The 258571-nt window shown below is 32.2% G+C and overlaps 4 protein-coding genes and 1 non-coding gene across 8 annotated transcripts; 2 read left to right on the top strand and 3 right to left on the bottom strand.

The window, feature by feature from the left end:
* The first annotated feature begins 1691 nt into the window (after nucleotides 1–1691).
* LOC125071455 lies at nucleotides 1692–3221 on the top strand. The gene has a single exon (XM_047681711.1). The coding sequence runs from the start codon at nucleotides 1692–1694 to the stop codon at nucleotides 3219–3221; it is 1530 nt and encodes a 509-aa protein (XP_047537667.1).
* A 777-nt stretch (nucleotides 3222–3998) lies between these two features.
* LOC125071497 (rho guanine nucleotide exchange factor 17) lies at nucleotides 3999–139942 on the bottom strand. Of its 2 annotated transcripts, none has more exons than XM_047681772.1 (21): nucleotides 139932–139942; nucleotides 129490–129820; nucleotides 80362–80467; nucleotides 77440–79462; nucleotides 19468–19545; nucleotides 16148–16330; nucleotides 15532–15760; nucleotides 14506–14818; nucleotides 13660–13751; nucleotides 12713–12935; nucleotides 12142–12233; nucleotides 11835–11965; nucleotides 11300–11460; nucleotides 10713–10805; nucleotides 9921–10171; nucleotides 8299–8479; nucleotides 7489–7556; nucleotides 6925–7061; nucleotides 6226–6403; nucleotides 5733–5903; nucleotides 3999–5195 (listed from the first exon to the last, which is right to left on the bottom strand). In XM_047681772.1, exons 3-21 carry the CDS (start codon nucleotides 80421–80423, stop codon nucleotides 4909–4911), a joined length of 4953 nt encoding a protein of 1650 aa, XP_047537728.1. In that variant the 5' UTR covers nucleotides 80424–80467; nucleotides 129490–129820; nucleotides 139932–139942; the 3' UTR covers nucleotides 3999–4908. The 2 variants fall into 2 exon arrangements, with proteins under 2 accessions (XP_047537728.1, XP_047537729.1); XM_047681773.1 differs by having other exon boundaries at nucleotides 80355–80467.
* LOC125071498 lies at nucleotides 135665–138897 on the top strand. 2 transcript variants are annotated; one of them, XM_047681774.1, is made up of 6 exons: nucleotides 135665–135755; nucleotides 135955–136199; nucleotides 136805–136872; nucleotides 137074–137193; nucleotides 137954–138004; nucleotides 138615–138897. In XM_047681774.1, the coding sequence occupies exons 2-6, from the start codon at nucleotides 136013–136015 to the stop codon at nucleotides 138699–138701; spliced, it is 513 nt and encodes a 170-aa protein (XP_047537730.1). In that variant the 5' UTR covers nucleotides 135665–135755; nucleotides 135955–136012; the 3' UTR covers nucleotides 138702–138897. The 2 variants fall into 2 exon arrangements, with proteins under 2 accessions (XP_047537730.1, XP_047537731.1); XM_047681775.1 differs by lacking the exon at nucleotides 135665–135755 and adding an exon at nucleotides 135760–135877.
* Nucleotides 139943–143338: 3396 nt separating the features above from the next.
* On the bottom strand, nucleotides 143339–199382 carry LOC125071387 (protein trachealess). 2 transcript variants are annotated; one of them, XM_047681609.1, is made up of 10 exons: nucleotides 198686–199382; nucleotides 181097–181335; nucleotides 167666–167742; nucleotides 162813–162902; nucleotides 157671–157836; nucleotides 153765–153889; nucleotides 151238–151431; nucleotides 150892–150998; nucleotides 145811–145958; nucleotides 143339–145612 (listed from the first exon to the last, which is right to left on the bottom strand). In XM_047681609.1, the coding sequence occupies exons 1-10, from the start codon at nucleotides 198907–198909 to the stop codon at nucleotides 144409–144411; spliced, it is 2574 nt and encodes an 857-aa protein (XP_047537565.1). In that variant the 5' UTR covers nucleotides 198910–199382; the 3' UTR covers nucleotides 143339–144408. The 2 variants fall into 2 exon arrangements, with proteins under 2 accessions (XP_047537565.1, XP_047537564.1); XM_047681608.1 differs by having other exon boundaries at nucleotides 143340–145612; nucleotides 150892–151001.
* Nucleotides 199383–229899: 30517 nt separating this feature from the next.
* Nucleotides 229900–230038, bottom strand: LOC125071615. The gene has a single exon (XR_007119927.1). It is a non-coding gene; the product is annotated as a U4 spliceosomal RNA (small nuclear RNA).
* Between the last annotated feature and the right edge of the window lie 28533 nt (nucleotides 230039–258571).

The following is a 258571-nucleotide window of genomic DNA, read 5'->3' on the forward strand; positions in this document are numbered from 1 at the left end:
TTATTCAGACGGACTGAATTCTACTACAAACCTGTGAGCTTAATATTAATTATTCCTATCTTATGTATATACAATTAACCATCCCTTTTTAAACTGTTTATAAAATAGATTATTTTCATTTACTGAGAAAAAATTAAATCACAGTAGAACCTACCCTTATTGCAAGTCAAGAACAATAACATTGCTTTAATTTAATAACGGTCACATATCCCAACAGGAATTGAGAACGAAAAATAAAAAAAATAAATGTATTACTCTCTGCCACCCCTGGGAGATCCGCCTACGAAGCGTTCCTTTATATAAGCTGCACTGGTTTCTTTAGCGTTCACAAGCACAACATCAGCCGAGACGTTACTACCACTTACAACAACAGAAACCTTTATATTATCGTTTTAATATGATAATATAGTCGTTGAAATACATGTAAGTATTTTACAAGATATATTATATTAATACAATTCTTATGTCATTTGTTTAATTAGGTAGAACATGATAATCTTATGCGAATATAACGGATTCAAACCCGGCATCCGTTATCATATCGTCAGTGGAAAACAAGAAAGGCTTAAGCGCCGAAATGCTATTTTTATCAAATTTGGTTTATTACCTCAAATTTAATCCTCATATCGCAAAAGCAAAATTTCGGCACTTATGCCTATCTTCCTGTCCACTGACCATATTAATTAAAATGTCTGCTCATAAAATCAGCTCGTGCTCGTTGGTGAGTGAAAATACTGTAAGAAATTTGCATGTGCTGGTTGAAATTATGCCACCAGTGACTCGACTTTTTTCTCAAGAGGAGAATAGATATGCCTCCAGTGGGTCCTTTACATTCTTAAAAAAATATATAGATAATGAAATGGTAATACAATATATTAACCACATAAGCCTTAATTCGAGTGGCCTTTGACGAATCTACTATTTACCTGTATCCCTGTTTATCCTTAGGTCACCTAGCATTAGCAGCCCGTAAATGTCCCACTGCTGGGATAAAGGCCTCCTCTCCCTTTGAGGAGAAGGTTTGGAGCATATTCCACCACGCTGCTCCAATGCGGGTTGGCGGAATACACATGTGGCAGAATTTCGTTGAAATTAGACACATGCAGGTTTCCTCACGATGTTTTCCTTCACCGCCGAGCACGAGATGAATTATAAACACAAATTAAGCACATGAAAATTCAGTGGTGCCTGCCTGGGTTTGAACCCAAAATCATCGGTTAAGATGTACGCGTTCTAACCACTGGGCCATCTCGGGCCTATTTAAATAAAATTATTATGAAATATTATGTATTTGTAAAGTTTTATAATGTATAAATATTCTGGAGGGGAGACCAGTATTGGATGATGATGTTGAATAATTATCATCAACGATATTACTACGAATATATATATGGAGTGCAAATGTTATAAAGTTAGAAAGAAGGTTATATGCATGTCTTAATAAGAATATATATAAGTTTATGTTCATAATAAACGTCGCCTGTAGACACGAAAAATAACCATTATAAATACGCCACCAATTTTGTGTCTGTAGTTACACTGGGTCACTTCAAATCGGAAGTTTTGGTGGTAGAATATCTGGTGAGTTGATGGTACCTGCCCAGAGGACTTGCACAAAGCCCTTCAACCAAGTAAAGCGAACTCATGTAGGCCTCTTCTTTAATATTTTTTTCTTTGTTTCAGATTCTAATATGCGAAATAAATTACATCTACTATTATTGGTTCTGTTCATATCAAATGATTTGGTATTCGGTAAAAATGGAAATAAAACTAAATTGCTAAAAGCCATTAACAATAAACATGAAACCAATAACAAGGAAAACAAAACCCGCCTCAAAAGATCGGCAAATGACGACATTGAAAATTTATTTTTATCTCGAAAAGATTTCCCAGAAAACGAACATAATTTACAAGAACGAGGAAGAATAATAAAGTTGAGACCGATTGTGGAGAAAGAACCACCATTTTGGGGTACGAGAGGTAGAAGAGATAGTTCCTCAGATGAAACAGTTCCAGATGTACAGCTACCAACGTACAGTCACCACAAGAGTTCTGGAAAAATGAAAAATTTGCAAAAATTACTTTTGGGCTTCGATGACAAGCATAGACGGGATGAAGCGGATTCACCATTTTGGGGTAATCGTGGTAGACGTAATTCTGACGAATCTGATGAAAATGACATAGATCTATTTTGGGCTAATAGAGGCAGGAGGCAAGATGAAGACCCTTTTTGGGGCACAAGAGGACGAAGAGAGGAAGATTCCCCTTTCTGGGGTAATCGAGGAAGACGTGATGATGATGAACCTTTTTGGGGTAATCGAGGTAGAAGACAAGAACCTGAACCATTTTGGGGTACCAGAGGTAGGAGAGAAACAATCGAACCGTTTTGGGGCACACGCGGTAAGAAAAAAATAAAGAACAGATACATTAATAAAGATTCAATTGAGCCTTTTTGGGGTAACCGAGCAAAATTGAAGGAAAAATTTAAAGATTCTATTATTGAAGCTTTAGAAAATGTTCAAGACAATATCAGCAATTTAGCAAAATTTAAACGAAACGATTTACAATCCCCTTTCTGGATGAACAGAGGAAGAGATAGTAAACTTAAATATTTATTTAACGGCGCTACAAGAGAACGTTTGAGTAGTATGCCAAGTATTACAAGTAAAACGACCAGCAATGAGGGACGGTCTAAGATATATGAACCGAATACAGTGCACGATGATAGAATTTACGCGGAGGAACCACGTTATATTTTAGTAGAGCGTAATAGTCGTTCTTCGCTGGAAGATGATCCATTTTTTATTTCCAGAGGCAAAAAATACAGTGCACTTGACTTTGTAAAAGATGCTCGAAGCAGACGTGGAGCGCTAGAAGAAATAGTAAAATCCGTTCGAAATGATCCTTACTATATAGCAAGAGGTAAAAAAGATTCAAATTCGATGAAGGTCGGAAATTCATCTTCGTTACTAGATCAATTACTCAAAACAAAGGATCTCGTCTGTTCTACTATTGATCTTACATCAATGAAATACGAAGGGAATAAAGTAAAAAGAGAGGCAACAGATAACGAAAGAGATAGAAGAACTATATTGAAGAAATTAGCCCTACAATTGCAAATGGATCCATATTTTGTTAGCAGAGGGAAGAAAAGTATCGAATCTGATAGCAGATCGGATTTAGAGCAATTTATAAATAATATAAAAGATTTATGTAATTAGTGTATCAAATATATTTCAAATAATAAAAGATTATGGCAATGTAACGTTTGTAGGTGACGATTTGTCGATTCAATTATAAAATGTAAAAAAATATGTACCTTAAATGATGACTAGGCTGCAATAACGTATAAGGAACTACATTAAATATTGTTTTATTTAATTATATTTACAATCATTTCATTAGAAAATCAATATAAAAAACAAGTAGAATAAAATTTTAGTATCAACCGTAACAAATTGCTTACAAATAAACGCTTTTTTTTCTATCAAAGTGAATTTCAAATAAATTATCAAAACTCATCAAACCTACCCGAAAGATTATGAACTATAGCAACTTTCTTATTTATTGTAAGTGGAATCACCGTTCATTCGACAGTTTACAAACTCGCGAGATAGATTATAATCTAACCGCATTTACAATTTTGTTATAAAAAGGGTAATATCTCAATTGAAAAAAGGTAAATGTGTATATATAACCATTATTGAAAATTTGAAGGAAAATAATAATAATAATAGTATAACGGTTCGAATATTCTTTTCTAGGGATATTCTTTTTTATTGATAGCTATAATGCTCCTCATAATCTGTAGACTGATACCTGAGACTTGCCTTATGAACTTTGTTCAATGGGCGATCAGTCAAACGTCGATATTTCTCTTTCTTTCATCATTGATTTGACATTCGAAAGAAGGAGACTGCATTGTTTTACCAATAAGACTCTTAATACGTATACGTAAAGCTTATTGAATAAGGATTTCATAAAATGAAATAAAAACAAATGTTATAAGTGCGATTTGCATTTATTAATCAGCAGTATCGTTTTTACCTACATCAGCCACATAATAAAATAGTTACAAATCTTGCTCTCATTTTGAAAATGGGTAGGTAACTTAAAAGAATTTCATTTGAGCAATAATTTTAGTTTCTGTATAAGCTTCGCATTATCCACTTTAAGATAAAAGTACATTTACTTTCATTAAGACTATTAAGATATCTACTAATAACAATTATATTGAATATTGTGATTTTACACAAGCATGTTTTATTATTATAAGTACTCCTCGGTAACACGTTACAAGTGAAATAATTTTATGAACATATATTTATTTATTTTATTAGGTACATTGATCATTTATCTATTTTACGATCGACAACTATTTAAATAGCGAAACAGTTACGGACATTCAACATTTTCTATTGATATGATTAAATAGGTACACGTAAATTTTTCTAAAATATATTCTTGTGATATCGTCGATAACGCACGTAAAAGTACACCAGTGATCGATTATCTTAATTATGACACTCTAAATAATACTGCAAGATGTTATAAATTTCATATTGACACACATAAATCTTCATCTCTGATAATATTTGACATTTCATGCCATACTTAATCATTAATAATCTCAACACAGAATTCTATATGCCATAAAGGCGCAAAACAATCAAAATATCTTAAATTTAAAATTTATTCATATCAACATTTTTTTAAAAAGCTGGAACATTTATAATTAACAAAAACTTGTGATAAAATTAGGCTCCTCAACGATTATTTACTATCGAATAGTTTATCAAGCAGTGTACAAAATTGTCACATGTATATTCTAGAACATTCGTTTGAAGTTCTTATCCGAAACTTTCTGTATCGGGATTTTCTTGAAACCCTGTAGGCCGAAAAATTCGTTCATACTCGCCAAAGAAGCAGATGATTTGTGGAATCCTCCCTTCCTGCGTCTTCTGTCATGGATGAACTTCGGAAGTCTTCGTAACCATCTCCGCCGGAGATGATTAAAGTCTCCTTATTATTCTGTGTGGTTTCCGTCTGCTTCTGCAGTTTCTCCGCGTTTGTGGAGCGTCGACTCAAGGCCTTCGATTTCAAGCTTTGGGTCGGCTTCGTTGCAGGCTTCTGTGCTACTGGATTTTCGACTATTGTCAGAAATCGTACATGACCAGTGTGGCCATACGTTATACCTGGAACCGGATTAGAATAAATAAAAAAATAATGAACACAAATATTCAAAACATTTATTAAATTCGTTGAGAGAAAAACAAAAAGTTGTAAAAAAACGAATTAAGTATATAGTATATATAAATATGTACTAAATAATTCAATGTGAGTCTAAAGAAAATACCCAGTCATAATTAAAGATGAGGATGATGAAGATGAGGATAATTAAAGATGAGTTTCAAAATAGCATGGATCAATTGTGAAAGGGGTGACTGAGATTATGACTGGAGAGGGAATGAGATGAATGGAAGAGACAAATACTGCCCGAACTCAAAGAAATTAATGAGTGAATGATGATGCAAGGTATTTGAATTTATTTATTTGAATGATCATTGTCTAATTACGATTGGCAACTATTTAAGTAGCAAAACAGTTACGGGCATTCAAAATTATTTTTAGATATGATTAAATGGGACACGTATATGTTTCTAAAATATATTCGTCGAATATTCGAGTACGTAAAAGTTCATCAGTGATAAATGACCACGATGGTCCCTCACCGGTGAGCTGCGGCACGGCGAACACGCCGGTGCGCTTGTTGGGCGCGTTGTGCAGCGGCGCCGTGAGCAGCACGCCGGCGCTCGTGCCCACCCACAGCGTGTCGCGGTGCGCCAGCAGCGCCGTCACGCGCAGGCACGCCGCCTTGTGCTGCCGGATTATGTCGTCGCAGCCTGCGCGCCGCGCCACGCGCTCTTAGTCATCGATTACTCGTTACGAGCATTTTTTATTATAATATATTGTGATCTATGGGCTACCTGAATGTAAATGTTCAGCACCGCCTTCGGAACCGACCTTGGGAGCCAAGGTGTTATGTCCCTTGTGCCTGTAGGTATACTAGCTCACTCACCCTTCAAACCGGAACACAACAATGGTATTACTATTTGGCGACAGATTATCTGAGTAAGTGGGTATCACCTATTCAACCGGGCTTGTACAGACCCCTTTTAGTTAAATGCTACTTGAGGTCACTTTCAGTCTAAGAACATTACGCACCGTGCAGCATCTTGGTGACTTGCGGTGTGATGTTAATCTCCGCGAGCTGCTCCCGACTGGTCGCGTTGTAGCAGCGCAGCTGGGCCGCGTTGTGCAGAGAGAGCCAGATGGAGCCGCCGGCCACCGCCATGTGGCTGATCGGCTTCGTTTCTGAACTTATTTGGAATGTTTCGTCCACCTGTGGATTTTATATTATGAATATTTTATACTCGTTTCGCATCTGTTCACACACAAATGTGTTCACGTCAAATTATAGGTTGTATTAACAAATATATTCTAATTTAATTTTTACTGTCTATTATTATACACATTTATATATTAGCCACGTCAGTCAGCATTTTATTTACTTAGTAAATAACATCAATATACCTATTTTAAACACTTGATTGTATTAACCCTATATATTAAAAATTATATTTTACATAATGTCAATATTAAGTTTACTTCTTATACAAGTGAATATATTTTTTAGATAATGAATTTAAACAAATGACAACGCGTTTTCCTTTTTATATAATTTTTTTATGACAGTCTATAAAAAAATACAAACCTTTTCAAATCCATTGATAAATTAAGTCTATGGTACTAAAGAAATAGACCTAGGCTAAAAAAATTGTTAATTGTTTATGTGTCGATGTTTGGGTCGGATATAAGGTACTTTCTTACTGATAATTATTAAAAGAACAATTGGCACAGTACCTGCAAGGTATGCGGGTTTATAATCTTGATGGAGGAGTGCGTGGCGCACCACAGCCTACTCTCCGAAAGCAGCATGCTGCTCACGGGGCTGCTCCCGCTGCCCACCGCGATGGTGCAGCGCTCCGACCACGACCCATCTGCAGCACATGAAGCTTAGCACATTTCCTACCTCACTTATAAAGTGTATGGTCTATATAAATTATTTTATACAAAAATGTTAGGAAAAGAGAGTTGAACTAAAAACTTACTAAGCAACATTTTTGTAAGTAAAAACGAAAATGTTTATTTTACGAAAAATCTTTTACAGTTAATTTTACCAAAATGTTTTGGATTAAAAAATAAATGAATTAATGACGTTAAAATAATTGTGTGAATGATGATATGTTTGTATATATGATATGCTGGAAAAAATCTTACATGTGAGATGACATCAGACATAGAATTATGGAAGAAGAAGACATACTGTGCCGACCCCAAATAAAATTGGGATATGGGCAGGGGCATGATAATAAATAACGTTAAATTAATTATAACTTAATAACTATGAACGTAATTATCTTATACCGATATCTCTGCAATAGACCACCAGATCACCGTTCCCCAGCGCCACAAATACTTTTCCCTCCACGAAACTGGAATAAAAAAAAAGAAAAGATTTATTACATAACATACAATCTCTCAGACAGATAACAACCAAGCAGATCTTAAGCTGCGAACTTAATACAATGCAAAAGCATGTACTCAGACATGGTTACAGATTATTTTCCTTCTGTCTTACAATTCAACGGAACTACAATTAGATTAGAAGGAATACTGATTAGAAAATGGAATTTACCAATCCTAGCACCTACCTACCAACTTATATCAGGCGATCCAAGATTTCGAAGGTAATTATTACCACTTAAATGAAGTGGTATGCTTAGCATTTAATATGTAAAGATTAAAAGTCAGATTTCCAAATGGTCGTATCGTAAAGAACAGCAGATTAATGATGGATCATTCTTAAGAAGATATTTAAGACCTGCGAAAACATAGTTTTGCAATCCACCAAATTATTGAAGCTTTATTTGAATTATTTACTTGATGGTGGGACTTTATGCAAGCCTGTCTCGGTATGAACCACCCACTCATCAGATATTCTTCCGCCGAACATCAATACTTAGTTTTGTCGTCTTATGTTCGAAAGGTTAGTGAAACAGTGTAACTAAAGTACAAAGGATATAACATCTTAGTCAGAAATTGTAAGGAATGGTTAACATTTCTTACAGCAACAAGTCTATAGGCTGTGGAAATCGCTTACCATCGGGTGGCCCATTTGCCGGTTTTTGCCTAACTATATAATAAAATAACGCTGATAATCTTTATAATACTCACACAATGGAATGCACTCCAGAATTGTGTTGCAATTTGACTTTATTCTTCTTGATTCGTATATTGTCTAAACAGTTGTAGACGTGTATACAGCCGTCCTCAGTACCGAGCCACATCGTCGGCTGGTTGGCTGTTGTGGCGCTGTCTTCGGATGACTGTCTACTGGCTGGTGACGACAGAGTACCTAGACGATAGAGAACATTTATTCTTAGTAATAATAGGGAGATAGAAGACAATGGACTATCTGATAATGTAACTATTAAATTGCTCACTCTAGATTTTAAGTCAAAAGATACAATGACAAAATGTCTTATATCCAATTGGTTCACGTACAGAACAATGCTATTTAGTAAAAGTGGGAGTCTACTATCATTAAAATGGTGTTAATTAAGGACAATATCTGGTAACAGAAAATCTTGATGCGGTAGAATTTTACAATTTTTTTTCTTGTAATCAGATATTTTACTTCAATACATATTATTCGTACTAAATACACACTATATACGACTTGGTGGTAAGGCTTTCTGCAAGGCTTTCTGCAAGTTGGTGTACTCAGTATTGTTGTGTCCGGTTTGAAGGGTGAGTGAGCCAGTGTAACTAAGGCACAAGGGACATAACATCTTGGTTCCTAAGTTTGGTGGCGCATTTGCGATGTAAGGAATGGTTGATATTTCTTACAGCGTCCTTATCTATGGGCAGTGGTGACCACTTACCATCAGGTGGCCCATAATCTCGTCCGCCATCCTATGCCATAAAAATATATATATAAGAATTTATATTAGGTTCATGTGAATGTTCATTTAAATACTATCGTAATGTTTAGTACCTGTTTACATATTTCTGATTAATATTGAATGAAGAGAATATATGTAAGCATTAAGTCCGCTTATACATTATATTAATACATTATATTGGTTTATATATCATAGTTCATGAAAAAATTAACGAAACCCAAGAACATATGAAAATAATCAAACAGTTTCTAATAGTATTTTGTTTTTATTTTTTATAATATATAAAGAAAATTCATACCAGCCATCACACGTCCAGGAACTAAGTTGCAAAGAAAGGGTATAAAGTTGATTATACGGAAAGGAAAACATGCATGCAAAACCGGTGACTAGATTAAGACTAGTGGAAAAATATTAGTTTTAATTAATTAAAATTGAAAGAAAACTTAATGTAGGGTTAACATAAGACATGAAACTAGTTAGTACAGTTAGCAGTTACATTGTGCTAATAATGAAAAATTATTAAATATAAAAAATAATTATTAAATAATATACATTCAATTGAATCTTATGACATGATAATTCTAAAGTTTATATAAGATCGTACTTGAATAAAAATTTCGATTTTGATACTTTACATGAATTTGAAACAAATGTTTGTTGTTGAAGAAATTAAATTAAATTTAATATCCTTAAGATTATCAAATTTCAAAATTATAATTTTTATACGTATCTTAGGAATGATATCATAATCGTGACTGATTTTAGGAATGTAGCCTTCTAGACTTTAAACTTCATTAATTAAAGGTGCAGTAGGATAATATGAAAATTAAGAATAATGTGTTAGTAAGTATTAAATAGAAGATAAATATTTTAAAGCAAAAAATATTTTACCAGACGTTATCCCCATCGCTTGTTTATCAACCGCCGGATTGGAGCTGGACTTCATCACAGGATGTACTGGGATGTTCTGTCCGGTGTGAGGGGTGCTGAGACTCTTGCTATGGTTCGGAGTGAGAGTTCGATGGTTCCCGAGGGTCAAGTTGTGGAGACGGAGGCTAGCTGATTCTTGGCTCCTCTCCGACTGAGCGTCTTGGTTTTCGCTGGTCGATGAACCGTCGTCTTCATCATCGCTTGATGATGAACTGATAGGGAAAGGAAATCTAATTATTTGTTGGTTTAATGTTGATATTAAGAGATTGGTGTATGTCGGTCTGCTGTTTAGCGGTGAAGGAAAACATCGTGAGGAAACCTGTATGTATTGAATGAAACCTGCCACGTTTAAATTCACATCCGCGCATTTGTCACCGTGGTGAAATAAACCGCCCAAACCTTGAGGAGAACCTCCAAAGAAGAGGAGACTTGAGCCAAACTGTGAGATATTTACAGGCTATTACTACTTTATTTATTTTTTATTTTTTTATGTTATAGGGGGCAAACGAGCAGGAGGCACACCTGATTTAAAGTGATTACCACCACCCATGGACTTTTAGGAAGGATATTTAAGGATAGGAATGCATTTATTTATAATATATTTATCTTACTCTAAATTATGTGTTGTTTGCAATTAATACGCTTGGCAGTAGCTTTACATTTAATGTAATTTCATTAATTGTTTTGAAAGATTACAATTTAAATTATCTTAAGAGCCTACTGTATTAAGTGTATTGAGATGACTTCATTTACCTGTCTAGTCGTATGTTCTTGCAACTCTCATCTGGATCCGAAATGCTAATGCCAGGCTTAGTGGAACTGGAACTATTTAAGGAACTTGTACTTCTGCAAAGAAAAAACGTGATTTAAAAAAAACAGTTTAACACACGCATATTTGATAGCAAAAAACTAATTGTCTTAAACACTACAATACACATATTTGAAGTTGTATCGAAATATGCCAATGGACTGTTTTCTTTATAATTTAAAATGGGTAGCTTCCCTATATAGGCTATTATTATAATAGGCCACGTGACGGTAAGTGGTCGCCACTACCAATAGGCCTGCCTATCCGCCAGAACTAAGGTGTTATGTCCGATGTACCTTCGTGGGATAACAGCGATACTTACTTAACATATTGTAAGTATAGACTTACAATACGCTAAGTAAGTATCGCTGTTTGGCGGTAGTTTCTGTTTTTATTTTTATATTTATTTTATATTAAGTTGTCATTTATTTGTATCAATTTCACATAGAAACTTAATTGATTTGTATTTTTAACTTAAAAATTGTTGATCTATTAGTTCGTTTCTCAAATAAATAAGTAGCAAGGTCCGCACGGGATGTCGAGCGTGTGCTGGCGCGCGAGCGCGGGCGCGGGCGGCACGCACGCCACGCACAGGATGCGCGCGTTGCACACGCCGTTGCACGACGTCACCTGCGGCTTGGGCGACAGCGTCAGCACGCACACCTGCCCCACGTAGCCGTCGCTGTTGCACACCTGCGGACGGGGCATATCATGTGACCGCTTATAACTAAATTGCACGGATGTCGGGTCTATGGAAACTATTAATGGATTCATATTGATAAATCTATACTTTTTAAAAACATGTAAATTTTACACAGATAGATTATTTACGTGTTCATATATAATGATATGATGAATAAAGAAAAGCGACGCTTATCAGATTATATCTTACACTAGACAACGGTCTCTTCGTTGCTTCAAATAAAACTGAAAAATAGCAAATTCTGTAACTTTTTGAAATTCTTAATACAGCATATTTTTGTCGAAAGCTTAAGCATTCAAAGCATAAATGTTTGCACGACACAAAAGTTACCAATTATTAGTGAGAACGAAGATTATAAACTCACCCAAACATCAGGTGACTGTCCTTTCGGTGGGAGAGTGGGAGCCGCACACGTGAACTGCAGACCAGCTCGAGTTTTACGTATTGGAACTGGGGAGAGGAATTCGGGCGCTGGCCTTTCTTGACCATATACACCTAAAACGCATAAATCTCCTTGTGAAAAAACAATGAAACACAAATTTCCTTAATAATATTAACCCATTTTTATACGTATGTATATAAAATTATATTAAAGAAATATTCAATAAAACATTTGGAGCATCGTTGCCCAAGGCAAAGATGATATACTGATAATAATCGTTTAGACTTACATAGCTTCTGTTTGGTCTCATTTATCAATTCCTCCCAATTACTCCTCTTCTCAGTTTTTGGGAAGATGATGGTAAGGTTCTCTGGTCCGCTTCTACAATATTAAATACATCATCATAGCGTTGTAAGCGTACTTGCAATGCCTAATTCTATGAGTAAAGTAAGTAACTAATTAATTAACACAACTGAATTAATTCTAAAAATTAGTATTCATAATAATTGTAATGGTAAAGTTTTATTTTCAAAATTAACTTTTAAAATGAGCCAAAAAAGTATGTTAACTTTTAGCTTTGAAAAAAGTAGTGTGAAGTTAAATAACATAATAATTTTTTATAATTAAATTAAAAACCTTCAATGACCCAACACTCTGCTAAATTACATGTTATAGTAAATTATATATAGTTCAACGGCGGACGACTGTTCTTAGTACCCTGAGCTACCTTCAAGGCAAATTAATTCTGCAGATTTAAGCTTAGAGTGGTGGTTTAAGAAAAGGGTCACACGCCAATTTTCAGGCCTAAAAATGCAGGGTAACGAAGTTGCGAATGAAAACTATAATTTGTTTATACTTACGAGGTATTAACACTGATCTCCATGTAGCAGAGTTGCGTGTCACTGTTCTGCCTCTCAGACAGCTGTCGGTTGACGGTATGCAGCATTTCCCTCACGAGCTCCTCTAGCTGGGAGTGCTGGGTATGCAGCGCTGCCACATGCTCCGATATTTGTGTTAATGTATTCACATCTTCTGTAAGTTTTTCTACTTCATGCATTATTCGTCTTATGTTTTCGTCTTTTGCTAAAATTATATGAAATATGTGATTACTAGACCATTTGGTTAGGTTTCGTGTATGTAGACCTGGGTTACCCACGCCTTATTCTAAAGACAACTATGAAACTTTGTTTTCCTTATTGAAGGTTGAATGAGCCAGCACATTAATCACTAGAGATATAATATCTTAGTTTCAAGGGTTAGGTATTAACATATAGTTCATATTTTTTAAGTATGAAATTCTATGAACACTTATGACCGATTAGCAAAAAAAAATCGTATACGTCATGTCGTCTTATTTATCTATATTATGAAAAAAATATGCAAACAAGGAACTCTGTCACATTGTCTTTGCCATCGAAATCTTATATCAAATTAAAAAAAAAAAAAAAACTTTTTTTTTATGAAATTTGTATAATAAGCTATACTAAAAACATAACATAAAAGCATGCTATAGTGTCAATTCAAATGTGATAATTAGGAGTTTTCAAATGAATATTTCATAAGTGGTTGGTTCTTATGATTGATCTTTATAGTATGTCAATGCATAATAACAAACTTTAATGACCTAATGACCCAAAGACATCCTTCTCTTAAAGGAAAGGTTTGGGGCAATTTCCACAACGCTATTCCTCCTTGGAGAAAAACGATACCATAATTTAATGAACCTTGCGATTCAAATAAAATAATGTCGTTGCCATAAAAATATCATAAAGAAAGAAAAAAATACTATGCGTAATATTTATCTTACCTTTAACGATTTCAACATCAGCCAACGATATCCTCATTAGAAGTTTATACTTGTTTCCTTCCATCTGACTCGCTATACTACTTTGATATGTTCTGTAATAAATTTAATAATACGTTGTAACTCTGATATATTTGACTCGTTACAAGAAAATGAACAAAGGAACTCATTCTTTGTTTACAAACATTTTATTTTATGAGTCAGAGTACGAACGATATTTTTTTCAAAACATTACTCGTAATCCTATTTTCTCAAACTACTAAATCTTACAGTGGGATCATAAACGGGTTATATAAAAATTCTTTAAGTTTCAACACCGATAGTCTAACGGCCACTGAGATATTAAGACAAATAATTTTAGTAAAAGAAATGTGAGTCCGAATAAGTTTGGTTATTAATTAATGTAACTCTATTATCTATTAATTTTATATTTTATTTACAAAATCAATTGCGCCAAATGTTGATTTAATATTACTGTATGCTCTGCCAATTAATACGTTCACAAAAGTAGTCAGTAAGTGTCCAAAATAAAATGAAATCTATAAATACATAAATACAAAATTATACATTGCTGTTTTTCCAAAACGGTTTCCATTCAGTACAATGATATATTACACTGTTTAATTATTATTTTAATAACGTAAGACACATGTGTCTTTAGCCGTATAAGAGCCGTTATAATAATGCCAAGGAAGATGAATTATCGTCACGAGCATAGATTTGTCCAACTCCTAAAACCAATAGGTCTGTTTTTTACCAATTGACCTATTTTCAAGGCATTACTTGGAGCTGTCTTGGCTTTCTAGAAATGATCTATTGTCCTAACTAGTCATCATATATAAAACTTACGGAATGGGTTTCTTTATAGTGCCAGTCCTTCTTTTAACGCTAGTTATGAGAAGTGTGTCGTTAAACAGGAACAGTGATCTGTCTTTAATGGTTCCTTGCGCTGAAGGCATCGTGACCATTTCGTGTCTTATAAACGTCCTGTCAGCTGTCACCAAGTTTGATAGACCTTCAATCATTTGCTCGAGTTCTCTGAGAGTTTGCTGTTGTTGTTCCATCTCTAAGCTTTCTCTTTCTGTACAGTTTATTAACTCTAAGAGTTCGTGGATCTCTTTTTGAGCTTCGAGGAGCAATTTGTGGTCGGGATGTGATTGATCTGTAAATTAAATGGTCAAACATAACTGATATAAGTTTAAGATTTGTCAAGAAAATACAGTTTATGTCAAGTTTGCTAATATTATTATTATATTAACTAATATTTTAGGTAGTTCCGTAAAATATATAGATTTGCGTTATGCAGCAGCCACATGATTGCGCCACGATTCGTCTCGAGTTATCTCAATAAAACTTCATGTGCGATCTACGAACATCTGTATTAGCTTTATCATAAAAAAATAGCAGTTTAGAAGCGCCACGATACTTAGACGCGGAAGAAATGGAAATTCGTTCGAAGTCGCGCGAAGTGTAGCCAACCACACGAACGTTATCGCAATAAAACCCTAAATTAATTTAATGTGCAGTAATTTACCGATAGCCGTGCGAAGGGCACTCGAATTGGCTCGAATGATTCGCATTTGCGATTTACTGGTCCAGATGCAAATCTTCGCCTTATAACGATAACGTGGCAGCATAATAACAAGTAATTTTAAATATTATAATCTTCTGCCAGACAACGTTCCAGAAGAATCATTTAAAAACTAAATATTTATGAAACCGTTGTTCGGAATGAAAACGTTAGTCTTTAATAAATTTAGATCTAAATTAATGATTCAAAGACCAGAGGTTATTCACACCTGTCTAAATGAATGCAACTTTTGTTTATAACGCGGCGAAAAAGAGTAAAATGTGAGTATTTAGTATATGATGTACCTGTATGTTTTATCAGCCTTTGTATTAAGAGTTTGTAACTGGGGAACTTCTGAACTGGTTTTATAAGGAGGTTGTCCAGTGACAGTTTTCCTTTGTGGTCCCTTGCCATAGCGTCCAGGAATTTTGCAAACGCTGGCCTTGAAGCTGCTGCATTCTTTATAGTTTCTTTCGCTTTCTTTAAATTGTTGATGAAGGACATGTAAGTGTCCATTACGGTGGGTTTGGTAAACTAAAAAGAGAATGAACAAACATATTCATTATAACACTTGAATAATTAAATTATTCTTTAAGATTAAAAGTAGCTGTGATTGAAATTTAACTAAAGTATCAACTTTTGTTTAGTGACAGTATGAAAGCTGATGAAAATGTATCACAATATTTATAACAAGAAGACGAGTAGACATTTTTTAATCTGCTATTTAGTAGATTCCTACTAAAGCAATATAAATGCATACAAGATTGAAATGAAACAAAAATAGTAATTTAAGCCTACATCAAACTGATTGAAATATTTAAAAAGGTTAGTATAATTTTATTAAGACAGAGGTATCTCCACAGATTTTATAATCTCCAAAAATTTATAGTCTTAAAATAAAAGTAAGGAAAAAGAAATTACCACATCTAAGAAAACGTCGCCAACTTTCTGCTGCAGGTCCCATTGTTCCAGTCTTCGTCTCAACTGCTCGAGGAATACTTGGTGCACGTTCAATATCGCCGGCACTTGGTAAAATATCTCGTCCACCACAAACGCGTCGAGGAGACCAGCATTCTCTGGACTCTTTAGTGGTTGTAGGTATTTCTGTTGAATGCAATTAAAAAACAAATTACACAGAAAGTTTTTGTAAAAGTACAGTAACAGCCGGTAAGTATCCAAGAGCAGGGCTTTTCTTCATTTGATAAGAAGGTTAGGAGTTTATTTTACCACAAAGTAACATTGCAGTTTGGTGAATACATTTGTGGCAGATTTTTATCTGATGATATCCTTCACCGCCGAGCACAAGATATAATGAATACAAATAGAGCACATGAATATTCATTGTTGCTAGCCCGAGTAAGAACCCACAATATACGTATTTATTCTCACCCTGGGAAAAATCAGCCTTTGTTTTGAGATTCAGCGTCTCAAGTTCATAAAGTGACAATCTATGTCAATTTGTTTAAAAATGGACGGTATCACGACTTCTTATATTATCTTCTTCGTATTTACGACGGTAGTGGAAAAATATATGCCACTAAGGAGATATAAATGTCAATGCCATTATACTATTATCTAAGCAATTAATTTAACAATCTAGCGCTGCTTAGTGCTACATCTAACGTAATACAATCAACAGCTGAGCTACTAAGTGCCGCTGTGGAGCGGAAAATTTGCTACTGTGGTAAGGGGTGTCATCTAACAGCCTAATATAATGTAAATAAAAATGTAAGTGTCTCTCTTATGTCTAATAATTTTAGAATATCGAGTTGACATTAATTTAAACTCCATTAAAATTGTAACATTTTGATATAAGGAAATAATTCAAATTTTATTAAATTAATACATTTCGTTAAATTTTAATATCATATCCATGATGGATGAGAAATTCAACATTTGAACAAAAGCCTCCTCTTTTGCCTGCTTTTTTCCATTTAAAAATAATGTTTAAGTATTATTCCAAGACTGAAAGAGTTTCATCGGACCTATTTTAGTATCCTCACAAAGATTGTTTATGAGTCAATCATGAGATGAATTAGAAATTTTATACAAGAAAACTAAGTGTTGATTGGCTGGACTTGATCGATGATCATCGGTTAAGATTCACTTATTCTAAGCACTGGTCAACTTGACGGTACAGTGGGTGACCAATTTATTTATCAATTTTCCTTCTGATGTTAAACAAATTTTATGAATTTATTTTATATACAAATTATAAGAAAAATAATTAAAAAAAACTTTGCCACTTCATTTCAACAAATATAGTAACCATCATAATATTTGAAATTAAAATTAGCATTAAATAATTCATCAATCTTCAAATTACCAATCGTTCAATTCGCATTTTAATCATCCCACAGTATCAAAGAAATACATCAATGGAATAAGGAAAATTCATGCAATCATGCCAAAAATTTGCCAGCCCTGATATTTCGATGAGCACGTAAATATCATGAATTTGTCACCCGCCACTTAATTTAGAACGGATGAACGGACAGAGTTATTATTATAATTTTATGATGCCCTTATAACTCAGAAAAGTGACATCTAAAATACATACGAGACTCGATCAAGCGAAAACATTTCGTACGAACTACAAATAAGGTTCATAATTGTGTGTGATTTGGAGTACTTTGTAAGGGATGCTGAAAGTTTTTGGGTATATATTTTACGATATACATCAAACTAAATTTTAATTAATTTAATGATTTCCTTTTAATCGATACTGAGATGCGCCAACTGCGAGCCAACTGCGTAGCTTATAAAATAAATGTGCAGTGCAACAAAGATGCACTTTCTGGTACCTCACTATAATCAATGAATAAAAGACGATATAACAATAACGAAAAAAGCTATCAACAGGACTAACGCTTTTGTATGAATCTTTATTTAATTTTATAATAAATACCATAAAATATTTTTATGATATTGATAGGCCAAATGAGCCGAGATGGCCCAGTGATTAGAACGCGTGCATCTTAACTGATGATTTCGGGTTCAAGTCCAGGCAGGCACCACTGAATTTTCATGTGCTTAATTTGTGTTTATAATTCATATCGTGCTCGGCGGTGAAGGAAAATATCGTGAGGAAACCTGCATGTGTCTAATTTCAACGATATTCTGCCCCATGTGTATTGTGGAATATGCTCCAAACCTTCTCCTCAAAGGGAGAGGAGGCCTTAGCCCAGCAGTGGGTAATTTACAGGCTGCTAATGTATGCATTTAATGTAGGCCAAATGAGCCACCTGATAGTGAGTAAGAAATATTAACCATTCCTTATATCGCCATCAGAAACTAAGATGTTTTATCCTTCAAGCCGGAACACGGTAATACTAAATATTGCTTTTTGGCGGTAGAATATCTGATGAGTGGATGACAAGACTAACTTAAATGGCGTGCTGGAGAGTTCACGAAAAACAAAATTCTTGATCAGACCCGCGATTGCTTCTTAGAACTCTTTTACCCTTATATTCTACCCACAGAACCTGAATCTGAGGTATGAAATGTAAAATATACAGAACTGAGTACTGTTTCTAGAAACATTTTATCGATATTCTCAATCGGCAATTTAAACCAAATAAATTTACAAATTTTAAACAAGACGATACGCTCATTCGTCTATTGCTTTATCAAATAGGGATTGAAATGAAATTGCTGTTTGAATAAAACTGCTGTTAATCTAACCACTATTCCATTACTCGAGATGTAAAAGGACTTTGTGCAAGACCATCTGGGTGGGTACCACCCACTCATCAGATATTCTACTGCCAATATTATTTAAAAACATATGCATATATTTTATTAACTATTTATTTAATTGTATTGTGTGATGCGCATAGGAAATTTATTTTATTTTATTTAATGTAAAATCTATTTTAATTTTAAGTGTTTTTTTTTTTTTAATTATAGCTAGGCGAACGAGTAACTGGGTCACTGATGCCACTGCCGACAGACATTAGAGCTGTAAGAAATATTAGCTATTCCTTACATAGACAATGTGCCAATCACCTTGGGAATTAAGATATCATATCCATTCTGCCTGTAGTTACACTGGCTCACTCATTCTTATAGCCGGAACACAATAGTATTATATATATATTTCTGTTTGACAACAGAATATTTGATATATGGATGTTACCCAGAAGAGCTTGCATAAAACCCTGCCATCGAGAAAATTACCATAGAAATAACTATATACATTTATTACTACAGGAATGTTCTACTATTTAAATTTCATTTACCTTAACTAAAATTTCCAACGCCTCCACATAAGACTTTTCAGTCTCGTAGAGTTCGACCACCACGTGCGTCCGTGTGTCCTGAAAAAATAAAAAAAAATATTAAAAAAAAATTATTATCAATTTATAATTAATTAAATATTTACATAAAAACAATAATGTACGCTATAAAAATTATTCATAATCTTACGTTAATTTCAAAATAATAAATCTCTTGTTATACTCGCAGTTTATTTTTATTCAAATAACAAAAAGGTTACGTAAGAACGTTCAACGTCCAACTTCCATTGTAACAAACAATCGCCATTCTGTAAGCTGTCTAAGTTAGTATCATTCAAACTTAACTTCGTAATAATTGATGAGATATTGATCGAACCAGTATTGAGTAGATAAAAGCCACTCGATTGGTCAATTCGTGGTAATAATTTACTATCGACTGACATAATTGGCTAAAATCTGGTGACATTATCAATATCATAATTAGTATAGCTTTGTTTTGGTAGAGAATAGCCTATAAATACAATTCTGTCTAGTCTCAAATAAGTTGACATTTGGTGTTTATTTGGTAGAATTTGTGGATTACGTCAATAGTTTCCACAGATATTTGGGTAATGATATTGTATACGATTGGAATAGAACACAGATTTAAATTCCATAGTGTTTGATATGGTTGGAAGTTTCAAAATACCAGACCTGCCAAAGATATATGTGGACTATATTAGACATGTACTTTTTGATCAGTCAACGCATCTCTGGTCACAATACTTACATGTTTAATTTCCAATATTTTCGAATTTTAAGTCAAACTTATTTGTTTCAATGAGTATGTATTGAAAAAAAATTATAATTTTTTATAAATATATTTTTTAATTTTCTTTTCGAAAACAAATAATATTTGCTAAAATTTTCATATTTTTAAAGATTACAGTGAATTACGATGAATAAGTTTTCACATCGTAATTAATCAAGTACGTTAAAATTGTTGTTAAAGTCACTTCATACGAAACCTTATTCAGTAGCAGACATATTGGATACAATATTTTATGAGGTATCGATCGCACGTCGAGGTCGAAGTAGATAAGAGCCTTTAGAATCTTAAATCATGATTTTATATACGATAGTGTTGTGGGAAGTAGGTCAGGATGATACGTGTGATTTAGGCTTTATATTGGTTGTCGTTAACATTGAAACTGAAAGGCAGGAAATAGGTTTACGTATATTTACATGTACATATGTTTTGTACAATATCTAATTTTTAAATTAATTAAATGGCAAGTAAATGATCCACCGTATTTGTATCCGACTTACTAGACGTTTAGTAAAAGATTTGCGATCATTTTAATGCTACTAATGAGAAAGAGCTAGCAATATAATATACTGTGAAATTAGCTTAGAAATTGTGAACAGCGGAAATTGCACCGGTGTCTCTGCACGCGGAACTCGGAAGACGATAATAGAAAACGATAAATATAAGGCGTTTTTAATCTGACATCTCACGATTCGCCGCGCTGGCGTATCTACATTGAAAACGAATGGTTGTAAATTTATTGCTTTAGTTGATAACTTCGTGCCATGAAATTTTTTTTTCCAAATAAAACAAAAGCCTACTTCAAACAATTGAACGTGAAAAAACTTAACAAAGTCCAGACTGAGACTGAAACAGAAATAATCAATAAAATCGGAAACATACATAAATATATAAAACGCATCGAAAACCTTCTCCTATTTCAAAGTCGGTTATAAACAAGACATCTGTTTTCTACAAGTGTTTTCTACATAGTAAATTTGATAAATTTGTCCTTGTAGATCCACGACCTGTAAGGTTAACCTTCGATCTCAAATTTCTACCCCCCTAATAACATAAATGTAAACAGATTGTTGTATATATCCATTGTTTTAAGCGAATATTATGTTACTATATACAATACACAGTATCACATATATTATTATTTAAATATTGAACAACATCACATACATTACTCTGATCCCAATGTAAGTAGCTAAAGCACTTGTGTTATGGAAAATCAAAAGTAACGATGGTACCACAAACATCCAGACTTAAGACAATATAGAAAACTAATGATTTTTTTATCCATCAACTCGGCCGGGAATCGAACCCGAGACCTCGGAGTGGCGTACCCATGAAAACCGGTACACACTACTCGACCACAGAGGTTGTCAAGTTTTTCTCAATTTAACTAGATAAGTATCCTCACAAGTATTTTATTTAATAATTTGGAAAGATTCTGTATAACAAATAAATTAAAAATAGCATTATTTAACGGGATCAGTTCTCCGTTATTTGTAAAAGAAATAAAATATTTTACAGTAAGAAAACATATAGATATATAACAATTAATTTTTAAAGCAGTTACGCGTTACTATGTTTAATGTTTAAGGCACTTTGGAAAATCACTTCTAAGACTTAATATTTATGTAAAAAGAATGTGTTACCAATGTACATGGAAAAGGAAAAAGCTAATCTGAAGTTAAGAGCCGAGATGGCCCAGTGGTTAGAACGCGTGCATCTTAACCGATGATTTCGGGTTCAAACCCAGGCAGGCACCACTGAATTTTCATGTGCTTAATTTGTTTTTATAATTCATCTCGTGCTCGGCGGTGAAGGAAAACATCGTGAGGAAACCTGCATGTGTCTAATTTCAACGAAATTCTGCCACATGTGTATTTCACCAACCCGCATTGGAGCAGCGTGGTGGAATATGCTCCAAACCTTCTCCTCAAAGGGAGAGGAGGCCTTTATCCCAGCAGTGGGAAAATTTACAGGCTGCTAATGCTAATAATGCTAATCTGAAGTTTAATAAGTATGCGATTACGACAGTTTATGTTTTCTTATACAGGAAAATGATTTCAAAATATGTTCTTGTATACATCTTGTTAGTTCTATAAGTGAAGTGTTGACTGCAGTACGATGATTGCTTTAGACTCGTGAAGCCGTATTTATTTTGGATTTTCCTCATTGCGTAAATCGTATAGCTCACTTTAATTCCGCTGCCTCGTCTGTGCTTTTTCTTGGCGTACTTTAAACCGGCTTTTATATTATAATGGCATAGTTTAAATTTATATACCGTATATCATAACATGGTTCAGAGTCTTGAAAGAATCTGTGTGTTTTTAACGAACATCGCTCGTTCGATTATTAAATTTGTTTTTTTTCTTTTACTTATCTCGTGATAAAACATTGTATTTAAACATATTGTGTCGAATGAATTTCCAACCAAGCCGTGTTGGGGCAGCGGAATACACTCTAATCCTTCTCGAGAATCTCAATCCAGCAGTAGAACATTTACGGTCTGGATGTTCATTTATAATAAGCAAAAACTTAAAAAAATGCTATTAATTCGATTTTTTTTTAAATTAATTTTACGTATGGCTGGGCAAAGTAAAACGGACTTGACAAAATGTTTTTTTTTTTCAGACATACAAATTCGAAATGTGTTTGGTGGTGTAAAGCTGCTCTGGTGCGACAAACTCGAAATTCGCCGCAGAAATAATAACAAAAATAACTAAATCTTATTATATAACAGATGTAGCAAAATAGAACACATGTATTAAATTTTAATGAACTGTACAATTATTTATGAAACATTGAAATCATACCAAAAATATAAAGATAGATTAATTAATTAAAAAAAAAAAAATGCATTTTGAAATTCGAACTTGTTTTATGAATGTCATATATTTATCTGTTTTGATTAAAGTCTTTTGCCTCAATAGATCATCCAGATTATTTAATACACATATCAAAACACGGCAATCAATAAAGGTTTTTTAAAATACTCGAACAAATCCACGGGCTCAAGTTTACGATATTGATACTAAAGTTTTTTTTTTTTTTCATATAAGAATCGTAATTCCCAACATGCGTCACAAAAGTTATTATCAGTCGTTTGGGTTCCCGACTTGTAAAGTATTTTATTATTTTCTTTAATAACGGTTAGTTTTTTTTTATCTATACGGTATATTGCAGGAAAATCTTTTTCTCCTAACTTTTTCCTCCTATTTTCAAAGCAACATTAATGATATTTCAGTTGTGAGTCCGCTATTTCGTTTAATTTTTTTTTGACCTTTTCCACGTCTTGTTTGGGATGATGATGATGTATTTTCACCGATTTCGGACACGTCGGCAAATCTCAAGGGAGACCAGACAACTAGGTTCTGTTATAGTTTACAGGTGTGTGCGTAAACACAGATTCATCCTCTATTCTCACACTCTCATAATCCGATGAAACGGCAAATCCGATACGACTGGAAAGAGTTCAGGCACAGACCAACAGCTTTACGCGTTTTCCGAGGCACGAGAGTGTACATACTTCCAACTTAGAGACTCCGGGCTGTTAATGAGAAATTCTATAGAAAACCCCAATAACTTTTTATCGGTCTAACATGAGATTTGAACCCAGGACCTAGGGATCTGCAGCCTTATGTCTAGCCACTAGACCAATGAGGCAGTCAATCGTCCCTGTTATTCAGACTATGAAGATATACATAGTGTTTATATTAGGAATAAAGTCTTGTTAATGAGCCTTTCTACCGTGTTGCACATTTTGAAGTAATGATTTACTCTCCAAGCTCATTATCATTCTACCATGACGCATAGCATACAGCAAGTATTTTTTTTAAATGTATTTAATAAATAAAGTTTTTTGTAATATACTATATCTACAAATTCAAAAACAACACTGCTTAGCTGCATACCCGACGCAGAATACATTACGTAACTATTTATTAAATTCTGATCAGTCCTAAAAGAAATATACTTATAAAAATGGAGAAGTTAATTTTAAATGTGAAATCGGACTCCAAGCGATGTTTTTTTTCGGATATACGAACGAAATAATGACAAAAATTAATATATAACAATAAGCATAATAATAATAACATTTAAAGAATTTATGAATTAAATTCACCGTACGTAACTGCATTTTGAAGGTTGAGATATAAAATGATGATCTCCGTTGTTTATGGACATTGTAATGTAAATGATTTAAGAAGATCATATGAGTATATTACTATAATACTACAAATTACAAAAGGTATTAATAACTGGTGAATGTGTGACTGTTGAATACCAACTCAAAAGGACTGCGCAAAGTCCGACACTGGTAAATGCATTGTTTCATTTACTCGCACAAGGTTCCTATTTAACATCGTTTGTCTATTTAAAATGTATTTAAATTGTACTTATATTATATTCTAGAAATATTTGATATATACTCGTTAGGTAGTTTATGAGGTTGTAGATCCAGGGTTAGACTCAAGGTCCAGGGTTCAAGCCGGGCCGGATTTAAAAGTTTTAGATCCCCGTCAAGAAGCTGTCAGTAGCAGCCCAAAGTATAAAAGTGAGAAGTGTTTACGCTCATGTCTCGGGAAATAAACAAAGCCAGTACAATTCTGTAAAATTCACTTTGTATTTCACTCTTAAAATTTAGTCAACCGACTTATTACAGCCTACAAATTTTATAATTTATAATCAATGTCGCATATCACAATCTGACATATCACGTTCGTATTCTGCAATGAGTTTCGAGTTTTCCTAACAGAATACTTCTACTGGACTCTCTTCTATCGTAAAAGGGAGGATGTAAAGTGCTCTTTTTTATGCTATGAGTTGGCGGACGAGTATATAGGCCACCTTATTGACGTAAGCGCCGTGAGAAATATTAACCATTTCTTACATTTTCAATACGACACCAACCTATGGAACTAAGATGTCACGTCCCTCGTGCCTGCAGTCACGCTATGATCGTATTAATTTATTTGTTAATGTTAAATATTTAAATGAAATAATAGACTCGACATATTATCTTATTCACGTGTTAACAAGCAAATACCGAACACTGTGTTCCCTTTGTTACGTCAATCTTACTTCGAATCTGGTGAAAGCAAAATAATAAAATCGTAACATTGACCAAATAGGTATGGTTGCAACATTGTCGTCTGTACATTGATTTGTAAAAGCGACCTTATTAATAAGACTTAAAGTTATTAATCGCGTGCATTGGTTTAGCTTAGAACTAGTAATGGCGTCACTTAGTAGCATTTCCAGGTTTATTATAGAATAGCACATGAGCTTAGGAATAATTGAACTGCCAAAGCTAGGGTTGCACATTTGTCAATTATAGTTTTGAGATAAAACTCATTTAAAATATTTTTTTTTTTTCTTTTTTGGTTTCATTTATTTATAAGTAATGTGTTAATGCGTTCTAATATAATTTCACATTTTAAATATTCTTGTATTCAATATATTATTTTAATTTATCTTAAGCAATTTATTGCAATAATATTTTAATAGTTCGTTTTGACAATTCGTAATAACAGAATAGATAGAGCATTAAATGTCTTGTTTTTTTTATGACATATTACCTTTTCGAAATAACTGAGACCACAACGAAGTAACGCTCCATTAACATGGCAAAGAGAATGATAGGTGGTCTAGACTAATCGCAAGTCCAATGAAATATATGCTTCACCTCCAATCCAATTTTATAGATTGAAAACACTAAAAAAATCTGTCATAATTCATCATGTTACGATTTGAATCCGAGACTATGTTAATATCTAAGCGTTCTGTCCCTGGACTATCTTTAAAATTATATAATTAAGATAACATCTTAACTTTATAAAAAAAAAACATAAATTAAATCCTATTATTATCAATCATTAGACCCGTACATCTTATCTCAGTTTCGTAATCTTGTTTCCTCTGTTCATTTGTAGAAGAACATATCATTAGGGCTAATGAGGAAGGTCGGGGTTCACACTGATGGCCACCTTACTCCGAAATGACATCCTTCGTTAACACCCTTTTAACGTTGATAGCAAGATCGATTATACAAAGCTAAAGATATTTAACTAAAATGTTAAAATGAGAAAGTCCAGCGCGTGGGTCGTAGCCTGCTATAATTATCAATATATATGTAGACTTGGTTATGCTTGGAGCACTCATCACATATTCCATCAAGCAGAAATACTTATTTTTATGTTCCGGTTTCAAGATTAAGACAGTTTAGCTATGGGCACAAGGAACATTACCACAAATCCTAAAGTAGATGACGCATTGGCTATGTAAGAAATGTCATATGTATGTTAAAATGTCATACGACGCCAATATTTTTGAGCAGTACTGACCACTTACTATGTCTCATGCAGGTGGCATTGTTCCCCGTTAGCCTACCTACGCCATAGGAAACCTTCCTTAATAAATGGACCACGCTAGTAGGGTTTTTGTTATCAGATACAAATTTCTACCAATTTTTTTATGGACTGTTCTCTCGTATTTATAAAATCTGTGATATGATCTTGTAGAGAATGTTCAATTTACGATTTGTGTCATTCGTAATGTAATGATAATTAATAATATGACAAATTGATTTCGACCAGAGATTGATTTATATCGTGGAAATTCAAGCGGAATGAATATTAATGGAATTTGTATACTAATGATTTTCGAATAATCTATTTATGGTTTCGTATATAATATTAAACTCAAAATTTAGGATAAATGATCTTAAAAAGTCATTACATATTCCGAATTGAACACGACGACATCGTTGGTATCCTTTACTTTAAGCGATTGTTCAATCTCTAATATAGTTTTTTATTGCATATTGTGTACTGAACTGATAGCAAACATTTATATTAAATATCAGTTTTGGCCCGCGACATCACCCGCTTGTTATTTGTTTTAGATATAAAAAAATCTGTCATTCCTTGGGACTTCAAGCTCGCTCCATATGATATTTCATCAAATCCGGTTCACTGGCTTCGCCATAAAATCGTAACAGACAGACAGAAAAAGATACTTTTGCATTAATAATATTTTTATTGTTTATTGCAACGTTTTAAAACTTCCAACTTAATCTCGATATAACAGCCCATTAAAACCTCGAGTGTCATATTTCGTGGTCGAATTTTAATTGTTTCTTTATTAACTTTGTACAGACATACTGCGTATCTATGTGACAATTATTTAAAATAAATTATACTTTATTCTCCTGATCGATGTATTAACGCCAATTTAGTTTTATTAATATTGTTTTATAGCGTATATGTAAATTACATTTAATTGTACTCTGAATTAAGCCATTTTTATGAAGAAAACTGATCAATCAATCGTTCTTTCTTAATACGTATTTCTATTGTCTGTAACACTGGCAAACGCGTCTCTCATTCATGAACAAAATTTTAAAAAAACATACTTGATTCACGGAATCAACTAGAGACAGAGTTTTCTATTTAAACGATCTCCTTGCCTTGAAACCGTATTTATTGCCTTACCTTACCTGGAATAATTCGTTAGAAATAGTATATTATTCAATAGAAATAATTTCCTACTTAAAATTTGAATTAAATATCATATTTGATACTTGTGGTTACAGCAAAAAATCATATTTAGTATGGTCGGCAAAAAAAATGCCTCAAACTTTAATCGATTACTTTCAACTGTTCTTATAAATATATAACCACTTGGTATAAACTAACCGTAACAAGTATCGTCTTCAAATCAATAAAAACGTTATAAAATTAACAGCAAGTGAAAGACTATAAAATGCTTATAATAAAAATATTCCAACAACGTACATTCTCGAACGAACAGAGATGGAAATGAAATATTTAAATAAATTTCTACTTTTGTAGAAGCAAGGTCATTTTAATCTTATTTTGAGAACCCTACAATGCCTCTGAATAAACATAGTTTCGGTTCCTGCGGTCGAGAAGTAGGACAAGTATACTTTTATTATAATTTGTGAGAAAACTCGAATATAACAACACAATACCTACGACATAATAACGGAAGTAACACGTTCCTGATTGTGTACACATAAAAATGTATATATAATTGAAAATTTATATTTTATTCGAAGATTACAGGCGTTTGCTCGACGATGCGACATTTATTTTACTTCCTGACTATTTCTAGGTAAAGTGCGTTTTGCTTACAAATAAATTTAAATAATATACGAAACTATTACAATTTTCTGACAACGAGAACCATATCTCTCAACTGAATGGTTTAACATTAGTCCGTTGTTTTGTTACTTAACGTTGTGTTTATGCATTTGATGAATATTTATTACGTTTGTATTTCATCGATTTAATTTTGCGCTTATTTGGGCAAACCTGTTTACAAAGTCATTTTTTTGTGCAAAATGAATAACTTTATATAATGTAAAGATAATTTTGAATTTTACAAGGAGAACGGATCTTACAAATTCAACCGTATTTTTTTTAACTGTGAAAATTTAACTCCACATCATTATAACGTAATAATTAAAAAAAAACTTTATTTTGATATTATTTAAAAAAAATATAATCAAACTCAATGTTCCTAATTATTTTGGTACCTTTGTTATTTACACGTGAATTTTAAGTATTATAAACATAAATCATATCAACACATAATCTGATTTAAAAATATGTATCTGAGAAAGGCATATTTAGCCACACAAAAAATTTAATAAAGTACCGGAGACTTATTTTTAATTAAATTACTGGATATAATCTAGAAAGCCATTGTTCTTTTTCTACAAATTCGCATTAGAATAAGAATGAATGGACCTAATTAAAACCCCCTTCAGACAGCAAGTACCTACACGAGTTCGTTTAACTATCTCAGACTTTTGTTACAATTTAAATTGCAATTCTGTATAAAAATAACTTTTCTTTTATTTTATATCGTTGTTAAAAAAGCGTCTATAATGACATAATTTTACAAAAACTTAATAGGATATAAGAATAAACAAGCCGTTAAGTTGTCTTTTTCTGTCTGTCGAATTCAGTATGACTAATTATAATGACAAAAAGAGAAAGAAATATATGTTTATCCCGTATCACATATAAGTGTACCGAGATTCAAGAATAAATAATGTTTTGGTCAAAACGGAGTCGAGTGGTTGTTAGGTAGCAGAAGACATGATATAAAATAGGGAAACCTTTTCATCGAATGTTGAGAGCACATTCTCAGAGAGATTTTTTAACTCTGCTATTACTATTCTTAAATAAAAATATGTAGTACAACATCCTATTCGTGTAAGGTATAAGTATCACAATGAGTCTCCTTTCCTTTCAAAGAGATTACTCTACCACGCTGCCCCAATATGTTTTGGTGAGTAAACATTATTTAGAGAAGGACTTCATCTGCTGATTTCCACACGACCTTTTCGAGCTAAATTAGAAACAAAGCATACGAAAACTCAGTGTGCAAATTATAATATATTATACAACAATTAAAAGTATTGTCTCATGGCATTACAAACTGTACAAGCTAACCTTAAAAATATATTCAAATTTCACGATCGTTAAGAAAGACACGTGAAAAAATTAAACTCGTTTGTTTTTACACAATAAAAGTTGACAAAAAAACTTTAGTGAAGAGCGTCTCTACCCCATGGTTCAACGCGACAAAGACTCCTTTTACTAATTGCAACACTAAGGGTCTACATACCTAGATTCCTCTTTTTATAACAATACCAGCCCGTATTTGTATATATGTAGTTTATTACACAAACGGCTAAAAGATCTTTATATGATCGTTACTTCAAAAAGGAGATCATATTACATTAATATTGTATCACTAAGTGAAAACCCAACTTTGCTCGGGTAAAATAAATAAAACTAAACAAATATAAATAGTTAAATATACTAACTACCGTACCCCTGCACGAAAATATTATTTGGAACACACTTTCTGAATGCACCCGTAAACGTCGAACATGAACATGGCCGCCCGTTGAACTGTCGTGTCATTGAATTTCATGGATTTAATATCGAAATATCTCGATATAATCATCATTATATTTTAATAATCTATAATTGTGGATAGTTTTCGATCGGGTCTATTGTAGACACTGATTAATCACGAAATCTCAGAAACGATAACACCTAAAAACTGGAAATTTGGCAAGGAGGTTCCTTATAGGGTGTACCCATCCGCCAAGAACGGGTTTTACGAAACTCCACCCCTAAGGGGGTAAAACGGGGTTTGGAAGTTTGTATTATATAAATTTCGCGCGAGTTAAGCCACAGGTTCAGCTAGTTATTAATATAGATTTTAATATCAGAACAGTATTAGTATTATACTAGCAAGATTTATTTATAAAATTGCTTACTTCTGCCGCATTACTTTTGATGGTAGAAGCGGGCTGTGTAATCGATTAATTTGAACTGCAAACGACTCAATACCCAATGTATATTTTATACTAATTGCTTAGATCGATTGAAGGGTATTGAGACAGTCTAGTGTCGAGCTGCAACAAATTGAACTGTATAAAAACGTTCTCCATTAAAAATATACGTGCCATTTTTCATGGCGATCGGTCGAAGTTAATTAATCTATAAAAACATAACAACGTCAATTTTTAAATATAGAATCCATAGCAATGCGACTTATCGTCACACAATCTAATTAATCTATATTTTTTGAACGCAAAAAGCAAAATAAAACTAAAACCCTCCGATGCATAAATGACATTGTTATGACATAACACAACGTCACCGAAAGCTTAGAATTTCGCGTTAATGATACAGCAATCAACACTAAATAATTTAGTATTTTAAATTAAAATTTAGTTTTATTTATATCCACTACGAAGATATAAAAAAAACATTGTGACGTGAATCATAGGATTTATCTTGTTGTATTCAAAATTGTCTCTCATCATTCTAACTGTTATTGGATATTGAACATACTATTTATACAAGAAATAATAATAAAGTTGTAATCCCTACTTTCAGTTTGCTTACGGTACAGAGAACGTTTTTGGGCAATGGTACACGCATATATAATAAGATACTGAGAAATATAATCAATTTACCATTTACTAAATATAAAAAGTTTATTAAGACTCAATTAATAAATAAATCTTATTATTCATTAAAATAATACTTTTTAGAAAAAAACGTCTGGATTTAGGCTCGGATTCCATTCCAGGACATTAATTATTGTAAAAAATAGCATTGTAAATCTGTTTATTTGAAAAAAGCAACTATGCGAGTTTCTTGCCGTTTCATCTCGCAGGAGGCTGCTTTCCGAAGCGGTGGTAGTATTTAAATATTGACGATTCAAAAACCCTTCATTGTGAAGTTTACTTGAATAATAAAATTGATTTGATTTGATTTGTACTAAAGTATATCATTATATTTTTATCGCAGGTTCGATTTTGACCTCTGGGGCTATTGTCGTCCCCACTCCTAGCACAAGCTTTAAGCTAATTGGAGGGGTTAAATGAAATATTAGTAATTTCTGATAATGGATTTTACAATGCTACTACACATTTAATAATACAATCTGATGGGATAAAAATCAGGCAGACCATCGGTAAGCACGTCTTACCTATTCTATTCGAGGCACGGTAGTGTTAATACTGCTTAATTCCAAACACCGTATGGAACAAAGAAATTATCGACAAAAATAATACAACCCAATTCCTTTCTATAACACCGACCCGAGACTTGAACCCAGGACCTGAGTATCTGCGGAGGTATAAGCTAGCCACTAGATCAGAATGCGATAAAAATAAGTATAATAACGTAAATAAAACCACAGTCACAGAATAGTGTCAAATATAATGACATTACCCGAAGCATTCTATTTGCGTTAATTATAATAGATCCCGCGGCTGCCGAGAGGAACTTTTACGTCGGATATAAAATTTTCCGAGCAGTCGAGTACATGTTTTGTTAAACCTTTTTACACGGAACCTCATTTGAAATGCCGTTTACCGGTGTTTGTTTTGTAAATAGCAAACATTTTACTCCAAAGATGTTTCAGTGTAGAATATTTTTAAAGTGAAAATATTTCATTTTTAATTTTCTGTGGTTATTTAATTGTGGTTTTTTATTTGAAATAAATTAAAAACTGAATAATCTTGGAATTATGTCGCCCAGATAAAATATAAAAACAAGGAAGATAAAATATAAATAAACCTAGGAAGTATCCCACTGCTGGGTTAAGGCCTCCTCTCCCTTTAAGGAGAAGGTTTGGATCTTATTCCACCACGATGCTCCAATGCAAGTTGATAGATACGCATAGAATTACATTGAAAAGTAAAGACACATGCAGGTTTCCTTACCGACGAGCACGAGATGAATTATAAATACAAATTAAGCACGTGGAAATTCAGTGGTGCCTAGTTTTGAACCCACAATTATAGGTTAAGATTCACACTTTCTAACCACTCGGCCACCTCGGCTTAAGAGACGAGCCGATAGAGTATGTAGATATTAATTTGTAGAATTTCACCCGAAACAAGCAAATTACCTCATACATACATTATAATATGACCATCAGAAATTCTTGGCTGGATTAGTTCTACATGTTATGTCTATTTCCGCCTTTACAACAGTACTTTAGGAGTCTGTTTCATTTGGACTCCTAACATCCGCAACTAGCTATCGTAGATATAGACCTTACACACAGATACATTAACCCCATCGACTGTAGCTACATTCTAAAAATTACCATTAGTTAGACCAGGAAAGATATTACCAATAATGACCTCGCTCAAGCAAAAATCCTACTAAGAAAATTTCTTTCCTGGAGTATACATAAAATCAATAGCTTAACTAATGCACGGTTAATACATACTTGTGCAGCTGAAATCGCTATAGGAATCATGTTGGCATTATCAGCACTGCTTCTCGAACCCCTGCCGCTTCTCTTAGATATCTCATCATCAGATTCAGAACCGTGAAGTGAGGTGCTGACGGATACGGAGTGTGGATCACTTAGTTTTAACTTCAAACAGTCACGGCGCATCGTTGACACTGTCTCATTATTCAAACTTTTTTTTTCTTAACACTTTTTTTTTTGGTTTATTCTTTGGTTTATCTTTGGGAATGTTTAATTTTTTCCTTTTTTACATTTCCAGCTAAATTAAAAAAAAAAATAATCACTTCAAATCGACTTCGATAAGTTATTACGTCCATTGTACAAATGTTTAATGATTGAATAATATAGGTAATATCATAGCTACGGTACAATTGAGATAGACGTAAAATAATTTTGACGTACTTAATATCTAAGCTTAACTAACATTGCTTAGTTAGTCCATCAATCAATAATTCAAATTGGTATCTAATTACACTGTCAAACGATTCTCTATCATATTACTGGCTACTACGGTCGATAGTGGTATATTGTTACTAGTGGTATTAACTCATGTGCATTATTCGACTCGCTTGATACGACCACCTCTAGACGTAAGGTTTCCAAATTTTCGGCAAAGTTAAATGTTGAGCTATTTATACTAAATTAAATTATTCGTATAAGGCATCCCTTTGTATTTTAGTTATTTTAAAATTAGTACAGTATTCGAATTGCATTTAATTTTAACAAAATACGTTGACCATGAATATTGGAGAAATATATATTTAATTTTACATTACAATAAATTTATCTTAAAAACTACAAGTAAGTACAATATTATTGATATTTCAGTTCTAATATAGCATTAAAATTTTAATCAATAATATTCTTAAATTCGTTATTTTATTTATTGATAATAATCATGGTACTCCTACTCCGTCGTAACCTTACACTCCGCTTGGGCGAGGCAGTTTCGGACGTCTTGTATTAGCAAGCCTTGTGATAACTTTATACGGAATTAAAATGACATGCACTTCGTGTTTAAATTAAAAATAAATTAAAACTTAAAATATTAACTAATATTATCTGCGGTAGGATTTCATACAGGTCTGGCGATATTTTAAAGTTTTGTCTAGCTGTGTGTTTAAAGTGTGTCTCCCGTAGAAATCGAACACAAGCATAACGTCTTTCAATCTATGTAAACATCAACTGTGCAATTTGTGATTTATATGACATAAAATGCCAGTATATATAAATAAAAGCGAATACATCTAAAAATATTTTTATTTTTTTTTATCGAATAATATTATATTGTATTAATATAATTTTAAGCCTGGTTTATAATAGTGTAAATATATATTAGTAAGTATATGTTCAAATCGAATAATGTACTTAAAATTTATCTAATCAAATTAATATCGCGTTAATACCATAAGCGAGTTTAAGTCCATATAAACAATAGTCTTAAGATCATGATAGTTTATTGTAGTTTATTATAAATGATTTAATTATTATAATATATTCTTGTAGCTATTTAATTTTGAAACAATTATGAGAATTTAATTATTGCAACAGTAGTGTAGTCGTCTCTGTAAGATATCACATCATTTCTCACTCGTGAAAGTTCGTAAACCATTATATGGTGATCCACTATTTTTATGTCTCTATCCAATAAATATTATCATTTAGTGAAAGATACATATCACTTTTCGACATTTCAAGATCACGTTATATTATTAAACTTAAATTAAATTAAAATATTGTTTTAATAGATAGACAAGTTATAATGGAAGTAAACTGTTTTGATCGATTTCCGGCCACTAGCCATCTACACAGAAGATATTGTATAAGTGTGAGCAACACAAGCTCGTCAAGGAGACTGCCGAAAGATGGAAGAACTCATTATAAATTAAAATACGTATATTAGCATTAGCAGCCCGTAAATGTCCCACTGCTGGGTTAAAGGCCTCCTCTCCCTTTGAGGAGAAGGTTTGGAGCATATTCCACCACGCTGCTCCAATGCGGGTTGGCGGAATACACATGTGGCAGAATTTCGTTGAAATTAGACACATGCAGGTTTCCTCACGATGTTTTCCTTCACCGCCGAGCACGAGATGAATTATAAACACAAATTAAGCACATGAAAATTCAGTGGTGCCTGCCTGGGTTTGAACCCGAGATCATCGGTTAAGATGCACGCGTTCTAACCACTGGGCCATCTCGGCTCTAAAATACGTATATAAATAAAATTAAAATTTACTATTGAAAATCTTTGAAAATAATACATTTATATCGTTTATTATATTTTATAGAATAATATATTTTCCTTTAATTGGGACAACATGGGACAACCGAAAAATTATTATTGACAAAATCAAACATCCACGACAATGTCAGGCGTACTTGCTCATAGGCAACGATATACAATTACTTTAAGGGATTCTTAGTGAAAGCTCGCACACATGCACATGCATACTGCAATATCGATACTCTCGTGTGTGCATGTGTGTACGCTACTGACTGTGCGTGCGTGCGTGTGTGTGTACGTGTCTATAAAGAAATAAATCGAATTCAGGCCTCCGTTTCCATGTAGTTTAATTCCATTTATATCATAGCACAATTTCATAAAGAGTTTTTGTGTTGTAATTTACGAGTGTGTTGCACGATCTTGAAACGTCATATATATAGAAAGTCCTTGTAAGTTTTACTGTACGGTCACACGTACGTTATAGTTACGGTTTCTTAATCATCGGTAAAGAATTCGATGTTTATGTCAGGAATGGTTCCATCTTCCTGCTTTTTGGCCTTGGAGGGAAATCATTCTCTGTTTTTATGAAAACTACTGTTTGGAACACAATTTCGATAATACTTTATCGTCGCGTTAATGCTACTTTTTTTTTTTATAGGAATTATTTTTTTGGTATTTCGTATTATTTACGATTCAGGATTAATAATTATCTCGATTACTAGGCGATATTTTACTTGTTATATCTTTGATTTAATTCTTTTAATATTTCTGATATCGCGTCCAATACACATTAAATATGTCATCGGAACTTCAAAGTTTATGACTGAGCAAACCAATTCATAAAATTTTAAAAACAATATGTCACACCTCCGCAACTAGAAGCGGCCGTCACAAATTCATACGTAAACCGACGGTCACACCGCAACCAAATACACTTTGATGTTATAAAGCAATTATAAAAATTAAAAATTATAGTTTAATCGCAAAGGTATGATCGCAGCTTTAAAGTAAATTTCGCGTAGCGGTCACACATTAGCTAAGCACACAACTCTAAGATTAACTGCTAACATAATAATTTACATTAACATCAAAAAGCACTTGACGCCAAATCTCTTAAGTTACTTCTTTTATGTACAAGACACATGTATTTTCTATACAAAATACGTTCTTCCTAGTCATAACTCAATATATACTTGAACAAATTTGCAACCCGTCGATAATAAACATAAAATCATTAATAATTGGCATTATAAGATTTATAAACCATTTTAAAGTTATTTTAAATTTCAAGGTCAACTTTAGAAAACAAAGTGTACTGAAACGCACGCACTTTTTTCAATATTTACATTTCTGATCTGTGACGTGTGCACGCGCATTTTCGACTCACTTATTATTGACTGGCAAAAAGGCCTTGTATTTAAGGATAGAATACTAAGTATTCTTTCTAATTCAAAACAGGTAGGCAGATAAATTGGGCTACATAAGTTTGTACTATAAGAAATATTAACCATTCCCTTTATCGACAATGCGTCACAAACCTTAGGAACTACGATTTTATATCCCACACTTGCTCACTCACTCTTCATAAATAATATGTATTTTAATGAAGCCTGAATTAGAATTAACTTCGATACGAAAAAAATGTCACAACAGAGCGAAAATAGAAATTCTAAATTCAAATCTGCTAAAAACTTTATCACATGACGGATGTATAATGTATATTCGTAGTAGTTTGGCGAATCAGAAAAACACAATACAAGAATTCGCAGGCGCGATATAATACAATTATTTTTACAATGTTTCCTTTTCTCAAACTAAATGTGTTTTATGTCTGCCACTGAGGAATTTCCATTCTCATCGATTTCAACCTTCAATGATCATGTATAATCGTAAACAATTTCACGATCAATCCATCAATGTTTAAATTTCAATTAATTGATTCAAATGTTTTACTAAACGATGTCCGTCGATGCCAAGAATTTGACTTGAATTACTTTTATACAATACATAGATTATATTATAACTAGCGACCCGACCCGGCTTCGCACGGATGCAATGCCGATACTAAATATACTACAGAATGTCTTACAACGTTCAGAGTTTTTCAGTTATTAGACAGTACAAACCGCTATGTCCCCGCGTTTTAAATCTGTTATATCTGCTAAAATATTTATTTAAATTACATGGTGTAAAGGGCCATATTGATCTATATTAAATTTATAATGTATTTAAGGTACTTGACTTGATAAGGATTAATGCTGTATTGCTTAAAATCGCTTCGAAAATAAGCGATTATTTCTCGTAAAAAGTAAAGGATTTATCCTTATTAAATGGTCATTGTGGGTTGGCACTTTGGAAACCGCTAAAATTATCAGTATTTTTCTACTATATTGTGCATGTATTATGCATATAAACCTTCCTCTTGAATCAATCTGTCTATTAAAATGCATCAAAATCCGTTGTGTAATTTTAAAGATCTAAGCACACATAGGAACAAACAGCGGTAAGCGACTTAGTTTTATACAATGTATTGATGTTGAGTGTTTCAATGACAGTTTAATAAATAGGAAATGATAATATGAAATCTCTGATCAAACCGCTCTTTATCGAATAATGTATTTTAATTAATAATTACAAAATTATCTACTCAGACTAAATTCTAAACGCTCATTGTTAGCGTCTGAAACGTCATCAACTACAATTTACCAATGACCGTTCAGATTAGAGTACTATTCGCTATAGAGTTAAGTTCAAATTCTTCTTATATTTTTTTTAATTTTCATATGTCAATGATAACATAATAAATGGGGGTTTTTTGATGGTTTAGATTAGACCCTGTAGGTGGCGCTGTCATAAATAAAGCAAGGAAGTAAATACATTTTTATAGCACCTGACGATACCGGGATGGGTAGCTAGTTAAATAGATACAAATTATTTGTCAGCAAAATGTACAAATTAAAATTGGTAATATTCAGCAAAGACTTTTTAAATATAGGTGGACATCGTCTGCCATAATTGGTGACGTCATATTTAAAGTCTCTGATAAAACGTAGGAATGACAACAACTCAATTGTGATAATAATTTGAGATATTAGGTTACTCACGGCAAGTCCTCTAACCGGTTTTCGACCACGCGTGTCAATCTTAAGAACTAGCTAACTGCGCAGGAGATATTGTACTACACAAGTGTGGTCATACATTCACACACTCTTATAATGGGATGTGACGATAATCCGTTGTTCCGGTAAGAGATCAAGCGAAGAACTATCAAGAGTTCTACATATTATCTGAGGCATTGGACGATAACTTGCTAACCTCTTAGTTTTAGAGCTACTGACATTTTTATAGACCAACCTTGTATTTGAACCCATGTCTTCGGGTTTGGCTATCTTATAAACTACTACAACAATGATGCACAAATAGGCAGAGTAGGTAAAAAATAATGTAATTTGACACTACTCTTACTTATTACTAATTTCAATAGCTGTTTCTAATCAATGGGCAATAAATAACGTAAGGACTTGACATCATTATATCGAACTCCGTCAAATATCAAATTAGTTTAGTTAAGATATTGATTTAAATGAATCGACACTTTGACAAAGTCCTACTCGTAATTATTAAAAAAAATTACCGTTGAATTTCTATTGGGGGTAAAAAATTCTCTCAGAATTTACACTTTGTCATATTACTTTTGACATACCTATGTTTAAGACATTCGACAAAGTCCTCATCCATTCCATTGCAGTCAAAAACGTATTCCAATTATATATTTAACGAAGCAAGAATTCTGAGCATTAATCAAAAATCGAACGGAATGGAATCCATACAAAATAATGTTTTGCCGTTTGATACTTCGGTCATCTGGATTATCTCAAGTTCAAATAAGGATTGCTGATATTTGAATACGGAAATATTATTACTGGTATTACTTACATATTTTTTAACGAACGAAATGATTATCGGATGAATATACAAGCGTCAGGCTTTTGCAGCTATTGTTATTAATTTATAAAAAAAAAAATATTCGATACACAAATTAGCTTTGTGATTTAATGTTTTTTTTTTTAATTAATTATTTTTCATAAAGGTCCATTGTCTTTCACCCGTTCAAAATAAAAATATATTAGTATTCATTTTAATCTTAAATTAATTATATCTGGTTCGGGTATTGTAAAATGCGATACATTTTTTAAAGTAAATATAAACATAATTATTTTATTGAAAACAGACTTTCCACGACATTAATTTTGCTTAACTCTAAATATGTTCATTAGTAATTTATGAATGAATGAAAATAAATCACTAAAGGGCACAGAGATATATCAAATACATAAGAGGACGTAAACAATTTAAACATATTTAACAGAATTAACAAATAGACTTTTCACCTATACGAAGTCCTATTAATCTCATTAGACAGGTGTAAAATATTTGACAATTATAGACCATAGTACTTTGGAATAAGGCATAGTAACAAATGATAACGATCGGACTCTATTGACATTGGACGTAATAATTTGAAATCGATAAACCTCAAAAACAATGTACATAGTGATGGAAGATTTTAATAATTAATAATATATATTTTTTTAATTATGATTTTCGATTTTGATTTTAATTTTCTTGAAACTAAATCACCGGGGAAGTTGGTAAACAGATTGGGCTGTAACCGAACTGTATTCCCAACGCACGCAATCGGACGCCATGCCGATATATATCGTAAAATCCTTATGAAATACCTATTTTCACGACGCAAATCAATAATCAAACATCTACACAATATAACATATCACAATAACGTAATAGGACGTAATATTTATCTTACAATATACATTTAATTATATTATTTTTCACCCGAAGTGTTATTTTTTTCAGTGAAAAGCGCGGGGTGACTTCGGGAGCGTCGCGACGGCCACGCACAGTGGCGCCACGCGCGGCACTGACGCAAAACCTGTTATACAGGAACGTTTCGCGTTCATAACTACATCCACCCGTCTTTATTACAACGGAATAAAGTCTAAAATTAACGATTTGTAACAGGTATATGTATTTATAGGGCTGTCCCTTTTGTTCGGAACACGTTTGTTCCGCTCGTTCTAGTGGATTCTGTTTCATAAGGGAGCTACAAAATCGTTATATTAACTGTCATTACATCGGGTTCAGAAGAGTTAATAAGTTTATGGTTATTCTTTGTTGTCTTAGCGGATACAGGTGGTTTAACTAATTATCATATAGTCGTCATACGTTTTCCGGTATGGGAAATTATTTTCTATTTTCAATATCGTCTCTGATCAATGATATGAATTGCGAAGTATTTTTAGATGTTTTTTTTTATAAAAAAACATTTTTTTGTCTCAGATCGAAGGCGAACGATAGTGTCATCCATCTTATGGTTAATGATCGAGAACTCTTACAAACATTTGTCTGACAGAAGTGTACGTCAATTTTATATTTTTAATATTTTGCCGAACCCGTAATACCATCAGGACACTCTTTCGAAATGAACATACAGACAGCTATCGAGACACCTAGATCTTACTGTATACTTATGCAAGCCCGTATAGAATCCGCTAATCACGTTTAATTACATTAAGTTTAATTACATACACCATACACAATATTGTATCTCCCATTCGTGCCTACATCTACTGGAAGTGACCACTGATCAGATTAACGACCACCAGGTGGTCAAATTACCCGACCGTCTATCACTTCAATCAATACATCAAATACCCGTATACAATCTTTAATCGTTCATTATTTTGCAAAAATATATAAAATGTCACGTTTGTCACGATATGATATATTGTAACTTTCTCCGAAATCCGCTGCATCTTCTGGTAAAAGTTTTACGTATATTGGATAAGTAGTTCTTCAATTAAGCATTACAAAAGCGCCTCAATATTTGTTAGTAGGTATAGATTAGCACTCGTATAAACAAATTATTAAATGGTTTTATTACTAGTACTAATTTTGGCAATTCGATTAATTGTTTAAAGGGTGATTAGTCGAACAATGATGCGTGTTCTTCTTTTGTATGTCAAATCAATGACGCTAGAAAGAGAGAAAACAATGTTTAACTAAATACCCGTTTAATAACGCTTATGTGGGGACGTTAATCTTTATCTAATAATAATACAAAAGCATTCCACTTGAAATTGTAAGTGCTACTCTAAACTTAGACTTGACGATCCTATAAAAATTCATTATTCAAAATATAACAACACCAATAAACTTTTACACAATTTATCATTTTTTCTTTCATAATGTCTAAGAATTTACACTACCTGCGATGAGTAATAAAATTGCCAAGTTTGTGCTTAGAACACCTGAAACGTAATTGAAGGTTGTGGATTTAAACTCAGACGTATTATTTGTCTTTATATTTCAGCTCATACACATATGCCACATATCTACACCAACTCAGATTGGACCATAACGGTGGAAAAGACTCAAAACTACCTTTTCAAAGAGATATAAGATCTTTGATCAACAGTGGAATATTTACTAGAAATTATTGTTTTTTATTGACATTTGTTAAGTCATCACATGGGCTACCTGATAGTCACTAGTAACCTCTACCAATGGTAATGTTGCACACGTTAAATATATGAAAACTCTTAAAAAAACCGGCCAAGTGCGAGTCGAAATTGCATACGAAGGATTCCGTACCGTTGACCAGGTAAACAACAGCAAATTCACAAATTTCATATTGAAACAAAGTATATAACGCAACACACTAAATATAAGTAATTTTTCTGTAAAATAATTAAGTGTTAAATAAAACTATGTAAATATTTTGTGAATATTTCAAGCGTTTACTTGGTGCTGATTTTAATATCGGCAAAAACGGCCAAAAAATCACTCCCTTAAGGGAGTCCTCAATATTTATTTTATTTTTAGTATTTGTATAGCATATTTTGTTCGGGCAACAGAAATACAAACTATATGAAAATTTCAACTATCTAGCTTTCGTGGTGTTTGAGACAGAGCCTGTTGACAGACAGACGGACAGACACCGAAGTCTTAGTAATAGGGTCCCGTTTTTACCCTTTGGGTACGGAATCTAAAAAACACCTAATTTCTTAAACTTATAGCTTTAAGCTAGAGACCGGTTGCATTATTATAAGCACCCTTGCAAACCAAAAAATATAGAATTACATCGAAAGGTCCGCCAGCCAGTCTGTACCACGGCATATAGTTTCTCAGAACTTTTACGATTATTTGAAACAGGCGTTTCATTCTGATATTCAAGAAATATCGAACACGAAGGCTTTGCGTGAGCTCGTTCTTCTGACGGGTCCCGTTAGCACTGACAGTGTTGAATATTTATAGATATTCAATATTTATAATAGTTTACAGTACTTTTCAGATTTGTTCTTTATTGTTTTTTTTTTGTAATATTGGTTTCCGTCAAGAGCAAGACACACCCTTAAGCAGAAAAAAAACAACATTTTGATGTTGTTAACCTTTAACCAACCCCCCTCTTTTACCAACATAGTAGAGAGCACTTGGAATATGTTATCCAAAAATGTTATGATGTCTAGCTCTGTTCATTAATTTAAAAATAATTTCTCATACTTTGATTTATTTCTAATATATCAATAAATAAATCAAGGCACAATGTTACAGACGCAACTGCGAAAGCTGGTTACTCAATTATGATGAAAAATTATAATTAGTAAAGTATTTTGCAAATAGATCGTATTTAACTATGAGAGCATTTTATGTTTTTAAAAAAAAATAAATAGATTAGCCTAACATTAGAAGAATTATCCAGTTGAAATTTTCAAAAATTTATAAAAAATAGTAGTATATAGATATCGATAGATTATGTAGCTTCCGAATCACGCGTAGACAATTCTAGGGAATAATGAGGGCTTTTGACTAAACCTCAAATCAAATCTTGACATGTGATATAAAATCTTATTATATATGATGTCCTCTATACCGATTCCACGGGACGCTAATCGTATAGCGGGACATATTATATTGCACAAGTGTGTCCGCAAACGCAAAGACAATTAATCCAAAAGATCCGATGGGTCGGCTGATACGACCTTTTCGATTTCAGCATGACCAACAGTTTTACGTACTCACAGGCACGGGATTGTACACATACTTTCCAGACTCTGGGCTACTGCTTATGAATGAACCGTGGATCACGGAATCTGCAACCTTAAGGTAGTCTAGTTTTAAATACCGGAATATCAAGACCTTTTTCAGTTTTATGTATTAAGATACCTGCCACTTTCAGTAGACAAACCCACTAAGAATTTTGACTATGACCTCCAGTGTTCTATTTCTAAAGTATCCAATAATCCAACCAAGTTTATTTCCAAAAACCCGTTATAAATTTATTATAAGTCGTTTTCGTAACTCATAATAGGATTTTGTTGGAATATATCTTCAAGATAGCTTTTGCTAAAATCTCCCAGAAAATAATAAATCAATTATAACGTTATTTATATATATATCGTTATAAAGTTTATAACGTTACAACTATAATGGAATCAGATAATTAGAACAACATCGTATTAAGCAACGTATAATTATTTTAAATTCTCATAATTATATTGATTTACGACCTATTAATATAACGATAAAATTATTTAAATATAGAAAATGAACTATTATTTATAACGTTACAAATAAAAAAAAACGTTATTATAGTTGCATTCCATAAATTTAATTACATATGTATCATTTGAAAAAAAAAACTTGATTACTTATGTATGTTAATATAAATGAAGCGATCTCAGCTCATTTACATAATTACGATATTAAAAGTATTTTTTTGCAATCTGTATTTTAATGTTTGTATTCGTGATACTGAAAAAGGAACGATCCAAATAAGCATAGCTGCGTCTTTGGTAATAAAGGACGGCAACTCTTAAGGGAAATTAACCAATTGCACAGAGACTATGATAGTGCACAAGTCTGCATTGCCTCGCTTTCTTAATCTAGAAAAGTTTAGGCTCTATACGCTTTCCGAGTAATAGGAGATTGAACGTCAGCTCGAGTCGTATACAGTAGATACAGTATACAATTTATTTATCCCATACAGCTAAGGGCTAGACCAACGAGACAGGCTCAAAAGCTTTATGTGGACCAGAAAATGCCAATTGTGATCCACGTGGATCATCATTCGCTGATTTTTAGTGCCAATGCGGTATAGGTGAAAAAAAAACCTATTTTTGTTTTTATATAGATTTATAAAAAACCATTAAGAATTTAAGCTCGATGTGTCTGTAATTAAGTTTAAATCAGTTAGGAATTTGGGCTAGTCTGGCTTACCACCGGTTTACCAGACCACTCAACCGCTAAAACTATCTCTTTGCTATTGTTTTGCTATTTGGCGGCTAAGTCTCGGTTAAAACGGTAAGTTCCTTGTACCAAAAATTATCACTTATCATCTGATCGTCTATTTTTCTCATCTGCCATTCTATATACATTATATAAAAAATTGAATTTAAAAATAGAACATAATTTGTCTGCTCTTGATAATAATATCATACTTACTAACTTGATCCTTGAAAACAAACTGTTGAACAAACTAATTTCCGAAGTGAACGCGAAGTTTTCCTTCTGAGAAAGATGTTTGAAGATTGCATCCCATACAAGAACTTTGCCACGATTTATCTTACATTATTTTAATTTATAACCTTCAATGGAAATCCGTTTTAGAATTCTTATGTAATATACTTCTGAGAAATGACGAGTTTATATTTCTTTCATTGATATAATATTCTGAATGGATAAATTTTTTCTCCTGATGAATGAATATTGTTGTAATTTAGTAAAACATTTTAATTAACTTAACTATATTCTTCCTTGAAACAAAACTTTTGATAAATATCAAAATCACAGAAATAACTTTCTAAGTTGCACATTGGTTTTTTTTTAAATGAACGTTAAAATTAGCACTAAAATGGACAAAAGAGAAGATAGATAAGATAGTCTTAACACTATCCTTAAAGATGTGTCTTACTCGAAGTAGTGACTTATTTAAATTTTCTTTAGTCCAGCCACTACTAACATCTAAAACATTCGCATTCTAACATCTGAACATTCCGTGTGAATTAAAACAATAATAAAAAATAATAGTTTAAATAATATTACATAAGAACGCTTAAATAGAAAGAGACAGAGTCAGAGAGAAAGAGAAAGAAAAAGTCACGTGGAGGGGGATACGTGAATATTTGAGCCAGTTCACTCTAAAAAGAACTTCATTCCAAATAGAATATCATTAAAATAAATCTATAAACAAACCAGCCGCGACAAAAAAAACACCCATTACGAAAAGATAATTCAATTTTCAAAACTCAAGCTGTCAACGAATTTGTTATTAATATATATTACACAACATATCTCAAAGCTGCAAAACATAACATACGTTTGTACATAATACGTGTATATGAAGTCGACGTATTAAGTCATGGCACGTAGGTCAAAAACAGCGTAGGCAGCTAAAGATCTGCGCAGACTGGCAATAAATTGACAAATAACTCAAACGTACAAGATACGTATTCCGTAAGTAATTATGCACGTATTACATTTCATTGATATTGAAGTATCCTCTTTTTAGTAATCACTGTATTATTAGTAATCTGATTGATTATTATAGTAGCATGGTTTTCTGTTTGACCTAAAAGGTTGAATGGCAGAGAATGCCTTCAGGCATTAAGTCCGCCCTTCGTTCTATTTACTTTGTGGTGGTCAATTAAGTCTTTAAATAAATAAATAAAAATAAGTAATACATGTGAAAATACCTTATACGAAATTGTTAATCGTAACATTTATTCATATTAATATATTTATAGTAATATATTTATAGTACCCCTGATAATGTGTATGCAAAATTAATTGATCGGTTGAGTAGTTACGACGTGATAGCGTAACAAAGAAACAAACTTACTTTCGCTATTATAATATCAGTTAGTAATTACTGTTTCGTTGTTATTAAACAATAAAAGGATTTTTTTACAAAAAATACTCAGTAACAGATCGGAGTTAGACTCTTGTGTATTGGGAAGCACTGTTAGTCCTGAGTCTGATCTTCCCCTCGTATCAGATTGCCGATCGGATTATGAGATTGAAATTATAGTAAGTGGACCTGTGTTTGCGTACAAGATTGTGCCGTGTCTTGTCTCTTGCGGGCTTTACTACTATCCCTTAAGAATAACCACCGAGACCAAAACAGCCTAAAGAACAAGATCCTTCGTACAAATTCCACAATAGCGTGTATCAGTAATACATTCAGATATATTTAAATGAAATCAATAAAATAATAAAACTATAATTGGCTATCAAAGAAAATTTTGCATTTGAAAGGCCACTGTGCCAGACTTTCAAATTCTGACTTATCTAATAACATTAATACGTCGAACTTATTCAGAGTGACCGAGCGTACTCGACCGCACTAACTGCGTTTAGACGGATGGATACACAGTCATAAGCGAAGCCAAATAATATTGGATAGACAGCTGATTTGTCTAGCTTCGCTCGCCCAGCTAAGCGAGTGTACGTTCATTTGGTATGCTTTGTCATAAGGCAGGATAACTCGACTTTCTACGACGTCTCCCTTCGGAGCAGTGTCGGTTTTAAGAACGATCAATGTTATCGGTTTTAACTGGACATGTCTGTATTTTTCGGTTGAAGCCAAGACCCTTGTTAAGGCTCTTGTATTTTAAATCCTTATTAGGACACGAATTAAATAATTTTATCATTTTTCCTACTGTCGCATTGGTCGAAGTTTGAAAACATGTATTTCAGCTTAAGAACTTCTTAAGATAATATACTGAATGTACCCGGTACGAAATATGCCTTTAAGTGATTTCTGTACACATATATATAATACGTTCTTTTCCTTTATCAATTTGAACAAGCCCTAACAAGTCGTCTGCACCACAGTAACTTAATTTAAACGTGCTCATAACCGTGTTAACTTAAAATATAATCCATTTTAATAATTAAATATCTGATGTTTCCTACACGTGTTCTATATAAAAGTAAAAAGTAACTCTCCTTTTGAATTAGAAGGTCTGAGCTCACACGGCAGATACACGAGGCAAAGTCTCATCCACAACATACACGTTTCCTTACGAAGTTTTTCGTCATCGCTCAACATGAGATGATTTATAAACACAAATTAAGCTTTTGTTTTAACTTAAAATTATGGCAAATATAAAAATATCGAGATTCACGTCTTCCATCCACGGCTCTGTGATGAAATAGAAGATCTGAGGATAACTTAAAAACATGCTAATAGATGTCGAGCCAGTGGTTAGAACGCATGCATCATAACCGATGATTGTGGGTTCAAAGTCAGGCAAACACTACTGAATTTTCATGTGCTTAATTTGTGTTTCTAATTCATCTCGTGCTCGGCTGTTTAGGAAAACATCGTGAGGAAGCCTACATGTGTATAATTTCAACGAAATTCTGCCACATGTGTATCCACCAACCAGCATCGGAGCAGCGTGGTGGAATATGCTCCAAAACCTTCTCCTCAAAGGGAGAGGATGCCTTAGCCCATCAGTGGGAAATTAACAGGCTGTTAATGTTGTTATGGAATAGATGTCGAAATCGGTAGCCGTAAGAAGGATCGTCGATTAAACGATTTTGTAATATATTTTTGATAGAATTACGATTTGTGTAGAAACTTTCGATTGTGAATTCGAGTAATATTCAATTTAGACCAATTGAAATATTTACGAGTATGCATTATCTGAATTATATTTCATTTAATCTAGATAATTCTCAGTTAGATTTGTTCATTTTAGATAATCGATTATAGAACTGTAATAAGGGACCAGTCTAGACTTTACGATTAAATAATAATAAATGATTATTCCCTAGGTAGTTATTTTACATAAACATATAATTAGGCTGTAGGCAATTTATGTCTATAAATATATATTTTTAAATAGATTCGTAATAGTATAATCTTAGAAGGAGCAGAAATGACAAAAACTAACCGAATCACGATTAAAGATTGTTAAGATTAAAGGAGAAAGCCAATTTTATAATGACAATAATCCTGTTAAATTAACAATACTAATCTTTACTAATATTCAATGCGAAAGTAACTCTGTATCTCTGTTGCTCTATTTCGACTATAAAACTGAACGGAATTTGATGCAATTTGGTAAGAAGCATGCTTTATACTTTTTATATATAAAACTTACAAACACCCGTTTAACACGCAGCTGAAAACTAGTACATAAATATAATGTTATGTATCTCATTTGGAAGACATTTCATAATTTTTTTTTTTTATTTCATAATTTTGATTTTCTATCACGTAAAGAAACAACACATAAAACTAACTACAGGAACACCTATTTCATAGTCACAAAACGAAATGTCGGTTTCAATGTCTTCTATCTTTTATCTTTTCAATTTTCGATCATTATATCTATAAACAATTTTATTTATGAGATATACCCAGTAAAAGCGCGTAAATCTAACCTGAAGATTGAAACTTGGACAAGCTTGGGCGGCGGTGAAGAAATCACAATGAAACCTGCTCATAATCATAATTCACCAACCTGTATTAATGTACCGTGATGGAACGAAATCCAAAACGTATCAAAAGGAGAAGAAAACCTAGCAGTGGATCATTTAGATACTGTTATTATAAAAAAAAAGAAACACAAATAATATATTTATCTCTTTCTAATTATAGCGATGAAATTTCTACGTCAAACATATCGAGTCATTTCAGAGAGGAATGTGTTAAATTGCACATTACAAACTCGTTCTATGATCTAAGATTGTTTACTGTGACGTCACAACTCTATTTCTGTTTCATAGTTTATTTTATACCTCCAGTTTACAAATTTCAATTCCTATTTATAGTAAGTTTACGTAGCTATTTGTTTTCGTACATCCGCAATAGATCTTGTATATTTTTATTGGGAATTAATTTAAATTTACATATAAATATGTGTATATGAAGACGTTAATTGGGTGTGTAATAATATTAGTTTCATTTCGTACTCTTAATTGAAGAGGAGTTATAATTGAAAAGACGTTTTTTTTATAATTACAAACTGAATAAAACTATATATAATTGATTCCAGAATGCAGCGCGATTGGGGGTTTTAACATATTATTTATTTATTTATTTATTTAAAAATGATTAATATTATATCATCATCATATCATATCATAATCAGTCTGTGTTAGTCCACTGCTGAGCATAGACCTCCCCCAAGGCGCGCCACTGAGCCCGATCTTCGGCCCTTCTCATCCACTTCCTACATATTATATACGTAAGTAGCATATAAGTAGATGCTGTAACTTTATATATACTTGGTGGTCGGGCTTCGTACAAGTCTGTCTGGATAGGTATCGACCGCATATATTCAACCGCCAAGCAAGCACTTAGTATTGTTGCGATCCGGTTCGAAGGATGAGTGAGCCAGTGTAAGTACACAAAGGACATAACATCTTAGTTCCCATGGTTGGTGGCGCGTGTACGATGAAAGGAATGATTAATATTTCTTACAGCGCCAATGTCGATGGTGACTTATCCTCAGGTGGCCCATACGCACATCCATCCACGCCATCCTATATAAATATCTTTGTGTCAGTTGTGTTTTCTAATTACAGACGAGAGCAGATATTTATGCTGATAAACACTAAGTGAAGAACACAAAGAATACCAGCCAATTCTATAAAAAAATCTAATATGTTTAAAGACATTGTCATCACAAAACATCCACAAAAAATTTTACACATTTTGTATTTAGAAAACGAACTGTTTTTGTGATATAAGAAATATTCACCAATGAAACCAAACTTGTTAACTAAGATATTATGCCTCTTGAGCCTGTAGTTGCACGGCTCACTCACTGCTCTTTGATGGTAGGTGACAAGTGGCTGGTACCTACGCAGACGGGCTTCAAGAAACCCCTGCTACCAAGAAAACTATTTATACAGACTCGTTTATTTGTTAACACAAGATTTTATAATTTTTACTTTTCTTTTCATAACACAAATGTGAAGTTTAGACAATGAATTGTAGACGTATGTACTTTGTAAGAAAGCAAAAAAATGATTATAAAACCGTACGACGCTTATTAAACCCACGCGATTGAAAATAAAAATTCATCTTAAATGTCTTTCAACGTTACACTAAAAGGCTTCTTACGACATAAGCACTAAAAACTATTTTTGTTTGTATGTATTTAGCATACCACCCTGTTATTTACAGTCTCATTGAGATTGTGAAACTTCAGAGATTTTCTTAAGCTCCATCAGCCGTTGATGTTATTACAGTAATAGATGCTTCATGTTTTTGACGCATACTACTAATGGGGATGAGTAACATTCTTAGGATTCCGTTGTCAGATAGCTGTTACGATTAAAACAGGAACTCTTGTTAAAGATATATTGGTGTTACGCCTTCACCTAGGAGACAATGTTCTTATGTTCTTTGTGTGAACTTGGGCTTATATTTCTCTTAATTCTTATGATGATATCGTTCTGACAAATTACGTTCGTGATCGTCGATTTTCAAGCTAATATCTATATAACAGTTCACAGTTGTAGGGAATGCCCTTTATTTCCTTATTCTATTGATAATGATGTCCTTATTGATTTCAATCACGGCAATCAAACTTAGTGGACACTAGTTAACTACGCAGCATATATTCCACACAATACACACAAGTGTGTGCACAAACACAGGTGCACTCTCTAGTGCCTTACTCTGATAATCAGATAAGACCGCAAATCCGACACAACCGGAAAAAGTTGAGCCGAAGAACCAACGGCTTTACTTGCTTTTCAGGCAAGGGTGTTTATTATACACATCAAAAATTCCAGAAGCCAAACTTCGGGCTGTTATTTAAAATTCTTCGATAGTAAAAACCCAATAACTTTTTATGGCCTGACCTGGGGCTTGAACCCAGGACCTCGGGACCTATGACAATATATACCAACTAGACCAATAAAGCAGTCGACCAACTAGACCAATGAAGTTGGTTTAGTTAATGATATAATGGAATGGAAATCAAAGTTCAGGCATATGATCAACGATATTCCGACTGAAATTGTAACCAAAAGCACCATTAATTACCTACAATTGTCATAAAAAAGTTTAGCCCACGAATCAAAAACTTTACTTGCATACACACATAAATTAACTAATTATGGTCTGGTAGTACATAACTTATTATGGCCTGACCTGGGACTTATCATATTTTTGCGAAATACAATTAATAAATATTGTGTGATCTAGTTGCATTCATCAAAACTACTTGATGGATTCGAAGATCCTCAGCATGAATAGTTTATGGTACAGTTACTATTAAGGTTTACCCTAGAATACATTTATTATAAAAAAATGTTTCTTACGAAACAGACGTGATATTATTTTGTCCCTATTGCTTTAATCTAAACTGATTCACATAAAGCAAATTGTCTCAAGTTAAACGACCAAGAAGCATCTATGAGTAATAAATGTACCACCTTATGGTCAGGCATGATAAATATGAAATTAAAAAACATAAAGGAACGTAAATGTCATGATTCAGGGGATCTTCTCTTCTTTTTTGAGGAGGTTAGTGGAAAATCTGTGCAGATTTTCATCTAGCAGAAGAACATCCAGAGGAAACTTGTCCTCTGCGTGTTTGTCTTCACTACCGATTAAGAGATAAATTATAAACACAAACTAAGCACATGAAAATTCAGTGGTGCTTCGGCTAAGACTCACGTCTTCTAACTGCGTCATTATGGCTGACTTTACGATTAATAAATGTATAATTATATAGATATATTTAATACATATATAGTAAGGGTATACATATGGGTACTTATCACACCTGGGCAGTAAATAGTATATTTTTAATATATGTCACAACCAACAAATATAATAGACTTAGTGATTTCCTAATTTCCTGTTGAACAGATCGAAGTTTATAAGGATTCAGCGTCTCGATTTAGTTGCTCTTAGTGATACAGGTGTGTGTGATCTTAAATCTTGCCTTAACTATAGGAAAGGTGTTCTTGACCTAAAAATCTTGGCAATCGTTCAAACGTCCTCTGTGTATAAACAATGTCTACTTTCATGAATAACGCGATCCGTTCGTTTATCGAAATGGCGCTGGATAGTAACAGTAACAAAGATCATATAATATCGAAGGTGTATTGGCAGGACTCTAACAGTTACCTATATGAAAACCTATATTAGATCAGAAGAGGCGCAAACGATGTGCCTCCACTGTGGCGCGGACCACGCTAAGCGTACGCTCAATGCATCCTCTCAATGCAACCCATCGTGTACAGTATTTTTTTTGTGAAAATATAAAACTATTTTATTTTTAATCTAGTAGTATTTTAAAGATATCAGTCTAGTTAATGTCATAGAACATCACAAGTTGTCCCAGAGGCCATAGTATTAGTAACATTGGAAGGAAATTTGCATAAAGTATTGGATGATTTTCTGATAGTTTTGTATCCACCAACCCGCATGGGATGCCCTACACTTATTTCTTAAGAGAGACGATTCATGACCATCGGGATATAACGGACTGTTACTTTTATTGATTCAAAATGTCAGTTTTAAAATACTATAAACGAGCAGTAGAATCGATATATTAAATCAACTTTATTTGAAACAACCCTGACATTGTAGCGTTTTTAAAATTGATGTTACATGCCGGTCCGGAGAGTGTGACTGTTCTACTTAGTTTCCACCGCCGGGGCTTGTTGAACTGTAGTTATTTATCTTATGTTACACGAAGCGACGGGCACGAAGTAAAGGCATCTATCAAGAGACGCCATTTAATGCTTCAGCCTCTCAAATTCAGTTGCCAACTTACAAGCAAATGTTATTGGCATACGTTTAATAAGTTATCAATTATTAAATCAGCCAGCAGTATTATTATTTGGGACTGAGTAACAATGTTATGTGTTTGCACGAAAAATTATCTAGTGACAAAAAAAATTAAGCCTTTTTGTACGGAACAATAATTTTTCGGTATTTATATTTATTTAATTAAAAACAAAAAAACACTTTATTTTGTAACCGTCCTTTTGTTATGTAATTACTTTTCTAATTCAAACGTACTAACGTTCCAAGTCAAGGGCGACCAAGTAATATAAGATGACATAAAACGAGACACTAACTTTGATATTAACGACCTAAAACAGATGTTTGTAGATTCAGGTCAAAGGTATTATGTGATCTAAGACCGTATGAACATGAAAATAATCAACAGGTAGATCACAATTATTCTATTCGAGGAATAGTTTTAACTAAAATGTATCGGAAACAACAATAATTGTACAGGAATATTGCAAACAGGGTAGATAGGATTTTATGTTCCTACAGAGTTCTGTAGGAGTATCTAATAAACTTTTTATAGAGATGAAAATTAGCTTCGAAAGATGAGTCAGCCAGTGTAAAGATTGTTTGGGACACCACCGCGTAGTTTAAATACAACAACTGATTTATATTCTTGAATATCTCTTAGGTCGGTGTAATTTATTTTCCAGTTGGTGTAATGATTCTATATTGAATATAGATATTTAAATTTTATTTACTTGTTTACGTTCCTGTAATAAATTATAAAAAAAAAGTACAAACATTTCTGTCTATCACAAAGTAAATGTTATGATAACCTTTTCATTGACGTTTTTATGAGGCATTTATCTCGCTAGTTGTAAAACTTGTGAAATAGGTCAGTCTCAAAATAATGTTAAACTTTTAGGGCCGTTACACAGAACAGTGTAAGAACTAGATTGTGTTATTTTATTCAAGAAAAAATCAACACCACCAAATCATAATTTAGATTTTTTGAACGAATAATATTTATTATTCCGAAGATACGTCATAGAAACACAAAATTTATGCATTATACAAGTTATTGTAAAGTTTATGAATTTTATGTTTTGTAATAATTGTAATTTACTTGTTGGTAGGGCTTTGTGCAAGCCCCCCCAGTAGGTACCACCCACTCATCAGATATTCTACCGCCAAATAACAGTAGTCTGTATTGTTGTGTTACGGTTAGAAGGGTGAGTAAGCCAGTGTAATCACAGGCACAAGGAACATAACATCTTGGTTCCCAGGGTTGGTGGCGCATAGGTGGTGTAAGCAATATACATGCTCGTCCGCCAACCAATGCCATAAAAAAAAAATTAAGCACCGGAGAGTTCAAGGGGCGGTTCCAACAGTTTATGGCATTTCGGCTGTAGGAGATTGACTTCCAAAAACTCGAGCTGCTGATGACATTTTTAAAATTTTTTCTTTCTTGGCTTCAACCCAGAATCTCGGGATCTACAGCCTTATAATCGAGCCACTAGACCAACGAGATATTCATCCATTTAATAAATCAAAATCTCAAAGTTTCGATCCTAAAAACGCAAAACCGTTGCTAAAATCCCTTACTTCTCCATGTAGTGTTTAAATAGTCGTTTCAAAATATCCAAGGTAAGCGTTAAACCTGTGACTTCCACAACGCTAAGGGACTACATCGTCTAGCTATTTATACTACATTAACAACTTCTAATTCGAGACATGCAGATTCACACAAAGTTTTCATTCACCGTTGAACACGAGATGAATTATAAACACAAATGAGACTAATGAGAATTAAATCACAGTCGTACACAGTAGTGTGACATAAATCACAAATATGAATATTAAAATGTACTATTAAATTCAATTATTATTCCAAGTTTTCGACGTAATAAGGTGTGAGGGAGGCAGATGATACCTGTCCTTCTCTGACCCCCTGAAAATTTGTTGACAAAGTTTCACGATGATCAGTTGAGGATTTAAAACGTGAAAGCGTTTAAAACTCACTTTCACATTCGTAATCAAGCATGCTACTAATCAAAAATACTAGTAATATATAAAACGAGGCAGTTAAAACGATTCCCATAGCATTTGTCATGAGGATGAATGAGATCACCAAAGATCAGAGTCATCAGTCATCGAACCGAGTTTATCTTTGAATTACGTCGACGGAGACACATGGATTAACCTCTAAAAGGTTTCTAAATGCTATGAGATTTAACATGCCTTATTTATGCCCGTATGTCTAATTGTCACAGCCTAATTCTTTTGTATTAAACTGTGAGAAATTAAAAAATATATATATTCAAAGCTACAAAAACATGAAAGACGTTTAAATTTAGAACGCTTCGATCAAATATATTTCGCAAGACGTCCATTCCCTTTTAGATACGCTATATCAAGTTGTCGTCTACGTGACGCGGACCTCACTAAACAAGTATAGGACCGCACTATTCTTATTTTAAATTATGCGAACTTTACAAACGAAATAAACATTTTTTACTTCACTTCGTGTACGTTGACTTAATTCGAAGATTTAGTTATTGTAAAATTAAAGTCTATTTTTTTTGTCTTTTCAAAATAGTTTGGACGCATAGTTTACTTAAGATCGCGATTTTAAGACCGGTTAAGCACCATAGAGTTTTGATGTGAGTAATATTGTACGTTCATATTCCTGGATAAGGAAATAAGGGTACGAATACGTATCAGATAACATGTTTAAACATGTACATGTTTCGATATCATTATTGTGTCGGTTTCATTCTGGTGTAGCATCATTGGCGAGCTTCAAAAGACCGACAGGTATGCCGTCACGGCAAACGGCGTGACGCCCTCTAAAATCGTTATGCTTTCACCCCAAACTATTCTCCTCTGCGTGTGTTTATCAATAACAATTATTTATTGAAGTGCAACGTTTAATAAATAATAATAAATAAATATTGGACATCACATACATTACTCTGCTCCCAATGTAAGTAGCTAAAGCACTTGTGTTATGGAAATAAGAAGTAACGACGGTACCACAAACACCCAGACCCAAGACAACATAGAAAACTAATGAACTTTTTCTACATCGACTCGGGCGTGAATCGAACCCGGGACCTCGGAGTGGCGTACCCATGAAAACCGGTGTACACTCACGTCGCATTTCACTCGTGTAATGTTGAAAACCGTCTTAAGGCACTACGTTATGATCCGTTGCGCTGTTTATATTTAATATGTTGAGTGGTCGAGTAGTGTGTACACCGGTTTTCATTGGTACGCCACTCTGAGGTCCCGGGTTCGATTCCCGGCCGAGTCGATGTAGAAAAAGTTCATTAGTTTTCTATGTTGTCTTGGGTCTGGGTGTTTGTGGTACCGTCGTTACTTCTGATTTCCATAACACAAGTGCTTTAGCTACTTACATTGGGATCAGAGTAATGTATGTGATGTTGTCCAATATTTATTTATTTATTTATAATATTAAATGTTATAATTATTAAAGTCAATGTCGCATATCACCTTCTGACATTTCACGATCATGTTCTGCGGTGGGTTTCGAATTTGTTCTTACAGAATAGTCTGAACCCATATTTACATAATCACACAATTGCGCAAATGCCAAAAATAATGCATTACACGACGTATTATCGGATACACTTTTTTAATTAGAAGTGTCACAAATATTATTGACATATTAAATTTGTCAAAACTATAACGAAATATTTTATTCTAAGTTCAATATCTTATATATTAATAGCGTAAGCCGATTTTTGTCCGAATAATTATAGGACGATAGCTGCATATAAAAAATCAAAATCGGTTATGCTGTCATTTTGAAGAGCTCCAGCCTTAGATGTGCAGAAAATTAAAGATAATTCTTAGCGGCATTTTACTAAATTGCTACGAAACAATAAAGAATTTCTTTTTAAAAAAGTTACTGGCCGGTAAGTAAGCTATGGATGTGTAAGAAAAAAAATGAAAAACGTAAACAAAATTAAAGTAAATTGTTTTCAACAAACTCCAGTACTAACTGAACTAACGTTTATATTTGATATTAAAAATTTAATTTAAAAGTGATTTCATCATTTTGGCGCCAAATAAAATACTGCCAATAAATAACCTTATTGGCGGCGTTTAATTTGGCAAGAAGAATAAAATTTGATCAAACAATTATTGCTGACAAATAATTAGCTTAATTTCCTGACTTGTTCCATTAATATACAAATGCATATGGAAGTGTTATTTTTGCCGCCCAAAAACGTCATCGAATTAATTACATGCGATGTGGACAACTAAAAATAATTATATACAGTTCGCTACAAAAATCAAACCATGTTAAATGCAGTACATAAGGCAATAGTAAAACCTTATTGCGCCAACATTTTATATATATTAAGAAATATTTTATAGAAATTTATATGCATAATCGACGCATTCTTATCGGTGTTGCAATTTGTTAGGGGTCGGGTAAATGATGGTAAGTGGTCATCACCGCTCATAGACATTGGAGCTGTAAGAAATATTAACCATTCCTTACATGGCCAATGCGCCACAAGCTTTCGGAACTGATGCATGTACTGAATAGAGGCGTATAACACCTTATGCCCCTTGTACCTGCAGTTACACTGGCTTTCTTTCTTGCTGTTTGATAGTAGAATATCTTATACCTGGGTTATTTTACCCAGGTGGATGCATAAAGCCCTACCACCAAGTAAAATCATTCAATAATAATTTAAAAATGTATATTGCAATGGGATAACTTTTTTCACGGTAAATGTTGTGGATTAGTTCGAATATTATTTATTTATAAAATGGACTTTTTTATTTAATTTAAAAAAAAAACATATTTAAAGCGAGTTCTATTTTAATTTAGTGTAAGAGCACTATATTTTATAAAAACTAATTATGGCAATTAAACGCAAATAAAAATCTATACAAATCAAAATTAGAACGATTATAGAATAAACTACTCAATAATAATATAAAATACTCTTAAATAAAAAAATATATAAAAACTAAGTTTAGATGCTAAATATTTTGTTTTTTAATTTAAATGTATTTTAATTCAAAAGATTTTATTATAAGTTGGTCTTATATTTCGATTTTTCACTCTTCTAAAAATTATACTACAAATCTTTAATAATATAATAGATGCGAAAGTAACCCTGTCTGTTAACTCTTCACGCTTAAACTGCTGAACCCATTTAGATGAAATTTGGTGTGAAGTTAGTATAAGTCCCGGAGAAGGTCATGGGCTACTTTTTCGATTCGCCCTTCCAGGGGGAAACTGGAGGTTGACAGTTGGTGTGCTATGGGTTTTATAAATTTAGCGCGGGCAAAGCCGCAGGCAGATTCACCTAGTATAGTTCTAAATGTCCTTGCGGTATTCTCTACCAACATTAGTAAAATAAGATAAAAAATATCTGCTTTCATTTTAAATTATTAAATGTAGCGTATTGTATCTCATATGTAATACATACCTATATACATTACATAACGATAATTCTTTGGCATTGGCATTAGGCTAAAAATAGCGCACATGTGCGCAGAATAGCGGTCATAAATACGAGAAATTTTCTATCACATCGAACTCGATATTCTAATTTTTTCTCGTATCGTGAAAATTCTTTGAACTAGACTCCAAGATTTATATTTCCAACACGAGACGTGATATTGAAATAAGTCCTTTATACTGAAATATCTTATAGAGTTATGTAAGCTATGTTTGAAAATGTCGAGAGTAAAATTTTAAGGTTAAATTCGAGTGCATTTATATCTTACAAAGAGTACACGAGTAAAATTCATATATTTTTATTTAAATTGAAATATTCTATAGTAGCAGCCCGTAAATGTCCCACTGCTGGGATAAAGGCCTCCTCTCCCTTTGAGGAGAAGGTTTGGACCACGCTGCTCCAATGCGGGTTGGCGGAATACACATGTGGCAGAATTTCGTTGAAATTAGACACATGCAGGTTTCCTCACGATGTTTTCCTTCACATGAAATTTCAGTGGTGCCTGCCTGGGTTTGAACCCGAAATCATCGGTTAAGATGCACGCGTTCTAACCACTGGGCCATCTCGGCATATTCTATAAAGAAGAGTAATATTTTTTGTAATATTCGAAACAAGAAAAAATCTAAACGATGAATGCAATGAAATCAGACGAATGATAATAAAAATCATTATAATTAATCTCATTTCATAATATAGAATAAAGAATATCATAGTGACAGCGAATATTCGATTACTTTCCGACATTCAGTGAGTTTGATATAACTTTTGTATTCCATTAATATATTATTTAAGCTTATACATTGTTCCATCAAATATGTTTATGTGATTGAACAAAAAAGGAAGTCACATTTCCAAATATCAGCCGGCACAAGTACACGCAAGCACAGGATCTTTTATTCAATTTTATAGCCCAGCCAGCCGTGTAACCGGGGATATCGTATCGGAAAAATTATATAGAAACCTATCGAATTATCTGAAGCACCTCTTCGGTTTTTCGGAAGATTGCTTTGCCTACCAAATTACACATATGTGAATTAAGAAATTTATTTTCATAAACTCTATTTTTTTTTTTTGTATTAGTAACAGCATAATGCCTTATTTCCATATTTACATAGAAAAAACTAACTTTTGTACTAACTTTCATCCTCAATTGAAGTCCCACAAAATTCTTTCTTAGCGCTCACCTATGTTCTTAAAGAAATTCCTGTGCAAAATGTTATCCCGTTCGACCCAACGGTTTAGGTTTGTAAGTAAGTTGGTTTAAATGTATTAAACTCAGCAGCAATCGTACACGCTGAAGGAAATTCAAGGACCAACGTTACGTACTTTCTAAAACACTGGAACGTAACATTATCAGATTTCCAACTCCGATCTTGTGTTAAGAATTAACTGGACCATATTAGAGATATTCATAGACCGCAATTTTAATAGCACCATAATATTTAGCTATCGAGTTGAACATTTCTTAATTGTGCCTGAAATTGGTTGTAATTAAGTCTTTAAATATATTCCTGCCGCCCGGTTAACTTCCTAATGTAAACTCTGATGTTCCCTCTCTCTTTCTCTCTCTCTGTACGTATTGCTTTGGCTCGGTGTCAGTTAAAGCGTCACTAAAGTTCGTTCGTTCGACGCTAGAATAAACGAAGTGCAGCTAAAATATATTAATAAAACTATACAATATGTTATAGGACAAATTATATTTAGTCATTATACAATCGCAATGACGTACTTGGACGTGTAATACTACGAATTATGAAGAGCGTTTTTGTTGTTTTTATCATTTGAGTAACATTTAACAGGTGTTTGGCATGTTCTGCGTACGATTTTTTTTTTTTTTTGGTTGAATGGCAAACGTAAATATGCGTTGTGACGTATGCATTTGGCAATGTTTACGAAAAATTAGGTTTTTCTTTCATTTAATTATTATTTTCGACTGTGTATACAATGGATTTTTATGTTAATTACACTACTGTCATTATTGTTATTAAATGTAATATGTAACAGGTCGTAAATATCACTTCTTGTATACCTATACTAAATGTATAGTATACTACGAAATATTTGAGAGCAATGACTCATAGTTTGTTGTAATTAATTAAATATATAAATATGAAAAAAAAGAGTCACTGCTGGGCTAAGGTCTGAGCTTACTCGTAAGCTACGAATGGAACATGCATCGCATCGCACGCATTTCCAAACATATTGTACAAAGAAAGAAATAACTGTATTGCCATGCATTACAGAACACAAATAATGAGTATTATTAGGAGTAGGAGTCAGCTCAGTATAGCTAAGCCGAAACACAGTTTTGATTTCCAGCAAGTCTTTTAACCTAACTATGCAAACAAACAAACAATTTAATATTCAAACAGTAACAGATATAAAATGTTTTTTTTTTTTTTAAATTACATTAGGAGCAAAAGTATCATAACTTAAATACGGATGTCAGCGTACGCAATTTCCACTGACCAAATTCAAACATTCGAGTATCTTTATCATTAATCCCGGCTCTCGTCACCTGTCACGTCAGATTATTATCTTTCATCGAAACATGTATTGCTTTGTTCCGGAGGGTTAATGAGCCATTGTAATTACGGGCACAAGAAACATATCATCATCATCTACGTATCTACGTATCTACGGTGTTAGTAGTGTTTCACACTTCTTGTAGAACTAGTGTCTGTTTAGGAATCAAACATAATTTACAAATGCAGAGAGAGCCCTTAAAAAAAAATTGAAACGTGACTATTTTTTGAGCCACTTACAAGTAGCACATCAGATAAGAGTATCCAACAACAAACAAACAACAGACGAGAGTTCACATACAGGGTTATTAGTAATTCGATGTATTCCCGTTAGGAGGTGACAGGGTTTGCGATAATTTTAACTCCCATATACATCATGCAAAAGTGAACCATTTTTGAGTTATAACGTTTTTTATATTTTTTCAAAATAAGTCATATATGCAACTTCAAAAATTTATTTAAAAAAAAGTATCAATTAAAATCAATTTTTCTTTTGATTAATATAAACGAATAAGCACTGGTTATTCGTCAATAATAAAACAACAATTATAGGTCCGAATTTAAAAATGCGAGACGGAAAAAGATATTATTTCAATTTTTAAGAAGTTAAAATTATCGCAAATAATCACCCCTATCACCTCCTAACGGGAATACGTCGAATTACCAATAACCCTGTATACATTGTTGAAACAAATGACAATCTAATTAGACTTATAATAATAATAATGGTGTGGACGTAAATCGAACTTGTATTTTACATAATCTTGTTCAGATATAAAGATGTAATAAAATATCAATAACTAAATAAAGTAAAGGTCTTAAATAAAGTAGTAACTTGAAGTTATGCGGTAGGTGGGCTCGACAATAATTCGCGTAGGTCGGGCTTCTGCTTTACATGATATTCATTTACAAATGGCGTCAGAAACTAGAGGAAATTAGATCTTTTATTCCACAGTGGATTATCTGATTTGGAAGTCCTAAAACTGATCAGATTTTTTTAAAATTTATACTCATTGTTATTACATAAATATATCTATGACGAAAAAACGAGCCTCACAAAAGTCACATATGATATCTGACATCTCTTAATAATAAGCAATAGTAACATTAAATCCTTACGAAAAATGAGTTGATACTATTTGACGGCAAGCTTACAGATCCAGAACCGGGTGCGCTCATTGGTCAAATCAAATAGTGCTGGATGCGCTCATTGGTCAAATCAAATAGCGACGGGCGCGGGCATTGGTCAAATCAAAAGGCGCGCTTCCCGTTCTACATGTTACACACTTCCGTCCCTTTTCATGACATCACTCCTTCAAATATTTATATGGAGTTGTTTTAACAGTTACGATTATTTTTATATTTTTTTACAATACATGTAATTTATAAGCATTTTATGGACAAAGGGAATCATTCCCTTTGGCCGGTATAATAGAAATTACGATTCTATGGAGTAATTCTTTTTTTTAAAAGAGAGAAGTTAAAATGTGTCAAATCTTAAAAGAGCTATAAAATCACTCGGTGGTAGGTATTTGTTCAAGCCTGACTGTGTAGGTACCACACACTAATCAAATATTTTACCGCCAAACAGCAAGACTTACAGTATTGTGTTTAAAGAATGAGCCAGTGTAACTACAGGCACCTTACCTAACACCTTAGCTCCCAAGGTTGGTGGCGTATTTACGACGTTAGAATGTGTGATTCTTATTGAGCGATGGTGACCACTTACCATCAACTAGCCCATTTGACCGTCAACCTAACTATACTAATAAATAGAATAATTAAGGCGGTGCTCTTACTACTAGTAATTTCCGACAGTACACTTATACTGTATTAAGTATAAGTAGGTACATATGTATGTATATAGGTAGGTATATTATTTTCATGTATTTCTTTAAGATGCGTTATTTTTTAAAGGTAATGAATTGATCGAGATTAAAATGGATAAAATTAACACCTTGATTTTGATCAAATTTAAGATAACGTCCTTAAGATAAATCAATACAAGGTAATACAATACAGTCCCGCACATCAATCAGTCATATTATGGAAATTTGTTCAGTTGACTTTGGACAACGATCAGATTTCAACAAGACATGATTATTTAAAACCCTTATTAAAGTTTTCTGTTAAAGAGATAGAAAATGACGTGTACAGAACCCACGGAACTATTCGTCAGAAACTGTCATTCTAAAATTTTAGCAAAATAAAAAACTCTAATTCGTTATTTGAAATTTCACTTTTATCACTCCTAAAGAAGTCTCTCATTTTGTAGATATATTTTTAAGGACAATAATGACTTAATATTTTTACTTAATATTAGAACGTCTCACATATCTCAACTAGACAATACAAATCTATTGTATGCACATATCCTTAAGTCGTTCATTTGTTACATAATTATTATCATTTTCATTTACTAACATTTGTACGAAACAATGCCGTAGAACGTTAAAAAATATGTCTTAAATTGTAAGCAGCATGACTATATATCTAAGAATACTATACTAAACCGATATCGATAAGAAAATACGTATTATTTCTTAAATCTCTATAAATATATATGAAGTTAAAAAAAAAAAAAATAAGATGTCACGCTTTTTAAATTTAAAAATAAATAGCGAGATGAAATCCAGGCAAGTATAGCTTAATTGATATGTTTTTTTTTTATAATTACTGCCGTGATCAGTGGCCAAGGAGAACATATCCAGCATTGGGACAGATTAGCAGAATAAATTTCAAAATGTCTTCTTCAAATGAGAGACCATTTAAGGGGGACATTGATTGGGGAGTTGAACTGCACCATCATTGGAATATTTTAAGGTTGATTCAAGACGTATTATGAGTACGTAAAACGTTTTATTTTATGCCATTCAGTCTAGAGATCGAATCTTAGCCTTGGCAGAAAAACTGGCGACTGCACGGCCAAATGCGTCTCATTAAAAATAACATAGTGTGAAACGAAACAATTCTTGATATATACTCATCTCCGCTGATTTTGAACGACAGCAGACATTAGACGAGACAGGCGCAAAAGATTGAATCTTAACTGATAATGACAGGTCTTCTAACACTGAAGCAGTTTCTTTTATAGGATAGGAAGCTTATGCCAATATTTGTGCGAGATAATATATTATAAACTAGTTGAACCCGCGGCTACGTCCGCTTAGAATTCAGTCTGTGCCAAAATCCTTTATTTCAAACATTAACCCCTCAAAGTGTGAAAAGTAACCTCATCCTTGGCGTTCAGGCTTGCAAAATGTTATCAAAATCGATTCAGTAACTTAGCCGTGAATGCGTAACAGACAGACAGATGTTTGTTGACAGATGATAACTTTCTTAATTTATAATGTTAGTACAGAAATTTTGTGACGGAAGTTATATATCAGAAACGTATACAGTGACGTTGCTTTCCACCAACCTATTAGTTAAACTCTCATTGTGCTTGACAAATTCAATAATTATGAAATAACTGCGTTATTATTTTTGGGCCAACATTGGCTCCAATCGGAACACAGCAAGACTAAGTAGTGTTATATAGCGGTAGATTGAATGATGAATGAATGAATCCAAACAGGCTTGCACAAAGCCCTATCTCTAAGAAAATAATTGTTGTCTTGTCTACCGTCTACACTGATCCTAATGCACGTCCCACATCATATGAATAAATCAACAGGTGTCTAATCTTGGACTAAATTAATAAACGTCAATAAACCCTGCAGCTAGCGACATCTGTCTGTCCGGCGACGCATTAAGAGGAAATATACTTCGCGCCTGCGATTACGATCGTTTAGAAGAGAAATGATACATGCACTTATAATTATTATTGATGCCAACTTTATATTAAATATTGTCTATTCGTTTTAACTTCGCACGGATATCGGTTTAATGTTTAATTTATTTTTGTTTATTGTAAGAAGTTATGCGTTCAACAAAGAACGACCTTAATGATACAAATATTATCATCTTAATATATGTATAAGGAAGTGCAAGGTGAATATTAACTAAAACTAAAACGCAATTTATTCCATAACTGTATGAAATATCATATGTGTCATGCGATATTGACTGAAAACATTATAAATAATATAGTATACACATATCAAAATGGCGTGTCACTTTAAGTCGATTGTCAACATTTCGCACTGCTGTATATTTTAATAAATAACTTAGACTTTGAGTCCTTAATAATCCCTGGTATTGAGTAAATATGGTGTTTGAAATGTCGGCATATTTCTTATTGGATTGATATTCCAAGTCAAATTTAAATTTTATATTTAAAATCACATCATATTTTTAAAAGAGGAAAATTGTAAAGTATTCTTCGGCTATCCCTTGACATAGTAACATTATATTTTATATTAAAATAAATATATATGAATAGTAATCTTTGTATTATTGTACTACCATTATAGACGCTTCCAACACACGGTAATACAGGCAAATATATATTTAAATACAAATTGATATTTAAATAAAATTAGTAATTGTCAGTAGTAAAATAAAATACAAACATAGTATTCAAAAGATTTTTTCTGTCCGTACGCAGCTTATTGTATAAGCTTCCATCTTATAATACCCAACACGCCTTTTTTGTACGTATTTTTAATATATGTATATTGGAAATTACTTTCTTAACGAAATAAACCTAAATTATTTTTTATTATATGCATGATGACAAAGGGAATTTATATAAACTGGAATACAAATTTATTCAATTTTTTTTTAACATACGAATAAAATCGTAAATGTTGTGCTATATAATAATATATATATAACGCCATTTTATCGTGGCAATTTTGGCTTCAATTTCGATAAAAGTCTTATTACGATATCGATAAAAAAATCAACCCTAAACACAATAAATAATAACGCAGTCCGTGCAAGCGTTTATTTATAATAGAACTTACAAACAAAATATTGCTCGTATCTGGCTTCCAACCCACGACCTATAAATACATAAATACATCGTATCAGTGGTGATCTATCAAACATCTATATTCGATTGCTAGTTCGAAATCAAGTCATGTCCGTAGACTAAAATGTTTTAACCGACACCAAACAAAAAGGGCTCAAGTATATTTTTAAAAGATACGGGTTATAACTTTTTATATTAAGTAAATATTTTATACGTGTCAGTCGATTGATTAGGACTATATACGATCAGCATTTAAGTATATAGAGTTGAAATTTGAAAAGAAAACAATTTTTTCATAATGTAGTACCTACACGTACAAAAGTAGCTAAACTATTTTCATTGATAGAGAAAGAGCTAGCTACTGAGACTTCTATAACTGTATCTATGTTTTTTTTTTTATTTTTATTACGAACATATTCACTGGCAATTAAATCTAAAACCAAAATTAAGCAATGCGTCACTGTCACTTATAAGCAAACTCTAAATGCATGTTAATTGTGCACATTAATAAATAAGATAGGGAGGAGGACTGTTAGATAGGAAAACGATTTGTGGTCAAATTCAGAAAAAATATATCAGAAAAGAAAACCATGGTTAAAATGGTCGCTATTATTAATTTAGTTAAGAAAAGTTAAAAATTGTTCAGATAAATAAAGGAATTACTACTTTTATATTTGTACTTGTATATATGTATGTACTTAAATATAAACAAATATGAATTAAAAATAATTACTGGCATTCAACGCAGTCATAATTTATACAGTGGAAGGAATTCTAGCAGCATTTCCCCGTTGAATCACATTTCCGATCCTCTAGGCAAAAAACCAATCAGCCCTCCTGTCAACGGTGGAGGCAATAAGGCGAGGTGTTATACTTTAAACGAAGCTTATTGCACTACTATAAGACAAAAAAATATATATTTGGAATAAGACACGAATATTAGGATCGTTTGTTCAGCTTTTTCCGCAGCGGCTCCGGCACTGATATGAGACGGGGCCAGCGTATCAACGCATGTAGAGTCCTACACTAGGGCCCGTCCTCGTTCTCAGGAAACTAATGTCAGTCCGTCTGGGCTCTTGACAAATCACCGGCTTCAATATGAGCAGGAATGTTGATGGTGGCAAAGGTCCTTTTTATTGTATCATTAAGAAAAAAGTGGCCGAAAAACTTAACTGAACTTACATATATAGTTTATGCGCTTAGATAGTTATAGGCTCAAAAGAAGCCAATTTCTACATATGCCTTGGTGTTAGAGCGTGCTTGATACCAAAGTTCATTAAATTAGGTTTAGTGGTTTGACCGTGAAATAGCTATTCATAGACAGAAAGAGTTACTTTCATATTTATAATATTAGCATAGATAAAGTCCATAAATAAACATTTATATCTTATATATATTCATTTGTAAACAAAAGCAAAGTCGTTCGCAATACCTACTGCTGAATAAACCCACGGTAGCTTTTGTGATATTTGGCGACGAGCCAGTCGCTTCCGCTACGAAAAAAAAATCATTTCTAAACTATCGAGAAGATCACCAGCATTAAAAATAGGCGACAAATTGTCATATTTATCTCAATTCTATTAGTGGAAAGGTAAATATATATGAATATCATATCCTCATGGAAAATAGAAATTGCAATGCAGGTATATTTAAAAAAATACATCAAATTGAAATAAAACGTCAAAATAATTCACACACATATAGACTCAAACGCATGTGAACTGCGACTTTTTTAAAAGACAATACTTTCTAGATTGACACTTTCTTGGTTATAGGACTTTGCACAAGCTCGATTGGGTAGGTACAACCCATTTATTTTATAACACCGAGCTTCAATACTTAGTACTGTTGAGTTCCGGATTGGAGGAATTGAGGTGGTGTAACTACAGACACCAGAGGCATAACTTCTTAGGTGTCAAGGTCGGGGGCGCATTAAGTAAGAGATGATTAAATATTGCTCTCAGTGCCAATGTCTATGTTCGGTGGTAACCTATTTCAAATTAAAAAAAAAAAACGCATATAGTTCCAAAAATTATACACCCCATTTAAATAAGTTCAGCTTTTCATTTTCATAAATCATGTTTGAAATTCGTACGTCGTAGTCGTACTTGACGATAAAGATATTTGGAAAAAATGTGTGCCACATGTAAGTTGGATTTTTGTTCTTTAGAGCAGCATTGTCGAATCTTTAATTAGGTACGTTATATCATGCAGGCGTCCAATCATCAATTCCATGGTTCCCTTCGAAGAGACAAAATGAGTACCACTGGTTTTTTAGTGGGCGCCGGAGAGTCTCTGCTTCATGCAAGAGATCAGACACGCGTGATACGCTTGTAATCCGTTTTGCCAGCGGGTTAAGAAAAGATGTCCAGTCGTAAAAATCAGACAAAATCAGTTCAATGTCGACCTCAAATAAATAGGATAAGGGCAAGCGAATGATGACGACATATTTTTTTTCTTTTTTTATGGCTTTTGATACGGTTTCAACCCACAATAAGTCAACCAATGAAAACGTTAGTAAAATTAGTAGTAACAAAACTATACATTTTTTATAGTGTGTACATTAATGGTTACGATTAAACAAGTAATTAAAAAAAAAATTAGGTCAGTAATTTTAAGAAATTTTAAGTCATCTTTTAGATTAATTCTTAACAGATTCTTGAAAAAAGTAGTAACATTCTTCACAGTGATATCTTCGTATAACCTTAAAAAGATTTTTAATTTCAGGATTATTATTGATATATACAAAGGTTTGATTATTTTTATATGACAAAAGGTGTTAACATTTGTATGCTAAAATTAGCTGCGACTTAGGTTGATACGCTATTTTGATCCGTATATCTTTCAAATGTTATAATCATTATAGACAATATCGCATATCACTTTTTGACATTTCACGATCGTGATCAGTGAGATTCGATTTAGTTCTTGTAGTTGTAATTTCATATTCGCTTTTATAACGGTGTATCGAACGAAACATCAAGAGAAATAAATTCCAAAATTTTTTTGAATACCCCGTACTAATTTCATAATTGCGCTCTTTTATATGGTAACTCTGATACCATAACTCTTATCTACGATAATAGAAACATCAAAATCTCGTTAATAGGAGGTATTTTGAGTTTTCCAAACAGGATCGAGCTTGTTGCCATCGCTGAACGTCCTGTGCGATCAAATTTATATTTTTAAATATAAATTTTTAGTTGAATGTGTTACTGGATATATCTTAGCTCACATTTTATTTGTTACTGTAGTTGTTGCAAGTGGCTTTGCTTGCGTTTGAGGAGTTGGTCGTCAGGGGTTAGATATCAAATTTCATCAAATTTGGTTCAGTTTTTTGGCCGTTAAAGAGCAAAAGATAGACAGAGAAAGTTTCTTTCCCATTTACAATTTTAGTATAGATTAATAAAACCGAATGAAGAAGAGGAAGCATTATTTCTACCTATCTATCTATTTATATATGTAACTATCTATCTATTTATGCCTCTGATTCGGATGTACGAAAGAACAAAACAACGCATATTTAAAATGATGATCTTCGATTTCTGCCATGGCTGCATATTAACAATGACTTAACCAACATTTCCAACCCAAGCGCTAAGGATCTAACGTCTTATTAGCTGGTCACCAAGGCAACGAGGGAGTTTAAAATTATTACATGATACACTATGGATAATATCAGCGCGAAATTTATACTGTAGTAAATTTATACTGTAGTATTTGGATACAATTTACAAACGTACAATATACCAGTTGTATGACTTATTTAACCAATCACAAGATGAAATGTTTAGTTCTTAATTCAAACTTTCTTATATATAGGTCGTTATGTGACCTATTTAATCTTGAAATAAACTTTTTAAGCTACACAGTTTGATCTCAATTATTTTTATTTTCACCAATATTTTTATAACGCGGTATGAATCGTAAACGTCATACGTGCGAATGTTTATCTGTGAGTTTCATTTAAATTATGTTTTTTTTTTTTCGTGCTCACACTTATCGTTTGTCTTCGACATGCGTTTATAATGACGTTTCTATTTTCATAAATAATAAATCTAATGACATCTTAAAAGCGTTCTTTACATATATTTCGAAAAATTATATAAAACTTTTTTTTTTATAATTGTCTTTATATTCTAAAACAACCGTTAAATTTTGAGCAAGGTCTCATAAAGCCATTAAATAAAAAATATTTATGATAATTTATTATTGTCTTAATATTAGTTAGATCAATGTTCTCTAAAGTAATGTAAAATGAAATTCGAATTTAAAGTTAGACTCAAATAATATTAACGTATTTTAAATTAAAATCTTTAAGGATGTATACTTTTCGACTGTTGCTTAAAAAAGAAACCGATAATAGAGTAATATATTATCTCGTATGTAAACACTCTTGAACTCTGAACAATCGCGATGCGAGAATGCAACCTCCACTAATATCCTTATAACATGGCCATCTCGTCGACATTTGCATACAAAAACGTACAAAAGTTTTAAGGTTATTTTCGGGGCCACTTAAAAACTAATTTACATTAAGGTTGTAACGACCCTTTTTCGTTTTTATGTCGGCAATTCGAAAGCGTTACATTACTGTTTTAATATCAAATTAAGATTATAGGAGAGGAATACACGATAATAAACAACAGAATCACTTCTTTTGGTATATATTTTTTAAACATTCTATACGTATCGCTATTACGTGTTTAAGGTCTATTACGTGTTTAAGGAAATATTTAAAGTTAGGAAAATTACGGGAAAAACGTGTGGAAGCATAGACAGCATCCGAGATATAATTACCAGTAAAGTTCCATTTGTAAGGAACTACGAACAAATAATTACATGTCAATCTGTTGTAAAATCTTTTGCATCTTCGGTGTACATGAAATAGTAAAAAATATTTTTTCGTTCTATAGAACATGATCTACTCATAAAATATATGTGTGTGTTTATTTATTTATATATACTACCTGTGTTTTTTTTTATTAATAGTTCCGGAGATTACCCCCTACATAAACAAACACATTTTACCTCTTTATAAAATATACACATAGATGAAATCACATATTGCCTATTCCAATGAAAGTAGGAAAAAAGATAAACAAACCTTAGATTTACGTATTTCATGCGATTTGCTAATAACTCAACTATGTTGTGCACTACTAAGAGTTTATGATTTATATATATTTATTTATAATACAACACTTACACTTAACTACTTATTTCCACTTTAATTTTACTTTCATAATTCCGATAACAGTTTCGTTGACGTTCAAAACGCCATTTTTTTCGTAAATCCATAGTGAATATCATTGATTAATCAAGCTCTCAACCAATGATATCGCGTCAATTTGCTGTCAAATGTGGTTTATTTGGCTTTTTTCCTGTTAAGGTTAGAATACAGTATAGGATATTCTTACTAGGCAGTGTTAACAATTCAATGAATACCTCTATTGATATTGAAAGTTAGGGAGACTTAACGTTCTTTAAGGTAGGAGATATCTTTATTTGAGCAATAAAATAAATTAGCTCTTTGAATAAAATATGTTTTAAAATAAAAAACGAAACTAAATGATAAATATTTATTGACGTGACTCGATAAATTTTATAATCTTTTTTTAGTATATCATTTAAAAAAAATAACCGCATGGTATTTTTGTTGCATTCCAATACAGAGTTCACACATATTCGACACCAAAATAATTCGCAATGCCAGCACTAGTTCTCATACTATTAAGGATTCGCAATTAAATGCGCCGTTTCGCTCTGGCTTTTGCAATAAACAAACGTATTCCAAATTGTTTTATAACCGGAATTGTTTCTTTTATGCTTGAATTGCGCGAAACTCAGCCATTGGTGCAAATCTACGTGTACTGTATACTGTAGTATCTTGGTTAGATTATTCTTCACGTGGACGTGAAACGGTAACGACTGATCTATATATGTACACGTAAATATAAGTACGCATATATTTTAAAAGGGTTATAAAATAAATGTGTTCAATCCTTTTCCATTATCTACATTGATTATTTTATTAAAAATAAAATTCTTGCCGTTACTTCTCGCTAGATACTGCTTTCCGAAACGGTGGTGGAGTTTAAATTTTGAAGAATCGATATGCTTTATTGTAAAGTTTACTTGAATAAAATACATTTGATTTGATTGGATTTGATTTTAAACATGCAGGTGGACGGGAAAATTACTTATCTGATGATAAGTGACAACCATCACTTACAAACGCCGTAAGAAATATTAACCATTCCCTACCTTGGAAACTAAGATGTTTATCCGTTGTGTCTATAGTAATTCTAGCTCACTAACCTTAACTACACAACAATACTGAGTAATTCTGTTTGTTGGTAGTATGTGATTTAAGTGGGCGGTACCCAGACGAGCTCGCAAAGCAAAGGCGCACCACCAAGTAAATAGTTTAATTAAGTATTACAAAAAAAAAAGAACTGAAGAATCAATACGAAATTTAGGTTAGGGTTGATATGATTTTTTTTCTAAAGTAAGAATACTTATGCATAGAAACAGAAATACACAAATACTTTATTAATATAGAAACACGTACGTGGTACGTTACGTCATCTAAATCCGTCAGATGCATCAAAATATCTACCTATTTAAATGTTTCTCGGTCACGATGACATGTTTAATTATTTTAATGGCGCCAAAACTGAAAATAAAAATGGCGACGCCGGTGTCATAGTGCTCGTCCAAGTTATCGATTTTTATCGAAACGAAAATAAATGTGATTCATAGCAACCTCTCGAACTAATAGAGATTTTATTTATAAAAAGTATAGTTGCTCTGAACTTTTTTTAATTATTCACGTCATTTATATTGCAATTAACTTATGTTATATTTGGTTAGACAAATAAAAAAACTATTTTTATATGATATTGATTTATACTGGCAACATTACACTCAAAATCAAAAATAGAATGATACGTTAAGTGCGTGTATAACGTGTTTATACGCTAGCTTCGTACAATAATACAACAATAAAAATATCTTTATACACATAAATCTTCTGCGAGTGCGTATATAAGTGAACTCTTAGATTCTTGGACTGATTTTGATTATTTTTTTGTGTGTTTTTGAGTATGTCCTTGAATAGTTTAGACCCGGCTAAACAGCAATACTAGCTATTGTGTTCCTGTTCTTGAGCCAGTGTAACTACAGGCCTTGAGCCAGTATAACTACAGGCACATGGAACAAACATCATAGCTAACAAGGTTGATGGAGCATTAGCGATGTAAGGAATGATTAATAGATAGAGCCAATGTCTATGGGCGGTGGCGACCACTTACCATTACATGGCCCATTTGCTCGTCTGCCTACGTTATAAAAAAATAAAAGTAACGACGATTAACTAGTTTTTTTTTATATATATAATTACATTTTCAACTAATAAATCATCAACTTAACAAAAAAACCGGCTAAGTGCGAGTCGTAATTGCGCACGAAGGGTTGCGTATCATTATCTATAAAAACGGCAAAAAAATCAAGACTATTTCCATTATGTTTTTAATTTGTTCTTATAGCGACAACAGAAATACATCATCTGTAAAAACTCAAGTGAGTAACTTGCACGGTTCATGATATACTGCCTGGTGACACTCGGACAGACAGACGGATGGACAGCGGAGTCTTAGTAATAGGGTTCAATTTTACCCTTTGGCTATGGAACCCTAAAAATGAAGTACATCTGTTTATAAGATTTCTTCAATCAATGTTATGTCTAATTGACAGTTACAATAAAAAAAAACAACCAATGAATCATGCATGTAATTAACGTTGTTCAGCACCACATGTGCATGTTCACAAATAAAGCTACGACATGTGATTAATAACAAACCGGTAACAAATCGTAGTTGAAACACGAAACTAAACAAAGAGAATGCATGTCAAACAAATGCAATTGCGGTCTGGGAAACATCGGCGCTTTATCGGTAGGTTACCTGCCTGAAATAAGTTTGTTCGAAACTAATAAGTAATAGATTTATGGTTTTAATAAAATAAATCATTCGTTTTAATTCTTTCTATACCTAACATAATATTTATAACAAAATCAAAATGTATATTAAAGTAAGTTTTACAAGCAATTTTTTATAGTAATTTTACAAGACAAAAGAATGCATAACTAGAAACGGTTCGAATGTAGATTCTATAATCACCACAAATACGCAAATTAATTACATTTTACCTATAACTAATAAATATATAATATATGTATTTAAGTTCTACATCGTAATACTTTCATAACTTGTAAAGCGTCTACCAGACAAGTGGGGTGATATTCGAAAAAGGTGACGGGATCCGACAGGACAAGAAAGCCAAATAATTAAGAGTTTGGCAACACATAATTATCGATTATAATAATCATAGATATTTATTACAAGTACACGCGAGTAGTGGGTTCAAAACTTGACACGTTTTTCTAGTCGATAACTTATATCGACTTTCAATACTTATAAAACAACAAAACTACAAAAATCGTACCAATATAAGTTTACACTTTAAACTGTCAATAATTAACTTCATTTAAATTTATTTTGACAATCAAATTTTATTTAACCGAAATCGAACCGCGCGAATACGCGTGTGTTGCAAATATAATATAATATTTTGCCTTATTTACAATATGTATGTACCAATCATATTTACAGTATGATGTAACCCAGAAACGAACGCAAACAGTACATCGCCACTGACCTATTTCGCGGTGACTCACTGTAAGGGTTGGATTTAATATAAACTCACGATTATGAATTTATTTCGAGTGATCTAGACGTTAAATTTTATTATTTCAGACACAGTTATAATTTTTTAGTTGGCGGTAGAGCTTTGTGCAAGCCTGTAAGTATTACCCGCAAAATTATTATACCGCTTAACAACGGTAATTAGTAATATAATTGCTGAGATATATTATCAGCAATATTTAATATTGTTGAAGTTCGGGATTGCTGTGTGAGTGAGCCAGTGTAACTGCCTGCTGTGCCTGCATACAATACATACAAGAGACAATCTTAGTTCCCGGGTTTGGTTGCGCATTGGTGTGATGTGGGGACTGGTTATTGTTTATCACAGTGCCAATTTCTGTGGGCGATGCTGACCACTTACCATCAGGTAACCCCATTGCCGTTCCACTTTTATAATAAAAATAAATAAAGAATTTCTGTGCCAAATTTAATAAACAACGCCCCGTTGTCTTGTTTATTTTAATAAATTATAGTATATAAAGATACAAAGTTTAATACTGATATCGTAACCCGACAACCCGATGTAAAAGTACGACAGGTTTAATCAGAAGTATTGTGTAGACCATTCTTTTTAGTATTGTTCCAGTGGGAAGGTAGGCAGATGTTGCAGACAAAGAAAACTAAAGGTTCGTTGTATTGATTCAAACATGAATGTATTTTTTCAATATATCGACAGCGTAAATGTATTTTAAATATGTACCTATATCGATATAGCTTAGGTTCTATTTTCAAATTTATTCTAAAAAACGTGGACATAAACATAAAAAAATATTATAAAAATAATTTATTATAATCGTTTTATTTAAGTGTTATTATGATCAAGACCGTCAAATACTTTTTAAATATTCGAAACGAAGATATACTCGTTTCAATTGCAACGCAAAATTTATACATCACTAACAGAAATAGTAATTATCGATATTAATATAATATGAGATTTTTATTTAATTTCTTCAATCGTAAAAAGTTTCACAATCTCGTTGATTTCATTCGTACCAACGATCTTACATTTTTATTATCTTTACGTAATAAAATAAATTGACCTTCAACGCTTGAATACCAATCCTTTACTTAAAAACTTTCAAGATTTAAGAGAAAGTGACATTAAAAAAAAATCATTCAATTAATCAATATTACCAGTTCATTCTGCAAGTGCGACAATTAAAAACGAGATCATAATTGCGAAAGTGCTACCATAATTAGTTGTTTATACTTTTTGGATATAGTACACGTTTTATATGAGTTACTGAGATAGCAATCTTTAAACGACATAATATAGGATGTAGGCAATTTGTAACAACATTTTTCAGCGGATGTTGATTAAGCACAGAATTCTTTTGGCAAACGAGCAGGAGGCTCACCTGATGGAAAGTGATTACCAACGGCCAATGGACATCTGCAACACCGGGGGGCTTAATGTTTTTGCCACAATAATTCTTTCTCTCTCTGCCATCGTCGATTTGACATTGGAAAGAAGAAGATACAACATCGTTTATCAAATCACTGTTAACAACTTATAAAGGCCGTAATTTTTTATAATTTAAATTATAAATGTATGCTTCTAAAAAAAACAGTGAAACTATACAATAATTCGGCGTGCATGTCATAAGTCATGACTACGTGGATCTAGTTAGCTTAAAAGTCCGTATACCCCGAGATCCAGTATGGAATCTACAAGTCAAAATCATAAAAAAGGGGTTTTTCTGATAAAGGTGAATGTGCTTTCACCCACATGCTTTTTCCTGCGTCTGAACTCTCGCCGGTCATATCGGATCGCCGGACAAGAGTGAGGGAATAGAGAGTGAACGTATATTTAAAAAACTTTATGATATATCCTCCTCTGTAGGCACCATTACTACAGTAGTTCAAGAAGTAATCAAGTTCAATAAGTGTCGAGAAGAAAGAAAGAAACGTCTGTTTCGACCTAATTAATAATAAGCGTAGATATTCATCAAATAATGAGCAATTGTCAAATTAATTAAAGACGCATATTAAATTAATATGACAAATCCGCCGAATTGTAAAATATCCGAACGCTAAGTTCACTGTCGACGTTCTATTAATATCCACAATCACCCTTAAAATTTTAATGTTTTTGGAACAGCTGTTGCGTGAATCATACGACATTGGCCTGAGAAATGCTGGGAAACACGAGTAATGTATTTAAACATCCGACCATGAATTTGATCTCGGATTAAGTGGAACCGTAAGCGAAATTGTTTATATTATTACATATGACCAGTAAAAATTTCTAGAAAATAATTTAGATGTACACATATCGGAAATAAAAATATATTCGACCTTATTCCTATACCTCGGCTTTTTTCAAAGATAAACACGATAAGCAGTAAATAAATTTGGTTTATAAAAGATTTTGCTAATATGATGAACGAAGGTGACTTACGTCTATCATTGCTACGATTGAAGTTGCCGAAAGTGCTGTATTATTTATTTAATGATCTCTTAATATTAAAAATCATAATTAATTCTACGTAATATGAATGTAGGTATATAAATCCAGATATAATTTTCTATAATCAACTTATACTTAAAATCAGTCTTAAAAATAATATATAAATTAAAAAAAAAACACTCACGTTATGCTGATGCAGGGTCAAGATCACGTTGTCGAAAGTCGAAGAGTTAGACAGCGCCTCAGAACTGCCCCGAAGAAGTTCGGCCAACAAATCGGTGCCTGGTTTAACGCCTGCAAGTTTTGAAGGCGAAGATGTAGCCCTAACATGTGTAGGCCCCTTTGTTCTCGTACCGGTAGGTACTGCACCAGCGCTAATTTTTCGACATGGTACGGTTGCATCTGAAAAACTCCTGCGACCTACTTCAACAGATCGACTTGAAGGAGCTTCTAAATTTTTTCCAAAAGGACCTCTTGTGAATTGATGTCGTTTTACTTCTACATCTGAAGTGTCTGAAGGACTAAACGGAGAAGGCGATGCAGTTCTATCTCGAGAACAAGAATCGCTTTCTGCTTCAGACGGGGAGTCTCCACGAGAAGTAACTCCGTATTTTCGTCTTACTCGAAAAGTATCCTCATCTCTTTCATCAGAGCTCTGTTGAGAAAACCGAGCACGCCTCGCCCTTAATTCTTCTGATTTTGGCCACATAGGCGTTGATCCTTCACTTGGACTCGGTGGTCCATTTGCACATGAATCGTCGGATTTTTCTCCGAGTAAAGAAGATGTTCTAGCCTCTGCTGATAAACGCATGTCTGAAAGGGAAACGTCGCTGCTTTCACGCTTACATCCGTTTACAGAAGATGGGGGATCTTCTTCACCACCATCATCACTTGCAGTTGTAATATAGATTCCTTTCCTTCTTTTCGTTTTATCCAGAGGCCTGCGTCTTTCTCGTGCACCGATAGGCGCCGCTGTGCACGGATTTTGTACAGCAGCTAATAAATTTGCAACCTGTTCACTGGTAATTGTTTCGTCTTCTTTGTCTCGATCCAAAGAACCATCCGATGCACCATCTGAACGCTGAGCTTCCTCTGATGGTAATTCCTTTGACCACTGTTTCACTATACACTCATATACAGGTACAGGTATCGGTACCGAATTATCAATTTCACTAGCTGATTCTTTACTATGAGGAATATTAACACATTCACAGTCGACGTTCGCACAAATGTTACCTGGAGGAGCAGGAAGAGGTGGGAACGCAAAAGGTTGGGTGGGTTCAAGGGGTGACGTGCCTTCACTATGCGCCTGCGCACTATCAGCTTGCGAACCGTCACTTTCTTCACGTAATTCGTGTAAAACACGTGGGGTCATTAACACCGGTAGGCTACCACCGGCATCGGCCGGTCCCTCCTCCCGCACTGGAGGTACGCGACGCGGCAGCGGATGCGTTAACGATCGAGCACCAAGCTGCTTATGAAGTGCATCTGGCGGTGCAGAACGTGGAGCTGGCGAAGCATGCACAATCAATCCTTCATCCGAACCGACTGCAGAATCTACTGACGCTACCGACCCGCCTTCTGTCACATTTTCCTCAGTCACACTCGTGGTCTCATCACGACCGGAAACAGTTTCGTTTTCTTCTTTTCGTTTGGTACGTTTTCCAAAATCGAAAATGGATGGTTGCTTCCCCCGATAATACTTATCCTGCGCAAAGTCACCTTGCGAAAAAGACGCACTACGATATGGTATAGTCTTTTGCGCATAAGATCCGACAATTGAACGTGGCTCTACGCGAACTAAGGTAATTTTGTCGGTATCAAAGTCATCATAACGATCAACAGATACGCCACGGGATGGGCTGTGGCGATGCCGTAACCGCGGAGGTGGTACTGGTGGCAACACGGGTGCTGAATGAGGCGGCGGTGGTGGCGGCGGCGGCGGTGGCGGTGGGGTGGGAGCAGTGTGTGAGCGCGGCAACAGGCGCTCGGTGAGGTCTCGCAAGCGCTGGTGGCGCGAGGGCCGCTCGTCGCGCGCGCCGCGGCCCAGGCGGCGCTGGAAGCGCTCCAGCGTGCGGCGGTCCGGCTTGGCGCGTCCGAGGCACGCCGCCACCGCCTCCTCGGAACAGCAGCGGCAAGGGCAGGCTCGCGGTGGCGGGGCGCGGCGAACGGTGTAACGCACCGCGCCCAGCGTCACGTACGGCGACCTGCGCACACGGCGATATTTTTAGCGTAACGTGTAACCCGCCGAGCGGTTGGGCGGCGAGTGCGACGGATTTAGAGCGGGCCAGCTTCCCCCGCAACTCGCCGCTGAATTCCGGGAGGATTCCCCGCGACCCACTCCGACGAAGAGTTATATCGGAGCAGATGATTCGTATCTGCGCTTTTCTTTGAAGAGCCATTATGGACGTTAGACGCAAAGAGAAATAGATATAAGTGAACTTGAAATTATGAAGTAGAATACTGCACATATTATCAGAAATGGGTGCCCAAGAATTGAAATTGCGAGGTATTTGCGAGAAGACAGCAGGTGGCAGACAGACAGACGGAAGACGCCTCGTGTATAAATAGGCGGACGTTGGCAATTCGGCGATACGCGACCTCGTAACAATGTTTACATGTCGTATCTTTTTGCAGAAGACTAATTTATGTTATTATATTTATTGAATTCCTTGAAATACAATTGAAGACGAGAGGAAAGACAAATTATACTTAATGAGTGAGCAAATAGAGGAGACGTGAATACACCTCCATGCTGCCTACACGTAAAATATCTTTATTGATATATTTATACTTAATGCACTGAGTCAGACATGCTGTTATTTAGCTGACTTTCCGACGTCTTATATGTCTACGAGCAAATAAAAATGTTTCATTTTATTTATTTTCTGTTTACTCACGCGTCTCACAAACATTTCAGTCTCATTGAATTACATAAACAATTTATAATTATTTACCGATACATCGCTTCTACTAGAAAATTCGTTTTTTCTTTTTAATAATAAATATTTACAAGATAAGGTCACACTCTTGCTAGATCAATGTTGTTAGTATGACTTTGCATTAATTTAAAAAAAAAAAGAGAAAATCGGTAAATACAGGGGACCTGGAGAAGTCGCGTCGTCTTCGGACGCCATCTTGGGGGGAACGCGGGCGCGCGGTCGCCATTGATCACGTGACACCGCGCATAATGCGCGCACCTACACGGTCATCTGAAACAACAATAATATAAATTATAGCGGAAAATTACATTATAACTTTTTATAAGCGCAATGTGACTTATATTTGTTTTCATAAATATTAATTGATATGAGCCGTTTTCGAATGAAATTGTACTAAATTATAAATAATATGAAAAAATATTCTAAATATGATTCATAGGATTGGGATTTCATGGGATAAGATAAAATAATTTTGAATAACACCCAGTAAAACATCAGAAAAACCATTTATTTTTAAAACAGCATTATAAAAAACAGAAATTAAACCGGAAATACATTTACAATAGTAATTAAAAATCATAATTATATTACAACCAAGAATCACATATCAAAAAGATTGCGAATCCTTTGATGTCCCGCAACAATGCCGCCCGCGGGACATAAAACGGGACAATAAAGCAGGCATTTTTCTTACATTCAATAATTGCTACTTACACTAAAAAGGATCGGTTCCCGAAGATTCGGTGCCCAATATATGATTCTACCTATCGTGTTTATTTTTAAATATAAAATAATGTTATTAAACTGTTTTTTATTAATTATTGGAAGTTAGATTCGTAAATGGGCCATTTAATAATAGTCAGTAATAATTTCAACCAACCAACCAAACCAACACTGCCAATGCGAAGCCTACCATTGGACTAAGATGTTTCATTGCAGTAATCCATCAAAAAAAATATATATATATACAGTTCAGTATTATGATATTGTTTGTAAATAAACTGTATATCACCCTTTCGTGTCGCAGAACAGTAATATAAACATACCCTTATACGATAGCAATACTATTAATATGGTAATACATTCCACATTAATCTCAACCTTATTATATCATATTATGAGAATATAAAATTTACTCATGAAACGACAACAATGCAAATTTTAATCGAGTGAATACTAATTCATATAAGTAATACTAGCTGGTGCCAGCGAATACGCATCAAAGCGACATAAAGCTGGCCGTATGCACTGGAAACTGGACTCGCTTAAAGTAAACGAAAAGGTTTTTGGAATGAGAAGGAACCGGAGTCATCATCCTCATCATCCTCCTGCCCTTACTTGGGGTCGGCGCAGCATGTCTTCTTCTTCCATACTTCTCTGTCAGACGTCATCTCACAAGTAACATTCTTTCTAACCATATCGTCTTTCACACAATCCATCCATCGTTTCTTGGGTCGTCCCCTACCTCTATATCCATCCACATCCATACTCAAATCTTTTCTCACAACATGGTCCTCATTCCTCCGCATAACATGCCCATACCAAGACAGCCGGTTTCCAGATAGCTTCTCGGTTCTCGGCAGAGAAGGAACCGGAGTGTAAACATAAAATCATCTGCGCCGTACCTATTCATGTTTATAGTATATTTATTTTCATTTGTAACACCACTGGAACTCTTTAAAAAGGTTTTAACTTTATCAGCCCTGGTTCGATAACACCCCGATTTTAATAAAACTTTACGCTATATGTTACCCCAAGGTTACTACAGTACATCAATGAAAATCGCATCCAAATCGGTTAAGCCGATTCCGAGTAATTAATTATCCGATTAGCAGTAACAAACGAACAGATAAACAGACAAAAATTCTAAAACTCATTTTTATGTATGTGATTGCGTTAGTAAATACCCCTTATTTATATGTTTTTTTTAGCATTTAGCATTAGCAGCCTGTAAATTTTCCCACTGCTGGGCTAAAGGCCTCCTCTCCCTTTGAGGAGAAGGCTTGGAGCATATTCCACCACGCTGCTCTAATGCGGGTTGGCGGAATACACGTGTGTCTAATTTCAACGAAATTCTGCCACACGATGTTTTCCTTCACCGCCGAGCACGAGATGAATTATAAACATAAATTAAGCACATGAAAATTCAGTGGTGCCTGCCTGGGTTTGAACCCGAAATCATCGGTGATGCACGCGTTCAAACCACTGGGCCTTCTCGGAATTGAATTGACGGAAGTGACGGAATTCAAATAAAGGTATTGAAGTAGGATTATACAAGCGATTGTAAATTTGTTTAAATTTTTATTGAGTCAATTAAACCCGAAATCTGATTTTGTTCAAATATTGAACTAAATTAAAAATAGTTTATTTTTTTATCCCCTGACTATTGTAATGACTATGCCATTACTGAAAAACGTGTTTTAGTATGTAATTCACTTTTTGGTGCATTATTTTTATTGCTATAGGATCTTTTTGGTGAAAAACACGGTGTGAATGTTTGATTTTTCTCTATGTAAAAAAAAAAACTGTGGCGACATCTGTAGGAATGTAATGAAAACTTGATGAGTTTTCCGTAAGTAAAGCTTGGGCGGGCGGGATAGCTGTTACGTTATTACACGCTAGATGTCGTTTTATAGAATTAAAAAAAAGTTCAAATAAAAATACAAATCTACTTTATTTCATAGACAAAAATATAAAAGTCGAAATTGTGTTAATGTAATTCAAAAATTGAATAAAGAACACGACTAATATTTCATAATATAATATATAATTAATAATGGATCTTTCGCTTTACAATTCATTACATTAACAGCCTGTAAATTTCCCATTGCTGGGCAAAGGCCTCTTCCTTTAAGGAAACCGTTTGGAGTATATTCCATCACGCTGCTCCAATGCGGGTTGGTGGAACACACATGTGGCAGAAGTTCGTTGAAATTAGGCACATGCAGGTTTCCTCAGGTTTTCCTTCACGTTTTCCTTCACCGCCAAGCACGAAATGAATTATAAACACAAATTAAGCACATGAAAATTCAGTGGTGCTTGCCTGGGTTTGAATCCGAAATCATCGGCTAAGAAGCACGCGTTCTAACCACTGGGCCACCTCGGCTTGATATCTTTCGCTTGCTCTTAACGAATTTATCCAGGGTGCGCACGGTGGGAAAAGTAACAGTTTGTAAATATCCCACTGTTGGGCTAAGGCCACCATTACGTTCTCTATTGAGAAAAGACTCAATGAAAACAGGTGATATTTATCTAGGTCCGAGATCAAGATCCGGAATTCGAACCCAAAACTCACAACTTAGTCGCAATGAGAAATACATATCACATCGATTCTTCACAGCGCTGAATCACTCTAGTTACTTCGAAAAATAAACCCTTTATCAGTATTGATGTTTATTAATAAACCCTTTATCAGTTTTTTTAGAGGCGGAAAAAACACTCTTACTTACACGTTATATCAGCATTTCATATTGGAGAACTAACAATAATCTTGCGTAAAACGCATTCACAGTGCAATAAAATGTATTCGAATTTCGAAATATATTGTTTTAAAACCGTATGTGCCTTATACAGATTGGGAGTGATTTATTCGCTCTTTTAAATCGACATGAACATTTTTGTTGCTTTTTAAATTTCGAATCATATATTATTTTAAGATATAAAACTTTTTATGACTATTAATTCGGTGTTAAGCGAACACGTTAAAAACTCAAATCGATCAACGTTTTAAATAAAATAACATTTAAATTATATGCATCGTATTTTTTATTTTTTGCACGAAATATATTTAATTTAATTATTAATTATTTAGTTCTTATTTCAAAATGTAATGGCTGAATTTCTAATACACTTTCAAATTTTTTAAGACCTTTTTTATTCGACACTAATCTTCTAATTATAATATTTAAAAGGAGAAATTTAAAGCTACATAATATTAAACTCTTTACGACTATTAATTTTATATTAAGCGAAAAATCATTTACTATTTTTTTATGAAATTATGAACATGTTAACTCATTAGCTTAAAAAATATTACATACAATCTTTAATTCCAATAGGGAATTAAATAAATTTCTTAAATCACCCGGACGAATTCCAAATGGTCGACTAACGAAAGAGTTTTTAGGTTTTTTTAATATTTTCAGTTTTTCCTATAACCTATAAGATATACTACTTTAAGATATACGAACCAATACATCAACTGCTATTCCAGTCTAATATAAAAATGTATAAGTGACTTTAATAACTTATTATTTAGTCTCTATTATTAAAGGGTTGCTAGTCATAAAAAAAATAGCCTACGTCCTTCCTTGGGGTAACTTTAAAAGTCAAACTTCAAACGAAATATAGTTTACAGATTTAACGCTAAAAAGCAAATATTGAAAATTTATCACTTTTTTAATAGCACCATATCATTATAATTTATCGCGTACTTAAACCTTGATGGAATCAATTATGTTTTAATTTTAAACGAGTGTTGCTTCGTAAGCGAACCAAGGGCAAGATGACAGTTCTGATAATATTTTGTCACCAAACTTCCGTACACTACAGTACTGTAAATGCCAAATCTGCATGCACTACCGGAATTGGTGTTGGGTATTCCCATTAAAGTTTTGATGAGATCGTAAATTTAAATTCAAGATAAATCGTTGAATTTAGCTTGTATAAATACTTTTGAGAAAAAATATATCAGTTTTATTACATAGTTCTATGATTATTTTCTTTTCATTTTGAACTTTTTAACTTTGCCGATTCGTAAATTCGAATCATTTGTAAAAAAATACATTACTGATAAAAGCGTGGAGTTCATACTTATTGACTTCCATGCAGGTTATATTTTATACATATATGATTTAACTAACATAACTTTGTATTATAAATGTTAGAAAAGAGTTACTAATGCTCAGTTTCTTGCTGGTTCTTCTCGTTATAATCTACCACCGGATCCAGCGGTAGCTTCACTTAATAGTGATGTAAAATATCGATTCAAAAGTGCTTGTAAAAGTCTACTTGGATAAACATAGATGTTTTTACATAAATGCTAGCGGGTCAATAACTTACGCTCAAAATATGTCAAACGTTGCCGTTCCGAACTATTCATTTTAAAAATTATTAACCTAAAGTAATGCCGGCTGAAGTCAAAGGGGACTGTGCGGGGAGCGGGTGAGCGTGTTCATCCAACATTTGCTCTGCCACGCAGCTTTGCCGTTTTTACAGATTAATTATTAAACTAATTTTGCAAATGGTTTTTAATTATTTTGTTCGAAAATTTCAGTTTTTAATTATTCGTCTATTTGTTTTTTTTTCATAATTATATCAACCTTATATAAACGAGAATTAGTCATAGTTTCATTTAGTGTGATAACGTCGGCGCCACTCTATAAGATTTTATGTAATATTTAATTCACACGATATTTAAATAATAATTTTATTTATCGTCATTGAGATTATTCTCAAAGGTTATTAATTTATTTGATTGTGTCTATCATTTAATATATAATATATAGCAAAAGCAACTTCGATCCAACAGGGAGTTTCACAACACCTCTTTTTAGGGTTCCGTAGCCAAATGGCAAAAAGCGGAACCCTTATAGATTCGTCATGTCTGTCTGGCCGTCCGTATTTCACTGCCACAATTTTATTTTACCACTGTTTACTTAAGCCGCAATGTGTTCTACATTAAATAAACTTTTATTTCTTTTATATATTGTTTTTTGGAACAAAATGTGGGCAGTGTACTTCCGCCATAAATGAGACAATCGAAATTTAAACTTTAATAAAATTAATATTCTTTTTTTTTAATTTGTAACATTATATAAGATCAAAAATAGAACGTCCTTGCGATGCGGTCGAAACTGCCGCAGACCACAGATTATGTAAACATATTTCACAAAACAGTGAAAAATGATAATATTTTGTCAAGATTTAGCAAAAAATAATGAAGTTCAATTAAAAGCTCATATTTTAATACAATAATGCCTAAGTGAATATTGGGAAGGTTTAATGACCCTCAAATCAAAACTCATGTTGTTTTACCTCCTTGATATGTGCATCACAGTACATATAGTTATTTTAACATAGTATAATCGTCATAATATATAAAAATGGCAGATTTTAGATCAATTTAATGTATTGCGTTACAATGATGTTCTAGTAAATTTATGTATACATAACAGTATTCAAAATTACAACTGGGCTAAATACTCACGAGTTACTTTGTGTTTATTTGTGCAAACCCGTTTGCGCAGTTAAGCGCAGTATAGCAGTAAACGGATCTCAAAAAAGTACTAAAACAAACAATTTCCATTTGCTTTCATTTTTTGGTATACTAAGTAATATAACACAATAAACAAGTTAACCCAATATAAATAAGTTTCGTACTTACGCAGTGTCTTAACTGCGTAAGCTGGGTTGAGCAATGAAGTCGTCACGCGTCGCAGAGCTATTAGTCTAACAATAGCAAATACGTTCAGAGGGATTAGCCTTTTTCACTGACATGGCACTTCACATGGAAGGGTAACACCCACTCGCTAGTACTATACTGCAATGATTTATATTTTACGTTGCAGTATGAAAGGACATTGTAGAAATTTAATTACATGTACAGGGATAGCAACTTATAAAAAAGTAACATATATTTCATAATAGTGTCATATTTTAAATATTTTCATTCCATAGAAGAAAACAAAGAAATTTCATCCTTGATTTAAATTTAGTAATTTTCAAAAGGGCCTTTGATAGGGTTTCGTTCAATGACAAGTTCAACTATTCTGGTATGCTATATTGTGTTTCAAAAAGGTTAAATGTTTCAGACTTGGGCAAATCCAGAAATGTATTTCCAAGCGCATGGTAACCCTAGCGAAATGGTCTGTTTATGCTAAGAGTCGAGTTGTACTTGTAACATTAGAACAGTTGTCAGCTGCGTTACGTTACGTAGTCTAGATTTCTTCGTAAAATAAACTTATCGTATCATAAATGTAAATATATGTATCTAAACTACACCATGTTAACTTGATATTACTTGGTATAAATTATTTAAGGAGATTCGGAGTTGAAATGATCTAGTGGTTAAATCGCGTGATTGTTAAGCAAAGATTGCAGGTTCCATTTCAGGTATCTCTGAGGTTTAATGTGGTTTATTTGTTTGAATAATTATTAATTTCGTGGTCGGTGGTGAAGGAAGACGTAAGACATCTTTGGGAAACGTGATACGGATTTTCATTATGACGTGTAATTGTTTTATTCGAATATAAAATATATTTCATACTGTGATAGTTATGATTTTAATTTCGTCCGTTACGTCAGTCGATAACGAGATGTAACAATAAAGGACTTTACAGCACTTTTAGCTGTTTGAGATTGAAAAATAAACATGTGTTTTTTCCTTAACGAACGCAGAATACATTATTTCTTCTTCATATATCTGGTCACCGTTTTTTATTTATAAAAAAACCGTAAAACTAACCGTAAAAATGTCAGAAAGTCATGCGAAATTTATTACAATAATTATAACATTTAATAGATACACGATTACATTGCATATCACTCCTTATGTCAGTATAATAATTTCGGGATCGGATCGAGAATAACGTGGCAACAATGTTTCAAACACATTTTTGTTATTATGTATGATTTCTTCGTTATAGTAATTATTTTACACACATAAATGTACACAGAATTCAACGTAAAGTATAGTTTTATCTACATTGAATAAGAAAGTGTTGATTTAATCATCATACGCACTACATAAAAACAGCTGCTTTAAAAAGATTCGTTCTTACTCCACGACACGATAAATGAATATAAATAATTATTATTATACAAAAACTTTGGAAGTAATTTTATTTAATGAAACGGTAAACAATATCAAGAATAGTGATCGGTTTATATAAAGAAAATTTTACCCTTACATTGTTTGAGGACATTAAAATTCCTTAAACAATTATCAGATATTCTACCGACAAACATCATGCCTATTATTGTTGTGTTCTAGTTGGAAGGGTAAGTGCGCCAGTGTAACAGGAAGAAGGTAACATCATAGCTCCCAAGGTTGGTGGCACATTGGCGGTTTTAGAATTGGTTAATATTACCTACAATGTCTATGAACGGTGGTGATCACTCACAGATGGCGTATTGACCGTCTGCCTAACTAAATTATTTACAAAAAAAAATCACTTACAAATAATATATTTCCAAGTTAATAGGAATCTAAGAACCTTTAAGACATACAATTCGAGGCAGTTTATTATATATTATAAACATTTTGCCGTATGATAAAAATAGCACTTTAAGGTTTTTTTTGTTGTTGTTTTTTTATGGTATTGGTTGGCGGACGACCATATGGGCAACCTGATGGTAAGTGGTCACCACCGCCCATAGACAAGGGCGCTGTAAGAAAGAAATATTAACCATTCCTTCATTATTAACATCACCTATGCGCCACCAACCTTGGGAACTAAGATGTTATGTCCCTTGTGCCTGTAATTACACTGGCTCACTCACCCTTCTAACCGTAACACAACAATACAGTGTACTATTATTTGGCGGTAGAATATCTGATGAGTGGGTGGTACCTACCCAGACGGGCTTGCACAAATCCCTACCACCAAGTAAAGTTAAATCAACGATTCCAAACAAACTATATATAAGTACTGTTACGAGTAATAATATTGATGTGTTAATACTAACAAACAGTTTTAGTATTTATTTATAATTGATTCCTCTCATTGATTTGTTGAACAGTTAAAGTGAATTCGTTCAGATTTATTTGAAACTGTTCGAATATTACAAGAAATTCTCTTTTTAAAATCTTCGTAAATTCGTTGGAAATAGGATTGACTCAGACACGAGTATCTTGTTAATATACGCTGTGGTGTATTTCGATACGAACCACAGATATGACGGCATTTTTGACACTATTTTCATACTCAGATTATTAAAGTAAAACTTCTTAGAACGCTATATATGTACTGAGGTCAAGATCAAGGTCAAATTTGTATGTAACGTAAATGTGTATGAAAAAGTTTCCTGAAACATATTGTGAGTTGTAAGCGCCATCAAAATATATTTAATGAATTATAAGAGATGTGTCATGGTATACCCGGTTGGAACGAAATCGCTTTCGATATATATATATGTATTAAATAATAGACACTATGACATGAATTAACAATATTTGGTAATAATTAAATGACAACGAATTTAATTGTTATATTAATCCCGTGTGAATTAAAAGAATAAAAATTCAAATAACGTTATATACAAACGTATAATATTAGAAAGAGACAAAGATAAAGAAAAGGAAAGGTCGCCTGGAGAAGGGGGAGGGTGTTAAAACGCTTTATCCTTACGTGATGATTGCAGCAATTCGTTTCAATAATTATAAAACGGATAATAAATTTGAATGGAAATTGGTAAACTTACGGTTAGTGAAGATATTGTTCCAAAAATAACGTCTTTAGAACACCCACTACAAAGTGACAAAAGCAATAAAAAAAAAAACAAAATAAAACTACTGTGGGCGGAAACATCCATCAACACTTAGTCCCGGTAATAATTTTCACCAAATGTACTTTGAAAATGAACGTAGGTATAAAGCCAATATTTGCCAACCCGCCCGAGACCGTGTGGCTGGTCGTGACGTTTTAAAATAGAATAACGTGTTAAAAAGGTGCATAACCTAATAAAAAACGAATATGTGAAAATAAAAATTGGCAGAACGCCACATATAAAAAAGACATATGTCACATTGTATACTGTGCATATATTTTTTTTCTGACGGTACAGCTTAGTGTGTTACTTGAGTATAAATTTCATGTAAAAAAAAATTGAACTTACAGAACAATTTAAATTTCGAAAACTATTAGTTAACTACTTAAAGAGTTTACTTTAAGAGTTCGACAATCTTCTTCTCTAAGCAGTGATAACTAAATCAATTGAATATTTATACGGAAATTGGGTAACGATTGAGTTTAATGCCGATTTTCATCCGTAGAGTCATTCAAACTGACAATAAAATTACATCCGATTTAGTCCTAAAACATGAAATATTGCGAACTCGGAAAATTGTCACAAGATCTACTTGTATAAGGAATAGTATCAATGGCCCAAATTATTTGAGGAATTACTAATATTCCTATTTTTACCCTTACTTTTAAGTTTATTACGAGTTTTTGGAGTGGGGACGACAATAGCCCAAGAGATCAGGATCAATCTTGCAACTTTTTACATCTCTAGGGGGTCGTAAACTATAGCGCTATTGACGCTTCATTGTTTGATCTGATCTGTTAATGCCTCTTTGTTGGGCAAAGGCCTCGTCTCACTTTTGAGGAGAAGTACAAGTATATAACATATCAGTTCTCAATATTGGTAGTGCTTTGACGATGTAAAAAATGTTAAATTTTTTAACATCGCCAATGTGTGGCTGTGATGACTGACCGTCACGTGTCCCGTTTTTCTGTCCACCTATCTAAGCCATAAAAAATAGTTTTCAGTAGAAATTGATACACAGTGACAAGATATTATTGAAAGAAAAAAAAGTTTAATTTGGTGCTAGCAACCAAACACTTCATGATTTTGTCTTGCCAATAATAATACGTATATTTATATCAGTGATTCATTGGCGAAATCTTTATTTTATAAGCATTATATGTAATACACTTTTGAGTTTATACAAGTATGTAAGTTCCAACTTAAAATCCAAATTTATTAATGTATACGCATATCTCTTGTACTTGCAGTTAAAATGGCTAATATGAATCTAAACATCGCTGCTTAGCGGTAGAGAATATGATAAGGCCAACTATCCAACGTGCTTGCACAAAGCCCTACCACCAATTCAATCACTATGGATATATTCTAAAATTTAAGCACAGATTTAATATTGAATTTTTTATCTAGATGATGAGAAGTGTGCCAATATAATCGAATGGCCAAAACAACTGTCGTATGGACAATACTAAAATACGTTACTTGGAGCATGTCATAGAGAATGCTCGAATGATTTTTCATGATTGCCGAATGCCGAATGACATCTGTAATTGCGAGTACTAATAGACCAATTTTATTATTGGCACGTACGTTGAATATCGATCTATTTTCGATATTATACTTACAAATACATACATGGTATTAATTTCAGCTCTAAATGGATACATCATTGGGCAACACGGTGAGTCACAGTCCATATTGTTATTATATCAGTTTCCGTCCTCAGTTAAAGGGGGAGGAGGGGTTTCACCTATGAAGGTAGCCTATACCCCATTATATGATGATCGATTCAGTAGTTAAGACGTGAAAGCATTACAAACAAACAAATAACCCAACCTAGTATCGTATTTGTAATTTTTGTGAGAATTAATATATGACACTAAGTATCACTGTTTGAGGGTAGAATATTGATGAAGTGGTACAAACCAAGAGAGCTTGCACAAAACCTTACTCTATAAATAATTAAAATCCAAAATTAAGAAATCTTTATATTGTAAAAACCTTTTGTGCGTTTTTAGTTTTATCCGCATTAGCAGCCCGTAAATGTCCTACTGCTGGGATAAAGGCCTCCTCTCCCTTTGAGGAGAAGGTTTGGAGCATATTCCACCACGCTGCTCCAATGCGGGTTGGCGGAATACACATGTGGCAGAATTTCGTTGAAATTAGACACATGCAGGTTTCCTCACGATATTTTCCTTCACCGCCGAGCACGAGATGAATTATAAACACAAATTAAGCACATGAAATTTCAGTGGTGCCTGCCTGGGTTTGAACCCGAAATCATCGGTTAAGATGCACGCGTTCTAGCCACTGGGCCATCTCGGCTCAGTTTTACCCGAATAACCTTTTAATTTTATCATGAGTAAATAAAATCTTTGTTTAATGAAATGTTAAAATTAAAAAAAAAACATGTAATCGCTTTAAATAAATTTCATTGATATTAATACAATATCACTATATATTCCAAACCGTATAAGTATAAAATCACGTATCGATTTTAAAAAAAGTATTTAGTATATAAAATACTCGATGAAATTCTCCAATCAAAACAAAAACAGTGAATCATTTATCTTAAAAATTATCGTCCGTTGGTTTAGGATCAAGTGTTGAGTTGTTAACACAATAACATTAAACAAGATTGCAGTTTAATAATAAACTTTTATGATCTGTAATCCTCAGATAAAGCCGAGAGCGGCTTCTTTGCTCATTGAATAATATTTGATGATTGATGTTGTAAAAAAAAAGTTCGTAGATGCGAATCCAATATTAACTTCTCATTTATGATTTTAAAGATAAAAAGTAATAATATCATAAAGGTGATATGAGAAACGATTAATATTTCTTAAAGTACCAAAATGTATGGGTATGTATGGGGAAAAGAAATCTGTATACACTTTGACATGAAATAAAAAACGGCAAGTGCGAGTCGGACTCGTGCACGAAGGGATCTGTACCATTGACTAGAAAAACAACAGTAGGTGCACACATTTATTAATATCTAGCAAAAATAGGAAAAAAGTGGCGTTTTTTGCATATCCCCCTTTAAATATTTTTTTTAGGATTTATTGTTATAAAATACATAATTTGTGATAATTTCAACTGTCTAGCTATAGCAGTTCTTTAGATACAGCCTGCTGACGGACAGACGGACGGACAGACAACGAAGTCTTAGTAATAGATTCCCGTTTTTACCCTTTGGATACGGAACCCTAAAAATCAATTATGTATACAAACAGACAGACGGATAAAACAAAATTTGTTAAAATAACACTTAAAAAACGGCAGTTATTTTGAAATTAATCACAGATATTTCAATTTAATTTTTTTCTACCTAAATATAGATAAAAAGGGTCTTTAAAACGTGAAACATGGACACGAACTCCTCACATCATAGCTATTTATGGTAATCATATTAAAATATTCTTTTCTTCACTCTTCCTCAAAAGATTATAATATTTAACGCCCATTACTTTTTCTCCTTATCTTTTTAATTAAGTGGTACTGGGATATGCTATTAGCCCAATTTGGTATAATATGGTATAATTACCCGAACAGCCTTTACTTATACGGTATAGAATAATTAAAGAAATTTTATAAATATCAATGGACTTTATTTGTAGCGATCTCTTGTTATTTATTGTCAAAAATGTATCTACAAAATGGCATTTTATTAATTAATATAATTGTAATGAATTTTAACATTTCATTAAAGAATAATTTTATTTGTTTATGTTAAAATTAAAAGTTATTCGGTTAAAACTAACCGAAAAAAAACGCAACCATAACCTTTTTATAACAAAATAAATATATCTAATTATGTGCTTTCGAATTCTGAAAGCTTTTATAGACTTGGTAGGGTTTCGTGCAAGCTCATACAAGTTGGTTCAAGCCATTTATAATATATTCTATCGCCAAACAGAAATACTTAGTATTTTAGTGTTCCAGTTTAAACGCCTAAAAGGTTATGTCTAAGTGTAACTACAATAACATCATGCTTTCATATACATAACATCTTAATTTCCAAGGTTGGTGTCGCATTGGTGATGTAAATAATGGTTAGGGTTTCTTAAAGTGCCAATGTTTTAATAGTGACCACTTATCATCAGCTGACCAAATTAACCGTCCACGAGCGATACACTTTAAAAAATCGATAAGGTAATTCAAGCGCTTATTTAAACGATTTTAAAGATTTTCGGCTCAGTTATATTAAAATTTCGTCCAAAACCGTTCAGCCGCTTAAAGCTGATTAAGTTACAAACATCTACTTTCGCATTAACGATATTACGAATAATAATTCAAAAGTTTATTTCCTCGAATTATTATGAACCCTTTATAATAAAAATTCTTACTTTTAGAATCTGGTTAATTATTTATGCGAAATTAATTAGAAACGACATTTGTCGGACGAATGGTAATTTATTAATTTTAATGAATAAATTTAACTCTCGGTCAGCCTTTTTAATGCTAATACACGAGGCCAGTAAGTGTTAGAAAAGACATTGAATTTCGCCTTAATATTAATGAGTGTCTAATTTTTATCGTTTTAAGATGGTTACATTTAAACTCTTAAACACAAAAATGTTAAATCAGATTCCAATCCGCCACGATCTTTTACGTATCTCAAATTAATTTATTCATAAATCATCGTATATATACTTTCGAAGATTTTGCGTACCGATCAAAAAAATTCTTGTATTTCGTAATGTTTAAAAATTACCTTTTATATAAACACAACATTTAAAGTTTGAGAATACAAGCACATACTACATTATACTAGAATACAGCAATTAAAGCGAAGCGAATATATCATAACAACTATTATAGCAAAGTAATGTACACTAACTGTGGTCTGGATTATTTGAAGAACTCAGATTATCCAGATTACATCCCTTGTATTTAGATAGTGGCTAACAGTTGGTCACTCACACGCACACTAGTACAGACGTATGAAGTTTGGCAAGTATTAAGCATAGCTGTTGCGCACACCAAGATAATTAAGCTTTATTTTTTTAGTTGTATTAAAATGCGCTCTATCTAAACATATTAAAAAGCCAAGGACATTAACGTTAATTATATATGTCTTTTTGGCATGTTCTTCGCACATATAGATCTTGTATGACTCGCTCTTCAAACATACGCAGAAATTCTCATTCAATTATTTGTATAAAATAGACTTTATCTAGACAGAAAGAAGTAGGCACTTTCTCAAAATATCCCGACATCTGTATAATTTTCTTGGAATATTACCTTAACCATGAAAAAAATATATTGCACGCGAACATTAAACAGCAGTCAGACACGGTTGAAACATGCATGCGTAAACGCATTATCCCCAATTTATCATTAAAATTTTGAACTTTTTAAACCCGTGGACGTATTAAAAGCAGATAATAATGTGCTGTCGCGAGAGATTTTATTATTGCAAATGAATAACATTAAATCTTCAGATCTGTCATCTGTCACTTGCATTTCGATTATAATCGATCGTCAATTGTATGGGAGGAGATTTTTAAAGTTCATGTTTTTAAATCACGTGTAACCGTTGCCGTGTTCATATTTAAGGTCGGCTTTTATTATTCATTCAAACATTTTTTATGCCTTCTAAAGGTTGGAGCTGAAATAAAATCAGTTAATTGTGCCTCGCTGTTCCTTTCCTATTTCCTGGATTCAAATAAACAGGTCACGCCAATGAAAATTAATTGTTTTTTTCTGTCAACATCCCGCAATTCAGTAGTCGACTGATTGTTATTCAATATTTTTAATCTCGAAAGACTTTCTGTCCTGTTTGTTTGTCGTATATGTCTATGATTTGATCGAGTTTCATAGTTAGATGTGCCTGCAGTTTTTTATTTCCAAAAAATAGGATAACAACTGTTGTAATTGTCTGTGTTTACGCTCATGTATACTTAAAGATGTTGGTTTAGTTCCTAATTACTTTTCCGTAGAAATGAGATTGTCATTTCATTGAATTTCTTCGGATTAAAAGAGTTCAGAAGATAGAGGGCGCATCTCTCTTTGTGCATTATAATTTATCCGGATCAAATGGCTACTCTATGTTAAGCATCAGTAAAGAAGAATAAATTATTATATGTATATAGACATTAGAAAAATAAACATTATCGCATCTAATTCGATAAATTAAAAAAAATACTTGGTCCACATTCACCGGATAAATAAACACATACATACATCGAGATCAATTGAATACGACAGGGATTGCTCGTAATTATTCAGCTTTAAATGTCAGAACAAGAGCAACTACAAATCGATGTCAGTTTTACAACTAGTTGCAATAAACAGAGATTTGGTTGCGATTCTTGTTATAATAATTAACGAAAAAAAAAACACCTTTTTACGGAATCCTAAAACACGAAAACATAAAAGAACAGCTATTTAGGATTGTACAATGATTAATGTGTTTATTCAATTTGTTTCCATCAGTCATGCGCGCACGCATCTTATTGATTAACCTACATTTTATGAATCAGGCTCACTAATCCGAAAAAATTAAAAACAGTTACTAGATAAAGTTAGAATTAAGAAACACTTGTTAAATGACTAATTGTCAACACGCATAATTTGTGTGATATCTATCACCATCTATTTCAACTTCAGCTCTTCTGCAGCCCAAGTTGACCGGAGATCTTAACCGTTGTGGGTTAAACCCAGGCAAGAATCACTCTGCTTAATTTGGGTTTATAACTCCACTCGTGCTCGGCTTTGAAGGAAAAAATCTTGAGAAAATCTGCATGTGTCTAATTTCAACGAAATTCTGCCACATGTGTATCCGCCAACCCGCATTAGAGCATCGTATTTATGTAGTCAATATATTTATGTAGTCTACATATTAATGACCTTAACGGATTATAACGTGTGATTATCATAATTATCTTAATTGATATTGGAGCGAAATCAATTAAAAAGATAACATTGATTTGTGAAACATTTTAAAAAAATAGTCTTTGTATCAATTGATTCGGCTGTTGATTTTTTATTTGTAACCCTTTCTAACGAATATAAATAGCATAGTTATAAATAACACTTTCAGTGTGTAACGTATGGAACTCGTTAAAACGGTAAAAGCCAAAGTCGAGGAGATTACTAGATCGAAAACAACTCATTGAAGAGTTACACTGTTTATCCTCTACCTCCTTAATCATATAAGCTCGTTTTAAATCAAATCTTTGTCTTACTATCCGAACATATGTATGTTGAACTCGACTTCCGACTTCTTCGAATTTTGAATCGAAGATTTATACATACATATATATCTTGATAGTGTTGTGTGTCAATGTCAAATATATATATAATGATACATTTCTATTTTATGTTTCATTTTAGATAGCCGAGCAAGTAATCTCCTAAAGTAAATGATAGTTTCCTATTGACTCTGGTACTCTTAGAACTATAAGTCAACTTCCTACACCACCAACTACGTTGTTTAAGATGTTATTTTACTTGTGCTTGTAATTACACTGGCTCACTCACCTATTACAGTGTTCCCGGTTTAATACCAAGAAAACTATAATATAAGTACAGTACAAGTACTTCCTGCTGTTTTGCAGTAAATAAATTGATGAGAGGATGTTACCCTTTGTTCCTTACCCTCGCTCAATTAAAGAGAATCAGAATCAAATTTTAATTTCTATCCAACCGCTGGCAATTACTCATTGTGTATGATGGAACTTTATCCAAATAACGTTTATCGTATAACAATATTTAATTAAATTGCAATTACAATTATAAACTATAATTGATAGTAAATAATTTACATAATGTAAAAATAATATCGAAATAACTCTTGCAATCCAATTTCAACCGTGTACACGAAGTAATAAAGTTTACTTTCTTGAATACGAAAGACATTTTTGCTTAATATTAATTAAAAGCCAGTAGCGCCGATTTGGTTGTACTTACACAATCTCTAAATTAACTAATTTGAGAACACATAAAATATTGCTATCTCTTTTACGCGTGTGTGGTTGAAAAGGATACCGAGTCTTTATGGTCTGTCTAATTGATTTAATTTTGGAATTGAGAACAATCTATAGCATTCTGGGTCAGTTTTACTGGACAATAAGATCTATATAAAATTAGCGGATACGTTAATTTTTTTTATTATTATTAATTTATTCTCAAGATTAATTAAAACAGATGATAAAAGACTTAAGTGTATAAAATATTGTTTTATTTGTGAGATAAATGTTAGTAAGTGTAACTTATTCCCATTTAATCAATCCAATAAAATCAGGAAAAAAAAAACCGCTAGAAAGAAAGGGAAAATTGTTAAAGGATATTACAACACTAATGACTTTTTAGTTGACTTTTTAGTTGGAATGAGATGATCGCCTCCAGGCTGATTCAAATAACAAAATAATGTTTTTATTGTACATCTAACAGGAAAATAAAAAAAAAAATTAAAAAAATATTTCCCGCTGAGTTTCTTTCACCGGTTCTTCTCAAGTCCGAAGTGTTAAATTCCGAACCGGTGGTAGATTTTTGACAATCAATAATCAAGTGTAAACACTTCTATATTGAATAAAGATTTTTGGCTTTTGACTTTGACTTTGGTAAAATTTCCTGGGGGCATTACGGTATTAGTTACTATAATAAGATTTCACAGTTATTTTTAACTTGGCCTATTAAACATTAAAAGCCAATGTCAAAAACACATTGATAAATAAGATATATTACTCAATACAAGGTTTTATTAAAGATAAAAAAAGTTTGGACTTAATCATTGATTTCTTGGCAGAATATATACAATATACATATATATAAAACATTATTTTACTTTACTGACATAATCTGTAATTAAAATGGTGGAAAAGAGTGACTACTCAGTATCTTGCCGGTTCTACGGTAGAATCTACTTTTTGAACCGGTGGCAACTTTACATTTAATTAAACACTAACATGACGATCAAAGGTGCTTTTATGAGCTTACTTGAATAAAAATAACATCTTTTGTCTTAGTCTTGTTTTTTTTTGGTTTAGCTCCTCTGCTCCTCAAAGCTTCTAATTGAATCTTAACTAATATTATGAATGCGAGTGAGTTTGTTTATATATAGTATCGTTACGCTGTCTTAAGTACGCAAACAAATCTTGAAGTTTTACAATGCACGTTGTCAGGATTACAGAAAAGGACGTAAGACTTTTGGGAATTGAGGTATTATTTTTCATTTCATGAATCATTTATATCATGTTTTAGAAAGATTTTTAATTGATTAATTATTACATAGAGGTATGATTAGGGAAACCGTTTTTATTTCCCGCTTGGCTTAGTGTTTAGAACAGGTGAATCTCAACCAAAAATTGCGGGTTTAAAACTGGGAACGAATCAGTTAACTTTTACAAGCTTAATTTTAGTTTGTAATTCATCTTGTGCTCGGGTGCAAAGGAAAATATGATGTGGACGAAAATCAAAGATATTTGAGTAATTTTACAATATGAGTGAACAACTAAATATTTTTGAAGCTATACTACTTTTGGAGCGTTGTGAAAAAGTATGAAAGTGAATTTTTATAATGCGTGCGTACAGAGTAACGCGAATAGGTACATACTACACGATGAAGGAGCTAACTAAGCCACCTATTTAGTGTCAAGTCGCTCGAAATATATAACCTCCTTATTTTATTTTATTAGAAATTTCAATTGTAAATATTTATGAGCCTTACAGTTGGTGGTAAAAATGACGTTTATCCTATTAATAATTATTTTGTTATTAATAAGTAGATTACTATTATTTTTATGTAATTAATAATTTTCAAGCTATTATTATTATTGTTAACAATTTTAAATAAATCCGAAAACGTAGAACTTCTCACGCGTGTACATAATTACACGCAAGTTTTTTATAAGGATGTATCATGTAAATTATGTACGGAATCCACTAACATCACCGCTTGTAACAATTTTAGATTAAGCATAAATTAATCTTAGCAAAACGTTTTCCGGTAGTCGTAATGTCAACTAAAATGTTTTTAAGAGATTTATGGACACTATCTTTCACCGCTAGGAGTAATGTAATTAATATCTTTACTCAGCTTAAATCACAAACTTTTATTAACTATCGAATAAACCTTATCTCTATATAAATATAAGCTATTATCGCTAAATGAATTGTAATAATCGTGTTACTTTTGCGACAGTATTATATTTGCGTTCATTAAAACATATTATATTTTTTATGTGTCTTATTACTTAGATATAAGGTTTAATTTTGATTGGCTGGTTTTGAAGGAAGTTATGTGTATGTTTGTATTGAAGCGTCAAAACAGCGCACTATATGGCCGAGAGTTAAACGAACTTACACTTGACCTTTGCTAACGTTTAAAGTTCATACCTACTTTAATACTTTACTGTTATTATTGATGTAATAATACAGTAGCTTATATTAGATCTTAAATTGAAAATAATCTTTAGAAGTATTGTCGAAAAATCCGTCGCACAAAAATCTCTTAATTTGACATGATTAAAAAATTAGCAATATTTTTTTTTTATTTCACGATTATGAAAGTGATGGCAGCACTTTTATCTTTGTCATAATATAAATAAAGTAGAGTAAGCATTTTTTACATAAATTAATTATTAAATAAAAGTACAAAAACCTGGACATTAATTTTATTTACTATTTTTAGGTTAATTATGATAGATACTTAAACCGAGAAAGATTCATAAAAGTAAAAACTAATAAGAACACGCATACCTAAAAAAATATTTAAATATACATACATATATCCAAATGACGATTCTTATACTAATTTTATTTTATTGTATAAATAATATATGTACACACAGACAGTGAACATAACGATTGTGTCTCTAAATGACTGTATAAATTAAGTAAGAGGAACATTATGGTAATAGAGCGATGTGGGAAGTAATAGATTTATGTAAAACATTGTCCTCTAAGCCGTACTCTTTATGGCCTTGTTTTATGTTTTGTTATGTACTTATTCTATAATAAAATTCCGCAGATATTTTTAACTCTGCTGATTCATAAATTCAAAACATTTAAAAAATCCTTTGGTAAAAACGCATATTATTCAAAATAAGATTATACAGATAAAAAAGCGTGCAGCTAATACTTGTTGACTTCCAGGATTATACAATTATATATTATACTGTACATATATAATTGTATTTAACTAAAATTAATTTATGTTTTAGATGTTGAAAAAGAGTAACTACTGAGTTTCGTGCCGGTTCTTCTCGGTAGTATCGACATTCCGAATTCATAGCTTCACTTAATATAGTTTGTTAAATGACGATTCAAAAGTGCTTGTTAAAGTATACTTGAATAAAGTATATTTTGACTTATAATTAAAGCTTAATGCAGAAGAGTCCGAATGAAAAACAAATTTGGTGCGATGTTATTTTACGCGGCTTAAAGTAAACTGGCAGAAATTGTCACCTAAAGAAAAGACGTTACTCAGGCCGATCTTTCACTCTCGTTATCTTTATCACCGTCTCTTTCTACTGCATATGATTTGTTATTGTTTTAATTGTCACGGGATTTTTAATAACAGTTTTGTCATTGTTATTTAATACGTATATATATCGAAAGCAACTTCGTTCCAACCGGGTGACACACGGCAACTATATATATTTTTTCTTAAGTTAGTTTATTTAGTGAGAAAGTTTTGTAATCGTTTTATTATCACTCTACGTCCCACGTGGGAGGAATAAAAACAAGGGGGAAACCGGATAGTCAATAATAAACTTTAATACATAAACAACAACATAATTAACAACATCATTAAACATTTCAAAAAGTGATGAAATGCTTTATCTGTTCGTATTCTTTATGTCAACTTTTATATACTATATATTTTTTTAATTTAATCTAAGAAGACAGCAGGTGGTAGGTAGGTACATGATGGTACATGATCATTACCCATAGACAAATAAAATATACCCTGTATAAAATGGCCCAGTGGTTTGAACGCGCACATCTTTAACGATGATTGCGGGTTCAAACCCAAGTAAACACATGGAAATACCCACAGTATTGTGTTTATCATGCTCGTGCTCGCCGGTGAAGGAAAACATCATGAGGAAACCTGCATGTATCTAATTTCAGAGAAATTCTGCCACATCATGCATTGGAGCAGCGTGGTGGAATACGCTCTAAGCCCTCTCTTAAAAAGGTGCTCTTAGCACAGAAATAGGACTTACAGGCTCTTACTTTGAATATATTACAACAGCCAATGCACCACCAATCATGAAAACTGATATGTTATGTCCCGCATGCAAGTAATTACACTGTTGAACTCACCTTTTAAACCAGAACACAACAGGATAAATTACTGTTTGACGGTAGAATAATCGCTAAATATAAGAATAACGTATCTTCAAATACGTTACGAAGAGCCGAGGCCACTTCTGATAAGGATTATAAGCTTAATCTGGTACACTTTTGGAACTTAAGCATGGAGTGATGTTTACGTTCACCGAACAAAGTGAATTACAAACGAGAATATATTTGAAACTTCAGTCATATTTTAACGATTTTTATGACGTAGACGGACAGGCGAATAGACCACTTGGTAGTAAGCTACCAACCACCAATAAGCGCTGTAAGAAATATTTACCATTCCTGACTTAATGCGCCAGCAACTGGGAACTAAGATGTTATGTCCCTTGTGCCTGTAGTAACAGACTCACCCTTTAAATCGGAATACAACAATACTAAGTACTGCTGGTTGTCTAGGGTGGTAGATTGTATGATAAGTAGAAAATTTAATGAATGAAAAAGTATACTTATACTTCATTTACCTTCATAATAATTATCATTAAATACGTAAACATAGCTTCTGTAGTCATTACCGTGATTCTTTGGGCGAAAAATTTATAGATCACCGATGGAGGCAATAAGATTTTATAAGTTTTTTTTTTTTTTGTTTCAATAATTTCCAATATACCAGTTTCAGTTCATTCAACTGCAAACGGAAGCTTAGATCCTACATTATCACGTTGACAAGTCGATAGTTTTTTCTAAGTATTAATAATAAAAAGTTAACCGCAAAATCGATACTTTGTAATAACAACACTCAATTGTATAAATATACATTGATCTGATCTATAGCCACAATGTTTAAATTAATATAATTTGACAAGATAAAAAATATATACATATCTCTTTCTCATATGTGGAGTTAAAAAGGATAGCAAGATTTTTGTTTAGACATTATAAGACTTGTCTAGTATAAAAATACATCATAATAAAATTCAATGATACTAAGAAATGTTCGTGCTAAATATAGTATCTCAAGCCTTATGGGATCAAAGGATCTTCAACACAAAGCCTCCACCGAACTGGTTTGGATTCAATCGTAACATTAATTTCGAATGATTAATCGAATAACATTAATGCCATCAACGATTATGTGCAGAGTAATATCGATAAACCTGTATGTTTTTTTAAATTATGGAATTATTATAAATTAAAAGTAAAATTCATGATTTTAATGCTTTTATTTGAAAATAGAAGAGTATTTTTTTTTATTAATCCAACTTCAAAGAGTTCAATCAAATTTGTTCAAGTTGGTAAAGGTTCAATAAATAATTTTGACTGAAACTTTTTTGAGACTGTTTATTGTCATATAAACATGCAGGCATTTTCTTTTATTTTAGCATAGTGCTTTGGAATATCAATATGAAAACTTATATAATCATAGTTTTATGGCCACCGATATAAAGCTACCACCTCCACATAAGTATTAAAAAAAATCATCCATATACAAGAGTCGTTACACATTGTTCCCAACAACAATGGCTTAATAATGATGGAATGAAAAAATATTTCTCAAACGCAACGTGATTGATTAGACATATTTTTTGTACATATAGATATTAATAGTCGGATATAGTATTGAAAAATATAAATAACAACTCTAAATTTCCGAAGATAGACTAAGGCCTATTCTCCTATAGACGAAGCTTTCGAGTATTTCACGCTTCAAAAATACGGTGGATACGTGTGTGGTAGATTTTCATCTGACACATGCAGGTTTCCTCGCAATAGATACTTCACTATTGAACACGAAATGTTAGTTTATTTCCAAAAAGGAAGTTTGATATTAAAACGCGGATAGCAATAAATACGACCGTTACTCATAGCAACACGTGTAACATATATCACAGAATTTTAAACACAAATTAAGTACATTCAAATCCAGAGGTGCTTGTCTGAGTGAGAGTGTGGTTAAGAGAATTGAAAACGAACAAATAATAAAAATTATTTAATCTTTCAGCTAGTAAAAAGTATCAATGGTATTTCTGTCTCTATCCGAATATTTATTAATTTAAAAAAATACAGCTATCTTAAATAATAATATCTTAAGTCATAGATGCACGGACCCCTTATAGCATTTAGAATGCAATCACAAACGTGAACTGGGCTACGTATCCTCTGCTTATTATTATATTATATAGACTACGAATATTTTTGGCTATATTTTTCATAAATGCTAAAGTGACTTTGTCTGTTACCTCTTCAAGCTAAAACCTGAACGCTGAACCGATTTGGACGAAATTTGGGGTGGAGATAGTTTGAATTCCAGAGAAGGACATAGGCATAATTAGAGGGCGTAAAATGGGTAGTGATGCGTGTGTTGAACATAAAATTTTATAAAGCCGTAGGTTCTGCTAGTTCTTACTAATAAAAACAAATATGGATCTTTGTCTATCTGAACAAAAACGAATCTCGCCTTCGCTCGTGTTTCATGGCTTGCTTGCTTCTTACCAAGTTTCATGAAACTCGATTTAATGGTTTGCCCGTCAAAGAGCAACAAACAGACAGAGTTACTTTCGGAATTATAATATTAGTATAGAAGATTAAACTAGACTACACAACTAAACAACATCTAAACTCCAATTTCCATGATACTTTAAAAAAGATGTTACAAACTTTAATATAAATTTTCATCCCCAACCTCACCCTCATGTGTGATAAATTTTCGTACATACTGTATAATCTTTCTTTTCATTATAAACAGAAGACTTAATACCTGAACTTATATGGTAAATATTTCAAACACTAAAAAAGGTCAAGTTCTATTGACAATTTCATCTCAAATTTCAAAATTGTACTAAGTGTGTTGCCGCAAAACATTCACACAAACCGCCCATTTCATTGCTTCACTTTCTCTCTATTGTTTTGTTTTCCATGTTTTCCGTTCGAAATATAAACATACTGAAATATATTTTATGTTTGTGTAATGTGTGCGTATTGCTTGCCAGTATTTGACTACATAATACCTTATTATAAATATTAACAAGCACACAAAATACAAAATTATTACCTTCGCTTATTACTGGTCATATCTAAACAGTACCACCCACCACCTGATAGTAAATGGTCATATTTTAACCATCGCCGATGCGCCATCAAACTTGGGAACTAAGATGTTATGTCCCTTGAGTCTGGAGTTACACTACCTTGATCACACTTCAAACCGGAACACAACAATATCAAGAGCCTACATATTGCTTTATGGCGGTAGAATATTTGATGAGTATCTGAGTATGAGAGATATACCTCGCTAGGATCGCACTAAAGTTAACACCAAAATAAATTTGTTCTTCTTATATATTTTTATTTTTTATTCGGTATGTATGTATTAAGTCTTTTGTTGTGAAATATTAATAAAAAAAAGTTATAAATTACACGGCTTATAAAAAACCAGACTTTTATTGGTGAATTTGTATAATTTATACACTGTTATATACGTTTGACGTATGTTATTTATGGTTTTCACTTATAAGTGTTTTGCCATTTTAATAGAGGTGACATTTTTTTTTATTCTGTTTTTAAAATGTTGTCGTTGGAAAATTGTGGATTAAATCGGTACAAGCATTCAATTTAATGTTTATTACTAGTGAAGTGTTTATTACGAAAATTCTAATAAAATTAATTTTCAATTTTCATAATGTAATAAGTTCCTGTTATAATACAAAGGTTTTTTTATATGAAGATTAAAGTAGGTTTATTTTTAAGTTACTTGTCCCAGCTTCACAGGTGTACAATATACAATTTTCTAATAAAAGAACTAACAATAGAAAAAAGTATTTTATTTTCGTCTAGGAACTCAGCTTTCTGAACTGTAATATGCTTGTGTAATACAGATAATTCTTCCTTTTAAATTAAAAGCTGTTGCGTAGTTTAAACGATCTTTGCGTATAGACGACAAGAAGCTTTGTTTAATACTATGTAGAGAAACATACATTCATTCGCGCTGAGAATACCCTAACATGTCAGAACCCGTTCAATAGCGAGATTACGAAATCAAATACCATGAGGGAAATCATCTAAAATAAACATTAATATTTAAAACCTATTAAAATTAAGTTATATATATGTATATAATACTTTCTTAAATATTCACAAATATGATACACTAACGGACTTTTATCAAAGACAAATAAACGCGCAAAATTAAAACATCTGGTACGAAACGATATCGAGAAGACCATAAAAATTTGAATAAAACCGTCATAAAATAACTATAAATAAATAAATTATTTATTTTCATCTATTTTACAACATAATATTAAAAACTTTTTTGTCTACCGGATTCGGCACAATCACTTTCAAATTACAAAAATTGGTGTTCTATTTTTGAATTTTTCGGATCGGATTCGAGATTACTCTGTACCTACCACTCATCAAATATTCTACCGCAATACAGCAATACTCAAGATTGTTGTAGTCCAGTTTGAAGGATGAGTGAGCTAGTGTAACTACAGGCACAAGGAATCTTAGTTCCCAAGGTTGATGGCACATTGGCAATGTTAGGAATAGTAATAGTTAATATTTCTTACAACACCATTGGACGTTGGCGACCAATAACCACCAGGTGGCCCATTTGCTCGTCCGCCAACCTATATCAAAGAAAAAGCCTTTTGTTGGTGAAAACAAATTCTAGTAGGCGTTGCATTAATTCATGCAGTCATATCCTCTTGTTTCTAACGACACACGTATTGTGAATGCGTACAAATGTACGTGTCATTTTGATGTTGACAAAAAACTAACAATTAACTTTAATTATGTGCCTTTATACAAGATTGATGGCTGTAAGTAAGTACTTGTTTTAGTGCTGAGAATTAATTGATATGTTGAGTCACGCGTTCGCTTTGTTGCTACGTTTCTAAGTATGCGGTGATAGAAATTGTTCGCAATAGGTCAATTTCTATATTTAATCAATCTTTATTGATTTGAAGGCATTATATTAAGAGTTAGTGATTTGATATGAAATTTTATACAGCTCGGCTATTATTTTACTAACTTTAAATAAATTCCTTTTTATAATAGTAACTTAGTACTTAGGTATGCGGACTTTTAAATGGGTTACGAAATGCTAAGTGATCATTATAGCTCGTAGACATTGACACTGTAAGAAATATTAACCATCCCTTGGATCTTCAATCCACTACGTTTAGGATGATATAACACTTCTCTTATCTCACGAGTATACACTGGCTAACCCACCCTTTAAACTGGAACACAACAATACTACTGTTTAGTAAAAGAATAGAATAATAGGTGGTACCTACACAGGCATTTTTTTTTAGCATTAGCAGCCCGTAAATGTCCCACTGCTGGGATAAAGGCCTCCTCTCCTTTGAGGAGAAGGTTTGGAGCATATTCCAACACGCTGCTCCAATGCGGGTTGGCGGAATACACATGTGGCAGAATTTCTTTGAAATTAGACACATTTCCTCACGATGTTTTCCTTTACCGCCGAGAATTATAAACACAAATTAAGCACATGAAATTTCAGTGGTGCCTGCCTGGGTTTGAACCCGAAATCAGCGGTTAAGATGCACGCGTTCTAACCACTGGGCCATCTCGACTCACAACCTACACAGGCAGGCGTGTACAAAGCCCTAACTCCTAGTGAAATACTGTCTATAGTGTCTATAATTGAGTTACTCCAGATATCATCACTGAGTACCGTTTATTTAATTGCTTTAATGAGTAAATTATTCATAATTTTTTGTACGCACACTCGCAGTAGGTATGTGATAAGTGATATCACCTTACCTATTGTAATGGTATATATATAACGCAGAGATCTGCCAAGGTTGAAAGTAAACTCGACGCTTATATATCGTTGAATTAAAAATTACTGAAAGAGATCTGAGGTAGTTCCTTATCAAAGGTTTTTACTTTAAGGATGAAAAAAAACCGTTTCAATTTCCGTACAGGATATATAAAATCCTGTTCGTACATGTAACTCTATATAGTTGACTGTGAGTTTCATTTGAGAAAAAGAGTATCTACTGAGTTTCTTGCTGGTACTTCTAGTAGCCACTTGCATTTTATTTAGGTTAGTTTAGTTCACTTTTTTATACAGTTATTATATCTCTAGAGTATTTTAGACTACTAGACGACTCTTCTCTCTTCAATTCTATCAGATGGCGTTATGACTTTACCCTATTCAAGTATACGTATTTCATGCAATTTGCTAATAGGTCAGCTATATTGAAGACTAATTAAAGTTCTTAATAAATACAGTATTTATAATACAAAAGTTCCTCTTAACTACTTAGGTTTTAGAAACTATCATAGATTTTATTCATCCTTTCGACCAATTATGTCACGTCAAGTCGATGTCAAAAGTTGTTAATTTGGCTTTTGTTCTCTTGTGTTTGAAATAGGCCTTACAAGAAATTATCAATAGTACCCGTCGGAAAGCACATACAGCTATTAATCTCTCTCCGAACACAGCGATAGCATGCAAGTTAATAGGTACATGTGACAAAAGTTACTGTTAATGATTCATTTTAAAAAATACATATGGTCTCTTCGAACTCTGAAGTTTAACTTAAGCCAAGTTTAAAATCAGATTTCCTTCTGACAATTCGAAATTAAACTTGTTAAAAATCGTTGTGATTTAAAACTCGATGAAACGACAATGCATCACGACAAAGGTACGAACAAAAAAAAAACAATTGTTAAGATTCAATTCCGCGCGCAAATTGCGTACATACACAGATACTTTTTTTATATTTTAATTGAGTTTTTTCCAGAACTCGCTCTATAAACGTAACTCCCGCAAAATCTTGGAAGATATTTCTCGGTATTAATACGTTGAGGATATTTTTATACCGCCCGTCGGTAGCTCACTAAAATTGCGAGTACGGGCACAGGCGCCTACCATTGTAATTACATAAGGCTGTTACAAGCCTCTATACCGTAATGATTGCGTCGCCATAACGTAACCATATCTTTTAAAACTGTACCGTTTATGTTTAGCTTGCTTCGGATATAGTTATGTTATGTAAAAAGTTATCTTAGCAATTTTCTATCTATCTATATTCAATCTATATTATGTTTTCATTTTGAATTTTATTCATCAAAACAAAACTAGGATTTATCTACATACATAAATAAATATACAAATTAATTAATTTAAAATTAAAACTATGGATGCAACGGAACAGCCACGAATATCTAGGAGTCTATAATCAGCTAATAAAAACTTAAGTGTTTTATAAACAACTCAATCTTCAGTGTGTATACTGATAGGAGTTGGTACATAACGTAAGAAAATATATGATTTCTACGAAGTCGGGAATACTCGCATCGTGTCCGATAGGAATGCGATCAAGAACGCTGCCAAGACCCTGTAGTGTCGTGTAGATATCCACGAATCACGTTATTAATTGTGCACTCGTGCTGTCGTTATCATTTTATTCTATAATACCATCAAGTAACTAGAAATTTTATTGCAATTAATGCGATAAATAAAAACCCGGCACGTATTTTTAAATTATTGTCTCTTTGTGAAACGTTTGGACGTGTTTCTGAATTGCACGCGCTTCAATTTTTTCTTCTTAAATGGAAGACACAATTACATACATACAATTAAGCCATATAAAACAAGCTTGGAGACAATACAGTAAAAATCATTATAAAATCAGTATTGTATACCAGTGAAACTACACAGACTTTAGTAAACGAAGATCACAAGGAGACAGTTCGTTGAGACAGCAACCTCTTCTAGACATCCTTGGCTAAAAGTATTTATGCGAATAATTTAATTAAAAATCCGTGCAACATATAAAACAAAAGAGGAAACATACATGTAAAACTATTAATCATAAACAAATAGCTTGAACAGTAAAGGAGTTATAGCTACTTATAATATGATCGTCGAATAAAGAGAGAGAGAATAAAGATAAACTGTAATAAAGACTCAAACTCCAAACATGAAACGCTCTTTTAACGGCTGAATATTAGAGGGAATAACACCGTAAAGAAGAAGATGAACAATATGGACATATTGTTCGTATTCTTCTTAGGAAAACGAATTGGTAACCACTTGACAATAAAAGACACGAGAAATACAACTAAATAAAAAATATGTTCCATACAACAGAGGATTAACGCGATACCCACTAAAATCGTTACTTCGCTTGGTATTAAAAGAAAGGACCATCACCCTATATGCTAACACACACATTGATTGAAATGATGACGTTGTTCGTATCCAATGATTGACATGTGTAGAGATTAGCGAATCTTTGTAAAGTGTTTCTTTGTGAAACTTCATATCAAGTGGCGATTAAGTCATGGATGACATAATTCCGTTATCTTTTACATAGAATGATAAGAATTTCAGGTATGCGTATCTATTACCATCAATTTTAATCCAGTTTCAAACCTTTATTATACAAAAAAAAAAAACGCTTAATAAATTCAAAATTGGAATAATTTTTTATATTGAAATAAAATTAAGGTTTTTCTAAGATATTTATAAAGGTTATTTTAGAGGACTCATTAAGACAATAAAAAACACATTTTAAATTTAAAAAATACAAATAATTCTTCCAAGAATCAAACATTCTAAAAGAAAATTCATCCAACAATATGTAGAATATAAAATATGGATTTTGCGTAGACGGATAAACCTCCAAACACTTACAATATGCAAAATGTTCTCAGATACATTATATCTGCCAATTTACAGTAAATCAGTGTTGTGAATAGTCGAGGTGCTTATTCGGGTTTTTGACTTCAGCTTTTCTCTGACTAGCCAAGACTGACCCGAGATCTTATACAATGAGCACTGACAGGCCATTACCTACTTATAACAGTAAGTGTTAACGTAATTTCGTTTAATAAAAATCAAACAGCAAATATAATCATTACAAAGATTTCGATCTTGATAATTGCTTACAAAATGAGTGTTTGCCTTTCACATTCATTTGTACCTTGATTAGTCTTTTGTGAAAAAAAAAACTCATTGTTACGAACATAAACACTCTTTAATATACTGTTATTGAATGGATACGCTGATTCAGCAATTTTCGCATAATTACACGATGAATAACTGTTTATTAATGAATTTATAATTTAATTGTAAGCTTTCGATTATTAATAGTAAGATTTTACGCGTAGATTTCGAAAGTTACTTACTTAACAGAAGATTTTATACGAATTTGTAATGAATGAACGGTTTCTCGTGTTCTTTTATTCATATGTGTTTGTTATACGATTGGATCAGAGTAATCTTTTGGAGCAGAATACTTGGGTACCAAAATTTTTACTACCAGAAAATAGATTTATTTTGTCGTGATTTGTTAGAAGAGATGTGTAAACTGGTGTGATATAAGAGCTCATCTTCACTTGATTGGTCAAAACACATATATCTTCTTTAAACAGACGTGATCACTTCATCATCATAGCATCATGAGGTATTAAAAAGGTAAGTAGTGAAAAAAAGGCAGGACATAATACTAGTTAAGTTAAACGGAGTTAGTTCAATAAAGTTTTGAAAAGATCGAAGCAAATTTAAATTCTCCATTTCATCTGACTTATTCGCTGTCTGACATTCGCTTGCAACAAATTACCAGAGTCCATGAGGAAAGCTAGGTTACGTTTTTAAACGACAACTTAAGAAATTATTTTTATTCTGCGCCTCCTAAGGTTTACTGGTAGAGAATGCATTTACGATGTAGGCCGCCATCTGTACAACGTACTTAATTAAATAAACAAAAGCAACGCTTAGTATGATCAGTATAAGCCTTGACTGAAGTGAATACGCTCAAACTCAAACTCAAATTTCTTTATTCAATATAGAAGCATTACACTGTCTTATTGATGGTCAAATTAAACACTACCACCGGTTCGGAAAAAGGAACACCCTGACCTGAGAAGAACCGGCGAAAGAAACTCAGCGGGTCTTTTTTTTCGTCAAATTAATTATATACATAATTGTATAAAACGCTAGACTAGGCTTTGATGTCGTATTTACTAACCTTTGTTTGTTTTCGTGTTACCAAAATTACAAGATAATGTGCTTTTTAATTCTTCAATCATTTGCGTAATAAAAAAGATGATAAAATATGCATTTATGCAAAATAATGCGCAAAATAAATAAACTTTATCTAGGGAATGCGGTTAAACAAATTACACGTCACTGAATGGATATCCCAAACAATGGAGTCTGCTCTTGATAAGGTGTAAATATTGATTCTGCCATCAACACGAGATCAAGGACGTCCCCTTGTACGTATAATCTCCTCAAGTGAATGTCTCACTTTGCAGCAAAACAATTAATAAATCTAACATTCTAGAAAATTTAAAATATTTAAATCCTCGTTTTAATGGTTCCGTGAAATAGTTGGTGCTTTTGCTTTAATAGGAATTTCTTTCGAGAGGAAAATAGCTGCACATTTGCCACCATTCCACGAAGCCATGATTTGTTTTATAATTTTATTTTTAAATCGTGATCTGTTTTTGTTAGAGTTGTTTTTTTTATTCTCAGATTAGGTGACCATCAAGTCATATAGTCTAAATTTTGCCTGGCGTTTTCAAACCAGTTTTATTTATATCTCTATCAGCTGAACTCCGGCTTTACTCCCAAAACTTTACTTATAGCACATAAACTGTCACCATCTTACCCTTATCGATGAGTGAATTAAAAATAGTAGCCTTTTCCGGGACTCACATTATCCTCATACCAAATTTCATCTAAATCGTTTCAGCGGTTTAAGCATGAAGAGGTTACAGACACTGACTTTTGCGTTTATAATATTAGTTCCTATTGATTTTTGTATTATTGATGACTTAGCTTGCATAACAAAGGGCATATCAATATTATTCCGCGGTTGATAGCGTACTTTCAATGGTTGATTAATCTCTTTCACAAAGATAAGTTCGATGTTAATTTATATACAATTTTCTCGTCATTTTTGTTAAGTGGCAACAAAATTAACCAAAACATTTCGTGTATTAAATTAATTTGGAGAAGTACTCCTTTGTTGAAAATTTTAAACGAGTACATATTTTTCATTTTAAAAATATAACACATCTCCATTATTACGTTTTAATAAAGAAGTCAAGTAAAATCTTAATTTTTTTTAAGAAATTTTTCATTAAAATATTTTTTTTTGCCGTACACGGAATCATGAGTATGGTAAAAATTCCGATAATGATGGTCGTTGATAATGATACAGTCCACTTGACTGCAGCACTCAAATTACAACGTTTATATAAAATTTATGATGCGACGAAATTATTTACGATCAATTATAGTAATTACATTGACTCCCCCAAGTTTTCGTGCTACTTATTTTTTAATATTGGGAACTCTATACACCTCAAAACTACTATAATGGTTATTAAATCTTATCAACAACGCGGTAGTTGGAAGAATATACTAATACTATTTTGGTAACAGTACAATTGTCCAAATTACATCGAACATTTTTAGCGAATCAGTATCCTTTTAAATCTAATGTGTAATATTCAAATGAATAGGGGTTTTAGTCACAGGTTCCCAAATTTACAGTTATAAATACAACGATTTTTTTTTACCAAATGGCAAAGTTTGATAATGAAGGAAATATTGCTAATTTGACATAATGTGATTCCGTTCGTATCCAATACGAAGCCCACTCGCAATCCCTAATACTAATTCTATTTGTCATCGTAATAATTTCGACCATCCATCATCCATTATTCATATTCAATATTATTTGTCGTTGAAATTATCAATTAGACGCGAACACGACCAAACAGATGAGCGAATCATAAAAGGCGCGACAAATAATTCCGTACAAACAAAGCATAAAAAAATATACGCTCGTGAAATTCTGCAAATTCCATACAAGTTTAACATAACGCTACAAAAATGGCGCGCAAATATTTACGCAGTGTACATTTTTTTAACCAGACGTGTAGGCGTTAGCGCCACACTGATCATATTGATCATATTTAAAATAAATACAAAATACGATGCCGTTATGACAAGATTTTCCTTAGCAGACCTCTTAAATTTATGTAAGAATACTTTCCGTTCACGACTGCGCCCACGTATGAGAGGAGGGGGGGGGGGCAGTATTTGTATTAGGGACCATATGTCCTTTTTTGTGCTTCTGACGTGTGTGCAAAACTAATTATGTGTAACAAATAAACAAACAAACAACAACTTTCGAATATATTATATTATAGGATTAAAATGAACCGACATCAGACTTAAATTATGACATTACGTGATCATACTTATCCAAGGTACTTGTTGAGCTGGTTAGCTGTATGGGGCGTAGTCTCTAGTTCTGCTGCATTACAATATGTAAATAATGCTAATTATCTTTAAAGACTCTAAAGTTTATAATACAAAACACAACCTTTTTTTACAACATTAACAGCCTATAAATTTTCCACTGCTGGGCTAAGGCCTCCTCTCCCTTTGAGGAGAAGGTTTGATGCATATTCCACCACACTGCTCCAATGGTGGATACACATGTGGCAGAATTTCGTTGAAATTAAACACATTCAGGTTTCCTCACGATGTTTTTCTTCACCGTTAAGCACGAGATGAATTATAAGCACCAATTAAGCACATTAAAATTCAGCCCTTGCCTGGGTTTGAACCGGCAATCGTCGGTTAAGATGCAGGCGTTCTGACCACTGTGCCATCTCAGCTCTTATATAATAATACATAATCTATACTAAATATAATAAATGCGAAAGTAAGGCTGTCTCTCTATCTGTCTGTTGCACTTTCACAGCCAAACTACTGAACCGAATTTTATGAAATTTGGTATAAAGCAAGCTTGAACTCCAAGAAAGGACTTATGCTCCGTTTTTATGCCTAACACCTAACAATCAACCCCTGAAACGCGAGCGTAATCGCCGGCAACAACTAGTGTATCCACTATTTATAAGCAAGGCCTGTAGTTTTTCTCCATAACGAGAAAAACACAATTGACAATATTAAAATTAATATCATATATTGCTAATTGTGTGGAAAATATTTATCGCGATATACTTACAAAAAATTAATGGTTTCTAAGAATCAAACTCGTTTTTAAAAGACAGTCGCGTCTCACAGAACTCCAAATATTTCAGAGTGTCCCCTTTTTTGTCTATTCATCAATATGCAAGATTATTATCTTAAATGATTGTAATAGCCTATAATTTATGCAGTACATTCGGAAAAAAGTCAAACTTGATCGGACGTGTTAGCATACACAAGTTTAATGAGTTTTTTTTTGTTGATCTGCATACGTTCAGTGTACACCTCGTCCTAAAAAGCGTTAAAGATAATGAGACACAGATCTATGTAAGCTATAGAGTTGACTCAAACAAATAAATATTTAAGTATCTAAGTAACAATTTATTCGTCCTTCCGATTATGAGGACTAAAACTGCGATAGTTAAAAATACAAATAAATTAATTTATATACATTATTCAAGTTGGTTCTCATCGGAATTTTTAAATCATCGTTTCGAGATTAATTAAAGGTAAACTACCGGTTCGAATGTAGATAACTGAGAAGAGGCGACAAGTAATTAAAACATATTACTTATAATTTAAATTAATTAATGTTTCTTATTAAACAGCTCGATAACATTATAATAATTATCTACTAATGAGACAGACGACACAGATTCCATGTTGATATATATGTATTGTAAGGGCTATTGTTGTATCTATCGCACAATCTTTCTGTGGAACAAGCATTCGCCTGAGGTTTTCCAAACAGATAAGACTTGAGTTCCTTTAAAGCCGGCAACGCAGCTCCAAGCCCTCGGTTGTTGCTGATGTCCATGGGCGATGGTAATCACATTCCACCACGTGAACCACCTGCTTGTTCGAACATCCGTTTGCTTAGTTCGATCGTCACCGCTATTACGGGTTGCTGAAGAGCTAAGAAGACTTGATGGATGACCATTACAATAAAGTAAAACCAATACATAATTAAAAATCAACAATTCTAATCTGTTCCAATAAAAGCTTATCCACATGTTATTGGTATTGATCTTGATCTGAATTTATTTACACCAACAGATAACAAAATGTAAACCAATGACAATAACAATAATATAACTATAAATCTTTTTTTAATTATGCAACAATCAAGAATAACAAATACTTAAAAGAAACAACCGTTAACATCGTTGAAAAAAGTTAGCGTTCAAAAAGTTTCTATTTGGTTTTTACGTAAACATAAAATTAAGGGAACAAATCTTTTAACGACGGACGGACGCAAAAACCACCAAATAACTCAGTAGCATTAGTTATCTGATTATTTACATACGTACTGACATGACTAAAATCTTAACCAAATCTCTAAACTTTGTTGTACTAAAGTAAAGCAAATTCGTCATTGTGCGACGATTATGTTGTAATAGATATCACAAGAAAATAACAATCTAATACAATACTACTAAACTTACTACATACTGTAGCTCGTGAAGAATTTTCTTTGACTCTATATCTCTCTAAGCAGATTCATCGCCTACAAAAACCCAGGTATTTCAACTTTCTTCGAAATCAATAGAACCGTTTACTAGAAACAAAGCCATAACTATCAATAAACGAAATACTTCGTAGAATTTATTATAGAACCTAACATTGGTGCACAAATGTACTATAATAAATTATGACTCTAATAATAATCACTTGATAAATCACTTTTTTGTTCTAACTCTGTGCAAATTTCTCGACCAAAATCACATTAACAGATGTAACATTTTACACGTCTTGCGCAAACGCCGTGACACACTTATACCCATTATTTTTATCCCAAAACCCGTGAATTCAATATTTTTCTCGAAGAATCTTCATCGAGTTATTGTATAATATTTTCATTGAACAGCTGTATTTATAATTTATGTAGAACGACAGATAGGAAAATGAGACAATTTATGGTCACTGTCGCCCTTATCGCCAAAGAATTTATGACGATGTATTTGAATGCGCCTTCAACCTTACATTCTAACACATATCCATTGTGACACTAGTACACACAGCCTTAAATCTGGAACCACTGGTACAAAGCCCTTGTAAATTGGGTTATCTGGTTAAAAATCTTTTGGCAATAAAGCAATCTCTTCTTTTTTATGACAAACGCTGGCGGACAAGCAAATCGGCCACCACCCATAGTTAGAAACATTAACAATTTTTACAACATCAATGCGCCACCAAACTTGGCAGCTAAGATGTTATGTGCATTGTGCCTGTAGTTGCACTGGTTCACTCACCCTTCAAACCGGAATACAACTATACTAAATACTGCTATTTGGAGGTAGAATATCTGATGAGTAAGTGGTACCTACATAGCCGGGCTAGCACGAAGCGTTACCACTAAGTGAAGTACTTGTACAGCTCTTTAAGGTTTTTATTTAAATTTAGTATTTTATTATTATTATTAGTACAGAAATCTATCTCTAGTATATATTTGAACATTTTGGAAACAAAATAAATACTAAATCTTATTTTTAGTTGTAATCGCTTGATTTATTTTTTTATATTTCTTTGGCACAAGCTTATCGTTAGAGAGGTAAGGATGAATTATTGTTTAAGGTTAATGTAAGCATTGTATAAAATCGTCATTTATCAGCTTATATCACATAAAACCAGTTAGTATAATTATAATCTTTAATGTTTTCCAAATTCGTCTTAATATCATGTCATGTTTTTTTTTTCACAAAATCACAGTATGTGTTTAACAACAAAATACTTATCGTGTGTGGTCGAATACTTAGTTTACATCAATCGATATTTTTTTAATACACACATTTTTTATAGTAATTAGTCAACTTCGCAATCTGTTTTCTGTTTTCTGCTCACCATAAGATATAATATATTATATTCCCCATACATGAAATTAAAATAGCTTAGAACCCCTGAATATAGAAATATATATGTAATCTCGCTTGGCGTTACAATAATTGATGAGTAGGTAGTCAATATTCCATAACTAGACAAGTTTTTTTTATCTCGCTATATAAACACGGGTATGTTTTTCACCCACATGAACAGGGTACTTAAAACTAGCAGTACCCACTCCGTCTCTGCGGGAGTGTTTGATCACTGTTACCGCCCGGAACTCCTCGGGTGATTCCCGGGGGACAGACAATTCTACTCTACCTATGCTTTTGTTTTTCAAGTTAGTCTATATTATATATATCCTTTTTAAGTTGATTATAAACTATAAAAGTGCAGTCAATATTGAGACAAATATTATTATGAATTTATTCGTAATCATGTCTACGTAACACCGAACTCTACATGGAAAAGCATACATCAATATATTTAAATCAGGTTGTCGATACAAGATATTGGCGGTAATTATTTTGACATGCTCGACCGCTTCTTGACATCGCGTGATGTAAGCAATTGTATCCTTAGAATACAGTACAATGGAAGTGAAGTCGTAATTAAACATATCATTTTATACACCAATCACAGAGTTGCTGCTTTCATTGTTGAGGGTAAAAGAGCCAATGAAAAAACGCAAGGAATATATAAACCAATCATTAACAGCAGGCGGAAGCCAGGTTACCCATTCATTCATAACATACCCCAATAACATCAAAGAACTTACGAAGATTTCTATACTTGACAGTTTTCATTAAACATCTTAACGTAAAATATTGCGCGTTATAAATAATAAATTTTAATAACACGTCTCATTTCTGTCAGGTTTTTGTTCTATAGGTGGTCAACGGTAGCGGTCACGTGGAATGCCTGATTAGAAGTCTAGCGTTTAAATGGTTGCAATGGTCATTTATATCTGTTCCTCGCGCCGAGACTACAATTAATCATTTTTTGTTAAAAATAGCGAACGAGAAAGTGCTATTTTTATTAATTAACGTGTACTGAGCAAACATATATTCTTCATTCAATTATTCGCTAATTTATTAACTCCGACATTCGTATGGACGTCTCAAGATAGCCACGGAACATCCACAGATATAATTATGTATTTACATAACTATAATATTTAACGAAGTTTTTTTTTGACACTTTATTATCTGACTAGATTTATTATAAACTAACGGTCCTTACACTTTTACGGTGGCATTTATAAAGACGTGCACTTAAAATGTATATGTTACTGTAAAAGCTCGAACTACGGTAAATCTTAAGATTTTCCAGTAAAATCTAAGATTTTTTAGTAGGTAAACCCGGCGTACCTGGGCGCATTCGGCGTCCAGGGCTCCTGGGAGTCCCACACCCCTACCCCCCACTTTCCATCACGTGGGGGAAGCGCGTAACGCGTTTTTCCAGCGAGAAAAAAAAAGGTAAGGTTTGAATGGTAAAAGTCAAAGTCGTCCCTTTATAATAAATACTTACATTTACCAACTCATGTCGGTAAATCTGAGGTTTTACTGAAAATCTTAAGATTTACCTTAGTTCGAGCTTTTACAGTAACATATACATGAATGACCAATTCGAAATTAGTCACGATGACAAATAAATAACGAAACGGTTACCTTAACAAGAGCTCTCTTTGTTATGAGGTGTGAAATCGCTTTCCTTGGAAAAAACGGTATTTTCACAAAACGTTCTTGCGCCTTAAAAAATGGTAAGATTTTTTTACATAATAGAATTGACTAAGTGAATATTATCAGTATCACGTCATATAATATCCTACAGAAAAAAAAATTTTTTTTTTTTTTCGTATGCACACTAGCAATTCTGCCATCTGATGCCATTTGCTCAGACGTACTGTTAGTGTTTAAAATAGTAGAAAAAATCACACCGTCAATGCTCTGACGACTCATTTAAACTCCTTTAAACAGGAACACAGCAATACGTATTTTTGCATGGCGGTAAATAGCTGAAAATGAATTAATGAAAGAATGTATGTTACATATATGTATAAACTAATCTACGTACAATTAGTATAATTAAAGTTAATATAGATACTATAAGAAATATAAGAACATCTAGGTGATAGTATTTAGTATTATATTTATTAGTAGTATTAAATACTACTGGGTCTTAAGAGCCAGCGATTAAAACCGAGTTTTCATGTACATGTGTTTATCTCCTCCACAGAAGTGACGGAAAACATCGTGAGGAAACCTGCACGTGTCGGATTAAATTCTGTCACGAGCCTGTGTTTGGAGCAGCGAGTTGGAATAAGCTCCAACCCTCAATAGGTTTTTGCGATTTACTTAAATAAAACTTGAAAATCATTAAAACGAACATGTTTCTTGACACGCGACATAATAACACGTAAGTTTAATAAAAGCAAAAATAAATCAGGCAGACGAAAATAATAACTGAATCCAATAAATTATTCTCACATACACATAAACTGATAAATAAATTTACGAGCAGACGATCAAACATAAATAAAACTACATATAACCGAAATCGGCAACACTTCGCTTCACTTAAAATCAACAGCTATTAAGCTGATCGTCCAATGCTACTAGCTCTTCTAAAGATATATTAACTTAATATGGCATGCTATGTCAATAAGAAAAAAGACTTAATAAGACGTGTGATTTACATTTTTAGTATCTTAATTAAAGTGAAGCTATTTAACTGTAATGCTTTTAGCAAATTAAGTTAAAAGATAAAAAACTGGAGTTAATACTTAACAGTAATAACAATAATAATAAAATGAGCCCTACTTATAATATTTGTTTAGCAGGAGTTTAGTTATCTCTTTCTGTCATATATATTGATTTCATATATTGATCACATATATTGATTTCACATTCGAAGGAAGAAGACACAGCATTTTTATCTAATCAACCCCTTAATAATTTTAAAATTAGAACAACTGTAAATTTTTTGCAGTTGTTACACTTGGACTTAGAAATAGTAGTGCAAAAACCTTAATTAAAAGTATAACACCTCTTCTAGCTACCATTCCACGCGGTCATCATTTGTACAGTAATTATTTTTAATTCTTATATGTGTATAGTTAAGGTTTTAATGTTAGTAATTCTTATGTAAATAAAGTTTTAAAAGTTGGATAGATGTTTCTGATACGGATTTCGATGAAACTTGGAATAGATATTTACACTTTAACTTAATACATGGCTACTAAAACCTGCCTTACTTACGCGAGCGTATACACGGGCGAAAGCTAGTATATATTGTATATATAAATACAATTCGCTTGCCCTTTAATAAATATAAGTTTTATAAACGGACAGCAAATACATAAAATCCCTAAATGATTGCGCTCAATATATTTTAGCTTTAAGTACAGATGTACGTTAATATCTTTTCGCATAATGATATCATAAAGATCGTATTTCACGTCTGAAATCCAATACGAAATTTTCGCCGGCACAAATCTGTTATATGATTGAAACGGCCTCTTTATTCGTTCAAATAAAATAAAACATATCTTTGTAAACATGTACTAATACATACTTTTATTTAATACGAAATAAGTAGGCGGACTGGCAAATTGGCGACCTAATGGTAAGTTGTCGCCAATGCTCTGACACATTGGCACTTGTATAGCCAATGCATTAAGATATTATGTGTCTTATGCCTATAGTTATACGGGCTGATCATACCTGAACATAACATTATGCTTGGCGGTAGAACATGTGATGTGTCCTTAAATTCGAAACCAATATTTCAATTCAACGTAGAAGTCTTCATTATTGTGAAAAAAGGATTATGATTACTGGATTACTAATAGATTCCCGGCCTCGTGCCTTACGCCTTACCGTGGTGGTAAGGAAGACTGACTGACTGACGTGACAACTCTTCGCCGGCTCTCTCTCTCTCGTGTGTGCGTAGCGCTTAACTATGTACGGACGTCCCATAGAACATTTTTTTTTTTAATTTTTGGTTGCGAGCGAACTAAATGAGTATTTGACAATATTCTATCAATATCAAAAAATCAGACTCATAGATGAGAAGAAACGGTTAATCTCAGGGGAATTAAATTTTCTTCGAAGTTCTTATCGTAACGCACACGAGATTATTTTTGTGTTTATAAGGCTATTCGTGCAAGACATTGTGTTCAATGGGAACCGCAGCAGTCAATAGGATCAAGAATCCAGATCCAACTACAATTATCTCATTCCCGGACTGCCCATTTACAGTTGAACTGTTGAGATTCAAGATTTTTTGTTACGGTATGCAAAAGACATTCAAATGAACTGTATGTAGTTTATTTTAATGATACCCATATGAACGGTAAGTGCAGTGATTATTTGCTTCTATGGGATGTAATGGAGATCTGTGTGAACGAATATATCTCTCACACTCAATACGAAAAATATACTTTGAAATCGATTTTTAATCTATCTATACTTAATATTATAAATGTGAAAGTAACTCTGTCTGTCTGTCTGTCTGTCGCTCTTTCACTATCAAACAAATGAACCGAATTTTATGGAATTTGGTATGGAGCAAACTTGAACTCAAAGCTTGACATACGCTACTTTTTTGCCTAAACACACGACAACCAACCCCCCAAACGGCGAGCGAAGCCGCGTGCGACAGCTAGTATTACATAATATTATATTGTAAGGATTTTTTACAAGAGTTAAATTAATGTGAGTAGTGTTCTGTTTCTTTAAAGTCATACAAACACTTACGTACATTAAAATATACAGTCGTACTAAATTATTATACGCATGCGCAAAGATACAGTAGCGCTCTCTATCCTGCTCTAAGCACGTGCACAAACAGAAAATTCAATGAACCCTGTGTCGTTTCAATAAGACTAGATCTCTTTTTTCTTAGACTTAGAGTAGGTACTATGTGTGCTGTGAGTGTGTGTGTATCAAAATAAGCACGTTGTTGGTCTCTTTCTAATTTATGGAGATGATAAAGATTTATTATACACAATATCATTATTACAAGATGACCCATTGGTTAGGATAGGAGAACCTAAGTCGAATATTAGGGGTTTAAGTCCGAGCAATTACGACTATTTTTTTAATGTGATTAATTTGTATTTATAATTAATATTTCACACTCTCCGCGCTAGATCAGTGTAGAATAAGCTTCTAAACTACTCAAGAAGAGAATAATTAATAGATATTGAAAGTTAAAAACGAAAACAACAACATTTAAGTAGGATTCCAGTATCATACTTCAAACAGGAGTACATCGTGCATCATTTTTTTTTTATGATATCGGTAGGTGGACGAGGAAATGAGCCACCCGATGGTGAGTGGTCACCACCCTCCATAGACAATGGCGCTGTAAGAAACATTAACCATTCCTTACATCACCAATGCGCCACCAACCTTGGAAATTAAGATGTTATGTCCCTCGTGCCTGTAGTTACACTGGCTCACTCACCCTTCAAACCGGAACACAACAATACTGAGTACTGCTGCTTGGCGGTAGAATATTTGATGAGTGGGTGGTAGCTACCCAAACGGGCTTGCACGAAGCCCTACCACCAAGTAATCATCATCATCAGCTCCCATGGATATTAGATATACAACGAAAGAAGCTATATTAAATCGTAATAAAATATTTTATTATTACTTCAAAAGTATCATTATTCAAAAACATTATCGGACTGTTTTCGTTTTATGAAAAAGTATAATACTAAGTATTCAATTTATATGTATATTCGAAGATAACCATCATGAACCTAAACGGTTCAACTGATTTCAATAATATGGATGCGTGATTGAATGTTTTTTATCTGATAATGACGCAGCGAGAGAGGGTAAAGAAATTTAATCTGTTCAATGTATCTTCGTATTATAGAACCTAAACATCTCAACCGATTTTGTTAAAAGAGGAATCGTGTGAGTGTTACGTCACTTTTTTTTATTTTACGCATCTGTACGCTAAAAGATTGTTATTTATTATTACATAGTATAAAACAAAGGCGCAACAACACAACAGTCGAACATATTCCACCAACCCGCATTGGAGCAGCGTGGTGGAATATGCTCCATACCTTCTCCTCAAAGGGAGAGGAGGCCTTAGCCCAGCTATGGAAAATTTACAGGCTGTTTATGTATTTATGTGTGTATAAAACAAAATAGCTTACCGCTGTCTGTCCCTGTGTATGCTTAGATCTTTAAAAGTACATAACGGATTTTGAAGCGGTTTTTATAATAGGTGAATTAATTCAAGAGGAAGGTTTATATGTATAATATATGCACAATATAGTAGAGAAGCACTGATAATTTTAGAGGTTTCTGAAGTGATGTCCTAAGTGCACATTTTTTGCGCTTAAATTGCAAACGCTGGCTGAACCTTACGAGATCAAATGAATGATATAATTGGTCAAATCTATGATTAGCGAAAACTGGCCTTTTAAATGTCGACGAAACTTTGGAAGAAAATTTAAAGTATATATATATATATATAGTCGAAGTGTATATTTACTAAAAGTGTTGTATTATAAACATATATTAATCAAGAACTGTGTAAGCTATTACCAAAACTCATGGAATGTTTCAATCCATTGCTTGTTTATACGGACTAGGTATAAACGATTTCTCCGACAGGAATAAACTATACAAAGGTTGGTTAATGTACAAATCATGATCGCGTGGATATTGATACGGAAATTTTTCCCATTGAAAAAACTAATACATGATTCAATAACTTAATTTTTTTCTCTCGATACCAATACAGATAATAATTAAACGATGATTTCAATTAAAATAATTTATCGCCCATAACGTATGACCTTACATTATATTTAATCTATAAATGTTTATTTGTTGACAAAAGAGATATAATATCGTACGTTTTGTTTATGATCAATTGAAATAAACAAATAAGAATCTTACAAAAGAAAATAATACGTTAAAGAAACATACAGACAAAAGTCTCTAGAGTTACTATGAATACTGCATTTTCGTAAAAAGGTTGTTTAATTTGGAAGTATAAAATCAAAAAAAAAGATTTTAAATAATTAAATACCATATTGACATTACCGTAACAGCTAAGTTTCTATGAACTATGTACGGCACTATGCAAGACGTCATCATATATCTTATCGCCAAGCAGCAATACTTAGTACTGTGGATTCCAGTTTCAAGGGCGAATGAGTATGACCAGAGATACTAGAGACGTAACATCTTAATTCCCAATGTTGGTAGGCAATATTGGCTTTGTGCGGAAAGGTTAAATTAAGGCACTAATGTCTATTAGCAGTGCTGACCATCAGATGGTCCAAAAGGTCGTTGGCAAATCCATGTTATAAAGAAAAATTGTTCTCTAGACTAATCCATAAAATAATCTTGATAGTTGCAAATTCGATAATACATCGTATATTTAAGTAAATATTTTATTTACAGCTCTTACATATTTTCCTTCTTATAAATCGTATCCAAATTCAATAAGGTTTGAAACACCTAGTCTACCCTCACTTTTTGACATTTGCTTGTACTTTGTAATTTACAAGTATAATAAAACTATCCGACTGTGTACATAGAGAACAGTAACATAGTATTTGACCATATTATTATACTCGACTGACTTCAAATTGTTTAAAGGTCTAATATAACTAAAATATCTATCTAATATCTTCAAAATATATTTAACATTAAAAGCGATTGATTTGCGATTGGGTGTTGACAACAAAAGTAAATCAATTATAAGAATTTATAAGACAATCAAGAGGCAATATTTTAAACGCATAGTCAGCGCTTTTTAAAATGGTAGTGCTTATGGTAAATCTATTTTATTAAAATAGTATTCGATAATAATTAGGACTGCTAGGACTGCATTTAATCATTATAAACATCTTCTCGTTTATAATGATTAAATGATGTTCATAGGGAGCATTCGACTTGACTAGAGATTATTTGACAACTGATTCCATATTGGACCCGGTAGATGGCGATACCATCGGGAAATAATTTGTTTTTTATTTCAACCGAACGAAGTCGAGTCAGACGGCTAATTACTTTATAAATTTGACTAAAAATTAACTCTATTATCAGAACGCATTCTTATTGATATGTTTTTGTCGTTGACAGGAAGAGCCAGTTTCGCAGCACAAACGGCTACAAAAATTTTGATAAGTAAATTATATTGTTATACATCGATTGATACATTTCGCTTATAATTATAATTATATATATAATTAATCGCGTAGTATATGCATATAATTCAGGGTAAAGTTGTAGCTTTACTATATTGAAAAATTTTTCGTTCTACAAAAAGAGCTGACCAGTATTTTTAATAATATTAATATTCCAGCGCATACTGGAAATAAAATATGTATTTTTTTAATTTTTATTTTTTTATAAATAATTTAGAAAGGAGGTAACTATTTAGCGGACGTTGATTCAGATATAACTTTATTAAGATAAGCGATAAATGATAACAATTAAACTGATTTTTAATACTGAAATAGCACCTTTAATATTATTTATGTGTGCGTATGTGTGTGTGAAAAGGGAATTGAACACATGTAAGTTTTTATTAAATCAAATTATGGAGCTATTTTTACTATACACAACAAGGCGTGATTTAGTACTAAATTTCACAACATCAACTTAAAGTGTCAAAAGGGAAAAGGAGAAACACTTAAACTCTTTTTAATATTAAGGATGTAATTATGGCGGGCAGTAAGACAACGTTATTGAAAGTGCAAAGTCCGAAACGCAATCATATTTGTTCTTCAAATTGGCGCGTCGACTGTGTCAAAATATATTAGCACATATAATTGTGCAAAACACTTAGTAGCATTGCAAAAACCTTCATTAAATGTATAACACCACGTCTTATTGCCTCCACTGGTGACAGAAGGGCTGGTTTCTTACGACCAGAGGAATTGCGATTCAACGGGGAAATGCTTCTTGCCACCATTCCACGTCATGTGTCATGATGTATACGTCTGATTTTCCACACACAAGTGCTTTAGCTACTTACATTGGGATCAGAGTAATGTATGTGATGTTGTCCAATGTTTATTTATTTATTATTATATCAATTTATTTCTTTTATAAGAACACCTCATTACACATACAAACAAATGTTTTTTAAATCATGAGTATTAATTAACGATATAGTGTCTGTTCATAAAATATTTTCTTTTTTTTGATTTGTTATCGGAAACCAATGGAGCATTGTTATGGTAAGTGGTCCAATCAAATCTACATGGACGAAGTATTTATGTTAAGTAACGTTATCGTTACAAAAACTATATAGTTGGATTTGTATTCGACGACCTTGCCACGATGATATTAATACAATTTTTTCTCTAATCTTATATTCTAAGCGAATAAAATTACTCTAGTTTCGGTTCATGTGTGCAGTCGCATATATAACACACACACAGGTGTATTCGTTTGTTGGTGAGACACACAGTCTCATATAAATGTTATCGAATATAAAGTATTTTAAAAATCAGCGAGGTATTATTTGAGTTAGACAGTATAAAATTTCAAAATGTAGTCTTGTTCCCTGGTACCACCTCCCCATATCTAGGTAGTTTTGCACTATTAGTTTCGTGACTTAGTAGTTAAAAAGTATCAGAGATTTGGTTACTTTCGCAATAGTATACCGATATAAACCGAAATAATTAACCGTTTTATATGTAACGGTATAAATTAGATCGTTAATTGACGCCGAGCCGAGATTCCCAAATGTATAGAACACGTGGCTCTCGACTGAAGGTTAATTACGAACATATAGGAGTCCTTAATTCACCATGCGTTGAAATGAAGTAAAAAAATATGGTCATCCGGAGACGCCCGGTATAAGTCAAATTTACATTGATAACAACGAAATATATATAGTAAACAGACACTCCCAAGGGAGTAAAAATCAGTATGCGAATCGATCTTGCCCCCAAAGCGCGCTAATAATTGGTTCACATCAAAACATCCTGAAGAATCCTGCACATATGCCACTCAGTACTTCTCCAGTAAAATACGTTCACGAATAGAATATTGGGTTAGAAACAAAAGCCGCAAATTCGAAATAGAAATAGTTTCAGCACCTATTAAAGGTGGGTTATTTGTGTTATAATTCATCTCGTGCTCTCTTGCAATTAAGCAACTTTAACATTACATACATCAATCGTATCAAGACATTTTAATGAATACAAGAAAAAAAAAAATTATAATTAAACGGTCCCGACGTTATTTTTTAGAGGCTGTACTTTATATTTAAGTCTTGAGGTTTTCTCAACATCTCTTCACGTAAGTACTCAATATCTATACTAAAAAATAATTTATGCAAAATCGAACCATAACAATTAAACGCTCCCGACGTTACTTTGTAGAGGCTGTACTTTATGTTAAAGTATTGAGGTTTTCTCAACATCTCTTCACGTAAGTACTCAATATCTATACTAAAAAATAATTTATGCAAAATCGAACCATAACAATTAAACGCTCCCGACGTTACTTTGTAGAGACTGTACTTTATGTTAAAGTATTGAGGTTTTCTTAACATTTCTTCACGTGAGTACTCAATATCTATACTAAAAAATAATTTATGCAAAATCGAACCATAACAATTAAAATGACGATAAAATTATATTTTCATAACTGGCTGCTTAAAATTTCATTTCGAAAGTTGTTTTTAATTTTTTATTATACATATTTTTTTTAATTGCGACAAATATGTCATCGAAGAATAGGTACATCGAATAAAAATTTATTTAAACATTATCGCACGAATCTATGTTAATTATTAAGCTTATTATAAAAAGTAAAATCACTAAGTTTTTTTTTTATATTTGCTTTTTTTATATTTAATACGTGAATATATATTACAATACCAACGAATGAAACTTATATAATATAAAACATAGACTGCCATAGATGTATAAAAAAGAATCGGCCTAATATTGATCACCTGTTGCTAGAACAAAATCATTGAGTTAAAAAAAAAAGTGTCTTGTACGCCTGATTCCATTGTAACGTGATGTTAATATTACAATTGTCGCCAGTCTTTCCACACGTATTAAAAGGTTTAGGTTTCGTAAACCAGTTGAAGAGACGTATAATTATTGCGTGTATGTCGTTGTGCACCAATCTCGCAAACGTGACTTATCCACGCATCTTTTAAGAGAAACTCAATGCAAGTCTAACTGTATTTTTTTGTGCTTTGTGTTTGTTACGTCATTATTTTGTTCTTGTTTTGTAAGATAGGCCAATAATTATAGGCTGGTCTTTAAGGTTGGCCTAATTATAATCAATAATTAAAGACCAACCTTTATTCACTTTTTTTAGACAACTTCAAATGCAGAGAGCAAGGGTCTCATAACATTCGAATATACAAAATTTTTATAAAGATTAATTTAAAATTATTGCAATCAACTGTATTTAATTAATGTCAATTAAAGTGATGAAATAAAATCTTATTTTAATTAAGATACGAGGAATTTTTTTCTATATTTAAATTTTAATTAGTTTTTTAATCTTATTAAACTATATGACCAAGAAATTACGAGCTAAGACATACAACTGAAGAAAAAAAAAATTTCAAAGTTTGATATTTATATAATTTTTAAATTTGTAAAACTGTTAATCCAGCTTTTATTTATATTGTACATAAAGGGAGTTGAATACAACGCTCAAAAGTGCAACAATGAAGAAAGTGCTACAATCATAAATCCACTTACCAGTTTTTGAATCAAGATAACCACGACAATGAACTTGACTGAACCAATTGGTATCTGATACCACAAGACCAATACCGGTACCAATTTCACCCGTACCAAACTTTAATAACACAGGGCTTGAATGCAAAAGTTGCGATGCAAAAAAAAACTATCACTTTAATATCTTTCACAGACAATATCACTTAGTCATATTCGAATAACACGGATGGGTTCTTTATAATCGATTGTTCACTAAAACTTGCGTGGTCGGGCTATGTATTGTAGAAAAAAAAGAATGTATCGATCTCGCCGGCTAAAGATTCAACGCCGCGGTGCGCGGACGCGGGACGTTCTAAAACTGAACGAACCGGTATGAAGTACACGCGTGTGCGAGCGTGACCATGCTCGATCAGCCAAAACGCAGCTAACTTCACGCTGCAATATGTTTAATATGAAAACGCTTAATAAATTTCTGATGGACCAATCTCGATTCTCGATAACATGTATGATTGTCATCAACATCGTGACTCCGGAGTCCGGTCCTTCGTCAACTGTAGCTTTTTCGTGAAAAATGTTTGAGATTACATCGCAGGAAAAAGTTACCGTTGCCGTGTTCCAATGCTTTAACATCGAATATTAAAAATTCATTGAAAATAAAAAACAAAGATCATTGTTCGTCAGAAAGGGCCATTTCCTGACGATAGGATAACTTACCGTTACTTGAGACAAAAATATTACGTTATTATATAGAAAGTTTGTGAAGTACGTTCCTACGTTATTAAGTGGAATCCCTTCAAACTTAAACAACCCAGATACTACGTCTAAATCGGGAGCGAGGAAGCAAAATAAACGGCGACCATCAATTTATTGCAGTTTATAAAAACACTGACGTCGTTCGTAACCTACATTTATCGATGTAATGAAATTTTCAAAAATAAAACGCAATTGCAACATAGTTCATCAGTTGGTTTTTTATCTAACGTATAGTTTAAATAATTATTAAAATAAAAAAATGTATTTATAGTTGCGTTGATATTAATAATTAATTAATAATTATGAGACAGCACATCTTATCATTGATAATTTTATACTTTTCACAACGTTGAAAATAATGCCTATGATTTTTTTTTATTAAAATGTTTTATTAAAAAGATGCTTTGTTTAACGCTAAAAAATATTTAATTAAGCATAAAGTATGTTGGTATTTGTACAAATTTATTATAGGTTGATAAAATTGCAAAATAATTCCTAAAATAAAACTATGTATTGGAACTGTATACCTGATAATGTAATGATAACCTACCTACCAAATACCTGAGGAATACGAGAATTATTCCAACTTCTTTGCGTCGTAAACAAATTGCAGTCAATAAGATTATATTCGCCTAAAATCATGTAAAAGACTGCGACATTGATTTAAGATTAATTAAATCATGAATAACAGCAAAACATTTCTTTAGAACACTTAAGAATATTTAACTTTGAAAAGTAACTATTATTTTGCATCTGATAACGTTACAAGGTGAGTGAATTCTTATCATTCGTTTATCATACATTGACATTGTAATAATTCGCTATCGCTGCACGAAACGTAACACATTGATATCGTCTATCAATCGATTATTATCAATGTCCTTATCGAAATTATCGGTCATTTACTGGGGAAATTCGAGCAAAACGATCGAAGGTGTTTTGTTTTTTTTTTTCTATGCAAAAAATAGGTCTTACGAAAAATGTATATTTGATTTGTATTAGAAACAGTAAGTACTTATGTTATAAAATGTAAATATAATTTTGATAAGAATCCCTTTACCTAAATAAATAGATAACAATTTTAAATTAACATATTATTACAATAACAACATAGATTAAAAATAATTGCGTATGTTATTGCGCGACGATAAGTAGTCAATATAAAAAAAAAAAACATAATTTTTTTTTTTTTATAAATTCCAAAGAAGATTAATTCTTAACATCCTAACGTCTAACGTATGTTAATATCAATTAAGTTCATCAATAAATTAAATTAAACCATGATATAATTCAATTCAATTCCTTGTTTAATGGCTTTAAGATAATCAGTTAATAATTTCGTTAATTGCGCCATTTGTTTTATTCGCATAGCTTTATTACTCATTAATAACGTCTTTAGTATTTATTTTTTTTAATTTTTTGTCTTTACTCTTTGTAGTTTGCTAAGTTACATAGTAACTTTTTATACTAAAGCATTTTAAGAGGAAAACTGTGTGAAGTCTATTCAATCATGAATGGAACCATACAGTTCTCCAACCCTAACATTTTTTTAATTCTTATACGACTCAGATAGCGATCAATTAGAATAAATAATTAGACACGCTATCTCTCTTATTCGGCGTCGAACGTGCATTTGAAGAAATCTAATTACAACTACAGTGAGTCATAAACTCACACATCGTTCTCAGTTTTTTAAAGGAAAGCGAAGACTGTATTGATTACGAAATCAACGACAGATACCACGGCAATTTTTTCTATGATAATATGTCATAGCATTTTTGTTATTTCGAATGTGTGAAAGATATATCCTGTTTTATGCCACCGTGATTTTTTAATTTTTTTTTCTATTTGTTCAATTTTTTATTTTGGATATGGCATCACTATTTAAAAAGATTTTGTCCAGAACCGGTAAATAAATAAATAAATTAAGATTATCATAAAATTTACCTCCACAATTTCTTCGAAATTCTAATTCTAATAAGATACAATAAGACCTATCGTCATAAATAGTCATGCTATTTTGAGATAAAAAAGGAAAGAAAGTGTGGCGTATTAATTTCAGTGCTAAAAATAAAATCAAAGGGATCATCACGTTGTTTTATGGATGGTAAAAATATACATCAGCAAATATAAAGTAGTCTAATATTCGTATCTCAATTGGAAAACTTTTTGAATGAAATACTATAAAAGGAATTCAAATTTACATTACCTCTTTTATTCAAATTTTCTACCTACCTACCTTTATATTAAAACGTGATATTTCAACATTTTGATCGACAAAAAAGCATTCTACCAGTTTTACTATAAGTTCCTATTGACATTCATTAGTTTATACAAAAAAAAGTATATTAAATTGATGTTTTACCTAACAGAATAATTAAATAAGCCCCCATACACACCCAACATTATATTAATCTTTATATTTTTCAACTCTTGTAATCATTACGTACTATTTAATCCATTATATACAGGTCGTAAGATATGCCTCTAAGTTCGATATGAAGGTACTTTTTATCAACAATGAAGTTCTCGGAATAGAATGAGCATGGTCATTGTTATTGAATAATCTTGTTTGTTTTGTTTATTGTTCGTCTTACATTGTTTGAGGTGCTGTATTTTGACCTCCGATCAATTATTTTGTATAACTTTAATAGTGTTTAACTAATACGTATCCATTTTACGATACAACTATTAAGAGTATGTTTATAGTTTCTGTTATATGAGCATAATTTCAACACATATTACTAGTAATTTAAAAAAAAAGATATAAATTAATAAACTAACCTAACAACAAATATTTATAGTTCAACCATTTTTTAGCCCTACTTTTAAGTATTAGGTAAGCACACGGTAGCTCACAAACAACGAAAATGTTGCATACATTTTATTGGGTTAAGTGTTGCTATTAATAAAAATAGGTTAAAAAAAGTAGTATCGAGAAGTAAATGCCGATAAAAAGGAAAAACTTGCTATGTTTGTTTAGGTCATATTTTGCATGCTGAATAAGAATCTCTTAATACTACCATGTCGTTGATACAGTTCCGATGATAATGCAATTTTAATAGATTTTATGGCAAGTGTGACCTCATTATGCACCCAGGATTGGCACCAGATGTAGGAACTCTTCAACGGTCAACACCATATATACGAGGTTATTTCTATCAATTGATTTCTTCTCGTTGAGCATTCGAAAAAGAAAATGACAATTTCAAATTCATATTTCAAACACATTTTGAATGTAAGTATTTTCACGAGTACGTACTTATGTAAGTAATTTTATCATTATGAAAAGTTCGTAAATAACTCGTTAAATTTAGGAACCTAAGGCCCGAAATATTGAAAAAAAGTTCAATATCTATGTCTATCATTGTGTCGAGGTTATTGACATACAACAGGAAATTTCTCGGGCTTACCATTTATCCAATAATCTTAGCATCCATTTTCTAAACTTAATCATGTACTTATAAGAGAGCTATTCAATGCAAATCAATTTACCGACCATGAATAATTAATTTGAAAGCTAACAAGGTTCCTTCGCAGAATTACGTAAATTCCTTTATGTTTTGTAACTAGATGTTTTAAGTTAACATTGTTATCGAAGTTAATTATATTTCATATAAATAGGATAGGCAACCTACTAAGAATATGTATGTGTGTTTAAATTACTTAACACTAATTAATGACATTTTCATGAAATATATAAAATTATAAACTGTCTGCCTGGCATTACAACATATTATTCGTTAATTTAATTATGACTTTGCTGATAAGTTTAAATTTTGGAACATCGTTATACTTATAAACCGTCGAGCATTTCGGGAGGTATATGGTTTACTCATGATTCAAAACAATAGGGATTAAAGTTCAGGAGCAAAATGAATCACTTTGGATTTACTGGACGTAAATTAATAGGTATCCAAAGTCGATCGTATGTCATTACGTTTTATCGCTACAATATAAAAAAAATGAGTATTAAATGCCCATAACTGTCACTGGAGTTGATTATATTCCAAATCAAAACATCAACTTTGAATTACAACAATTCGAAATTAATATTCTACTAAGTTAATTCTGCTATTGGTTTTTTATTTTGATTCATTATAATATCAAACATAAACATAAGTGTTAATTTTTTCAAAGAAATAATAAAGATATATATATTCAAATATCATTAATAATATTTTACGAATATTAGAAACTCAAATGTATTCAATATTACTCGGTGTAAGAGTTTTGAGTATGCCTGTCTGTATGTGGTGGGTGTTTCTCCCAATTATATTACCAACAAACAAAAACTATTGCAGTGTTCCAGCCTAAAAGGTGAGTGAGCCCGTGTAAGTGCAGGCGAGATACGTAATATTTTAATTCCCAGGCTTGGTGGAGCATTGATGATGTAGAAATTGTTAATATTTAGTGCAGTATCTATGGGCGATGTTATACACAATTGTTCGGATGCTGCCATCAAATGGCCCCTTTTGCGTACTAATTTTATTATATAAAAAACAACGCTCTGTGAAATGCTAAATATTTTCTGTGTCCGTGTATTATTTGTAATTATTGTACAATGTAGATCTGCTATGTGTGCGTATCATATAGGTACTGGTTTAATTATTCTATATTTTATATTTAAAAAAAGATACTATAGGCTTTATCTGAAATATATTTAAATATAAATTATTAATAAGTATTGTACCTAATTAAAGTTAATTCTAGTATGTAATTAGTAATAAAGTCACCAGATACAAAAAACAGTAAAACAAATAATAAATAAGTATAGTCCTCTAGTAGGATATAATTAGGTAGGTAAGTATCTCCTTCGACTATAAAAATACTATACTGATCCAAATACACTTCCTCATTTTTTTGCACCACGGCAAAAAAACAAACTTTAACGTTTCCACATTTTTTAAAGACAAGTAACCTTATTTGCACGATAACAAACTTTAAAATCTTACATTTCAAATTATAAATATTTATTTCAATGCCCTTAAGTGCCCTTAATTGAAAAAAGTCGTTCCGTAGTAGTAATCGATTATTTTAAGCGTTTTGAGTAACCGAAACAACAATAATTACATCAGTCGCAGTTCTGTAACCAGTTTTTATTGAATTAAATTAATTTTTCAAGTCAACTAGTAATATATGTTATAAAAAAAACTACATTTAAAATATATTTTATTAACTAATTTTGATTTTGGTGCTGATTAACAAGTCTGCTAACAATCAGGAAGTGGGGTCACTGTTGAGTATTATTTAAAATTAATCTAATGTACCCTACCAACCACTATGTCAATCATCATATTTTAATATTAAAACAATTTTGTATACGTTTTTATATTTTTTTGATTCGTTTTGTCGACTTTTGTTAGTTGCTATTTTATGTTACCAATATGAAAAATTTATTAATTATTGAACTGCATAGTTATTTTTTATCTGTGCACGATAATTGTCATCTTTGAGGCTATGTCATCTGCGTCAGAATAGAAATCAAAATTGTCAACAACGTATTTCTCAAATTCAAACGCTTCTATTTTAAGGTATCTTTCAAATGTTTAATAAAACACTTCGATTATAAAATTAATAAATTTTGGGTTAAAATCAAACAAACACTGGCGGTCGTGTTGTCTTTTTAATTTAAAAATAACATCCGAAAGTAACTGTAAAGTTGTTTATTGACTAGGTGTGGCATATTTTCTGCCAACAAATTTCTTAACATATTTATGTTATTGTTTACAGGTGTTAGGAACATCAAGAATATTTATATACTTCCAGATAGATATTAATAATTTAAAGAATGCCACTATTAGAATCATGTTGGTCACCATGTATTTGGTCATCTACTGTGAAAAGCGGAACCAGAGCGGTAGCTGTTTATACCGCGGCTATGAGTATAATTCTCATAATATTTATAGCATATCAGATGGATGGTGGTGATTCTACACAGTTATGGAATCCTCTGTTTGAGGCTGATGTGAGAGGGTGTAAGTGATCACTGATATATTATTTTAGGGTTATGTTCTAATTGTTCAATGCATATAGAAAACTATTTTATTAATTTAAGTTCATATCAGTTATGAATTCAAAAATATATATATTTTATAATTATTCATTAAAATTGTATTTTTTTTTATTTTTTAGCACATTGAATATTATTATTGTCATATTTGATAAGACAATGATTGTAAAACATTTTAAACATCCTGTTGAACATTAATATTATATGTCCTCTAAAGTATTTAAAAAGTGATAAAATATGCCACCGTACATACTATTTGTCCTTCATTTCCACTGCTTAAAATAACTAAATAACATAATTTAACTACAGTGAAATTGATTAAGTAGTACCTCCTAAAGAGCTACTGCTACATTTGTGTATATTATACAAATTATAACAGCTTGACATTCATTAAAATGAAATATTTCAACTGTTTTAAATGCACGAAATCATGCAGATCCTATGTCTTAATTCTTTTAATGAATGGTTCAGTTTCATGAACATGTACATACCTATAAACCAGTCAAATCCGTTTAGCAGATTTAAGGTGATTGAATCACATCAATATTAATTTTCGCTTTCGGTTTTCAGCTCTACAAGTATTTGGAACGATTTTCATCGTAATACTGGTTGTTCTTTTTATATCTTCAATATTAATGGTAAGATATATAATCATTCATAAATATTTAAAGACTGAAATTCTTACATTAAACTTCTTCATTTCACCTTTGCCTTGTTTCCACTTGTGCAAATAAAAAAAATATGTATATATACGAATGTTATTTTGAATTCCAGTACAAATGTTATAAGCAGATAGAAATATATATACAAAGTGTTTATTAGTTTATTATTTATTTTAGGTAATTGGCGTTAACATATGGATGCGCGGCTTAATGCTGCCATGGATGATTACAATGGGTTTAATCATAGTCTTTCAGTTATTGTTCGGCTTGTGGCTCATTGGAGGATACTATATTTATGTAAGTTAAGAGGATGTTTTTTCCAATATATAAAAATAAGGTTGAATAAAAGCTTTTAAATGTTCTGTTATTGGGTGGTTCTTTCGAGGGAATAGTTTCAAGCTTACACTACCAGACTACTCCAATGGGAGTGGTGGATACATATGTTGTACATGTTCATCCAACACATGGTGTTATCCGTAAACGGTATTCCTTAACCATTCAGTGAAAAAATAAATATAAACCTTTGTATCATAATTCTGTTGAATATGCAGGAGTTTTGGTACATCTAAGGAGAGGTTCCCATAACAGATCATTTAATTTCTAAAGCTGAAGTTGCTTCTCCTGGTTTTGTTTCATCAGCAGGTTAAATTTGATGTTACAATATAACATAAATATACATATTTAATGACAGGTCTCTGTAAACACTGTCTTTATTTTAATATTTAGGTCAAAATATGGTTTTAAACTTGTCTTATGTATATAACTCATGTTATCAAATATTGTAATTATTTATTCCAGTATAAGGTTGTAGGTTTGTTTTTATTAATTTTTGTCTTTTTTAATGTGGTCTTCTTTGCTCATAGACAGCACTGCTTAGCACTATGAGTTAAACATAACTCATCAATGTGTTGCAAACAATGTTGTTAAAGATGATACTTGTGCCTGTAAATGTACCAAACATGCAATAATTTCTATGTGCATATCGGTACATTGTATCACAGGTGATGCCCAAACAAAACTATTGGTAAAAATTAATGTATGTTTCTTATATTTTCAGCTCGATGCCACTTTTGCTGCATTCCTTGACTTTTTATGGATGGCATACAATGTAAGTACCTATTTCAAATTGTCTGTTACAACAAGACTTTTTAAAATTGCACAATGTGGCGGATGAATATTGTAAAAAACAACAACAAGAACAAACTCAATTTAATTTCAACTTCATAATATTATATGTTATTTCATAAGTTCTACGAGGCGCAGGAGATTAAACATATATTCAAGTCTCTACTAGGCTGCTTCTGGTAGCCATCTGAACAATGAGTACTGCTAAATAGCCCTCGTAGTTGAGTAGAACTAACTTGTTCTTATTTAAAACTAGCCTAGGCTTACAAGCCCGAGACTTGACGGCAGTATGACGGGAGTATGGGTAAAATTCATACAAGGCAACGTTTACTGACTGCTCTCACCCCTTGAAGTTGATGCTAAGAAATTTTTTTTGAGGCTGTATAGGTGATCAGTGACGCACTTATCTTCATCTTCTGATGTTTGCTTTTGTTATAATTACTAGCAACTGTGATTTAGCAATTACGGCTTCGTACGGCTATTGTTTCATGTATGTAGACGATAATCACCCCCTACATACAAACAACAATTTTACCGCTTTATTATATAAGTATGAATAATAGTTTTAATAAATATTCCTTTTCTTATTTCAGATCTATTGCTGGTTATGCGTGTTATCACAGTATCAAATAATATTAGATATGCAGTCTCCGAACATAGAAATTTTAGTTGAATACTAATATTGTTTTAAAATGAAGGAACTGCAAGACTTCAAAGGTTGTATTTCCAAATGTATGTACGTACAATTTTTTTAACCACGCAGGTCACAAAATAACATCTAGAAAGAAAAAAAACCACAAACTATACAACTTTAATTCTTGTGATGACTTTAGTGTTTCTTCTGTTTTTTTTTATTGAAATTAATTTAAAATTATGAAATTGACATTGCTATTTTTGGGTTTGACAGTGAGTGAACCCAGTTTATTGGACAAATATAAGATATTTTTTCACTATTTACCGTTACCAGTTAACCCATTTTGACCATTGGCTTGCCTAAAATAGAATTAAAAAAAAATTACTTGATCTTATTCAAATCAAAGAACCATTTGAAAAAATATATAAAATATTATTAAATACAGATAAAATTAAGCTAAAACATCAAAGCATTTTATTTATTTTGTACTTTTAGTAACTGGAAACATCATGAATCTCTTGTAATTTTTATCTTTTTTTGGATTTTATTAAATAAGAAATACTATTTTAACAAATCAAATGAATCTTAATAATAGGTTATCTTAGAATTAATGTGTTCTACTTCAAAGATCCTTAAATGTTATTAATCTTAGTTATAATAATATTAGTATTATGTATGTGACTGTAATAGAAATACAACAAAAAAATAATACCACATCAAATAAAGTTTGGCTGAACATAAATGATGATCCTATAACTTTCCCAGCACATATTACTTTTAATATAATAAAGTAAATCTAAAGGAATTTAAGTTCCTTTCCAATAGTAGTTTAAAAAAAAAACTATTTAGATAAATAAAAATTGCTAATTATTTATGTTCTGTACGTATTTTGAAATTTTGTTTACGAATAGGATTGAATGGGTCATGTTTTTTGGTTTAACAAATTCTATTTGATGTTTAATAACCATGTATGCTGGACATCTCACTGGAAATGTTTTAAAAAAATCTCTGAATTCAAAAATTGCTGTTAACTTTATATAGAATTATTTAATTATTGAATATTCATGTAAAGTTTTACTTAGTCTGTTATGAATCGTTATAAATAATAGATTAATTTTAATGTATTTTTATCACAAACAAAGAAAAATTACAGAAAGTGTGCGTTGAATCTGATAAATTTGTATAGAAACCAAATCAGGTTGCTCAGCGAATAATAATATCTGTCAGGTCATGACTAGTGATATATTACAATACAAAAACAAACGTTTGACATAACAGAGCACACATTACGTAGCTAGAAAAATAAACAGGAGCTTAACTCAACAGCAGTAAGGTTCGTCTGTATTGTAACAGTTCAGATTCGAGGATTAAATAACTAAATGACAAGAACTGAGCATTACAGCACCCGTAACGATATAATTCGTACGGCATTGTAAAAACAATTCGATCATTGCAGGCGAATGTTCAAAACTGAATTTACATTTTTACATTACAAGCGAATACTCCCGACGAGGTACAGGATTAAAAATAAAAATAAATAGCACAAGATTATAATATGTTATTATAATAATCGTAAATGAGTTAATTATGAGAAATTGTGTTTAACACATAATCGGCAACATTAAACTACAAAATATTTTAATACAATTAATCAATGTATTTTCCTGCTAAATTGTTTAGTGTTAGTTATATAAATATTGTCAAATTAGATGTAATAAATAATAGTTTAAGTATAAAGTGCCTGATAGCAATGTATTGCCGATTCCAATGGCCGGACTAGAGGTAAATAAACAACATGACCTTGAATTTACATAACATCATTGAGATCCAAAAAGAACCTAGTATTTATGTGAAATACTTATGTGGTTAAGTGTTGTATTATAAATATCGATATATTTACCATGAACTGTTTGTAGAAATCAGAACTGTTATCAAATTTAAGGGTAGATGTTGATCTGAAGTTTGTTTATCTTTAACGTTCCTGCCATCGGAATATAGTATAGATTGTTACGTTTTATAATAGTTGTGGCATTAAAATTAATTATAATTGCAATTATGAGAAAACATCCGTCCATTTTTATGACTTTATATTTTAATTTCAATTAAATTGAACAAGCATTTATTGTTCTATTTTTTTGTTATATAAGAGCTGGTTCACACTGATATGTTTATTGGCGGGAATATCAATTCCATTATTCTCAGTGACTTGACTGACAATTATAGCTAGGATATATACATAGTATTTTCAAAAGCATACACGAGCATTGTCTACGAAGCGTAATTCAAAAACTACTATTTAAATGTTACTTTTCGTCTTTCTCCTCTTTTCTTTTTCTCTTTCTCTCTACGTAAAATCTTCTCTCTGAAATGTGAACGTGTCACGTCCTCAATTTTTTTCTTTGTATTCTCTTTCAATCAAATCACATAAGAAATTTCAATTTAAATAAGATTAATTCGAGTTTTTGATTGTGGGATCTTATTAGATATTATTAGGAATGGAATATTATGGAATACAAAACTGTATATTTTTGGTTTCCACTAACGAATAAGCACCGATAGCGACAAAATAGTCCGGCTTAATGTAACCAGCTCTAAATTATATCATGAACTTTTTATATATATTTGATAATATTGATAAATTGTAAGTATGAATCTCAATTGTATTAAATTTTGCCTTTACATTTCCACCGATAAAATTGTGTATTATACTTTGTATCAAATAACATTGAATTATTGAATAAAAGAAGTATTTTATATAAAATTGTGTTTTGATTTTATATTTTATTTGAACGATATTTAACATTGTTTGATTTCCTAGTGCACGGTTCAAAAGATAAAACGGTAATGGCATAAATTAGTAAATTACGTGCAGATTATTGCAATTTTATGACAGCAGAAATATAGGTTAACTTTACTCTATTCCACGAGGAAACATAATCCAAATAAACAAAATGTAACGATAATGATGTCATCGGACGATTACTGAAATAAAGTAAGGATTTGCGAAAAAAATATTTATATAAAAATATTATATATTTGGAATGTCGATTAAGTTGTTGTAGAAACTGGAATTAAAATTAAAGTGATATATGTAATAATAATAATGTATTTACAAAAATATATATGAACAGTTACATAATTGATCTACGACAATACAGGTCTCAGTGTAAAAGAACACATTCATAAACTAAATATAGATCAGATATCTGCTGGCTGTTCTAGTTAGGCTAATTAATAGTCAATCCTCTCTCCGAAATTTGAAATAATCGAAATACGTCAGAAATATCGTAATAATAATTACAAAACATATTGTTATCAATACGATTCACATCCAATAGAATATTGTATTTGTTCTTAATATATAAGACAGTAATTATAACAACATATTAAAATATTTAGGTTAGAACCTATAAGAAAACAGAAATAAATTTAATACTATCGAGTACATAAAATTTATGTCGACAGAAGACTATTGTTTTCTGAGACAATATTTTTTACAGTATCGAAAAATGATAGTCGGCATTTTTGTAAAAATTGTTGTTTTTAATCATAGGTATTAATTCTTAAATTTTATTTTTTTATTTTTCCGGAATTGGCATATTATGTTTTAAGTGTGTTCGGTTAATCTATGTAGGCATATCGGTTGACATGGCATCAATATCATTGGCATGATGCACAGATGCCATGCATGTAATTTTCGTGATATTAGTTGTTTACAATTATGAAATCATGTAAACAAAGTGAGTATGTAAATAGTTCTGCGTTTTTATAACCTAATAAATAAAATATATGCGATTTTTTTAAAAATACAAATTAAATTGCTCCTTTCAACGACTCAGCTCCTCTCAGTCGCTTGCATTCGACAAATAAGTTGTGATCAATTGACCGTAACTTAGAACGCAAAATCTCAGTATCGGACAGCGAGCCAGCAACAAATGTATTATTGCCATAGATAATACACGTATAATAGCTAATTATTGCGTCGTTTGACTATACAATATAGCAGTATCCTCCTCTTATACTCTTATGCTGGTATAGAATTTAATTTAAGACGACTAATTAAGAAGACCACAATTTTAATATTACAAGTTGGTTGGGTAGAGCTGTGGCTGAAAAGTTGCTCCTTTTAAGATGGTGCATTGAGCAATTTCAAGAGGCTCAGTTAAGTTGAATAGTGTTTTATTAAAATTAATATATTTTAATCGATAAATGATTGCCGTACATAATATAAAACGGAAATCTAAAGGTTTTCCTTATTTGATTGGAAGAATCTGGAATGAAAATTCCATATTTAATTTTTCCATAAATAAACAAGTGAACTATGAAATAAGGTTGGTTTTTCGTAGCAGCTAGCAGCTTGTAGTGTTTTTTGAGGTGCAAAATAAAACCAGCTAATTGAAAATTCTTAATATTTTAATGGAGATTTCGTTCACGTTATCGTTAAAAATAAAAAAAAAATCAGTTCATAAAAGAGTTTTAACATAACAAATAATTTCGATACAAGCCTATACCCAATTATTATTTTAATTACAACTTTATTACAATTTTTAAAGATTATCTTAGATTACGATACGATAACGAAGCCTTTAAATTATAATGAACAACTTTTCCTCTCATATTGCACAATAAAATAGCATAAATATAATTTTTTATCATTATAAAATGTCATCTAAAATTTTAATTTGCATAAAAATAGATTAAAAATAATACACTGGAATGGACATGAGTATTTAATTGTCATGCATGAGTACTTAAAATAAAAAGTAATACTTTGTGGAATGTCAACATTTCAATGGAAATCCTTTAAGTTTTTTAATTGATATTATAAAATACATACAAGAATGGAATTTTAATTACATTTCATCTAAAAACATAAAACTAAATTCCGTACTTTGTTTTTACTTTGTTGGTTTAGCTACCAATGGCAACCAGTTGCTTTTCTGGCATAGTCATAGAGAGGCTTCGATATAAATTCTATACATGATATTTATACTTTTTTTTATATTATTCACGAATTCTAGAAAATAGTTCCGGTACGGATTACAATTAAAAAATCTACTTAAATCCTACAAAATAAAACGTGTAACAGAATTCTCTGAGCGTTGTCGAGAAACAAAAAAAAATCCTGTCATAACTAAAAAAGGTCATATTTACATTGAAATCTTATTTCGTATAATAAAATATCATACAATACTTAATCTATAATTTACAAGGTTATTCAATACATCGCCTAAATACAATGTCTAACTATTTTACAATAATTTACAAAGCTTATTTTAAAACATTTAAGTGATATGCAATAAGCTATAGATATAGCTCGCGGGTAAAAATAATCCGCCATTTTATTCGCACTAACGAAATACTGTTTTGGCTCAAAATTTACCGCCATTAAAATTACACACGACGCCATCTTGTGACCAAAGGGTATAGACAATTTAACAGATTTATTTAAAACATAGTTTATTGTTAATTTCAAATAATTTTATATGTTGTATTACTTTTTTGGCACAGGCATGTTTTAAAAATAAACATGTTAAAAATTTGTGAGTATTTCATAAATTCTTCTTTGTACGATTCAAATGATAATAATCTATATCAAATTGAAATTCTAATTCCACTTTCAAAATAGAAAAAATAACAAACCGCGTTTAAAAACAGTAACAATAAATAAACAATTATCGAACGTACAAATCAACGCTACAAGGAAAATTCCTTTGAATATTTCAAAACTTTCGTCACTACCGCAAACATGGCTATGAGCTGGTGGAATACCAATTAGTATTCGGTGGCGCGGACTTGTCTACTGGTTGGTGCGAGTGAGACGCATGCGCTGAATGTGCTTGAGGATGATAGAGATGGAAAGAGGATGGAGGATGGAAGAACTGTGATTGGTCCAATGACGACGCGTAGTCCAAAGCACCAGGAACCGCCGAATATGCCTGAGGCTTCAATGGCAACGGAGCCTCTCCTAAATACGGATGCCTTAATGCTTCGGAATAAGCACTATTATCGTAAGGTAAAGCGTACTGTTGTTTGTCTCTCGGAGATACTGACCCCGGCGGAGTCATTGCTGAATGATAATCTGCGTATCCTCCATAGGCTAAGGAACCTATATCTGTTCCTTTGTGGCCTAATTGTTCACCATACCCAGAACCTTCGCTCCCGGGTGGTGTTGGCAAGGGTCCTGACTGACCATCGCTAGAATAATATCCCGTTCTGCCATCTCCTAAGAAATTACTTCTAATGACGCTTTCCCGATTTGCATAAAGTTGCCTTAACAACGCTGAAGCTGGCGTTGATGTATGATTGCCTGGTATTTGACGGTTTAGATGGTTTAGGTGGTGATTTTGAGTGCCAATCCATTGTATGGTCGATTTCTGTTGCTGCTGTTTCAATAGTGCATCAGTGGAAAAATCAGTCGGCCGATGCGCTATTTCCTTCCCATCCAACGCTACCGATGGTAAATGCTTGGACATAGCATTTTCTAGATCTCTAACGGATGTAGCGTCGGTACTTTCTGGAAGAGCTAAGTTTGCCTTATTCATGTCACGGTCGGCGGGTGATATGGCGGCGCCGGGATTTGAGGAACTCTTTCGTCTCTCTTCATCCTTCTCCGCTTCGTCTTCACAATCCGTAGTGTGTTTTCGTTTCTTCAGTCTTCTGGCTGGCATCGGGGAGGTTCTCTCCTGGTTTGTGTGGAGTGGTATTGGCTGTGTGTCGTTTAGTCTGGTTAGATGTGTGACGTCAGATGTTTGAGGAGCAGTTGAAGCGGAGTCATTGTTGTTGGGTGCCTCGGTTCTCTCAGCAGTGTGTCGCTGTGGAGGCGGAAGAGCTCCAGGCGTGTCGGCATCTGGGGGCCCGTTTTCTGGGTCCCCTGTGGTCTCCTCACGCTTTACGCCTTGCACGCTTTCTTCTAACTGACAGCAGTCCATCACAGTGTTTGGATACTCACGTCCGCTGAAAAGTAAAGATTATATTTAATTACTTGTTATTCGCTAATCTTATTTGAATACGTTCATACATTTGAATATGGATTACAGATACTTTTAAATTGCAATATTTCTTTATAATTCTCTTTTAGTTTTTATCTTCATTTAAAAAAAATCTTGTCTATCTACCACTTAATTTTATAGGAAGTACAATACTATTTCTTACCTTATAACATAATTAACGCAAATAATGTTCTGTTCTTCAGCATTCTTGGAGGAGCAGACGACCGTGGCGCATGTCTGCATCCACGTGTAGCCTCCCAGCTTGTTCATCAGTCTGTAGTAATGTGTCAGCACTTGACCCTTGTTCATTACTGTAAAAAAAGTATATATTTAGAGATATCAAAATTTTATGAAATCTTGTTACGGTGTATTGGTAGTCTCTTATAGGACGTAACGCCACTGACCGTTTTAGTTTAATTAACATTGGTGGTACTAGAAAGCCATAGTCATATTCATACATAAAACAAAAAATATATTTTTTAATGAAACGCCCTGTATTTCAACAATTTCTGAGAGATTTTCACAGTAGCAACGATGGTAAGCGTTTGATAGAGAATTAAAAAAAAATCAATAACAGTAAGAAGGTCGTCAAGTTTATAAAATTAACAATGCTTTGCTTTTATCTTTGAATTTATGTTAAATCTATAGTGTCAGTAATAAGAAAATTAGTAAATAACTAAACACCATTTCAACAACACGTGTAAAGTAATTACGTAAACATTTATCATTTCAACAAATAAGAAGTTTATATGTAGGTACTCCTTAAAAGTACCACGAGATATTTACTTCAGTTCCATGGATGCTCGCTTCTTATTGGTCAGAGGAAAGCCACTCAGTATGACGAATTAATAACGATATGCATATTTAAATTATTTTATTTGCATAGAAATAATATCGATTAATCATTACAACCGCCATAATTATATTTATTGTAACTAAATCAGGACAGATATTCGTAATCGCGACCTTGAATTAGCGACTTAAATCGTTTGATGACGATCACATTGAAATCGTATAGAACAATAATGATTATGTAATGTGCGTTATAATCAGACAAGACAGTCTTGAGACATTTACTAATTATATTTTGTTTAGAAAAAAACGACAGTGTGACGAAAACGATGTTAAACGAAGATGGCCGACTTCATCCGAGTTACCGGTGAAGTGTCAGGTGACAATTTGAGCTTGTTAATCATCTCGTGATCGACGCTAACTAAAACCGTCGCGAGAAAACCACATAAGTGTCAGATGAAGAACTGTAGCAACGTATTCCGCATACGCTCTATAAATAAATAATAAATAAATATTGGACAACATCACATACATTACTCTGATCCCAATGTAAGTAGCTAATGCACTTGTGTTATGGAATATCAGAAGTAACGACGGTACCACAAACACCCAGACCCAAGACAACATAGAAAACTAATGAACTTTTTCTACATCAACTCGGCCGGGTCCTGGGAGCGGCGTACCCATGAAAACAGGTGTACACACTTCTCGACCACGGAGGTCGTCTATGAAAGAGCCCTTTGCCTTTTCGTTAACCTTCTATGTGACATTATATGAACTTATTGTATTTTTAGGGATTTTTTTTTAATTTTTGTAACTTAAGAAAATGACATGTTGTCTTAAAAATATGTCTAGAGTGGAGATTTAATGTCTGGCGTCTGCAATGTTCTTTAAAGTTGCATTATATTCCATACATACAAAGGACAAAGTGTTCGACATGTGTATTGTGTACGTGAATCATTAAGACAAACATATTTTTTGGTTTTGTTGTTTTATTGTTTATTGTTGCCGTTTAATTTACAATACGCTTGGCTTCGCGCCAAAACTTAGGCGTCATTTGTTAATAGTAACTTATTGTTGTGGTAAATTGTAATGGTATTTGAGTTTGTTTTGAGTTTATCGAATTTAGATGGCTATTGAATTTATTGCTTTTTTTTTAAAGATCCCGGGTTTCATATCTTTCTTGGAGATTTCTTGCACGAAAACTACCGTATGTTTCAACGCTTGTGTGAGTTCCGTCATCTTCAACCTTCTATTAAGTATATGGGAGGTTGTGTTTATATCTTTAAACTTATAAATTTATATAAAGACCGATATCATTTCTAATTTTATTAATGTTACCCAGTTAACTAGTTTATGATCTTTTTAATCATTATTAGGAAAGTCCTTCATGTACGCATGTAGTAAAATACTTTGTGTAGACAATGTAGGATAGCTTCCTTTATTGTTGTAACATATAACTTTGTAGGGAATTCAAAAGCTTTAACTTCATATTAAACTTATCAAAAATATCATTACTTTTGTAAAGAAACTCGATAAAAAAATAAATCGGTTATATGTGTATGCAATGTACATAAGATCAAATTAAATTATCCAGAGTGAGGTTGTGTAACGAAAAATTTAATCGTATTTGCGTGAAATCGATTATCCTTATTGATTCAAACGATTGTTTTCGATGATTCGTCCACCCATGACCCAATAAGAGTGAAATCCAACGACAATAATGTCGTAACGCCATTTCGTATTCAGTGTGTGCGAATAGAAATTCATGTCAAGACAAGCCTTCAAGGCAGCAGGAAAATTTATTACTGATCTCCTTTAAAAAGTTTCGACTTGTATATTTAAATTAATATTGCCGTTGAACTTTCTAATTTTGTCGTATAGTTGTATCAATTATACTCAACACATAATGTGGGTAACAATAATTAAAAAACAATTTCAGTTTCCAATCCAAATACGCATCAACTAAATTAGTTAATATGACTTTGAATGTGTCAAACTGGAGGTTGGGTTTTGGGCGTATTGCTAGTTTGTACGCAACATTGAATCATATGGACGCGGACATTTTTATTATAACATTTTCTCATAATAAATACACAGGCAATGAAAGACGAAAATGTAGCGCAAAGCGTGCAGCTAGACAACTAGATAATCTTTGCAGTTACTGTTCATATTTTTTATAACACATAAGTAATCATTCATAAGTTAAAAGTTTAAAACAAAAAATATAAATCATTATTTAGTTCATAATCATTGAAATATATATGAAATGTTATTATATTCATTAAGTCTTCATGTTAGCGGTTGGATTGCGTCCATATGGACGTTGTACGTTGTTGTTGTTCTTAAAAACTCCCAAAGATTTAACAAACCAACTCATTTGTCGAATAATAATCGAATTAAATGTAGATATTCCACGTTTAGTTAAAACAACCTTCAATTACGCATCTATTCTTGATTAACGCATCGTACGCGCTTCCTTATATACAAAAGCGGAAAATATATAACCAAATAAAGTCCTCCGTCTGTATTTATGTATGTATGTATGTGATATCATTATTTTTCCACGTATCCGTCAGAATACAATTTAGGCCTAGCGCCATACCCGACTGTTTGTGATTTGAATAATAATATCCTAGCATCATTTCGTTTCCTTTCTACAGACTTCGACGTGGGAAATGTCGGCTCTTAATGCTCCTTGAGCCTTTATCCGTTTCTTGGGAACGTTATAAAGTTGTGTCGCTGTAGACATTTTATATTTTTAGTAATTTTTCATTCCTTCTTGCGATTGTTGTATCAAATTAATATATATTTATTAAAGAGACTTACAAGTACTTTCGAAACAACAAGAGTCACCACTATATCGCATTTTGTATTCTACGGTATTCTACTTTCCTTAAACCTACCTTAAACCTTAAACCTACATCTTTGTTTGAGAGTTTATTATTACATGGGTCCAGTTTGGCTAAATTTATTCACTAGACCAGATAGACTTATGGCTGGAGTTCCCGAGGTTCTATGTTCAAAACCCAGGTCTGCCCAACAAAATATTATTGAGGTTTTCTGTCAAAGACTTCTGAATGATACACCGAAATCGGGAAGTTTGAAGTGTTTACCCAGGCACGTAAATCATTCAGTCCTGTGCCTGAACTGTATCCGGTCGTGTTGCCGTTCCATCAAATTATGAAAGTGAGAGAGTTTTTCAAGTTTCCTGTGCATCTGTGCACTATAATATATAGTATAATAAAGGCCTTTGACCGAAATTAGTTAGAAGGACTGTATCATCATAGACTTTGTATTTTGGGATTTGTGAAAGCTAAATATAAATACTTTGCATTGCAATTAAGGATGTAACATTTTAGTCCCATGACAAAAACATCGTCAGTATTTGTTACACTGACAATTTTATTACATGCACTGGATACCATTTATCATCAGACAACTGGCTTTCCTACTACAAATAACAATGTACCCGAACTTTGGACGTAATATCAACTTTACTCAATACATATATTTAAATTTAAAGTCAATTTCAATGACGTAAATTTAAATGAAGCAATATTATACAGTGCGTATATTGTGTTTCGAAAAATCACGAAATCAATTGCCAACTTATGTAACCATATACAAAACAAAATGGCCGCCGATTAACTCGAATCACGGAGCATCGACGTCATTTAGTAACTTTTTCACTACAGCCGTTGATAGCTTTACGAGACCATTAATTTGAATTTAAAATGCACAATATACAGATGCCGGTCAAATGTGGACAATTCTGGTGTAGAATAACAATTGTCCGAATTAACATATAACACCGGGTGTTTGCTAGAAAGCGGGTAATTTGGTTACAACCGTACACGCGAATGGGATTCCTGATTCTGATATAAGTGTATAATATTAAAGTATGTGTGGTAATAAAATTAGAAGATTATGGCTAAAACTTCCGTCACGGAGCGATGGCGGAATTTTAAATTTTGGACATGTTAAATTGATATTAGTTTTAAATACATCATTGTATATATATTTATTGCTTTTACGTTTGGAAGTTCCTAATGATTCAGGAATAATGTAGTCCTACTGACCAATTCTCGACATCCAAAGGCTAACTTAATATAATTTAATATACTTAATATTATGGTGGCCAATGATGTTACGGCTGTCTGACGCATTGTGTAGTATCGAGAGATATTTGAGATTTTAATTGCTAATGTCGGACTTTAGATATAATTACAGTTGAAATGTTTTTTTCTTAATTAAGACGTGGGATTGACTTAACGTGCTGTCCAAGGTATGGTATTTCCAAAATTACAAGGTTCAAATCTCATTGTGAAACCTAATAGAACCACCGAGCGAAAAAGCAGCATCGCTCAAATCATTTCATTCATTCAATTCATCATCAGGCTTAATAAATCGAATCACGTAATGTATTATATATTATAAAGTGTAACTTACAATCGACATGACATTTTCTAAGTTTATTCGCATCTTCGCCATGACATAGAGCGTATAGATTTTTCCCTGTAAGTTCTTCAGCGGTATATCCCAACAGCTCTGACACCCTGCTGATAGACACAAAACATATCATTAATACTCCAATCCGGACAACATTTTATTGAAATCTAAAATAGATTAATTTCGATACATAGATGTGAAACGCCTGAAGCTATAATCTTTAAGTTACTATAATTGAATGCGAATAAGAATGGATTGTTTACAGGAGATGCAAATAACGGACAAAATTGTATCGTATTTCAAGACAGTTCAACAATTTTATTTAAGAGTTATATTTTTGTAATACCTGGGCTCGCAATGCGCTATTCGAAAGTCGAAGCCGATCCTCGTTACAAACATATCAGACTCCAATCTGATTTCGTGGACCGACGGCGGTGGTAGCGCTATAGCCAACGCCACCATACCCAAGAGTGCTGGAGGAGTCTTGCGACTGTGTGAAAAGGTATACTGCGGTCGGAGGCGGCAAAGCATCAGTACTACCTAAAACAAAGAAAAAAGTTGTTGAAATAAAAATAATAAAAATATCGATGTTGGTTTGTAGAATTTGATGATTTTGCTGATACGACTAGAACGAAAACATTAAATTGATAACACAATTAATAATTGACAACAACATATTTAATTAAAAGATAAAAATATCCAGTATACTTAAGTCCAAATATTATATTATATAAAGAACAAAAACCTAAAGAAAAATAGGTTCACAATGTTAAATATCTAAATTATTTGAATCATTAATGTGGCGTTCGGATGTAATTACATCTAAATAAACTTAGCCGAAACTTTTCAAATTTAAGATTAAATACGAAACGTGGTTTACAAACGAAACAAACTTTTAGAGATTTAGAATAGAATCACAGCGAATATCACGTATACAAATTCCCAGGTAACTCCTAAATTCAAGAAGGATGAACTAATTTCAAATTTTCGCAATAAACGCTTCGCCTGTGGCACAAAAGCCATATAGAGGGTTACAAACGATTTTCTCTAATTGCTCTGTCGATATTTACGAATTGTATGAGCAATTTAGATGTAGATAAATACGAATTATGGGTTTAATTCACAAAGTACTAATCTCAAGATGAATAATTTGTTCTACTGTGAATTTGATTGCTTATGGAAACTCAAAAATGAATTTAAGTAGAGTTGATGAAGAAATTCACAATGATACTGCTAAAGATTAAGGCTCAAATGAATTTACGGCTTGACAAATGATAATAAAAAAAAATCCTCTTAAAACTGATAAATAAAAGATACATAAACACCGGAAACAATCTATTAAGGACAGTTTAACCAACCTAGTACGTTATTCGCAAGTTGCTAGAGATATAATCACATTTTATGTTCTAACACCGAGTTAAGGCAAAAATTATGGACCACAATTCGCCCTGAGGCACCCCACGCCGAGCAATAACTCTAACAATAATATTTGTGATCCTAGCCGGATAAAACCCGTGCGAAATTATTTAAGTGTAATAAAATGGTAATTCGTTTATTTATTCGAATATACGATTTGTTTTTTCAATGTTTTAAACCATTTTCATTGTTTAACACCTGTATTTGCGAGTAGTCGCCGGTTTATAAGGGCAAATTCAACATTACAAGCTAGTAATAATTCTACTATAAATTTACAAGTATAGATATTAAAATCTCAAAAGAAAGTAGATCGCTATTATTCTTAGATAAACTTTTCTGGCATCTTGAATACAATGATGATATACACAAAAAAACTAACAATATTATTGAATTAAATTTTAAATTTAAACGAATATAAAAAAATAACGAACGTTGTCAAAACTATCACAGTTACAATAAATGATTTTGGTTGAAGAATTAAAATGTCAAATGTCGTGCTTTACGACGTATAAGCCCTGGGTGATAACGGCTGGGAACAGACGGAAAAATCACGAACTCACGAGCACCATGACCAATTGAAATATTAGTTTTATTACATCTTTTAATAAATCTATTTTAAAAATATTTGCTGCGAGTTCGATTGCATTTTATAACAAACGTCATTGAAAGAAATATATTTTAATTCAGACTGAAAACCTTTTGAAACTTAAATCTCTGAAAACTAAAAAATTAAGAAAAAAAACCTTGTTGTAACATCCTTCAGTTGAATTTCGGTCATCTATTAAAAGAACAACATAACTACAAGGTAAAAGAACAGTTTTAATATGAAAATGAATATCGTTGCTTATAGAAGTTGCAAATCCTAACACAAGGAGAAGTGTTTCTTCGTTTCTGATACCCACCCGCCAGTTACCACCCTCTCCGTTTCTCGTATCACCGTCCTTGCTTCTTCCAACCTAGATCGAAAATGAAAATTCAGCTTCCATTTAATTCTCATAATAGATAAGAAAAATGTCCACATATTTTCATGCCTTAACAGGAATTTCAAAATCAACAGCATTCGATATTCATATAACTTGGATAGTCATGTTATAGGACTAAATGTAAAAGTTATAATTGGTTCGGAATGTACCGAGAAAAGCCGGCAAGAAGCTGAACCGTGTGAAAGTAGATCTTGATACTTTAGTGAATTTTGGCTCACAATTGTTAATTGCCATACTTGCTTAAATTAGTAAGGGATTTAGAACTCTAAATCGAATAATACTTTCTTTTCCAAACTTGTCTTATGCATATATTTAACCATAGATTTCATCGGTTCTATGGATAGAATGTTCTAGACATACCAATAGAATAGATTAAGAGATAACAACTAAAAACTCTTGGGAATTTAGAGATTCATTATTTGAGATATATTATTTGTATATTCATTGCATTAAAACTTGTACTTGTATTCTTACCCTGTAACCAGAGGATTTGAAGTGGCAACCTCTCTTCGTTAGGGTGCTTTTCATTCGTATGCAGAAAGCTCGGTCCATCCCTCGGTACAGCGACCCACTCGCCGCCAGACTCATCTGTGCTGACACTGTGAACAATGTTTGATATAAGTAATAATTATCTCTTAATATCTTTAATTATAATTAGGGCATCTTTTTCAAAAAACAAGGTGGTAGCACAATTGTTATAACACACAAAGTTTTACGAAAGTTTAAAATGCAGGAGAGAACCCCTAAAATTGTGTTTAATTTAACTCGAGTTGGTAATCGTAAGGAAACCTGCATGTGACAGACGAAATTCTGCCACAAATTTTACCCCGCACTAGAGCGGATAGGAATAAGCTCCAAGACGAGAAATTGAAAAGAACTTTACCCAGAAGTGATATTTTAAATATATGTTGGTAAAAAAAAATTGGTAACTGTAAATGAAATTAATTATAGCCCTTAAAAAATTCTCAATTCTACGGTAACGCAGTGTAAATGTTTCGAATCCGAGTGATAGCTTGATTGATTACGGCGCATATCTAATTAATGGCTCTCTATCGATGGGAGCTCCGAAGCGTCGTTTAATTGATTTCATTGGAGCTGAGGACTTGTAAAAACTATCAACGCTTCTCAAATTTCACTCGTAAAATTTTATGTTAAACTTTATATGAAAACGAGGTATACAAGTATGTGTGTGTATAATTTTTTTTTTATCTTCATACAATTTAAACGTGTACATATATTTATAAACGAAATTTGTCAAATTAGTATGAAATTTAAAATTCGCCGAATTCGCTGTATTTTAATGTAATATTACTCACTTTAAGAAACTCAATTTGATGTAATGTTAAACAAAAACCCCGTTATAGTCAACAATAGGTACTCTGTGAATCATTTACTAAATTACAAAAGATGATTCACGATGCAATGTTCATAAGTCGGTGGTATCTTTCATACGTCTTCCTTATAAAATAACTTTGAAATTATTAACAAAGAAAAAGTGATTAAGAAGTTATTATCATGACCCTGGTCGACACGCACACATTCACACAAACACACAATAGCAAAGAAAATATCAGTTTCGTTTTAAATATCGAATTGTCTATTAGCGTCTTAACGTTTCGTAAGTTTGAAAACCACTGATCGGAACAGCTACCACCAGATAGGTACTTGTATGGCTATCAGACGACAATACAACTTTATCCACGCACTTCACTTGTCCATCACTTCTGTGCTTCTTTCACCACGCCATTCGGAATACAATCGACGTCTGTCACATCTGGTCCTGATTGATTTTTTTTTCCAACACTTTTTTCCACGTCCAAATTGATTCCTTAGCATCACGTAAAGTGTTTTTAAAACTGGGCTAATAGACCGTCACCTTGAGGAGCTACTGGTTTTTTAAGGTGTTACATTAATTAACATTTTTTATTATGAATGAAAACCTGTTTTGTTTTACTAAGTATTTTGACATAACAAAATAATATCATAATTTACATAAAAAAATTATGTAATATTCAATAGATGAATGTTTATACTCCTTTACATATACATATTTCTTTCAGTACAGATGTTCAGACATGTCCCTAGATAGTTTATCTTGGGTCAGTTCGCTCAGTGATCGGGTTTGAGGACTTATTAACAAAAAAATAAATAATATTCTCTCTTCAACAGTACGATATCGGGACGAGCAAGTTTTATAACAACCATCGTAAATTTAAATAAAGATAAAATAAATAATCTATCAAAATAAGTACAAAAGCAAAGGCGTTTAATGCAGATCATAGTTTTTATGAGGAAAACTTTAACGTACTTCTGAATGCAGTGAAGCGAGTAACGACCGCTATCAGAGAAATTATACCCGATATTTTTTGTCCATACTCTCTTTTAATTAACTTTAGCCTATATTTTGATATAAAAAACTATCTGCTAACATCTCGAAAGTTAAACGAAACGGTTTCCTAAATTCAATAAACATCTAATTCTTTCCCATAACGATAAAATATAATATTAATCAACACAATAAAGGTGCGTACTGACTCCCCATTGACCATTTCATGAGATGCTAACACCGTGAAGATTCCATAATCTAATTTCAATTTGGTGCACAATTTGTTACATTAACAGTGGGCGATGGAATGAAATTTTAGAACCAGTACAGTCACAACGTTAAAAGGTGCCTTCGATATGGAGGAACTTTAATTGAATTGCGTCTAATTTTGAGATAGTTAATGGTTCTTTTAAAGCTGAAGATTTTCAGCTGTAAATGTGCTCAGTATTGGCTACGGAGGTCATCACTTTATTTGTATAATTACAGCTTTTTATAGACATTTTCGGACTGAACTCTAATTGTAAACCAACCATGCATTCAATAAAATCATCGCCTTTTATAGAATATCAAAATTTTGGCTTTGCCGCAATTTCACACATAATGCGGGTTAGAATTACGACGAAATTGCCGTTTAGATTTCATTCAACAATATACTCTTATGATAATGTTTGCATTGATCAATCTATAGGATTATTTATGAGTTTCCAACAGTCAACACAATACTATAATTTAACCTCATTTACATTACAACCGTCTACCACATATATCTCATATAAACTACAAATTCCACAATTTCTTTAAAATTGGATCGCATTTTGTTTTATTAAAGTTGAAACAAATGATAATGTCATATGTTTACTGGAATCTTGACTGAATGTTGCGGGTTCAAATTAAGACAAGCACGAAATAGAGATGAATTTTAAACGCTAAGTAAATACATGAATATTCATGTGCTTGCATATTGGTAACAAAAAACATCGTGAAAAACTTCTGATGAAAGTCGCCACATGTTTATCTTATCCGCAGTGGAGCAGCGAGTTATAATGAGGCTTAAGTCTTCTCAATGACAGGTGACTTTATACCAGCAGTAGATTATTTACTGGTTGTTTATTGATTATTTACTAGTGGATATTTCTACAAGTTCCTTCTTAAATTCAAGATATTGCTTTTAACTTTAAATGAAACAAAAAAAATGGTTTTTGTTAACACTAAGTTATTAAGGATTCGGCTAGTCTTTATTATATAGTTAATAGAATATCAAATCTAATTTAAGTCTTTGAACTCCGTCTGTTGTTATTTTAAGATTTGTTACGGAGCAAATTAGATTTTCAGAAAAATTCGCACAGAATGAGAATTTACATTCTGACGGTACTTTTTTAATAATGGATATCGCTAAATAAAAACATAAATGCATGTTTTTAGTCATAGTATCCATTCTTAGGAGTTGCAAAAACTTGGACAATTCTTTTGTTAAATCTTTGTACAGCTATGAAAACTATAACGGAAGCTCACTTATTAAAATTACTATACATTTTTTCTTAAGTTAATTACGTTATACCGTTTGGTTATAAAAAATCTGGCGTTGTGATATAAAAGCTGTATAAATTTGGAGGATAATGAATCGACGTTACTCTAATTTCTGCAAAACCGAACGTTTTGCAGAAATTAGAGAATCAAACAAATTACAAGAAACCTCATCAGATTCAGTTAACTTCGAGTGTATGTTTTCAGAAGAATGTGTTGAAGTAGAAAAATAAATATTTTCGCCTTAAATTTTCTAGAAAATTATTTTGTCACAAGTAAGGAAAAATATATCCGTAAATATTTCACTACTGACAAAGTCCTCCCCTACTCTTAAAGATAGGCGGTCATAACATCATTCTAGTCTGCGGGTATCAAGTATATATGTCACAGAATTTTCTCAAAAACATCCAGGTTTTTTTATTGCTCATCTTATCGGAACAAATTAAAATAATTTTGTCAATTTAATGGCAATACTCTCTTATACCTTCAAAAATAAAACATTCAGAAAATGTTACAACAAAGTCACCCACCATCAGGATTATTGGTTCCGTGTTGACTCCCTTCTTCGCTGCCTGATGCAGGACTGTTCAAACCCGCACCAGATCTGCCCGCCAATGATAGTCCAAGCTGTTCAGCAATCTCTGCGTGATCAGCTTGATGCACGTAGTCAAATATGCTGCTTCCAGTCATTTCTACCTGAGAAGAAAAAATATCGTTTAATTATATTTAATTGTATAAGAGTAGAGCGTACAGAAAATCGGTGGGACGCAATCTACAGTATTTTCTAGATTATTATGATCTATGTATTAAAAAAATTTATTAACTACAAGCATATGTACGATCTTATTTTTAAATAAACCGTAAGTAATAATATATGTCAAAGTTTATTATTTATAAGTTCGTTGCATGTTTTATTTGCTAAAGTCATTTATTCTTCTTCGTTATGCGCGTGTGAAAATAATTGTAAATATTGTCGTATATGTTTTTTAGCTCAATTCTACTAAGGAATCTATGATATCATTTTACAATGTCGATAGTCGTTTTATTTGGATTCGATAAGATATTTCATTCAGACTTCTTATTTATTTTATAAAGATTTAAATGAATCTTAAAGCACATCTTAAATCAGGTTGCAAAATATTAAGCCTAAACAGTTATTAATCAAATAACTTTTATTAGAGTCAAGCAAAACAACATTGTGTTTATGTGCTCTATTCGAGTTTGTAATTCATCTTTTGCTCGGTAGTGAAGGAAAACATTGTAAGGTAAACCTATGTGTCATATGAAATGTTACGACACGTGTAGCATAAATCCTCAATGAATCATCGTTGTGAAATAAGTTCCAAAACCTTCTCCTTAAGAGGATCAGCCTTTACCTAGCTCTAGTATATTGTAACTTCCTACATATAGGCTCAAAACCATCAGCAAATATTAGTTAAATATTTATAACTACAAATTGTTAGCTTAAAACAACGCAACTTGCACCTTATGTGTTAAGTAATTAAGTTTAAAATAATATATAAATAGCAATGAAGAAGCTAAGCTGTGGTAGTCAAATGAAGACGCGTCACGTACCATCATCGTTATGAATGAACAACCTGTTATCATACATCGCGAGGCAGGTGGCTTCGAAAACAACAATAAAGTACACAAACTGGAAGCCGTGAACATCCTCGAAGACAGGATTTAAATAAAACTTATATTAGCGTACGGAAGATGGAGATAATTCTAATGTTCGCTTAATGTGAATGACAAAAATTGTAATTTAAGAAAACCAATTTTTGAACAACCATCATAATTTCTTTACTTGAAGCTAAGTAAAATGAGAAGGAAGTAGTAACAGGTAGATAACTTATTCGGTAACTTACACCAAAAGCCATACCATGATACTAAGATAATTTCTCCGCCGTTAAGAAGTATGATCAATTAATTATTAAATGATGGAAATTCTTCATCGCACACTATTGGAAAAGCTGTTGCTATCTAACTTTCTTGCAGGTCCCTTACACGGAGTATGCAAATGTATCTTTAAATAAATTTATCAAATATAATTGTGAGACCCTATTAAGCATTCAAGTGTCGTGTATCCGCAGTGATGTCGCGCATGTGAATACCACAAACAATGGTGAAGTTACGGTGGTCGGTTCTGGGAAAGATCCTAAGGATTTTATGGCATTTACCGATTCAACGATTGACGGCCCACAAATTTGAAGCTGGTGACAGGTGATTTGAAGTTGAATAAATTAGCTGACTTCGCAGTAACTTGGTTGTTGTTGATGCAACGGACGTTGTTGATGTCCAATTAGAATATTTGATAAATAGATGTTCATAGTAATTAGATAACAACTGAATCCGTTACAAATATATGTATGTATTTGAAAGAAACATATAGTTCCAAAAAGCATAAAGAGAGATCGAATATCCGTTGAAATAGGTCAATCTGATCCAGACCTTCAATAATGAACCGACAAGAAGCATCACGTAAATAATTTTCAAGAAAGGGTCCGAACATGTCAAAACAAAAAGTGAAATAACCATTTTCTGATTTATCTATAGAAAATACGACTTCGTACTGTCGACGTTATCATCAGTCTTTACGGGCCCCGAAAAAATGGCCGCAACAGAATTTAATATAACGAGAGCGTTAGACAGGGCTTATAAGAAAGTTGTGTCTGCTTATTTACCAGGAAGTTTATGTATTTTATGTCTACACACACTAACGTCTGATGTAGTGTCCATATGTTAGGTGTTTGGATGATATTTGAGTTTGTGTGCATGTTTGGGGGTGTGTGAGTTAGGTTCGCAGCATTAGGATGAAAGGCACGCGCGCGCCTTGCCCGGAACGTGACTAGCATCTCTCATCGTCCCTTTCCCCCCATCCTCTGTCTCCCTCACACCACCCTCCAGCCATTTTGGATCAACTGTTTCTCAGTTTTCAGATCTTTTCCTTTTCCCTTTAATTTCGTAATTTTGTTTAATTTCATCAGGATGTAAATTTTTAGGTAAATTTTCGTATGGCTTTTCGCCGACTTAATTATTCTCCGTCTGTTCTTTAATGGCAATCCTGCGTGATGTTTTACCATCGCCAGTCCAAATTTTGGATTAAATATTTAATACGTCGATTTAGTTTTATCGATGTTTTAAGAAGTAAGTATGAATTACTTTTCTTAAAAATTAAATTAAAAAACAAGGATAAAATATTTTCTAACGATAGAATTCTCTTTTAAACCGTAACCACGCCAATATAAAATAATCATATAACTTATTATTATATGTTCTATTCGTTGTAAATAGGCGAAGGGATCATTTATTAGGAAAGTAAAAAATATTCAATAATGAATGATTTCACGCTTCATATTGATTGAGAAATATATATTACCATTTCTAACGTAGAAAAAATTGTCTTAGAATTGAGAAAAACCTGCCAAAACACGATTATTATATGATACACGTCTTAATACTTAAATTTATATAAGAAACGTCTACATGTATTATAAATACGAGTATATATACAAGTTAAACAAAAAAATGATAACGCAGTCATTCATAGTTTCACATGAGACGGTACAGATGTAATCATTATTCGGCGTTAAGACGTCCGAGAGATTTCGGATAAGCCGCTACGTGGGCAGATGGGTTTAAACATGCAATTGTAGCTACGCTTGTTAAAAATATTTTATAGAAAAAAACTTTTAAACGTAAGGAATCACTTTGTGTTATTTTATACTCGAAATTAGCATTTTACTTTAACAATACATGACATGATGTTTATCTTATTTAACAGTAATATTGTCGTATAGTAATTTTAGTTGTTTAATTGAATCTTTGAATGTTTCTTTAAATAATATACAATTATAGGAATTGCATTTAAAAGACGCAAATTTTCAAATTTGGCAACTGATACATTTGATTTAAATCCACATACTTTAGAATTTTTTAAATAATTCAAATGCAAACTTATTTTTTTTTTGTGAGAGTCCACACAGTTGTTTCTTTTTAAATAAGTTTATCGGAAGACATTTATAATTGAAACATTATCAAATTATATGTACACTACTAAAAAAGACTAGAAAAAACTTAGGACTAAGTAATGTGTAGTACAAAGATCGGACTTATGGCTAGTTAGTTATTCTTTCCAGACAATTTACTTTAAAAGGAGACTAATACATATCCGTAAAACAAAAATAAAATATAAAACTACGATTGATTGTTGATCATACAAAATTTAATTAGTCTCTATGAAAATGTATTCTTTGACCCGAAATGTATTGTTAAAGTTTTCCTTGAAGGTGTTTGTTATGTCCTGGATTCCTAGACTAATGTAGTATTCAGTCAGCCTAGCTATTATCAGATCATTATTATTATCCGCTCGTTAACTATACATTAGTCACACTCCGATAAATATCAAATGCAGCGAAAATTCCATGCACATTGGAATTATAATAACTCAATCGGGATTTTATAAAACACTCAATCAGACACGTAATGAAATACGATTCCAGACGACACCCATCTCAGTGCGTACGTTGAATTCATAACATTTTTAATTACCATTAAGGATATTGAGAGAATGACATAGTGCGGATGTGAATTTATTAATAAGGGATCAGCTTTATGTCTAAGTGTTGTCTAACTTCGCTTCCTTTGCAATTAATAGATACATTATTCAGTCGATAGAGAAAGAAGTAGACGAATGCAATTATTGTAAGGAAACAAGGGTCATCTGCTTCAGACGATCTTTTATAAGAATACTTATCGAAAGCTTGAAGACTACCTAATTTTTTTCTTTGTCGTATTCTTTTATAATAAATATATATAGTTATAGTAAGTGATTGATTTTTAAACTGCATCATAAACTTTACAATTTATTTTCCCACAAACGGTGATAAATGTCAGTCTGAGTGTTGCATTCAAATACAGTGTATATACATAATGAGTATTCATACCAGGTATTTATATGATTATAATTATAATCTAATAGAAATAATGAAATAAATTAACGTGTCGGACATAACACGTGTCCGTGCGCTACATTAAGCTTTTCAATTAACTCTTGTCTGCATTCTTTGTCACTGAAATATACACACTAATACGCAGCACACACACAGATGTATGCACACACATTTAACCGTATCTACTTATGTATGTAGATAAAATATGTTCAGTAAACAATCGGATACATTAATAATATAAATGCTAGTAACATTTTGCTTCAATCATGATATTTATGTAGAGTCTAGGTGTCAGTCTATATCGTAGGATAAACTATTAATATTTACTTCGAAAAGTTGATGATATCAAGTCATAGACAAAAAACTGTCCATCTCTCTATAAAAGTCTAGACAAGTGAAATCTAGACGGCTAAGAAAAAAAAAACATAAAACCAAATTTTACGCTAAATTTTCTAACCTGTTAAAATCTTACAAATACTTGTTTTTAAAAAAGAAATCGTAGTGAAACAAATTAAAGCAGGCATCATGATTATAAATCGTGAAAAGGAAGAAGGGCTAAAGCGCCAAAAGGGTGATTTTCAGTAATTAGGTTTAAAGTTACGTTTATAAACCTTTTTTCCTACTCTCTGTAATGAGTTTTATACCATTGTTAATTACCTTGATTTTAATTAATATTGGATAAAATATAATGCATAAAAAATATATTTATATAATACTTACTTGTGATAGTCCTAGGTATATAGAAACAGTTTCTGATATGTACAGAAATCTCCCATCGGCCGCCACCGACAACGCGAATCCGTCGAGAGACTGTGGACAAAGGAAAATATATTTTAATACCATTACAATATGTTTCATTATTGTTAATTTAGTCAAACTGAGAGCTTATATTCTACAATAATTATATCTAGATTTAGTTATTTATATCAATCTATCGACTCTATTGATAACTAGTTACTGATAGCGGCTACACTCGCGTGTGACGCCTGGAGATGCGCTATGTATCCTATGACCTTTTCAGTAACCCCTAAAATGCGTATGCATTTTAACAATGGTTAATTGACTAGTTCAGGTGAAAAAACGTACCAAACAAATAAACAAAATCGATTTGGCATTTAAAATATTAGTAAGACTAAAATTAGTAAGTAAATTAAGTAAAGTAAATTAGTAAGACGACTACTAATTATAAAATTTGAATTTTTTTTTTGTCAACGGTACATTAGCTAAAAAACTGTATTAGTTTCATATTCATCTACTCACTATTCGATTGAAGTTATAAAAAAGCTAAACAAACATTAAGAAACGAAAAAAGTGTTATAACATAACGTTAGTATACAAATAAATGGATACGGCATGTTTTAAAAAAAAAAACGATGACAAAATTACGACTTTTTTTCTCTCGATATTATACAAACTATATTTTGGTTAAATATGACTTACTGAAACGATATATTTTTTTTATTTTTTATCTAATGAAATCTTTGAATTTTTATACATAGTTGGCTAAGTTATAATTGACATGTTGTTTATCAGTAATTGACATCTTTTTAAAGATGTTTCAATATTCATTTATAGTTAAAAGTAATGATTATTGCCATTTCAGTATCGATTCTGATAAGACTGTAAAAAACGGCCCATCCATTTTTTTGGTAACGCCACGTAAATTACAATGATAGACAGTTGACAAAATAGTTTTTAAGACGAAAATATTTTTTTACGAAAATTCCAATTTGTTGATGATGATTGTAGAAAATAAAAGTAAAAGAAAACCGTTACTAATGTTTTTACAACGATTTCTCTCGACGTGAGTCTAGTTCGAAATGGTACATGTTATTTATTTAATAAGAATAAAACGATTACGTAGTACCGACTACGATTTAAATATCGAACGGTTTTTTAAATCTAAAATCGCATTTAGAGACCAACTTTTTTTTTAATTTTAAGTCACAAGCAAAGGCAAAAGTTCAGTCCTACTAATCGAATGTTATATTATATACTAAGTTTTCATGTGCTTAATTTGTTAAACACAAATCGTACCGTGCTTAGCGGTGAAAGTAAGCATCGTTAGGAAATCGGCATGTGTCTGATGCAATTCTGCCACATGATAAACTCAACTTTCAGAACGAAACACAATACAACGAGTTATTGCTTTGCGATCCAATGTATAAACAACACCAAACACTTGTCACAGCTATCAGTAAAATATATAAGTGTTACCTGATTGAAAAATGCACGGTTAAAAAAATATCATTACAATGTACAATTAGTATGATATACATTATTATAATCAGATGTTCATACTTTTTACGTTATTACTCATGAGTATAGTGGTTAGAACGCGTGCATCGTAACCGATGTTTTCGGGTTCAAACCCAGGCAGGTTTTGAATTTTCATGTGCTTAATTTGTGTTTATAATTCATCTCGTGCTCGGCGGTGAAGGAAAACATCGTGAGGAACCTGCATGTGTCTAATTTCAACGAAATTCTGCCACATGTGTATTTCACCAATCCGCATTGGGCCAGCGTGGTGGAATATGCTCCAAACCTTCTCCTCAAAGGGCCTTAGCCCAGCAGTGGGAAATTTACAGGCTGTTAATGTAATAGTTTTAAGTATAGTATAGTTTTAAGTCAGTATCGTAAAAAAATCGATATGACCTCCACAAGTCGCTGCATGTGCGTCCTTATTTTTTTCCTAAAAACGTACAAATAGTACCGCAACGTTGCATTAAAAAAAAAACACTATCGGCGCAAGGAATCACGTACTAACCCGTTTTCGATCCGTAATAGAAACCGCAACACCCACAATGTTATAATACAAGTTCGATTGCATAAAATTATAATTTACGTGATCGAATGACAGGTAAATCGATTTTTTAGCATACCGCATTAGTTACGGCGGAACGCGTTAATCGATTTAAAAAACGAACGTTAATTATAAACGATCGATTTAATCGATTATAACGACACTTGTGATGACAATGAGTTCAAATTTTCTCATTCATTATCGTCTAATTACGTTTCGGTAAATAATTTTGCTTGTACGATAAATAACATTATATATCCAAATTGCTTTTAATAAGGCGTAGTAAAGATACTGAGAAAGAATAAAAGGTGACAGTTAGACTCTTTCAACAAGTTTGATTTTACGTTTGATGAATTTGATTTTAATAAGAAACTAAGAGCCGAGATGGCCCAGTGTTTAGAACGTGTGCATCTTAACCGACGATTGCGGGTTCAAATCCAGGCAAGCACCACAAAATTTTCATGTGCTTAATATATTTTTACAATTCATCTCGTGCTCGACGATGAAGGAAAACATCGTGAGGAAACCTGCATGTGTCTAATTTCAACGAAATTCTGCCACATGTGTATCCACCAACCTGCATTGGAGCAGTGTGGTGGAATATGCTCCAAACCTTCTCCTCAAAGCGCTGGGCTAAGGCCCAACAGTGGGAAATTTACAGGCTGTTAATATAAGAAACTTTCAGCTCTGACTTCTGATTGAACTAAAGCATTATATTCAACTGTTTTTTTTTAAATACTTTCTGAAGTAAGGCCGAGAGTAAGTAACTAAAGACATTATAAGTTATGCAACTTCGTACAGTAATAACAACAACAGTAACAACAGACAACTCAACTACAGGATCTATGATGTTATACTCTTGTGCCTGTAAACCGGCTCACTCAGACTGAACGGCTGCGATGGTGTCTTGATAGACGAATAATAACGAATGAGGTTTTAACCACCCACATAATATTAATATTTACTGTATATTTTTTTTGTTACCGCTAATCTTAAAAACTAAACAATTTCACGAACACTCGAGTAATTTTAATGAAGGATAAAGAAATGGTAGTTGCGAACTGTGAAAATATCTTAAAGTTTTTTCAAAAAAGGTAATTTATATTTAATACAATGCAAGCAATCTGTCGCTGAGACGTTTGTCCAAATAGGCATTGTATGACTGTTTCATCAATACTTGAAGTCTCATAGCAAGGTTATTTATTTTAAAAAATGTTGTAGTCCAGTACCGGGTTTTATGAAAAGGACTCTAACTCTAACTGACTTGTAAAATCTTACGTAGTTTTACGTTATGGTATGAAATCGAAATATTTTCAGCCGTATATTAATAATTAATTAAGGTTGTATTCAACTATAATTAGGTAAATATTGCCTCTAATGTTATTAAATTGAGTTATGATGAATAACTTAAAAGGGTAAGAATACTAAATGTATAACTCAAGTGTTTCTGTTGCATCTTCGTTATATAAATGACTAAAGGAAATAAAGATGTATATAATTACACACGTACATTAAAATACTTAAATAAATTTATGTGCTGCTGTACGTAAGACGTTTTTAGTTATTTATCGCGTTTATTTAGTTACAATAAAAATGTTTTATCGATGCTTTAAAATACACAATAAATAATCTGTTGTCGGCACCGAGACGAATTTTGACTAAGTAATATTTAAGTAATCGTTCGCTTATGGCAATCTCGCGTCACAATAGACAATCGATTAAAAAAAAAAACGAAGATCGATATAGTCAACACTCAACAATAATCAGCCAAGAACTATTCAATACAGAACCTAAATCACGAAGCCTTTCGCACTTGACCGAGTTTTTTTTTTCTCTCTCAATCAATCCTTTGACAAATTGTTTCACAAAGTATATATCCAATTAATTTCGTTATGAAATTTAGGTGAAATCGTCGAATTATTAAATCGAAGTTTCGAAAGTTTTGTATGAGTAGGCAAAGTGACCAAACTCTTGTATACGAACGTTCTATTGTATAGATGCTATTGTATAGTGCATAAAAAGCATGAAGTCGGCCGATTGGGTAACAAAGTCAAGTTCGATTGTGTTTTGAGACGTTCGGAGGTGACGAAAATAAACAAACTTTTATCGAACGAATAAATCTAACGGAAACAAATCCTCAATACAGCTGTGAGGTTAATTTTAACGCTCATATTGTTGTGACTCGTGCTTGGGCGACCTTGAGTTCAATTAACAAATTTAAAAAAAAAAGACTTTGTGATTCAACTTAAGTTTGTGTTTTCAAAATTTTTATATGAATTAAGAACCTGCACATAGATTTATTCTAAAGTCGTTATACTTTCACTTTACTGTTTTTGGTCGACTTCGTTTGCCTCTAATTTAACTCTAATATTTGCAATCATTTAATATATATATATATATATATAGCATCAGTGACAATCATTGTAAATTTGACTGTCGTTACGCGTCAATACTTCCAATTTATATGAAAAAAATAAAATGACATAATAATTGTTTTTTTTTTTTTTATTTTAATAATATTAATGGCCAGCTGTTGTCTATCAATGTTAATAAATAAATATTCTTCATTTGGAAGGATGAGTGAGCCAGTGTAACAAGCACTATTTCCCCAAGTTACTCTATGGGTGGCGCTAACAATTTAGCATCAGGAGTTCCATTAGCCTGCCTAACAATTTTAATTAAAAAAAATGTACTGGTATCGATCCAATGGTATTCTAACGTCTGAACTCAGCACACAACTCGTGTATGTTTTATAAATAATGAAACTTACCTGTAGTATGTGTGTGCCTTGATGTTGCTCAAACAACTCCAAAGCCAGCCCTGCAGCTGTTCGTCTGTTTTGAGCACCTGCAACAATATGATATACTTTTAAACAAAAACTAAATACCGTCTAATAACCATTTTTATCATATTACATATAATAATTAATCATTTTTTATCTGTGGAAATTTTCTTACGAACTTACATTGTGGATATAGAAATATTTTTTAAGTGTGTAAAAGACTGCTTGCGCGTTAGGAGCCTCTCTCCTTAGAATACCCTTGATCTCAGGGATATGAGCTATCTCTATTACAAATTTCATCCAAAACCGTTCAGTAGTTTTTGCGTGAAAGAATCAGAAACATCCACCCATCCAACCTCAAAGACTTTAGCATTTAAAATATTTGTAGGACTAAGGCTATAGTTCATAGATCCAGCAAGGTTCGTCTTGAAAAAAATGATATGAAAACAACGCATACAAACAAAAATATAGCGTCGAAATATAATATTGTAAAAAATAAAATATGTCATCGAGAAGAACAAAGGGCGTCATAAAGTAGGATGTAACCCGAGACTCAGATGGTATCGCGACTGGCGGTAGCGACACGAGTCCCTCTTCTACGTACCTGTCAGGGTATCTGCGTACTGAGATGATTACTTTTTTTTTTTGTGTAAATTTAATTAAGTTTATTCATATATTATTTGTCATTGTTGTAAATCTTACGGACACATATGTAAATTTATGTGTCATTAATTTATTGATATGACGGTCAAAAATTTATTAAGTTATTTGAATTATAATACGACTTCCAGTATATTAAGGTGGTAGTACTTTGTGCAGGCGCAACTGGGTGTGTATTGACTCACCAGTTGCATGAATACATCACTTAATTTACGTGACGAGTGAACTAGTGTAATCGGCACAAGATAATTATATTAAAAATAATACTCAATAACAAAATAATTATAAAAATACAAACGTAATTTATCGCAGTTGAATCTATTGAGCGATTACTCAGTCATCACGTAGAGGAACAATTTGAAATTAAACTGTTAAACTCTCGAAGTAAAAACACCGTATTATAGACAAAGGCATCTTATAAAAACTTGAATACATACTCATAAATTAATATATTTCCATAGAAAATCATCTTTAAAAAATTAAAGGAAATAATATATTATATTCTGATATTCTAGTAAAATAAATATAAATAAGTAATACTTTACTAGAATAAACGCAATGCTGTATACTCGATTCAAATAAATCGATGTAATTCAAGAGTACCGACAGCACAAAAAGGGTACGAGTTAATTCATTTGTTATTGAAAGTGACACTAGTCACAAGGACACAAAACTTCGTGACCGCGCTTCGTGAGGCGGCGACAGACGGACATACAAGCACGACCCGCGCAATATTACGATATTAGTGCAAGGAAGCTAACCATCACGAGTTTATGTAATGTTACCGAACATGAATTCACACTGATTGTTCACGTGACGTGAAGTTTTATTGAGAAATGATTATGCGCGATGAAGACTTACGATAAAAGAGAAGCGATGATCTCTTAGACATACATTTCAAGTTACAGACGTTTGTGTTACTGGAGTTATGTGACACTTCTAGACATACTGTCCTTTTAAGAAGAATTCTTGGAACTTATATCTATGTGGTGGTGACCACTTGAGCCGAGATGGCTGATTAACCGATGATTTCGGGTTCAAACCCAGGCAAGAACCACTGAATTTTCATGAGCTTAATTTGTGTTTATAATTCATCTCGTGCTCGCCTTGAAAAAAAACAATGGTGAGGAAACCTGCATGTGTCTAATTTCAACGAAATTCTGGCACATGTGTATTCCACCAACCCGCATTGGAGCAGCGTGGTGGAATATGCTCCAAACCTTAAGGCCTTAGGGCCTCCTCTCCCTTTGAGGACTGGACTGGCCTTTGAGGACTGGGCTAACCCAGCAGTGAGAAATTTTACAGGCTATTAATGTAATAAAATGGTGACCACTTATCATGCACACCACTAACACTAAGCTACCCTTTTGCTTGTCTTCCTTCTGATATTAATTTATGATATAATACAAAAGAAAAGAAATGAACTTTTTAATTTTGATAATTTTTAAACTCAAAATAAAAGCATTATAAGTTCTTTAAGATATATTTAAACACTTTCCCTGAATGTTATAACAAAGGAATATTTAAACGTTGCATATATTAAATGTTTTCGAGTAAAATACAAGATGCATATTGTTTAAATAACGTTGTCATAAGAAGTCAACCGTAACTTTTCAAACAAAACAAAGCAAAACTGTTTGTGCTATGAGTTTAACCAACAGTAGTGACTACATACTCAAGAAAGTCCAAGGATAGTCTTGAGTTTTGAATTTTGTTTTAAATTTGTCGAAATGAAACTTATTTGGTGATGAGAATAAAATTTAAGTTAAACTATATAAAACGTTATAATATGTGTATAGTTTTGATAAATAAACAAATAAAAAAAATGTGTCGCTTATTATATGTGCCTCTAAAATATTTCTTTTTATTTTAGTGGTAATATGTCCAAAATTAATGTAACGATTCAATTTATTTGCATAACTTTCCAATAATGATTCATTGGCGTCATTACGATTTTAATCTTTAACCATTCAATATTACCATTAGTAACATATATCCGACATTTTTACAACTTTGTAAAAGCTTGAAACAATTTTATATATATAAACATATTATATTAATTTACATTTATGAAACATATTAAGTGTCATTACATATATAATATTGAGAATCGCTTTATTATAATACTATCGATATCATCGTTATAGTTTTAATCTTCGATTTATTCATCCCTTTATTAAACGTATAAGAACTAAAATAGATACAATAAAATATCTAAAGAGTACTAAGTAACAAATTTCATGCTTGTGTCTCGAAAATAATTCCAGCACACAAAAGAATGACAAAGAATTTAGATAGACAGATACTATATGTTAATGATGATAAGAAAGTAAAGAAGTACAGTTTTAACTCAATTCTAAAGGGAGATTTTGAAAGCTTCCTTGTATAGTTGTATAGTTTAGTTCATTTTGATTATGTTTCAGGACTATCCGCGATAACAGGTTAACCGTATCGTTCCTACAGACCAAGTCGGCGATTTCAAAGCGCAGTTCTCTCTGTTCTGTTGAATTAAATCGTAATAAAACACACGCTCCGGCTATCGCGACATCGCGAGATAAATATATACCCAAATGTAGCATGTGAACTTTTTTTATCAGTGTAAAATTTCAGGGTAGATTGGGTCAAACGATTACGCCATGCTCTTTGTAATTTCTGAACGATTTATTATTTGCTATTACGGATAGTTTTAATATGTTGAAATTTATATTTTAATTTGGACAATGCTTAAGTCGGTTTATTACCATATAATGTGATGGTGGCCTCGGTGGACTGTTTTGTCGGTATTGTGGCTGGCTTAAAAGGCTGAAGGATCTGGGATCAAGGGTTCTATTTTGTAGAGAGAATATTTCTATATGCGTGCTGGAAGTTTAAGAGTTGGCCGTATTGACCTGTCCTATCCCCTATCTCCTATCTCCTGTGTCTTCCTGTCTGTGAGTAGGCAAAACGGTTTGTCCTGCGCCCTGATCTCTATCCGGATAATGAAAGTAAGGGAATAATGAGTGCATCTTTGTTTTAGCACACGCTTAAGCCATTCAATATCTCCTCACAGCATTCACAGTCGCCGTGACCGAAATCGCTTAAAATATATCATCAATTTTATGGAATGGCTTACTATTAAATTGGAGCGGACAGTGTATGGAATGATATATTAAAATTCATACTAGATAAATGCAATGTATATATTTTTATTTATTTTTAATCTCACATAACGCTATATTTATGTACCCCAAGTTTTGTTAAAAAGTAACCTAATTACATTTTCTGTTGTATGTTTTTTTTCTAAATCGTAATCATGAATTAATTAAATATTATCATAGTTTCTGATAAAATATTTGTAATATTAAAAAAAAAAAAGTTTTGTTAGGTCTAATTTTTTGCACGTCAATTTGTTTAACTAATTTCAATGTTTTCAGCCTTTTAAGTCAGCTAGTTTGATGTTATATATAAATATATCGATAGTCGATGCGGAAAGCTAAAGATATGAAAATAAAACATAGTATAAGTAATAAATAAAACAATTTATATTACTCGATCGACCCCAACAGGAACAAATTTTTATTAAGGCCGCTAAGACTCGGCATAATTTTCTCATTACGTACGGAACGGTGTGGTATTACTCTTAAGTCAGATTCCGACCTCATAATGGCTGCAATTTCGACGCATTACGAGCTATAAGCTAATAATGTTATATTAATCGATAGATATATACATTCGTGACGTCACATCTAGACTAGCTGATGCGTAATTAAGATAAAATCCTTAAGGTTAGTTCTAGCTTAGAAATTATAATGTTTTTAAAGTAAAGCTTGTGGTCCTTATGATCTAGAATTAATATACTTTAGTCATACCTGCTTATGTTGTGAAAATTAAGGAGGTGTCATTATTCTTTTATAATTCCAAATATAATGTAATGTTTTGGTCTATTTATAATTGTATAGTCTTTCACAAAATACTAAAAAACTGATAAGTTTTAAAAAATTACGAGATAAAAAAATATTTTCTGGAATGGCATTTGACAAATACATAATAAAGTTTATTAATAAATAGAGTAAAGCTGCCATACATATAATACAAAATGGAAAGATATGAAGAAGGTAATAAATATTAAAAAAACATTATATTAAAACTATCTCGCAATAAAACCTCATTGTAACATTTCCTCATGTTTGGATAGAACAGTAATAATTTGGAGTTATTTGTCCTTTTCGACATGTGCGGCCAGTGCTAACATTGACCAGGGGGTGTTATCACAGAGCGAAATTAAATAAAACTCAACGCCTAATAAACTGAGGGTTCGTGGAATTCGGAGACTGTCTTATTTTAACGATAGATTTGTGGCTTATTATTTCGAGTTTTTTCGTTTTATTTGTCGACTCTAAAAAGGTCTATTTAATGGTGTGTGGGTGATTTTTCAAATTCTATACTTCCGTTAGTTATAATTCGTTGACTGTCATACTATAGTTAAGTGAATATTCTAGTATATAAAATATATGTACAAACTTATAAACGTTATATACATAAAGTATGTTTTATGTAAGACTATTAATAGAAACAATTTACTTCGATTTTTTATATGAATTCCAATAATTAAGAATTACAATTGAATTTCAGATTACTTTTGAATACTATATTTCATATTAGAAAGCTTACATTTATTTCAATAAACAGAATTATATTAATAATAATTAAGTCATAAAATAAATAAAATATACTATAATATATAATTGAATACAACTTGAATATAAATATACTCCATAAAACTAAAAACGTATCCAAGAAATACCCCAAGACAAAGTTTTCCCTCCCTTAAAAATAATACAACACCCGTTGATTACCAACCCCCGGGGCCCTTGACCGGAACTCGGGCATCTAATGAAGAATTACCACCCTTTGTGGTTCCACTACTTAAAGATCACTTGTTTTTATCAAAACTATACTTGTGGTATTCCTTGATGGTCAATTTATTGTAAGCGTGATATCATAGTTACATGTCTTTAACATAAAATGTAATAATTATAATATATTGATAAAAATCGGCAAGAAATAATAATAAAAACCATTTACCGATTAATGAATTATTTTATTTTATTATTTCTACAATTTTGTAAATTGTATTTTATAAAATTTTAAGGCCAAAATTAAAAAAAAAATGGAGTAGTTGCACCTATAAACCGATGAATATTTATTAGTTAAGGCGATTATATCATGCGTTATATCTTTAAATAAGTGAGAAATACGAAAAAATCACGATAGCATAGCATAATGAATTATAACTAGTCAATTACACGGACGAATAACCCTTCAACCGGCTGCCGGGGTTGGAGCGACCGACGATCGATACCAAATAAAAATGGCTACAAAATCCCGGAAAATGTTGCAGTATTCAGAACACGTACTGTCAATATAGAATGCCGGGCGATGATTGTGATGCACCGACAGAGGGACGAGCAAAAATGGTCTGCCAACAACAGCGGATTGAAAATAAACGCGAACTACGAATAGTATCTATAGCTAGTTTGGTATTGATATTCAAAAAAGTGTATGTCTCATGGCATGTATGCAAAATGATATGTACTTCTATTATTATATGGAGACTACATTATGTCATTCGATAAAACAATCGGTTACTACATTTACTTATAAGTTTCTTTTTGTTTTTTTAATATTGCTCAAACTGTATATACGAGTAAAATATTATTAGATAATAAAAACAGGCTCAATAATTATTTCTTTTGCACATAGATCGATTATCGGAAAAAAAAGTTTTGTATTAATAGCGCGTAGAGGGTTAGAGAGTTCATTAAAGAAGGCTTAGGAAGGGTTAAGTTATTGAATGAGATCAATGTATTGTATGAACTATAGATGAGGGGATCGAAGGATGTGATTAACACTATTTATGAGATAATGACGTAAACACTAGTCATTACAAGAAGTAATCATCAAGTACCCTATGGTCTACTAAACTAAAACTAAAAGTTTCACAAAGATTCATAAGATTAGACTAAAGATTCGACTATGAAGGTCTGAATAATTAATAACTAAAATATAAGGATACCATGAGAAGTACTAAATAAAGCGGGTACAAGGAAAAATTGTGAAAATCCAATATTTCGTCTGAACCCGTGTCGCGACACTGTTTCCCTTATTTATTGTTATTTTTCTATTTCGCTGGCAGATGTGCCGTACCATGATTTACGGTATATTGTATTCGGAGCCAAAATTATAACGGGCTCGTAATATTTTTCTTTTATAATTTTTAGATGTACCAACAATTTAAACAACTATTTATTATTAACTGACATTAAATAAAAGTGTCATTAATAATACATAATAAAAAAGTTAACATTAAACCCAAAAATAAATTTCGTTTTTAATATGGGATATTTTCTTGAAATTTATTTTTTGACATATATATTTTTTTAGCTAACAAAATAAAAGTACAGTTTAAAAGAATATTTGAAATTAAAAAAAGCAGAAGTTAATTTAATGCACGTTTAATAAAATAAAGAGTCAAAAAACTTGTTAACATACAACACGTCCGATTTCCACGAACGCCAACACCCTACTGCAATAAATCAAAGGTGCTGCCGCCAAACGGCAATATGGGGAACAAAACATGTGTTTACCACCAAGTTAATTTGTCGAATTTATCTGCTTGTCTCTTGTTATTGTATTGAGAAATATTGCGTTTCGTTGAGTTATGTGTTTAGATTCTAAGATAGCCTGCTTGCTATTTTCACCGTACTCATTCACGTATGTGTAGACCTATCAATTATATAATTATTATGATAAAGTTCGTATACACACATTGATTATTTGAAAGTAGTTGTTATTTTGATGTTAGTTAAACTTATCTCAAAATCTTATTGAAAGTATTGTTCGCAAGTAAAACTAACTGTTATTTCAAATCATATATTTTCCAAAAGCTATGTAACTTTCAAAGATATTCCTGTTTGAATAAATTAAAAATAAATAATTATTTTACGGTACATACATACAAAGAAGGATTTACTATTGAGTTAAAATTGAATGTCAATTATACAACTAATTGCGTTCACAGTTGACGTCTGTCATTTATGCTAATTAATATCAAATCGGCAGCTGATATTTAAATTTCAACTATTAATATTAGTAAACTTCAATTTTTTTATCTAAACGTTTTTATAAAAACTATATAAAACAATTTACGTTGGTTTTTAAGTTTTTTTTTTTAAATTTCATATACAAAACTGACCAAGACTGCTACTTTATCAACATAGCTTTTATTTTGTATACAATTAATTTCCAATTTAATATTTTACTCAGTGAATCGTACTAAAAGTGCATTCATGAATTGATTTATAATTTAAATAAAGTATATCAAACTATCCTATTTGCTTGCACATTACCGAACGTATTTCTAATAGCTAGTCTCAGATAGGTTGTATTTACGCTTAAATATTTCTAATAGTGTTGCCATAAAAAAAAAGTTCCATAATGATAGTGTTGGTAATGTAACGAGGAATTGACTAGGCCAATCTAGTAATCCATTTACGGTAGAAATATCTACTGTTATACGTATTTAAGAACTTAATTTAGCTTCTTAATAGATCAAGACGACATTGCATTAGGGACACGAGATTTCAACGGTATATATAGATACAATTAATGGGACTACATCGTAAATCACTGAACGTAGCCATATTTGATTGTGAATGGAAAACTTTTTAATACGTATATATGGTGAAGTCTCTGTTCGGGCTATTGAATATATTTTAAGTGTTTGTTTATGATGATTAATAACTATACAACTACCTACCAATATTTTCTTACGAGTAATACAGCTATATCTCTGAAACTACTGGAACGATTTTAACGAAATTTACACTGTTCCCTAAGTTGACGTGTACCTAAATTTAATAAATAATCATCTCGATACGACTTTTAGATTTCGAGAAATTCGTGGACAAACATACATACAAACATACACTTACAAAACTAAGCACACGTGCTTGGAAGCCTTAATTCAATGTTACATACATACATGTCGAACTGATAACCTCCTTTTTTTGAAGTCGGTTAAAAATATTGAACGATGCAAGTATTCGTGTGACTTTTATTATGATCAGCTTGAAGAAGAACAAGACATACAAACACCTAATATTAATAATCAAATGCATTTATAATAGTAGGTGTTTTTGTCAAATAAGGCCAAATGAATAGGGCAAGCTCCTTGTCTAAGCCAAGTAAAACTCAAATTGACTATACGCATATCTTGTGTACTACTAAGAGTTAGATAGCTTTATTTATGATATACCACTTTTCCCCTTAACTACTTATATCCACTTTTCAATTTTACTACCAAAGTTCCGATAACAGCTTACGTTTATACGGCATTTTTCGCAAATCCATAATGAAAATCATACGTCAACTTTATTGAAGAAAACGCTCTCAACCAATGATATCGCGATTCGACGTCAAACGTTGTTTATTTGTCTTTTATCCTCTTGTAATACGAATAGATAATAGATATGTACATAAACATCTGTTACCTCCTAAGTCCTAAAAGCGATGGTCGATTAACAACAACAAATTGCAACAAATCTTAATTTAAAACGATACAAAATTTTAATCACTAAAGCGGCATAACGCGCATCACCCACACGAGACTCTTAGTGAACCTCAAACTTTACACAATGCAAGTAGCGCGGTGAACCAATTAAACGGGCCAGACAAAATCGTCAAACGAACCCCAACAATTTGAATAAACCAAGTCACGTTCGCCAAATAAGCAACACTAACAAGCGGTATATCGCTTGCACTGATTGTTAATTGATTAGATTAAAAATTTTGGCCCAATTCGCCGCGTATTGTTACACCGGGGGATGGCCTGAGTAATTAGATGTTTTATTAGCGGCGGTGCCTTTTACAATTTACGTGTTGACAGTTATATATCAATCATTTTGTATAATTTTAAATTTATTTTTAGAAAAGTTTTTTGTTTCATAATAGTAACAAATGTTTTTTTTTTTTTTTTGCGAGAAGGAAACCTTTTTACACTATATATAAATCAATGAATCATACGCGGATTTTACAAATGAATCGTTACTTTCGATGAATCACTACTCGCAATTTTTTTAAGGTCGTTTTTATTGATTGATGTATTTTAGTCACATTTGAGATTAGTAACGACTACGTCAGCTGAGATATTTGCATGAATTTTGTCGTCGATAAATAGAGACAATGATTTAGAAATATTTACCGAGACAGTCCTATCGCTAAAATGCTATCTCTCCCAGACAACTTTTAGGTAGAGGATAACAGGTCGAATCAAACAGGTCAAAAAGTCCAGGTAGGTAGTGTAAAAATAATATATAAGTTCTGTGCACGCTTTAACTTACATAATTTAAGCACATCGTATCAATCACGTAAAGAAAACGAAATAGCTCTCGTACTAACTTACGAAGTGTGGACTCTGTAGTACGTCCACGATCCCTAAATTAAATTCTAATTTTACAGAATAAATATATAATACATGGAACACCTGCACTAAACGATGTTGCTCTAAGCTGGTTAATGAATAGTCACAGCGACAATTTACTTATCGCTGTTTTATGGAAAAAAAACACAAACAACTAATTTTTAACATTTGCTATGTCCTGCCTTTTGTTAGATTTTTTGTTTCTTTTATATTTATGTTATAATTATTGTATAGTTTTTAGAATAAGTGTTGACAACGAATTTTGATGTACGGATAAATCCAATGGGGTTTTTGTTACATCGTCGTCAATATAAAAAATGTATATTCAATAAATAAATAAATAAAAAAAAAAATTAGTGCTGTGTCTTTATCACGAGTGGAAATAAAAATTATAGCAAGTAGTTTAATACTGGAAAATATTTTTTGTTTAGAAAATTGTTTACTCAAAACAGTGTGAAAACTGCTGATTAAATATTTTCTGCTTTCTCGTTTAGAAGTTTCATAAGTTTATATAATATAAATATAATATTTTCCATGGTTAATTTTTTACTATATTTTGAAAGGAACTGAAACCGTTTAGAGGACGTAAAATAAGAGACAGTGCGTCGTATAAATCTCACAGGTGACATTTACTTACAAATCGTAGTACTTTCACGAAGTTCCCTCATCTTTATTGTGTACGTGAGCATATTGGAAACACCGTAGCCCCAAAACATTTTGCTCTACAATTGTGACACCCCTAAACGTGCATGTTTTATTGTCGAATATTTTTATTTTAATACCGCTATAGACTATAGGCGGGTTTGAAAATTGAGTTAAAATGACAGTGGCATACGTAGTGATTCGCTCCGTGGTCGCATTAAGCGCATTAGGGACTGAAATTGGATTTGTCGTGGGGCGGTCTGTTAGTACACTTGTTACGAATTTGAACCTCTCTCACTAAAAAACTCTTTATTACATCAGTATAATGCGAGTTATTTACTCATATTATAAATAATCAGTAAGATTACAATAAATAATTGTACTATTTTCGTATACATACGTATGATGAAACTGTAAGAGGCTTTTACTTTGTGGTAGGGCTTTGTGCAACCCGTCTGGGTACCACCTACCCAATACATATTAGAATATGTATTGGGCGCCGACCGCATTGCTTAGTATTGTTGTTTTGTCTATCAATTATATAAAAAAAATCACTTACGTTAGTGAAACGAGTGTTGGTTGACTAAGCAATTATTATTAATCATCACTTACTAATGGTGTTTTAAAAATTTTAATATTTGTGACCAAATCCTAACCTACTTAATTTTGCACACATTTTTTATAAAAAAGGTTTTATATACAAAAAATGGTTTTAAATTATTATTATCATAATATATAAGTACTTTAAGTTATTTAGTAGCTGATAGATGAGATAATGTTAGTTCAGGTCATACCAAGTACTTATAGCAAGAACTGATATTATAAATGCAAAATTGTGTTTGTGGGCCATGTCGCTTTTCTGCGCAGACGTGCCGCCATATTATGAATTAAAAAAAAATGAAATTATTCTTAAGTGCTATAGAGTGAAAATTATATTTATATTATATAGATTTCTTAATCAATAATTCGCAGCCGTACGAAGCCGAGGTGAGTCGTTCAATGGTTTATGTAGTAGCAAGATATTTAATATATAAATATGCTTTAATATCCGTAATTATCTTCACAGGAAAAACTATCATTATGCTTTTAATAAGTTCTCTATCAAAAAAAAAAACAAGCATACAAAAGAAACTTCATTATAAATTAGTATGATTTACCAAAATACCTACCAAGATTTCCAAACTAGAAGTACAACGCATTCGACAATCAACCACATACGACGTGCGTCACGTTTACACAGTAAAACAAACATTTGTATTTTTTCCCAATAGCGTATAGGTAATTTATTTATTTGAAGTATTGCGGTGAATCAGAGTCCCCAAGGCGTCTTTATTTGCGTGCACGCATCGCTTGTCAATGTTTGTGATTTAGTCGCATTTTTTTTTGTCCACGGAAAAGTGGATTCGATGCACTGTGTTTTTTTTTCTAACACATGTGACACAATATTTATTTGAAATAATTTTAGAAGTGCGAAATTATTGTTTATAAAATTTAAGTTTATTAAGTAACAACCCGTTTTCCACTGGGCATAATCCACTTCTAATCTTACGTAGAAGATTTTACTATGATATAGAAAAGACGAATTAAGCACATGAAAATTTAATCTGTTATCCACTGAGTCACCTCAATTTTTCTATATTACTTAGTTATAAAAGACGAGGTAATAAATTAGAATGGAACAATAACCTGCCCTTATAAAGATTCAGTAAAACAATTATTTTTCATATGTAAAATGTAGAGCATATTTCTTGTAATGTAAACATAACAATATTAAACTATATTAAGTGTAATAAAATTAGCATATTAAAAATGTATTCTCGCTATTAAATATACGAAAACCTCGTACAGTTGAAATCTTGTTAAACTGTCTGTAGCATCTCTAACACGGTTAGCACCGACAATGACTTGACGAAGGGAAATCAGATTTGGGAACCCTCCCAAGTTATTTTAAAGCCACTCAGTCATTTTGCATAGTTCTGAGGGGACGGAATATTGTGTCTTTTAGTAGAATGCTCTACTATTTTATTTTATATTAATGTTTGTTCTGTTACCGAATTACTTGTATGAGTACACATGTTCGGAAATAATTATAATTAATTTTAGGTAGCCTTTAATTGATCATCATCTAAATGCTTCTTTTTGTGATAGGAGGCCTGTTTCATTTTTGGAGAAACTATTTTTAATTGTTATTTGTATATAATTATGGCTTTAATTTAAATAAAATTATATAATTTTAGTCAATCAATGTAAATTAAAGTTATCAGACGTATCTGTTTAGAAATCAGATAGAATTGGAAATTTGACGCATTTTAAATGTGATAATGTTCAAGATTAAATTACTTTTCAGAAACCGGAAGTTTCTGAAATATGAATGAATAATGAATGAGTGATGAATGAATCAATTAACCAAAAAATGTACTAACTTTCGTCACCTTAACATATATATATGTTTTGTTATTGTGGATGATAACTGGTACCAACCCCGACGAGCTTGCATGACGAAGCTCCATCGAGTGGCAGGTGGTTTGTGCAAGCTACATTTTGAACTAATTGTAGCTTCATACTCTACTTATTTTGCAAAATGTTGATTTAAAAGCCCTTAAGAGTGTGTAAGAGTATACTTGTATAAAGAATATTTTGATTATTATAATACCAACCTTTCAAGGTTTTACTCGTAGGCGGCGTGTCGCGACTCCACGGCGGGTCGCCATGACCGGAGAAGTCACGTAATTTGAGGTAGCTTATTGTCAGCCTTATGATCGACGCCTTATCCAGTTGACTGGTGATGGCGGCGGGTAGAGGTAGCATCTTAGCCAGTTCGTAGAACTCGTAGTTCTCTTTGCCTCGTCGGGAACGCGCTGCGTCACGACTTTTTTCTTTCCGCAGCTCGAGGATGCTGTAAAGATATGTAATATTAGTTTGAGATGTTCAACGTTTAATATATGATTTTGTTTTATGTCACAGGCTATATATAATATTATAATTTTTTTGTTTAATGTTATAGTTTCAAAAGATTTAAATTTCGAATATGTTTTTAAAATTTCAAGCAATATTCAAATTATTATTCACAGTTTAAGCATTAGCGGCCATATTTATAAAAAGTTATCTAAAGAGTGATTAGTTAAACGATGATGTATCTTCTTTTTTCAAATGAGAAATCAATTAAGACAGAAAGGGATAGTATGACCGTAACTAATATTGTAATAGTTGCTTGATAATTGTCTAAAATGTATTATGACTTTGGATTTCTCTTCGATAAATATCGAGATTTATTCGATAATAAACAGCGTAAACACTATAACCCATAAAATATATACATTCAGTAACGAAAGCATATAAAATTCCCGAAGGTAAATAAAAGAAGGTAACATTGATAAACATAATCATATTATATTTCTTCTATATTTTTTCAAAGTTAATAAAACGAGGCTGGTAAAAATCGTATTAAGCCGGCAGGTGGGAGTTTCGCTGTTACGCCACACCCACGGGCGGAGTCGCTAATGAGTTTGTTTTAATAAGGACCAGCCTGCAGACGCTAACTTAATATGCAAAGAATTTAATGTAGAGCCGTAATTTGTTTTATAAAAACAATATATAAAATATATAATAAGTATATAATAAAATAGAATTATTCGTTGAACTCAAAGCATCTTTTGAAAGTAACTTACTTATATATCATGAAAAAATAATTTTCTTTTACAGTTTTTAGACTTATTTTCAGCGTAGGTAATTAGACGGAAGATAATTAGATAATTTTGATAAGTGGTCACATCTGCCCGTGAACATTGCATGGCACTATTAATCGTTGCTCTTAAATTGCTACGTCCTGTAATTACACTGGCTCACTCAACAGTCCACAGCACAAAACAGCGGTGGAATGTAAAAAACAAAATACTTCAAATTAAAACGTTCAAATTTAATAGGCGTCTTAATATTTTAGTGATGGTTAGAAGGCAATTGGCCTGCCCGTCTGTATGCGGTAATCGATATAGATTTTGTCTTCTCGACATTTCTAACATAATGAAGCGCTGTCATTCGTAGGATATGACGTCATCAGCTTTAAAGTTTCATATGAAAATTAATGGAAATATCGCCATTTATCGTGACTTCTATAATGACATCAAAGTTTTATTTTTTCCATATGACGTCGCTAATCAGATTCCTGTCTGTCTCATTCGATCTTTATGTATAAGTTCTAGATAGTACCTACATTTATTCAATACAATGTTAATACGTTATGGAAATTACGATTTGCAAGTCTTAATGTTTTAATTTTTTAAATAAACTTTAAAAAAATACATTTATAAAAGGAACCTTTATGATCTTTAGCGTTATCAATAAAAATGTACCTATATATATGTCAATTAATTTATCATTCATTCATGCAATCAAAGCTGAGATTGCCCAGTTACAAGACGTGAATTCAAACCCGGGGCCTGCAACACTGAGTTCATATGTGCATAATGTGTATTTATAATTCATCTCGTGTTCGACAGTAAAGGAACCTGAAAGCGGTGAAGGAGAATCTGCCACGTGTATCCAGCAAGAATATGGGGCAGCGTGGTGGAGTATGCTCCATGCCTTCTCTTCAAAAGGGAGAGGAGGCCTTTGGTCAGCAGTGGGTTAACAGGCTGTTTCTTTATTTTTACAGTATGAAATTTTATCAATGTGTTCCTTAAATTTTCATGAATCGATAAATTTAATTTGGAACAGATTTGTATGCTTATTACTGTTCATTGAATGGGTTCCTTACGGACTATGTTGTTTGAAAAAAAAAACAATAACAAAACAAAATATTTGCACCAATATATATAATAATAATAACCCAACATTATTAAAACATGTTTTTACACACGATACTGTCACACTTTTATTATTTTTAACAATTTTAATCAAAACACAAAAATACATTAGGACACCGAGTTTAAGTTTACGTGCAGGGGTGCTAAACCCAAGGTGCGGAGTAAGCGATCCTCTGATGGGCCTGGTTTACGATCGAGCTAGATTACTGACTTCCCGGGAGACTCGAGTTTATTGTCACCTGAGTAAGGTCATTCGGAAATGTCCGTGACGTTGCTGAAATGTTTTCGTGTCATGAAACTTGACTAGTCATTGTGAGTCATAAATTTAAAAAATGCAACCGATAATGTATAAATCATCTTTTCAAGTAAATACTTGAAAAGATGATTTCAAATATATAAAATACTTGAAAAGATACGTAAATACGTATAAATAAATAATTTGTAATAATCAGCTCGCTCGCTTCGTTTAGGTATAACTTAGTAAGTATACAAAGCTGGCTCAAGTGTAAGGAATTGAAATGAAAATTAAAGTCCAGTTCCCCTACCGAAAAATAACTACAGTTTAGGGACTAATAACTCTTAAATATAAAGAAAATCTTTACGTACCCTTTAAAAGATATCAGATCAAATTTTCCGATAACGATACAAAACGGTTAAAGTATAAAACAACCGGCCCTTTGAGCTTGATTTAATGTTACTCGAGGGTCAGTTTTGACCCATTGCGGCATTAAATTGTTTAAAATAACTTTACAGTGACCGAGGGTTGACCGCCCCTAGCTATTATGTAATATATTAAGCGATATTAAATTTTGATTTTTCTATATCTTTTATTTTATATTATTTATAGTTGTAACGTTTTATAGTAGTGTGTGTTTTATGACGTCACATTATGTATCTATTTATGTTAATTATATTCGTAGATGTGTGAAGATGTTGATTAATAAATAATTTAACAAAACTGATTAAAATATTACATCATGTATTTAATTATCTGTTAACGATGAAGGATGCCTTCTATACATAGAAATTACATACATGCAAAAGTATTCGTTTTTTTTGTAAAAATAATTTGTATATTAGGTATATAAGATTTTTTTTTTATCCATTATATACAGTGAGTAAAAAAATAACGGTTCATAAAATATAAGAAACCTTTTAATGAACCTTGAGGCACAGTGCCAAAAGGCCGTAAGCATTTAATTCTGATAGGTAGGTTAATACTCTTAGCTAAGAAGTTAAGCTTTTGCCAGCTTTGCGTTCAGAAAACTAAAAGATGGTCATTAGTTATATAATCAGTACTGTTTATTTTATACGTCGACACATAACCTAATTTACGATAGACATTTTTTTTATTTATCAATGCATATGATCAAACATCTCACCTGAGAGACATTGGTACTGTAGCAAGTATCTATATATAAGTAAATCACTTCACGACCAATTGTAGGTACAGCGGAAAGCATATTTACAAAGTATTATAAGGCATATTAAGTTACGTTTTTATCGAGAATAATCGGTCAGATCTCACTGCGTCACAAAGATATGTAATGACGTTAGTTCCCGTAATATAATCTAGATATAATATATTATGTTTATACAATTCTTTCACAATAGATAATATTTAGACGAGTCTGCGAATTCCAATAGTAAAACAATACTTCGTTTTTATTTTGGATACCTTTTCCCCTATAAATTCTTCTTAGTACTAAGATCACTCCAATGTTTTCGTTCCGTCCAATTTTTATGACGGACCTCCCTTCATTTTAGAAGTGGCTGTCTTTAAGTGTTCCCGTACGTGTCTCGACGCCCTGTACACCTGGGAATCAAACCCACAATACGCTACTAACGCCTTGACCCCCTTGAATATTCACTCAGCCAATCTACGCGCGAAAACGGTCTCTATTCCTAACAGACTTAAAGTCTAAATTTACCTCGCATTTATCAAACACATTGGTCAGCGTTGATTGGAATAGGCTCAAAGAAAAACGTCCCAATTCGGAAAAATATATAAGCTAAAATAAACTCTATTCCAAAGCGCTAAAGGCTATGTGTATTCTATCGGGAAAAAAATAGTGCAAATTGAAATAGGGAGATGTACACGGAAATCGAAGTCGGGTAGAGGTAATAAAACGTCGTCCACTACGCAACCGTGTCGCGGGAGTTACGACTAATGTGCCCGGGACAAATTGAGTTGTGCCCGGGCAAGAATTAGTACGCCCCGGGGAATAACTTGCATAGCATGACGGAGATGACAGTTCGTCTATTACATTTAAATGTCACTTCGGTTCTCATTTTGTGATATTAATTAATTATATACGTATCTCACTATACTTTGAATATTTTTCTCATTAAGAACAAAAATAAAAACTTTTTAAGTTAAGTTAAATTTTATACATAGTGTCAGAGTTACTTACATTATGTTAATATCTATTTAATAAATAAAAAATTATATCCTATCGCGGATTGATTACTCACGCCTTGGCTATACTAGCTTTTATCGATTCTAAAAAAAAATGTTTCAAACACATCATTTAATCCCTTATTAACGAGCAAACCATAAAGTTCTCTTTTTGAAATATCGCACTTTAACCATTGTTCACAGATTAAGCTATCAGGTAGCTGTAGATTAACGGAGCCTAAATACAGTCTTTCCGACCTTTCATGTCATCGCATTTATTGTGATCTGTCACCTCTGAAGGGTTGACACTAAAGGTCGACACTTCGATTAACCGTTGCAATGATGTGCGTCTATTCGGTTGTATAATCTCTTGTTATGGGTCTTTGATACCGCGCCTGGGAATTTTTAAGTATTTTCTGCTTGAATAGTCGTATGTCTAAACATTGGTTTTCTTTGTTGTGGTTTAATGTGATCAATACATGGGAACAGATTATATATTTCACTCTAAAAAACATATATTTATTATTTTATTTATTGAACGAAATCAATAAAAAAATAAAGTTATTAATTGTTAGGATTAGTCGAATCGATGTATGTATATTATTTTAATGTATCTGATACATAGTGTGCATATTTACCAATCTATTTCGAAGATATTATTTACGTGTCTAAAACGTTAAATCTTTGTGTCTTTGTCAATCTAATAAAATCATTGTGAGAATTTTATTCTAAGCAATATGATAAAACATTATTATTGATAAGTGGTAACGAAAAATGATCCACTTGAGATCAATGAGAGACATTCTAAAAGCCGACAATAAAATGCTTCTTAATATTTTTATGAAATATGGGGTTGTAAGTGGGTATTATGGATCCTTAAACTGTTACAATTTGTGACAAAGGACTTGGAGTTGAGGTGTGTTACAATCATAGATATTATTATTGTGGTAATAAATTCCATTTTCAAAAATATATTTATTAAGCGTTTCAATTGGGAATAAAAACAACCAATTTTTTTTTCTTAATTTTATAGTACTAAATAGAACGCCTTAAATATTTTAAATATACAGCCTTGTTCAAATGAAATCCGAATATTTTTTGTATCATTAATGTAACACAACTCAGCGTAATATGTAATTACACGTAATAAGCTTATATAGAATCAACATATCTATTATATTATGAGATATTACAAATAATAAAGAGGGAAACAGACTCACTATAAATAGCTATTTATTTCTCCTCGACAAATATACCTTTATTCTTTAACTCGTTCTTTTACAGGAATGGGATTCCGTTAGAAAAATTCGATACAAAGTAGTGGGTGTAATAGAGTTAAACGGAGTGAAACTTTTCAAAGAGAAATTCACACCCTATAAGCTAAGGGTCGGCTAGCTTTCTTTAAAAGCGGACATTTGAGCCCCTGGAATTTAGTCAACCGTCCAGTCCCGGGGGCCTTTCAGACCTACGGTCACTTGGAAGGAAATTCGAATAAATCGAAGTATTTCAGTGTTAGTATTTCTTTAGTAAAGTACAGTATTTAAGATTGACTATTTTTAAATTTTTGGTAAAAAACCTTTTTTTAAGTTTAATAGGATTTATCGAAAAAAAAACAATAAAATATATTTTGACAAAAGGAACCATTGTACAATACGATATTTTACAACATAAGTAATTGAAAACAATTTGTTCTTATTTATCAACAACAAAAGATCATTAATCAACATCGACAATGTTAATATACACGTATTAGTTAAAACGACCAAACGAAATATTTATCCAAAGGGCATAAACGCGTGAAGGGTGTCACTATTTGACATAGGAAATGAAAATGTCATCGGCTTATTACGCCTCGGGATTATTGATATGGCCGACGATTATTTTCGCAGATATAATCTGTGAGTATAATGTCATAATGACAGCCGCCATCTTTGATTGCATAGATTGCTTCGATCCGCCCGTCATTATATGTTCTTAAGTTAATAAGGACATTCTAATAACCTATTTGGCGTGGAATTCCAATCGAATCGTTCAAAAATACGAAATAATTTATAATAATTATTTTGATATCTCATTATTCAAGGCTTTAATTCTTACGTATTTATCTAATATTAAATATGAAAGATTGGACTAAGTTATCAATTGTATTATAAGTTTCTGCCTACGACTTCACCTATTGATGTTGCATGACCTGAGTCCTTAGTGATGTCGGATTCGATATGTAAGTACCTCTCTATACCAAAATGTCATGATGATCAGTTGAGTAGTTAATACAAGTAAGTGAAACAAACAAACAGTCTGAATTTTTAATATTAGTTGGGATAATCAAGACTAAGTTATTACTAAGTATTTAAAGCTTCAAAATATAGGCACAGTATAACAAAAAACTTTGGTTTAGTTTTTTTATAAGCATGTTATGTCAAAGGGTGTGAAATACTCAGGACGTTCAGCACGATTGGAAATACGCGTGTCCAAGCAAAGGTCACGGTAACCGTTTTAGCTATAAGACGAGTGTAGCGTAACCGAAATGTCGTGATACTTTAACATCGTTTAGACCAGTTATAAATTTACAAAATTAAAATATAAGATATTAAATATTATATTAAAATATAATTAAAATATAACGAGTATAGTACAAAAAATAATGGTTGATATTTTAAATAAAACCGAACTCATCGACAGGATAAACAATAATTTTAACCGAAGACCGCAATCTAATTACGCTAAAAGCACTATGTTTTCATGTAATTAATTTGAGATTATCTGTTTATGACGAATATAATGTAAATTATTATATAATATTCGTCAGCACATTTAAAGGAAGTTTGCACGTCTTTTCAAAATCTCTTAAAACGTAACTTCTATAGTCATTGTCGCTATCAAACGTTCATTTCGTCCAGTTCGGAAATAATCAGACGGTTCCCGTCTCATGGGACACTCATCCTACCGGGCACCTTGGAGATGAATTTAATATGACTCGGCGAATTTCAGAACGACCTCGTGACTTTGAATAGCTTTCCACTTTGACTTATCAGAATTACTAAGCACATTGGTCAGGTTCCCTCACAAACGATGATACGTTCGTTTAAGACATACAAAACGGGTTCAAATACTACTGTATCGATATTCCATTTCGTTTTTATGTTCATAGTTATTATATATCTTAAATTAATTATATTTGTTATCATATGTCTTGATTAATATTGAAAACAAGCTCAGTGGTGCTTGCCTTTGTTTGAAACCGCAATCATCTAAGGCTAAGATCCTAGTACTCTATCCACTGAGTCTAAAAATTTGCTAAAAAGAAAAATAAATTTCAATAGTGATACTAACTAATCGATTGTTTCCAAAATATTTTATAAGCGTTAAACAAGGCATAAGAATACTTCACTTGTTTCTAAGAATTACATAAATATATATAAACTTTAAATATTTGATGAAAATAATAAAAAATATTGTACGACATCGTCTTATCCAAAATCTTCTAACGCCTTAATAACATAAAGTTTACAGTTAGATCTGACGTCATACAAGGTTAATCTAGATAAATTTTTATCACTTAAATGCGGAATTCATGGGTGCGGGCCAACGTAAATTTAAGCTATTTAATTATGACATAAAGAGTAGAAATTTCTAGAATGCCCTTAAAATATAAATAACAATTTTCGAAATTCAATTACTTTTATAATGAAACTTTTATATTTATATAAGACATGTATTTTTGCAAAGTCAAATAAGCACGCATTGGTGCATTTATCGTAGAATTCTGGACAAAAATAAATAAAGCCAACTGCCCTGTCCGCTGGGACTAGCGATTTGCGCACTGGCCAAATTGCCGGTCTTTAGACGGACTTTAATAATCACGTCATATCCAATTTTCCTTTCAAACGAGATACGAATATCAATAGGGTAAGATGTTGATTGAATGCTTGCTTACATTGAAATAGCTAGCAATTAACAGGTATGTTTGTTTTTGCTCTAGATAATGTATCTAATTAAATGTTTTAATTAACGTGGGCTAAATATACTAAAAAAACGTACTTGATATAATTTATACAGTAATAGAATGCTTGCTTGATTTATATAGGATTAAGAACGAATGTTTATATTTATTACGAAATAATAAACTGCGAAAGAAACAATTTCGATCGTTGCTTTATTTAATGTAACATTCACGAAAGAATAATCAAGTTTTTCTGCAATATCTAAATCAAAGTTTTTTCACGCGTCACAGTCTTTTATGATACTTCAAAATGTAATGACTAAATTATCGAATTGTAATAAGGTGCTCCGACGTAAGCGACTAATATAAATGGATCGCTGTAGATAAAAACTAGAGCAAAATAGTATTCATTCTGCATACAACAGTCTCGCACCCCAGTGGGCAGTGATCCCGCATTTATGGACAAAAAATGGCCAATCTGCTCGACGCGTCGATACGAGCATGACTAATGGTTGCTAGCCGCTTAGCAAATTGCCTGCCGAAATCGTAACGAAACTGGAAAATTGTTTCATTCATAAATGCAATAACCGGGATTTGCTTTGGATGGGTCTGTGATGAATAAAATAGTTATCTGGGGATAAAGGTCCCATCTGATAGTGGGCAAAGGGATTATGGTTGAATTAATGAGATTGTTTTATTTTTTAACACAAAAAGGCATATTATATTTATTTATTTATAGCAATTTTTATAAAATTTTAAATAGTTGTTCAAGATTTTCAAGTATGACTTAAGGGTTCCTTATATTAAAAACGTACAAATCAAAATAATAAAGTTAAATAATTCGAATGAGTGAATTTAGTTTCTAAGGTGCCTCTAAATAGAGTAAAACTAACGTTGCTTAAAATTAGCAATACAAAGAGAAACGTTGGGGCTGTATTCGCTGCCAATTGAAAGGAGAAGGAAATAATAGTTATTTGCAATAATCGACTGAAGGGACGGCTGATTGCGCCCGGGGCGGGAGCGAATTTTTCCCGCATTTTTGTCTGGAAACTTGCAGTTTAGGAACACTGTGCTGCTCTTTATTATCAACGACTATTCGGATGCGTTCTTTTGAACTTCAAGCTAAATGTTCTTACACAAAATATAGCGATTTTACTGGTAACAGCTTTTAACTTTATCTTAATTTTTTCAGTCAAATCGTTATTCTCGTGATAAAGCCAATGTAATTACAGGCATAGGCGACATAGCGTTTTGGCTCCCAAAGTTGGTGTCGTATTGGCGTACTGGCACACTTAGCATCGAGTGGCCCATTTGTCCGTCCACCTACCTATATCATAAAAAAAAAACATGTAATAGTCCTCAATGACTGATAACAGCTGATCAATATACCACAATGAATCGATGATGACCCTCGCCCTATCTCGATGCCAATTCAACCCTAAAAGAAGGAATTAAAACAACAGGGGTCACTACAAAAGTCCGTTGATGAGGTAAAGGGGGAAATAATGCATCATTTTCGGGACACTTGTCCCGTTAATCCCGACTGGTCTGACTTGATTGATGGTCACCCCACATACCACTTAGTTTAACGGAATGCTTATTAAATTTCGTAGAACTATATGGCAACGAACATACTTCTATTGAGATGCCGCTTATTCTTTTTTGTAAACAATCTTAGATAGTATTTTTCCTCCTTTCCTATGTAAAAAAATATAAGGAAGGTATTATATTTCAGCCAAATTAGTGCGGACTTTTAATCGAATCTACCTTTGGTCATGAAAATTTTCAATGAAAGAGTTCCATACCAAAATATATCATGCGAAAATATGTTTACGGAAACGTGTATGAGTAATTTATAGAGTAGTTAAGATGAGATAGCGCATTTTATAATTTTACCATCAAAATCTGGTATAAAATAATGTTAATTGTGAAAGAAACATACAATGCTCTGCTCTTGATCTTATGACAAACTCTGATATGTCGTTCTGATAACACTGCATTCCACGAGATTGCACGGTAATAAAAATGTAAATGACAACTGTATCATAGCTATTTAAAAATAAATTTGTCGTTTTTTTGTTCTTTTGAAATGTTACCTTGAATTCCTCCTACGTGTACCTAATATGAGTAAATACCATATTATTGTACGAAATGAAGTTACGCTTGAAACTTTGAAGCCCAATATTTTATAACATAGCGCTTTGTGCAAGACTTTGTGCTTGTGTATGAATTGGTGTCCCCACTACTTAGATATTTTACCGCCAAACAACAATACATACTATTGTTGTGTTCCGGTTTTAAGAATGAGTATGTCAGTAACTTAAGGTACAAGACAACATCGTAGTTCCCAAGTTTGGCAGTATACTAGCGATGTAAAGAATGGTTAAAATTTCTTACAGCGCCAATGTCTATAGTAGTGGTGACCACTTACCATTAGGTTGCGCATTTGCTTATCCGCCTACTTAATTCATAAAAAAAAAGAAAAAATATACGTTAAGGAATTATACCCATTTTTTTATGTAGGACATAACTTGGCAAATACATTTACTTATAAACATTGCTTAATGAATTGTTAGTTAAATACTGATGTTTATCTTTCTGTTAAGATTGATTCCTTATTCGAAAGAAAGACAACATTTTTAAATAACTTAAATATGAAATATTGTTTAACTATCTTAAACCACAACACGACATAAAATTATAAAAGCATTTTTACCAGAAGTGAAACTATTACAAACTTTTAAATTTCGAAAATAATTTACCGGTATCACTAGGTATTTTTTACCGAAATATAGAGAATTCCGTTTTAAAATAACATTTCAAAAAGCACCTGCATTTAACCGCATTCGAACCGCAGACGAAAATTGATGCAGTTTTTTGAAACATCGATTTCATAAATTTTATTCGCTTTTATAGCCAATAATGGTTTCGTAATGTCGGATAATCGTTTGTCAAAATATAGAATGAGACTATAATTGACTAAATGTGAACATAACGGAGGCGATAATATGCCGCCTTGGATAATGGCCTTGGGGTTATTCTGTTGTTATCAATACTAATATTATAAATGCGAAAGTTACTTCTTGTGTTGCTCTTACACAGCCAAAGTACTGAACCGAATTTATTAAATTTGCCAAGAAGCTAGCTTGAACTTCAATAGCAAGGACGTAGGTTTCTTTTACACATAAAACCTGACAACCTCAGGACTGTGCCAAGCCCAACGTGAAACTGCGAGCGGCAACTGCTCGTTTATATTTGTTAGTAGGTCTTTAATCTAAAGTATTCTATTACTTTATCATTCATCAAACTTATACTAAGATCCTTGCCATGCCTCTTCAGTACTAATTTATCTTATTAAGACGAAATTTATTTTCACATGAGAGTAACACAAATCACACACACATGTTAGATCTTAAATCAAAATATACTTTATTCGGGCTCTTTCGAGCACTAATCGTCGTTTTACATGATCAAATTAAAACTAAAACTGCCACCGGTTCGGAATGTAGATTCTACCGAGAACTGACAAGGCACTCAGTTTTTACTCTTAACCAATAATCAGTTATATACATATTAAATGAATTGAAATCTTTTACTTAACCGCCGAGCACGATATGAATTATAAATACAAAATTAATTATTTAGCTTAGATAATTATTTTTGTATCGATAATCAAGAGCACCACTGTGTATTCTTACGCTGTCATAGGTCTCATTTTAAGAAATTATTGTCGTTGTTAGAACCGTGTCTAAGTAATGAATATCAAAATACAAACCCTTTGCTGGTTAAACTAAACTCCGTTATATATTATTTCGTATTATAAAATATATAATTTAACTATTTTTATATTAATATAATCATACCTTGTATTATTATAAAGCGCTCTTCACATTCTCTTTGCGGTAAAAGAAAATAAGTCATAATACTTAAAACATAATTTAAAGTAGTGATATCAATTAATATAGGATACGATAAAGAAGTCCTCAATGTCGACTTTATCACTATATTAAAGTCTCAAAGATTTATCATCACAGACAGGAAGATATTTATACATATTTAATATTTTTAATAAAATGGACCAATGTTATACCGTTCATTGCTTGGATATATTCGAAATGTACTTTTTCTTTTAGTTATTCTATAATATATCTAGTTGAAAGTGTTAAGACACGCTATCCGGCAGCTCGACAAAAACTCGAATGAACAGAGGGCGGGACGAATTAGCGTGATTCAGCGTTCGCCCGCTGATTGAACCCACTACCGTGATCTACAGAATGTTCATAAAGTATTTTATCATTTTAATTAATACTTTATCTACTTTAACACGACTTAGAAAAAAAAATAAGTCGTGTTACTACATAAGCTATATATTACAGCGTCAGATTCGTTTAACTCAAACATTAAACGTTGTACTCAATTTCGACCTTAAAAAGTTACATCTAAAACATTTTTCTTAAAAATAACCTAAACAATTGAAATGGTTTGATGAGTTATTTTAATCCTGCTAAAAATAATGAAAATATTAAATACAATCACCCTGTATACATCGAGAACAACACAAGACAAAACGTAATAGATCCATATATCTAAAAAGGGCCCGGCTATCATTTTTAAATCCAACAAAACTGTCGTTTACTGTTAATATCGATATAGCATTATCTTAACGGCATAAAGTTGAAAGTCGTTTGTACATTTACTGTTCGTACATCATGTTATAATGGTAGTCCCAGTTAATCTTCATCTAATGATTGCTAGGTAGCTGTTGAATAGTTTTGATATTGTGTCCAATATTGATATTAGTTTTTTTTACAAATTTTACGAAATAAAAGTTTCGTAACGTTCAACATATTTGACCCGAATTGCGTTTTATAACGCTTGAAATGCGTTGAGTTATAGAAACTTTAGTAACAACTAGTCATACACTGCTGCTATTCTTCTGCTCGAGGAGAAGGTTTTGATCTTTGCCGAGCAATGAACGCTCCACAGGGGCGTAGTAGGTATATCACATATATACATGTCGTACAATGTTATCGCACACATGCAGATTTCTAGATCGAATGTGTTTTTTTATATGTCACAGAGTACCAGATGAATTATGAACACAAATTAAGCACAGTCATAGTCGTAGAGTTGAGTTCATGTCGTCGAAATTGAAGGCAAATTGTAATAAAAATACATCTACGTTAAATAATACCTGCTGCTTCACAGATAAAATTAATTATTGTATCAAAACTTATTTATTATTTGATTAAAAAATATTGTACTAACTGGCTGAATTCGAGTTTGAAATTCGAATTATTTTTGTATTCACGACATGAAATTTTTATCACTAAAAATACTATAATATTCACTTGTAAATTTCAAAAAAAGAACATTTCAAACGTCAAAATTGATCTCTTTGTCAATGTCTAATAGATTTCAAATCTAAACAGTCAGTATTCATTCACTGCGAACGTCTTACTGCCGGTAAAAAACGTTTTACTGTTAGTTAGATGAAAAAAATGTCACAAGTTCTTTTATTATTCAATAGTGACTTTATGTCAGTTAATTTAGGATTTAATATTTTCTTATTTGTGGTCTATGATCATTAAAAAAAAAGAGCCGTAACTGTACGTAAAAGTTTTCAAAAATATATTCGGTGACATTATATTATGTTGAAATAAATCCGAAAATATAAATATTTTTAAGCCGTTTTTATTTTCTAAGCCTATTGAATCAACACAATAATTTATTGTTTAAAAAAAAATAGTTAAAATTATCGTCCAATACATAGAATATTCTGAGTGACATAAAAATGCTACAAACTAATAAATAATAATTATTTTCGATATAATATTTGATTTCTATATCTTAGTCTTAAATTTACCAAACAATTAAAAAATATTTACAGGAATTTATTTATCGAATAATTACGATTATTACTAACTAACGATTTATCGATGAAATCAATATTTCAATTTATTTCAAGCCATTTAAAAAACAATAATAATATTAATATTATTATTACACGCCGACCATTCTACACATCACTAGTACCTATTTCATAGCATACATATAAATATAAATAACTCATACATACAAGAATTCTTTAGCACACATCTAAGTTTATTTCATTTGAATTGTAGAGTTATATAGATACGCGTCTTTAGACACGGTCTTTATTTTTCAATCAAAATAACTTAACAACGGATGTGGGTTACTTTTTGTTTTCTAAACATTTCTAAAGATTTTTTAAGAAAATTTTGATGAAGTGTGAAAGGGTTTTTGAATTGAGTCAAAGGGTCTCGTTTTCTTATCGAATGTTTAAAAATTGGTTCAAAGTAAAGTGTTACCATATGTTATAAAATGATTAATGTATTTTAATTGTTTTTTGTAAAACCGTATAAATATCAAACTTGTTAGGGATGACTTCTAAAGGAAAATATTTGAATTATACTAAATAGTTTCTTTTAAATTCTGATTCTATAATTAATAATCTCATACTCAATGGCTTATACTAATTACGATATGGGGTATCCTAATTAGCGTAGTATGTGCTGAAGTTAAGATAAGTCAATTACGCAGCCGAGGACGATAACTACAAATACTAACAACGAGCAGGGGTTGAATCTGCTACCATAAGATCAACTTTAAGGAATATTCAAAAAAGTTGTTCATGAGTATCTTAGAGCTACATTTGAAGACAATAAAAAGTCTAATAAACTTAATTCCCAAGCCAATTAACCTTTTATACATTATATTTGTATTTGAATAAGACGTAGTTATTATATTATTAGCTCATTAGGAAGTATTTTTTAGTAGCTCATTAGGTAGTATTTTAAAAGACGAATTTCAAATTTATACAACGTTAGAGACGATATTGACAAATGTTAAGATTCTTATCGTATTGCTTTGCGTGATATCGTTACTGATTATATTATATATAGCCTTTACATTAAATTAAAGTAACAAAACACTGGTTATCCTTATCATTTATACACATACGAAAGAGAGAGCAATATTTTTTGTTCTCTGAGTTTGACGTTATGGATTCACAGACTAAGGTTTCCAAATATTAGTTATGTTACATATCTTTGTCAAGTTTAATCATAATTTAATTATATTAATATATTTTTACCAAAAGTTTATAAGAACAATACCGTATATTCATCGCTTATAAATAATATATGAACAAACCTACATAATATATAAAGTTTAATATGATTTACCCGTCCAATTATGAGTTTTACTATTTAACATATTTCAATTATCAACTTTTGTATATTCACTTATTTATTTAACAATTTGTTTTTATTAAAAAAATATATAATTAACTCAAGGCAATACAAATATCTCATACTCGACAAGTCTGCGTTTGCGGCGGTGCGTTATTGTTCAAGAGTCACGACACGATAACATCTTAATTTACTTTACTTCGTTCTTATATATTATACATAGTTTTTAATATTGTTATTTTAATACGGAAAATAACATCAACCTTGGTTAGTTTCGTATTGTAAATTATAATGTTTAGGCTCGAAGTTGCGACGTTATCACGTGTTATGAAATTCTAAGTGGATCTCTTTCTTGTAATGTTGCAAAATATCTTGAACAATAAAGTATATTACTTCCTGCCTTAGCTCGTAATGACGATAAAACCATGTTTATATTATGTCTCCTATTTTATATGGAAAGTACATTTTTTATAAAAAGTATTAAAACATTCATAAAAGTTTTATATTAGATCGTAATGTAGTATGTTAACAAAACACTGAAGTTCACACTTCTTAATCTTGGTTTGTTTGTAGAAATGTTGATTCCTCGTAACAATTGTCGTAGAGTTATGAGAATGGTGACCCAGTGTGTTAATTATTATTATGTTAAATTCAATTAAAATTAATCGAGTCGTTTCTTCGTTATGCCTATACAAAGTTACAGACAAATATTTTCTAAAAGTGTTTTTTATAAGTTTATATATTTTTGTATATATTTGTTAAATAATATGTGTTTATATTTTTAATATATTAGTATGTAAATTAGTTTACAAATAAGATAATAATAATGTTACTGTTGAAACCGTCAAGGCTATTTTAATAACAATGTACTCGAACCCTTAATGACGGCTCGCCTAGAAAATAATCAAGTCGAAAAACCAGCTACGATGTCGTTGAGATTAAAATCTTTACATTTTGGAGGTAAATTCGCTTGTCTCGTGCTCTTAATTTTGTATCGTTGTTAGCAGTTTCATTACAAGTTTTCGTAATATTAAAAAAAAAAACATTGAAACGCAATTTTGTGTAAGTAATTTCACGATTATTATGCTATTGCTTGATGTTTTTTTTTTCGTTTCGTTTCGTTTTAATGACGAGTAAAAGGTTTAATAGGTTTTTATTTTGAAGATATTCTATTCGAATTCTGATATGCTTCTTTGCGGTTCGTAATTGGATTTTCAAGAATGAACTAATAGTAGTATTGATACCAGGTCATTACAGCCGTCTGGTGACAGTATAGTTCAGTTTTTTCCAAAAAGAAAACTTTTTTCTTTTAAGATGTTTCATTTAAGTTTCTTGGTCCGACATTTAATATATAAAAAAAAAATCATTTTCGTCAATACATTTTTACAAGCTTTTATTAAACATCAATGGAATTTTAAGCTACCTCCTCTGCACCGTAAAAAACTTTGCAAGATTTGATGATATTGTTAATACAATTAAGTTTAATATTCAACATAGTAATTAGTCCATTAATGGCGCCAAATAAAAACTTGTTTAAACTTAAAACTATGACACTTGTACAACACCAAGTTCAATTCTAATCTATAAAGCACGTAATCAGAAGCCACGTAAAAAACAATGCTAAAATAAAAAAAAAATGCCGTCAAAACATTGAGAATTTACTTACTACATTTTTAAATAACGTTTTTAAGTACAAAACCTACTGATTAAAATTGAATTAGCAATTTAAATTTCGTTTAAAAACTTTACCTTTTACTGTCATGTTGGAACCAATTTACATTTCTTTGTTCAAGTATCAGGTAAGTAAAATTAAAAACGTAATAAGTAAATTTAATTCAAGAAGAATTTATAGCTAAAAATAAAAATATAAAGAAAAAAATGAAACGTGCCCAGGTTCGAGATGCGATTGGTTGGATGCTTGTTGCTGCCGACAGATATCCGGGCTTGTCTGTACGAACCAGGAATGGGTGAAAGCCGTGTTAAGCCCCGGGTTGAGGCCTGGCCCAGGCCCTGGTAGGCCCATCACACCAGGCAGCCCGCCAGGTCGCTGGTGGTGGTGGAAACCAGCGGACGCCACCGCGTAGTCCATTGCCACCGCTTGGTACGGCAACATTATCACACACTTCAACGTTCTTTCGATTACTCCAATCTGTCAGTTCCACTTTCCCGCGCTGTCACACGCATTTTGTCCAAAATAGTCTGTATTTAAAGTTCCATTTTTAATATTTACGCGCACTATTTTATTTATTACGAGCCTTTGTGACACTAGTTCGAAATTGAAATGCCAAACATTTCGCTCCTAAGTTCGTTGTCACAAAAATTCACTAGAAGCAACACTGCAATGTCTATCGTTTCAGGCGCAGACGTTTTCAGTTAACAAACAAGTCGTCCTATTTCCGCGACCGATCATTTACGGGGCTAGCTATTCACAGGAGAAAAGTCACGCACAGCCACCCACTTAATAAATATTCTGGGCATATATCCGTTTTTACGCAGACGTGACTGGCAGTGTACTGTCCGATTTTCACGTACGGAACGCGCGGCCGATTATCGAAAACAGTTGCATGCGTCCCCCTCTTTCGACCTCGGACGTGCAACTGAAACCAAGCACGCGCCAAACGCGACTCTATCACACTCGGCCTAGACACGGGGTACGGCGACCGCTCGGGAATCGAAACGAGACGTCGCTCTACGGGCGAGCGAGAGACGCATCGATCGGACGTCATCGCGAAGTTAAAAGCCTGCGTCGTTACACGGGCCGTAATAGGCGGTTACGTGATTGGGCGTGGCCTGGACTATTAAGTTGAATTGTCGCGCTCTGATTGGTTAAAATTGGTAGTAGTCGCCTACGTGATATGTTCAGGAATACGTTTATAGCTCGCGCTCATAGAATATAATAAGTGAGTTGTAGGTTGGATGCGCGCCAGTTGCGAGTAGTCTTCTTGTTGCGGTTTCGCTCCCGATCCGCGTAAAGGTTTTTAATTATTGGCAAAGGGTACCGTTAATCGGTTACCGTGTGGTTATATCAGATAAAAGATCGCTTTGAATAATAAAGCACGTTTCAATGAGCGTGCGGGCGCTGGGTGTGGTTCACACCTGTAGGTAACTAGTATTGATTGATGCGAGCTTGATAATACACGATATCTTGAATATTATTATACACGCACATATATACTATGTGTTAGAGCAATATACCGTTAGAAGCTAATAAAAATATTCTTTAAAACTTGATATATTCTATATAGGCAAATACGAAAACGTAATATTCTAATGTATATTAACCACGATGCTTTTGCTGGAATTTATTAGTTAATTTGAATATAAAACTTGAGAGGATACGGTCTCTTAAAACTAAGATACCTCTATGGCTTATAGATATTACAATCCGTCGTAATCACAAATAAACGTTTATAACATAAAGATCAATAAAAAATAACTACATTCGTCTCAAAACGACATCAAAGTATAGCCTTGACTATTTACCTTTATACAAAAAGTATCAAAAACGTAAAAGTCGCAAAAACTATAAAAAACGAATTCCGATAGAGCTGTCATTGTTAATTTGAAGAATAGTTGTAAAAAACTTCATCGTTCGTTTTATTTTTACGAAAATCGTTTTTTTTATTTCTCTGCTAGGTATTTTATAATAGTAGGTAGAGCTTGCATGTAAAGCTGTATATCTAGAGAGGGCAATAGAGTAAAGTTGTCAAGTTTTTCAGACGGACATAGTCCCAGCGGTTTACGATAGGAAGGGAATTAAGAGTGCAAATTTTTCGTGTACACACACACTTGTGCACTAGATCTGACCGCTGAATATTTCTGTGACTGCCACGCTTGGCTGATATTTGGACAGAATGACCTTGATCTTAGAATTTTATCGTACATAGCTATCGTATAAAATGAAAGGAAAGATCTAGTTCGGACCACGGTATGCAAGCAAGATAAATGATAGAAATGAGAAATAGGATTACAAAAATGAATACAATACCTAAATATTTATTATTGTTAATTTAAAATTTAAATTTTATAATGGTAGATATATCTAATTATTTTAACCTTTAATTAAATTAGACAATAATTTTGGCATAATTATTGTGACCATGAAGCTCCAAATAATTAAGAAAAAAAAAACAAATATAAACCAGTTTTATAAACAATTGATATGTAAATACATCGTTCCCTTGAATTCCGTGAATCTTACTTACAATGAAAGACAAGAACGTCTATAATGATTAAATTATTCCTCAAAACAAACATAAGGACGGCTTGGATTTAAATATTTTTATTTATGGGATATTCTCCAATAAATCCTTCTTCAAACTTCAGCCAGATTGGGCTGTAGGTAGATAGATAGCGTCACTAGCCCCGCCCACGGCGCGTCTAAATCAATACACGCCGCTAAGAATATATCTAGACAACCTTACACACCTATCTCGTCTGTTAAACTTATGAGATTTAGAATAAACTGTGTATCGTTTTTTACTCATACAAATAAGTCTTTATAAATAGTTTATTAATCTGGTTACCGGATTACTATAAGGTCTGTTAGTTTATAACAAATCTTGTTCTTTAAGTCGTTTCGCTCTTGGTAGAGCGTCGTTTTTAGCTCGTTAATAAAATCTAGCCAAATTGTAAGAAATATAATGCGTACATAGTTTTCAAAATAGCGGATCAATATGAGTAATTATAATTATCAACATACTGACCTAATTAATTAAACGATTAAATTCGAAGTATTTATTCGATCGATCAAAAGTCTTTTTATAAATTATATAACAAATTGTCCATAAAGTAGATTCAAAATCAAAATATACTTTATTAAATTAGGCTTTTAAAGGCATAATTATGAAATCATCATTTTACAGATCTGTAGGTATTAAGTAAAGCTACCACCGGCTTAGAATGTAGATTATACCGAGAAAAATCGGCAAGAGCTTCAGTAGCTACTCTTTTCCAACAATTTAAATACAAAGTGATATTAGTTAAATATTATTTATACATATAATATGTCCTGTTTGAAAGTCAACAAGTACATACGATTAAGAATATATAAAATAAATAACGATATTGATTTAATTAAAAAACAATTAATTTCTCAAGACTGGATAATGGATAACAAAAGACGATCATGGTGTAATATAATCGCAATCACAAACAGCGGCTATCATCGAATCAATTGTAGCGAATTATCAGCAGTCCTGTTAGCCGGCTAAGCCGGACGTTCATGCGTTTGTGGCTTCCGTCCGTTAGCCGACGCCGGCTAGCAATTTAGCTGTTAGATCAGTTGTGAATTACATCATCTGATTCAATAATACAGTTATCTAGCCGTCGCCATAACAGCCGTGCTGTAATAAAATAAACCGAATTCCCTCTATTATTCGAAAAGCAATTTAAACATTTAAATATTCAATGTTATTAAGATATAAATGGGAAAAGTTTCTTTAGATTCTTATATGCAGGTATAGAAAGAAGTCTTGAAAAAGCCATGGAAAGCATTTTTGTTTCATTCCAAGCTATGGGGCTGGTAGGTTCTGGCTGGTTTCGATATACCCTAATCAAATTCGCAATGGTTTTTTTTTCATTTGGAATTTGAAATAAGTATTTCCAATAGGAGATCCCACTAACTTCTTATAGGTCCCACCCGGGATTTGAACCCGAAAACTCGGGATATGCAGCCTTAATATCCAGCCACTAGTTTATAAATGAAGACTTCAAAAATAACTATTTATACGTGTAATATATTTAATACCTGATTGAGGTATGAATTACTTCTTCACTTCACGATATAAATATCGATATTTTTATACAATAGTTAAATATCAAAAGAAAAAGTATTATTTTCAAATTATTAGGCAATGAACGAAATGAACAAAACAAATATAACTATATAATAACATATTAGACGTAATATACCTATTATCTAGCAAACGAAATAAATATTTGTCCTATATAATTTAAAACATAAAAATTAAATAGGACTATTACTTTACTTTTTTATTTTTATAGGGTAAAAAGTACCTACTCCACTCTCCTGTAAACACTGTTTTAAAAGCAGAAAATATCTAAATCATAGTAAAAGTTTCTCCAAAAATTCCAAACGAATCGATCGGATACAACTTTTGTTTTATCATAAAAATGTTTTTGTTTTGGACATAGTTACGGTAAACAGCCCCTGGTTATAATCAATAAAGAGATCGTTCGACGGACACGGTCACGACGCTAAGACGCGCGGACGCATTGGTACGCGGGACGAGGCTTCACACACGAGAGATCGCGACAGCGGATTTAATGCAGTATTTTGTTTGTCCCTTTAGGTTTTTTTAAAAGTAAGTTTTTTAAATTGAAATATATACGTGATGTGGTTGATCTATGATAATATAGAACTTCAGTTTAATATAATATGGCCATCAAACTATAATTATAGCTATTACAGGTATAGCGAAGCAATTCAGTAACCGTTGTTAAAGATAAGCAATTCTCTCTCCCCAAAGTATAACAACAGACAAATAGGTAAATTATTGATATTTTAAGTCTTATACAAATTATGTGATAAAGTAAATGTTGTCTATAATTTAAATACAATCTTGAAATTTTAATTATTATTCAATGGATACAATACGATTAAGTTTCTGTAGTAACGTAAACAAAGTTATGTTATTATTAATAATAATTGATAATTTAATTTGTTTTCATAGTAATTGAATTATAATATTTGTTAGAACTGATATTTAGACTCGATATGAGTTTATATTTAATATTAAATCGTTCCGTTCCTCAACGTATCCACACCCGAACAACGTTCAACCAGAAAAGTGCTTCTTATTGGATAATTCGTGATTTTCATTTTTTTACTCCCATCAGGTGTTTGAACCTGCCACGATCTTGACATTGTCAGCACATTGAACATTTCAGGTATTTATGATGCACCAATGGCGTCGCGGTTCGATGAACTTCAATTGTCTATTACTTATTGTTACGTATTTAAGCGCTTTCTGTGCTTACTAACCATTTCATATTACATTTGCTACAAAAATACTTAAAGATTTACAATTCAATTGAAAAAGAATTAAGTTTTATTTATAATTAATTTGAGCCGAAATATTTTAGGCGCGAACAAACAAACGAAACTTACAGATTCAAAACCAGGCAAGCAGAACAAAATTTTCGCGTTCTTGATTTGTGTTTATAAATCATCTCGTGCTCGACGGAGAAGGAAAACATCGTGTGGAAACATGCATGTGTCAGATAAAAATTTCCCACTATAAGAGAGCGTGGTGGAATAAGCTTATAACCTTATTTTTAATAAAGGCTTCTCGCCCTTAGCTCAGCTATAGGACTTTCACAGAATGTTACTTTACTTTTTAATTTAATAATTAATCTTCAAATTGGAAAATGTGACGACATGTGTGTGTGTGTTAGATTAAGTGTGAGTGCATTGTATGTACTATCTATCCGCTTTTTATTTATGTTTGGTAATGGAATTCAACTAATTATAGACAAAAATTATTTATATCCTTTTAAATAATTAAAGTAAGTAATGACAAAAACTAAGGTCTATATGTATGAAGCCTTATTAACATTCTTTGCACATACCTGTCAACATAGTTTATGCGACGAACGCTAATTAAAAACAAACATAGTAACATCAATCAATCTTGATACTATGATGTAGTTTGTTGACTTTGATGGATGCAAATTAATCAAGTGTACTATTTTTTTCATACGAATGCTTTAAATATTTATTATTATTTATTGATATGTTTGTTATACTTATAAGTTAAGGTTCGAAAACACAATGATTTTCGTTTTGTCTTTTGACTAGAGCTGTTTAACAAATTCCAATTTTGACTGCCAACGTGGGAAGAGTTATCTTGGCAGTCATGGGGAATGGAGCGTGGTAGCGGTCGGTGCGTACCATTTTATTTACTAAGTGGTCGAGTTAATACTTAAAAAAAAAGTCAAACTTTTTATGTTATTAGCAAAGGTATTTTCGGTGAACGTGAATATTATTAATTGTTTCTTAAACAAAATATACTTTATTAAATGTCTTACTAGCGATTTTGAATACTCCTTTTCAGAACGTTAATTTTGAATATAAATCAACCAGATCGGAATGTGAAATTGGATGCAGGATATAATCCTGACAGACTGATAATCAATGAACAGCAACTATAACCAACAACATTTTATTGAGATTTCGTTTTGTTGACGAAACACCTCCGCTTACCTATATCTAATAAAGGATTAGTATAGACGCATTAGTAACGACTGATAGCCTCTCACACTCTCCTAGGTTATGTATTTCTTGTATCTTTACAAGTATTAGCCATGAAGTTGACGCAGCTGCCAGATACAGTAACCACTACGAACTAATTAATATACGTTGTGATTTTTTGTAAGATATAAGGATAAAACTTTTATATGGCATAATAATAAAACTTTTATACCAACTGCATTAGTGAATAAGTTGCCTTTCGTGGTCACATTCTCTCAGCTTTCGATCAATGAAGGTCGCTGCTGTAGCCTTCCTCAGTGTAAGTGGTGCACCAGTGACGTCACTAATCCCCGCACCACGATACAGCCGATACGGAATTTTAAGCAGCATCGATCGCCTCTGCCCTACATTCGACAAGGGACGCACGTACAATGACCTAACCATTATTTTATTGGTAGGGTATCAAATAAATCTTCGCCTCCAACAGTTAGCACACTCGTGGCTTGAGAGTTTAATTGATGTTTAACCTTAACTGTGTTTCTCGGTAATCGATGAATAACAGAAGAAACAAGTGAAGGAAACTTCTGAACAATTTAAAAGAAAAATAAAGGTATATTTATTTTGAAGATTTTCAAATTTCAGATTGATATATTGACAAAATATAACCAAATTCTACCAACTAAATGTCTGCTGTATCATTATCACCATATAATAATACCAATATACAGGAATCTAAGCCTTTGCTAGTTTTGATCAGTTTTCACGTTACTTGCTTAGAGGTTTGTACGCGTTTAAAATATCTCTTTTTTTAGTGTAATTAAAAATAAACTATTTACCCTTTATTTAATCGTCTACTGGAATTTAGAAAGCTGCTATTTGATTCATTCGTGTTTATCAATATAACTTACTTATTTTATTCAATCTAAATTAACTTCATATACGATTAAAATACTTATTAGATTTATTGCCTCGTTTATGCACCACAAGGTTTACCTTTAATTAAACCAAAGAAAGTTATTTTTGTCAGAAAAATAAACAACCTTAATTACAATAAACTTTGTTCTTTATTTAAAACTAACAAAATCAAGTAAAATATTAATCTAAGTATATTTTATTCTCTGAAGCACCAAAAGTGTGAAGAAAATACTAGATCTATCGGAGGCGTATTAATTCTTTGGTAAGGTTTGACTCACACAAACAGGTGCTACAAGCCAAAATAACAAGACCAAGTGTAGCTAACCAACGTGAAACATAATTACAACATATTACAAAGGCTTTGTCCCAAAATGTGTATCTACCTACATAAATTCAGAACACAAACATTCACTTACACAAATAAACATGTCCGAACGACGCGAGTTTATCTCAGCATTACTGGAATTAGGGAGCACACATTAAGATGGCAACCCCGATACTTTGATATGAATTAAGATATTCTAATTTTAATTGCGAGTGTTGCAATATTACTATTGCGGAAATTAGCTTGTTTTTATTAATTATTTTTGATACTATATATACCAGACTTCTTTGCAGCTCTTTGATATAAATAATTAGTATTTTTAGAAAAATATATTTTGTCTTTCTACTATGAGATAAATATATACCAATAATATTACATAAAACATTATGTGTATCCATTTTAATATAATTATATCGAAGCAATTTTTATTTAATAAAGTATAAAAAAATATGTTTTTGTGAATAATATTAGTTTTATTCACGTATAATATACTTTATAGATGTAAAATATTTTTGAATTAAATAATATTCGCAAAAAAATTATTTACTGTTAACGTATACCACTTTTTAAATTATATTGATATCAGCACACTGCCATAATTCCATTAACCAACGGTACCTTTTTTTACCTTTTATTTAGAACGAAGAATAAACTTACAAAATATAAAGTCAACCAAATTCAACAGTTATAAAACGATATCTCCATAACAACCCCTACCAAGAAAATGTATTAAACATTGATAAAATCAGGGCAAAACATTAAACTCTGCATATGGGGCCAATTATGATGAAATTTGTATAATTTCGAAGATACGCGTCTAAATAAATTAATAAAACAACCCCTAAGTGAAGGGGTTAAGTTGCGAGATAATATCTTCAACCCTTTTATGACTGTATCGGTTATTTAAGAGTTAAAATTGTTTAAAGAATGTTACAATACAATGTCTATGCTAAAACGTACCTTACGAGATTTATAGATTATTTTAAATTTAAAGTCGGTTACTATAATGGTCCACCTGATGGTATGTGGTAGGTACACCACAATGAAACCTAGTAAGTATCATATTTTATCATCCATGGGCCACCAATCTTGTAAACTAAGATGTTATGTCCCATGCATATAGTTCCTTTGGCTCACTCACCTCCAAACCGAAACATAAATATACTTACAACTCACAGACAGGTTGGTGGCGTATTAGCGATTTAAGAAATGGGTAGTGACCACCTACTATCAAGTGGTCAATTTGCCAAATAGGTATATAAATAATTTAACGACGAAAACCGTAAGTGTCCACAATATTTTTTCAGTTATAGTTATTTTAAAATTATACTTTAAAGCTGAATTAGTAAATAAATATTGTTGTACAAATACTAATTATACATTTTAATAGTAAGTTAATATACAACATACATTAATATATTTAAAATAGATATTTATTAATGTTTAATGTCGGTTTATCCTCATTAAAACTCAAGACCAACCTTCAAAGAAAAACACAAAAACACCAAACTCAACATTTTATTTCATCAGCGAAACTCAAAACTTACTTAAAGGAAAACAAAGTCGTTAACGCAATATTAATCCACCTCTAAAAATAGCGAGAAGAACCGGATATGAGTTTCGGAGTTGAATCAAATATTCTGTTCACGTGACGACCCCTGCGACGAATGTACCTTACATAGTTATATACATGTAGCTAGCGAATAGAAAATCGATTTTTATCTTAAGCTTAATATCCTATTTACGTCCGCCTATCACAGTGGTAGCTAAGTCGGTTTCAGTATTAAGGATGTCGACTTCAAATCTTGCTATACTAGGTGTTGTGATTGTTTGTATGCTTCAAAAATTAAATCGAGCCCAGACTCCCAGATAGATTCGTTTGTAACTTTGAACTTTTTATTTTCTGAATTACTTACATAAAAAAAATTGTAACAATTAAATTAATTCTATTTTATTAGAAATATTATTAATAATAATATAAATAAATAAATGAAATGAATATTATCGTTTTTAAAACGATGAAAACGAGAATTTCTGAGATTGTCAATCTTCTTCTCGATATAAATTCTCGACAGCTTACAATTAAATTTAATCTTGTTAAATGAGAACCTTAAACCAGGTTAGAGCAGATTCAAGTATATTTTGATTATGATAATAAATAGCCAATAGTTGCTGTTCCTACTTATTATCTTACTGTACTGCATAACTTTGTTAATAGTTACGATAAATAAGATACTAGAAATATGTTCATCCGCGTCATTTTCAGAAATCATATGTTTTATCCAGAATAATCATCCAGATGATCCAGCTGGCAGGAGCTGGATGCGAGTTGCCGAAGAAAGACCACAGTGGTGTGCATTTGGGGAGGCCTATGTCCAGCAGTGGAAGAATGCGGGCTGATGTGTATCCAGAATAAACTATATTATTGATAATTGATTATCACAAAACAAACACGTTACGCACTCATAGTAAAACCTTCTTGTATCAGTAGAGGTATTCTGTAAGAATAAACTCAAAAGTCAGCATAGGACACAATTGCAAAATATCAGAATATGATTTGCGACTATTATCATTACGAAATTTATAGAATACATGTATCAAAATGGCGTATCATTGTAAGTCGCTCGTAAACATTTCATAAGTGAGTTACGATTCTACCAGAATCGCACTGCAGAAACGTTTTATAAAGATAACTTCAAATTCTTATATATTCAAATTTTTCAATTTCATTTCCAATCAATAATAATAATCGAGGTACTTTGGTAAATCTGCATTTTTTTTTAAATTTTTACAATACAGCGTCTTTAAGTTTAGTTGAGGGCGTGTAAACTAATTTAACAAATTCAAGACCCAACTAGCCGAGTTAATCAGTTATTATTCACTACTAAGCAAATAAGTTAAAAATCAAACAGAACGACGAACATAATAATTAATTATTAAGTTAATAATATTCTTATATACGTAACGTATTTTTGTCTTTATGAGACTAAATATTTTTAAATATAATATTGTTACTGACGAATGGAAGATGACGATGTTTTAAATACAATGTTTGGCATTCGAATTACAGTCTATGTTTATCGTGAAAAATAATATACCTAATGTGTTTAACGTCACGTCGATATAAGCTTAGAACCATTAAACTAAAGACGTCGTTCGTTCAAATGCAATTTCAACAAATTGCCGCTTACAATTTAAAAGAGCTGATTATATTAACACTCCCTTTGAAAAGAACATTTTTCTCGCCTCGGTGCGTGCATTTTTTCACCGTAGCCAATAAAAAACGCGTAAGTGAATTTTTTCCTCAGGAAACCTAATAACGCGGGTAATTTTTCAATAGTCTTTAGAGTTAGTTTCAAATACATTGACGGGATGGTATTATGCCGTAGACACATGATAATATATTCCTTTACAGAAAATATTCAACATTTTATTTAAATAAAGTTTATTTTAAGAGAAAGATAGAAGAGATAATATACAAATTGAATAAATTGAAAAGAGAGAAAGTAAAACGAAATATATTTATTTATTTATACTTTATTGTACACCACAAGATACAGATTAAAATATGTTACAAGAAAAATTTAGATATTATTGTAGAGTACAACGGGCGGCCTTATGGCTAAGTAGCCATTTCTTCCAGACAACCCATATATCCAAAGATTATAGAAATTAGTTCGCACTTTATGAACATTACTTGTACGTTACTATCAATAGAAGAAAAACTTAATTCAATAGTATTAACATATTATTATGTTATTTTCAACTTAGCTATTTAAAAAAAAAAAAAATCATGTCAAAAAAAATTAATAAATATTACTCAATACAAGATTATCTTGAATATGAAAAAGCGTGGACTTAGTATTTCTTGATTTCTAGGCAGGATATACAAAAACCATGTACTTTTTTGGCATACTCTATAATTAAAAAAAAAGAGTAACTATTGTGTATCTTGCTGGTATTTTCGGTAGATTCTACTTTCGGAACCGTTGGTAGGTGTACATTTAATTCATCACTGTAAAATGACGACTCTAAAGTTCTTTTATGAGCCTACTTGAATAAATATCTTGATTTGATTAAGTCTTAGCTATTGGATGAGGAAATGCAGCTGGCTTTCGAGGTACGAGCAGTCATGCCTTGTGTTTTGGTAGGGAAACAAAAGCTACGTATATTGCTAAGAAAGCACGTTTAAAAATACGTGCAGCCTGTGGGTATACTGTACGCTGTGCACAATATAATAATAGTTTTAGAATGTTTATTAGTATTTTTCCGCAATACCTATCAAACGTTTTCCGACGCTTATGTAATAATTTCCTAAGGTATAATTAAAAAAGGAACCGCGTCATTGTTAGAAAGCTTACGTGAGTGCACAAACGGCATCCTAAAAAACATGCCAAAAAAATTAATATTTCGTGTGTGCCCTACACAACTAGTGGTAAAAATAAATTTTAATTCAATGTATATTTGATTAAGCCTTTAATCATAATGCGTGCCACTTTAAAAGAAAGGCTTAAATAGAAAATTAAAAAAGCATCTGTTCTATTGTATAACATCACCATTTCAAGACATTAACATAAACATTTTTTCTTAACGGAGTTCCTTGTTCGGTTTCGCTGTCTGAAAAACTCGGATAGATTTTTCTTAACAATGCTTGAAACGACAAAAACATTTCAGTTGGCAATATCAATTTAAAAAAAAAAAACACTTATTAATCGGTCAAAATGTGTTCAGAGTTCCGTTTTAAAAATAGAACATTAAAACGATTCTTGATTTTAAAAATCGTATCCGTTGGCAGACGTTTGAACTAATTCAACTATTGTATCTGACTCCCGCATGGTACATGTTGACGACGAGTTGACAGGCGACTGAACTTGCGACCCAGCATTGCATACGCCAATGAACAATGAAGACTTGCAAATTAATAGACATGGCAAAAAAATATAAATTGGTTTATTATAGATATTATTATCTTAAGAATTGCGAAACCTTAAACATATTTGGTGAACTTTAATACATTAAAAAAGTATTCAAGCGGAATATTTCTTTTCTAAAAAAAGGATTAAATATAGACAGACATGTAAGCATTATTGACGTTACATTATATACACGTTACGTTTACGTTAATATTATATTTAAATTATTATATATTATAATGTTAAGATAACGTAACGCATATCTTATTATAGTTGATTATTACCAGACTTATATATTCTGAGCTGTTATTTTTACTTTAGAATTAACTTATTTAATAATTATATCATGTAGTTAATTACTTTTGATGAATGTACGCCTTACATATATGTTAATGTGATCTTTAAAATAAAGTACTAAAATTAATCTTCATTTACAAAGAATAAATATAAACCTAACCTAACCATTATTTCTAATTTTATTTAAATAAATCATCAATTAGAATTATGTGTTTGAAGTAAGAAAAGCTAGTAAAAAATAGTTTTGTAATTCTGCAGATTAATATTCAGTTTTAAGTGTTGCCATAATAAAAAACCAAAATTGTATACATTTTGTAATTAAAAAATAAAACATATTTTTTATCTCTACGTTTCGCAACTCTGTCGCCCACCCCTCAGTTCACTGTAACAAACTCAAGTTTGTGGGTGACTTTAAGAAAAAAAAAAGAACGTTTAAAAAAAGGTTCGAATTAAAAACATGACTTGTGCATTATTGCGGGCGACATTTAGACTTATAATAAGATTGCCAATGTAATAATTTCATAAATGTTTAATGTATTTGATGGGTATCAAATAATTGCAGACAGAAATGATAACATCCCCCGATTTTGCAGCGCGTTGACCTTGTAGAGAAAAATAATTCTTTTAATAATATCTAATAATTAATATTTTACAGCGCAAATGGTACCACTTTCTCTCAGGTAGTCGATTTGCTGGTCAGAATTTAACTCCGATACTGATTTTTATTATAACCCATTCGGAATTTCGTTTACGTAGGTAGGTTATTATATTTGTTTAATATGTTTTTATTATTCTAAAGTAGGTATAACATGAATTTAGATTTTTTAAGATTTAGGAATTTTACCTTAGGCTGACTTTAAAAAAAAGATACTTAGTTCAACTAGGATTTTTTTATTTTTATCTATATAAATCTCTATAGATTGATCAATGTTTTATTCTATATATATACGAATTACATACACATGACAGAAATAATGCTTTTTTTTTAACCAGTATTTAAAAAAAATAAAATTCCTATTTAAACTTCTTCAAATAAATTTGAATTTTTATTAAAAAATGTGATACTATAAATAGTTCTCAACTTAGGTCCACTCGATTATCCACTAGGCTGCGTATTCAATTCAACGAGCTTAGAACCCCCGCATCGACTAGAGCCCGTATCCCAAAAACTAGGAAATTATAAAGCATTACATTTAATTGTTGAAGATAAATGCATCATATTGTATACCTTTATAATCAGGTAAAAAAACATCGTGGTCGAGTATATACCCTTAAAAAATTAGCAAAGGCTAAACGGGAGCAATAATATGCTCCAAACCTTCTCCTCAAAGGAGAGGAGGCCTTTATCCCAGCAGTGGGACATTTACGGGCTGCTAATGAAAAACGGGAGACAACACGTGCTTTGCATAGGTAGCTGCAATTTTTATAGGAATTTTATACCGAATGAATTTTACTTCAAACAGTTGTTTAATGTTCGTGAAGTAGAAAAGTGAGCATCAGGTATCGCACTAAGAGCTAAAGGAGAGAGAATGAAAAAGTCATATAAAAAAAAAAAAATTCGATGATTATATTATACCGAACAAAAGTGTAGTAAAATATTGTATCGGTTAAAACAGCTGACGTTCGGAGCTGTTATGTTTTAGGGGAAAACAGTTATAGTTATGATTTCAGCCGGTATAAAATCACTCGCTCAAATAAAGCGCTGCCTCCCGTACTATATTAATATTACATAACAAAATACAAAATTGAAAATACCTACATATATACTTATACGAAATTAGTAAGTAAAGAACAGCGTACGTGATTATTAAATCAACTGATGACAAAATAGGTCCTATCGTATTGATTTCAGTACAAGAAATATCTATAAAAACACAATAATATAATATTTAAACGTACTTGTCAGTAAAACAATGAATGAGTTCAATACAGTAGACAGTAGCGAAGGTATGCGTCTTTGTCCGTCAAACGTGTAGTGTGTCCTTTTAATCGATAAGTCTTGATACTCAACGATATTTGTAATTTTTATATGTTACGTTATCTAAATAGTCATATATCTTCAATTTATTTTTTAGTATTTAGAAAATTATTAACCCAGATATATATCAGTTATTATCGTAGTTATTCAAATAAATATTTGAATAAACATGAATTATGAATTATTTTTCTTACTGAACGAAACCTTAAAATTGACTATTTATTTACGTTACGACTAATTACGTTAAGGATAGCTAATGTCATTTTAATTCGAACCTTGAAAAAATTTAATGTAGTATAATATTTTCCAACAAATCCAATCAGGAGGTTTTATGAATATCGGTATGTTCATAAAACCTATACAATCCATACCTATATACGTGCAGACCCATAGTATTAAGTATTAACAGCGCTAAATAATATGAACTTTATTTAGTTAAACATAGATTTTTCTCTTTCTTTCATCTTTGATTTCATATTCAAATGAAGGAGATACTGCCTTGTTTAACTAATCAAGTAATCACACCTCATAAACATTCATAGGTTTAAAGTTTTAGGTTAAAACTTGAGAAAAAGTACATAATTATACTAAAAAATTGAGTAAAAATTAGCACTATAATAATGGTAAACAAGATTGTAATGTATCGCACATGTAGTGAAATATAACAAGTATCAAAATCAACTCTACAGCGATCTCAAAGTCGAACTCAAAAGTCACGTAAAGGCGCGGTCGTCACCGCACGTACACCAATCATCTGAATCGCGCCCGTGACCGTACACCTATCCCTTTCACTCTTAAAAATATCCCCTCGCTCTGTCCCTGTCACTCGCGTCGATCCACCGGGAAATCTGAATGGTATGAAGCCATCGTCGTCGAATTAGGTGCTTTGACATTTCTGTGTAAGGCGTTGATAGATTGTATTTGATATACACTTTGGTACGAGGCAAGGTGAAATGTAGGAAGTTGGTTTTATTTTAACATTTGTATGTTAAAACATTAGTATAAAAATACCTAACGGCTAAAAACAATTAGTCACATAATAACGGCTGGTAAATGTTTATTTGTCGCGATAAGGTATTGAATTTTTTTTAAGGAAGATTTTTATTTCGTTAATATTATTATATATTTGTCTGTTATAAATTCGTCTTTTTGTTCGATCGGTTATTATAAAATCGATTTGAAAATTTATATATTTGAAACTTGCTCTGTGTGTACCCGATATCTTCACTTATTCTGAAATGACTTTTATTTTATTAAATAGTTTATAGATGACACTATTGCATTTGTAAAGCTGTAAAATAAGCGGTTTCATAGTCTTACAATATAAATTTAAAAATATCAACTTTTTACTCGCGTTTTTACATAATATACGTTATAATTGATCTCACCGCTAAAGAGTCTCTTCTAGAATCAAATCTTAAATAAATATATTAACTCTGAACAGAAATATATATAAAATATATATTAGTATATTGAAGTTACATATATTCGACTTATTCCCAAATGTACGAAAAATAACGTATCCGAGAGCCCCGCAAGGAATCGCTCGTGCGTGCCGTCAAGAAATGAAATTGCAGATTGATTCTGAATAACGTCAAACACAAAATAACTGGAATCCTATGAAATAACTATTTAACTATATTATTTCCCCGATTTTGTTTATCACTGAATACGACTATTATTCACAATCAATTTTGTTCAGTCAAACCACTACATCATATATTATAGGGTAAGTAAGTCAGTATATCTACAGGCACAACGACCATAATATTAGTTCCCAAGGCATTAGCGATGTATAAATATAAATATTGGACAACGTCACATACATTACTCTGATCCCAATGTAAGTAGCTAAAGCGCTTGTGTTATGGAAATCAGAAGTAACGACGGTACCACAAACACCTAGACCCAAGATAACATAGAAAACTAATGAACTTTTTCTACATCGACTGGGCCGGGAATCGAACCCGGGACCTTGGAGTGGCGTACCCATGAAAACCGGTGTACACACTACTCAACCACGGAGGTCGTATGGTTACTAAGTATTTCTTACGTTGCCAAACTCAATAGGCAGTGATGACTTACCATCAGGGCTCATTTGCCAGCCTGCATACCTATTTAAATTGAAAAAAATAATAATATAACATGCATGTTCTATTACTATTGACACGACGCGTCAAAAGCGTTCTGTAGACGCCCATTGTGAATATTATAAATTAACTGAGATTTGTGTATTTAGTAGATACATTATTTAAATACAAAGAAATTGGGCAAACTAAAAGATTTCATTTATTTTACGAAAATCAGTTTGATTTTTAATCAGAATAGCTTTATGCTAACTTCAAGTAAAATATTTCTATATATTAAAATATGATTAATGAATGTAAAGTTACACTGTATTCCAATCAAACAGGAAAAAAGCCAAATAAACAACATTTGACAGCAAATTGACGCGATATGATTGGTCGAGAGCAAGCGCTCGATAATAGCAAGTTTAATCTATAAAATATTTACTATGGATTTGCACAAAAATGGAGTTTTGAATGTCAACACGAAACAGTTAACGTAATTGTGGAAGAAAAATATAATATTTCTATCAATCTATAATCTAATCTATCAATAAAGATTATTAATCATAAACTCTTAGTAGTGCACAATATAGCTGAGTCATTAGCAAATCGCATGAAAATCTGAGGTTTGTTTATCCTTTTTCCTACTTTCATCGGATTAGGCTATATGTAATAGAACCAGAAATCAATACTCAAATCATCGTTTAAAAAAGTTATTTGCTACAAATGTCAAATCAGCTAAATACCTAACAGCTGGTAAATGCCCCGGTGCTGGACCAAAGCCTCCTCGAGATTAATTTGAACCACCAAATAGACGCATAAAAACTCATTAGTGATTTCTTTTTTATTTGCCTAGATGGGAACTCATCAGTTTTCACTGGGAGACTATTCTATCAAAACATAATTCATACAATTGAGCTCTGACATAATTTTTTAGTTAACTACAAATTTATTCATTGAACATATGACTGGGTTTAATTGAACGTTTTAGTAATGAGATAAGTAACTAAAAAAATAATGTAAATTGTGCATTTTGCTACAAAAAAGAAAAGTATTCAACAACGAAAGCCCCTATACCAAAAAGATACGAGGGTTCAAAAGGATTTTCATTTCCCGCTTACATAGCGTGTATCAAAGTCAATTTTTCTGGTCAAACGGACTCAAGTGTGCGCAACCGACGCCATCATCGATCCATCAACGCGGCTCGCGAGTTGAATCGCAAATGACCAATTGCGTAGCCCGATTCAAACGGACTTAAGAATACAATTCGAAATTTGAAATTCGGACCAATGACTTTTGTTTTACAGATTTAATTCGTGTTTTGCGTTCTTCTGTTCAATATAATACAAACAGTCCAATTTGAAATCTACTACAGTGTAATATAGTTGATATTTGGTTGTATCAGCATGGTTGAACATCAATTTATTGCAATTTGTTTTGAGAATATAAACTATTTCCTGTTAAAAGGTCTCTTTCGCGCTGCCGTTTCACTTCGTGGTGATGTCATGCGCAGCTTTCAAATGGTATTGTTTTTATGTAGAAGAAAAAAAAAACATGAAAAATATTTGCATTAAATTTTTACGTCTTTGTTTGTTAAAGAGGAAGTCGTTATTTAAAAAATCTTAGCAATATTTTTTATGCATAGAAATAAAATTGTGTTATACGTATAATGTCTACAAGGCCTACAAGGCCTAACGTTAAATATTTTGTCCAATACTATAAAATTTGAAGAAGAAAAAATATTTAGCTTGCCAGTTAATAGTCAAAATAAAAAAATGTTGTTTTAAATAAAACATAATCTTAAATTAAATAAAATTAAATATACAACAATCCAGAGTTATTAAAGTATCATTCCACATACCATAAATTCCCGACCCAACCCTTCACTTCAGGTGGATAAAAATAATTTATTCAAATAAATCTTTCGAAAATTTCACTACGTCGGGGTCTAGCGGGCCCCGGGGCGTCGTTTTGCGATTCTTTTAACTGCAATGAGAAGATTCTTTTTATCATGATCTTTGTGGATAATACCAAAAAGGTCGTTTCAAAATGCATACAAAAAAAGAAATAATATATTATATTATTTTTTTGATTATCACCACTCAAAGTTAAAAAGAGTTCATATATTTATTTATTGTCTTAAATATTCAATCTTTCTAACAACTGTACTTGTTTTAAAGAAATTCATTAATTCAGTTCAGAAAACACGATACAAAAGTCTCATATAGCAAAAAGAAGATTGCCTGAGAGAACCAGAAATGAAAAACCATAATCGGTAAATATGTCTCTGATTAACGCGTAATGATTTTATAAAATAAATTTTCCTGTGGTCTTTTTAATAATTTAATAATTTTCTGAACAGTCTTTGCATATGACTGTAACAATGTAATGATTACAATTTGATTATTTTCTGGATTCATTTTAATATAGTAAATTAAGGGTTATTAATAAATGGTATTCCATTTAATAAATGGTTTCTGTCAAGTTCTTTTAATATGGATATAGTAAGGCAAGAAATGCTATTGCAAAAAGAGTCAACTATATTATTATTGTTCTTATCGTCGTAGTCTCTTGTGGTCATTTAAAATAATGTTTATTTCTTCCATTCGATTCATCGATTTCCGTGTTGTTGATTACTTTAGTTATATGAAGTATAGTACCAACTCGTCCACTTTCTAGTTACTCCTTCAACAAAAACCTAAACTCATCCCGAAATTATCTTAATTTATGAAATATTTTAATTCATTATTATATCCTATATATTATTGGAAAACAGTTTTATATGAATAATGAAGAAGTTTAATTAAGTTTCTGTATAAATAATGACTTAAGTAATTGAAACTAGTAGTCCACTTGCATTAACAAAACGCTTATAGGAATAACTCGAAAATCCGCAAGTATTACTGTTTTGTACGATTCGTCTGTAAATATATCACAGTGACATTTGATATGTTAGGTCTGTCTAAAATTTTACTAATTCAGAAATACATTATTATCATAATGATCTCTTAAATAATATCACAAGTTAAGAAAAAATATATCATTTATAAGGTTAAGGAAGAATAAATTTTCGATTGAAACACATCATTATAACACCATTAGAGAAATAATTTAATATCTTTCAGGAAGTATCGTAGGTCGTAAATAAGATAAATACAACATTATCGCACTTGTTTTAATTTCACTCCGCATTAATCATAGCTCTGTCGCCCCCATTTATAACTCTGGGTACTTTTAATTTGTAGCGGCATGCGGAGGGTTGGACTTTCTATGAGAAGCTGTTGAACGTAAGAATGAATGGTTCTTGATAAAAAAAAAACCGGTATGGTGTAAATGGAACGATCAAATAGTTCATTAAATATATTTAATAATACTTGTTCTTTTTTCTGCATAAAGGTTTTATATACTTTATTCATTAAATAAAAAAAAGATAAGTATTATTATTAAGCACCTAGACAGTAATCTTCAGCAGTGCTGTGTACGTCTGTAATTGGTACATACATCAGATAAGTATCAGTTTTAAATGTTTAGTGTTAAGTGTTTAATGTATGTACTGTTGATGTGCCATTCAAATAAAATAAAATAAATAAAAATTAAATGGGATTGTAATTTTATATAAACTTTTTTTGCGTGTATTATAAAGGCAACGCACTTTAAAGTTTATAATAGTCAGTCTAGGAATAAGAAATCAAGTAAATTTATCATATTTTTATTAAACATCAAAACTATTACTTCTTTAAGTATGATATAAAACATTATGGCGTCATCAACCGCTATTGTCAAATCTAAACTTCTTTTGTTTAATATGATGATTAAAATTTTATGTAAAAATAAGTTTATACGTGATTTTTTATAGTATTTTAAGAAGTTAAACAATTTATTCCGAATGGAGGAAACATCCTTATTATTATAACATAAAACTACCGCGTTCATGGCTTGTGTCTATAAAACGACAAAGTTACGACAGAATTAATCCTAAATTAGTACTTAACATTTTTTTTCTTTCGTAGGTCAGAATTTCGTCTTAGAAACCTATCAACTGAGATATTTTTATTTAAAAATGAAAGGATGTGGACATTCTTTGAATTTACTTTTCGATTAAATTAAAAACATAAATATATTTTTTATTCATCTATTATGCTTTATCCACTTGGAAAAGCAACGGTAGAGCTACAAACAGCCATGTCTTCTTTTTGTTTAATTTAAATTTGGAAAACTAATTCTTAACGATAAAATATTAAAAAATCGAAAGTAAATTTTAATATCACGTTAAAAATTAAAAAAGAAACTGTTAATATCCATAAAACACAAAAAAAAAAAGCGTTTGAATAGTCAAAAATATTTCGAAACCGTTCCATACAATGCAAACGTCACTTGTAGGCGCCTGTTTTGTCATCAGAGCATTGTGGGTTATTTTACGACACCATAAATCCGAACACGCATTATGATCTAACGATAATCTTACGGCTCTTATCAGTCAGGTGTTTCTCGGTGTACCTGGGATGGAATTTTTTGTGGAACCAACCAGACTTGGTGGAATCGTTGTGACCTTTTGCGGAACTGTTAATAAGCGCGTGATCTATGCACTGAAGATTTTTGAAATGTTTCTTATTAAATAAATATTGTTAGAAGTATCAATTGCTTATGTTTATCTATAGTAAGATTTGAATTATTAAAGATAATATTAATTTTCTATGCACACGTGTTTGACAAATAATCATAGGTATCAATTATTGTAATTATTTATAATAATTTATTATTTTGTTAAGTTTTCAATTTTATATAAAAGGTTTTTTGTTTTTTTTTTATATATCAGTTGTGACATAATAAAAAAACTGTATTTCCTTAGAAAAGAGAAGTTATTAATATACGAATTGTTATAATTACGTAATTATATGTTGTTCTACATTTAAAATATATAATGGAAAAAGAAAATATTTTTTTCTAGAATGCTCTGGTACATTCTACTTTAATGGAAAAGATTTCTCAAGAAACTTTAAACGGTTACTTTAAAAATTAATATGCAGGAAGGATCTCTGTCGAAGGCTTTACTGAATTCAGTGAAAACAACGGTCATTTGAATTCCGATATCTACTAGACGTGTTTGCTCAATATATGTAACCTAACCCTTACTTGCTGATGGGATATTTGTCATTCTACTGAAAAAAACCCTTTGCAAATAAAAGTTTTACTTACTCTTACAGGCATAATTTAAATTCCTTAATAAACAACATTGATCCAAAAATATTAAAATCGGTGTCAATGTTTTGGACACAAACGGGTTAAAATAATTATTGTTTATCAAAAATCAGAGCTCTTCAAAGTTCCCTACTCCAGTTCCAACCTACACATACATTCTAACACCTACATACTTTTATCACGACGACATAAAAAAATATTAAGCATATCTTCATCTGAGTTCATTCACAAACCCACGCACAAAGTAGATCATAATCCGTAACACAATTACCGTGAAAACGTGTAACAGAAGGATCATACACGTTCTGCTGTCGTATGTACCTGAAATGCTTGTCAGATATTTTCCTGTGCCAATGTACAGTGAGATACATACATGGAAAATAAAAACATTTGAAATCGAATTAACGCTGTATAACTGGTCGGGAGCTTGAATAATAAATTTATGATATTAATTATGAATCTGTAAATTTTGTACGTGAAATTAAAAAGCATTTAAGTAATTAAGTGTAATTGTTCGAACTGTGAGTAGTCTAACACGTAGGAGAGATATTAGCAAATTACATAGAATACATAAATCTAAGGTTTGTTTATCTTTTTTTCTTTGATCGGAATGCAGAGAAATATACAGTGTGATGTATAAATGTTTCTTTGTTAGCCTAAGTCTTGGAGCTTGGAGGAGAAACGGCCCAACTATATTATCTTGGTGTGCGTGTCACTCGCCAAACGTCATACTACTTTACTAGTGTGCGTGTACTTAGTGATCAAACGTTGGCCACCAATTTTTCGATATGTTCTCGGATTTGACAGTCTACACAGACAGACAGATAATCAAAGATTTAATGTAATTGCTAAAAGTTGAGTGTAGAGTTGATAATGGGGCGAAATCACAAATAAACAATGTTTGTAGGAAGTTTGAACATTCTGTACCAAGTTCTTATTTTTTTTTTTTTAATTATTCGCTAATGGAATCCGCATTATCTTAGAAAAGGATTAAAAATATTTCATATAGAAAGCAAAGAGGTCATAATAAATCGAAAGCGGTTTTAGCTTTCTAAAAATAGTTATATTATTAATTTTACAAGCCGCTAAAATATATAATCACTCTATTCATAATGAAACTATCATAATATATATTTGTATATAACAATTCTAGCGTTATACCTCAGGATATAACGCCTCATTTCGGTTTAAAACACGGACAAATTAAATATTCCAGAACCACGTGCGGGGTGTTTAAAAGCGTGTCAACAAGAAAGCGTGTTTAAGGCGAACACACACAGTCACACATACAATGTCTCTAACAAACCTTCTGTACTAGGAAACTGCGTAAATGATCTCCATCAAAGATTGTCATCTGAGATTTTTCTTTGAAGTAGAAGCAAAGTTTTGGGGTAAAATTGAATATTAATAGCGAAATTATAACTCGGTCCGTCCGTTTTCGGATTTTTATTACTTTATTAGTCTCGTGTTCCTTTTAATGCGATAAAAACAAATCGTCGAGTTTTATACGTTCCGGGAAGGGGCTGGTGTCAAAAAACAGTAGCATTTTTATAGCTTAATCGCGTGTGTTTGTTTTATGTAATTTATTTATATTAGCACTAGTTTTTGTTGATTGTATTAAAATTTTTTGTTCGATTTCGAAGAGATTTCCGAGAGCCGTCAAAAAGAAATCTTTGACTTCTTATATTTATTGTAATATATATATTTTTTTACATTATAACCGTTAATAAAATGTAAATTATTGTACGTGATATATATTTTTATGTTATATATAACTATATTAATCACATGTCTTATAATACCTTAATAAGATTATTAATTTCTTATTATGTTTTGTGGTGTTTATACAAAAGCGCAATTCACATATTATAAATTGCGTTATCCCGACTGCGCAAAAAATGATCAGCGCATGGCAAGAAAATAGTATGTATGTAGGTATACCTTTATTTTATAAGATTTATTTATTAATCCTCTAACATTGTAAATGGGAAAGGTTTGTAAGGATGTATAGATGATTGTTACTCTTTCAAGCAAAACTACTAAAAGGATTTTAATGAACCATTGAAATAAAACTTATACATCAGAATAACACATCGGCTATATAAAGATTGAGTAAATTGCGCAAAATATACTGATGAGTGTAATGGAAGTCGATTAAAAAAATAATTTGAGAGGTATTTTGAGGTGCGCTGCATAAAGAGCTATGCGAATCTATTTTAAATTTAAAAAACATAATATTTGTTTGTTTGTATGTAGGGTTCCGTAACTAATGATCCAATTTCAAATTTTTTTTTTCATTGATAGTAATATAGATTATATCTTAGTGCTATACCGTATAAATTATATTTATATCAAACAATTTTATTTATTAATAAATTGTTCCAGTGCGAAACCAGAGAGAGTCGCTAGTTATCTCATAATGACTAATATGAATGATAATTCTATTATGAAACAAAGATCAAAGTGTTTCCACGATTTATAGATTCAAATTTGAACGATAAATTAACTGCCAAGGACATTTTTTTTGTCGTAGTAACTTATCCGAACACCCGTTTTGCAGCGAACGATTTGTTTCGTTGCAAATAATGAAAAGTCTCCTAAAGTATTCGAATGTTATAGACTACAAGTCAATTTAAATTTTAATTAAATGCCCAAGGTAACTAACAATAATTTATCTGAAAAATAATTAATAATGAATTGAAATTAGATTTAAAAAATTCAAAACTTCGCAAATAACATTGTTTTTTGCTAATTTGTAATAAATAAAAATTGTTCTTATGAGTGTACCTTAGAAGATACATGTGATCGCAGACTTTTCTGTAGTCTTTTTTAGAACTACAAATTTTAACACATTGTTTTGATGTATCTCTATTAATGTGCGCTTACATGGCTGACTTATTAGTCAGCCAAAACAGATTTTGGTCAAACACAGTCGTAGTTCAGCAAACTCATACAACATATTTACAAATTATTTGTATAAAACATTCTAGTATATCATTCTTTCTATTAGTGAAAACCGTATTAAAACTTTGCAACGTGGCTTCAAAGAAGTTAGCAAAGATACAGACAAAGGTAGAAAGCGACTTTGTTTTATACTATTTATTTATTTTAATTTACGAAATCTTTAAATAAAATATTTAAAATTATTTTAAATAATAAAGATAAAATTATTTGGTACATATTATTACATATTTGTAATAATTAAATATTATTATTCATAAGATAAAATTTAAAAAAATGACTGTTTTTTCTTTTTTAATTTTGGGAAGAAAAATTACTTATGATAACTGCATCGAAAGAGTAAAATATAAACTATAGGTTTTTTTATATGATTACCTACCCACTCACCCCTATACGTAGAAATAAAATATTATTATATTTAGGAACGTATTCGTAAATCATTAGTCCTCGTAAATAATTATAACGGATCATAAATTAACATTACACACAGGATGTCAAAATAGTGTCGGTTATTCACGGAGAAAAAACAATAACAAATTGGCCATAAACCAAAAACACCCGTTTTGTCTATGATTTATACTTTTTTTTGTAGTAATAAAACTGAGGTTGCCTTTTCAAAAAGGGAACAGTGGTTTCGATTAAGTCATATATTATCTGCAAATTGCCACAGATAATATCAATGTATTAAATTTCTGAATCTTTGGACGTATTCCAAATTTTTTTTTGACAATTTATGTTTAAGGGACGAAATGTACGTCATACAAACGGTCCGAAATGGTTTTTTTTTTTTTTTTTATTGTCCGGGAGGGCAAATGACTCTGCTCCACCTGATGGTAAGTGGTAGTAGAGTCCAAACGCGACGACGGCTAGTGCAGTTGGGAAAGGTGATCTGCTCTAGCCGCCCCCGCCTTGCCGGCCCGCAAGATGCCTCTTCACGCCTCGCTTGAAGGAACCCAGGTCATAAGAGGAGGGGAATACGTGCGCTGGTAAAGAATTCCATGTTTTGGAAGTGCGACAAAGAAAAGAGTTGCCAAATTTCTTTGTACGCGATGGAATTGATGTCACAGTTAGGCGGTGACATCGAGAACCAGCACGCGTGGACTTGTGAAGGAAAGGGGAAGCAGGAATAAGGGAGAATAGTTCCTCTGAGCACTCGCCGTGACACATTCGATAGAAAGCGCTGAGTGCCGCTATCTCTCGACGCAATTGTAAAGGCTCGAGGGTGTTGGTGACCTTTACATCGCCAATAATGCGAACCGCACGTCGCTGCAACCGATCCAAGGCCTCCAGTAGGTACTTAGCGGAGCCATCCCAGAGGTGCGAGCAATATTCAACGCAGGACCGTACCTGTGTTTTATACAGCAGGAGCAGTTGAGCAGGCGTGAAAAAACGCCGCACCTTGTTCAGGACTCCGAGTTTACGTGAGGCTGTTTTTATAACAGCCTCGATGTGATCCTTTGGATTGAGGTCGCACCGAACGTCGATTCCCAGTATGGCGACTTTGCTATGTATCTCCAGCGTGGTGCCACAGAGGGAAGGAGGAGGGGAAAATGGTGACTTTTTCGCTGTGAGAGCGCACACCTGAGTTTTCTTGGCGTTAAACTCAACAAGATTGTCAGAGCCCCATTTGGCGATGAGTCCTAACGTCCTATCGAGCTCAACAACAAGATCCCTCCGTCTCTCCTCAGTTTCCGCCCGTCCAGCCGCTGCGCGTCCGTGGTATCCCCCGTGCACCGTACTGTCATCTGCATAGCAATGTATGTTCCCAAGAGAGAGCATATCATTGATATGCAGAAGAAAGAGCGTGGGGGATATCACAGACCCCTGGGGGACTCCAGCATTCACTACATGGGATTTTGAAGCGCAACCATCAACTAGAACGCGAAGGCTGCGCTTGTGTAGGAAGCTAGCAATCCAGGTGCAGAGCTGAACCGGCAGACCGTATGCCGGCAGCTTGGAGAGAAGACTTCTGTGCCAGACTCTGTCGAAAGCCTTGGAGATATCGAGGCTGACGGCCAACGACTCTCCACGCTTATCGATAGCTTCACCCCAGAGGTGTGTTACGTACGCTAGAAGATCACCTGTGGACCGTTTTGGTCGAAACCCGTACTGACGATCATTAATTAGACAATGATCTTCTAGGTAATGGATCAGTTGGTTGTTTAAGATCCGTTCCATCACCTTACAAAGAACTGAAGTGATAGCTATTGGCCGATAATTTGCCGGGTCAGATCGATCCCCTTTTTTGGGAACCGCTTGCACATTAGCTTCCCTCCAAGAATCCGGCACACATCCTGTAGAAAGAGACACCTGGAACAGGCGCGTTAACACAGGAGACAGCTCCGCTGCACACTTCATCAGCACTATGGCTGGTATTCCATCGGGACCGCTAGCTTTCCGCACATCAAGTGATTGTAGCTCTGCACGTACATCACGTTGCCTGATTTTGATGTCAGGCATCGTGTAGCCACATGAAGGAATTGTTGGTGGCAGCGCACTACAATCATTGATTACGGAATTATCCGCAAAGAGTTTTGCCAGAAGATCAGCTTTCTCCTGCGGACTGTGAGCTAGCGATCCGTCCGGATACCTGAGCGGTGGCAGCGAAGGTTGACAGAAATTGCTTTGCACAGATTTGGTCAGACGCCAGAAGCTACGGGAGCCTCTAGGTTGTGAAATAAGGTCATGGCCAAACCGCGCAATGCGCTGTGCATCCGCTCTTGTGTATGCCTTCCTACAAGACTTGGAAGTTTTATTGTAGGTTGCTTTCAGTGAGTCAATGTTAGATGCCCCACTAACGCAGCCATTGATCCACGCGCGATAAGCCGCCTGCTTAGAAGACACAGCATCGGCACATTCGCGAGTGAACCAACGGTTACGCGTACCCTTACTGGCGAGGTCTGAGTTAGGAATGTAGTATTCCATCCCCAACAGGATCTCACCAGCAATAGCAGCGGCGCTAGCTGTCGGGTCATTCTCACTGAAGCAACGCTCCTTCCAAGGGACTGACGCATAGTAATCGCGCAAACCGTCCCAATCTGCCGACTTATAGTGCCAAATGCGACGTTTGCTTACCGTTGGTGGCGGCAGCTTGGCCTGTGGCACTTTGGTAGATATCAGGCAGTGATCCGAAGAACCAAGTGGAGCCCGAACCTCAACCTGATATTCCACCGGGTGGCTAGTCAGCAGAAGGTCCAGTAGGGAAGGCGCTTGCCCGTCAATGTCTGGGATCCTGGTGGGCTGATCAACCAACTGGGTCAAGTCATGCGTGAGAGCGAAAGCATGGGCAGTCCTTCCCGCATGGTCAGTTTTGGAGGACTTCAACCATGATTCATGGTGAGCGTTAAAGTCCCCCAAAAACACCAGTTCCGCGTTAGGAAACTGCTCTTGCGCAGCATCTGCCACCCGACTAAGATGGTCAAATAGTCGGCTTGTCTCCAAGTCACCATTGTGGGATCTGTAGAGGCACACGTAGACCCGACTCTGACGAACCAAGTCCACACGTACCACTAACAGGGAGAAGGAAGGGTCCTCCAAGCAGCGCAGACGGTGACAACAAACATCCGTCCTGACGAACAAGCATACTCCGGCTTTCGCTTTGAAGGATTCTTCAAGCATGTAGCCGGGATAATTAAGGTAGCTGGTATCGACAGGACGGAGTATTTGAGTCTCCGTCAGAAACAACATTGCTGGCCGTGCTGTCTCGAGATGGTGGTGGACAGCATTGAGGTTAGCGTGGAGTCCACGGATGTTAACGAACTCAACCTCAAACAGCGTGGGAATGGTGGGGGTGTGCACCGCTGTACGACCGTCATTTCTTTTATGCACTGTCATGGATAGGGGGAAAAAAGAGGAAGAGACGTGAAGCGAGCGATGCGTTGCCACGATAAGGACGGTCAAAGTGTGGAGCTGTGTTTCCCCAATAAGTTGCCAGAAGAGAAAATAAACTGACCCGCCGGGCGGAAGGGCCCCCGAACCCTCCCGGTAGTGGCCGCCGGGACCCCACCGTCCGGTCACCAACCGGCACGACGGTCCACACCGGGATTATGCGTGGCCTGGTGGGGCAGCCTCGCGAGCTGGTTAGGAACGCTTGGGCCCCTGTACTCTGCCACGGGCGGCCAGCGGAACAACCGTTTCTACGGGTCTCCCTGACCGGCGGGTCAATATACTTTCCTCCAGCATTGGTTCAACAGCAACATCCACCGGACCAACACTTATCGCGACAATGCGCGCTCGGGCACTGGCTGTACGCCGGCTGATCTCGAAACGCGGCTGCAAGCAGCCACTTCACGAGTGTTTCACCATGCGTACGGTGGTAACAAGCCAGGCGGATGATTAACATCCTACCACCAGATAAATGACAGGTGGGAAATGACAATAATTCCATAACACGAAATCACGATAACATTTCACCATAAATAGTAATATTTCATAGAAATCTATTCCCATCACTTACTGTAGTTAATTTTATTTAAAACAATAATAAATATGTATATCTTTTTTTTAGTATCCGTAGTGCAATTTAAGAATATTGTGTTGATTTATTAAATTTTACAAAAAAAAATGAGAAAAAAATAATAATAGAAATTTCGTTTGTGCTCGAATAGGAAAAGTTGATAATTATAATCTGGATACTAATTTAGTTACTATACAAATAGGAAATTGCACAATTGCACATCCGACGTATATTGTATTGAATAAATACATTTTTTAAATGTATTTATAATTAGGATGTCTATTTACCATTTATATTATCCCCATGAATAAAAAACGTGAATTTCAACCGCATTTCGCTTGTTCAAATCCGAATAAGTCATATCTACCTAGTTTTCACCATTGATTTTTTTGTATCTAGATCCACTGTCTAAGCTGAAACGCGTGAAAAAAATGTAGTGACCATCAGTTGGGCAATAAGTAAACTTACACTAGTAGTATGACGTTTAGCAAGTTTTAAGGATAGCTGTCAAGTACACCAAGATAATAAAGTTGGTTCGTAGTTCTTTTGCAGTATCTAGTCTACATATATATTAAGGATAGGTTTCCATCTCCTTTTTGTATTTATGAGTACTCTTAAACATCACCCACGCACTATGAGAAGAGCTCTTTGTCCAGCTGAGATATTTAAAAGTTATTAATCATATACACGATAATGTTTATTGTCATGGTAAAGTCATTGATAAATATATTGATAAAGTGGACTCTGATGTTAAATGGTCACCAGCATCCCTGGCATCGTCCATGCACCACTAACTTTGAGAACTACAATGTTATGTCCCTTGTAGCTGTAGCTATTCTGGCGTACTCATCTTTCAAACTCGGAAAAGACAAAAAAATATCATTTTTGTTACAAGTTACAAGTACAAGTCTGTTTTTTATTACAAGATTCACTCGGTAAATGTAATTCTCCTGTACGCACCGTTGTTTTATTAACAAACTCGTACGAATTCGAGATGAGTAGTTATGTGTAGTATTTTTATTCATGGAATACAATTTTAGATTGTTTAATAATACAGTAGGTACCTGAACGTGACTTTTAACACTATTAGGGTAAAAGTAAACACTGCCCAGCAAGAAGACCATTTTTCACAGCGAGACTTAATTTTTGTCCGATCGTTTTTCATCTAACCCTAACGTCAGGCTCTCGGGTGAAGAGAGATAAGTCTATTACGGATGGATTCGGAAATTCTAGGGACAGAAAACGTTTTGTATTCATTTGGAATACAATAATACACCTTAAAGGCTTTATACTTTCGATAAAATTTTATTCGTATTTTTTTATATACAAAAAAAATAAAAAACTTCAAAGGTTTAATTATATTATTTCTGATATTTATATTTAATACTATATATAATACATTTTCAAAAATAGAAATACCGAAACAAAAAACAATATCTAAAACGCATTCTTAAATATAAATCTTTATTTTATTTCTTTAGTGATAAATTTCCCTATAAAATATTAATAAAACTCGGTTATACCATTTTATATCAGAACGAATTGAAAGGTCGTGTGTTGTCCGTGCTTCGAATAGAATATAACGCAATTTGTTTAGTGACAAAATATCCTTACACAAACTATACTTAAAAATAAATCTACATTTTCATGTATTTATCAAATGCCTGCCCAATAAATATATCTTTTTAATGGGCGGTCAGAAAACATTAGATTCCTAATGATATTATATCTAAGACTAGACTTCTAGTATACCTAGTTTTGATAAGATTTATTAGGCCTTAACGGCCGTTCAAAAATTGCCATAGCGGTCGGTATTTCACGACCACACGGCGGGGTATTGGTAAAGTTTTCAACTAGCAATAATCGCACCTCGGATTAACCTCATTGGTTACGATATTGCCTCTGCGCAAAGTTAACTTCATCTGACAAGCATGGAACTCTTATACAAACGACGCGAACCAAACGATAGCGCGATGTAACTAGACCGTAGCGACATCTATTGGCGGTTTATCGCAACTGACAGAAATAAAACAAATTATGTGTCACACTGACCGTCAGTGACGCCTGAAATTGCGTCAAAAGCTATTTAATTTAAATTTTTAAAAAGAGAAACGATGCAAATTTTATATACTATGTTGCGATTGGACGATTCGATGGCCGAATTTCTCCGAACGTCAAAATTCAAATTGTACCACGATCACGCGCGTGGACCGTTAGTGCACATTTCAGAAATAGAACATGCCGGCCATACTGAGTGCTTGGCCAGTAGCGATACATGCCCAGCTTATTAAACAGACTATTTATTTTATCGCAGTCAATAAAGTATGCATAAGGCGCGCAGTGACCGCATACGTTCCCGTGAAAATGGCTATAAAGCGGCGTATAATAGACCTAGTCAATGATATTACGAGACGGCTTCGCACATGCATGTTAATCCCGCATTCCATTTCGTATAAGCAAAATATAAACTAATGTATGTACTTTTATAAGAAAAATGATACGCATTTAACTCAAACTTTAATTAGTAAAATAGTTGCTCATTTTTTACAACAGGGGTTGGACAATGTTATTACACATAAAACTCTTTATATTAAGAGCGGCTGTGCAAGCGTTTGTCAATGTCCCCCGTTTTAAGACGGATACAATGAAACCAGTTATGCTTGAACCTCATACAAAAATGATTCACTTCCCTTCATAATCTTTTGTTTCGAACGCGGAGGTCAGATTGTAATGGTTACTGGGTACAAAAGTCATTTCTCATGTCAGATGCTGGTGATACCACGTCTCATAGTCTGATGGACAGAGATTTGTGTAATACAACCTATGAATATTTTTACTGTAATATTCATTTATGACGGAAAAAAATAAATAATGTTACAAAGCACAAAAAAAAAATTTTTTATGTACCTCCTTCACTATTTAATTCCACCAACATAAGTGTATTCTAAAATCAAAACCAAGATATTCTATATTCAAATAGACTCCGAAAATCACTTTGGCATCGTAATGTTACAGTACAGAATGAAATGTAAAGCTACCACCGGATCGGAAAGCAGATCATACCGAGAGGAACCGACAAGAAACTCAGTATTTATTTTTTTGTAATTCAATTCAATTCTTAGTTTTAGTTGTGCCGAAAGGGCACAGATTATTTCGCCAATGTGACGTTGGATGGAGAAGACACGAATGAGATTGATCGGTACGGTTGAGATAACAAACTCAATTAAATTTTCAAGACAAGTATAGTAGTAGAAATTTCCTTGTTAATCCTTAGCCTAGAACAACACAAACATTAAATATTAAATAAAAATTAAAAATAAGTATTGGTATTCTAAATTTATTAATAGGCAGAGTTAAAAATTAATATGGTATTCTATTATTGAAACGAATGTTTACATTTACTCATAGATTCTATAAAAAGTTTATACTATTTTAAATTATTTTGTATGTCAGTTTTATAAATACATACATATATAATTATTACATTTATTATCTGTTACTTTAAGTGAAAACTAAAAAAATATTGACTGTAAAATTATTCTAAAATATAAATCACATTTTCAAAATCCATTACAACTGTATAAATAACAAGGTACAAATCGCAGAGCAGCCATTAATATAGCCCCGCCACAGAACATAAATAAACATTAAAAAGAAACCGCGGGAAATCTTTTAAAAAATTCATCGTGATTTTTCTTCAAAGAGTTCGCACCTTACTTAGCCTTTCCTTGGGGTTTCATCTTTTCCCCGTATCAAATTTACATATTTCCTTCGTAAATTTTGTCTGTCTGAAGATTATAAGTTTAGGGCAACGCCGCCTCAGGGAGTTGACTACTTTGTGACGAATATTTTTCTCTTTCTTAATTAACACTTCAAATACTCAATCTTAAGTTCGTAAATTATTTAAATCATGTAATACTGTTAATTCGATGCTATGTTTAAAGTATAGCAACACTTTAATATATATTAATAAACTAAACATTTCTCAAAATAATTATGTTACTAGTTTAAATCGAATAATTAAACACAAGTTTAAATTATTTAATCACCTAGTAAAAACGTCATGGCTTGGATTCCACCTCACGATAAAACCAAGCCACCAGTAAAAGCATTCCTAAGAACTGTCAACTTTCTTAACACACTGCGCCGGTCCCGAATAGTCTATCTATTTACGGACAAGCGAGTGGATATGAGTCATCTAATTAGGAAATCCCCTGCCAAGCTCTGGGCGACTTCAACAAACATACACAAACATAATTGTGACAATATCTCAAACATAAAGAAAATTTCCAGAAATAAACACGGAGGCATTAGGTATGACAAAGGTCATAAATTCTTACGTGAGTTAAATAACTGAAATAGTATTATTAAGGATAATCTATTATCAGAAAGATAATATCATAATCAATGTCGAGTGATTTAATAAATTTCATTTACGAATGGGCACAGCCATCCCCTCTCCATAAGACGACATTTTAAGGCTTATTCCTCTCCAATTATTTGCTCAAATGATCCAAGTTTTGATTGATTAACTTCGACGAAAGTTAAAGTAAATAATTTTAAAAACATAAATTAATGCCATGTTCAAATAATTTGTAAAATATACATAAAAAAATTATTTTTATATACATCCCTACACTTTAATACTAACAGCACTTTCCACTGAAATAATTACGTCACATGTTCAAAGAGAACAAAATATTAGCATGTACCTATTTATATTTCTATAATAGGTTTGTAATTTGATTGTAAATATGCTGTATGATATAGGTAAATGGGCCACCTAATGATAAGCAACGGTCAGCAACGATCAGCAACGCCTATAGACGTTGTACTATATGTGTACTATGTGCATTGGCACTGTAAGAAATATAATTTTGGGAACTAAGATGTTATGACCCTTGAGCTTCAAACCAGAAGACAAAATTGCTGTTTGGCGGAATAATATCTGATGAGTGGTTGGTACCAACTTAGACGGACTTGAACAAAGACCTTGTACAAATTTTTCTTAACAAATTAAAGTGTCCACGTCACTTTGTCTTGTGGAGACGCAGCTTAAGGATTTATATATGTTAATGTTAATATTAAGTGTATAAGTTATTAACTACTTTATATTCACAACAAGTAGATCCACATTTGACAGCTAGTCAGTAATGTACAAAATATCATGTGAGAGTCACTTGTAATTCCGACCATCTATGGTGGCAATGTATGACGACACTGACGAAGACATTAATCAAATCACACATTCAGGTCAGGAATCGAATCGACTACCGCTTCCTGTACGCCCAACAGTTGGGCAACATTCATTAAAATCTTACAGTACAGGGTAGATGATAATGAACCCTATTTTTAAAAACATAGAGTACATTTCAGCATTGATGTAGCAAATCTTTATTTGGGATCAAGATATCTTCACCATTAAAGTTTATGGAGAAATTATCACAAGTAAAGTCACCGAATATACTTCAAAGATCATAAATAATGTATTTGAATAAATTTAAGTTTAGTGATTTTATGAAAAAAAAAAAAATTTAAAAAAAATGTGTTTATTAATATTCGAGTACTTTAGACAATGGTCCTATATTCTATTAATAAGAATTAGGTATATTGAGTTCAGCAAACTAAATATAATTAGTTTTTTTTAGATTGAGACTATTTCCCAGTGATTTCTCTCATCACGAAACTGCAACGATGTAATATGCAAATTCGGTTCTTGAAATTACTTTACTAACGATTCTACCTTAATTCGATTCAAACAAAATTTAATACTCGTAAATAAATAATAATAAATTTCATCAACATTTTAAAACTAAGAATGGCTTAAATTAGAGTGAATTATTGCTTTAATTAATCGCAAAAAATCGCAATCTTTATTAAATAGGAAATCGGCGGTCAGCTTAAAAACAAATATGTATGCTACATTCCATTGTTTTACTATTATTAAAATGATATTCTTAAAAACACACATATAAAAAATGTATACATTAAAAAAAAACCATTCACAAACAGATGTAACATAAATTCTTTTAAAAAATAACTTCAACCTATATTAAGCGGAAAACAGAACATCGCCCCTTGTAAGCAACCCTTAAGTTCGAAATTTAAAATGTCCCCTCAGATAATAAAAACTACGGTTAGAGTGCCATAGACAATAAGGCGATCATAAGACAACCCTCTTGAGCCAAAACGAAAATCCGACAAGAGTGAAAGGTCTCGAAGCTTAATGTGGTTTCTTCACCGAGAAGTATTTAAAAAAAGTTACTATGAAATAAAAAAAATAAACTTAACGTTTATTCGCCACTAATTTCGAAAATACAGATTAAGTTATGATTTGCTAATTCGACATAATACTGAACGCTGATTGGTCGCTTATTGCGTCATCGACTTCCTTCTACCAATGAAACCAGATTAAAATGAAATTAATTAATCTACCTGTGAACACATTCGTTGTAACGGAAATTCTTCCCCAAAAACGCACATAAGATTTATTAGGTACATTAATTAATTCCACTACTAACAAACTGTGATACACACATGTTTAACAACGATTATCATGCAAAAATCATAAAGCGACGTCAAAAAATATCAAAATTCTTTTTTGGTTTTATGAATAATCCTGCGGATCTCTAATAGAGCTGAAGGTGAGACCGGGACTTGCTCGGCGGTAAATTTAAACAATACTCTACCAAATGATGTGCGTCGGAAGCCGAGTGCTTTAAACTGTCGTTACGAGTTATTGCGTTTTTATATTTGCGTAGATGTTTTGTTCATTTCCACTTATGTAATGTAACGTGGATACTCTTAAAATATTAATGAAGCAAATTATTATAAAAGTTATTTCGATTCAAAGATGAAAAAAAAAAAATTAAAATATTGATCCTACTATATTTGCGACGATTGCACAGATCATAAAGATTATTTATTTTTTTAATTTTGAAATTGGAATTTTTTTTTTAAAATTGGAAGCCGTCATCGAGAATGTATAGCAGTAGAGCTATTATTTAAGTGGAAAATCGGCGCAGAACGAGCGTGATATGTGAAAATGCGGTATGCCATCGACTATAATAATTATTAGGATACACGTGGCGTCGGATCAAAATGGCGTATCACCGTATCACCAAGAGTCAGTTGTCAACATTTCACGATTGACATACAAAGTAAATTCTTACAGTATTACAAAATCGCGCGGCAGGTCGTCAATAGCTATCAATCTGTTGATTCTAATAATAATTATCTTTTTTTGCTAAAAGTTTTTTCGCCATTTAAGTTTCATGTCGGTTCTTCTCAATTTTATTTTCGAATCGGTAGTTTTATTTCAATTCAAGACCATAACATACGAATCAAAAGTACTTTCATGAGCCTGTATTAATAAAAAGTATTTTCATTTTGACTGACCCCGTTTATATTCTTTTACTTGTGACACATCTTACAATAAAGTAAATTAATTTATAAATGCACGTTGTATATAATCTTGCCAGGTATAATTGTATTGGCAGTTCTAATAATATAAATAAAGAATACTTAAAACAAGCAATTCAAAAACCCTATTCCAAGTAAAAGCAAATGATAGCCAATAAAAATAATAAGGGAGGCAATCCTTTTCCGTAACAACTGTAAGGGCGTGTTCACACTCCCCAGGCACCTGCCGCGACTTATTTATAGCGATCGTTTAAAATGCGCTTCAATAGGCACGGATTGACAATCAACGTGCTCTGCTTGCTATACGTACGAGTACGTTATAAGAAATAAAAATATATGAAATTAGCCTTTTTATATGAAATCGGTAATATACTGGTTTAAGTTTTGAACGCAGTGATAGTTCTTTTTATTTTAATAAAATACATATTTTTAATTTGTATTATTTTTTAAAAAGAACTGTGCATATTCTTCGAATTATTATTTATTATTTATTCGAAGTGCAGAACTTACGATATAGTTACCTATTTTTTGTCATTTATAAAATGACATGAAGGTGTTCCAATTTAAATCTTGTGCCATTTTTTGTGTCAACCAAAAACGATGGCGCTGTAAGATAATATTAACCATTCCTTACATCGCCAATGCGCCAACGACTTTGGGAACTATGATGTTATATCCCTTGTGCCAGTAATTACACTGACTCACTCATCCTTCAAACCGGAACTCAACAATACTGAGTACAGCTGTTTGACGGTAGAATATCTGATGAATGGCTGGTACCTACCCAGATAGGCTTGCACAAAGCCCTACCACCAAGTAATTACTTAGTAATATAGTTACTAATTTTAATGTTGACGAAATAATTGTATAGAAATCGAATAATAAAATAATTTGACTCTTAAATTTCTTTTCTGGAGTTACTAAACACTCAGTGATTTATCTTAAGATTTTTATCCCACCAATAAAGCGTTTAACATTTTTACGAAGCTGTCGTTTGTAAATTTAAACAGATGTCGAAGGGAGCGCCCTCTTCACGAGACTGAATATATAAATGAACAAAAAAGATGTTCATATTTCGCGATTTGCAACGGATCTGAAAAAACGATTTATAAAATCTTACAAAAAGACGGGTGAGAGATATATTCGTAAACATTATTTTATTTTTTTAAGCCTTAAGTTCAGTTTAAAACTCCCTATTCTATAATGTTTTTTTTTTTTTATGTTGCTAGCGTTATGGCCAATATTCCACGCGGTCATAATTTGTACAGTAGCTTTTTTCATAATTTTTTTTTATTTGTGTATTTAAATTATTATTTATTATATCTACCTCCTTAAAGTAAACATATTATTTATATAAATAATAATAAAATAATGTATATTATATGCATGTATTGCATATTTACGATTGCGACCAAAGGTTTCGTTTAAAATAATTAAAAATACAAAATCCAATGAATGTCACTTTAAACAAAAGATTAAATAGATTATCACCAATTCGAAAGTGACTTAAAAATGAGTGCAATTATAAAAAGCTATCTTCATAATAAATATCAATGATGAAAATTAATCTGAATTACATATATTATTAAGGTGAGGCCGTTAACAAGGCGTCGCGGCCAATTGACAGATGACCTCGTGAATAGTTCATCTTGAGCTCATATTTTAAGTTTTTATTTTTGTTTTCTTTGTTATTTTAGTAAGTAAGTAAGACAGATTCCTAAAACATTTGGCTTAATAAATATTGGGCACGATGATATATTTTACAATTAATTATTTTTATTCTTATAGAACATAAAAAAATGGATCTTAGAAAGAATAGTTGTCAGTCTGAAAATCTCAATTTTTTTTTATAACTTTGTAATTTTTTTCGTCACAAAAATGTTTGGTCCATATTTTTCTGTGTCATAAAATCATTTAAACTATTTTTGAAATGCAATTAAAAACGGATGCGATCGTGTTTTTCTAAGACCACTTCACCAAGTAATCACTGACACGTGACTATGACGCGTCATAGTCTATGACGTATTTAAATTTTACTACTCGCATTGTTGTTCTGTGTTATAATACAATAAAAAGGAGAGAAGGATACATTTTGATACAAATCAAATTAAATCAAATTCCTTTATTAAATATAGAAGGATTGCACTTACTTATTGATTGTCAAATTAAACACTACCACAAGTTCGGTAAAGAAAATACCTGAAAAGAAACGGCGTAAGAAACTCAGCGGGTTTTTTGTCAATTTCTTATGTTTAATATAAATTTAATATCAAAAATAATAGTTTTTAAATAGGCCTTAAGTAAACTGTAATAGAACAAGGTATGAGTTTTTCAACTTCATACTATCCAATGTATACCTAAAGGCGTAACCTATTCGCCTTAATAAACAAAGATTCATTTAAAGTACACCCAAGAGCAATTTAATAGCCCTAAATTTTACAATAAAAATGTATACAATACAATCAAATCATATTACGAAAATATTAAAAAACAAGACGAAAATTCTAATCATTCACTATTTATTTATAATTAATATGATAGCAAAACTTTTAATTGCTACAGTCTTCTAGTACACTCGCATCGAATATTGCCGCCCTGATTTCGTGACTTGAAGTTACCTTCTAAGTCTAAGTAAAATCTAAATACATAATACGCAATTTAACCGCAGTCGGATAAGTTCAAGTACTCACGCCACGTCTTCAGTCGCGATGGAGTTTCCAAGACAATTTATATGCTAATATGATCTCGAGGTACCTGCCGCGTATTGGTGTGAGGATCAAAATTTTACTACAGAATTAATAATTTATTAAATTTATTCAGATATACATTACCCTTGTAACTGAATATATTTAAATTGTATTTTGTATTCTGTGATAAAATAGTTACGGAGCGAATAGTGATCACACAGTAATAACGGAAACAATTATTAATGTGCCCTGTTTATTGTACATGTAGTGTACTATTAAATTTTAACTGTACACCTTAACCCTTTATCTGCGTATGGGGTCGTTATCGGCCCACTGAAAGAATAATTAATTGAAGGCATTAAAAGCTTAGTTGAAGGTCTTTCTCATTTGTGAAAATTATTGAAATCAAACCCAAAAAAACATTCTCGGCATATTGAAAACTGTTTATAAATAACATTTATAATGCTGGTTTGGAGTTGATATAATAATTTGATAGATAACCCAAACATATGACCATATAAGAGACACATAATATAATCCATGACAATACAACTAAAACAAAGGCAACAACGAACGAAAAATGATAGCAGAGTGATATACGTACATTAGACATATTATATACTGATAGAGTTAAGTACACAAATATATATTTAGAAAATCATTTAATTATGATAAGCTTAGAACTTTTAGCATTGATTATTATAATTTTTAATTCGTTATTTATTAAAGATATATACATATCTTTGATATATTTTTGCAGTTGTTAGTCCTGTAAGATTTTATTTTGTTTATCACAAACGACCCCATGGTTGAATAAGGGTTAAAGTATAGATATGATAAAATTTAGGTATCTCCTACATTTCGTTACTTATACCTTCCAATGAGGTTATGGAATTAAAAGGAAACATGAAAAATGACACCTAAAAACATTCTGATTTGAATTTAAAACAAAGAAATTTAAAATGTGTGTAGAGACATACTTAATATCTTGGGACTTAAATTGGTGGCGTATTTGTCATGTAATGTTTTTTTGAGTGCCAATGTTTGTGATGTTTGACCAATACCATAAGTTGGCCCATTTGCCAGAATACAGACTTATAAAATATTTATGTAAAGCCGCGGGCGGGCAACGTCTGACATATTGTGTTATCAAACGTATTGCTCACCCCGCTTGTTTAGTAACCTTGTCGATATCACGATTGGGGTGAAATTGACAAATTGGAATCACAAATCAGATTCTGATTCGAAGCAATGAATAATTACAATCATTGTCTCAATATTAATCTTAAGTAGAGATCGTGTCTTTATTTCCTTGTAGTTGAATACAAATACTTGTATGTAGACTTGTAGTTTTATAAAATGTTAGTCTAGTGGCTATTTGTAAAGAAAATTAATCTCAAAGTCCTAGGTTCAAATATCAGGTCGGGCCAATAAATTGGATATTTTTGTTAGAATTTCCCAGACGTTAGTCAGGACCCTAAGTCTATTAACAAATTGATATTTAATCGCAAACGAATCAAAACGTAATATTAGCCGTTCACCCGAGTACTTATTCGAGAAAGGCAATCCAGTTGCGATTCGTTCGAAGTTGGTTCGTAACCGATATAATTAATTAGTAATTAATCCTCAATTAATATTAAGCTGAGGTTAAGGTTAAGGAATAGTTGAAGTTATATCGGAATAGGGAGCCGAGATGGCCCAGTGGTTAGAACGCGTGCTTCTTAACCAATGATTTCGGGTTTAAGCCTAGGCAAGCACCACTGAATTTTCATGTGCTTAATTTGTTTTTATAATTCATCTCGTGCTCGGCGGTGAAGGAAAACATCGTGAGGAGAGTTCTTGGAGTGCTCCTTTTTTTCGTCGATTTAACTGCTATTAGTAAACTATTTAAGTATGTTTCCCTCTCTGAAATTATATTAGTAGGCTTATAATAAGACAATTATGTATGCAATAAATAATACAAAACAATTTAATAAGTAGCTAAATCAAAAAAATATCTTCTGCAACTATTAGGCGACAAATTTTAAAATACTTAAATCTTTAAACGATTAATTATTTAGTTATATAATATTGTTTATTTGTCAGGGGATGTGGTTTTATTTTCTTCAATGGGCAATTTCTTAAAAAGAGTAGATTACAAGGTCCGTTAAGCTGTAACCCTTCCGTAGCTAATGGACGAATCTCGAGGAATTAAAAGTGTTCGTAGTTTGAGGGTTAAAGATTTTATTGTTATTGTCGTCTGCTAATTGACCGTGTTATGTTCTAAGACGAAACTTCGTCGGATAAGACTTGAATATTTTATCTTTGATTAAAATATCCTTGTACCTTTGTTTTCAACAGTGATATCCTGTAAGATCTCACTTCGCATCTCACTCGTGAAATATTAAAATTTACGGTGATACTCGTTTTTGATCCTGCGTCATTGAAATTTAATTAAATTATAATGATTATAGTCATATATAATTTTAATAATTCATTATCTTCGTGACTGCCTCGTTGATCTAGTGACTGGATTCGAGACTCTGAAAAATTTTTGGGTTTTACTGTAAAAATATTTTCAGTAGTAAACCGACTGTGAAAGTTTGATGTGTGGTTCGGAATGTTCGTAAAGCCGTCGGTGTTGCTCCTGAACTCTTTCCGGTGTGGGATTTACCGTCCCATTGGATTGTGAGAGCGAAGGCATAAATTGTGCATCTCTTTGCTTCTGGTCTGGTCTTTAGATGTTGAAAAAGAGTAACTACTGAGTTTCCTGCCGGTTCTTCTCGGTAGAATCTACATTCCGAACCGGTGGTAGCTTTACTTTAAATAGTTCGTTAAATGACGATTCAAAAGTGCTTGTAAAAGCCTACTTGAATAAAGTATATTTTGATTTGATTTAATTTGAGATTGGCTGTTGTTCAGGAGAACTTCATCATCATTTCATTGTCTTCTACGTGACGTCTTACCTCCATTTCTCAACTTTTTTTTTAGTTTAGATTATTTTTCTCTGTCTATTGCGAATTAAAATTCTGATAAATGTATACATACAAAAAGAATTACCTCAAACACGAAAATAAATATCTAAAAATATTTAAGGTGCCGGATGAAAAACGAATGCATTCAACTAAGATGAGTATGTTGAGATGGGTATGAGGGGTGAGGAGAATGGGTAGAATACGTAATGAGTGTATAAGAGGAAGCTTGAAAGTAGCTCCTGTGGCAGAATAACTGAAAGAAAATCGATTATCGTATGAACAAAGTAAAATAATTTAACAGGTGTAAATGACCCACTAAGGTCGCCTGTCTTCTTGGGGTGAAGGCTTAGGGCATATTCTAAGCTGCTATAACACAGGTTGGTGGATCAATTGCTTTATATTACTTGTATAAAAGTTGTACAATTGCTTTTTAGATCTTCTAGCTTTCCTCCAGATATTATTGTCGATATTGTATGTGAAATAAAAAACAGTTTAATTCAAAGTTAAATAAATACTAACAAATGATATAATTAAAAAAAAATGCTAAGATTAATAAAAGAGTAAAGCGGTGTTCTTTGTAAATATTCAATAAGCGTTTATGCGAAAGTGTAATTAATTACGTTGTGTAGGAAATAAAATGATTGCAATTCAAATAAAAAATATAAGTAAATAACTTATTTAAAAATTTTACTTAACCAGTTCTCTTGTGCATAGTATCTGAAACAAGTTATTTTTAATTAATATGTGTTATTTATCACCAAACCAAAAATAAACACGAAAAATATAATAAAAGTAAAATATTGTACGATTGTCATATCGGAGAACTCAAAAGAAAGTTTTCACAGTGGCAAACATCTTGACGTACACAGCTTAATTATTATTTAAATTTATTTTTATTAAAAAACAACAGCTTAATATTAAAAGCACAACGAAACGAACGTACTAAAACTTATTAAATATAAAACGATATTAGATATTGTGGCGCCATCTCTTAGCAATAAGATAAACTAACGAGATATTTATTGTTTGGTTTATCCTACTGCCACAAGATGGCGCTACTGTTACGTTAGCGCGTTGTCGATGAATATTGATTTTTGATGCATAATAGTTTAAATATGAATTGATTAAATGATTTTAATAAAATCTTCTACAGTCTCAATGCACAAATAATTAATATTAGGTACTAATTATAAATTATAAAAAAAACTAATATATATTAGCATAATAATAATAGATAAATGTTCACATTTGAAAATTATATAAAGTTAGTTAAATTATGCATATTACACGTCCGCTTATGCTACTGCTCTATTTGCGTTACCGGTATTGTTAACAACAGTGATGTATCCAATATTGTGCTTATAATAAAATTATTATGACTTAAGCCTGCGGCAACAATAATGTACCTAACTCCAGATCAAAATTTATTTCTTCATTGGGTAGGCTGTAAATTGTTCATAATGCAGATTGCGCTGTTATAATACGTTCAGAATGAGATCGCGTTTAAGATTTAATTTTTACACACTGAACCCTCTGCTATGCTTTTAGTGGCACGAAAAAACTAACAGCAGTCAACAGCTTTGTAGTCTAATAAAACATTATTTAGTAATGTCGTTGTCGGATTCATTAACGGCTTAAAACTTCAATATATGGTGATTAATAATAAAATTAACACGATAAAAAACGATTATATTACCGGTTATTTAAAAAAATATAGTTTTTGGAATAATTATTGTTAAAGAATAGAAATAATTTAATGTTGGATATCATTTTAGGATTTCGTTAACAAACAAAGATGTCTCGAAATAAAACAGGTTATTAAACTTAATTACTTATAGTATTATCAATACAGCACAGTGAGACGATATAGATGCAATATAAATAATATGAACATGTTAAAATAATAAATAGACCCAGAACCCATTATGAAGTTTCTCTTAAGCATGTGTAGATACTATTTAATGTAACATTTTTTAGACTGAAAATAGATATTACCTATTGTTATGTTTTTTGTCATATAATAATTATATTTATATATCTATTTGATGCATATTTGAAACAATTATCGTACATTAGACGAGAAAATAATTCAAAATATTACATACAAAACTGCTTAGTTAAATTAAAATTCCGTAACCGTCAAAAATAAGCAATCAAAACTGTATACTAATGTTTAATCAAGTACATAATCACAAATAATATTCCTCTAAAAACTGCGGACTACCGAATCGAGAATCCCCTTATTTAAAGTCGACTCAATACAACTTGGTTTTCAAATATACTGAGAGATTGAATCGTAAAAATTAAATAAAGAAATAAACGTTAACCGCTATAATGTTTTTAATGCTTTAATACAACCGTACACTCATGTAGAACTTCGATAAAAATGATTGGTAATCGAACAATATGAAAATACGCATAATTTACGCGAATTTAATATGAGAATGTATGACCTTACATTTGTAATCTGACCTTTACAAGCGAATTGTTCGAGTGAATATTTTCATGGGAACCTTATTCGAATTGAGAATCGCGCTGTACCATTGACTAATAATGATTTTATCTTAGTACTAATCGAAAGATTCGGTTAGGATTTAAATATCGAATCGATTTCTATTTTAAAATTATTAATATAGGTACTAATTTTGTTTAATTTTCGAATATAAACTATCGTAATCGTATTGGAGTTGCCATTATAAAGTAATTTATTTTCTAAAAAATGTATATTTTACTTCAAAATATTTTTCTTACACCACCCCTAATATTAATTTACAAAAGAGATAACCTTAAAATCATATCCGCCATCAAATCGACATTATGAAATAATAACTGCGGCACACCTTAATCTTATTACATTATAATAACTTGGAATAACTTATAGATGTTTTGTCAATCAGATTTGTGGAACCCCAATTTTTCATCATTGGAAATTATGCTTCGAAAATTTGCATTGCCATCGGCGCCATCTATGAGCGAGTAGCGTTACTGAGAACGACTTTGCCGATACACTGCACTAATACTACTTTCGGTTATTTTAGCATTTATTACTTGCCCATAAAGTCTAATTTTGAACATTAATAAGTTTATTAAGAACAGATGCCAATTTGTAATATTTTGAAGCATAAGATTAGGGTTTGCTCCGCAACGCCCTTTGCAAAAACAGTATGAATAATAATGCGATTTGCATAATATCGGAAACTGATCTAACAAGGATATTTACTTTGATAAGGGCTCCCGGAGTAGTTGATTTATGGACTGAAATCGATGGTTCGGAAGAAAAGAATTACGTTACGTTAAAAATATTTCTTGCGTCGTCTACATAAATGTATATTTATTTAACGAACAAACGAATAAAATTTCCTGTTGGCACATCTAAAAGCCATTAAACTAACAATGGAATGTAATTGAACAAAACATATACATTATTAATCAATTTTATTAACATTTTTTTTTTAGCATTAGCAGCCTGTAAATTTTCCCACTGCTGGATTAAAGGCCTCTCCCTTTGAGGAGAAGGTTTTGGAGCATATTCCACCACGCTGCTCCAATGCGGGTTGGCGGAATACACAAGTGGTAGAATTTCGTTGAAATTAGACACATGCAGGTTTCCTCACGATGTTTTCCTTCAACGCCGAGCACGAGATGAATTATAAACACAAATTAAGCACATGAAAATTCAGTGGTGCCTGCCTGGGCTTGAACCCGATATCATCGGTTAAGATGCACGCGTTCTAACCACTGGGCCATCTCGGCTCTTTCATTTTATTAACATTAGTAAATTTATTATTTTAGTAGCTGAACCTACGACTTTACCCACGCGATATTTATATAACTGTCTATAGCACACACCTACTGCCTAGCCTTTGTCTTTCTCTGGGACTCCAACTATCAGATCAGGGATTTAAGCGTGAAGAGGTAATAGACATACATAGTTACTTTTGCATTTATATTAGTATACTAACGTAAAAACCTCTCTCACTCCCTAACCATCTATAGATTTTCAGGGGTTATTTTTTTGCCCACATTACAATTCAATTATTTTAGTTAGTTGTGTGGATGTATGTCTCTGTAGTATACACTTGTAATGGTAATTTCGGCTCGCATATCTTAAGAGCAAAAAATTATATCGATTCGAAGCCCACGTGCAACGCGAAATCCCATAATGAGCATCTGATTGAGTTTTCATTGCATTCGATTGAGAATCTTATTTATAAGAAATAAAAAAATACATGATAAGGATATTGATATTGTTCCCAAATTTTATTTTATTTTCATATAGCACGGTTGAGCGGACATTGGTGCTGTTAATCATTCCTCACGTCACCATTGCGCCTCCGTCATTGGGAGCTGTGATTATATTAGTGCTGTAGTTACACTGACTCACTCACCCTTCAAGGCGAAAAATAACAATACTAAGTAGCACGCTGTTTAGTGGAAGAATGTCTCATGAGTAGATGGACACAGACGGATTTGCAAAAAGCGTGCTAAGTCAAAATCCCACATAATATAATTTGTGTTATAAATCATTAAACAATAAAGATATAATCGATGTTCTCCTGACCAATTCTCCAGGAAGACAAGGATATATTAGTGCACAAGTGTGTGCGTTAATATTAACACAGGTGCACTCTATATCCCGATGGAACGGTAAATCCGGTCGGAATGGGTTTAAACCATGACTAACGACTCACTCACTTCTACCTTCCAAATTTCAGGCTATTACTGAGAATTCTTCAACAGAAAAACCCACACAATTTATATCGACTCGACCTGGGTTTCAAAGACTGGACTTCTAGTTCTGCAGCCAACTAACCTAACCACTAGCCCATCGAGGCCGTCAAAAAATAAGAAATAAAGTAAAGCTTGACATTTTTTTTTATTTCTTATTGAATTTCATAAATGTATTCTTGGTAAATTAAATGTATATTAGTTATTTTACATACAACCTAAAGTAGTACAACCGAACCATTTTTTGTAGAATTTTATATGCTACATAGAACCTTACCAAATTAAATGTTATTTATTAAAGCGTTCGGAAAACAGACATTCTTACATAAAACAATCTTATTAAAATTCATGCTACTATACAGAGGAAAACACATCAAGTATCAAACGCGTTCAAGAGCACTATACACAAGATCGAGTCGCCTCCGTAATGACCGCGCACTTTACATAATTCGGCGATGCTGACCCAACCTTTATGACCTCCGACTGATACCTCCCTACCACCCTCTGAACTACCATTTACAAAATATATGAATATTAGAAAAAAAAAAAAATAGAATTATTGCACTATTTTAGTTTCTCAATGAATATAAGTTATTTTAATAAAATTGATATAACATTACATAAGAAAGTAAAGTTTTGCGTTTATTTAAATTATTAATTTTGTTAAGATATTTCATATCGCGAAACTTGACAGATACAAAATTAAATTATAATTTTAATATTATATAATATTATGGAACTTGAATAATGTAGAAAGAACTATAATAATAATAATAAAATAAAATTTTCAAATAATTTATCATAAATGTAATAACCCTTGAAGTTATAATGTCAACAAACAATCATTTATTTTTAACAATGAAACGGAATACTCCTTTAAAATAGAATTAAGATTAGCAATTTTGAAAACTCTTAAGATCAAACATTATTCATCAAAGAATATCTTATGAGTATTATTATTAAAAGTGTTGCCTATCGCAAATTGTGATAATATTACGTCAGAATGAAATATATAAGATATTAATTACAACTAGCAACATAGTTTTTAACATTATATATGACTTTAATAAAGGTAATACCATAATGTGTATTCGTTTAATAATTTTAAAACGAATCCAAATTAAATATAATATACTACAATAGTAAACGGTTATCTATTTACAAAATACTTTGTTTTCTTCTCTCGTACGACAAATCACATACGAAAGAAAGAGATAAGAGAAGATAAGAGTTGAGGCGCTAAATATTCACTTAATTAAATTTTAACACGATACAAGGATCAATTTATCTTAGTATTATGTAAAAACATACAAACCACAGACAGACGAGGTGATAATGTTCTCAATACGTAATTTTTAAAATGTAAATAATATGTATCTCTACGATCAGCTGGGAAGGTGGCCGGACTGATTCTTATTAGCTCGGAGTTCGGAGCTCGACAAAAACTTAAGACATAATACTAAACTGTAATATTCATTAAATGCTAAACGACGATTAACAATTAAATGTGCTAAGCGATCGAATATTTATAATATTGGTTCCGTATTTTATGTGTTGTTATTTATTTTTCAATGCTGAGAAGATCGGGGATACGAACCTTACCATCATTGAATTTATTTTTAATTCATATCATGGTCAGCGATGAAATTATAAATTATAAAGAAACCTGTAACTATATATGCTTGCATAGAAATAATGTTGCATGGGTATCCTCCAACGTGGGTAGCACATGGGGGCAAAGAGATGAAAATTTCAACTTTAAGGAAGGAAAATGGGAGCGGTAACTTTATAAGAATTTAACCGAAGCTCTAACTTAGGACGGGACGACTTAGAACTTGAATTCAATGTGTATATCATTATAAATTTCACGTTACTATATCACAATTATATTATCAACATTACATTTAAAATTGTATTTAACATCAATCTATCTAAGAAATTAGTCAAAATCCTATGCTATAAATAATGACAGCTTCTTATTGTACAATATGTTAGAGAAAATTATTCTAATGTATAATTTAAATTTCGAAGAATTTCTTTTTAAATAAATTTCGTCATATCTCCCTGCGGAACTTCAAAAGTGGAAAGTAAACGCAGCAGGACCTGTCAATCAACGTCCCTTCGTTATTTATATTAAAAATGTCGTTTTTATGCGCAGGCGCATAGCTTTAAAGACGAGAGCGATAACGAGCTGCTATTGTGGTGGAAAATAAAAGTATTATAAAACATTTATGTTTTGCAAATATGGTTTTAAAATAAATATATGATTTAAAATAATAACTGCTGCAATTTTTATAAGTTTTTTTTTTTATTTCTCTCTCTCTCATAAGAGTTAAGCGATAAATAAAATAATATTAACGTGGACTAATTTATTTTTTAAGCTGTATCGTTCCCTTAATAGTTAATACTAGTGGTTTATTAATCGTAAAAGATAAGTGTCGACTGTAGGTACATATCCTTAATAGTCTTTTGTATCTTTGTAAGCTATTTGATTCCAATTTGTCAATTGTTTTAATAACTTGGTCACACCAACCACTAGGCGATACAAGATGTTTTTCCATCGAGGTTATCCATGTATACTAGCGTGTATTTATCTTCTTCTGTGCTTAAACTTTACATGTTTAATTGAGAGTTTTATTTAAATTTGGAACTCTTCTAAAAATATTATTTAAATCCTTTACCTCGTCAGGAGACCTTTACCTACTTTGAGAAACGAAGGTATCCAACAAAACCACGAGTGATATATGTAGTTTAAGATGTCCATTATCCGTCAATTTGTGTCTTATGTTTTATAATTTTAATTAATTTTGTTCACAGCGGTGACGAAAAACGTGCATATGTTGGATAAAATTCTGCCACAACTGCCTTTAAGTAGCGCGGTGGAAGAAGCTGCTAAACTTCTTCTCTTTTTTTTGCAAAATTCTATCCTGGCCAAAAGAGAAGAAAGCAAGGCCTCTAGCTTATTAAGAGGCTATAACATTCAATTACTAAGCCTTATATATGATAGTTCACAACAGATATATGAAGCAATATGTAGATTTATAATATACTATGCTATTTTCCCTTTGAAGATCGCTACCAAATTACTTATTCCATTATGAAAACGAAAGGTCAGTGAGCAGTCCATTCCGGACAATCTAACCGCGTATTTACTGCCGAGGAATTCCACTAAACAGCCCCCGATAGCTCTTGCTCTAACAAACGTTTATCGAAACTGCCCCACATTTTATGAGACATAACCGTCCACTCGTCGACTATCTGATGCATTTTTAGATTCGATTTTGGGTTAAGACAATCGAATTATTGTGCGATCCAATATATAGGAGATGGCGTTTTAATAAGTTTTATAAATAAATAAATATTGGACATCATCACTTACATTACTCTGATCCCAATGTGAGTAGCTAAAGCACTTGTGTTATGGAAAATCAGAAGTAACGACGGTACCACAAACACCCAGACCCAAGACAACATAGAAAACTAATGAACTTTTTCTACATCGAATCGGTCGGGAATCGAACGGATATCGTCAAAATGAAATTAATGTACATAATGTTAGATAAAATATACATAAATTTTATACTTTATTGTGCCTAACTTACAATAGTTCCGTTTAAAATATTTTTTTTGACGAATATGTACTCGCATGTCCGTAGAGTTTACGACTCTACTTGACAGAATCATTGATTGTATGGATTATAAAAAATATTACAAAATAACCGACAGAAATATGATTAATATAATCATAATATAAATAAGATTATCATTAAATAATCTTATGTATGTTAGTTCATAAATTTATCACAAAATGTATTATTTTCACTGAAATTTCTGATATCAATGTCATCATCATAATAATTGTTGCTATGTGTGTAGTTGTACGTTTTCTTTCCAATTGAATTCTATCCCTAGTTACCTACATCCTCATTCACTGCCTTATTAACAGTCCATTCATGTTTTTTTTTTTTTTAAATATACTCTTTAAATTAAATTATATAAATTATTTTGTTACTATTAAAATTATTTTGTTTAAGTTGTTTAAATAATTCGCGCGTCACTATTCACTTGTTCCGCTTAACAAAAACCAATCTTCCCTGTATAATACAGTTCGCTGGATTAGGATAAACGTTGGTTTCCGTTTTTCTGCCGTTAAAGACTATCCCGGTAACGCTCCGAATGCTTTGCGGGTAGTAAAACCATACGATAAAAGAATTTTATTACACAAAGTAAAGGAAAAGATTATACTTTTTAAAATTACTGCCATATTCTTCACATATTGACTTAATTTTATGAATAATGCCATATATACGCCATATATATTAAAAAAGTAGTACCAGCAGCGAATACCCCACTACTGGACTAAGTCCTCTCCCTTAGAGGAGAAGGCTTGGAGCTTATTCTATCACGCTGATCCCATGCTAGTTGGTGAATACACAACGTGGAAGAATCTCATTGAAATTAGATATGTAGACGTCTTCGATATTCTTTCATCGAGTCTTATAAACACAAATTAAGCACATGAAAATAAGTGGTTCTTGTCTGGTTTTGAACCCGCAATCATGGGATGATTCACACATTCCATCATACGGATGGAATATTACTTGTATTTGTTTAATACTAATGGAGCCGTCTTTGCTGCAGTAATATATCTAGTAAAAGACAAACAAATATGAGCATACAAACATACAATAAATGTTTTATGACGGTAAAAATCTTACATATCGGCCTACGACAAGGATCTTTGTAGCAAAAATAAGAACTTAATAATATTAACGAACCTCTTTAAGTTTATTTGTTAAACATTCCTAAACTATTCATCCAAATGAGTGAAAATTCATCAAAATTAGTGAGAAGTTTTGTGAGATGAGAAGTTCCTTAGGTGGCTTACGTACGCCACCCAAAAAAAATCTTTTAATATCTTAATATAAATATTTTACGTATAACCTTATTCCGCTCGTGTGAAGTCGGGATAAGTACCATAGATAAAGTAAATACAACGATCAAAGTCGCAAACTACAAAAAGTTTTTAATAGAATTCATTTCAAACACCGCAAATGGCGCACCGCTGATCCTAGACATATAAAACTAAAATAAAATACGTCGGTCATGCTCTATTTATTATTTATCAATTGTATAAATTATTGAATTGGTATAGCCCAGCATCTTGACCCTTGATATCGTGGGGTCACTTTTACGACCGCCCGACGTTCTCTACTTAACTTAATTCAACGCGTTTGCTTGCGAATCGAGATCTTTAAACATAGTTTCTGATCATTTTCTTTAACACTTAGATCATGTTTTAAACCTAAAAAAATTAAATAACGAAATTATTTTAAAAAAAAAGTCCACTTAAAAAAGGCTGTCACATGTGAAGAAAATCTCCGATTCAAAATAAAAAGCTATTCAACTATTAGTTAACGAAATGTGACAGGTCTCCTTAAAATTAAAACGGTAATTAAAACTATAATTCACTATGAAATCCGCTGGAATTCCTTTATATTTGTTTATTATATGTATTTAAGTTTTATAATAAATATCTACAGGCCAGCATTAACAAAATATAATATAAAAGGTGAGTAAGGGTTTCATATATATATAATTATGTATGTATTCATATATATATAATATATATATTTTATGGATCTGAACAGTAAACGCAGAGACGCAGCTGTCTATTCCCTCATATTCAATGACACAAAAATTCCACAGGACCAGAGAGAGTTCCGACGCAAGACCAACGGCTTGCGTCGGATATATATGAAATGGCTTCATTTGAATTCTATTGATTCCTTTTTTCTCGGTAATGATTACAGGAAAAACTCAAAAAAAAATGCGTTACCCTACATCATATAAACCTATTCCTATTATTTTTCAAAACATTGTACACAATAGTAGTAGAAATATAAATAAATATGCAAGGTATCCTCTGAATTGGTTATTTTCCCTAAGCTAACTATCACAAGAATTTTCTTTTACATTGAAACATTAGGTAAAAAATACGATGGGAACCTTCGGTTTATTTTTGCAGAACATCATATTAAATCCTTTTTAAAGATTTTTTTAAGAAATCGATATCGAATACGCGAATTCTGATGCAACCCCTCTTTCGCCAAATAAATCTGTGCGGGGCGAGACGCAAATGAACGCACGTGGTGTGAGGTTACCGCGCGGCATATTTATTGGCATATAATGCCTAATCGAGCAAGGTCAACGACGTATATCCACCTCTTAACACCTCCACACTCGTCAATATCCAGACTTCGTCGAACTGCTACTGAGAATCTTGAAAAAAATCCTGATAATACAGAGAGAAGCTATGAACCCAATAACTCGGCAAGCTAACTATGTACTAGACTAACGACATTCAAGCTATAATAATCAAGATATCATATTCGATAAATGTAGTATCTCATAGATTTTTTTATTAACTTAATTTTAATATGTTGTAAATAATCGAAAAAATCCTCACCGCAAAGGAGGTTTTAAAATCGATAATTTTGTTTATTGTTCCAAATTTAAAATACGATGAGAAAAATCCACAAACACTTAACAATGTGCATTCACACTTTCTTGCTCCACCACGAAGGTTATAATCGATAACTTAAGCAGCTCATTGAATAATCGGGAATTTGTGTGAAAAAACAAAATTGTAAGTGTGCTATTTTGTTTTTAGGGTTACGTTCGATATATTCAGAAAATATAGATATTACTGCACTGTACATAGGATATTTATTCCCGAATATCATTGAAACTACAATTTAAATAGTTGTTTTTTTTTCATTCTGCTTGATGGAGATTGATTAATTTGTAAGGTTCTTATATATTATCTGTATTTAAGACAATTTTATCCGAAAAAGGTGGAATAAATCAGTTAAAAATTTCCTATCGAATTGAGAATAATAAACATTAAAACGCTTGATATGTAATTTAATTTAATTTTTAATATTTTCTTTTTTTATGATACAGGTAGGCGGACGAGCAAATAGGCCACTTGATGGTAAATGGTCACCCCCGCCCATAGACAAAAGCGCTGTAAGAAATAGTAACAATTCCTTACATCGTGAATTCACCATCATTCTTGGGAACTAAAAAATTATGTCCCTTGTGCCTGTAGTTACACTGGCTCACTCACCCTACAAACCGGAACACAACATTACTGAGTACTGCTGTTTGGCGGTAGAATAAGTGATGATTGAGTGGAGTCTACCACCAAGTAAGTATAATATACGAATATCTTTAATATTTCAATCATTATCATTACATTTAAATCATTTAGTTTAAATTAAAATTTTATTTGGATAAAGTAACGAACTAGGAGGAAAATTTAATATCATCAATTTTCTAATTCAGTACCTATTGCTAAAATTAGGATTAATTATTGAATCTCTACGGAACCCACTATTTTGATGGAACACTTTTACGATTGATATCGAACGCTGCGTTAACAATCAATCGTTGAATAATATTTTTTTCATTCCTCTGATTCTATATGATTGCACATTTCACTAAACAACGTGAACTCGCTGAATTCGAATAGCATTCCGTAGCAACTTTTAATTTAAAATCTATCATTCAAAAGACAATCTTAACTATTATATTATAAAGTTGATTTTCGATTACCGTTTATTTCCTTTCAATTCGATCTACAATGGAAATTGTAATCTTTATGCACCGGCAATAAGATCGATTATTACGTGATAAAATCCGCATCAATCGTAAGGTCACGAATGAAATACTCAAAAAAGCATTTGATCTCATATAAGGTGTATTAGGTTCTTCATAATGGGCGGATTGCATTGTTACGGATGTTCGTATTGAGTGAAACCTTATCAGAAAATACCTTTTAAGAAAAGGCGCGAATGTCTATTTCTTTGACTCTAAGATGAAATCTTCGTCTTTGTGATTTCGCTATTGTCTGTTGTATGTCAGCATTTCTTTGATATATGTAATAAAATAAATGTGATATTTTTAATAAGTAAGCGAATATTAGCCTTAAAGTACAGCCATCGACAAAAATAGTTAATTTTAATACAAATTTATACGCATGCAAAGTTATAAATGTATCCTGTATTAAGCTTTAAATCAATATATTGGTTTTATCGTTATACAAGCACATACATTCTACCAACGGAGAATGAACCCAAAAAATATTATATTTATTTATTAATGTCTTTAAATGTAAATATTTTTTTATATCAATAAATATATGTCTCTTATTTTACAGCATAGCATTTGTTAGAGCATAAATTATAGTAATACATTCCAGACGATTTTAATGCAATACTGCCATAAATCTCGCAAAGTTATTAATGAAAAATTACATTAAGTACGTTGTGTGTGAAGTTTATAAGTAAGGAAGTGGTTTAACAAAGAGCTTGGTAAAGACAAAAATCCCTACTGAGTCGTCCGGCCAAGTTTACGATCTAACGACTGCGGTTTAATGACTCTTAATGAGGTCTTCCTAACTTCCTACTTTATGAACTTGGACTGGCAAGTTTGAAACTTGTTTTCATGTATTTTTTTTTTTTACAAAGCTCTGAATATTTTCTATTTAGAAAAGCTAGCGATTGTAAGCAATTGTAAAAATTAAAAGGATATGACCGAAACTTGTATGAGCAATTGCGTAGGTTAAAAATAAGTGCAAACAATAATGTTATTTAAATTATTATTTTTATTTTGACATCAAAAATATTATCATTAGCATTAACATTAGCAGCCTGTAAATTTTCCACTGCCGGGCTAATGCCTCCTCTTCTTTTGAGGAGAAGGTTTGCAGCATATTCCACCACGCTGCTATTCACGCAGCATATTCCACCATGCTGCTCCAATGCGGGTTGATGGAATACACATGTGGCACAATTTCGTTGAAATTAGACACATGCAGGTTTCCTCACGATGTTTTCCTTCACCGCCGAGCACGGGAAGAATTATAAATACAAATTAAGCACATGAAAATTTAGTGCTGCCTGTCTGGGTTTGAACCCGAAACCATCGGTTAAGATGCACGCGTTCTAACCACTGGGCTATCTCGGCTCGGAAGTAAAATTTTCACAAAAATATTATCATTTATTATTAAAATTTGTATCATGCTTAGTTATGGAGTCAATGGGACGTACCATTAACTTGATGGTAGGGCTTCGTGCAAGCCCGTCTCACTCATCATTCATGCCACCGCCAAGCATCAATACTATGTTTCGGTTTGAAGTGTGAGTGAGTCAGTGTAACTAAAAGGCACACGCGTCATAACATATCGGTTCCCATGGATACCATCAGGTGGCCCATTTGCCTGCCCACCTAAAATAGCACATTGTAGAGGAATTTCAGTGCATATGAATATAAAACTAGCATTAGAAGAGTATGGTGCTCGTGAGTAGTAAGTATACTTCCACTTAATAAGAAAGCAATCCCAGTTGTGGGATGTATACAGGCTGCTAGTGTTAATACATGAAATATGTTATCAAGAACTTAGCCTTATATATTTATTTATTTATTTTCATTAGGACAACCTACAGTAGATACATATTAAAAAAAAATCATCGAAACAAAAAAAAAAAACATTTAAAAATGATCTAGGCAAAAGTTCTACTACTTACAGGTAATATCACCGTGCACTATCATATTGCACGATATGTATTAAAATATAAAATAAGTATAAGAGATAATTAGAGACAAGATGCATATATAATGTATACATTTATATTTATATTTTTCATTGTTTTTTGATGTATTTCATTAAAATTCTAAATATTCGTTATCTAAGTTGCCTTATTTCGTCTGTCACAACGAACGTTGATAGAAATGTTTGACTTAGGGTTAATTGTTATCAAAGCATTTTTTGGCTGTTAGTATATTTCCTTGCTTTTTATAAATAGTTTGGCAAACTGGCACGTCCAGTATACACATTAGCACTGCTAAATATATTAAACCATTCCTTCCATCATCAATGCGCCACAAACCTTGCGAACTAAGATATAACGTCCCTTGTGACTATTTAAATGGCTCGCTGATAATCAAACCGGAACATAACAATAATAAAATTGCTGTTTGACGGTAGATATATGTTGGTACCTGCCCAGGTGGGATTTTACAAAATCCTACCAAACCAAAATCTCATCAATCGTAATGTTGTTATACAACTTTAAAGTTACCTAACAGTCGATAACAACTTTAAACAGAAGGTATGAACGGTGAAGTATCCTTGGACATTAACCCCGAACCCCAGCGTAGTCCCCTAACACGTAATAAAACAATAATTAAATCCCGCTCGGGGGTCGTGAAAAAATCCAATGTCTTTTACGACAGTACTCCTCAATGCGTGAGTGTCGATTATGCGTTATACCCTACACTACTGTTGTTTAAACACGGAAACGTATCTTTAGAAAATATGTGCTCGTTTCTCAAAATAAGTTTTCGAAAAACCTTTGATATATAAGGCACTATTAATGCCTCTAAATTTCCCACGACTGGGGCTAAGACGTTCACTCTTATTGATGATTTGATGTATACATATATCGATATAAGAAGTCATGGAATTCGTATACATATATAATAAGCAGTTATGTTATTCTGTAAACTTCGTATCTCACTTCATCTACTGGTATCAATTTCAGATCAAAATGTAGCAATTAATATAAAGCAAAAATAAATAAACTTGATAAGATGCTAACGGTACACGCGTCAGCTGATGCAAACGGTATTGAATTCCAAAAGGTCCTATTCCTTAAGCATTTGGAACGGTTAACCTCTAACATTATAACATTAAATGCTTTTTAATTACGAAAATGATTTCAATCGAAATAATATATATATATATTTTTATATTTAATAAATATTGTTAGTATATGGAATATTTCTACCTTTTGTAAAACGCGAGAGATAAATTGTAAGAACAAATGATTTAATGTTTGTTCGGATTTGAACCCGCGACCTACGATTATGATGTTTATCTATTGGGTCGTCACAATATATGCGTTGAAAATAAAAGAAAATTAAAAGTAGACAAAAAAGAAAATTATCAGCCTTTAAGGCTACTCGGTAATAGAGCTTTGGCATCCATTACATAGTCTGCCGTCAAACAACAATACTTAGCTTGGTGGCCCGACTACCCATCATCATGCTGCCCTTATCCCAATTTTACTTGGGGTCGGCACAGCATGTCTTCTCTTCCATACTTCTCTGTCGAACGTCATCTCACAAGTAACATTCTTTCTTAACATATCGTCTTTCACACAATCCATCTATCCATGCTCAAGACCTTCCTTACAACATGATCCTCATTCCTCCGCATAACATGCCCATACCATGCCAGCCGGTTTCCCGACGACCCATTTTGTAAAAAAATATCATTTTCTTAATGCGCTCTAAATTGTAACTAGGATTTATGGTAAGCTAACTGTCGCCTGCAGTTTTGCACGCGATTTGGGATTTGGTCATCAGGTTCGAGGTAGAGTTCAAGATTGCATGATAACAAATTTCATCAAATTCGGTTCAGTGGCTTGGCCTTGAAAAAGCAGCAAACAAACAGACAGAGTTACTTTTACATATTATTCGTTTTAACATTCACAGAAGAATTTTTATAAGAATTGACATCGTATTTTAAACTTGTATTTATAAAAAGAATTATAGAAACGCTGTTCTGACAAATAAGATCAATAAAACAACGGAATATTGGCTTAAGCAAAAGTCACTTTATCAGGCGGAGGGCTCGACTAACATATTACTCATGTGGCGTGACATGGAGAACAACGAATGTGAAATTTTTAAAAATACATTCCAAATTTAAAATTGAATTTTCTTTTATTTTATTAGAATTAATAGTTTTTTATTAATTAGTTTGAATCACATTGATGTGGATGAATATAGAGGAACGACCAAAGAAACGGTGGATGGATTGTGTGAAAGACGAATGGCTGGAAAGAATGTTACTTATAAGATGACTTCTGATAGAGTAGTATGGAAGAAGACATACTGCGCCGACCTAAATAAAATTGGGATAAAGGCAGGAGGATGATGATGATGATGAGTTTGAATGACATATTCTATATATTATAGTATTTTGAATTTAAGTGGTTTTTTTTCTTGAAGTGTCTTCAAAAAAATCGGTTTTTCAAATTGCAATAAACTTAAAAGAAAAATTAATTTAGTTTAAAATCAAAATTCAAAATCAGAATGTACCTTTTCGAAGAAGGCAAATTATATGTTATTTAAAAAGATAAACTACCAAAAAGACTTGCCCATATATTGAAATTAGAAATATATTTAACTCACAACAAATTTGATAGAACACTTATAGTACATCAATTCATCTATACATTATGTAATTTTAAACGGAGCGTGGTTTGTTTGTGTCAAAGTCCAAGTTGCGAGTATATGAAATCCTATAGAAAATTTTCTTTAAAAAAATCCAGTTGGATCCCTTTGTTTCATCCCCGTCCGAATAGGTTACCCCTCAATAAATAATTTGGAATGATATTAGCATATGTCGATTTATCTCGTAAGTCGGGGCAGGAATTATTATTTATGGCAACCCCACTACATGTGTTAAGTAAATCCGCTCTTGGATTGAGAAAGGCGTCAAACGCGAAGTTTACCGGATTAAGGGGAGAAGGGTTATGTATGAATGTTCTTTTTTGTTTTGCATTACATTACTTGGATTG

This window comes from Vanessa atalanta, chromosome 19 (assembly GCF_905147765.1).
Source record: "Vanessa atalanta chromosome 19, ilVanAtal1.2, whole genome shotgun sequence".
Taxonomy (NCBI): Eukaryota; Metazoa; Arthropoda; class Insecta; order Lepidoptera; family Nymphalidae; genus Vanessa; species Vanessa atalanta.

Bases quoted from the DNA above. Each gene is read 5' to 3' on its own strand.
- LOC125071455 (XM_047681711.1), top strand. From the start codon at position 1,692: ATGCGAAATAAATTACATCTACTATTATTGGTTCTGTTCATATCAAAT.
- LOC125071497 (XM_047681772.1), bottom strand. From the start codon at position 80,423: ATGGCGACCGCGCGCCCGCGTTCCCCCCAAGATGGCGTCCGAAGACGA. The intron at 12,936-13,659 runs GTAAGATAAATA...ATATAATTTTAG, and splicing joins TGATGTTGAAATCGTTAAAG to CAAAAGACGAAAACATAAGA. The intron at 5,196-5,732 runs GTGAGGGACCAT...ATCCGGTTCCAG, and splicing joins CGCCGTGCCGCAGCTCACCG to GTATAACGTATGGCCACACT.
- LOC125071498 (XM_047681774.1), top strand. From the start codon at position 136,013: ATGCCACTATTAGAATCATGTTGGTCACCATGTATTTGGTCATCTACT. The intron at 136,200-136,804 runs GTAAGTGATCAC...TTCGGTTTTCAG, and splicing joins TGAGGCTGATGTGAGAGGGT to CTCTACAAGTATTTGGAACG. The intron at 137,194-137,953 runs GTAAGTTAAGAG...TTATATTTTCAG, and splicing joins TTGGAGGATACTATATTTAT to CTCGATGCCACTTTTGCTGC.
- LOC125071387 (XM_047681608.1), bottom strand. From the start codon at position 198,909: ATGTTGCCGTACCAAGCGGTGGCAATGGACTACGCGGTGGCGTCCGCT. The intron at 157,837-162,812 runs GTAAGTATTATA...TTTTCTTCTCAG, and splicing joins TATACCTAGGACTATCACAA to GTAGAAATGACTGGAAGCAG. The intron at 145,613-145,810 runs GTAAGAAATAGT...TTTACTTTTCAG, and splicing joins TGCGTTAATTATGTTATAAG to CGGACGTGAGTATCCAAACA.